The sequence below is a fragment of the Myxocyprinus asiaticus genome, chromosome 33 (genome assembly GCF_019703515.2).
Source record: "Myxocyprinus asiaticus isolate MX2 ecotype Aquarium Trade chromosome 33, UBuf_Myxa_2, whole genome shotgun sequence".
In the NCBI taxonomy this organism is placed as follows: Eukaryota; Metazoa; Chordata; class Actinopteri; order Cypriniformes; family Catostomidae; genus Myxocyprinus; species Myxocyprinus asiaticus.
This window is the reverse complement of record NC_059376.1, coordinates 6340825-6629182: the sequence shown is the minus strand read 5'-3', so window position 1 is coordinate 6629182 and position 288358 is coordinate 6340825. Positions and strand designations below refer to the sequence as shown.

At 40.0% G+C, this 288358-nt stretch overlaps 4 protein-coding genes across 6 annotated transcripts in view; 3 read left to right on the top strand and 1 right to left on the bottom strand.

Annotated features, from left to right (window-relative positions):
* espn (espin) overlaps positions 1 to 71556 on the bottom strand; it is a 130133-nt gene extending 58577 nt beyond the window's left edge. Inside the window, exons 1-7 of the mRNA XM_051670149.1 lie at positions 70896 to 71556; positions 65127 to 65320; positions 33846 to 34032; positions 32935 to 33117; positions 22196 to 22327; positions 17200 to 17431; positions 13444 to 13703 (exon numbers count right to left, since the gene is read on the bottom strand). Coding sequence (XP_051526109.1) covers positions 13444 to 13703; positions 17200 to 17431; positions 22196 to 22327; positions 32935 to 33117; positions 33846 to 34032; positions 65127 to 65320; positions 70896 to 71189 — 1482 coding nt within the window. The 5' untranslated portion in view covers positions 71190 to 71556. The remainder of the gene's footprint in view (positions 1 to 13443; positions 13704 to 17199; positions 17432 to 22195; positions 22328 to 32934; positions 33118 to 33845; positions 34033 to 65126; positions 65321 to 70895) is intronic.
* Positions 71557 to 91417: 19861 nt separating this feature from the next.
* On the top strand, positions 91418 to 92348 carry hes2.1 (hes family bHLH transcription factor 2, tandem duplicate 1). The gene is made up of 4 exons (XM_051670191.1): positions 91418 to 91510; positions 91629 to 91724; positions 91839 to 91926; positions 92032 to 92348. Exons 1-4 carry the CDS (start codon positions 91418 to 91420, stop codon positions 92346 to 92348), a joined length of 594 nt encoding a protein of 197 aa, XP_051526151.1.
* Positions 92349 to 108675: 16327 nt separating this feature from the next.
* On the top strand, positions 108676 to 109935 carry hes2.2 (hes family bHLH transcription factor 2, tandem duplicate 2). The gene is made up of 3 exons (XM_051670189.1): positions 108676 to 108863; positions 108980 to 109067; positions 109178 to 109935. The coding sequence occupies exons 1-3, from the start codon at positions 108687 to 108689 to the stop codon at positions 109501 to 109503; spliced, it is 591 nt and encodes a 196-aa protein (XP_051526149.1). The 5' UTR covers positions 108676 to 108686; the 3' UTR covers positions 109504 to 109935.
* Positions 109936 to 110819: 884 nt separating this feature from the next.
* Positions 110820 to 276954, top strand: LOC127424749 (cytosolic acyl coenzyme A thioester hydrolase-like). Of its 3 annotated transcripts, none has more exons than XM_051670182.1 (9): positions 110820 to 110947; positions 129040 to 129157; positions 133470 to 133626; positions 165161 to 165252; positions 165359 to 165473; positions 166250 to 166336; positions 221159 to 221275; positions 250917 to 251101; positions 276406 to 276954. In XM_051670182.1, exons 1-9 carry the CDS (start codon positions 110898 to 110900, stop codon positions 276502 to 276504), a joined length of 1020 nt encoding a protein of 339 aa, XP_051526142.1. In that variant the 5' UTR covers positions 110820 to 110897; the 3' UTR covers positions 276505 to 276954. The 3 variants fall into 3 exon arrangements, with proteins under 3 accessions (XP_051526142.1, XP_051526144.1, XP_051526143.1); XM_051670183.1 differs by lacking the exon at positions 110820 to 110947 and adding an exon at positions 124033 to 124216; XM_051670184.1 differs by lacking the exon at positions 221159 to 221275.
* Positions 276955 to 288358: the final 11404 nt, after the last annotated feature.

The following is a 288358-nucleotide window of genomic DNA, read 5'->3' as shown; positions in this document are numbered from 1 at the left end:
GACATCATTTTCTGGAATTTTCCAAGCTGCTTAAAGGCACAGTTAACTTAGTGAATACAAATTTCTGACCCACTGGAACTGTGATATAGTCAGTTAAAAGTGAAACAATCTGTCTGTAAACAATTGTTGGAAAAATAACTCATGTCATGCACAAAGTGACTTGCCAAAACTATAGTTTGCTAATATTAAATCTGTGGAGTGTATGTAAACTTCTGACTTCAACTGTAGGTTCTGTGTCAAAAATTGTACTCCATTAAAAGTTCAAATATCTAGCCAAAATCATACAAAAGAGAAAATAAAAAGTTTCCCATGTTCTTATTAAAGTAACTTCGATGCATTAACTTAATGCATCAAACTTGTAAAACAAAATGAGTACTAACAATTTTCTCAATGTCTGACTTTGTAAGGCTCTAGGACACACCAGATGTTAAACTGAAATCAATGGCATAAAATCTGTTACTTGAAATGGTTCAAGTTTAAGTAAAATTTAATTCAACTTGAAATTAAATTTGAGTATTGTCTCATTGTTGACTGTGTTCATGTTCAAGTTCTTCCATCCTAAGTGATTGTTTTAATTGACTCTACAGGAATGCAAGGACATATAACTGAAATAGATTTCATTGGCTGTTTTAAATAAAGTAACATTTGACTGAGCGCGGTTTGATTAACTTGGTAAGACAAACAAAGATATACTTAATTTATGAAGTGTGTTGTACTTCAAAGTTCTAAATGAAATTGTAAGGAGTAAAGTCTTTGAAAATTTGAATAAGAGTACAAGTGTACAAGTAAGATAAGTTCAGAATACAATTACTTCAGTACATTACACCCCTGAGCATTTCCCATAGCAATAAGTAGAGTACAAACATTACATTACAAAGATCTTGGCCACAGTTTCAAGAGACAAAATTTCCAACACAAAAAAGCTCTCCTTTGTTTTGTTGTTCCTAAGATTTTCCTAATGCAAAATCCTGGAATTTGCATAGTAATCAACCTTACGCAATTCTAAAACAAATACTGCCACAAAAGAGGCCAAATAATCTATCAAATTTGTGCTGTTCATCTCTAGTCCATTATGATATTGTGATTTAAATATAAAATTAATTAAGGTTAACATTACAGTGCCACAGAGACAGATCAAACGACAAGTCCACACTAAGAAACCAAGACTACATTTGTAAACTAATAACGCATCATGTCACTCCAGCAATCAGCTTTAAAATATAATTTAATTAAAGGTAATTATCAGCAACAAATCTCTGCATGTAAAAAAAAATAAATAAGTACTTTTATCTTCATAGGTAACAAAGGTAACTCTTCATCTTCACTGTAAGTTGACCTTTAATTACCTAAAAGTAGAGTTAGACCAATAATTGGTTTAAAAGATAGTTAGTATTGTTATTATTTTTATAATTTGAATAAAGTATTATTATTAGTAGTAGTATTTTTATTACAATATTCGCAATGCATGCTATGTTTTTGTTGCTGTAGTCTAATGATTAGTTATTTTTGTGTCAAAAAGCAGAAATAAAGCAATATTTTAAAAAATGTAATTAATCAATCATTTAAAATTCTGTTTATGGGTTATCAGACACTTAAACATAAAAATAATTGGTTATAAAGTCATAAAAACTATGATATTGGTCAATCTCTACCTGAAAGCAACCTGATCAGACACAAAAAAAGTATAAAATAGCACACAGTATATGACAAGTATTTAATGGAATAAAATGTCTAGTTTTCTGTTTTCTGTGGCAGAACATCTTTTCCCACACTGCATTTGTGGCTGATTTGTATTATTATTATTATGATTACTAATAAAGGTATCATTACTTATTATTATTAAAATATTGCATTTTCTACTATAATATGCATACTACATTTTAACTGCTGTAAAATGATGTCTAACAATTTTTTTTAAACTTTTTGTGTCAAAAAGCAGAAATAAAGCAATAATTAATATGAATAAAAAATTTTATTAAATAATCACTAACCTCAATAATAATCATATAACCAATAGTAATCACTAATTAATGGGTTATATCAGACACTTAAAAATAACAAAAATAACCGTAAAAAGCATCAGTCATTATGGCAGGGAGGAGGGCAGGGCCAGGTCGTGATGCTGCACACCGGGCCCCTAATGGAGGCGGCAGTTCCAGAGAGAGAGAGAGTCATGGGCAGCTGCCCGACACCTGTGTGTGTGTGTTTGTCTTTTTGCTTAAGTTTATTATTAAAATATTATTTATATTGTTAAGCCGGTTCTCGCCTCCTCCTTTCCATTGAATTGTGTTACACTGGTGCCCAAACCCGGGAAGGAGGAGGGATGCGCCATAGTAGAGTCCTCGCCACTACCATCCACCCCAACGGAGCAGCCGCGGCCATCCGCCGGGGGACGGAGGAGCCAGGCCACCTGAGAGCGGAGGAACAGCCGCCGACCATGAGGGGAAGAGGGGCTCCTAGCTGACTGCCTGGAGTAGTTCGCTAGAACATGGCGGGGTCGAGAGGACCGCCGACGGCGAGCGGGTTGGGGCTCCTGGCCGACCGCCTGGAGCGGGAGAAACGCTGCCATGGGCTGGGGAGACCCCTTCCGTCCACCGAAAAAACAGTAGGGCATTCCGTCCGCCATCCCTAATCAGGCTAATCAAGCCCTCGAGAGGGATAAAGGCAACCGGAGGCGACAGTTCCAGAGAGAGAGAGTTACAGGCAGCTGCCCGACACCTGTGTGTGTGTTTGTCTTTTTGCTTAAGTTTATTATTAAAATATTATTTATATTGTTAAGCCGGTTCTCGCCTCCTCCTTTCCATTGAACTGTGTTACACTGGTGCCCAAACCCGGGAAGGAGGAGGGATGCGCCATAGTAGAGTCCTCGCCACTACCATCCACCCCAACGGAGCACCCCATCCGCCGGGGGACGGAGGAGCCAGGCCACCTGAGAGCGGAGGAACGGCCGCCGACCATGAGGGGAAGAGGGGCTCCTAGCTGACCGCCTGGAGTGGGCCGCTAGAACATGGTGGGGTCGAGAGGACCGCCGACGGCGAGCGGGGTGGGGCTCCTGGCCGACCGCCTGGAGCGGGAGAACCGCTGCCACGGGCGGGGGAGACCCCTTCCATCCACCGAAAACGCAGCAGGGCATTCCGTCCGCCATCCACAATCAGGCTAATCAAGCCCTCGAGAGGGATAAAGGCAACCGGAGGCGACAGTTCCAGAGAGAGAGAGAGTTACGGGCAGCTGCCCGACACCTGTGTGTGTGTTTGTCTTTTTGCTTAAGTTTATTATTAAAATATTATTTATATTGTTAAGCCGGTTCTCGCCTCCTCCTTTCCATTGAACTGTGTTACACTGGTGCCCAAACCCGGGAAGGAGGAGGGATGCGCCATAGTAGAGTCCTCGCCACTACCATCCACCCCAATGGAGCACCCCATCCGCCGGGGGACGGAGGAGCCAGGCCACCTGAGAGCGGAGGAACGGCCGCCGACCATGAGGGGAAGAGGGGCTCCTAGCTGACCGCCTGGAGTGGGCCGCTAGAACATGGCGGGGTCGAGAGGACCGCCGACGGCGAGCGGGGATGGGCTCCTGGCCGACCACCTGGAGCGGGAGAACCGCTGCCACGGGCGAGGGAGACATCCACCGAAAACGCAGCAGGGCGTTCCGTCCACCGTCCATAATCAGGCTAATCAAGCCCTCGAGAGGGATAAAGGCAACCGGAGGCGACAGTTCCAGAGAGAGAGAGTTACGGGTAGCTGCCCAACACCTGTGTGTGTGTTTGTCTTTTTGCTTAAGTTTATTATTAAAATATTATTTATATTGTTAAGCCGGTTCTCGCCTCCTCCTTTCCATTGAACTGTGTTACAGTCATTAAACAAACTATATACTGGTACTGGTCAATCTCTACCTGAAAGCAACAAGCTCAGACACAAAATATAAAAATGCATCTGTGACAAATTATTTAGTGGATTAAAACATCTAGTATTCTGTTATCTGTGGCTTTCTCTTCTCACACTGCATTTGTGACTGCTATTATCCATCCATGTACTTCCATCAATCAATTTGCATTATTGTCAGAAGCACTGTGATCCCTGCATAGTTCCTCCCAGTGTAACTCGAGCCGACCCAGTGCAGATGGTTTTATTATCGTTCCTCAGGGAAATGAACTCCAGACAATGTGGATGGACCTGAGCCTCTCAAAAACCTGCTGAATTTTTCATCAACGGTCACCAATAATTATGATTCAGTTGTTTTTTTACACGACCGATCTAATTAACATGCAGTAGCATTAGATGAAGCTCAGTTGAGTGAAGAAATTCATGCATTGCTACATTAAACGTGCATCTTATTTTGCATGCAGTGCATTTAAAAGGGTATACGGGTTATCACGGGTTATCTCAAACCAACCAAACCGAGTCTAACCCATCTTTCAATAACCAAACAGTAGAAATTGTAAAATAATCACACTAACAACAAACACCCTTAGCCGTTGCAAAGACAATAACATAATAACACATCAAAGCACAAGTTTCCACAAGCCAACCAAGCAAACTCTCTTAACATTGCCACGCACTTGTACTGTCAAGATTTCATCACAAAATATCACCAAATGCCAGTCTTACCCTGTCAGTTGGCCCGTATTTCTTTCCACAGTGCTGTCACTTTAGGGAAAGCTTCAAACTGAGAGCCTGTAGATGCACATGTGTCATCAGATCTCCATTCTACTGTGCATCACTCTACCTGACGCTTGCTTGGCCTTTCCCCGCCCCTCTTTCTCTCCACCCAACAATCACATCCCAGAGCGGTGACTTCACTGTTTACCTGTTATCCAACCACAGGCCAAAGTGCTCGTGGTCTCTTATGCAAAGCATTGTGACACAGTTGATGGGCATGGCCGACCGGGCTCGGCTTTCTCACTGGTGGGAGGATTGCATTATGCACACCAGCCACTGATGGGAATCTGATTACAAATAAATGTGGAGATCTCCTCAAAGCTAGCTGATTACGGAAATGCAGATGATAAGGAGAGAGAGTGGCTGATAAGATTGTAGTGCTAAGAAATAAAAATATTTTTTTTACCCCAGAAAAAATCAAGAGTACTTTGACCCTATTAACTTCTGTGCGTCCATGCTACTAGGTGTCAATATTAGTCCTGTCTTGGCCATATGCTATATCGGCCAGTGCACTGTGAATAAAAAATTACTGAGTAAGGAATAGTTCACACTAGCTCACTTTTATCATTTAGGAGTCCTCACCCTGATGTTTTGCAAACAAGTGTGCATTTCTTTCTTCTGTGGAACACAATAATTGAAACTATCTATAAGTTAATCACAAATGAGTTTTTATAGCAGAATGTCCAAGCTGCTCTTTTCCATACAATGAAAGTGAATGGTGACCACGGCTGTCAAGCAAGATTTTCAGTGAATAACAGCTATGGACTATGGACATATCGCAGAAAGTCCTACAGATTTACAGAATTTCTATTTTTGGGTGTACTATTCATTAAAGTGTAACAGAATTGTGTCAACTATCTAAAGTGCTAATTTTGTAATAAAAATAAGCCTGAAACTGAACTTGACATTATATTTTAAGTCGAGCGATTTATAGCCTAATATGGGCCTGAATGCAGGGCTAAATGGTGTGGTATTCAAATGTATTAGAGCTGTATAAACAAACTAACCAAGAGTGAGCTGAACTTGACTAAACAACCTGAGTAGTGCGGTTGCTATGTATGCTTGTGTTGCTGTGGTAGACAAGCAAGATCTTGCTTTTTTTCTTCAGTATACATTGTTTATTCCAATACTTTCTCAATCTGACACAATGTTCCCATTGAGTTCAATCACTCATTTAGTGACCAAATACGTCAATACATTATTATAAAAACAAATCACATTAACTTGAATTTGACAAAATATGATGAATATGATGAAATGTCCCAAAATAAAATTGTATTCCTCAGAGGTTGCTCCTTCATAGCTCAGAAGACTTAATGGAGTTCTTCATTTAAATATCAACTTTGTCCCAGACGTTTCTCTTAACATGCTTTTGGAGTAATAAAAACAGAAACAAATAATACCATTGTTGACGTATAGAAAGTATAAAATTAATGTGAACAGCACAGCTCAGATCATTTGGTCTTGAAATAAATTGATGAGAAATTTTTGATTTTTTATTCAAATCTTAACTTTTGATTGCAGACTTTGGTTTCTTTGCAAATCCGAGCACAGTTTAAGACAATGAGATCTCTTAAAAGACACTAAAGTGTTAATTTGCTTGCCATTTAATCTCATTGCAGTCTAGAAAAACAACTGAAGTTTTTAATAGATGTCTTTTTTCATTCCCAGAGTGTGAAATGAGAGTAAAACTACAATTTCTTTTCTCAAAAATTCTAGTTTTCTAAAACAAAATACTTGTAATCTGGTAAGTGAATGTTTGATTGACAGCTTTAAATCCCTCCTCACATTCACCCCCACCCAACAGTATCTCAGCTGCACCTGCCATTAGCGGCTCAGCGATAAGTCTTTGACCATAAAAGGAAAAGCAGTTGGCATGTACTCCAAGATGACCGTTTTCAGAAGTCTTCCTTCATGCGTTCTAACAGTATAATGTTTATTTAAATGCAGAGAAACTCCACCCAATTTCAGCCACTCTGTCAACCATTACAGCTCTGTTTCAAGTTCACCATAGACAGATTTGGTTGATATTTGTTGAGAATTGCAACAGATAAGGTCATGCTTGAGGCTGTATGGGTTTAGGGTTAGTAGGGTCAGAAAGTTACAGCGTTTATTGCCTTGACATAGTCATGACAAGAGATGAAAGACTGAATATGACTTTGCACAGGCAATTTTAGTAAATTATTATTATTATTTTTTTGCCTTAACCAGATTTTTTTTTTTTTTTTAAAGGAGGGATGAAGGAAGTCAATTTTTTTGTTGTTGTAATCGACATTATGCTGCAAGTGCTGTTGATTGAGCTTAACTTTGATTGAATCTGGAATTTAAGTGTTGAGAATGCACATTAGAGGAAATTAATTTAGGAAAATTGTCTCTTGTGTTTGACTTCCAGCTGTTTTACATCACTCCAATGCCATATGGATACCCTAGGGGTGCAGGAGCAATTTTGGGGGCTTACATTAATCATTACGTAATTATTATCTCCAAATTGTCTAAGTTATAGGCCAAATGGGATAATTATTTACACACAATTTTCCACTAGTGACTCACAGGTTATTTACTTTGGCATAGTGGAAGAGACAGCGTGAGAGTGGAGAGACAGGGGCCAGGCTGAGGGTCATTCTTGGGCTCAGAGGTCATGGACAGAGTCGACATTAAAACCACAACATTAAAACCACCTGCCTAATATTGTGTAGGTCCCCCTCGTGCCGCCAAAACAGCGCCAACCTGCATCTCAGAATAGCATTCTGAGATGATATTCTTCTCACCACAATTGTACAGAGCGGTTACTTGAGTTACCGTAGACTTTGTCAGTTCGAACTGACAGTCTGGCCATTCTCTGTTGACCTCTCTCATCAACAAGGCATTTCCATCCACAGAGCTGCCACTCACTGGATGTTTTTTTGTTTTTGGCACCATTCTAGAACATTCTAGAGACAGTTGTGTGTGAAAATCCCAGGAGATCAGCAGTTACAGAAATACTCAAACCAGCCCATCTGGCACCAACAAACATGCCACGGTCCAAATCACTGAGATCACATTTATTTGCCATTCTGATTGTTGATGTGAACATTAACTGAATCTCCTGACCCGTATCTGAATGATTTTATGCATTGCACTGCTGCCACACGATTGGCTGATTAGATAATTGCATGGATGATTGTTGGTGCCAGATGGGCTGGTTTGAGTATTTCTGAAACTGCTGATCTCCTGGGATTTTCACACACAACAGTCTCAAGGGTTTACTCCAAATGGTGCCAAAAACAAAAAACATACAGTGAGCGGCAGTTCTGTGGACAGAAATGCCTTGTTGATGAGAGAGGTCAACAGAGAATGGCCAGACTGGTTTGAACTGACAAAGTCTACGGTAACTCAGATAACCACTCTGTACAATTGTGGTAAGAAGAAAAGCATCTCGTCTGGAGAAGGAAAAAAAAAAAACTATATCTGTTCTGTTCCTCTTTTGAATATTTTTAGTCAGGACAACTCTTGAAAGGATTTAGCATGTTAATGTGGGTATGACATATTGATACAGTAGGATTTGGTCTTGGCAGACAAGATTTGCTACACTGTGCTGCTGCTGCAGATCAAATACGATGACTTTCTGTACTGCCAAAAACATACACAGACATACTATTTTAGCATGTGGAAATGCTGCTGCACAGTCAGACAAACAGAAGACATGCTGCATCGAGCATGTAGGACATGCTGCTCCACAATTAAACATTCATTCAATCTCATGTAGCAGATCTAGACATGTGGTGCTGGGGAGGAGGGTTTTAGAAAAAGAAATATTGCAGTGTGTTGCAGTGAAAATGACTTATCTGCAAAACTGAGCAATTTAAATATTAGAAAAAGAGAGAAATATACAAGTCAATTGGATAACTGATTAGGACCTATCAGCTTACACCATGCAAGCCGATTGGCTTAACACATTGCTTGAGAGCTAGACGATTGGCTAACATATAACAAGTTCACAGAACCTGTCAGCTTGCGCCATATAGAGTTTCATAACTGAACTTCAAGTAATTAAAACCTGCTATGTCCTCACGTACTTGCGCACATGATGGAATGTATGTTGAGTTCATGCTTGCATTTTACAAAATAGATACACCGAATACCGAATAGCTTGTAAAAACAAACCTACTCAGTTTTGGGGAAAAAAATTCCATTGCCAGCCCTTTTTAAAAAATTAAGAGAAATCTTAAGATGACTTCATCTTAAAATTATTTGAAAATATTATTTAATTTAATATAATTTAATTACTTTAATTTAATTTAGATTTTTATATAGTTATATTTGCTATCTGCTATCTCTGGTATTCAGTTTGTTCTGCAAGTAAATATTATCATTTAAATCAAAATGTGACCGTTTTTAGGCCACGCCAGTGGCGAGCTGTGCATTTTAAGTCTAGGCCTTCAGTGTGATTCATGCCATTAAGAAAACACAGTTTCACAATGAATAAGACACCCTATGCCTTTGGGCATCATACATTATGTCGCAGCTAACTAGTAAATCCAATTGACATTTTAAAAACACATCCACGCACGAAAGCCAGAACTTGATGCAACACTTAATGCTCAAGCAAGCCTAATTTTAACTGCAGCATGACTGTTTTGTGAAATGAACGTCTCCCAAACCGACATTCAAAAATCATAATTTTTCATATGAATCTACCAATGAGGTTTATAATACCTGGAAAAATCTATCTAATAATATTTGCGATTTAAATGTTGCTTGCAATAAATTTCGTTTCGTCAGGGTACACGGTTATGCTGCGTTACATTCAAGCTGGATGAGGGATATTCCTACTTGATATCTCCAACCATAAATGCATTCCATTCCCTGATATTCAGAACTGCAATGCTCCCGTTAGCTTAGTGGGGGTTTGACTCTCATTAGAGATGTCTCCTAGCAACCCAACTGATAAACAATGCTGCAGCGCTAGCATTTGTGCTTCAGGTGTACGATTATCAAAAGAGATTATAATGTTTTATACACCTGTTTATGCAGGCGTTTGTTAAACAAGCTTTAATATCTTGTAATGTGGAAACGAACTCATTTATCGATATTACTTAATAAAGCGAATGTAAGTGTAATAAATACACTTACTTTGTATATCTCCCTGAGTGTCGACATGTTTGTGTGACATCATGCCCCTGCATCTCGGCGAAATCCAAGTTAAGAATTTCTGCACGAGCCTACAAGTTGTAATTCTGACTTCAAGATGCATTCCATTGCACTTTTCCTAGTAGGAAGTTGTAAAATCTGACTTTCCGATTTGAATAGAACGTAGTACTACTTTTCAAAACTTGATCCGACACTGAATGCTCAAGCAGCCTAATTTACACTTAGAAAACTCCCGATGCTGCTATAACAATGCAAAAAGCACTTACAAATTTGCTTGGTGAAAATCAGTCCTCCTTTCATGATTATAAATTAAGCAATCACACAGTCATGCAGAACATCTCAGGTTTGTAAATCCATAAGGATCTCTTTCTCAATGGCGATAGCGGCAGTAATGACAGTTGACTGGTCAGCAAGATCTCGCGCACTTCGCTTTCAAATTAAGTCACTTAAAGCGTGATTGCGTCACTCAAGGCCAGCTAGAAGGCCTCGACTGGGACATATCCTAAAGATCAAACCAACCAAGAACAAATAAATCAATCTGATTGGCTGATGAATCTGACAATCTGACAATCTGACTTTAGTTGCTCATTCATTTGCACTTTTGAGGGATTCTGTGGAAATTCTGAAGGCCTGATGGGGTGGAGTTCAAACTCGCGCTGCTTCGGGCATGTGATTTGTTGTCACACTTTGCTTGTAAGCATCAAGGAATAAATTCTGACTGGATAAACTTTTCGTTTTTCTCTATTTGTTTGTAGATTAATTAAGAGTGGAAAGCAGTTAAAAATACATAGGCAAAAAGGTTAGAGGATGAAAGGATGAAAAATATGTATTTATTTGGCATGTTAGGCCAGCAGAGTAGGCTTTGCTGGCCCTGAGAAATCGCCACTGGGCCACACCCACACTAAAACATTATGCATTTATTTTGCTTTGCTTTCAAAAACTGAAAAGGGAGTTTTCAAATAAAAACAGATTAGTGTGGATGTGGTCTCAGTACTCAGAAACTCCTACATTAATTGCATTCATTCTGACATGATGTGATCACAGGATAAATGTACAAATTGCATACTTGGAAAAGGATTATGTCCTAAACTGTTTCTTAGTTACTGAAATACCAATCGACTACATAATAGAAACCATAATGTAGCCCTACTATATTCAACATCCAAAAAAGGTTTGATGGCAAGATCTGAGCTACTACATCAAAAACTTAGCAAACATGACTGACAATAAGCACATTATCTTTGCAATGATGCCATCAGTACAACACAGTTTAATTCCCATTAATGACCTGAGAATTTGTTTGTTGGTATGAGCTGGCAAAGCTGACAGTTTAATAAGTTAAATTATTGACAAGTCCATCATACAGCACTTCAATAGAGCTTTGGGTAGGTCGGCTCTGCTAATGGACGCCCTCATTAAAGGAACACAAAAGTAGCATTGTGTTTTTGTCTACGAGTGTGTTAGTCCATATCGTGTGTGTGTGTGTGTGCACCTGCCTTGGGCTTTGCCACATAGTGCTTATTGGCATGCACAGGGCTGGTTTTGATGCATGGTTTGAAACTTGTTGGCCAGGCAACAGAACATGCATTGCTGGTATGATTATGCAACTTTCTAATGGCCACTATGTGAGCGGTTTATGAAAAAACGCTGAGATTTATTTAATGGTCGATTAATTAGACCATACTGTGTTGCTTTTACTGTCAAAGCTAACTGAGATGTTATCGTACTCCTACATATGTATTCCATGCCAATTAAAAAGGATGAGCGGATGGTAAGTGTGTATTAATTAAGATGTTTCAGTGTAAAATCCACAGGGAAAGTTTTGCTATTATGAGCTTACACAGAATGACTAAAGCTCTATGGAATATTTAGTTGCTCAGGACTCAGTTGGGATGCAGCTAACTTGGCATGTTGGTCTTTGTAATTGAGTGAACTTTGTTATCATCAGATTATATCACTTGAGCACATTTTTTTTTCAAGTTTTCAAGACATGAGTTGGGCCTTGATGCTATTTAGTACTCAAAGTTGAAATTAAATAAAAATGTAACATTTAATTTCCTAATGCATGCTTCAGGTCTTATTGTGAACAATTCATTGGTGTGTATTATTCCAAATACAGTATATACACACACATGGGTACAGTGTATACACACAGTATGTATATATATATATATATATATATATATATATATATATATATATATATATATATATATATATACTGTATATTTGCCCTTGTAATCTTTAATCAACATGTAATAGCTCGCTCTTCCTCTTAAATGATTTTAGACACAGTTTTAGGCATTGTTTTAGCAAACTCACTTTCAGGTCTGGCTCCATTCTTAAAAGGAATGCCCAACTTTCACGATCCAATCGATTCCCAATGGATAAAATTACACACATGCTCTACATTTTTGGTTTGCAAAATGAGTTGCGAACAGGGTCTCATGTTGACTCTGATGACATTCAATGTTTTTCTCAATAACATCATAAAGGTGGTTGAAATATTATAAAATATTCTTGAATGTTTGGCAGGAGCTGTCTTCCTAGACATATCTGAGTGAAACTGGATATTCCGCGAGAAAATGTAGGGCGGAAATTGATTTGATCTGGAATTGATTGGATTTGACAGGGGGTTGGAGGGGCTGAAAAATAAGATGGATCAGTGTCATTATTGGAAAAGGAAAGTTGTTTCACAGGCTGAGAAAAGAATTACATTTTGGTGAAAAATTATCTCTCTTGTGTGCTTCACGTGAGTTGTGAATATTTCACGACAATTTGTGCAATATTTCTGTACAGATGGTTTCCAAATCTGTCACTTATGCTTCATGTCTGTCAGGATGCTTTCTTTTATGTAGTGGAGGATGTTCATGTGAATACAAACACACATGCACTCTTGCAAGCTAATAAAACACTCTATTATAGTGCATCTAAAGACTTTCATTTTATACTGTTAATTTATAAAAGCAAGATCCCCCTACATTCCATGAATAAACGCTGTGATTATCAAGTATTATCCTCATGGCTCGATATCTCTGTTTATTCAACTTAATAGCAACATACAGTAGATAGACTCACTAAAGGCCACATGTGCTGCATTCACAGTATTCTGAACAGAGTTAATTTCAGTGCAGCTCTGAATGAATGAATGAATGAATGAATGCATACAAAGACAATAAATTACATTTTTGTAGACTTCTTTACATTGTAATGTACCTTTTGTGACGAAAAGCGTCTGCTATATCAATGAAAGTAACGTAAAACAACAACAATCTGGAACTATGATGCTGGTGACAACTAAAAAACTATCCTCCCACCCTTTTTATCCAATAGTGTTTGGCCCAAAGTTCATTGTAAGGTCAATAGGTTGTTTATTATAAGGTTAATAAACTCTGTTTGGGAATAAAATCACAGTGATTTATTTTAAATGGCTGAAATTCTGACCATTCTGTCATCATTTACTCACCCTCTTATTGTTGGGATGTTAGCCTCAGTCACCGTTTACTTTTTTGTTTGCTCATACAGGTTTGGAACAACATGAGAGGGTCAGTAAATGACGACAGATCTAGCTATAATGCACATCATTTCTATTCATAAAATATCTCAAATAAAAAAAATACACGAACGCATAAAAACACAAAGATTCATAATGTACCTCTTTTTTTACTATGTCATTGTCCACTCTGCGAAGGTTCCTCTTCACCTTCAGGTACTCGGCGGAGGCCTCCTCGCCAGGTGGTTTGGGTGGGGGGTATGTGGGTGGGGGAGGTGAGATGTGGGTGGAGTTTGATGGAGGTGGGGGTGGGGGAAACGTCGGAGGTGGTGGCAGGTGTGCAGGTTCGGTCGCATTCTGAGTGTCAGGATTCAACATGTCCATATACGTCTGCATGTCTGTGATGGCCGAATCAGCAGCTCCTACAATAAAACACAATGCTTTAATCATTCATTGAATCAGTCGTACATCATCACCCACAGAACAAGTACAACAAAGAAGCAAAGAACAACTGAGCTACAGACCTTGCTTCCTGATATGTCCTTTGTGTGTTCTGGACTGGTTTAGACAAAGAAAATCTATATTTAAATATATTCATAGTGCCTCCTCCGTCTATGACGTTAAAAATATACACTTCTAGTCAAATGTTTGGACACACCTAATCATTCTTTATTATTACTACTATCCACATTTTAATATTCCATATATATATATATATACATACACACACACACACACACACAGTATATACAGTATATTGAAAGTTGAAAATCCTGAATATATAGTTATAAATCTGAATATACGGTATAGTTGTTAATCCAAATATATAGTTAGAAATCCATAATATATAAATGTAACTCTGAATTTATAGGAAAAATCTAAATACATAATTGTAAATCCAAACAGTAATAAATCTGATGTTTTAATTTAATGAAGTTTAACCCTGTGGAAGCGGGGGCTTGTCCGAGCGCTGGTTTGTGAATGGAGAGCGAGGCTGGGAGAAATGAATGGTCAGGACTCGCACCTGTGTATAATTTCCCTAACAGCTCTTCTGTGTTTCAGTGAGTGGCATTGGGGAGAAAAGGGAACACGAGAAGCCCGGAGGGGAGTGAGAGCCAAGTTTGATCTTGTGTGTGTGATCGTTAGAAGCCACTGCAAAGCAAAGTCTTTGTGAATAAAACTTTGAGATTATTCGGACTAAGAACGCCGTCTCCTGCTTCCTCATTCCCTGAGGAACTTGTTACAATCCCCCAAACATTACCACGATGATTTTAATATAAATCCTGAATATATAAATACAACTCTGAATATATAAACGCAAATCCTGAATATGTAAAAGTAACTTTGAATATATAAATTAATTTTTGGGCTAAGTTAAAAGAATAATAAATAAAGTGTTAGTTTTGTAAAGAAATTCATACATAGACACAAAATATATTCAGAATAGGAATTCTGAATATATTTTTTCAAAATTTGCAATATATAGTTGTAATATATATTAAATGTAAAGTTGTAATATATGATATAATTGTAAAAATGAATACATAGTTATAAATCTGAATATAAATACATCAGAATATATAGTTATAAATCCTAAATATATTGACATAATCCTGAGTATATAGTTGTAAGTACAAATATCTAGTTATAAATACAAAATATATAAATGTAACTGAATTTATAGTTATAAACCAGAGTATGTAATTGTAAATCCGAATATTTATAAATCTGAATATAATTGTAAATCTGAATATATAGTTATAAATCCTGAATATTTAAATGTAGCTCTGAATTTATAGTTATAAATCTGAATATATATACACTTGTAAATCTGAATAGTAATAAATCTGGTGTTTTGATTTTATAAAGTTTAACCCCTAGGCCAAACCCCACACCTAGCCATGATGATTTTAATATTTTAATATAAATCCTGAATATATAAATATAACTCTGAATTCAGTTTTAAATCCGAATTGTAAATCCGAATAGTAATAAATCTAAATATAATTGACTGTAAATCTAAAGTGTATAGTTATAAATCCTTAATATATAGTAAAAATTTTGAATATATAGTTGCAAATCAAAATATAAATCTGAATATATAAATGTAAATTCTAAATATATAAATGCAACTGAATATTTAGTTATACATCTGAATATGTAAATGCCAATCATGAATATATAAATGTAACTTAGAATATATAAATATAAATTAATGCTGCAGCTATGTTAAAAAAATACAAATAAAATGTTAGTTTTGTAAATAAATTCATACGTCAGTCATGCTTCCTAAGCAACCAATTGGCCCGGTTGCTAGGGAGGGTAGAGTTACGTTGGGGTAACCTCCTCGTGGTCGCTACAATGTGTGGCGCATGGCGAGTTGTGTGTGGATGCCACGGAGAATAGCATGAGCCTCCACGCGCTACGTCTCCGCGGTAACGCGCTCAACAATCCACGTGATAAGATGCGCGGATTGACGGTCTCAGACGGAGGCAACTGAGATTCGTACTCCGCCACCCGGATTGAGGCGAGTCACTATGCCACCACGAGGACTTAGAGCGCATTGGGAATTAGGCATTCCAAATTGAAAAAAAAAAAAAAGAAAGAAATTCATACGTAGGCACAATTTATATTTGCCTACCGAACTAATGTCATGCATTTAAGCATAAATCTTTCGATCAAAAGATTTTTACATAAATGAGACTGTCCAAACATTTGACTGGTAGTGCAAATATTAAAACTTATCAGAAAAGTGTTAGAGACTCCTTAAATATGAACCTTAAATAATGGGCATGAATGTTCTGTTTGTGTCCACTAGAGGACATTACTGGGATGTTTCACTGCAGGTGTCCCGGACAACACCATGGCAACAGCAGTGCTCAATGTGTTCTGCTTCAGCCAGCTCAACTTTTCCCACCATTGTTAAGATAATGCTTCAAATATGCTGCATTAAGCAAGCAGGGAAATTATGCATGTGTCACTTTAGAGGTGGAGATGTATTCAAAACACATAGCAATGGAGGAAATAAAGAGAAAAACATGTAAATAAAAAGTAATTTATGAAATTTTATATTGAGGACTTTACTAAATGGGTCCTCCTTATGAAGTAGTGCCATTTGTGTGCTATGTGAACACACTAATTACTACTAATATAACTAATAATAAACTCAATTTATTCATGTTATTTGACAGATTTAATTTTGTTTAGTGAATATACAAGAGAACTTTAACAGAAGAAAGAGAAGAAAATTACAAGAGAAGAAAATTGCACATGAATTATATTTTTGAATGTGGTTTCATAGGAATATCAGCAAATTTGCATTCATCACCATTACATTTGAATGGGTTTCTTACAATTGACAAAATTCTACCTAAACCATGCTTTCATTCTAAGTAAAAAGTCATGCTTTCACAATGTAGCTTTTTTTCCAAGAAAATTCAGAATATGTCTTTGTTGCTACACATTCTGTTCCACCCTGTTATCTTGTGACATTTTCCCCTTAACAATACTAATTCAATCTTTCTGACATCACATTTAAGGGATTAAAATCATTCTTCTTGGACCACATGGTTGAAACTCTAGTGTATTTCAGGCAACGAACACACTGCAGCTATATACAGTACAATTCAGTCTCTCCCTATTAGTGCTTAATCCCATTCTCACACACAGAGTTCCATAAGTGGTATCCAGTAGTATCCTGAAGAACGATACTTTAAAACATTTACTCCTGTATTGAAATGCAGTTGTCACTCCTATAACTTTGCAGTGTGCACATGGTCAAAAGGTTCTTTGCTGACTTTCATAATGGGTATTTTGGTAACAGGATGCAGTATGTGGAGTTCACCAATTTTTGAAAGGCTAAAGTCGGAGAGCTTTATCTGCACGGGTTAACTGATTTTTAACTGGTGTTTCTCTAACCTGTAGGTGTTCGTGAGGGAGGTGTGCTACTCCTCTTCTCTCCAGTGCTGGACTGGCTGGAGTTTGCAGAGTCATAATTGGACAGCGAGCTGGAGGGCGAGCAGATGTCAAAGTGGGCCACCAGAGGGGCCGCGGTGGGCAGGGTGGCATTGGGAGAGGACAAGCCCGAGTCAGGCTGCTTATACTCCAGATCTGTAGAAGGGTCCCGTGACAAGACTCTGTGTTCCACACTCTAAAAAGAAGCCAGATTTTGAATGCATCAGACTTCTCAACATATGTTCTCTCAAAACAGTATGGATCAGACTCTTGAATTGTTTTTCACATATGGATCTCGGGTTCGATACGCATAACTCTGGAACCTAGTGTAAAAACAGCAGCATTCCTTGTGATCAACAGGTTTTCTATTTATTGGGTTAATGTTAGTTTTAAGGCCCTTTCACATCAAACACAAATATTTGCCAGGATTTCTTCCTATGCTGAAGATTTTGAATAGAAACAATGGATTTCTATAGAGCCTTTCACACCGGAGCGAGCATTTGTGCGCAAACAAAGTGTTTTTTTTTTTGTTTGTTTTTTTTTACATTGTAGATGATAAAATGCCCTGACAAATAAAATCTGAGCTTTGGCTCACGTGTCAGGGGCTGCTGTCATTACCCAAACCATCGAAATTGCTGGCGCTGAAGTATGGAGCTAGAACAGTGACTGAAGGGTTTGAATCTGAATTTTGAATTCTAGAAATTTAGTAAACTTTTTTGCTATTATGGTCTATATAACTATATAAATACAATTAATTTCTTTTAAATAAGATGTTACACATCATAGTATATTACCAAAACAATACATTGTAACATTAAACATTTTTAGTTTTTTGTGTCTTTCAATTAGCTTACATTCTGCAAGCTAACCGTTTAGCATACTACTTTAGCATATCCTGAAACTATTTAGCAGAGATGGGCCACTTCTGTTAAAATGAATGGGAGAAATTGGAAAGCCCAACCAAGAAGCTCTAGCACCCAACGGTCAACAGATGTGAAAGGAAGTCCCACCTTACAAGTAAAAGAGCCAATCACCTTTTAGATACAGACATCGCCTGTCAATCATCTCAAGAACGTGCATTAGCTATACAAGCCGGAAACATTGTTGGGTTTTTATGTTTTTGTTTTTTTTTCGTAATCTGAGGTAAAGAAGCACAATTTATGATACCATTGTGTCAGATTTTACAGCTGATTTGAAATATGCTCTTTGATCGTAACCCTGACCAACCATTTTTTTTTAGATTTCTATGTTCCCCCATTCAAGTAGATAGGAGCTGCACTGTCATGACTGGAAATAGCCTCCCGGGACGGGAGCATTCCAAAGATGGTCAACAGTGGACTGACTTGCTAGAAAGACTTTGGCATATGGCTAGCCGATTAGCCTGCTAGCTTACCATATACCACAATAACATGATAGGCTTTTTTAAAAATGGCTACCTCCTGCAAACTCGATTGTAAAGTCATTTTTATTTGTATAGCGCTTTTCACAACACACATCGTTTCAAAGCATCTTTACAGAAAATCATGCATTAACAGAAAATGAAACTGTAATATCTATAGTGTCTTAGAGTCATCATTGTGTAGTTTGATTAAATGTGATTGTAAATTGTTGTGGCAGGGCGGAGGGCTGGGCCGGGTCGTGATTCCGCACACCTAGCCCCTAATTGGGCTGATTAGCTCGAGAGGGATAAAGGCCGACTGGAGACGGCAGTGCGACAGAGAAAGTGTTACAGACAGCTGTCCGACACCTGTGTGTGTTTGTCTTTTGATTCAGTTTATTATTAAAATATTATTTATATCGTTAAACCGGTTCTCACCACCTCCTTTCCTTCTACCCTGTTACACTGGTGCCAAAATCTGGGAAGGAGGAGGGATGCACCATAGTAGAGTTCTCGCCGCTACTATCCACCCCAAAGGAGCAGCCGCGGCCATCCGCCAGAGGACAGAGGAGCCCGGCCGCCTGGAAGCGGAGGAACGGCCGCCAACCGCGAGGGGAGGAGGGGCTCCCAACCAACCGCCTGGAGCGGTTACCGCTGCCAGGGAGACCCCTACCGTCCACCAAAAACGTGGCGGGGAGTTCTATCCGCCAGGGGCTGGAGGACTGCCTCCGGTTCACCCGGGGAGGTGCGGCTGTCGTCCACTAGAGGGTGGAGGAGTGGCCGAGGAACGGACTACAGCGTATCGGAGAACCGGCAAGTAAATTTTTTATTTTTTTTCTCTCTCTCCTCTCTCTCTCCCGCTGCCACTCCGTGTTGGCCTTTTCCCTCTCTTTTTAAATGTTTTGTTAATTTGGCACGATCGCCGTTACGGCGTGTAGGTGCCACCTTTTTTTTTTGTTTCCCTCCTCTTGTCCCCTCCCCTGATCCAGATAGACGGGGATGACCTGCCGGCAGACGGGGCACAAGGCACGCCCCCCCATGTAGATGTACTTCATGCCGGGGGCTCCCCGGCCTGATAGAACGGGGGAGGGATGTGGCAGGGCGGAGGGCGGGGCCAGGTCATGATTCCGCACACCCGGCCCCTAATTGGGCTGATTATCCCGAGAGGGATAAAGGCCGTCTGGAGACAGCAGTGTGACAGAGAGAGAGTTACGGACAGCTGTCCGACACCTGTGTGTGTTCGTCTTTTGATTCAGTTTATTATTAAAATATTATTTATATCGTTAAGCCGGTTCTCACCTCCTCCATTCCTTCTAACCTGTTACAATTGTCTATAAAATTTAAATAATTAAATAGTTAAATAACTATTGTATTTAGAACCCCTGTGAGTAAGCTGAAGGCGACTGTGGCAAGGAACACAAAACGCCATAAGAGTTAATGGAGAAAAATAACCTTGGGAAAAACCAGGCTCACTGTGGGGGCCAGTTCCCTCTGGCTAACATCATGAATGTAATGCCAATATTACTAATGTATAGTGCAAATCATGGTTTAAAATTATTAAACTAAGTAAGTGTTAAAGGTCAGTGTTTAAACAAAGATTTTGTATGAACTGTAAGATTAATGACTAATGTCTTTGAAGTTCATCCTGGATTAACTGCAGAGGTTCACATAGATGCATTGTCCTTTGTTAGTTGGCTGATGAAGGCTTTTGTTGGCAATTAATTGATAGTCTATGTATTCCATTTCAAGAGTGCAGTCCATCATTGTCAGGGTGGGCTCAAATTTTCATGACACCAGCAGTGAGGTGCCATTTGTCTGCAATTTGTCTTGCTTTTTTGCACCACGTTTGGTGTGAAAGGGCCTTTAAGTGAAGACTCGTGCCACTTATTTGGCATTTTTACAAAAGTTAAATATACTGTAACCCAGTGGTTCTCAACTAGATGGTTGGGGCCCACTAGGGGGCCTCAGCAAATTTCCAAGGGAGCCTCAAGGTGACTTAAAATGACTTAAAATTAGATATTTTGAAATACGATAAATTCATTTAAATCCTAAGAAGAGCTAAAATCAAAATGAAGGCCTACAACAATTAAACTGACAGTTCCTGAAACATCTGAAATCTTGAAAATTAATCGTGATAAGTATATTAATCCATTGACCGTCCAAGTTTTTGTTTTTGCTTCGAAAAACATGTCGGACAATGGGGGAAGGGGTTTGGAGTCAAAAAGGTCGAGAACTATTGTTGCAAATGATTGTTTGGAATAGCATGTATAAAATGTCCCTAATACCTTACAGATATCACTGAAATAGATGTCTTGAGAAATAACACCTGTTTCTGTGACAGCCATAGACTCTGTAAACAGCAAAAAGTCAACGGGCCATCTAATTCAGTGGCTAAGTAAGCAAACCAGCTGTAATCGCTTTCAACACCTTTAAGGGTGATTTTAAGATCAGATAAGCAACTGTCACAGAGGTTTTCAAATCAATTGATTGAGAGGCAAATGATGTGTTCAGAAGGAAAGAGATTCATTAAAACATCATCCAAAATATTTACTCACCACATTACTGCATACAGGTCTCTGCAAATAATTCACTCATTAAGCAACTGTTATTTACAATATTTTAGTTTTACATCACTACAGTTACTTTATCACTATCAGCGCTGAAAAAGGAGTGTTTATGTGAGTGTGCAATCCTCATGATCATATCATGAGGAACAATAAACTGGTTCTGGAGTTCACAGTAATACACATGTAAACTTAAATTACTAATTACTAATCCAAGAAAAAGCCTAAAGTGAAACTTCAAAACACACAACTTCAAACTTCAAACATTTCAAAAGCGTTGTGTAGCAAACTCTTCGAGTGTAATTAAGGCAGGGAATTCCATGTTCCACAGAAGTTAATTACAGACACTAACGAAGGAGTTCACAGCTGATGAACATCCCACATCATTACTCTGGGGACACACTAAACCTCAAACTGTTATTCTCTATAGACGTACAATGTATACATGTACAATTAACACTTGCCATTGCAAGAAACTCTGTGACAAACATTAAAGGCTCAACAAATCAAATGACCAGAAAAAATGAAAGCATTTCATGAACATGTTTTGGAGTACTCCTGATCAGAAAAACTACAGCGATATACAATCTGCTTTTTGTTATGAAACCCTTGATTCCGTCATCATTTACTCACCCTTACATCATTCCAAACCTAAACTGCTTTTGTTCTTCTGTGGAACATGAAAGGTGTTATTTATAGCAGAATGTCCAAGCTGCTCTTTTCCATACAAAAAAAAAAATCAAGATTTTCAGTGAATAATAACTTAAATTCCAAACTATTGCTCACACAAAGTTTTCAGAACAGTTGGAATGTAGCGCACAAGTCACATGGACTACTTTTATGATGCTTTCATGGTGCCTTTTGGAACTTGACAGTCCTTGGTCCCCATCCACTTCCATTGTATGGAAGAGAGCAGCTCAGACAATTAACTAAACTTCTCCAATGGGTTTGGAACAACATGAGGGTGAGTCCTTTCTCTTTAAAAACTTGTGTGTGTGTGTGTGTGTGTATGTCTAACCATGTTTTCAACTGTGCGGAGATACTTGGCACACTGTTGATGCCCGTTGTATTCTGCCAGGTCTGCTGCTGTGAATCCATCCTGGTCTTGCATGCCCAGATCCACTCCGTTCACCACCAGAATCTGACAGCACTGCAGAGAGATACACAACTTTACATTTACCACCAAACTAGCACAATCTGGGACCCGAACATTAAATACATTTAGCTGTGGAACGATTTTACTGCTCCTTATACGTACTTAAGGAATTGGATTAAGGTTTAGCAAGAATATGGACCTTGGTTACACAATGGCGTGCATTTACATTAAACAGTGAATTAATGGATTTATTATTCATTATTAAATGTAATCAGCAATGATGAATTGTTGAATAGGCTACATATACTGTAGGTATATGGGCAGAAACTGGGAAATTGAAAGTCACCCTTGGCTGGAACATTTAAATCCATTCCACTATACAGTTGATTTTCTTCACTACACAACATCAGTTCCCAGGCTGTGTGCTGTTCCTGTAGGTTGTGAATATATGTCTGTTGACATACAACAGTTTGAGAAAGAGAGATGAGTCTATTAGCAGTTTTACTGAGTGCAGTAAAAGGGTACTTTGGTAATGACAGCTGTCATGTGTTCAGCCCTCAGGAGGGTAGAACGAGAGACAATACTCTCTGACTCTTTCTCTCCCTCGATCTTTCTGTCAGCTGAGATGGATAATGTTACAAACGAATAAAGGTGGCTTAATTCCGTGTAAAGTTTTGCAACCAGCTACACAGCACTCTTACAATAACATAAGTATTGACTTCTCATTTTCATTTCTGTTAGTTAGGAATGTTTTCATTCTCTAAAAAGATGGACGAATGAGAGTATCAGGGTGTTATTTGAAGGTGAGGTAAATATGAACGAAAATGCTCCACTTTGTAAACAGAAAAACAGTAGTTTTAATTTCTCACCTAAATGAGAGCATACCGTACAATAAACTTCTTTTGTTTTATATAAAGCTAATAGTAAGTTCTTTAGACTATCACTAATCCTACCCCCAAATATATATATATATATATATATATATATATATATATATATATATATATATATATATATATATATATATACACACAGGTGCATCTCAATAAATTAGAATGTCGTGGAAAAGTTCATTTATTTCAGTAATTCAACTCAAATTGTGAAACTCGTGTATTAAATAAATTCAGTGCACACAGACTGAAGTAGTTTAAGTCTTTGGTTCTTTTAATTGTGATGATTTTGGTTCACATTTAACAAAAACCCACCAATTCACTATCTCAAAAAATTAGAATATGGTGACATGCCAATCAGCTAATCAACTCAAAACACCTGCAAAGGTTTCCTGAGCCTTCAAAATGGTCTCTCAGTTTGGTTCACTAGGCTACACAATCATGGGGAAGACTGCTGATCTGACAGTTGTCCAGAAGACAATCATTGACACCCTTCACAAGGAGGGTAAGCCACAAACATTCATTGCCAAAGAAGCTGGCTGTTCACAGAGTGCTGTATCCAAGCATGTTAATAGAAAGTTGAGTGGAAGGAAAAAGTGTGGAAGAAAAAGATGCACAACCAACCGAGAGAACCGCAGCCTTATGAGGATTGTCAAGCAAAATCGATTCAAGAATTTGGGTGAACTTCACAAGGAATGGACTCAAGGCATCAAGAGCCACCACACACAGACGTGTCAAGGAATTTGGCTACAGTTGTCGTATTCCTCTTGTTAAGCCACTCCTGAACCACAGACAACGTCAGAGGCGTCTTACCTGGGCTAAGGAGAAGGAGGACTGGACTGTTGCCCAGTGGTCCAAAGTCCTCTTCTCAGATGAGAGCAAGTTTTATATTTCATTTGGAAACCAAGGTCCTAGAGTCTGGAGGAAGGGTGGAGAAGCTCATAGCCCAAGTTGCTTGAAGTCCAGTGTTAAGTTTCCACAGTCTGTGATGATTTGGGGTGCAATGTCATCTGCTGGTGTTGGTCCATTGTGTTTTTTGAAAACCAAAGTCACTGCACCCGTTTACCAAGAAATTTTGGAGCACTTCATGCTTCCTTCTGCTGACCAGCTTTTTAAAGATGCTGATTTCATTTCCCAGCAGGATTTGGCACCTGCCCACACTGCCAAAAGCACCAAAAGTTGGTTAAATGACCATGGTGTTGGTGTGCTTGACTGGCCAGCAAACTCACCAGACCTGAACCCCATAGAGAATCTATGGGATATTGTCAAGAGGAAAATGAGAAACAAGAGACCAAAAAATGCAGATGAGCTGAAGGCCACTGTCAAAGAAACCTGGGCTTCCATACCACCTCAGCAGTGCCACAAACTGATCACCTCCATGCCACGCTGAATTGAGGCAGTAATTAAAGCAAAAAGTAGCCCCTACCAAGTATTGAGTACATATACAGTAAATGAACATACTTTCCAGAAGGCCAACAATTCACTAAAAATATTTTTGAAAATGTTTTTATTGGTCTTATGATGTATTCTAATGTTTTGAGATAGTGAATTGGTGGGTTTTTGTTAAATGTGAGCCAAAATCATCACAATTAAAAGAACCAAAGACTTAAACTACTTCAGTCTGTGTGCACTGAATTTATTTAATACACGAGTTTCACAATTTGAGTTGAATTACTGAAATAAATGAACTTTTCCACGACATTCTAATTTATTGAGATGCACCTGTATATAAAAGGCAGCATAAAAGTAGTCCATAAGATTCCAGTGGTTTAATCCATGTCTTCAGAAGTACTATGATGTGTGTGATGGGAAACAGATCAATATTTATGTTCTTTTTTTACCATAAATCTCTTCTGTTTTTTGGTGATTCACATTCTTTGTCTACCTACTGGTCGGGGCTGGTCATAGGTAGATATATACTGACCTGTTTCTCACCCACACCTATCACATTGCTTTAGAAGACATGAATTTAACCACTGGAGTCATATGGATTACTTTTATGCTGTCTTTATGTGATTTTTGAACATTCTAAGTTCTGACCAACATTCACTTGCATTGTGAGTACCTACAGATTTAGGTCACCATTCACCTGCATTGTATGAACAAATCTAAAGAGCTAAGATATTCTTCTAAAAATCATACACATCTGGGAAAGTCATACACATCTGGGATGGCCTGAGGGTGATTGAGTAAATGATGAGAGAATTTTCATTTTTGGGTGAACTTAAAGGAACTCATGTATACCTATTTTATTACGATTTCAATTTAAATATGAATAAATTACAATTAATAAATATTAAGCACACATACACCTTAAGGATGACAATTTGACAATAATCATCATAACTGTGACAAGCCCAAATACAGACTTAATCACAATTAGTTGAAAACTAACAAATGGCACTTAAACTTCAGCAAATGGCCAGTACAAAATAAATTAATAAATAAATCACAAAGCAGGATAATCACACATGACCAAAACACACAGACACATATGCACACACTCATGCATATAAGGAAGCCAAGTACAAATATGCTAAAATGCATAATTGTTTTTCATATATGATTTTATTACAGCCTTTTATGATTTTATTATGCCATCCGAGACATACTTATTGACATGCGTCTTAAAGACGTATTGCAGATGAGTAAACATTGTAAAAAAATAAATCCAGATGTAGATGCACACGTCAAATAGACTCTTGGGTGATGTGCGTGTGCTATCAGGAAGTATTACATAAAAAAATAAAAAATAAATTATATTAGGGCCTCTGATTAGGGTCCCAGGAAGAGATAACATGGCTGGCACACATTCAAGCACTGTTTGTCTAGTTATATTTAGTGTATCTAGTGTATATTTTGCATTTGCAGTGCCTTGTTTCTGAGTGTTATGCAACCATGGGCCTCTCAGCCTGAGGCCCCCCCGAGGCCCCAGGTAGTCAGAGGCCCTGGGGCACTGGCCCCATTGGCCCAATTCATGATCCATCCTTGCTCACAAGAGTTGCCTATAGCAGCCAGCCAATCAGAACGGATTTTCTGCCAACTCTTACGGGTGAGCAAAATTATTAATCAATCACATTTTAATTAGCTTGTTTATTTTTTCATTAATTACAAACCCGAACCCCACCCAAACTCGAAGTCCTACTTGAAAAACTGACCCGAACCCGGCCCGAAACCCGTCGGGTTCTCGGCTCCCTTCGGGCTCGGGTCGGGTTGAAGACCTCTAACCACTACTAAAACTCATCCTCTAGAAGTAAAGCATCTAGACATTCACAGACTTTCAGGGCAAAAAGAATAATACCTCACATTTTAAGTGATCACCTGCTGCTCTTTTTTACATGCAGTACATAAAATTGTGATTCGCTGATCTAAAGCGCAGCTGTGTGACCAGTGCACAGTGCAGAGGTAACATTACCTCAAAGCACGTCCATGGCCTAAAGTTGAAGCACCCGAGATTTCCCTGCCTGTTACCTCGACAAACTTGTGTAGTTGTGTAAAACCTTGGAATATTCCATTGAAGCCTGATCTAAGGGGGTTGCTTGCATTGACTGTGCTGAAAATAACAGCAATAATAATCATATTGGTGTTATAACAGCGATATTTCAAGTTTCAGCATATGTTATTTTGCTTTAATAATATAAAAACTATCATTTGTATTTTTAGGGGGCCCTCAGCTTTTAGGGGCCTTAGGCGGTTGCCTACATTTGCCTAGTGCTAAGTCCGCCCCTAAGAGCGGCACTTTCAATAGAAATATACATTTCAGAGATTTAAGGATGCGTCTGATGCAATTTAAGATTTTGAATCGATTATATTGGACCCCCTCTAGATTGTATAGACTTGGTCTTAAAGACACACCCACCTGCTGGCGATGCCAATCAGAAGACGGGGACACAACCCATGTTTTTTGGGAATGTGTTAAAATACAGGAATTTTGGTTAAAGATTCAGGGAGTTATGTGTGATGTGTTGGACACAAGGTTTTCATTTTGCCCCAGACTCTGTATTTTGGGTGATGGGGAAGTCATAAATTTTGGGGATAGCCACTTGAGAGGTTGGGTCCTGGCCGGAGTTATGGTGGCCAGGCGAATAATACTCAGGGGGTGGAAGACAGCTGGGGCACCCTCGTTTCGGGAGTGGTGCGGGGAGATGAGCGAAGTTGCGGCATTTGAGGAGGCAATCTTCAGAAGGTTAGGAAAGTGGGATTTGTTTAATAGGAAGTGGGGTGGATATTTTGATTTTTTGGAGGGTTCTAGGGGAGGGGCAGTGGAGAGGGATTTTTGATTTTTGATTTTTAATTTTTAGTTTGATGTGTATGTGCACTCTTGCTTTTTGAAAGTATTTTTTTTTAGTTTGTTTCAAATTTTTTGCTATAATTGTAAGAGACCACTGTAATGCGTGTTTGTGTCGGGTGGGGGGGATGTTCGGGGGGAAGGGTTTAATTTATATACCTGATTCCGTATTTTATGTTGTGTCTATTGGTTTTTTATGAATAAAAATGTTAATAACAAAAAAATAAATAAATAAATAAATAAAAACTGACCATATTTACTTTCTTAATAAAGGTCCTTGGTTGCATTCATCAGTGTAGGTTTTTCTAATTTTATAATCTTTCATCCATATGTAATGGCTACCTTCACCTTTTTTTCCATTAAAGCATGGGCGGCATGGACAGGGAAAACAATATTAACCAATAAATACTGTAACCTATCAAATCACAATGGATAAAATTAATCCCCACCAAACATTATTCAACATGAACACACTGGAAATCAACATGCTGCTTCCGAATATTCATGTTCCCTGAAATCGACCCCTTTCTGCCGAATTACTGACAAGCACCATTTACCTCATCAGACATTTTTGCACAAATTCAATTGTATTTAACTTTCCCTGTGGTGCTACTGATAGCGCATTGCGCTAGCAACCTCTAAGACATGAGTTCGGCTTCTGTGGAAACCAGTAAAGTCAAGTCATTTTTATTTGTAAAATAAATCGCAACAGATCAGGCATTAACAGAAAATGAAACTGTAATATCTATAATGTCTTAGAGTCATCATTGTGTAGTTTGATAAAATACGATTGTGAATTGTGTTTAAAAATAAGTAATTAAATAATAATTGTATTTATAACCCCAGTGAGCAAGCCGAAGGCGACTGTGGTAAGGAACACAAAACTCCATAAGATGTTGGTTAATGGAGAAAAATAACCTTGGGAAAAACCAGGCTCACTGTGGGTCCAGTTCCCTCTGGCTAACATCATGAATGTAATGCCAATATTACTAATGTATAGTGCAAGTCATGGTTTAAAATTATTAAACTAAGTAAGTGTTAAAGGTCAGTGTTTAAACAAAGATTTTGTATGAACTGTAAGATTAATGACTAATATCTTTGAAGTTCATCCTGGATTAACTGCAGAAGTTCACATAGGTGCATTGTCCTTTGTTAGTTGGCCGATGAAGGCTTTTGTTGGCAATTAATTGATAGTCTGTGTATTCCATTTCAAGAGTGTAGTCCATCATTAGACCGAGGTGATGCAGGCAGATCAGTGAGGTGCATCGCAGTTCAACCTGGCTGGTAATTTAGGTGAGGTCTATCCTAAATCCAAGGTTCAGGCAATGGCATACGAGGTATCCAATGTCTTATGGTTGGAGTTGGCATCAGTTCATCCTCTGAAGTCCATCGTAATAGACTGAAGTGATGTTTGGCTGGCACCGGCTGCTATTAGTCATCATCACATTGTGACACGTAGCAGTGGAGTCCAACACGAAGCAGGAATGGAGCTGGATCCAGCCGGTTCTGGTGACCTCAGGATAGGAGTCCCGAGGTTGAGACAGGGAAACAAATAAAATAATATTAGCATAGATGCCATTCAATTTATTGCAGAGTTATAGATCACGATCAATGTTTATGGTTCCGGCAGACCTAATTAAAGCAGCCTAATTGTGAGTTGTTGGATAAATTAGGTGTATGCCTGGCTAACCAGATGAGTCTTTAGTCTAGAATTAAACTGAGTGAGTGTGTCTGCATCTCGAACAGTGTTAGGGAGACTATTCCATAGTTTAGGAGCCAAATATGAAAAGGATCTACCTCCTTTTGTGGATTTTGATATTCTAGGAACTATTATCAAGCCAGAATTTTGCGATCGTAATGAACGTGATGGAATATATCGTGGTAGGAGGTCACTTAAGTACTGCGGAGCTAGACCATTCAAAGCTTTGTACGTAGTAAACAGAATTTTAAAATTAATACGAAATTTAACAGATAGCCAATGTAACGGTGATAAAATGGGGCTAATATGATCATATTTCTTTGTTCTAGTCAGCACTCTGGCTGCTGCATTTTGAACCAATTAAAGTTTATTTATTGATCTTGCTGGACATCCTCCCAGTAATGAATTACAATAATCTAGTTTTGAGGTCATGAACACATGAATTAATTTTTCGACATCAGCAACAGAGAGCATGTGACTGGAATGTGGAAGAATGCTGTTCTACAAACATTGGTAATTTGATTTTCAAAGGACAGATTGGTATCAAATATAACACCTAAGTTCTTCGCTGTTGAAGACGATGTAACAGTACATCCATCGAGAGTCAAATTATATTTTAGCGGCTTATTTTTAGAGGTTTTTGGTCCAATAATTAGTACCTCCGTTTTGTCGGAATTGAGTAGAAGGAATTTCTGGCCATCCAATCTTTTATTTCATTGATACACTCTGCTAATTTGGAGAAATGTGAAATTTCGTCAGATTTTGAGAAAATATAAAGTTGGGTATCGTCGGCATAACAGAGGAAACTTATTCCATGATTCCAGATAATATCTCCCAGGGGAAGCATATACAAGGAGAAAAGCAGAGGCCCTAAAACTGATCCCTGTGGCACTCCATACTTTACTTTTGTTTGGTTTGACAATTCCTCATTTACATAGACAAAGTGGTAGCGGTCTGCTAAATAGGACCTAAACCATGCTAATGCAACTCCACAAATGCCAACATAATTCTCTAGCCTATTCAAGAGAATGTCGTGATCTATCGTATCGAATGCAGCACTAAGATCTAAAAGCACTAAAAGTGAAATGCTGCCACGATCAGATGATAAGAGCAAGTCATTTGTAACTCTGATAAGTGCAGTCTCTGTACTGTGATGAGGCCTAAATCCTGACTGAAATTGTTCATATATACTGTTTCTCTGTAGAAATGAAAATATTTGGGAGGATACTACCTTTTCTAGTATTTTCGACATAAACGGGAGATTTGAAATCGGTCTATAATTAGCCAGTTCTCCAGGATCAAGTTGTTTTTCAAGTTTCTTGGGACATGTCCTATGGATAGCGAGGAGTTAATAATATTAAGAGGAGGTTCTGAAATTACAGGAAATACCTCTTTTAAGAGCTTGGTTGGTATTGAATCTAACATACATGTTGTGGCTTTTGATGTTTCGCTAAGTTTTTTTTAGCTCTTCATGACCTATGACAGCGAAGGATTGAAGTTGCATGTGAGGAAGAATCCTAATGTTTAGTAGCCCTATCTTTATATGATGTTTATCTTAAATGTTTTTGTTTTGTTCAAGTTTGACCTTAATCAAATTTTTTCTAAATGATTTAGTGAGAGTTTTGTGTTTGGTAGTTCAGGGAACAGACACAGTCTCTATATGATATCTAGGTGATACAGTCTCTATGTGTTGTAGTTTATGTGACCTGTGTGACATCTCAAGGCAGCTAGCAGACGTTCGGATTAACCAGTTTGTCTGCTTTCTGACCTGGGACCCAGTTAGTCAAATACTATCATTATTAAGACTATGAGCCAAATTACTAGAGAGGAGAGCGGCACCTTCCCTGGAGTGATTGAGTCCGTCTCTCTTTAGCAGGTCAGGTCTACCCCAAAAACTCTTCCAACTATCTATAAATCCTATTCTATTCTCCAGACACCACTCAGACATCCAGCCATTCAGTGACACTAATCTACTATAAACCTCGTCACCACGATGAGCAGGGAGGGGGCTAGAGCATATTACAGTGTCTGACATAATTTTTGCAAATTCACACACCTCTTTCACATTATTTCTAGTGATTTCCAACTGGCGAAGCCCGACATCATTAGTGCCAACATGAATAACAATTTTAAAAAAATCTACGTTTAGCATTAGCCAGCACTTGTAAATTTGATCTGATGTCAGACGCTCTGGTACCCGAAATGCATTTAACAATAGTGGCTGAAGTCTCTATTTCCACATTCCTTACAATAGAATCACCAATAACAAGGGATCTTTCAACATGATTCTCAGTGGGTGCATCACTGAGTGGGGAGAATCTACTGGAAACCCTAACAGGAACGGGAGAGTGGTGTCGCTTTGCTGAGCAAGTATGCCGCCGAGACGTCACCCAATCGCCCTGCTGTGGGGGCTCTACAGCTGGAACCAAAGTGTGTGTGTTGCTCTCTGTACTGCCCGCATCCGAAACAGTATCTACCGGCTTCTCTTTCTCACTGACCTCCACTAGCGTTCGGATGCGTGTCTCTAACTCATTATCCTTCTCCGTCAGCCTGAATAATTCTTTACATTTATCACATGTGAATCCCTCACTGCTGATGGAAGAGTCTATTGTAAACATGTGACATGCAATGCAGAAAGAAATAACATGAGCGGATGCCATGACTTACCACAGTTGTTTGTTGTTGTTGTTGGTTGTTCCTGAGCGGTGAGGGTTTGAGATCGATGTGAATCCCTCACACAATTGTTTGTTGTTATGGTTGTTCTTGATAAGCGGTGCTTTGAGATCGATGCAATAATCCGTGTAACACAGAGGAGAAAAACAGGTGCGCGCTGTAAAATGCACGCAGTTTAATCGCAATAAAAATAGAAAGCGGATGCACGTGGAAAACCTGATGCGTGATGAAAAATGGCAGATGTTAAGGATTAAAAGCTGAAAACAGATAGATAAGCAAAGCTAAAAAAGCTAGCAGGCTACAAACACAGACTCGAGCTAGGCGCCAGCAGCAACAGGTAAAATACACACAGATGAAACCAGTAGAAAAGCGGAAAAACCCGAAACGCGGTAAAATGACAAAGGAAAATACAACGAATGTATGAGAACAATAATAAGCAATGCTAAGCAGGGTAGCAGGCTACAAACCCTCGTGCAGCGTGCCGTCAGCAATAGGAACAGGAAGTAACTGCATTCATATAAACAATCGTGAGCGCGTTTCAATTTTGCAATTTTGCTCTGAAATTAAATTTTTACTCCACTGACGGTTAGGTTTAGGGTTGGGGTTTGGGGTCAAGTTGATAAAATGTACAATTTTGTTGACTGTATTACATAATTAACAACTATATCTCACTTTTGGTGCCACCCTTTGGACATTTCACCTGAACACTTCAACTGGGGGGATTTGGTTGTTTAATTTCAGTAAGCACAGACCGATTTCAGCAGCAGAACTTTCGACCACCTTTCGCTGAAATTCAGTGTGATCGGTTTGCATTATTTCTCACTGAATCTTCTGTTTCACATAAAATATGTCACATTTTGGAAGCTATTTTCACACTCCATGTTCTCTGAATCTGAGCGTAGTTGAAACAAATCCGTCTGTCACGGGACAGATCAAAGTCAAAAAGACACGATTTCATTTATAACTAAATTTGGACAATGTGTAGTTAAGTCCCAGTGATGTGTTTTAGATGTCAAGTAGCTATAAATCCTATTGCAATAACAAATGCAAGCCATGACAGATAAAAATTACTATACAATTCTTGTCATAGTGAATCATGGTAGCTGCTTACTTCCAGCTCTCCGTTCTCAGCGGCGTCATGCAGCGGCGTCCCTCCCCAGCTGTCAGTCACTATCTCCCCACCGTGCAGTAGGAGCCAGCTGAGGACCTGGGCATGGCCGCGGCTGGCGGCAAAGTGCATGGCAGTGGCTCCATCGTTATCTCTATCAGACAGACTGATCTCTGTAAAACTCATCTGTACGGAGACAAAAAGTTCACCATGATGAAAAGTAGTTTGTGTAGACATCTGTTAACATCGCTTACTGCAGGATGCAGATCATGTGATCTTACAACAAGCTTGATTATGCACCTAAAGTGAGGGTGTCCAAACTATGTCCCGCTGCCTGCTCTGATGCGGCCCACGAGAGATTTTAGAAATACCACAGAATTTGGTCCGCTATTGAGAAATACATGACATTCACACTTTGAACACTAGGTGTTGCTATCATATACAGCCAAACCTCACAGTCCTGAACTAGTACATTCTTTTCGCAGTCGCCCTGCCCAAGATATAAGGACTTTGGAAAACTCCAGATTTCCAATATTCTAACTTAACGCAAAAGGAATGATCTGTTTATTTTAATAATGTAATATGTATTGATACTGTGCTCATGTACACGTTCTCTGTATAATGCAGCGATACCACGTGGCTGATTGTAAAACTGAGTAGAGCTGCCAATAAAAACATCTCCTAATGTAAAATATAAATCCTCCAGACAAGGATAAATCATATTCAAGTATAAAACACACTTATTTTCTATATTTCCTGTTGTAGATGACATTATGCCACACATGCTGTCAATGCTGATTAATTTGTGTTGAACGCCAAGCATTGAAAAAAAATATCAGATGTGTTAAATCATCCAATAAATATTTGACATGCTGTAATCATTTAATAAGGCAAACCTGTAAATAAAACCTCACCAGCCAGACAATGGCAGTGTTGTGTCCCATCTGGGCAGCAGCGTGCAGTGGTGTCATCCCGTCATTGGCTCTGATCCTTGGCTCCGCCCCGCAGTCCTTAACAAGGTACTGGACAGCTTCCAGGTGACCCTCCTGACATGCAAGGTATAGCGGTGTGGCACCATTCTTTGTTTGGAAATTAACAACGCTAAAAGAGAAGCAAAAAGCAAGAAATTATGAAGCAGGGATGTAGGCTAAAAATCATTTAATGTTGTTTAATTATATGGATGTTTCTTCAACTTAGGGCATTTTTATCACTGTGGATTCAAAGAAAATAAAGTCTTGTTAAATAATTTTCACACTCTCATTCATTTTTTAACAATGTCCAACAGTGCATGCTTCACAGGAGATTTATGTAATTTTTGCCATTTTTTTCTGAAGTTATGAAAATTCCACCACAGTGGGAACTCACTCAATATCACACATCCCAAATTCTGTAATGCGTTTAATAGAATTCTAAGGTAGAAATGACGGCGCTGATGGAAATTTAATTTTTAACACTTTTGAAATAAAATGGTAGCCTCCTTTGTCTTGCTAAGGCTAATTTCATTGCTAACTACTTATGTATCCTAAATGCAAAATTAAATAAGTAATATTTTCACGCAATATGGCAAAATAACTGCTTGATTGGAATTAACGGCCAATAGAAATATTCTGCTCATAAGTGATGTTTACCTGGATTTGTTTTTTTCAAACATCACTTTCAGGTAATACGTTGCATATTTCATTTCAAGCATGCTCCTTACTCACACTTTTGTTTACTTAGCTAACAAGTACATTAACTTTTGGAAAAAAAAAAAAAAAAAAAACTTTATTAGGTACAAAATTGTTTAGTGTGATGGAAATGACACCACAACTGTGGGACAACCTAATTTTTGAAAAATGTATAGAAATAATTTCCCCACAATAAATATTGAAATTAGAGGTAGACAGATATACCGTTTTTTCGGAACTTATCGATAAATACATACGTTAAATATATGCTGATAATTGCAGATCATTCTTTTTTTTTGGGGGGGGGGGGGGGTTTCTCCGGTTTTCTCCCCAATTTGGAATGCCCAATTCCCAATGCACTCTAAGTCCTCGTAGCGACTCGCCTCAATCCGGGTGGCGGAGGACGAATCTCTGTTGCCTCCATGTCTGAGACCATCAATCTGCAAATCTTATCACGTGGCTTGTTGAGCGAGTCTCCGTGGCATCCACGCACAACTCACCACGCGCCCCACCGAGAGCGAGAACCACATTATAGTGACCACGTGGAGGTTAACCCAATGTGACTCTACCCACCCTAGCAACCGGGCCAATTAGTTGCTTAGGAAGCCTGACTGAAGTCACTCATCAAACTTGCGACTCCAAGTGTGGTAGTCAGCATCTTTACTTGCTGAGCTACCCAGGCCCCCTGTTTTTTATTTTTAATTCCTTTGCATTCCTCTGTGGCCAGCGCCATCTCATCTGGTGGAATTAAATATAAAATATTATGTATATACTGTATATATTAAAATATGAAGGATATAAAAAGCTTTGCTTGGTTAAGGCTTAACAAAGAGCATTGTAACAGGGCTAAATCTCAGTCATTTCAAAATAAGAGTCCCAGGTGTGTTTAGGGCTTGTTTATAGTTAAAAGCCCCATGTTGTGCACCAAATCTTCATTGTTCCTGGTTGTCATTGGGATTGTGTTTGAACAATAAACTGCATCTGGGATTGTATTCATTTGTGACTCTTCTAGCCTCTATGTCTGTGCCTGTCATGGTAAGGAGAGAATAATATATATTTTTGATATTCTATGAATCGATTTGAAAAAACTATCACCTAATTTACTGGTTATCTGCCTTTTCCACCACCTTAATTATCGGCAAAATTAGTATTTTGGCAAAAATAGTAGTTCTGTTTAATCTTATGTTGTGTGCTGTATTGTCTTCACAAGTTAGAAATAAAGAGTTGTCTCCATTTCAAGGTCTTTAATGCCACATGACGAGGTTGTGAACCAGTAATTTTCCATTGTCTTTACTTGATATAATAACACAGTTTGTGCTGTTCTGACGAAGTCACACTAAGCATTTAGAATTATTCAAAAAACTCATAAGCTCATTTTTACCATCACTCTCCTGCCTTCTGCCATTACTCTAAAGCCTTCTTCTGTATTGCCCTACTCTCTATACCTACCTCTTGGGCTTGTAGAAGAGTTAACATCACATGCTGTTGATGTTGACTAGTATTGGATATCAAACTGAACTCTGATATTTGGATATCTTTTGATGGGGAGAGAGGTCTAGTGGGAGACTGGATTTAACCATTTTTCTAGTTTAATATTGAAAGTCTGTGTCATAACAAGGCTAAAACAATAAATATATATATTTACCAAAAGTAAAAGATGAAGGCCTGGTAAAAAGTTTCCAAGTCAGTTTCAATGTGACCCTCATTTAAGAAAATAGAACAATTTTAAACCTGTTCCTTTTAATAAAGATCAACCACTGGAACATGAATGCCCAAAGTTGAAGAAACTTGCATAAATGGTACTTTGAGATCGTAAACTCCCCTTTAGGGTGCAAAAAAATGGAACAGCCACAAAATCCTCACAATTTAATTAATTAAACAATGTCAATTATGTTATTTTATACAAGACTCTGACATACTTGATTTGATTTAGTTTGGTAAATTGCAGAATTCTGCAATTGAAAATTTTTGTACAACGACCCCTTGATTGTTAATTGTCCATCATCCCAGACAACCTATTTCCTACATATGATAGTTTCATGTCTCTCAAATCTCTCTACGGTTTTCATGGTAAAATGTGTTACTTCCCAGTGCAATTGGATGAGGCTTGACTATCAGTGGAAGACATGAGACATTTGAGTAGTATAATACACAGGATATACAACAAAGACATCATATTGACACGGGCCTACTTACTACCATAAATGAATGTACAATTATACAACATATAGGCCTCAGCATCATTATATGTAAAGTGCTTTGAGTGCCTAGAAAAGTGCTATATAAATGTAAGCAGTTATTATTATTATTATTATTATTGACGATACAAGAAAGTCTATATTTTTGCTTGACACTTTTGCTTAAAACATTCTTGTAACTAACCCCAATGAGACCAACAAAAATGACTACTATTCATTATTAGTAGGATGTCCCAGAGACATTGTCGCCCCTCTGGGAGACAGACTAGCCCTATGTTTGCCTGTTCCCTGGGGAAGCATCCAGCATTCATATGTCTTTCCCACAACCTCCCCCAAAGTCACAGCAGGAGTCTCCCTATAAATACCATAAAGCTCAGCTTTATTTGGACATGGGCTGACAAGGTAGCATTGAGTCTCTTAAGAGGATTAGTGCTGCTTCTCCTGATGCATTGGCACTGTGCAGGAGATGGGCTTTGGGGGTTACTAGAAGAAAAGCGATTGTTTTTCTCTTTGGCTCAAGTCCATCTTTACAGAGTTTACGTAGTCCCCTGAACCAATTTTCTCTGTCTCTCTGAGGGTATTTAAACGTAGTCACTGATCAGATAGCAATCTGATCGTGAAAAGGCAAAGTGTAAATGCACTCCAAGACACATTCGAGATGACGGCAATCTGATCACTCAAACCAACCACCTCAGAAACTGAATGTATGATGTGACTCAACCGAATGTAAATGCATCTGGTTTGTCAGGCCACAGAGATAAACTTTACTCTTCCCAAACAAAACTACTTATGGCCCAACGATCTGTGTCCCTGTATTGTCAGAAGTAAATGTAATGTGCATACTCATTCAGATAGCAATCTGATCGATCAAGGCGCCTGAAGTATTGTTGTGTTCGGCCATAATCTATGACACCATGTCTATAATGAAAGTAAATGGCGCAATGCAACAAAAATAGACTGCTCATGTTATAACGAACAAAGCAGTCTAAAACGCAACTTCACATTTTAGGGCCACGTCCACAATACTATGTTGAAAATGCGTTGATTTTGCTACATTTACGCCTCTCATCCACACTTGAACGAAGTTTTGCTCTACAGAAAACGGTGACTTTCAAAAATGCTCTCTAGCATGGCATACTTTGGAAAACTATGACATTAGGAAATGGAAAACTGTGTTTAAAACCGAAAAAGTATAAGTGTGGAAGTGGTTTAGTTTTGTCACATTCTAGTCTTTTAAAAGTCATTTGCTTGCAATAGACCACTTCATTGATTATAATGGGAGTGTGCTAGTTTTGTCAATATATCAACATGACTTTAGATTTTAACTGGGGCTGTCAATCGATTAAAATGCTAAATAATTAATTAATTATAATTTTATTTATTTATCACACATTATACATTTGCACATATACAGTGAAATTCTTTTTTTTTCACATATCCCAGCTAAGCTGGAGTCAGAGTGCAGGGTCAGCCATGATACAGCACCCCTGGAGCAGATAGGGTCAAGGACCTTGCTCAAGGGCCCAACAGTGGCATCTTGGTGGTGCTGGGGCTTGAACCCCCGACCTTCTGATCAGTAACCCAGAGCCTTAACCGCTGAGCGACCACTGCCCCAACATGATATGCCGATCAATTAATCCAGTGAATTGCAATTCATCGCTTAAATAATTATTACACAAAGGCCCCCAAATAAAGATAATTTAGTATGTAACAAGACAATTTTTTTACATTTAATACAATATATAATAAATGTTATAATTCAAATAAATCAATGATGCTACATCACATCCACATATTGTGGCAGCAGACAAGTAATTAGACAAGTCCATTTCATTAAACAACCCTATTATTGGCCTACTTCCGCCTGTGCTATTGTTCAATGTTGGTCCATCTGCTCATGCGTCAGACGGGTATTTTGGAGTTTCACTAGTTTTCAGCAACTCTAATCATAAGCGTGGTGTTATTAGGATGTTGTGTCAAGACAAACCTACTTTTAATCTTTAAAATTAAATGTGTTGAAATCTCTGAATTCTGTTGCGCTCGGTCCAGCTGTCTTTGAGTGCAAAAGCTCATCATCTGTGGAAGGCTGTGCTGCTCTTGCTGGTTTGACGAGGCTCGTTCTCTGTACAGCTGGAGTTACGTTGACTGCCCCCTAATGGCACCAGTGGCAGTCCGTGAGGGAATTTTCCAGAGAGGCAAATATGTAAATCAGTACTGAAAGATCCATCCAATAAAAGATTGCAGTGGGTTTATTATAACATCTTTTATTGGGCCTGGGTAGCTCAGCAAGTAAAGACGTTGACTACTACAACTGGAGTTGCAAGTTCGAATCCAGAGCGTGCTGAGTGACTCCAGTCAGGCTTCCTAAGCAACCAATTGGTCCGGTTGCTAGGGTGGGTAGAGTCATGTTGGGTTAACCTCCTCATGGTCGCTATAATGTGGTTCTCGCTCTCAGTGGGGCGTGTGGTGAGTTGTGCGTGGATGCCGCAGCGAATAGCGTGAGCCTCCACACATGCTAGGTCTCCACAGTAACGTGCTCAACAAGCCATGTGATAAAATGTGCGGATTGACTGTCTCAGACGCGGAGGCAACTGAGATTCATCCTCCGCCGCCCAGATTGAGGCGAGTCACTACACCACCGTGAGGACTTAGAGCGCATTGGGAATTGGGCATGCCAAATTGGGGAGAAAAGGGGAACAAATCCAAAAAAAATAAAATAATATTTATATTTATATATATATATATATATATATATATATATATATATATATATATATATATATATATATATATATATATAATCTTTTATTACATTTATCATATTTTTTTGCTGGCAATTATGCTCCTGTCCGCAGATTATCTCTTCTCCCTGATGTCTTAAAATAGTCTTGATAACTACAAATGTGTTATAATCTTTCTGATCATCAACCCAACACTTGTCAAAACAATAAACGAATGACAAATGATGCATTGCCATTTACATACAATGATTAATGCAAACATTTATAATAATAATAATAATAATAATAATAATAATAAATGTTAATATGTCGCTTTACAATTCAGAGAGACACAATGACAGAGATAACAAAGTTATACACATTTCACACAACAATATCACATGGAGTAACAACTAAAGAAGAGATATGTTTTGAGTTAGGTTTTGAATTCTTGTAGGGTCGTGAGGTCGTAAAGTGAAAGAGGAATGGAGTTCCATAATGAGGGTGCAGAGATACAGAAAGCCCTGCCACCGAAGGATGAAATCTTGAACCGTGGTACCTGTAGTAGGCTACAGTCCGTGGACCTAAGTGAGCGAGCTGGAGTGTATAGATGAATGAGATTAGAAATGTATGGAGGAGCAAGACCACGTAACGCTTTAAATGTGATGAGGAGTATCTTGTATTGAATGCAGTAGTGAACTGGCAGACAGTGTAGGCTTTGAAGAATAGGCATGATATGAGACATTTTTTTTTTGAGTCAGTGAGGACCCGAGCCGCAGAGTTTTGGATGTATTGGAGCTTATTTATTTTCTTTTTAGGCAGGCCATAGAAAAGTGAATTGCAGTAATCGATTTGGGAAGTAATGAAGGCGTGAACTAGGGTCTCTGCATTCATTTAGAAATTAATGGAGGGCCTCACTCCATGTACAGTAATGTCTACTCACCTACAGTATCTGTAGAGGAACTCCATGCTCCACTGCTTCATTGAGTCATATTTAAATGTGATCCTGTCGTTCAGTATTTAACGTTTTTAGATCTTCTAATAATATATTTAATTGATATTTTGGCAAATTTTTGAAAGTTTCTCTTCACCTGTCGTGTTAACAAGCAAGCTTGACGACGCATAAATGTGATACTGAAAGCTGATTGGCTTGAATGGTTACCTCTGATAAATTTGGAAGGAGACAAATTTTATTTTGCCTCTGTTTTCCTTTTTCAGATGCATTTTGGATGGAGGCAGATGACACTGTGTTATTTAAATATCCATTTTGATTGGTCTGTTTACTAATGAGTGGAGGCTTTATGCTGTCAGCCTCATCTGACATTCATACAATTCATACAGTGATTAAAACACAACTGGGCAACCATAAGCCAGGTAAAAAAAAATAAATAAAAAAAATACATATTTTTCCATTTAAGTCAATTTTATAAAAAAAAAAAAAAAAAAAGCGTTAATTTGATCACTTTTGTTATGTTTATTTTAAATAAATTAATGAGCAGGCTCAGCCTCCCTTGCCTCCTCTAACTGGCCGCCACTGATTGCCACAGATTCACAAAAACATCAAGGTAGTACATCAGGCTTGAATTGCTCAGATGGTAGGAACATTCCTTTGTAAGTAAAATGAATCTAAGTACAGGTCGGGATATGATTAATTGCGTAAAATAATCAAACTAAATTAACATGTTAAATCAACAGCCCTAATTTTTAGATGTGCAAACATGCAACTTTGCATTCTAATTTTGTTTTACTGTAGTTTTGTTCTTGCAGTGCAGGCAGCGTTGTTGACTGTAATGTAAGCGTTCTAGAGTTCGAAAAATACTAATACTTTACATTTTAACACATGCAAACATGCATATGAGACTTTGCTTTATAGTTTTGCTTAAGTCGCAGGTTGCAGTGTAGACAGCTTAGCTGATTATAACAGGAGCGTTCTGTTTTTGTTATATCGTGCCAAACCGCTCATTCACCTGGTCAGTAGTCACCAGCAGGCTTTAAATTTGCTCTTTAATCCTGTCTGTCTGTGTGTGTACAACCCTGGTAAACACAGACAGACAGGATTAAAGAGCAAATTTAAAGCCTGCTGGTGACTACTGACCAGGTAATCACCCTTACCATGGCAGATATCTAATTCAACAGTCAGACATTACTGAATCAACTCAACTTAATAGCATTACAAGTGAATTTGTATTTTAAATGCAATTTGAACCTTTTGGAACAGACTTTGCGTCAGGGGCATACCTATGATGCCTTAAAATACTGCCTCAGTACGCAGCTCACTGGAATTTAGAGCAGGGCTATTGTGTTGTTCCGCTGACATGGTAAACCAAACAAACAAATGTAACTCTGCTTGAGAGGCTTCCAAAAAAAATAAAGAGATGCTGAATATTTAAAACAGGAAGAGGAATTAATCAGGGGCTCAGTCATTAGGAAGTGATCACACACTTGAATCTTTCATGAATGTAACCCTAACAGGCACAGTCACCCGTGCAATGGGGTGGGAGGTCCAGATCAATACACACACACACACACACTATAATGATCACAAACAAAACACACATCCACAACATAAAAAGCATCTTTGGTTATTTATTCGGAACACAATATGGAAAGCCAAAAATACATAATATGTGATACTTGTCAAGGACTATGCTATAACTAGGGTGTTCTTGGTGGTTGCTAGGTGGTTACTTACATGCTCAAAAAAGCATGCATAACAACCACCCACAATAAACAAGAGAGAGAGCAATTGCTAGGGAGAAATGGTTTCAACCATTTAGAATACCTTTGCAACCACATAGCAACACCTTAGTAACCACCCAGAACATCCTAACAACCAAAAAGCAATGTGCTAAAAACACTCCGAACACCTTAGCAACTGCATAGCAACTCACTGGCAGCAACCCAGAATACCCTAGCAACTGCATAGTAACACACTAACAACCACTCAGATCACCATTCCAACTACACTGCAACCACCCAGAACACCCTAGAGACCACCATAGCAATGTGCTACCAACAACTCTGCACACCTTTACAACTGCATAGCAACACCTTAGCAACCATTCAGAACACCATAAGAACTGCATAGCAATACGTTAACAACTACTTAGAACACAGCAAGCATAGGGACATCCTAGCAACCACCCAGAACACCCAAGCAAATTCATTGCAAGTGCAACATGTTAACACCCATTCAGAACACCTTAGTAACCACATAACCATACCCTAGCAACCGCATAGCAATGCTCTAGCAATTACTCAGAAGGCCTTAGTAATTACTCAGAAGACACCGCATAGCAATGCCCTATCATCTATCTAAAACAGCCTAGCAACCACATAGCAACTTGCTAACGATTACTCAGAACATCCTGGCAACCGCATAACAACCTCCTATCAAGAACAGCCAAGCAACCACAAAGAAACATGATAACAACCACTCTGAAAAGTCTAGTAACCACATGGCAATGTCTTAGCAACCATCCAGAGCACCTTAGAAACTGCACAGAAACATGGCAACATGAAAACAACCACTCAGAACACCTTAGCAACCACTTGGTAATGCGCCAGCAACTGCTCAGAACACCTTAGCCACTACTTTGCAACACCCTATAAACTGCCAGAACACCCAAGCAACCACTTAGCAACATGCTAATAACCACTTAGAACACTTTAGTAACCTCATAGCAATGCCCTAGCAACCATTCAGAACACCCTAACAACTGCATAGCAACTATCAAGTCTTTAAACGTAATTTTCAAGAATAGCATTTATTTCATCAGTGAAACCGATAAAGCAAATAGATGGTGAATCACTTTCATTATTTTGGGTCTCTATGAATATCACAGCACCCGGGGCTTCCTTTTCTCTAAATAAACCATGTTTATCATGACAATGTAACACTTTTGTGAGATCTCAAAGGCTGCCGACATGATGCAGGCCTAACTGTGGCACAGCTGTCCTTGCTGTGTGAATAATTTAGTTTGGAGTGAAAAAGAAACAGAAGCAGCTGTCAAAAGACGCAGGGCAGAGCAAAGCACTTCAACCAACAAAGTCGCACTTGACCTCTTATTCACAAGGCCCAGTGACTGTTTTTTTCATTGTTATATTCATGTTCTTACGCGAAGAAGACTATGAAAGTAAATCAGTAGCAAAACTTGAGAGCTAGCATATTTGAATTTGAGAAATTGTACAATAAATATTTGTACTCGTCAGTTGAAATTTACACTTACAGGACCGATGTGAAAACTTGTAAAATAAAAATTACGTTGAATGTTGCAATCTGCACTCACAGACAATAATTCAAAGCTTTGTGTTCGGAATTCACAATTGCAGACAAGTAGTCACAAATGTGTAAAATGGCATTCACATAAATACAACTACAGACACAAACTTGTATTACACGTTAACCTTTGTACTTTAATTTTCGCAGTACAACCACAAATCGGCACTTACAAACTTTTTAACCCACTTTGTTTAATTGATGTCTATTCTATTACATTTGACACAGTTTAAGAGCTATTTTAATGGTTTCACAGGGTAACATGGTTACCCATGTTAACGTGGGACATTGGTTTGAATGGAACTGGCGATTACACTTGTCAGAGCAGTAAATCGCAAGTGGAATTATTTTATTTGCAAAATTAAAGCATCAATAATTGGCCTATACATTTAAATTACATTTAATTATTTATAGAAAATAATACCTTGATAAAATGTTTGACCTCTTTTCATTGGTTCTGTTGGACTAGTGGTAGCTTGTACACTAACCATGCATATCAACCTGGATTCAAATCCCCCGTGAACATGTGTTTTTATTTACACTGTCATAACAGCATCCTTTACCTTTCAAAGGTTATGTGCATGACAATGTCATTTGTTTATAATTAACCATGACACTGCCAAAATATGATCTTTAAGAACAGGGCTTTTTTATTTTATTTATTTATTTATTCATTATTATTATTATTATTTTTGTGGAGAGCAAGTACAAATACCCACCTGACCAGTGGGAGAATAAATGAGAATAAACTCTGAGAAAGCATGATAAATGTATTCAGAAATTTAATAATTCTGTTTGTCTGGCAAAATCTTAAGATTTTCAATCTTAAATTGGTTTGACAATTTTAAAAAGACTCTTAAGTATATGGAAAACATAGTTAATTTTTTTCTCAGTACTTAAAGCATTCTCATAAAATTCAATAGATTATACTGTAATTGTTGGCTGTCAGATTCAGTAACAATTTTGATTTATTTAAAACAATTTTTAAAAAAAATGTATATGTGTTTTACAAAATTGTTTTCATTATATCTGTTAAAAATCACAATCTGCAGCAAAGCTATAAATACATCCTGTCTGACCTGGATTTGAACCTGGGTCACTGAATGTACTGCAAATAAGCCTAACCACTGGACTGGCATCCCAGCTCTAGTAAATCCGTCACTTTGTTGATTTTCAGTTTAATCAAGTCATTATTCATTATAAAGAAATAAAGGCAATTAAAAGTATATTATTGACACATATCAGCCTATGATGCTTTAATGTTGCAAATAAAATAATTCCACTTACAATTTACTGCTCTGACAAGTGTAATCTCCAGTTCCCATTCAAACCAATGTCCCACGTTAACATGGGTAACCAGATGTTACCCTGTGAAACTGTTAAAATCGCTCTTAAACTGTGTCAAATTCATTAGAATTAGAATTTCAAATTCAGAGACAGGAATACACTGGATCATTGCTACACAACAATAAAAGATGCATATCACTCTGTCCCTAGAGCAGCTTTGGGACTCTCTGATCACTGGCTGGTTCATCTTCTTCCAACCTACAGGCAGAAACTAAAATCAGCTAAACCTGTAGTAAAGACTGTAAAGACTGTAAAAAGACATTGGACCAATGAAGCAGAGCTGAAACTACAAGCCTGCTTTAACTGCACTGATTGGAGTGTATTTGAGGCTGCAGACACCAATCTGGATGAGCTCACAGGTACTGTAACATCATACATCAGTTTCTGTGAGGATATGTACAATCCTACTAAGACTTATTTAAAATACAGCAATGACAAACCATGGTTTACAGCAGAACTCAGGCAGATTCGTCAGGCCAAAGAGGATGCTTACAGAAGTGGGGATAAAATCTTGTACAATCAGGTCAGGAACACACTGAATAAGGCAATCAGAGCGGCAATTCTGATAAGCTGAAAAACAATTTTTCAGCTAACGACCCTGCATCAGTGTGGAGCAGCCTGATAAACATTACTAACTTGTAGGGAACCAACAACTGGCTGATGACTTTAATGTGTTCTACTGTAGATTTGAAAGGCCCAGTCTCACACCCCACACCCGCTCTGACCTTCACTTCACACAAATATCAATGCCTCCTGCAACCCCCCTCCTCCCCCCTCCTGCTACTCAACCTGCACTTAAGATCTGTGAAGAGGAGGTGTGCCGTGTCTTCAGAAAAAAAAAGACAAGGAAAGCACAGGGCCCAGACTGTGTTTCACCCACTTGTCTAAAATCCTGGGCTGACCAGCTGGCCCCCATCTTCACACAGATCTTCAACACATCACTGGAGCACTGTGAAGTTCCCTGGTGTTTCAAACACTTCACCATCATTCCTGTCCCAAAGAAACCCAAAATCACAGGACTCAGTGACTACAGACTCGTCGCTCTGACATCTGTGGTCATGAAGTCATTTGAGAGACTGGTGTTGGTCCACCTGAAGGACATCACTGGACCCTTTCTAGATCCCCTTCAATTTGCCTATTGAGCAAACAGGTCTGTGGATGATGCAGTCAACATGGGACTACATCATATCCTGCAACATCTGGACAGACCAGGGATATATACAAGGATCCTTTTTGTGGACTTCAGTTCGGCTTTCAACACCATCATCCCAGCTATTCTCCAGACTAAATTACACCAACTCTCTGTTCCCACGTCTATCTGTCAGTGGATCACCGGCTTTCTGACGGACAGGCAGCAGCTAGTGAGACTGGGGGAATTCACTTCCAGCACCTGTACGATCAGCAGTGGTGCCCCCCAGGGATGTGTGCTCTCCCCACTACTCTTCTCCCTGTACAAAAATGACTGCACCACCAAGGACCCCTCTGTCAAGCTCCTGAAGTTTGCAGATGACACTACTGTCATCGGCCTCATCCAAGATGACGATGAGTCTGTATACAGAAGGGAGGTTGAATAGCTGGCTCACTGGTGCAGTCAAAACAACCTGGAGCTAAACAAGCACAAAAGAGTGGAGATGATAGTGGACTTTAGGAGGAACACACCAACATTGACCCCGCTCACCATTCTAAACAGCACTGTGGTAGCAGTTGAGTCATTCAGGTTCCTGGGCACTACCATCTCACAGGACCTGAAGTGGGACACCCACATTGATTCCACTGTGAAAAAGGCCCAGCAGAGGTTGTACTTACTTCACCAGCTGCCACAGGCGCTGCTGATACAGTTCTACTCAGCAGTCATTGAGTCAGTCCTCTGCACTTCAATAACTGTCTGGTTTGGTTCAGCAACGAAATCAGACATCAGAAGACTACAAAGGACAGTTCGGACTGCTGAGAGGATTATTGGTTGCCCCCTGCCCTCCCTTCAAGAACTGTACACTTCCAGAGTGAGGAAAAGGGCTGGAAAAATCACTCTGGACCCCACTCACCCAGCCCACTTCCTTTTTGAACTGTTGCCTTCTGGACGACGCTACAGAGCACTGAGCACCAGAACCATCAGGTACAAGAACAGTTTTTCCCTTAGGCTATCCATCTCATGAACAGATAAAACTGCCCCATTAAGCAATAATTATGTGCAATACACAATTTAGTCTATTTATATTCATCCAACATATCTTACCTCTTTTGCCATACATTCCCTTGCATCTGTATATAACCTGATTTGTATTTGTACATACATGTGTGTATTATATATATATACACTATATTGCCAAAAGTATTCGCTCACCTGCCTTTAGACTCATATGAACTTAAGTGACATCCCATTCTTAATCCATAGGGTTTAATATGATGTCGGCCCACCCTTTGCAGCTATAACAGCTTCAACTCTTCTGGGAAGGCTTTCCACAAGGTTTAGGAGTGTGTTTATGGCAATTTTTGACCATTCTTCCAGAAGCGCATTTGTGAGGTCAGACACTGATGTTGGACGAGAAGGCCTGGCTCGCAGTCTTCGCTCTAATTCATCCCAAAGGTGCTCTATTGGGTTGAGGTCAGGACTCTGTGCAGGCCAGTCAGGTTCTTCCACACCAAACTTGCTCATCCATGTCTTTATGGACCTTGCTTTGTGCACTGGTGTGCAGTCATGTTGGAACAGGAAGGGGCCATCCCCAAACTGTTCTCGCAAAGTTGGGAGCATGGAATTGTCCAAAATCTCTTGGTATACTTAAGCATTGAGTTCCTTTCACTGGAACTAAGGGGCCAAGCCCAGCTCCTGAAAAACAACCCCACACCATAATACCCCCTCCACCAAACTTCACAGTTGGCACAATGCAGTCAGACAAGTACCGTTCTCCTGGCAACCGCCAAACCCAGACTCATCCATCAGATTGCCAGATGGAGAAGCGTGATTCGTCACTCCAGAGAACGCGTCTCCACTGCTCTAGAGTCCAGTGGCGGCGTGCTATACACCACTGCATCCGACGCTTTGCATTGCACTTGGTGATGTATGGCTTGGATGCAGCTGCTTGGCCATGGAAACCCATTCCATGAAGCTCTCTACGCACTGTTATTGAGCTAATCTGAAGGCCACATGAACTTTGGAGGTCTGTAGCGATTGACTCTGCAGAAAGTTGGTGACCTCTGCGCACTATGCGCCTCAGCATCCGCTGACCCCGCTCTGTCATTTTACGTGGCCTACCACTTCATGGCTGAGTTGCTGTCATTCCCAATCGCTTCCACTTTGTTATAATACCACTGACAGTCGACTGTGGAATATTTAGTAGCGAGGAAATTTCACGACTGGACTTGTTGCACAGGTGGCATCCTATCACAGTACCACGCTGGAATTCACTGAGCTCCTGAGAGCGGCCCATTCTTTCACAAATGTTTGTAGAAGCAGTCTGCATGCCTAGGTGCTTCATTTTATACACCTGTGGCCATGGAAGTGAATGGAACACCTCAATTCAATTATTTGGATGGGTGAGCGAATACTTTTGGCAATATAGTGTATATATATATATATATATATATATATATATATATATATATATATATATATATATATATATATGTGTGTGTGTGTATTTCCATACATACTTATATTTTCTGATTAGAACAGACATCAATGAATCAGCTATCAATAATTATATCAGCATTGTTTTTATAATGTGCAAAACGTCTTTTCTTTGCTCCTTGGCAATTCACATTGAAGGAATCTGCTGAAAGGCAAGTGAAATTATTCACATGCATGTGCACATCTGCAGTTAAAAACAATCCACACCAGTGGCATTCATTGGCTAGACATCAACCAATAAAACTCCTTCTTTGCCCCCTCCCCCATTGAACACTGGTCTTGCTCTCTTTCATCAAGATTTTACAAGTGCACAAGTGAGTTTTGCTACAGGTTTTTTACAAAAGTACTTGCAAAAGTCAAGGCGTGAAGATTTAAAGTTGCAGTTCTAGATTTGAGTGGTAAGTGCCGATTTGTGGTTGTACTGCGAAAATGTATTAAAGTACAAAAGTTAATGTGTAATACAAGTTTGTGTCTGTAGTTGTATTTATGTGAATGTCATTTTACACATTTGTGACTACTTGTCTGTAATTGTGAATTCAGAACACAAGCAAAGAATTATTGTCTATGAGTGCAGATTGCAATATTCAACTTCAAATTTTTATTTTACAAGTTTTCACATCGGTGCTGTAAGTGTAAGTTTCAAGTTACAGCTACAAATATTTATTGTACAATTTCTCAAATCCAAATATGCAAGCTCTTGAGTTTTGCTACTGATTTACCTTCATAGTAGTCCTGATACTGCAAAGTAATGGAAACATTTTTAAAGTCCAGTGGTATGTGAAACAGTTGGCACAACAAGTGTCAGTCAGTAGTATATTGTTGTCACATGACCTCATCACATTGCATATTCATTTCTATGATTTAAAGTCTAGTCGATCATAAAAATGTTGAAATTACATTTTTTATTTAGATTTTGTTTTAAAATGTCTTGACATTTGGCAATCCAATAAAAAATTTATTTTCGGCTGATGTCATCAATCTCACTTAGTTTAGAACGCTTTCCCTCCAAACACTTGGCTCCACTCTAGTATGTAACGCCCAAGGATCCAAACATACATCAATGCTACAGTAATTGTTGAAATGTGTTTGATATGTTTCAGTCAGAATCACGTCAGGTTGTAACAAAGGCACGTAGCTTGTCCAGCACAAGTACACTACCGACATGAACGATACCTCAAATCGTGCAGCTTGTTCAACTCGTGCAGTTTATTGCTATTATTGTTATTTTTCTAAGCGATCAGTGGTATACTTTCATCTGGCAGATGGGCGTAAAATGGGCGTAAGGGACCAGAATATCCAGAATGATCGCACTGCGAATTCAGCAACAGGAGGTCTAAAGTTCTGCGGCGGAAAGCTGTCTGTGCTTACCGAAATTCGAAACATTGCCCCCAGTGTCCGAAGCTGGAAGTGTTGTAGAGGTGAAATGTCCATAGGGTGGCACCAAAAGCTAGTTGATTTTTTAGTTGTAAGTGATTTAATAAAATCAACAGGAATGCATATTTTACAACCATAAACCCTAACCCAAACCTAAATCTAACTGTCACTGTAATAAAAATGTAATTTTAGAGGGAAAATGCAACCTCTGAATCATGCTCACCATTGTTTATGAGAACAGGATTACTTCCTGGTTTCCATGGGACCAGAACCCGTGTCTCACAGTGAACACGATTACTTCCACAATTACTTTAATCCTTATTTTATTTTTTATTTTTTACAATTTGATCCTATTTAATACAAAAATAAATGTATATAATTTGCATAATCTAAACATGTGAAATAGACAGAGAAGAAATTAGACAGAGAAACTGAAGATAAACCATGTCCAACAGTAATCAACCTAACAGATAATCAAATCTAATGGAACACCAAGGAAGAGAACCAAGCTAATATGTCACGACAACTAATATCAACAACCTTTGACTCTTACAGTTTATGCAAACGAGAGCCCAGCATCCCATCTCTGACACATGGGGTAATTAAAGTGAGTTAGTGCCTCTAATCTGCATAAACCGGTTGTGTAACTGCTGCCCCTGTCTTCCACTTACAGTACACTGAGTTATATGACAACTGCATTCATGTGAACTATGCCATTAGCTTTATCAACAGAGGACCACGGCATGTCCTCCAAAACTTGCGAGAGCAGGATGCGTGCAAACAACTCCCCAATTTATCTTCTCTGATAAATCGATGGCTTTATCAACATCTGTCTTTGCACGTAATCTCCCTTCACAAAAGACACCGATACTCTAATGAGGGTAACATCACGCTCCATTGAACAGTCAGCCTGGCTGGAGTTGATAATGCTTGGCATGTCTGGACACCCTTAAAAGACAACAAGTTTTCACAAGGAGGCAAATTACTCATGTGCACTAGCCTTCAACTTCTCATAATTCTTCAAATTATAGGCCTAAATTATTCTGACAGTGTGACTGAATTATGACTTGGTGGCAAACAAATTCAGTTATGTTTTTTCTACAATCAGAGAGAATTAGAAGGTATTTTACAGAAGAAAAACTAGCTTTGTCCATAATTCACAAAGTTCCAGGTTTTAAAACCCTTTATTCTGTTTTATTTTTTTATTTTTTTTATCATTTTAAAACAAGACCATTGTGACCTCAGGTAAAACCAAGCATGGATCATTACTACCATGGTTAGATGTAACATGATTTCTATAAAACAAACTACAGCATTTTTGTAATGAAGAACAGTACCTAAACACTTATAAAAAAAATTATAATTACATAATATAAACATTTAAATACTGCCATAGCTGTAGCAAAAATGAATGATATTCCCTCACTCCCCTAATGTAGCCTATTATATTAAACAGAGCTATAGTTGTGATATAATATTTATTATGAATATATTTCTGCCTAAAAGTACTATAGTCAAAACAGTGTAATTATAGTAAATTCATGGTATTTTTTTTATGTGAAAAGTCTGCTAATTTTTATCTGTAGCTTCATGTCACAGTGTTTTCTCAGAGTCAATGCTGTTTAGAATGTCATTTGGTTTAAAACTAGTTTACTCACCGAGGAGTTTTATCATGACCGTAAACAGCTATGAGGTCACTGAGTTCTGGACCTCTGTACATTTTTCATTTTCAAACATAACATTTTTAACTATAACATCACGCCACTGCTATTTTTTTTAGATGCCTTAGGACAGTTCAAATTTGACAAGTTCACACTACAGTGCAGTGCATTGAATCTTTAATTTATTCAAAAAGTTTTAATATCTTTATTCGGCCGTCAATTTCGGTCCAGAAGTCCAACCCGCTGCTGAAGCTGCAAATACATGGCAATGTCACATGGCACATGTTACATTTCTCGGTGCTGGTTAGGATGGACCAATCACAGTCATTTATTATCACTGGATGAGACATTATTGTATAGATCAGTGTTTCCCAACCTTTTTTCTGCCACGGCACACCACTATCCCACATAGGCTAATCATCGTCACTATTTTTTCCTTTTCAAGAACTTATCCATGTTTTCTGTCCGTCTTAGTAGCGTGTTTACTTGTAATGTTTGAAATTCGGCTATGCAAAAAAAAAAATAATTCAAATCAGCATCTTATGTGCTATGAGTGAGTCAGTGAATCATTTTGAGTCGTTCATGGCTGAAATCTACCAAGAGACTTTATAGTGTTTAAGCATTAAAAGAACAAAACAGATCTATAGTCTTCCTTCAGCCTGAACATTATTTTTCATCCAAAAAGACAACAATAATAGTCTAATAATAGTGAGTTTCAATAACGTCCTTACCTTCTCCTTTATTAAAACTTGCATGGCTACAAATCTACTGACTTCAGTATAAGAATAATAAACACAAAGCAGATCTATGGGATCATTTTCCTACAGTAGCCTATTTAAACTGCTGAGCATGGCTTTTATCAGAAAAGTTTCAATAATGTTCTTTCTTCATTTCACATGAGTTGAGTCGAGGCGTCAACGCTCCGTTCAACACCAGCGTCAAGCGCCGCATTGCCCTCCACATGACAAGAGTTGCAGAAAACGTCACAGAGGGGCGATTTTACGAGTTTGCCACGTAAAAAAGCGGGAGGTGTGCACAATAAACATTGAAACGTATTTGGAAGAGAGAAAAAAAAGCTTGTAGTTGCTTTGATAGCAGAAGGTAATAAAAGGACTCATTTATGTTTAGGTCTAAGCGTTTTCTTGGTGAATTTAAATGAGTTCAACAACTGGGGTGTCTGATATTTGTAAACGATAAGGTAATATTTAATTAAAAGACATTATGAGACATTCAATGTCTCTTCACAAATTTGGACAGTTTTTAAATATTTCTTGTTGCTTAGTACTCTCAAAGACATTATTGGTGAAGCAAAAACGTGTTTGTGAAAAACACTTTGGTGTAAAGTGGCGTCACTTCATAGACTTCAATGTATTCTGCAGCGCTGACGAGTCATGTGAAAGACCCTTAACGCATATAAATATCAGTCACTTTTGCACATTAATCATTGCTCTTCACAATCACAAAAGTGACCGATTATGGTTTCAAAACGGCGAATTTCTCCGATAGGTGAGGAGTTTGGATCCCTGAAATTTGCATTTATTTTTTTCATGCATTTATTTATTTTGTGGAATATGATAATTGTCCACGGCACACCTGACAAGCTTTCACGGCACACTAGTGTGCCGCGGCACAGTGGTTGGGAAACACTGGTAGATTACTGCTGTGGCAGGTTTCCATCCACAGGATCATTTCAATTGTACTTTTTTTTTTTTATTATTCAGTAATTATTCAAAACTTTTTTTTAATGTTAATCGGCTGTAAATTACTGTCAGAGGTCCAGACTGCTCCTGAAGCAGCACATTGATGGCACTGTCACCTGTTACTTTTCTCAGAGCTGGTCAGGATGGACCAATCACAGTCATTTATTATTACAGGATGGATGAGGAGTTTAAGAAAATATTGTACAGATACTGCTGCGACAGGTTTCCATCAACAGGTATGAATCGTTGTATTGATCAGTTTTTATTAAAACTTAATTCCTAGTGCAAAAACGTCTCCAATTAGATATTAAAACGTCCAGAGATTTGAATGTGGATCAATGGAGGATTCGGTTTTCTGAGCCGTCAAGCACCCCCTAGTGGAAGAAAGTTTCTTGTTATGTAGAGGTGTGCAATTACTTTTCAACGTAATAGGCTACTCGAAGCTGTGGCCTAGTGGTTAGCCCACTTGCTCTGACATGTTGATCTGTGGCGATGTGGACAGAATGCTTTTGAATCCAGCCTACAACATTACAGCTCCATTGCTGCTTTGTCACTGCTTCCATTAATGCAGCATTGTATCTCTCATATGCTACATTGTTCTCCCAGTGCATGTACAAGGTCCTGAGCTTTCAGAATGCTGCAACATAGCTGAGTAAGATCAGTTGAGCACCGTATGACCAAAATCAACATTTCAACCGCCACATGGTATATACCATCATACCGCCGAGACATCAATTACTGATTGGTCCCACACCCCATGGACTTTCACAGCCCTGACCTACACACCTACTTTGACTTCTTTTGTTATGTTTCCACAAATAACAGCCTCTCTGAGGTGTGTCACAATTAAACCTTGCACTACAGTGTTGTCAATCTCTTCACAACCCATTAGACCACCCATAGATTACATTGTACTGGGAGACTATTGGGCTATGGTGTTATCTCAACTGCAGGGTGTACATCAGTACCACTTAAACTGGGGTGCAATCAATCATGACACAGCACCACTGCAGAGAACAATTTTCACCCCTGACCTCGAGACGCTCCCCATAACTAGAAAAGGAAACCGTTCAATTCGATGTGGCATAACCCAGGGCCCTCGGACATGAGAATGTTATCTCTACCCTCCAATAGCACTGTATCAACACAATGCATAAAACTCCTGCAAAGCAGACAGTATTTGTTTACCTCATTAGTTTATCACTTGTGTAATGCATCACTGACAGTCACCATTGAGACAAGAGTACACAGAGCTGAATGAGATCAGCTATTGAGCATGAAAAATCCCTAATTAAACTTTCAGCAGTCTTGCGTTTGTCTGAATTTAAAATTTATCAGGTTACCACCCCAAAAGACGACATCACCTAAAGGTTTGATGCAACTGTGCCGTAATCACAGCTGTATTTGCTATATTTGATTTAACTGCTGCATACTTAGCAAATTAGTGATTTGATGGATAGAATATTGAATTAAATTGTGGTCTGATCATCACAAAAAATTACTGTTTGGCTTCAGAAGACTTGAAACATAGTTTATGTCTTGTATCAACACACTCATCACGATATGTCTCTATAGTGACTTTTTGTCAGTGCCACCAAAACATCCTCCTTGGTCCGTTGCCTGCATCCCCAAAAAATTGCCCTTTGTCAGTGTTTTAGTATGTCACTCTTGTGCCATATTTAATGTCAGAGGATTTCAATACTGTACCCAAGGCTACATTTGAAAACGAAATTAACTGAAAATTAATTCTTTCAACCAAAGTCAACCAATAGTGACATAAAAAAGCAAATATGAGGTGAACAAAACAGACACCCCTAACCTAAACCCAGCAACTAAACCTAACAGGATAAATACGCAATAGGTAAAGCAGCCATGTCATGTTGTGGCACATCTATGATACGTTGGGCTTACGTGTCAACTCACGGTCTTTGTTGGTTTTAAACCCAGTTCTTGGGGTTCAACGTCCAACACTCTATCAGTTGTGCCACCGCAAGTAATTCATGCTTGAGTAAGCTTGTTTATATAGGTGGTTATGTAATGCTAGTGTTAAATGTATTGTCTTTCAAATCATGCATAACAGTAAAAGTGTTTATGTTATAAGATATTATTGTGTGTGGAACAGAGTGAAAAGTAAGTGTTTATGAACTGTTAATCTGCTGTTTTACCCATGATTTGTGTGCAAGTGAACTGTTTTAGCACCTCTCGTGTATATTTCACCAGAAAACTGCAGTGATATGTAGAAAGAGGCAAGTAAAAGTGATTTTGCAAAAATGTAATTATATTGAATACAAAACTGAGACTATGGGAAATACCCATAATTCCTTGTGCTTGAATTATTGAACTACGTTTCCTTGCTCAAAGGGAAATTAGGGGGGCATTTAAATAAGAAAAAAAAAGCTGTTATTAAGAATTCATAGTGGTTTTAGCCCTTTTGTAATATTGTTTATGTTGTTTTGTTGCAAATAGCTGTTTCGTGTGATGACACCTTAAGGGTGATCTGTGTCCCCACTGATCAAGTTGGACCCTGGTACCACTCTTTCAGTTCACCTTATGCATGTGCAACTGAAGTACATGTATATATGCAATTCAGTGGAGAATTAAGTTTATTTAATGATTGACCTAAAATCCATTATAATCATCTTTATTTGAGCTGTGTTATTGTAAGCGCAAAATTTGATTCAATTCAACTTATATTATAAAGTAGAGACGACAATATCTAAAAAGCAAATCTGAGTTAAGAGTACTTGCATCTAGTTACCTTTATTTAAATTGTTAAGTCCATTCTATATGAAGACCAAGTTTAGTTCACTGAATTATACAAGTTTTAGAGATGCCATTACTCAATGAGCGGAACGTTTTCACTCGATGATCATGCGCTACACGGACAGCCGTGTAGCGCATTCAGCCGTTGCGCATCCTCTCTATGTTTGCATCAATGTCTCCCACAGAATGCGTTTTCATACGCCCTCCTGAGAACGTTGACGGGAAAATACCGCGACTGGTTTACAGCAGTTTTACTCTGCCTCAAAAGCAGAGTAAAGATACTGAGCCATAGGGAGCAGCAAAGAACTGTCGAAAGACCTGCGTAACAAGGTAATGGAACTTTATAAAGATGGAAAAGGATATAAAAAGATATCCAAAGCCTTGAAAATGCCAGTCAGTACTGTTCAATCACTTATTAAGAAGTGGAAAATTTGGAGATATCTTGATACCAAGCCAAGGTCAGGTAGACCAAGAAAGATTTCAGCCACAACTGCCAGAAGAATTGTTCGGGATACAAAAAAAAAAACCCACAGGTAACCTCAGGAGAAATACAGGCTGCTCTGGAAAAAGATGGTGTGGTTGTTTCAAGGAGCACAATACGATGATACTTGAACAAAAATGAGCTGCATGGTCGAGTTGCCAGAAAGAAGCCTTTACTGAGCCAATGCCACAAAAAATCCCAGTTACGATATGCCCGACAACACCTTGACACGCCTCACAGCTTCTGGCACACTGTAATTTGGAGTGACAAGACCAAAATAGAGCTTTATGGTCACAACCATAAACGCTGTGTTTGGAGAGGTGTCAACAAGGCCTATAGTGAAAAGAATACTATCCCCACTGTGAAGCATGGTGGTGGCTCACTGATGTTTTGGGGGTGTGTGAGCTCTAAAGGCACGGGGAATCTTGTGAAAATTGATGGCAAGATGAATGCAGCATGTTATCAGAAAATACTGGCAAACAATTTGCATTCTTCTGCACGAAAGCTGCGCATGGGACACTCTTGGACTTTCCAGCATGACAATGACCCTAAGCACAAGGCCAAGTTGACCCTCCAGTGGTTACAGCAGAAAAAGGTGAAGGTTCTGGAGTGGCCATCACAGTCTCCTGACCTTAATATCATCGAGCCACTCTGGGGAGATCTCAAATGTGCAGTTCATGCAAAACGACCAAAGACTTTGCATGATCTGGAGGAATTTTGCCAAGACGAATGGGCAGCTTTACCACCTGCAAGAATTTGGGGCCTCATAGACAACTATTACATAAGACTGCACGAGAACTAAGGGTATGCAGACTTTTGAACAGGGGTCATTTAATATTTTTTTCTTTGTTGCCATGTTTTGTTTTATGATTGTGCCATTCTATTATAACCTACAGTTGAATATGAATCCCATAAGAAATAAAAGAAATATTTTTTGCCTGCTCACTCATTTTTTCTTTAAAGATGGTACATATATTACCAACTCTCCAAGGGTATGCAAACTTTTGAGCACAACTGTACTATAAGCATTTTTAAGGTAAAAAATACAAGTATTTGTCTGGTGCATTTTAATGGATATTGAATAAAAAGTTTGATGCTTTAATTACAATTTTGTCAAGGTTTTTACACAGGTAAATAAATACTAAACGCTTAAAAGCACAAAAAATTGAAACACAGATCAATGAAAATAATGATCCACCATCCAAATCAAGCAAATGCATGTGGGACGCGATTGTTATTGTTTTTTCTGGCAAACCACTTCTTCTCACTGTTCTTTCTGCTGATTCAGAATACATTTTCTCTCAACCGCCCCCCTGTCATTCCAGAGAATAGCACAACGGTGAGCGCGTCAAGTATAAACACCTCTAGAATTTGGGGAGGTATGCGCGCAGTCGGCGGAGTGTCGCACTGCTGTGACAGTTGAAAGTATAAACAAGGCTTTACCTGTACGTTTCGACTGCCGCAGAAAACTCAGCTCAAAGCCACTCTCAACGCCAGAGATCTGCCACTTTTGGGCATGGTACAGTGATTGTGGGCTGTGTTCGCAATGGCTTATCAATACTACTTTTACAGCTTCTGCCACATCAGTCTATGGCAGAAATAGAAAAGAGTAGTACGTAGTATGCCATTGCGACCTCATCCTGTGATTGTTTTCAGTTCACAGTGGGTCAATAGTGTATAATCATCATAAATATGCATGATTACAGTCAGAAAGATGCAAACTTTATTTCCAAATGCCCAACCTATAAAAACTGTTGATGTATTGTGCTTTTTCATCCAGTCAGAGTATTTTCGCAATGAATGCATGCAGTCTTCATTTGTTACGTCCATTTGGAGTCACACTTTTGCTCACCCAGCCACAGTATTGTCACAATGTATGCATGCAATCATCATTTGAAGTCCGTTTGTGATAAAAGCACTGAATCCAGCAGAAACTACAGCATTATCTTCACATGTTGAAGCGCTTATGACAGACATCACTCCTTTAATCTCACGGTGATTGGCTCGTACCTGGCGTTTTACACTTCTCAGTTGCATAAAGGAGAATTCTCAACTTTGTTTTATCCATTTAGCCGCTCCCCATGCTTGATCTGCACCGCTGTCAATCCCAAAATCCACCTCGAGAGTGTGGCACTCCAATTCCATAGGAATGAACTGAAAACGCTCGCACACCTTTGCTCAAAGCACGCCAGTGGAAACGTACAGTAAAGCCAGTCAAGCTTGGAAGCTTGGAAACCAGCTAAACCAGCAGAAGGTCAGCTTGGCCTGGCTGGAAGACCAGCTAGACTAGCTTCAACCAGTTAAGAGCAAGCATTTTAGGCTAGTTTATGCAGTTTTATTTTTCAGGAGGGCTTTACTTTGATTTCACAATATTTAAAGGTGCTGTAAATTATTTTTTTCATGGAAAAGTAAGCAAAACATTTTCCTACTCCCTTAAAGATATTAATGAAATAAGTATCCTGATATATCTCACCGGTCTCCGTGACAGTTGTAGACTGAAATGTGTCCGCGGACATTTGACGCTTTTCATCCTTCAGTCATTTTGCTCGTTCTCATAGTATTGTATTTGAAGCAGATCATTGAGGCTATGACTCATATTGTTTGTCACTTGAGGACGCTATTGTGCCACTGTTGAATTTGACAGCCACAGGAACAAACTATGCTGCTCTTTTGTTCAGTTTTGGTCTCAAAATTATTTCTGGAGGGCGGGGTTTTGGAATGGGGGGGCGTGGCTAATTCAACTGTGTGAAAGCTTCAGAATGCTAAAATCATTTACAGCACCTTTAATTCACCGATTTATCAAATAAACATTACCACATGGTTATCCAAATACTGTATAAACCATTTTTTTCATTGAATTTCAGTCAAAAGAAATTCTATAAAATTACTCTAAGACTTATTGCCAACCCTACTTGTCACTTTAGTTAATGCACTTAAGCCATTATCAAGTTGATTTATTAGTTAAAAACCTCACCAGGGAGTCATGTGACGCCATGCGAGGTTCAGACGTGTGACCGGTGAGCTCTGCGCACTTTGCTCATTTTAACACTATTATTGTCATAAACCGGTGAGATTCGATACACCCTGTTCCATAACTGTTCTAGGAAGACAATATGTCAAAGAATTCAAAATCCTTGGGTTCTGGAGACATTAAAAGACACTTACGTGCTCAAACTGACGCCCCTGACAAGGCCGTGGGCCAGGGAGCCGATTTGGCTGCAGAAGTGAGGCAAATTCGGTGAGAATTGTTGAACATGTCGGCAATGCTGACGAAGGTCGTTGCTGACTTGGAGGATCTCGCTGTAATATGTCGGTCGATCACTGCCAAGGAGACTAAATTCACTGAGGTGACTACAAGAGTGGGGGATGTTGAGAAACGGATCGAGTCATCGGAGAGGGAATTAGCTGTTAATCTGCTAGTGACCAAGGTGGATTTGGAGCGCATCTGGGAGAAGCTGGAGGATATGGAGAGTCGGCGGAATAACATCCTTATTGTTGGAATTCCTGAGGGAGCAGATGGTCAGAATATGATGCAATTCCTGGACGGGCTGTTTCCAAGTATGCTTGACATAACAGGCCATAAACTGGAAATCGAGCAAGCTCACAGTGTTCCGGCTTGGCAATCCGCTGAGGGAGACAGACCCCAATCAATTCTGGCCAAATTTCTGAGATCATCCGATAAAGATCTCGTGTTACGCGAGGCGAGGAGTAAAGGGAGGCTTTCTTGGATGAACCACAGCATTTTCTTGTTCCCAGACTTTGCGAATTCAACAAGAGAGACACGTGATCGATTCTAGGAATGCAAGAAACTCTTACATCAATGGAAGGTTGCTTTTGTACTGATGTTCCCAGCCAAATTGAGAATAGATGCTAAGGATAACCGTAAAACATTCACATGCCCACAGCAAGCACTGTCCTTCATAAAGTCAATGGAATAAGTTATTTTGTGGTACTCACGTTGCAGCCGATTGGGCCTGACTCACTGAACATTCACTTGACTGTTCGAGGAACTAAGTGCCTTTTTTTCTTTTTGTGCTGTTTCCTCCTAGCAGCTGGAGTTTGTTTTGTGGAATAACACTCCTTCAGGACAGTGTTGTGGATGAATCAGCACATTCTTTGTGCTAATGCCTCCTATTGGCTGGAGTTTGTTTTGTGGAGTATTTCTTGTAAGACATTGGAGTGATTAGGTCATTTATTGCACTCACGTAGCAGTCGAATGGGCCGGCTCACTGAACATTCATTTGACTGTATAAGGAAATTGAGCAATGTCAAAATGTCACATGTTAATATGAGTGGATTGTCTCTCTCCACCTGGAACATGAATGGGTTGGGGCACCCCATAAAAAGAAGGAAGGTTATTTCTCTTCTTAAGCGTAAGAAATATGATATAGTGTTTCTTCAAGAAACGCATCTTTCTCCGCAGGAAGCTGAAAAATTTGGTAAGATATGGGGTGGAAACACCTCATTTGGTAGGGACTATAACTTTTTTCCATCAGTCCATAAGATATACTCTAGAATAGATTTATTTTATTTTTTATATCAAAGTCCCTCATTTCATCTGTCATTGATTGCTCAATTGGAAACATTTTAGTCTCAGATCACGCCCTGGTGTGTTTACAGGTGTTGCCACATACAGAGAAAAATAAATCATATAGTTGGCACTTAATTGTATCCCTTTTGCAAAATCCTGAATTCCAAAAAATGCTAAAGGCTGAAATCAATGTTTATATGGAGACCAACTGGTTCTCAGTATCCTCTGTGGACATGGCTTGGGAGGCACTTAAGGCGGTTCTTAGGGGCCCGATCATACAGTATGCATCATTCACCAAAAAAATTCAAAGCACAAGAACTCGTGGAGTTGGAAGGGAATATTTAAAGTGTCGAAGCAGAGCTGAAGCGCCAAATGTCATCTAATGGCCTCAGAGAATTGACCCGATTGAAATACAGATATAATACTATTTTGTCACGGAAGGTGGAGTTTTGACTATTCAGTCATACATATTCAGGGTAAGACAGTCATACTTTGAGTCGGGGGACAAAGCAGCGAACTTTTGGCTAGATATATAAAACAGAGAGTCTTTTTCTACCATTCCCTCAGTGAATTCTGTTGGTGGTGAAATATTTACCTTGGCCATTGATAGTAATAATGCTTTTAAAGAATTCTATCTTGATCTCTATAGTGCCACATCTTCATCTACTGATGAAGATATTAGAAACTTTGTGGAAACATTACAACTTCCTAAACTGACAACTGAGCAAAAAATTATCTTGATTCTGAGATAACCTTGGGAGGAGCTTGGTGGGGTAATTAAGGCCTTGCCTACAGGCAAGTCTCCGGGGCCAGATGGCTTGTTACTGATTTTTTTAGATCTTATGCTACAGAACTGGCTCCACTTTTGCTAGAAGTTTATACAGAATCATTAAAGAATGGAAAGCTTCCGCCAACCATGACACAAGCCCGGATCAGTCCAAGTGAGTGTAAGAGTTACCGTCTAATTTCCCTGATCCAGCTAGACGTTATGACATCTCTTATACATATTGATCAGGTGGGGTTTATTCGGGGCCATAGCTCTTCTGATAATATTAGGCGTTTCATCAATATCATGTGGTCAGTGGCGAATGATCAGACCCCGGTCGATGACATCTCACTTGACGCCGAAAAGGCGTTTCTTATGGTAGAATGGGATTATCTTTTTAAGATTTTGGAAATATACAGGTTCGGGAATACTTTTATACCCGGTAACAGCAGTACAAACAAATGGATTAATTTCAGATTATTTTACTGCGGATAGGGGCACCCGGCAGGGTCCCTGGAATCATTAGCAGCCACGAAAAGAGAGGAGGATGATTTTCCAGGGGTGGCGGCAGGAGGTGTGGTGCATAAACTTTTGCTTTACGCAGATGATATTTTATTATTCGTCTCCGACCCTACTAGATCTATTCCTTGCCTCCACAGAATTATTAATTCCTTTTCTAAATTCACAGGATAAAGAGGCAATTGGTCTAAATCCGAAGCTTTGGCTCTGACAGCGTACTGCCTGGTAACGGCTTTTCAGCTGGGCGCCTTCCAGTGGCCCAAACAGGGCATTAAGTATTTGGGCATTTTATTCCCAGCAAATTTGTGTGATTTAGTTAGAGTTAATTTTGACCCTTTAATAAAAAGTTTTTCGAGCGATGTGGACAGGTGGGCTTCATTACATTTACCTATGATTGGGAAGGTTAATGTTATTAAAATAAATTTTATTCCAAAATTCAACTACCTGCTACAATCTCTCCCTGTAGATGTCCACCTCTCTTATTTCAGTCCTTCATTTGGAATGGTAAACATCCCAGATTACATTTCAGTACATTGCATAGGCTGATTGACAAAGGTGGGCTAGGCCTACCCAAGATTTTGTTCTCAGATATTTGGCTCATTGGTCACTTCCTCCTGAGAGAGCCCCTCCCTGGTTTTGTATTGAACAGGAAGTTCTTGCCCCTATTTCGCCATTGCAAAGCCTTTCTAACAAAGTAATCGGAAAAGTTACACCCCGTTATCTCTCATTTGCACTCGGTATGGACAAAAGTGTCCAGAGTGTTTAATTTGGACATTTATTTAAATGTTGCCTCGAGCATATGGTTGAACCCCAAATTATGTATTAATAAGTCCCCTTTCTGCTGGTCAGAGTGTATTGTGAGGGAGGTTAATACACTCGGTGACCTATATGTGAGTGGAGTGTTGAGATCCTTTGAAAATTTGGTTCAACATTTTGGGATTCCCAGATCTCAGTTCTTTAGGTATTTACAGCTGCGCCATCTGCTCTTTACTATTTTTGGGAGTAGCATATACCACCCTAAAGCAGCAGCAGATACTCTGGGAGTGGTGATTACTGCTTTTGGAAAAGGTCATGAGGCATCAGTGCTAATTCAGAGTCTGGGGATGGAGCTTTAACTTCTGTCAAGAGATTATGGGAGAAAAATTTAAACTTGGTATTGGAGGAAGGAGTGTGGGCTAGGATTCTAAAAAATGTCAAGTCTGCATCTAGAGATGCAAGGGTGTGCCTTATGCAATTCAAGATTTTACATTGATTCTGTTGGACCCCCTCTAGATTGTACAGGCTTGGTCTTAAAGACACACCCACCTGCTGGCGATGCCAATCAGAAGATGGAGACACAACACATGTTTTTTGGTGGTGTGTTAAGATCCAAGAATTTTGGTTGAAGGTTCAGAGTGTGATGTATGGGGCACTCAAATTTCATTTTGCCCCAGACTCTGTATTTTAGGAGATGGGGCGGTCATCAATATAGGAGATAAACACATAAACAATTGTGTTCTAACCAGTGTCATGATCAGCAGACAATTTGTTTTAAGGGGATGGAAGTTGGCTGGAGCGCCCTCATTTCAAGAATGGTGCACGGAGATGGGGAGGGTGACGGCTTTCGAGAAAGCATCATGTAGAATGCTGGGGAGATGGGATTAATTTGATGGGAAATGGGGCAGCTATTTGGCATTTTTGGAGCGCTCTCGGGGAGGGGCAGTGAGAGAGAGTTTAGTCTTAAATCTGTGTGATTATTTTTTTTGTGGGTTTTTTTTTTTTTTTTTTGTTTTTTTTGTGTGTGTGTCTATAATCATTTGTGACCACAGGGATGTTGTTGAGGGTCAGGGTGGGGTTGGGGATTGGGAGGGGTAATAGTGGGGTTAAATGTTGAAATGTTCTGTGAATATATGTTTTGCTTTTCTTTGTTATCTATATGAATCATTAAAAAAAATTAATCAGAAAAAACCTCACCAACACCCTCCTGTAAGGCATGTGTATGTGAGTAATAGACATGAACAGCTTTACCACCACTTAATAAAATTATCAATGACATCCAGCAATGGTTAACTTGTCTCAGCAGTGTAATGACAGCAGACATTGATCGTGGCAGAAGGCTCTAGTGCAAAGTCTCCAGCAATAAACATGACAGTCCTCATATACAGCAGTAAATGAGGGGTAATCATATCTGTTTTTCAAATTATTACAATCTTTATGGCTTTTTGAGCTTAGCTCTAGTCTTTTCTAAAGGACTTGACAATTATTCATCTAAAAAGAGTGAGATGGACTGGATATTGGATATGATATAATTACTGGTGTTTGTTAAGCTGAGAATCACTATTACTATTGCTCATACATAGGGTTTGTGATTTTTACAAATCTCTAGCCATAAGCATTACAGTTGCCCCGAAAAAAAAAAAAAAAAAAATCATTTTATGAGATTGCACTCAAACCAAGTAATGTTGATATGTGCAAACATTGTTAAACAATGTTATAAAACCACTTGGATGAAAGAAATTGCAAATATACATCAATTTTAAAAATCCACTGGCGTGTGCCATTTATTATACACTGTGTACTCTTACTTTGGGCTGTGTTCCAATAGCAGCCTGAGCGAGGGCAAGTCCCCTTTAGCTGCAGCATAGTGAACAGGCAGCGCCCCTGTATCCGTGGCAACAGTAGGATCCCCCTCCCCACTCTTCAGCAACCAATCAATGATCTCATGATGGCTGAAGCGAGAAGCTAGATGCAAGACAGTGGCTCCTGAGCTGTCTTTATCCTGTAAACAATACAATACATTATAAATGACATATAAAATACAATAGCTATCAGTTGGAACACGAAAATAGAATTCATTATAATATCAACAGTTAGTTCTGGTGCACTAATGCAAAAGTGGCGCTCCAAGAGAACTGATATAACACCACTGTCTGGGACGCTTCACTGTTTGTATCACTCCACTTGTCTGTGTTTGTCAGTGTCATGCAAGGGTTGATCCTGCTTTGGATTTGTTTGGAACAATTTTTATTAGCGGAGCAAAAATAGATAAAATAACTGGCCATATTGGCTTTTTTAACGTGACAGGGTCTGATCAACGTGTGCTTTTGTTGCATCGAACAGAAAAGAGCAGAATGAACATTCTTCACAATTTCTAATTTTGTGTTTCATTGAAGAAAAAAAAGTCATACAGGTTTAGAAAGCCATGAGGGTGTGTAAATGATCATTTTGCTGAGAACTTTTACACACTGAACTGGCCAAAATTGTTTGTAGTCATTCAACTTGCAGTACAGGTGTGAAACACAAAAATGTAATGTGAAGCAGTGCTGTAGACGTCCCACTCCCTACTGATGGGAGAGAAATCTTCCATTAAAGGAATAGTTCACCCAAAAATGAAAATTCTCTCATCATTTACTCGCCCTAATGCCATCCCAGATGTGTATGACTTTCTTTCTTCTGCAAAACACAAATGAAGATATTAGAAGAATATTTCAGCTCTGTAGGTCCATACAATGCAAGTGAACAGTGACCAGAACTTAGAAGCTCTACAAAGCACATAAAGGCAGCAAAAAAGTAATCCATATGACTCCAGTGGTGAAATCCATATATTCAGAAAAGATATGATAGGTTTAGGTGACAAACAGATCAATATTAAAGTAATTTTTTACTGTAAATTTACACTCAATTTCACATTCTGGCTCTCACTTTCACATTCAGACACCCACTGGTTGGTGCTGGTCAAAGGTGGAGATTTTTAAAAAAATCAAAGTAAATTTTTACTGTAAATCTCCACTTTCAAACAGCCCTCCTAAACGTTCTTCTTCTTTTGTTTTTGCCGATTTACATATTTTGTGCATATCACCACTTTCTGGGCAGGGAGGAGAATTTATAGAAAAAAAAAAAAAACTTAAATATTGATCCGTTTCTCACCCATATCTATCATATCACTTCTGAAAACATGGATTTAAATACTGGAGTCATAAGGACTATTTTTATGCTGCTGTTATGTGCTTTGTGCTGTGACAAAGGCAGCATAAAAATAATCCATATGTCTCCAGTGTTTAAATCCATGTTTTCAGAAGCAATATGATAGATATGTGTGGATGACAAACTGATCAATATTAGGTCCTTTTGTCCTATAAATTCTCCTCCCTGCCCAGAAAGTGGTGATATGCACAAATATGTAACTTGCCAAAAACAAAAGAAGAATGTTTAGGAGGGCTGTTTGAAAGTGGAGATTTACAGTAAAAAGTGATTTAAATCTTGATCTGTTTTTTCACCCACACTTATCATATCGCTTCAATAGATATGGATTTAACCATTGGAGTCATATGGATTACTTTTATGCTGCCTTTATGTGCTTTTTAAGCTTCAAAGTTTTGGTCACCATTCACTTGCATTGTGTGGACCAACAAGACTGAGATTTTCTTCTAGAAATCTTCGTTTTTGTTCAGCAAAAGAAAATCATACACTTTCTTGGGATGGCATGAGGATGAATACATGATGAGAAAATTGTCCTTTTTGGTTGAACAATTCCTTTAAATTAATAAAATAATACATCCAATAAAACACGGTACTGTACAACTTCACAATCTTTCAATATTTCACCAAGATGTTGTTTCTCTAAAAATGATATAGAAAGGGAGCAAGAAATCAAATTTGAGGATATATAACAGTCAGCAAGTATGTAACAGATCAAATTAATTCAACATCAGTGTAAAAAGTAAACATAAAATGATATTCCCAGCAGAGTAACCACAGGTGTAGTTTATCACATTAACCTATGGACATATTCCACTAAGGTTTGACGGCCTGAAAATGTTGATTTGTTAATTTTTTTAATATATCTTTTGTTTAATCATTTTAAAACCTGATAAAAAATTATTTTGTGAATTGTTTGTTTTGATAGTGCTTGTGCTATCTTTAAAATAAATGCCACTTGGTTTGATATTTTCTTACCTTAATCAATGACATTCGCACATTTTAATGTGTGTCTTAAGTGTCTAAATAGCCTATGTTTTATTACCTATTAAGGGGAAAAAAATGGTTTAAAAAATTATTAAATATATATATATATACAGGTGCATCTCAATAAATTAGAATGTCGTGGAAAAGTTCATTTATTTCAGTAATTCAACTCAAATTGTGAAACTCGTGTATTAAATAAATTCAATGCACACAGACTGAAGTAGTTTAAGTCTTTGGTTCTTTTAATTGTGATGATTTTGGCTCACATTTAACAAAAACCCACCAATTCACTATCTCAAAAAATTAGAATACATCATAAGACCAATAAAAAAAAACATTTTTAGTGAATTGTTGGCCTTCTGGAAAGTATGTTCATTTACTGTATATGTACTCAATACTTGGTAGGGGCTCCTTTTTGCTTTAATTACTGCCTCAATTCGGCGTGGCATGGAGGTGATCAGTTTGTGGCACTGCTGAGGTGGTATGGAAGCCCAGGTTTCTTTGACAGTGGCCTTCAGCTCATCTGCATTTTTTGGTCTCTTGTTTCTCATTTTCCTCTTGACAATACCCCATAGATTCTCTATGGGGTTCAGGTCTGGTGAGTTTGCTGGCCAGTCAAGCACACCAACACCATGGTCATTTAACCAACTTTTGGTGCTTTTGGCAGTGTGGGCAGGTGCCAAATCTTGCTGGAAAATGAAATCAGCATCTTTAAAAAGCTGGTCAGCAGAAGGAAGCATGAAGTGCTCCAAAATGTCTTGGTAAATGGGTGCAGTGACTTTGGTTTTCAAAAAACACAATGGACCAACACCAGCAGATGACATTGTACCTCAAATCATCACAGACTGTGGAAACTTAACACTGGACTTCAAGCAACTTGGGCTATGAGCTTCTCCACCCTTCCTCCAGACTCTAGGACCTTGGTTTCCAAATGAAATACAAAACTTGCTCTCATCTGAAAAGAGGACTTTGGACCACTGGGCAACAGTCCAGTTCTTCTTCTCCTTAGCCCAGGTAAGACGCCTCTGACGTTGTCTGTGGTTCAGGAGTGGCTTAACAAGAGGAATACGACAACTGTAGTGTCTGTGTGTGGTGGCTCTTGATGCCTTGACCCCAGCCTCAGTCCATTCCTTGTGAAGTTCATCCAAATTCTTGAATCGATTTTGCTGGACAATCATAAGGCTGCGGTTCTCTCGGTTGGTTGTGCGTCTTTTTCTTCCACACTTTTTCCTTCCACTCAACTTTCTGTTAACATGCTTGGATACAGCACTCTGTGAACAGCCAGCTTCTTTGGCAATGAATGTTTGTGGCTTACCCTCCTTGTGAAGGGTGTCAATGATTGTCTTCTGGACAACTGTCAGATCAGCAGTCTTCCCCATGATTGTGTAGCCTAGTGAACCAAACTGACAGACCATTTTGAAGGCTCAGGAAACCTTTGCAGGTGTTTTGAGTTGATTAGCTTATTGGCATGTCATCATATTCTAATTTTTTGAGATAGTGAATTGGTGGGTTTTTGTTAAATTTGAGCCAAAATCATCACAATTAAAAGAACCAAAGACTTAAACTACTTCAGTCTGTGTGCATTGAATTTATTTAATACACGAGTTTCACAATTTGAGTTGAATTACTGAAATAAATGAACTTTTCCACGACATTCTAATTTATTGAGATGCACCTGTATATATATATATATATATATATATATATATATATATATATATATATATATATATATATATATATATATATATATATATATATTTTAGGGGCCTGGGTAGCTCAGCGAGTATTGACGCTGACTACCAGCCCTGGAGTTGGGAGTTCGAATCCAGGGTGTGCTGAGTGACTCCAGCCAGGTCTCCTATGCAACCAAATTGTCCCGGTTGCTAGGGAGGGTAGAGTCACATGGGGTAACCTCCTCTTGGTCGCGATTAGGGGTTCTCGCTCTCAGTGGGGCACGTGGTAAGTTGTGCGTGGATCGCGGAGAGTAGCATGAGCCTCCCGTGCTGTGAGTTTCCGCGGTGTCATGCACAGTGAGGCACGTGATAAGATGCGTGGATTGACTGTCTCAGAAGTGGAGGCAACTGAGACTTGTCCTCTGCCACCCGAATTGAGGTAACCGCGCCACCACAAGGACCTACTAAGTAGTGGGAATTGGGCACTCGAAATTGGGAGAAAAGGGGATACATTTTTTTTTTTAAATAAATAAATAAATAACAAATACAAATATATATATATATATATATATATATATATATAATTGATGGAGCAACATCATTTGTGTTAAAATAAATCAATAATAACAAAAGGTTAAATTTATTTTTAACAAAAAGGTGGTGAGGGGGCATTTTTCCCTGCATTTGGGATAAAAAAAGCCCCCACATTTGGGATAAAAGGCCCCCAAGGAGGATTATAGTGATATAGTGTAGATATAGAGGCAGAAATATGGAGCAAAATTTGTCAACTTATAAAAATAATTTTGAGACGGCATTAAAATTAATATAATGCTTATCTAAAATAACCACTTCGGAAACCATTTCCTGTCAATTCCAATCACACTGGGAATTTCAAATCATCTTAAGTATCCAATAAACAAATGAATCTCATCAATCTGAGCCATAGCCAGGTCTAAGTGGGGCCTGGGGGCACAAGAAAAATCTAGGGAGGCCCCATTGAAACTTCTGACACCCCAGGACCAATGCTGAGACACAATAAAGGAGGAGCATCCCCAGTCTGTCAAAGAGAAAAACAGTTGGCCACCCGACAGACCAAAATTGCCCCAAAGAACACATGTTGATAGTACTGCCCCTGATGTGAGCTCACTTTGAACACTCTTCATAACAACCCTATTTCCCCAATCAAGAAAAACAATGTTTTATCAGAAACCTTTAGCCCCTGCAACAAGGGGGGGTGGGGGGTTGGGGTGTTGCAGCATGAAGCATCAACATGTTTCCATTGATCATGGTATAAAAATTGGGGGGGGGGGTTGTACTTGCTTGTTTTGATTATTGGAGGGGTTACCTCCCCCCATCCCCCTGGAATCTAGCCCCTGATCCCTTTACTTATTGGACAGTTAAAGAAAAACTTTTGATTTAATCACCTTGAACAAAACAGAAATTTACCACACAAAAACTAAATCCTCAAAATAAATGTGATCATTTTAGGGATTCTAAATAGCTACATACACTTGCAACATTTAAAAGTTAACAAGGTGTTTTGGAAAGTGCTGTGGTAGTTGTTGCCATTTAGTGTTAATGGGCTTTAGCCCCGTTGTACCCTATTTCTGTCACATTGTTATGGTTGTTTCTATAGTGTAATTCAATGTATTTACATGAACACTGTCATGCAAAGTGTAACCTACTCTTGAAAGAGCTGATAAAGATACTCACGGCCGCTCGACATCCTCCGTGCGTCACTAGCCACTGTAAGCAGGGCAGGTTGCCTGTGGCTGCGGCGTCGTGCGCAGGACTTGCGCCATTTCTCGCGAGGCTGTTCGCCGCCAAGCCCGCTTCTTCCACCAAGTACCGCAGACAGGTGAGCTTTCCTGCCCGAGCGGCGTGGTGTACGGGAGTCGCTCCCAGCACGTCTTTCACATCGCTGTTGAGTACTTTCTCCGCCAATTGCACTTTTAGAGTTTGCACATCCCCTTGCCTCGCTGCCAGAAGTGTCCTCTCAACCACCATGATGATAAAGCACCTCCAAACAAATGACTATTACCGCACCATTAACAGTCTGTGGTTAACAGATTAACTTCGTTCTGTCCATCCCCTTTTTGTTTGAACTACTGATCACCAGATCATAAAGGTTTCGGTCAATATCCAAGACAAATTTTCAGATGATAGCTATAGCGTTTCTCATGATAAAGGCTTTCTGACAAAAATACTACCATTCGACTACTGTCTAAAGAAAACAAGCCAAGCATTTCCTTACGGTCCTCCTCCGCTGCTGATCTTGTCTCTGCGCTCGCAACACATTTCACCTCTTCTGTTCCTTAATTTTGCACTAAACATACATTCTCCAAAGAGCGTAAAAGCTGTGCATCCCCCGGCCCTTTAGATGAATTATTTGCCCTCTTGTCACACGGTTCATTCAGAAGTCCTGAGGGACTGAACTTGTGAATAATCCATAAGGGGAGGAGAAGTGTAACATGTTTGCCCACTCCAAACGGCTCAGATATTAAAGGGACAACGCGTCGTGGTGACATGTTTTTGATTTAAAGGAATACAAGTTAGGTTCAATCGACATTTGTGGCAACATATTGATTACCACAAAAAATTATTTTGACTCGTCCCTACTTTTCTTTTAAACAAGCAAAAAGCTGGGTTACAGTGAGGCACTTACAATGGAAGTGAATGTGGTCAATTCTTAAAAGTTAAAATACTTTTTCAAAAGTATAGCCACAAGATGTAAACAATATGCACGTAAACATAATTTTAGTGTGATACAATCACTTAATAACCTTTATGTGGGAAGTTATAGCCAATTTCACTTCATTGCCATGACAATGTAATGTCAACTAACCCTAAAACAACCTTAAAAAATGACGATTTAAACAACTTTAAAGCTAAAAATAGAAATAAAAAATACACAACTTTTAAAAGAAGAATTGATGTAAGTGCTGTTATAAAATTATAAGCTTCACATTTCTGCCTTTAAACCCTCCAAAACTTGGCACCATTGACTTCCATTGTAAGTGCCTCACCATAATCCATATTTTTGCTGCTTTTTTTTTATTTATTTTTTTTTTAAGAAAAGGATGGATGAGTCGAAATTAACTTGTGGTAATCAACATTATGCCACAAATGCTGTCGATTGAGCTTAACTTGTATTGAACACGGAATATCCCTTTAAGAGCGGGCATCTCTATCGTTAAAGGGCTAGTTCACCCAAAAATGAAAATTCTCATCATTTACTCACCCTCATGCTATCCCAGATGTGTATGACTTTATTTCTTCTGCAGAACACAAACAAAGATTTTTAGAAGAATATTTCAGCTCTGTAGGTCAATAAAATGCAAGTGAATGGTGACCAGACCTTTGTAGCTACAAAAATCACATAAAGGAAACATAAAAGTATCCATATGACTCCAGTGTTTAAATCCATATCTTCTGTAGCAACATAATAGGTGTGGGTGAGAAACAGAACGATATTTAAGTCATTTTTCACTCTAAATCTGCACTTTATGTTACTTCAGATGTGAATGTAAAACTAAACAGGCACCACGTGTGACTTTCAGATGCAAAAGTGAAACTGAAAGTGGAGATTTAGAGTAAAAAAAAGGACTTACATTTTGAAATATTCTTCTAAAAATCTTCATTTGTGTTCAGCTGAAGAAAGAAAGTCATACACAACTGGGATGGCATGAGGGTGAGTAAATGATGAGAGAATTTTCATTTTTGGGTGAACTATCCCTTTGAGTTCTATTCTGATTAATTGTTTTAAAAACGAATGTTCATAATTTTTAAGATATTAGGTTACATTTAATATCTGTTTTGTGTTGTCATACGTGCATTGGTCCTTTAACTGACTGGACAGATATTTTTGGTGTACCACAGAAGGTCTGCCGGGAACCTTTTAGTCTGGGCCACTGATGAATTTTGAAATAATCATGGATTCATTTTGATTTTCTGAATGAATCATTTTCTAAAAACCCAATAATTAATTGGTTCTCTATTAATGTGTACTTGTTACCTATATGCGGAACAGCAGGTGAAACGTGTTGATTTTATTACACTAAAAGCGTTACCGTATGTCACCAATAGATGGCAGACAGGCACAATATTTGTGTATCATTGTGTATCGGCAACCACGAAGTTTGAAATTTAGGGTGATGACAGCTAAAGTGGGCCACTTTTTTGTAAATCATCTAAAACAGCATTAAAATGTCTATGCACATTTTCCAGACTGCTCTTTGTTTGTAAATCCAGGTCTGTCATTTTATGTTGAAAATATGTATTAAAAAAAACTGTTTAAGACAAAGAGCAAATTCCCTCTTCATGTCATCATTGATGGTTCAGGTCAATTGGGCCAGTGAATCTGTATTGCAAAACCAACAAAGAAATGTGCTCTTTCATTTATGTACAATTATTTCAAATTTAATGAACAATATTGTATTACAAAATATTTATTATGGAATTATAAATGATTGTGTTACAATGTGTGTAGTGGTGCAGGTTAAGAGAAATTGAGGTTGATTTTTGGGCGTTACAATAAGAATACGAACAATAACATTAAGCAGTAATTAACTTTAAAAGGCAACTTCCCTTACTAAAACTTGCCCAACTTATTATTACTATTCAGTGTAAAACTAGTGTGTGTGTGTGTGTGTGTGTGTGTGTGTGTGTGTGTGTGTGTCGTGAGACAGAAAACCTATTGTTTGGTAAAGACTTTATATAGCATCAGCATGGCTGATAAGCAGTCTTGACAATTGCAATAAAGTAATTGTGATTTCTTTTCAATTGTAATTTTATATGTGTATTTTGTACTCATAGCTGTTGTAATAAAATGGGCTTGAGTGTTTGTGTTCGTGTGTGTGCTCGATGGTTGTTGTGTGTATTTGTGCATAAGTCAGTTTATAAAGTGGCCCATTTTATCGGAGACATAGTGGCCCATTTTAGCTGAAGGGGGATTGCAAAATGGGCCATCAACCAAATAGTTTATTTCCTTAAATAATTAGGTTTTTGCAAATCACAGATGTAGCTATTCTTTCTTATAGAGACCACCATGACATAACTCATGATACTTACATGTGGATGTTTAATAATTGCTTGTGAATATAGCCTATAAACATAAATGTTTAAAGGTGCAGTTAGCATGCCAGGACACTGATCTTGTGTTTTTCCTATTCATTATCTGTAAAGTGATTTGCCCTGCCTACCTCAACAAACTCAGACCAATGAAAACATGTAAAGTACTGTTGCTGTTTAAGATAGTTTGCAGTGAGTAGATATTGAATCTTAAATCTTTGACATTCCAAACTTATTTGGCCCATTTGACCTGATGGTCCACTTTAGCTGACATCACTTTAGTTGTGCTCATTTGGTTGGACATTTAATCTGAATTTAAGGTCGTATGGGTGTGCTCATTTAGCACATGGTCATTCAAATAGTCCTATCATGTGTTAAGATCTATGATGTCAAATTCTTTAGAACTGGAGGGTCTCCAAGTTCTTGTGAATATTATTAAAAATAGACTATATCGTCACCACTAATAGTATAATTATTAGTTTTGCATATATATATATACACTGGTGAACAGAAGTTTTGAATAATGTACAGATTTTGCTGTTTTGGAAGGAAATTGGTACTTTAATTTACCACAGTGGTATTCAACTGATCACAAAGTATAGTCAGGACATTACTGATGTAAAAAACAGCACCATCACTATTTGAAAAATATCATATTTGGTCAAACCTAGACAGGCCCCATTTCCAGCATCCATCACTCCAACACCTTATCCTTGAGTAATCGTGCTAAATTGATCATTTGGTACTAGAAAATCAATTGCCATTATATCAAACACTGCTGAAAGCTATTTGGTTCATTAAATGATGCTTAACGATGTCTTTGTGTTTGTTTTTGAGTTGCCACAGTACGCAATAGACTGGCATGTCTTAAGGTCAATATTAGGTCAAAAATGGCAAAACAGCTTTCTCTAGAAACTCATCAGTCAATCATTGTTTTGAGGAATGAAGGCTATTCAATGCTTGAAACTGCTAAAAAACTGAAGATTTCATACAAAGGTGTACACTACGGTCTTCAAAGACAAAGGACAACTGGCTCTAACAAGGACAGAAAGAGATGTGGAAGGTCAGATGTACAACTAAACAAGAGGATAAGTACATCAGAGTCTCTAATTTGAGAAATAGACACATCACATGTCCTCAGCTGACAGCTTCATTGAATTCTACCCGCTCAATACCAGTTTCATGTATAACAGTAAAGAGAAGACTCAGGGGTGCAGGACTTATGGAAAAATTGCAAAGAAAAAGCCACTTTTGAAACAGAAAAACAAAAAGAAAATGTTAGAGTGGGCAAAAAACACAGACATTGGACAACAGATAATTGGAAAACAGTTATGGATCTTAACCCCATTGAGCTTTTGTGGGATCACCTAGACTGTAAGGTGCGTGAGAAGTGCCCGACAAGACAGTCACATCTATGGCAAGTGCTACAGGAAGTGTGGGGTGAAATATCACAAATTTTGTATTTGTATCTGGACAAACTGACAGCTAGAATGCCAAGGACCTGCAAAGCTGTCATTGCTACACGTGGAGGATTTTTTTATGAGAACTCTTTGTAGTCTAAGAAGTTCAGAATTTTTATTATAGTATATAAAAAAATGTCCTGACTATACATTGTGATCCGTTGAATGCCACTTTGGTGAATAAAAGTACCAATTTCTTTCCATAAGAGCAAAATCTGTACATTATTCCAAACTATTGGTCGCCAGTGTGTGTGTGTGTGTGTATATATATATTTATATATACACACACAACATTTAGTTCCGGTCCTCGATTCTGATTGGATGAGAGACGTTCCATGAGCACTGATGGTCTCACACCATCAGCACTCGGGCGCTTCACTGTGTGTATCACTCCGCTAGTGTCCATGCTGTTCTAATCTACAGTGTAAGAGCAGTGCAGATGTGTTAAGAGCTACTGTTTGTGTGTCTTTTTACATTTTTTTTTTTTTTTTTTTTTTACATTACATATGTGGCTAAAGGTCATTTTTGTGTGTAATATGAGCCAGTGAGGTGAAGTGAATCCACCACAGCCAGTGTTTACATACAACAGCTTTACATGATCGCTCATATTACTACACTACTAAAGCTAGGAAATAGCTTTAAACGGCTTTAAACGAACAACTTCAGCATTAAGGCTCATCACAGCTGAGAGACACAACAGACTGATTAATTACACAAACTCAAGGCGCTTGCCTCTTACCGGAGTTTCCACATTGGAGAGGAGGTGCTGTTTAAAATGGCGGAGGATATTGCGGTTTCTATAGTGAAACACTTTTGTGCACCGGCTATCACGAAATAGGGAGAAATACAGCAACGGACAGCTGTTTTTCCACTGAGAAAGTTGATCTTCAGAAAGCTGACAGCATCTCTGCTTGGGTGTGGCAACAGGTGATCGCACAAGCTCCGTCTCTCTCTCTCTCTCTCTCTCTCTCTCTCTCTCTCTACACACACACACACACACACATACATCCTTGTTTATCCAACAACTTGTTTGAAACAGCACAAGCCGTGATACTATTTCTATAGTGACATTTTTGAAATACTAATGAAGGCTTAGATGCATCATTTGGTTTGAACCAGCAACGGCAGATTCTGATATGTCACATAAGAAAGTAGCTCCATGCACAAATGCGTTTTTTATGACCGTACTCAGTTTTTCCTAATTTTTTTTAATGTAATTGTTAATCGCAATCATCGCAATCATGCTATATGGCCCTAAATCAGCACTGCTGTGATTACCTACGGACTCTGGCTGCGGCCTAGTGCTTGCAGCCGAATCACAGCAGTGCTGATGTAGGGCCATATCGCACTCTTGCTCATGTGATATTGCTTAAATATACTGTATAGTACATCCATACAATGGGGTAAAGGCACACCTTTAGGAAAATTTGCTTTTTTTCTGGTCACAAAATATTTCAAAATCGGAAAAAATAAAAGATTTCTTTGAATATTGAATATTGATACACTGTAAAATAAATAAATAAATAAATAATAATAATAATTTTTTACAAATTAGTGTGAGTTTACAGTAAATTCCTGGCTACTAGTTGCATGACTTTCACAGTATATTTTACAGTAGTATTTCTACAATTTACCGTAGACTGTGACTTCACAGTGAACAGGACCAAAAAATGACTGTAATTTATTAGTGCTGTGTTGTAGAATCACAATGATCATCTGTATTTTTTTTTTTAATGTACATTGTTTGTTAATTGTCACCATAGTGGAGATTTGCATGCTAAGTGTTGATATCTGTGCGTGCCTGGTTGGCAATTTTTTTTCTAAAAGTTCATGAGAGAGAAAATCAATCATATCATAGACTAGCATTGCAAACATTCCTCCTTAATTGTTCATTTATCATGATAGTATCTCTTTACTTTCAAATTCTTCATATAGTGTAGACTATACATTGTGTCAACCACTAAGCTGACATATTTTCTCCATCACAGTTCAATAATTTATGTTCTTAAACACAATTGCACTAACTGCCAGAAAATTACATGAAAATAAATAAGACAAGGTCCCATCCAAAGGGAACACTTAACACCATAATGGTGACTTCAAATGAAACACCATTTTCCCACAATGCAGTGTGATATTCAAATTTTTCACAGTAATTTGTTGTGTTGTGACAGAAAATGACATAGCCTGCATTCATTTTACAGTAAAATACTGAAAACAGTACTGTAGGAATTTACTGTTAAACCTTGTAAAATACAGGCGATTTTTTTTACAGTGCAGAGCAACATAGTTTGTGTGAAAAGAAATAATAACAGAAGGTTGTTTTGATTCAAATTCAAAAAAGATTTTTAAAGGAGGTGATGGGGCCTTTTACCCTTATTCTTGGGGTAAACATCCTGCACTAAAAAGTATGATATGCATAACTATTACATATATAGGGTACAATGGAGATAAAGGCCCCCCGGTGTAAAAGGCACATTTGATTTTATTTTCTCCAAAAACACTAAATAGCAACAAAAACTACAACATAACTTTCCTAAACTGTTCGTCACTATACACTGCAATATTTTCCTGATCCATGAGATCATTGTGTGTAATATGTAAAAGTTGATTTTGATGTAATTTTATCTAATATTTAGTCATTTTTAAATGTTGCACATTTATGTATCTTATGAAAATCCCTAAAAATATCACATTTATTTTGAGACAAAATACTTTTCAAGGTTTTGTTCAAGGTGATTAAATCAAAAGTTTTTCAATAACTGTTCAATATTATTTGGGGTAAAAAGTCTCCCTTTTCCAGGGGCTAAAGGCCTGCATTAAAATATTGTTTTTCTTAAGTGAGGTGAAAAGATATGTTATGAAGAATGTTCAAACTGGGCTCACATTGACTGATACAATAACAGATTAATTTGTTAATAGAATAGGGTACAACGGGGCTAAAGGCTCTGGGGAGTAAAAGGCTCCTTGGATTTGATTTTCTCCCAAAACACTAAATAGCATCAAAAACTACCACAGGACTTAAACACCTGTTTGTCACTATACACTGCAAAATATTCCTGATCCATGAGATCATTGTGTGTAATGTCTAACGTTTGATTTTGAGGTCATTTGATCTCATATTTAATCATTTTCTTAAAAAATATTGCAAATGTATGTAGCTAATGAATATCCTGGAAATTAGCACATTTATTTTTTCCTTGCCATCTTTGCCAATTTTATTCATAACAACATTCTGTTGTTATTTCTTTTCACACAAATTATGTTGTTCCATCAGTATTCAACAAAAAGTAATGTTTTTCTTGAATCTTGATACATTTTGTGACCAGAAGTTTTCCTTAAGGTGTGCCATTAGCCCCATTGTAACCTACTTGTGTACAATGTTAAGAATTGCCAAATGTGTTTGAAATGGTGCACACTTTTCGTTAATTTGTTACTGTAATTTGTTATGGGCTGCCTTGGGATAAAAAGCCCATACACTTTTTTTTTTTCTTTTTTACTGAATTTTAATAAAAACAACAGTTATTATTTATTTTCACACATTATGTTGCTCAATATTCATTTTTATTTTTGATATTAATACATTTTTTACCAGAAAAAAGGCACATTTTCTTTTTAAACTTTTTCATCTTTATGCGATTTTTTAAATGTTTTGGGAAACTTACCGCAAATATAACGTAGCTAGTAGACTACTTACGTGCTAATACTACTTAGGGCTTCGGGAAATCCAGCATAGTCTGCATCTTTTGTGAGCGAAACGCAACACCAGTTCAAACGCCCTTTCTCCAGATGCGCTGCAACGATCTTTGCTGGAGCGCGATTGATGCAGACAGCTCCCATATGGTGTAAGTCTCGTGCCTGGCGCGTGCCATCCTCATCTGTTTAATGATACGCAGATGCACGCGCCAGGCTTATTAATGGATAATCTATCAAGGGCGGTGCGCGACATGTCTAAAAGGACGTCTTAGATCTCTGGTTGAACGAATGTTTATTGTTGAGCAGATTTTACAAAGACTCCGACCATAATCGTGTTACTTTTGTAGTAATTTTCTGTTGTTTTACTTGTAAGTGAAACAAATAATTATACACAATGGTAAAAAAAATATAAAAAAATAAAAAAATCCTCTTTTATGACGCTTTATAATAAAGGAAACGCGTTGTCTTTTCTTAGTCTACGCCATGTTGCCTAATCGTATTTAATTGCATGTATTTAACCCTTGTGCGTCAATACAAAATAGTCCGCGTCAAAAAACATCCATAATAATATTATATATTAATATTATTTTCCACTTTCAATGCGTTAATTCTTGTAACCAACATCAGTCCTGATCATAACTACCAAATATTCATTTATTTTCAGGATTTAACCCTTTAAATGCCAGTTTGTTACATAATGCCACTGTTGTTTTTACACACACACACACACACACACACACACATTTCTCAATACAGACATACAAAACACACTCTGACATCCATACCAACACACCCACACAATTTTAGCTGAATCGTTTATTCAATTGGCCTGCAGTGCTCTATAATACAGCAAACAGAAAATAGGAAAAAAGCATGTATTTGCTCCATAGGCTAAACATGAAAAAAATGGTGCCATCTGGTGGAAAATATAAAAAATTAAAGTTTTGAAGCCAGGGCTCAGGAATGAAAGCATAATATTATAGAATTCATGATTTTATGCTTTAATGGCACTGGGATCAAATATTGCAGTTTTAATGGGTTTCAATGGGGACATTTTTGTCCTGAAGGTCCTGAGTGTAACTATTTTGTGTACACAGTGTATTATAGATGTATTATAGGTACTGAGGTTGAAATATCAAAATTCCCCCCAAAATACACACCTTTGGCAAAATTTATGCCGTTGGCATTAACACAGACAAAATGATAAAATAATAATAATAATAATAATAATAATAATAATAATAATAATAATAATTATAACAATAATAATAAATAAATAAATAAATAAAGACTAAAATGTCCCGAAGGTCGCACAAGGGTTAAAATACATTCAATATAGGCCTATACTTTGTAATTGATCTTCATAAATTAACTAAGATTTATCTATATAAACTCCCATAATTCTCATAACTATAAAAGTCAACTGTAACCACTGGGATATTTTAGACAAAATGCCTGTATGTTTTATAGTATTTACAGTCATTTGTAAAATGTGGCGTTTCAGTGGCCCAAATTCACTTGTTCACTTTCATTTAGCATCATGTGGTGAACATCTTTGTGTGGACTATCAAATATTTAGGTCACACCAACAGTTGAATGAGATTTGTCTCATCTTCTTCTAACGGTTGAATTCAAATTCCTCACAAATTATTCGTGTCAAAGTTCCAAGTGCAGTTCAAATCTAACGGTCACTCTTTGAGAGCTAGAGAGCATGGGAACAAGCGGGATATAGCCTGCACGCGTCTAACGTGTGACAGTTATTCAAATGTCCCTCCAATTAGGCCAACCGAAATTCTATTGTAGTGGCCATCTGCTGCAGTCCCGCCTGAGACCAAACAAACTGTGAGAACGGGACGAGTTTTTAACCTTTTTCATTGAGAACACAGCCACTGCAATTTTCCCATGTACAATCAGCATTTAAAACATTACAGAATTTGAAAATGACATGTATTCATCACTCCGATTGCAAACTAATTCCATTTTTATTTTATTTTTTTATGTAGAAAATAGGCAACAGTTTCAACAAATCTTGGTGACTGAAACGTCTCCAATATTCACACAGAATTAGGATCTTTATTTTATTTTATTGATCATCTCTCTTTGGTCTTTAAAATAGACTCCATTTGGAGTCCTACAAACCCAACAGCAACCTCTTTTAATTAACATTAATTTAACAAATAATAATAAAAAAATAAAAAATAAAAACGAGATCGTTTATTTTATGTAGGCTATTATGCAACCTAAAGTGGTAAGCCTATATTTTTATATTTATTCCATCTTCTCAGAATTCCTACGCAAGTTGATTATTTGTCGTTCCTTCACACCGTGTCGTTTTACACAGCCATCTGCCACTCCTGCGCGTGCCATTCATTAGCTCCGCTTCAGCACGCGCTGCAGTTCGTGAATATACAGTATATTGAAGAATAGGCTGTGAGTTAGTGCTTATGAAAGTATGCATGCGCTTCTTTATTAATCTGCTCTTAAGTGTTTGGATAGTAATTGAAAGTTATTCTGCACATGTGAACATTTGCAATTGTTACCGTATGGAGCTATTTCTCCCCGATTACTTTTGTGATTACTTTGGCCAATAGTGTAACCTAATGTAGTAGGATTGATTCCGCATGCTAAGTAAATTTTCTGCTTTAATAAAGACAACATTTTTAAGTTATCTGGTAAAACATACACTACAGTGCAGTGAGAACAACAGATCACCACTTCCTCTGGTGTAACAAAGACACAAGATTGTTAAAGATGAGTGAAATATAAAATATAAAATATAGAATAAAGATGAATATATGTGTGAGTAGGCTAATAATATACAAAAATATCACTGTTTCAGGAATATTTTAGCCAGAGCTGTAGATGTTTAAAAGAAAGCAGACAACACAAAGGAGTAGAAAAGTACTTTATTTCGTGTGATGTGTGTATGTGCGTGTTTATTTGAAATATGGTGTGTGTGTGTGTGTGTGTGTGTGTGTGTGTGTGTGTGTGTGTGTGTGTGTGTATGAAGACTCAGACGGCAGGTGGGAAAGTAATTTTATTTCACATTCACACATACACACACACACACACACACACACACGCACACACATTATGTTAACTTTAATCAGACAGGATCTATGGGCAGTAAACAGCTAAACTGACTTCTGCTCACTACAGTTGTACTACACTCCCTGCATGTGAAGCACATGCATATTGTACATGGTGTATTACATTGTATTTATTTACATTCTGTGCATTCTATATTCTATATTGTATGTGTATATATTTTACTGTATAATGTGTGTAATGTTATTTCATGATTACTTGAAATTTCATGTTTTCCACCAAGTGCCCAATAAACATTCTGATTCTGATTTACCACCACTATCATCAAGAACAGAAATGACGAATGAACAAAGTGACAGATTCTGTGATAGATAAAAGATTTCAGAAAGATTCTGAAAGGTTCTTACATTGTTTCAAGGAGATACCATATAAAATTACGATTTTACAATAGTAGTAACAATAATAGTGAGAAACTATATTGGTGGTTAACATGGTAGGTTTTTGTAAGAGTTGCTCCAATAAATTCTGTAATATTCTGCTATTTCTTAAATGCACACAGTGTGCAGGTCTATGCATCTACCTTATTGATTACCGCCAACAAAAAAACAGTGGGTATGACTGGTTTCAGCCTTTACTTTTAGCAAAAATCTCAGGTCTAATAATGTTTTTGGGGCAGAAGCTAAAACAGCACTGTTAGAATACCTTGATCTCATCGGATGTGCTGTCGAAGGTCATTCAACTGAGAAACAAAGCTTCTTTTGAAACTTGTCTTCTTTAAATCAGTTCATCATGCAGAGGCGCTCTCTTCAAAAACATTCCAGAGATGCAGGCGTGCACTAAAAATAAACCAGCATTAATTATTCAATTGATTAATTGAGTCCACTCTTAAAAATAAAGGTTTCGAAAAGTGAAACTGATGCCACAAAAGAACCATGCAGGTTATTTTTGTGAAAACAATCAAAGAATCAAAGAGCTTCTGGCTTCACACTTTCTTAATGGATAATACCTAGAGCCAAAATCCTAATCTGTACCCCATAATGTAAAAAATATATATATATATATATATATATATTATATCCAAAGATCCATATATAGCCAAGCCAAAAACTCTATACAGCAAAAATGGTTCTTGATAAAAAGATCTTGAGTGAACCTAAGTGCTGCAAAGAACTATTGAAAAGCCTTTTTAAATACAATTTTTATTTTGGATTTTCTTGTATATATATATATATATATATATATATATATATATATATATATATATATATATATATACACACACATACACACACACACAAATATATTTAAATAATTAAATTAAATGATGACAACAATTTCTTGCAAGTTCTTTGAGACAAAGTATAAAGAAAACATATTCATGATGATTTTTTAAATGTTTGTTGTAATGTTTTATGTATCATAATTTAATTGCAATTTATCACATTATGTACACACACACACATAATGTATGTACATAATGTGATAAATTGCATTATATATATATATATATATATATATATATATATATATATATATATATATATATATATATATATATATATATATATATATATAGTATAACCTTCACTTAGTTTGACATTACTTTGTACTGCGAGTTGTGGAGCAAGCACACGAGTTTCACCCACTATTACACCGATATGTTGCAATGTAATGCATGTGATGTGACTACAAATATGATTTGATTTGATACTGCATTGTAAAAAGATAATAAATGGTATTTTCTTAATATAATGTACCATTTAAAATGTGTAAATTTAATAATGTAGGATTTGATTTAGACACATATTTTCTTCATAATATTTAACAATGTAATCATAACTTAATCTTTCCTGTTTTGCTTCAATGTAACATTTGTAATTTATGAATTTTTATAAATTGCATCCTAGCATATTAAATGTATATAGTAATCTCTTACAGGATCTGTCACTGAATCCTGATCACGCTTGAATTGATCAGTGTATCAAGGGTTGGCAAATTAAGTTTTACAATGAATAAAGGTATTTAAATACTTTCCAGATACTCTAAGAAGAATTCTGTTAAGAATTCCTTCTAAATCTAAACCAGAGTTTCTGCTCTCTTTGTTTTCATGAATTAAAAAACAAAAACAAAACAAAACAAAAAAAATAATAATAATAATAATAATAATAATAAACAGACAACATCATACAAATATGCATTCTCTATTGTTTCACACATTCTTTAGCTCAATATTTTACTTTTTAAATTTAGCCATTTGCCCACAACTGTCCTTATCACATTTTTCAATGCTGATCTGATATTATAACTGTCCACCAACCTTTAACCCACCATAGTGGCTATGTCCACATATCTGCACTATAAAAAAATGTTTTGTAACATACATAACATAATAAAATTACTTCATTTAACATCTTTAATCGTTATTGATAAACTCAAATCTATTAAGTAATATCAACCTGACAATATTGAGTGACACCAATGAAAGTACATTTTTAAGGTCAGTTCAGGTAAGTCCTCAAAGGCCCCTTTTTACAGTGTGTATTAAATAATGCATGCAGTAACCTATTGAACCTGCATTTTACTCGTGGACATTACAACGGTTTTGTTTTGTTTTTACGAATAACTGTAGTGCATGTGGATTTCATAAATAAAAAGTTCTGCAGTGTTCATTTTCAAGATTCCCATCTTATCAAAACCAAATAATCACTGCAAAGAGCACTTACCCATGCTGTAACGTACCTGCTCTCAAATGCAACCACATGATACAGGTTGCGCAGAAGCCTCGGAAAGAAAGCGTGCTGTCAGAGAGCAGCCGTGTACTTGTATGGAGCGACCCTTCACTCAGAGACCCCGCGCGCAAATGAGGAGGAAGCACGCGCTTTGTGGGCGTGGAGGGTGTCCGCCCTTTCTGACCATGCTGTCAAACACATGTAAGTGTCTAGCGCGAAAATTGAACAATGCGATGTTTAAAGCCCACAAAAACGAACAGTTTTGCAGCTATTCGTAACCTTTTACAGCTATATATAACAGATAAATACAAATTAGGCCTTAAATAATACAATTATTTCAACTCTTCTAGATGACCAATAATGTAAATAAGAAAAAAGAAGAGCAACAGTTTTTCCATCTCTGTCATTGCGCAGCATCTGGCCTTTTGTCCCCATGGCTCGTGCCGTTCTCGTGCCCAGCGCGAGCGGGGACCCTGAGGGCCCCATGCATGTAGCTACACAGGAAAATGTTCTTTCAAAAACGCGCATTGCCGTTTTTCTTTTCTCTTTCTTCTTTTCTTTCGGCCAGGCGAAGAAATAATTAAACGTAGGCCAAATTATTATACTTCTCGGTAGTTAAGTAAAACTGTTTGAAATAACGCTTGAAATACACTTCTAACATTCATTTCATGGACTGTAGATGTGAGGGTGATGTTCTCAACTCAAAAGATCAAAATGTGGCTACGTCTACGTCACAAAAGCACTGTAATCGTCCTAGGGGAAAAACAAGTCTTTGTGCGAAAAGTTAGGCTACATCACCAGATGTGCATTCATTTGGCTTGGCTTTTGGCGTGGGTATTTGAGTTAAGACTATATGTTGTTAATACTAGCCTATATGTTATTGATGCATTTTGCGGTATTGGGTTGAGATTCACCAAGGCATGCAATCGTTTGGCTGATGGACGCGCGCGTTGATCTTGTAGCTGTGGTCTGGGTTTTGATTACAAAACAAAATTTCAAACCAGGCTTTTTAGATTTCTTACAAGTATTTTAACAGTTAAAGCCTAAGAGTTTGGGTCATCACTGGAGAGTAAGATATCTCCACTATTTCATTTATTATTATTTTTTACACCATTTTACACGCAAGATCGTAAAAAAGCTTTTAGTTGAACCAGAGTATTTTAGATTTGATAAAATAATACTCATAAACATAAAGAAGGTTGATTTATCATTGTGAATAAGCTGTTAACGAGTCCATTAAGTGAACGCTACAGCCTAAATCTTAAATGTCCGTTTAACTCAAAACAACGCTAATTTTGGTAACAAATATTTTAAAAATCTACTATATGGACTATTAAACTCATCAATGTTACTAACACAACTATTACGCAAGCATGGGCATACAGACAAACAGACTCGGGAAGTCTGTAGTCTTAGCGTGATGCTGAGAGAGACGCGCATCAGCCTTGTAAAATCCCGCATGGCATGTCTGCTCATTCAATCCATATTCATTTGGTTTTTAAGTTAAGTCTTGGCTAGTAAGTTCATGCAATATTGCATGTTTAACATCTGTTTGTCAACAGCGTTGGTTTCGGCTTGGGAAGCTTCATTTGGGCTTTCTTTAATGTTTGTCAGCATCGTTTGCATTTTTTCCAAGTTACATAAACAGTCCATTGATGTATGATTTTCACAACACAGGCTCTCTAATTTCCTAATATTATTAGATTACATTTTATTAATATAATCGATATTCTAGAGCCAACAAGTGGTTGCTTGGATAGTGCATTTTACTGTCAAATAACATCTTTTACTGACAATAAAAAGCTTATTTATCACTTATACTGTTATGCTTTTGGTGGTCAGAAAATAGTCAAAAGCTCCATCTTCACCTGATTATAAAACTTACAAATCGATTCTTTTGTTCTCAACTGCCATCTATGTATAATTAAGAATAAATAAAGATTCAGTACGCATAGTAAAGTTATGAAGCCCATACATAAATTATATGAACAAGTATGGAATATATATATATATATATATATATATATATATATATATATATATATATATATATATATATATATATATTAGATAGACAGAAAAAATCCCAAATTAAATGACTTTATTTTGCTGCATTTGAGATTGAGTGAGAGTGTGATAGCCTTTTCATCTAAACAAATGTATTACTAGGATATATTTTATAATTATCAGATGAGATGATGATTAGTTATTATTTATTTATTTAACCAGGAAAGGCTCTTGAGATTACAAATCTCTTTTTCAAGAGCGTCCTGGCTAAGATAGGCAGCAGCAAGTCAGTTCACAGTTACAAACAGACAACATAAAACAAATAAAAGTGAAAAAATACAATCAAAAACCTAAAAACACTAGTTAAAAACATTGACAGGACAAAGAATCAGTCTCAAAAGCTTTCATCAATGACTTAAAAACACTTAGTGGGACAAGTTTTTCCATTTTTAGGCTACCTTGTAAGGCATTCCAAGCCGATGGAGCAGAGTACATAGAAGTTGCACCTAAAAATTGTAAGTTTGGAATACATACAATAAAACTGTAAGGCTTTATTTTGTAAGTTGCATTTGCAATATAGTCCAAATTTGAGTCATTCAAAAAGGAGTAGTTTCCCCCAGAAACAAGAGCTTTAGCATGCATTCATTGTGCATAAAATAAAAATAAAAAAACTGATTTGATTTTGCATAGATGCATACATAATGAGATTTCAGATGCCTCTGAGCAGATGCTGACAAAGGCTTGAGCGGTTTAACCCATACAGAAAACTAATCTCTTGCCATATATTTGTGTTTGGGAAAACATATTACATATATGAAAACTGACATTTAGCAGTGTTTTGTATGTTGCATATGGTATATGTGGCTTTTTACATCAGTGAAAACCATATATGAACATATATTTATATTTGTGTTTTTTATATATTGGCAAAAATGTTATTCATGGTAACAATCACCTTTTCACATAATGACTTTCACTGAAATACTATTATCTTGACCAACATTAACTGTTATATATTATGTACCATTATTAAAATTGCATCTATTCAGTAATCTGAAGTAGCAGTTGCAAACAAATGCAAAATATTTATTTATACAGAATTTAGATTTTATTACTAGAGTGGAGAGCCTCACTGCTCATTGACAACACCTTACAGACAATTTTAATACATTTTAGAAATTAAAACTTCATTTCACTCAAATGAACTTTTAAAAATGTTTCACTGAAAGGTTCTTTAGGGAACCAAAAAATGGATATTCTCTCATTCGGCATTGTTGCAAAACCCCCTTTCTGAAACCTTTATTTTTAACAGTGTTGAGTGAAGGTAGGATTCATGTTTGGCCTTCAATATACCGATTTTGTCATAATAGCACAATAGTGTGCACTATTTGTACCAAAGAGTTTGATGAACCATAATTTCACTGCACTTTAATTTTTTTCCTCTTTAAGGCAATATGGATCTGTTTATTCAATTTATTCAGCCTGTACAGATGGGGCACCCAGGCCATTTGCTACATGGATAAAGACGACCCCAACTGAAATCATTGAGGTTTTCTTCTTTGGACGAGGCCAGCACAAGCCAACTATTGGAGGTTAATTGATGTGCGCTTGGAGACTGTGACGCGTGCCTGCTGCAGATCGAACTCCCATAAAGCACTCTTCAACGCATAATCAATTATTTGTGCTCTAATAACTTATAGAACACTTAAAAATAAGTAAAGTCAAAATACAAAATGTTGTCTTGGAAGACAATTAACCCTTGTCTGACCTTCGGGACATTTTTGTCTTTTTTATTTTTGTTTTTTGGATCATTTTGTCTGTGTTAATGCCAACGGCATAAATTTTGCCAAAGGTATGTATATTTTGGGGAATTTTGATATTTCAACCTAAGTTCCTATAATGCATCTATAATACACTGTGTACACCTTAAGGACTGTGCACACCTTCAGGACAAGAATGTCCCCACTGAAACCCATTAAAACTGCAATATTTGATCCCAGTGCCATTAAAGCGTAAAATCATGAATTCTATGATATTATGCTTTCATTCCAGGGCCCTGGCTTCAAAATTTTAATTTTTAATATTTTCCACCAGATGACACTATTTTTCACATGTTTACCCTATGGAGCAAATACATGCTTTTTTCCTATTTTCTGTTTGCTGTATTATAGAGCACTGCAGGCCAATTGAATAAATGATGCAGCTAAAATTGTGTGGGTGTGCTGGTATGGATGTCAGAGTGTGTTTTGTATGTGTGTATTGAGAAATTTGTGTGTGTGTGTGTGTGTGTGTGCGCGTGTAAAAAACAACGTGGCATTATGTAAACAAACTGGCATTTAAAGGGTTAAAATCATGAAAATGAATGACTATTTGGTAGTTATGATCAGGACTGTTTTGTTTTTTTATCTGACACTGCACAAAATATAATAATGCATCAAAATCAATGTTGTTGCTAATCAGACTGTGATAATCCAAAAAAAAAAAAAAAAAATTCCCCTTAGCATTTAGTATATAGAACATTATTCATTTTTTTTGTGTTTATTTTTCCATAAAAAAAAAATATTCATTTTTTGCGTTTATTTTTCCATAAAAAATAAACAGTGGCATTATATAAACAAACTGCCATTTGAAGGGTTAAAATAATGAAAATGAATGACTGTTTGGTAGTTATGATCAGGACTGACGTTGTTTAAAAAAATGTACTCAATGAAAGCGGAAAATAATATTAATATATAATATTAATATGGCAGTTTTTTGACGCGGACATTTTTGTCCTCTAAGCACCTCTGAGTAACTTTTTTTGAATTGACGCACAAGGGTTAATTTGTATGTGACACCAGCAGACAGCAAACGTAATGGACGCCACCAGATAATAGCTTTCAACACATGCATTTTTGAAAGTGGCCTATGATTGTCCGTTTTAAAAGTGTTTTTCTATGCGTGTGTCACCCATTTCCAGTCAAAAAAAAAAGAAACAGAGAAAAACAATTCTCTGCGTCTCTCCGTGTTGCTATGTTCCCATATTCGGTCATATGGCTCAGACACCGACGCCAAATTGTTTGGAAAGACACGCCATCAACGCAGTAACGTGATAGGGAGGTACATCCAGCTAACAGGTGACTAAAGAGTTTGGCGGTCTTGACTTGAGGGGGTTGGGATTTAAATTGGTGGCGCGATTTGGTGTGATTGGACCAACAGACATCCATCTGTTCCGTAATCGCGGCGCGTGTCAGGCGCGTGAAATCACCATTAATTTGAAATGAGTAAGGCCCTTAACACAATTTTTCCTTAGGCTACAGAAAAATAAAAATAAATAAATAAATAAATCAAAAGTGCTTTTAGTCCTGGGGGCCTTTAGCCCCGTTGTACCTTAAAACATATGTTTTTCTAAGAAATTATTTTTTGTCTGTAACTCTCTCTCTCTCTCTCTCTCTCTCTCTCTCTCTCTCTCTCTCTCTCTATTGTTTTAGAAATTATTTGGCATTGCAAGCCATTCCATGCCCTTCGCCTGATTATATATAATTATAATATAGTAAATACTTGTCAAAGGCATGGCTTGCTGTATGTAATTTCAGCAATAAGAACATATATCCAACAGTGATGCTTCAAATGAAAGCAGATGTTAACAGTAGCCTATAGCGTGGCTTGGGTAAATGATTGCGTAGTCATCATGGTGTTTTGTTTATCAGTAGGCCAATACATGTTGTGGTGCACAAACTGTAATTAAAAAATGGAAAGAATAATTACACGTGTTCTGCCAACAAAAATGCAATCTCAAAAACGCTTGAAGAAGTTTGTTTAGAAATGAGTGGGCTACGACTAAACTAGATTGTGAAGACGAATTTCTATTTCGTGAATGGTGTTATGGTGTTATAATGGTGTTACGTTGTAGTTAGTTATATTATGCAGCAAACCACGATTTCTGCGAAAACAATCAACTTGAACAGACGTGTAGCCTTTACGTCTATGGAAGATCGAAAATTCATGTTAATCAATCATTCGCGCATACCAGTGCTTGAGATTAAACTAACATCACTCAACAGATGGTAATTTTGGGACCCTTTGGCATCTCCCGCTGCGTCAAAGTGCTGGCACAATAGATTATTAGAACCCCTCCCTCAACGCTAAAGAGCCCTATAAAAGACCCCTCTCACAGCCTGACCACAAACCACCCCAGTCCTCTTCCAAGAGCACTTCTAGAGGCGAAACACCAAGCGATCAAACCATGACTCCCAACATTGTTACCGAAGCTCATTCCCACTCATTCGGTTCTCGAATGACGGTAGCTCAGAGAAAAGAGGCACATGAATTGAGAAAGGTGAGGGCGATTTGGGTTCTTTTAATCAACAACAATGAATAATTTTAGAATAAAAGAGTATATAGCCTATATATATATATATAACACATTTCTTTTTTCTTTCTTTTTTTTTTTTCAGACTCTCAAGCCACTGATGGAAAAGAGAAGGCGTGCTCGCATTAATGAGAGCCTCAATAACTTGAAAACACTCATTCTCCCCCTGGTCGGCAAAGACGTAAGTATTTTAACTTTAATAGGCCTACTTGCTAGACCATTGCTAATTAGTCATCCAAATGAATGTCAGTGCCTGAAAAATACCCTAATATGTCACATCTTTTTCAATTTGCAGGCTTCACGCTATTCAAAACTCGAGAAAGCTGACATTCTTGAAATGACAGTCCGGTTCCTCAGAGATCTGCCTTCCTCATCAGCTAATGGTGAGTTTACAGTAGCATATTTAACATTAGATTCATCTTTTTTTTCTTTTTTTTTCTTTATACAGTATTTCAAAATGTCTTTAACGACTTTCTCTTTCTCTAAAGGTCAAACAGACAGCTATAAAGAGGGATATAAAGCCTGTCTGCAGCGCATCTCTACGCTCCTGCCCCAATCCAACCTTGACACAGACACCCATCACCGCGTCAACGAGTTCATCCAGCACTCGATGGTGTCTGCTACATCGGCCTGCCAGAACTGCTGTGCGCAGAGCTCCAGAATGATTTCAGAAATGCATCAGAGACTTGTGAGCATTAGGAACAACATCTCTGCGACGGGAAACCACACGGTCAGTACCGCGTCAGCTTCAAGCCAACCCCAGCCTGAACCACAAGCAGCTGCGGATATGTGGAGGCCTTGGTGACCAAGCACACACATTCCGAGAGACTTCAGGGAAATTGTTTACATTCAACTTTGTATATTATTTATTTGTCGTAGTAAGTTTTGGATTAAAAGAAATGTGAAGTGATCGAGATTACATGTAAGGATGTTAAAGGATTTAATGCCTAAAATGTGGCTAATTTGTAATTTAAAGACGGCCAAAGAGCACAGATCATGGAAGCAGTTGCATTCTATGAGCATAACTTATGCAATCCTCGTTGGGGTTTAAAGATGATGGGTTGTAAACAACACAATTGTAAACCCCAAGGGTTAAAATGTATTTTTTGAGGTTTGCACAATTTACTTTATTACATTTGGTCTGTGCAAAGAAGTAGTAAACACTGTGTGTTAACGATCAATGGCAAAATGAGTGTCCCTGAGGAAAATTTGTCACAAATATGTTACTGTAAAGCAACAAAAAATAAAGTCATTTTGCTTTAAAATTCTTGAATGATTGTTTCGTCTTCTTCTTCTTATTATTTAAATGTTTGCATATCAATTTTGCTTATTTGGATCTGTCAGGTGCTTCAGTGGTGACAAAAATGTTTTAATGACCAAGAAAACAAAACTCGAAATAACACAAACAGCTAAAAAAGTAAAACATCGAAACAAGTGTATATAAAAAAAGCACACATTATGTATACTTATAGACAGGCTAATTTGCAAAAAAAATGCTTGGTAAGAAATCTAGAAATCCGATTAAAATAATAATAATAATAATAAAAACTTTAGCATCAGAGGGCTTCATATAATATGAGACAATAAACACAATATTCACTTTACCATCTGTTCTAAAATGTCTCCATAATGATACAATGGCGCGCGCAAAGCTTCCCAGGAGAAAGGCAAAAATTTGCGCGGGAAGCAATCGTCGCCAAGGTTACGGCCTGTCACAGCCTCGAATCTTTTTCATTAATATACTGTAAGTAGTGTTTTTTTTATTTTTTTTTGTTTTTTTTTTTAAACGCATCGTTATCTATGTTTGACGTAAAAAAATAACTTAGGCTGCGTTTCGCGATACCGCTGGAACGTAATTTTTACGATAATCTTAATTTACGTCGCTTGTTATGGGGGCCTGTTTCCCAAACCAGCACGTAGATCGCTCGTTAAAAAGTAGAACTTAAGTGCTTCGTTATGGGAGCTTTACGGTCCAAAGGTGATGATTAAGTTAAAAACTTTTTTGTCCCTTTAGGGGAAAATTTTCTTAGACTCGGCTGCTGCAACATACATTTACCATACACAACAACAGCATCCATGCAACATACACAAAAACAGAGAGAGAGAGAGAGAGAGAGAGAGAGAGAGAGAGAGAGAGAGAGAGAGAGAGAGAGAGGAGGGAGGGAGAGAGAGAGAGAGAGAGAGAGAGAGTGTGTGTGTGTGTGTGTGTGTGAGAGAGAGAGAGAGAAAGAGAGAGAGAGAGAGAAACCTTCACTTTTTGCAATTACATACACACATATATACATATATATATAAAAAGAAAACATTCCACCTCTGTACCTTTTAGTGCTCTATAGTCTACTGTTTAAGATATTAATTAATACTGGCACAAACGATTTTTAAAAGCGATTGCTCTGACACATTGGGACCCTATAATGTCTCCCTATTGGTAAAACCTGATATTCATAATGGAAAGCGTGGCTCGGATCAGCCACTATTTTCTGTGCTCTCTCAAAAACCACCTGCTCATAGACAGATTGAAGGGGTGTGTATACTTTGTATATAGGCTTTTCTTGTGTGGACTTTGGCCAATATGACCAGGAGTTTGTTTTCTCAACATGAAAATAATGTGGAATTACTGACAAACATGGAAGTTGTTTGAAACCTTGTCGAGGTGGCGAAAGTTATTACCATAATTGAATTAAAGAAATAATGATAGCTTCGGTAATACTGTGCTTCAGATGTATTGATGCTCAATTTAGAGATTAATAATGAAAGTGACGCAAGAAATGCATGTAATATGAATGTACGGGATGTACGTGATGTGCATCATACTCCAATAGGGCACTGTATGCCTTCCGAGTTGTATGGGAGCGCCATAGCATCCACACTCCCTGTGAACACATACACTGTAAACCTTTGTTTGGAGATGGCCAAATCTTTAAAGCAACCCATGACGCAGACAAAGAGCTGATCCGACAGTCTCATTTGCCTCGTGTGATTGACATACAGTATACACACAGTGCCCTTACAGAACACAGTGTGTGCAAACTCTCTGCTTCATCCGAAGCAAATGGAGGAGGGGAGAAATCCCTAATCACCTGGTAGGGTGGTCGGGCGGTGTGGGCATCCAAGAACTATGGGAACCATGGGTGGTTGGGCCATTCTGGTGTAACTAGTAGTACCGTTTCCTCATCTTCCCAAATTGTGCACAATATTTGATGAAGTAAGTGGACGGGAGGGAATGCATACTTGTTACGCAGCATTTTGAATGGGAACCCAGGATCTACCTCCAAGTTGGAATAGACTTCTCATTGGCCCACAGGTTTCTTAGTACCAAAATCATTTGGCACATTGTGATGCCCATCCAGACATCTCTGCCACCAGACTAATTCAGTATTCCATTATCTGGTTATTAGTTATTATTCGTTAGTACTGCATATTCATTCATTGGTAGCATTCGGTAGTTGTGATATTTACACTTGCATATCTTGTGTTAATAAAATTAATTTTAATATAATTTTGTCTTCATTGTGTTTATGATCAGAGTCTCTACTAGTTACCAAGAATTTCACAAATCCTTCAGATAAGCTTAGGAGCAGTGTGAAGTCCCATGCTGCTTCAAACGCTCAGTCATTATTCCTGTCCCAAAGAAACCAAAAATCACAGGACTTAATGACTACAGACCTGTTGCCCTGACATCTGTGGTCATGAAATCATTTGAGAGACTGGTGTTGGCCCACCTGAAGAACATCACTGGACCCTTTCTAGATCCCTTTCAATTTGCTTATCAAGCAAACAGGTCTGTGGATGATGCAGTCAACATAGGATTGCATCATATCCTGCAACATCTGGACAGACCAGGGACATATGCAAGGATCCTTTTTGTGGACTTCAGTTCAGCTTTCAACACCATCATCCCAGCTAAACTCCAGAATAAATTACACCAACTCTCTGTTCTCATGTCTATCTGTCAGTGGATTACCAGCTTTCTGACGGACAGGCAGCAGCTTGTGAAACAGGGGAAACTCACTTCTAGCACCTGTACAATCAGCACTGGTGCCCCCCAGGGATGTGTGCTCTCCCCACTACTCTTCTCCCTCTACACCAACGACTGCATCGCCAAGGACCCCTCTGTCAAGCTCCTGAAGTTTGCAGACGATACCACTATCATCGGCCTCATCCGAGATGACGATGAGTCTGCATACAGAAGGGAGGTTGAACAACTGGCTGTCTGGTGCAGTCAAAACAACCTTGAGCTGAACACGCTCAAAACGGTGGAGATCATTGTGGACTTTAGGAGAAACACCCCAACACCCCAACACCATTCTAAACAGCACTGTGGCAGCAGAGGAGTCATTCAGGTTCCTGGGCACCACCATCTCACAGGACCTGAAGTGGAAGACACACATTGACTCCATTGTGAAAAAGGCCCAGCAGAGGTTGTACTTCCTTCGCCAGCTGAGGAAAGTGATACAGTTTTACTCAGCAGTCATTGAGTCTGTTCTCTGCACTTCAGTAACTGTCTGGTTTGGTTCAGCTACAAAATCAGACATCAGAAGACTACAAAGGACAGTTCGGACTGCTGAGAGGATTATTAGTTGCCCCCTGCCCACCCTTCAAGAACTATACACTTCCAGAGTGAGGACAAAGGCTGGAAAAATCACTCTGGACCCCACTCACCCTGCCCACTACCTTTTCGAACTGTTGCCTTTTGGCTGACGTTTCAGAGCTCTGAGCACCAGAACCGTCAGGCACAGAAACAGTTTTTTCCCTCAGGCTATCCATCTCATGAGCTGTTAAATTGCCCCATTGAGCATAACTATGTGCAATACACAGTTTAGTCTTTTTTATATTTATCCAACACATCCAACCCCTTCTGCCATTTCATTCCTCTGAAAAAAAACAAAAAACATTTGCACTGTACATAACAGATTTGTATTTGCACTGTACATAACAGATTTGTATTTGCACTGTACATAACAGATTGTATTAGATTTGCACTACCCATGTGTATGTGTGTATGTATGTATGTGTGTGTCTGTTTGTATGTGTATAATTAGTTTTATTTTTTATTTTTTATTATTATCTATGTCTTGCTGCTGTTTTTGTATTGTTTTGTATTGTTGTACACTGGAAGCTCCTGTCACCAAGACAAATTCCTTGTATGTGTAAGCATACTTAGCAATAAAGCTGATTCTGATTCTGAGATAAGTGAGATTACAAACTCCCTCTAAATAACATATTTTCTAATTAATTGAACCATTCTCTTGGATCATTCTTATAATGTTAAGGTTATACTCCTTAGCTGGTGCACCGAGGTAAACAGAGGGAGGGGCCATCTGACACACACACACACACACACACACACACACACACACACACACACACACAAACCTAAGTGAGGTGTGATAAAAAAAAAATCACCACATAACTGGGTATCAGTGTGAAGATCACAACAGCCACAAGCCGATAATGCATGACAAATTCTACCAGCCAGACGGATAGTAGGACATAAGCCAGTGGACATAATAAGATCAAATCCCCCTCACAGCCAAAACCTGGGAAGACATAGAGGAAACATCCAGGTTATAGAAACTGGTAAAGGTGTTAGGGGACACCCAGCTTTCTGCTAGACAAATGTCCTGCAAGGACACATCATCCACCAAAGCCCAGGAGGAAGCCATGCCCCTGTAAGAATGGGCCTGTACCCCTATGGGACACTGCATGCTTTGCGAATCATAAGCGAGTGCAATGGCGTCAACAACCCAATGAGAAAGACTTTGCTTGGAGATGGCCAAATCTTATGAGCGGCCTCCAAGGCAAACAAAGAGTTGCTCTGTCAGCAAATACTGACTTGTACGATAAACATACAAGTGCAGCGTCCTGACAGATCAGAGAATATACAATTTCTGTACCTAATCCGACTCAAAGGGAGGAGGAGAAGACCATTCAAGTTTACCACCTGAGCCCCTAAGGGAGTGGTAAAACATTAGGCAGGCTTAAGCACAGCCTGCAAGGCCCAAATTCTAGACAAGAATCATGGACAGACAGGACCTGAAATTCCCCTGAATAACAGGCTTAAACCTGAAACCAAAGCGAGTAACAGCGTGTTCTTCATGGGTGGCATATTAGCATGTTCAACACAACGCTAAGTCCCAGTCCGACTCCATAGCATTTCAAGGCATAAAGCCGCCTCATCGAGGGGGCTCTGGCCTGTAATATGGTTTCGAGCACTGGCTGCGACAACCCGACTGCATCAGATGAGTCACACCAACTGGTTAGACATGAAGTCTCCACGACACCGGCAGGGGATGCTAGATTGTGACTCGGTCACAACGGCAGGGAAAACGAGAAGCAAATGAGAAGTGGCCATGCCAGAGACCTGAACTCTCACTGAATAGGGAGAAGGTCAAGTGATCATAAGCTTCTCATGCAGCCTTGAGAAAAATGGCACCGGCAGTGAAACACAGAGGCGCGCCAACACGGTAAATACCGTTCATCCTCTTTTTTTCTGAGGCTTAAGTGAGAAACTTCAAGCAACGCAGTCTCAGAGGCTGCTTTGTCCCATTTTTCTGCCTGCGGAGGGAAATTACGGTGAGCGCCTCACCTGAGCACATATATGTCTCACTAATGAAGGCCGAAAGATATCCCTGACACGATCACCACCGCCAAAGTGAACGATCGGAGTATGCCAGAACCGGCCGCATATCGCCACGGGTGCATTTCTGAAAAGGCGAGGCTGCTGGAGACAGAGAAAAGGAGAGACGCAAACTCATGCTGACGACAAGTCATCCTCAGATTCTCTGCGCTCTGTATCCCATCCTCGCTAGATATAGGGAGGAGAGGGGTGGTCCCCTTAGCTTCCCCAAATGCAAGCTGAGAGCGAAACACTCTGAGTTTAATGTGCTCACAAAGAATACAAACTCAACGAGTGCTGCATGCCTGGCAGGGATAACATCAGCAATATAGCACCCCCCTCTTCATAATGTCCGCCGAATGCAAACATACGCGCCAGCATGCAGATCATCATGGCCGTACTGCCTAAGCGAAGCATTTGCAGTTTAAAAATCAAAATAGGACATGTTATTTTCATTTGATAATAAATTAAAGTTGTGCTGAATGTTTATGAAATTACATGTGTAAATCAGACGGTATCATTTTTTGTTATCGGAGCATTTTTATGAGTACAAGTACATTAGCGCAGTATCGAACCCAATTCCGATATATTATCGATTCTGATATGATATCGATTCCGATACGAACTGACTTGCTTCTCATGAACTTCGGTTTATTCAAAGGGTCATATTACGAGTTAATGGCGTTAAACAAATTTGTGGTGTTAAACGAATTTTGCGTTAATGCGTTAACTTTGACAGCACAACTCAAAATATTTTCATTTCAAGTAGACTAATCAATAATTACAGCAAGCCTTAATAACAGTCTAATTTGTCTATTTTAATATCCAAAAGGATGATCTTAGAAATATTTGAAAATTATTATAATTTTAAAAACATATTATAAAAGTAATAGGAAACAACAATTTTTTATTGGTCTACCTAAGATTACAGGGTTTGTTCAATAGTAATGCTTGCATTATAAAACAGCTAAGGTGTATATGCACATCTAATATTGCCAAGATCTGAGATACATTTATTGTTTTGAGCAAAATACTCATCTTTGATCCCATCAGAAATGGGAGCACTCTTCAGAAATTCACTTGAATGTCTAAAATAAGCTCAGTACAGGGGCTATGTACACATAAGCTAAAGGTAGGCTTAAGGTACTTTTTATGGTAAAAGTCACATACATAATGATAAAACACATTATGCTTCAGATTTATTTTGGTGACATTAAGCTCCTTTATGAAACATTACAGGCCAGCTCTTTATTTCTGCTTTTATGGGTAAAGCTTTCCTTTTCAAAAAACTATTATTATTATTGACCATTCAAAAGAGAACAACTTTGAAATTTGAAGAATAGTTTTTAAATATATTTTTTTAGCTATGCTGGGATGATGAAACATTTGTATTGAGAAGCATTTGTCAGTCTTGTTTGTCAAAATGCTTACGTTTACTAGATTGATTTTGTGAGTATGCCAAAAAATAAGGAGAGACCCAGCGGTTGGATGGAGTTTTTTTTTTATGGTGGCATATTGACTGAGTAGGGTAGCTGCTAATCCTCTTGAGGGAGGGGGTTGGCTTATTGAATTGCTTAGGTTAAAAGATGCTAAGAGGAAAGAGAACAATGAGTTTAGAGTTCAGACAATTTTGGTGAGGAGGTCTGGTCCTAGTACATACTGTGTAGCATGTTGTGTGACAGGCAAGTAGGGTTGAATTTAATGCAAACTACAACCTACAAACTCACAATACTCAAAAGACAAGGACAAAGATTGAACCTAAAGCAAGCAAGTTGAAAGTAAAGTAAGTTTTAAAGTTCATATGAAAACATATACAACTTTTAGGCAAACCATTCAACAAACAGAATTTTAATAAATTAACATACTTTTCAGAAGGTCGACATTTCTGTATTATAAATTCTTTACTCTAACATTTTGAGATACTGGATTTTTGATTTCCATGAGCTGTAAACCGTAATCATCAAGATTAAAACAAAAAAAGGCTTGAAACATTTCACTTTATGTGTAATGAATCTATAATATATGAAAGTTCCACTTTTTGAATTAAATTATGGAAAAAAATTATAATTATATTCTAATTTTTTTAGATGCACCTGTAGTATGACTTGTCATGAGACCAGGTTGGAAATCTCAGCATTTGCTAGCTAGGTCTTAATCAACAAAATTCATACATAGATTTGTCCCTACAGAAGATACTGTGGTATAAGTAGTGCAGGTATCATTTTATTAATTTCTTAGACAGTGTGATATCTAGAATAGGTCAGTTTCAAAGAGATGAGTCTTTAGGGTTCAATGTGGCAGGGATGTTAACTGTTCTCACACGAGCAAGAATTGAAATGCTGAAAAATCTGCATAGGAGCTCTTTGTTTGAAGAGAAGGGGGATGGGTGACCAGAAGTGGCTGATTGTTGCAGTTGGGGTGGGGTGTACTAAAAGAAGGTTTGAATGTAATACAGGGAAAGGCCATTGGAACCCCACTCCTGAGGACACCAGATGAGGATAGTGAACCTTTCCAACTAAAATGGTAGGAGAAACATACAGTAGGATGTGCACTGGGAAAGCACATGTCCACCTATGCCAGTCTGGCAAACAAAAGCACATGATTCATACTGTAGTAAGGCTTCAGGTCCAGAAGAATTACAAGTTCTTTCCAGGGCTGCATTCCCCAAAGCATCATAAGCCTAAGTAGATTGTAAAATCCATTGACACCAATGGTCTCTACGATCAACTTAAGCTTGCAATGCTTTTGAGAAATTCAGCTCAGGGCAGTCTTGTGATGTCACCCATGTAGCAACTATTTGCCTGCATCATGAAAACGTCTTTGTCATTCTATTATCACCTCAGTTCGGACGATTCCGTCATAGGCTCTGCAGTGTTTGGATTTATCGCATGTGTTTCACCGCAATATGTTTTAGATCCCCTAACCCAACCTAAATCTAAACACTTATAAACAATACCAAACATGTAACAGGCAGGTAAATTTAGTCACAATAATTTTAATTACATTACATCAAATCAAATCAAATCACTTTTGTCACACAACCATAAACACAAGTGCAATAATGTGTGAAATTCTTGGGTGCAGTTCCGAGCAACATAGCAGTCGTGATAGTGATGGGACATATACCAATCTACAATAAACATCAGATTTACAACACAATTTAAAATCTAATATACACATAATTACACATAACACAATATACAAATTATAACATACAATGTACAGTATACAATACACACAATATAGAATACACATTATACAATAAAAAAGTATATATAGTATAAATAAAATGTACAGTAGGTTGTATTGTACTGTATTGACATTCAGGCTGTTGGTTGATAGTAAGTTGCCAGTGTGTTGTTCAGAGAGAATATAATATAATACAAATATAATTTATGACAGTCCGGTGTGAGATATAAGAGTAAGAGTAATAAAGTGCAGTGCTCATGTATTTTGATCCTAGGAGATCAAGAATTCAAAAGTCTGATTGCTTGGGGGAAGAAGCTATCATGAAGTCGGCTGGTGCGGGTCCTGATGCTGCGATAACGCCTGCTTGATGGTAGCAGTGAGAACAGCCCATGGCCCGGGTGGCTGGAGTCTCTGATGATCCTCCGAGCTTTTTTCACACACCGCCTGGTATATACAGTATGTCCTGGAGGGAGGGAAGCTCACCTCCGATGATGTGTCTGGCAGTTCGCACCACCCTTTGCAGTACTTTGTGGTTGTGGGCGGTGCTATTGCCATACCAGGCGGAGATGCAGCCAGTCAGGATGCTCTCTACAGTGCAGGTGTAGAACCGTGTGAGGATGTGGCGGTTCATTCCAAATTTCCACAGCCGTCTCAGGAAGAAGAGGCGCTGATGAGCCTTCTTCACAACGGCTTCAGTGTGGATGGACCATGTGAGTTCCTCAGTGATGTTGACACCCAGGAACTTGAAGCTGCTGACTCTCTCCACTGATGCTCCATTGATGGTGATGGGACTGTGTTCTCTATCTCTTCTCCTGAAGCTCCTTTGTCTTACTGACGTTGAGGGAGAGGTTGTGCTCCTGACACCAGTGTGTCAGAGTGTGCACCTCCTCTCTGTAGGCTGTTTCATCATTGTCAGTGATCAGACCTACCACCGTTGTATCATCAGCAAACTTAATGATGGCATTGGAGCTGTGTGTTGCCACACAGTCATGTGTGTACAAGGAATACAGGAGTGGGCTGAGAACACAGCCCTGCGGGGCTCCAGTGTTGAGGGTCAGTGATGAGGAGGTTGAGGGTCAGTGATGATTATTATGTAATCTATATTACATAATAATATAGATATTTTTGAACTCCTAACCCCACCTTTATGCCTAAACCTAACCAATTCTCAACAACGAAAATGACTGAAGAAGAAGCAGATACAAGTAGTATACAGTCACAATAATTTATTTAAAAACAAAAAAGCACTATAAAAATTCCAAAGTCTTGAACCCATATGATAGCTTTGTGTAAGCAACAGAGTTAAACTGAAGGTTTTAATCACTGAAAATCTTCCTCTTCGTGAAGGCAGTCATATCTCACTCAAAAATATAAGAGACAAGAGAGCCAATGGGATTTAAATATCAATAAAGTCGGTGCTGTCATAAAACATCTTGAGGTGGCAACTTTTTAAATTTAGAGTTTAGAAAATGTTTAGAGTGCTGGACTTACAAAGTGTTACGGCTGTTGGGGATAATGGTTGTTGCATAAAGACTTGAAGGGATAGTTCACCCAAAAGTTATAATTCTTTCATCATTTACTCACCCTTATGCCTTATATCATTTGCCAGCAATGAAGAAGGTCATGTGCATGTGCCTGTGCAGCCTGATGTGAACATCTCTGTACTGCAGGTTTAGACATTTTCCAACCAAAGCATATCAAAATATTGACATTACAAGAAAGCGCTTAAAGGTACAAAAATTACAAAGGCACAAACATGTTTATTGGACATACTACACATTGGAGTGAAACACCATGGCATATTATCACTGGACCATGGTACTTCCAAAGCGGGCTAGATTTGTGAAAGGTAATTTTGGTAAATTTAATCTTGTGCTGTGTAATGTAAAAAAAGTGAAGAGATCCATGGTTACATTAATGCTACACAATTACAGTTGTAATTTTACAGTTAAATGTAAAAAATGATGCTCCCTAAGTCACCATGTTTGGTGCCACTGGACCCCCCTAGAACATCATGGTAAACTAGCTAGCTTACTTGATGGTGGGGCCTGTGCCCTAGTAATGATGAAAGGCTCTAAATTCCCCTTAATAACATACAGTTAATATTTACAGTCCTTCAGAAGTTTACGCGCTCTTTAAATTGGGTTTATTTCTGTTTATGGTTATGCCCATTTATGATGCCTACTTATGAAATCATAACAAGCATTTGCGCATATCTTCCCAGTAATTAATAACATTAGGACACTTACTGTGTTTACACCTGTTGGTGTGTATTTATTTATGAAATTATTATTATTCATTAATAATGGTACCCAGATTGAGGATCTGGAAACTGTGTGCAACGTCAAAGAATCATTGTCTTGAAGTCTGTATTCTCATGAGCCAGATGTCAAGCTTTTAGTGAATAAGGACATAGATGTTTCTCTCACCCACCCAAAATGGCTGTATTGCTTCAGAGGACATGGAGTAAACCAATTTATGCTGCCTTTATGTCCTTTTAGGAGCTTGAAGGTAAAATTGCTTTATCCCTCTGTTTTACCACAAGTCAGAATTTCATAAATGTGACCACAGTCCATTTGACACCAACAAAAACACACTGTAGAAAAATTTAACAAAAGAAATCAAAATCAGCAACTTGCAAGAGTGTATCTCTATATGGAACACACTGGTCAGAGAATCTGAGCATGTGGAAATTCATTGTTTATTCATGCTTTTACATATGGGGTCTCTGATGTAGAACAGTAACACTTTTCAAGGAGAACTTTTGAAGCATGACTTTTTTTATAATGATTTTTTAATAAGATTAGAAAAAGCTGTAAAGTATCACCATGCCACTTTAATGTTAAGTATATTTTTTCAGCTATTAAAATGGCTGGAAAATGTAATGAAAAAATATGACCAAGTATCGAGAGAAGAACTGAGACTGCTATGAATTTCTACATTCATTATACCGAATAATGACGCACTAGACTAGGACATTCAAATAGCTCTAAACATTTTGCAATTATCACGTCATAATGTACATAATTTTATCATGGTTTGACATGTCTAAAAACAACAGTTTTATACCGCTAATAGTAACAATTGGAGGTAGATCATTTTCCTGTTTGGCTCCTAAACTATGGAAATGTCTCCCTAACACTGTTCGGGACGCAGACACACTCACTCAGTTTAAGTCTAAGTTTAAGTCTAGACTAAAGACTTATCTATTTAGCCAGGCATAAACCTAATTTATCCATCAACTCACAATTAGGCTGCTTTAGTTAGGTCTGCCAGAACCAGAAACATTTATCATGCTCTATAACTCTGCAAAAAATTCAGTGGCATCTACGTTAATATTATTCTATTTGTTTCCCTGTCTCTTATCCCGAGGTTACCAGAGCCAGCCAGATCCACCTCCTTTCCTGCTTGTGTCGGACTCCACTGCTCTGTGTCTCTGAGTGATGATGACTAACTGCAGCCGGTGCCAGCCAGACATCACTCAGTCTATTACAATGGACTTCAGAGGATGAACTGATGCCAACTCCAACCATAAGACATGGGATACTTCATATGCCATTGCCTGAACCTTGGACTTAGGATAGACCTCACCGAAATGACCTGCCAGTTGAACTGCGATGCACCTCACTGATCTCTGCCTGCATCACCTTGGTCTAATGATGGACTACACTCTTAAAATGGAATACATAGACTTTCAATTGCTTGCCAACAAAAACCTTCATCAGCCAACTAACAAAAGACAATGCATCAATGTGAACTTCTGCAGTTAATCCAGGCTGAACTTCAAAGACATTAGTCATTAATTTTATAGTTCATACAAAATCTTTGTATAATCACTCGCCCTCACAGTGAGCCTGGTTTCTCCCAAGGTTATTTTTCTCCATTAACCAACGTCTTATGGAGTTTTAATTTAATTAATTATAATTTAATTAATTATAATTTTAATTTAATGATTATACACAATTTACAATCATATTTTTTTTATCCCCTTTTTCTCCCAATTTGGAATACTTAGCAGGTCCTCGTGGTGGCGCGGTTACTTAACTCAATCTGGGTGGTGGAGGACAAGTCTCAGTTGCCTCCGCTTCTGAGACCGTCAATCTGCGCACTTTATCACGTGGCTCATTGTGCATGACACCGCGGAGACTCTGGATGTGGAGGCTCGTGCTACTCTCTGCGATCCACACACAACTTACCACCAGGGGTGGACTGGGAAGAGAAATCGGCCCGGGATTTTACATAGAAACTGGCCCAAAAGTTGTTGAGCGGGGGGGTCGCCGTCCTTTTCTGCATATCGCTGCCCCCTTCGGCATAACACGGCAGCTCATTTCAGCTTAGTCCCGGTTCTCCCGATGGCCAGTCCGCCCCAAGGTGCGTCGGCCCACCGGGAAAATGCCCGGTATGCCAGATTACCAATCCAGCCCTGCTTACCACACGCCCCACTGAGAGTGAAAACCACTAATTGCAACCACAAGGAGGTTACCCCATGTGACTCTACCTCTACTCTACCTAGCAACTGGGCCAATTTGTTTGTTTAGGAGACCTGGCTGGAGTCACTCAGCACACCCTGGATTTGAACTTGCGACTCCAGGGGTGGTAGTCAGCATCAATACTTGCTGAGCTACCCAGGCCCCCCACAATTTAAAATCATATTTAATCAAACTACACAGTGATGACTCTAAGACTTTATAGATATTACAGTTGCATTTTCTGTTAATGCATGATTTTCTGTAAAGCTGCTTTGAAACAATGTGTGTTGTGAAAGGCACGAAAAAATGTTATTTAGATTTTTTTTTTTTTTTTTTTACATTTAAAAAATCTGACTTGGTTTTATATCTGTTCATCTATTATAAACAGTACACATGTACTGTGTATCCTAATGGCACTTTGTGTCCTAAACTTGAATTGAGTATTGCAATTGCATTGGTTATATATTCCTATATTCATCTTTTAGGTTTATATATGTTATAGTGACCCATTCTGTCATTAAATTCTTGCTCTTTGCCAGGACTATAAATGATATGTAACCCAAGATTACACTTTTGTACACGGAGCTGGGAACACTTCTGAAAACAATTTAAAACAGTTGGATGATTTTGGCTATTTAGACCAAATTGTAATCACTATGAAAATCCACACTTTACAACATAAAATCAACATTATATGTTAACAACTCCAGAGGTTTCTTTGAATAAGGCAACATACAGAGAGCATTCTCTTTAGAGCAAAGGCCTTCTTGCAGGAATATAAATACATACCAGCTAACAAATAACAAAGAACTTAGTTTTAAAATACTAAATATCGTTAACTGTCATCAGCAGCTTCCCCCACACGTTACCTAAAAGCAGAACCTTCTACAATGCTGCATTTAACGTATCCTTAAACTACCTTGTTCCCACGTACTGGAATGAGCCTAGACAAAAGGTCACTGTGTAAGTGTACGCTATGATTATGGCACAGATGGGGTACCCACGCTAAAATACTAAAAGGAACAAAAAGAGTTGTAACTGAATGCATGTGAAAAAAGACTCCCATGACACGCTGTATGAATGAAGGACCCATGGGGGAATGGGGCGCGTGCAGGGCACGTACCGAAAAGCAAACGCGACATCGCAACTCTGACGCTCCCTTGTGTTCATTCTGCTTTTGCAAATAAAATCCATAAAATACAAAAACACACACCAAAAAGTACTTCTATGACATATATCACTTTAAAAAATAGTTTAAAATGTTGACGTGACAACGTTGATTAGCAAGGAATAGAACTGGCATGTTCACATCTTTGAGCTTAGTTGTATTTTGAACACGTTCTGTCTCAATTTACATATCAGCCTTTGCTAATGTAATGTAATATAATAGTGCTACGTCTGGTATAATCTAGAGTATGCAACAATACACGTTGCAGGAATAAAGCGCTATTCAGAAACAGAATGAAGCGACAGCGGCTAGCCAATATCTGCGCGCAAAATAACGAATAAAGCGTCTCCCTTTGTTTGATCATTTGTAATCCAAAACCATTGACGAGACGTATACAGATGGGTCACCCACGCCAAAATGCTTTTAAAAAACAACCAAGACTAAACTTAAGGAAAGGAGAGGAGAGGGGCGCAAGTTTCGGCATCACTAAAAGGGGGTTGGTTGATGAGAGGAGGCCATCTGGAGACCTCTCCATGACGCGTGCAGGACGCGTGGATCCCATGGGACTACAGGGACCACCAGAAGAACATTTTTGACAACCAAACATGGGACAAAGGTTGTGTGTGTTTTCAGTACACTGAAAAAGTCTAACAGAAAGTTTAATGTAGGCAAGTTGAGTACGCAAACGTCAAGTGTATGTTTTGCACCATGTATCAAATGTAAAACAAACATACATTTTTTTATTGTTTGTGTGAAAACAAGACGTCCACTGGATTCAACCAATGTCTGCTAAGTACTGGATGAAGTGAACCTACGGTTGGCTGTATGGTGATTTGTCAGTCTGCTGGGGGAAGCGTGCGCTCCAACCCTCCCCATGAAAGCTTCAGAGGTACAGGTGTAACCCACGTCATCATAAGAGAAAAACTATTGTTGATCACAATTTACAGACAGATGTTAGTTTAAAACGGCGTGGCTTGGGAATCTGTCTGTATAATTTAAATTATGAATGCTCATCCCACCCTAAACTGGATCCCAATCCCGTGTCCTCCTCATACGTCATCAGCATCCCTCTCCCTCTCATTAACATGTTTTCTTATAAAAGAACAATGGTTAAGCTATTCTCTTTAAGACATAATCTTTATAATGCAATTTCTTTCACAATATAAATAGGCTATTATATATATATATATATATATATATATATATATATATATATATATATATATATATATATATATATATATTCTGTGTTCAGCAATGACCCTTGGAAAGAACATTTGGAGACATGCCATACAAATTGCAGAAATATTCAGAATATGTTAAATGTTTGGTAAAATTGTTAAAATTAATAAAACTAAACTATAGTAGAGTTCAGATATTAGCAGTTAAAGCTAATATCCAAAGTTCCCCATAATCTAATCACCATGGGCACAAGAGCAAAAAATATGCCCTAAAGGCTATATGCTAGAGGAATATATTTTGATTTATAAACATTCATTTTTAAAAGCAGATAACATATAAATTGATGAGTGTAATTTATACAAGCATCAGACGCGTCCTTTTGTTCCACAGTTTGAAGTTATTTGACCAGAGGAGTTATCCGAAGCGTGGGGGCGTTCCCATGACGAGCCAGCTACGAATATAAACCGGGCGCTGATCCACAGTCCAGCACAGACGAGAGCTACTCACAACCTCAAAATGACTCCCAACGCCACTGCTGTATCTGCCCTGTCTTGTGCGCCCCGCACGGTGGCCATGAGAAAAGAGGCAAACGAACTGAGAAAAACCTTGAAGCCTTTACTGGAAAAGAGACGACGAGCGCGCATCAACGAGAGCCTCAACCGATTGAAAGCGCTTATTCTTCCTCTGACAGATGTAAGTTGTTTTTATATAAACGCAACAAATGCTATTTAAATAGCCGAACTCCAACATTAAAAATGGGTTATTTTATTTTTACGTGTATTCTTACCGTTGCTTATTCTCCATTGCAGAGCTGCCGTTATTCTAAACTGGAAAAAGCAGATATTTTGGAGATGACCGTTAGGTTCCTGACTGATATTCAATCCAGCCCATCTAAAGGTGAGCTTTCTTTAAATATTCAAATATAATACGTCCTTTCAACTCATATTATGGCAAATATATAAATAAATGCAAAGCATACTAAACTCTATATTTATTTCTATTCACAGACAGTACGTTTAGTTTTGAAGAGGGGTACAAAACCTGCCTGCAGCGCGTTTCAGCGCTCCTGCCTCAAACCAACCTGGGCGCAGAAACACGTCAGCGCGTCAACGAGTTCATCCAGCGCTCGACGGTGCCCGCTGCACCAGCCTGCCAGAACTGCTGTGCGCAGAGCCCCAGAATGATGTCGATGTCCCAAATACAACAAAAACTTCTGAACTTGAAATCAAGCAGCTCAAGAATCGTAAATTCCGAACAAAGGAACGCTGCGATTGTCAGTCGACCTCAGTCCGCGCCACTCATCACCGATGCCAATGTCTGGAGACCTTGGTAGATCTACCATACAAATGACTAATGATCCAATAATGCAAGCATCTAAGAATTGTACATAGCCTATTTGCGACTGAAGATGTAGTCTTCAGCATCTTGTGTAAAGTTTCCTTGGTGAAACGTTACGATTCATCAAGTCATGTTTGTGTTAAGTATTGTATACTTGGTTTATCAAATCATGCGTCCATGAGTGGAGGAACGGACCCGTTTAAATCGTTTTGTTTTCGTAAAGAATCATGCGCGTAACCTGTACATAACGTGCTTAGATTTACTCCTCGCTGTGGGGTTAAATCGTCGGTGGCTCTTGAAAACGCCTAAGTAAAACCCCAAGGGTTGTTTATTGTAAGACATTTGCACTTCAGACTTCAGTATACTGGGTTGGTGCAGATCATTTCAATGTAAGCACACTGTGTTGTCAAGTAAAGTATCTTTTTTGGAGGGATGTGCTATTTAATTAATTGTTTATGCATTGTGTTATGCTACACTTTTTAATAAAAGTCATGGGTTACACAGCTGCTTTTGCCTTGACTATTATTTCTGGGATTTAAAAAAATAAATAAAAATTTTTTAAAATATAGTGAAATAAAATATACAAAAACAAGAGTTGTATAGGCTATAATAGAGCTAACAAAAGGGAAGAGTTCGATCGAACGTTGAAAAATTTGAATTTGGGCGCGAAAAGGAATACAGTTAGGCGTGACAGCGGTCACGCTGTCGCTGCGTTGCCCACTATGTAAATATCAGGGAGTCTCATAGTTCCTAGGGAACAAACATACTGATAAAACAAGCGTATGACAATGACTAAGAAACAAACAAACAAACAAACAAACAAACAACAAACAAATAGGCTATAATCAGTGACGGCTGCTTACAGAGTGTGAGATGCTGTTGTGTGAAAACATGGTCTCTGCTGCCACCTTTCGGTGGTTTAGTAAAATGAGCATTGAATGAGCCTTTCGTGCTGTAGGTTTATGGCAATTTAACTAATTTCAACGACTGATAGCCTAAACACATGGGTAAACTTGTAGGTTAAAGTCTTAAGTGTAAAATGTGGGTAGGGGTTAACATGCAAATGTTATTTTATAAAGAACAACCATATATGGGAGCAGTGCAAGCTCTATAGACACGTGTAGTCAAAACTGTGATAATAAACGAAAGAACAATTTCTAAAGCATCTTAGGCGAATTGGTGAACGATTCGCGCTCCTTCCTTATTTTAAATAATCAACATACGAATTCGCTGACTGTTTTACACCACGTCTTTTACCACAGTCGTGGAAGTAGAGTCTGACCAATCGATTTACCCTTCAAACCTGCAGCTCTTGCTCCGCCTGACTCGGTCTATTTCATTACGACACACGGAGTCAGCGTTAAAGACGAGCCAAGACACAAGCTGCACATGATGTCCGTTTCAAATGCACAAGCGACTCCATCTATCCAGATATGCAGGTAAGAGGCTCTTCTGTGACTCTAACCTTTATAACGAATCAATGAGGATCTCAGCTTACGTCCTGTATGACTGAGGTGGCCCTATAATCCGTAGCGTGCTCCACAAATAGATTTCAGAGATCATGAATGCATTTCACAAAGAAAAACTACACGAAGACTGGCTTTTGTTCATTTCAGTTGTTTGTAAATGGCTTGGATGCTGGTGTGGCACGTCGTATGTGATGACCTCAACAGTGATGCTGATGAGCACTGGCAGGAAAACATGGTTATCTTTGGTCGTCACAGCAGTATTGTTATAGTCAAGAGGTAAACGAGGGGGTTGTGACTTAAATAGAGTGGTACTGGTACATTAGATTATTGTATTGTGCTATAGATAAGCGGCAGACTTTCCTGTTTAACTTCCTGGCTAACTGAGAAATAACCTTGTGAATAGAAAATGAAGTCGAAATGGCCGTCGTTAATGATATTCCATTAAATGTATTTTGCATTTTATGTATTAATCCCTTTTTTCAGGATAAACGTTGAAAAAGCCTGTTCACTGCTATCCGATCGGCGCGGCTTTACAGGGTCGTGTCTAGAAGTAACCGTCTCGCGTCAAGATTCTCGCGCATGCGCATACTGTCGATGGCGCTTTATCGGGGATGCGAAGTGGCGAAACTCATGAAGATTAATTATGTAATTCACTGTTAAAAGATTATTTTAAATGGTCTGTTTTGATAAATGGTCTTTCTTGATTACAAATTGAAGTTCTTAAATATTTCACATAACCAAGATAGAAGACCAACATTGAATCAACATTGAATCAATGTTAATGCATCAACCAAACTATAATTGAATCAGTGTTGAAATTTAGCATTTATTTTTCATCAGGTTTGCACCCTGAATTAATGTTATTTCAACGATGAAAAATAGATCAATATGGACATAAAATCAATATTTTTTCAACTTAAATTAAATCACTTATTTAACATCTAATCAACATTGAAACAATATCAAATCAATCTTGCTTTATGTACAGCAGGATTTTATGCCTGTAAATCATGTCAATTTTGACTCCTTTCAATCAGAGACCATGTAGGGATGCAATTAACATGGTTTTGAACCAAAAAGTCACTAACTTAAAGTAAATACATGTCCTTCAATTTACATGCAAATGTATTTATGTATGCCTCCACACCATTTGAACAGGAAATAAAATCACATTTGGGAAAAAAGAGAGGTTCTAAAAATGGCATTGCATGGTGACTTTAAAATGTATAGAGCTTAAAATAACTTATGTACAGATTATGATAAACTACATGACAGTGACTTAAAACAATTAGATGGAATTGTTAATTCAGAATTCATAAAGCAGAATGTAACTGCCAGCAGAAGAGCCCGGAAAACCATGACAACATAACAAATGCAACCTGCATCTGCAAAATGGAAGTAAATGCAAATGGAAACTCACCAACAAAGACAGAAACACCACAGTACTACAGACTGAAACATTACCACTGTTCAGTACTTTTCAGGAGCTTTTCAAGGACTGAAGCTTCTGATGTGAAAAGGATGGCCTTATACTCCTCATTAAATATATACTCTGATAAACTCAGGGGTTTCCAACACGAGTAATGCCCCCAAGCCGTTCAGGGGCATAACGGAGCCATTTTTGCACTGTCACAGCAAAGACAAACTCCGAGGCCTCCTTTTATCAGCTTTCACCTGTTGTTGTAAGGCATCTAAAGAATAAAAAATAAACAGGAAGTTAGAACTGCACAATGTTCTAAAACTTTTGACTGGTAGTAGTGTATAATTGACAGAAGGTGGGTCTTAAATATTTGGAAATGTGACTAATTATGTTACAAATGTACCACAAAATTAAGTGCAACTTGAAATTTGATAAAATGTTTATGTTGAAGTTATGCTGAATTAAAATGTAAGACTATTTAATGATTTTTAATCTAGACATTTTCCTTTTAAGCACCTGCAGATACACTGGAGGACTGAGGCAAGGTGAAAAGATTAAAATAGTTTGTGAGTAAAAAAAAAAAAAAAAAAAAAAGTAAAGTAAGGTGGATAATTACCTAGAATTAAAATGGTAAAATAAGAAATTGCCTAGTAAATAGGCTAACGTATTCTCTCAAATATTTCCACTGTACTGTTATTACGACTAAATCTGTTATTACCAGATTACAAATATTTCAGGTGGTTTTACCACTATTGCTGTAATTTCCACCATTACTGCTGGGCACTGTATTCTAACTCTAGCTGGAGCGCTGATAAAGAAGGTCTCAAGCCTCCCAATCCCTCCAGGGACTTCCTTAGGTCCTATCGAATTTGGAGCGCTTTAAATTGACTGAGCGTCCCTGGCAACTCAACCCCCTAATAGGACTTGGATTCACGTCCCTAGCTACTACAGTTCTTTAGATATGGCACTTGGTATGGGGCCCAAATAGTGTGTCGGTGGCACTAGAAGGAAGGTCATAGGGTCACCAAAACGGACAGGATTAACCCTGTTGCAACATTAAAGTTGACACAATTTTGCAATCCACCTAATAGATTTTGAGATATACCACTCTGGACCTAACTGCTGACAGACTGACATGGTGACATATAGGGTCCAGCAGACCAAAAATTGTTGCAAATAAGATTTATGGGATGTGAAATATTTTAAGAAACAGCTAAAACTGAAATCACACTGTAATTACACTTTTAACATTTTTCTCCATTTCTCTACTGACAGTAACTTACCAAACATGCACATCTTCAGCCTTGTGTCTCTGAATGCCATTTTTCATTTATGCTCATCTTTCAGTTTCTTCCCTGCCCAGTTCATCTGAGAGACCAGCACACTGGTTAGAGTACAGGCCAGCATCCTTCTAATATGCGCCTCAACTGATGCTCCTCCCACAATAGCAAAACTGCCAACCTAGAAGGGTTTCGGGGGACATATTTGCACAGTACATGGATAGGTTACAAAAAATGCCATGTGGCTACATGGGAACGTATTTTTCCTGCTAGACAGCATTGAAAAACAATATTTGCCTAGTAGATATGTGTGTGTTGAATGTAAAACTTGCTTTTCTAAAAACCTAAAGATTTAAATTACCATCACACGTCTGGCATCTTCACTCTGAAGAATCCACTCAGCTTCTTCTAACTTGGTCAAGTCTTTTAGAGGGAGCGAGAGATGTAATTGGGGAGAGATTGGTAGCTGCCGTCTTATGAAACCCTGGACCTCTAGATGGAGTTCTTTCACTTCGGACGCTAGTTCAGCCAGTGTTTCAGTCAGTTTAGAATAAGTAATGTCTTGAAAGGGAAAGCAGTTTGAAAAAAAGGAACACTATGTCAACAACTGCTATGATACACAGCCTTAAGTTTTCATAACACTTAGTGCAGTGTTTCTTAACTGCAGTCCTCAGGGCCCCCCTCCCAGAATGTTTTAGAAATCTCCCATTTAACACACCAACAAGCTGATGAGTTGAATCAGGTGTTTTAATTAGTGAGACATTCTTACAACATTCTGGGAGGGGAAGCCTAAGAACTGGTGTTGAGAAACACTGCCTTGGTGCATTCTACTTTTTACTTAATAAAAACAAAAAACAAAAAACAAAAACAAAAACAAACATCTTACTTCCCTTTACAAAAAACATACAAAAAAAAAAACAAAAAACAGATTGTATTAACTTTCAGATGTTATGATATATATTTTGTACATTTCTTAATTACTTGTCTTTTATTATCTGCCTTGATTCAGGAGATTCCATTCTCTGACCTTTAATTAAAAACAAAGAAAAAATTAACTAATATTCAACACCTGTCGCAGGTACCAATTGGCAGAAATTAATTCTTACCATATGTGAGCGAACCTAGGAAATGTCCCTCTGATGGGCCTACAAAAAGGGAAAAACGAAGGGGGGAAAAACATTGCCGTTAGGTTTTTTTTATCATGTTTTTAAAATTGGTGGCTATTTGTTGCCATGCTGCACGTGACATTCCTTTTTAGAGTTACAGATCATAATGTAACTCTAAAATGACTACTCTACTTTCCAGATTAGCAAGTAACTACTTTTAATATTCTGAAATACAGTTGGCCAGTGTGGAAATGGCAATGGCAACATTTACCAGTGCTTCCTACAGGTAGACAATGACAATTTGTTTACATGTCAACCTGAATCCATGTAACACTTAACATATAAATCTTATTACACTGATATATATACCATTTCTTCCATCTTGTGGCATCTCATTGAAGGGCCTGCAATCAACTTGCTCGTCTGCTAAAAGGAAAATATTAAGTGACATGAGGTGAAATATTTATCTGCATTATTGCTTATTATATTTGTTTAAACAAGTCAAATTGGAGCTGCGGGACACTGTAGGAGAAAAAAAGATAATTAAAATAAATACATATTCACCACCTGAACACAATATGATTCTCTTTGGGAACACCCACACCAAAAAGGAAAACAATAATAATAATAAAGTAAATAATAAATAAGGACCTACGCCGTAGCCTGACGTACACCTCTCCAAAAATGTAACCAAATGTAAATACGCGTCGTGTATATGCGGACCGCAACAGTTGTGATTGGTCCGTTGTGCAACTAGAGACCCTCCCCAGGATGATAAAAAATATATCTGCAGTAGTTTCACATTCATTAGGAATGAATGTAATAGCATTATGAAAGCGCTGAGGCTTATTACATACAAACGGGTTGAACAGATCTAAAAATGTTCATAATAAAAAACTGTATCCATATAACAACAATGTCAGTCAAAACGTGACAGATATATTTAATAGAGATTCCAATAAATGTTAATTAACTCCAGTTTGAACAAAAGTAGCGATCTGTTCGTGCATTCCATTTGTCTCAGAAGTCGGAGCTCCGAGTTATTTTCCGAGTTCTGAGACCGGAACTGACAAATGGAACACCCCCCGATGTCGGAATTCCTACTCGGAAATTCGGACGAGCTCAAGATGCAAGATGGCCGCGAAGAGCATCGACTGTAGTATGCTGTGGGTTTAAAGTTTTTTGTGTGTCCAGTTTAGTAAGTCGTATACACAATACTGTATTACCGTTGCCTATAGGCATGTTGCTACGATCCTGTTACGCGTGAATTACCGTGTAATGTGTTGTTTATAAACTGGTACAGCTAAAATTGGCTAGGTCGCTGCTGCTAACAACAACAATGGTCGCTGCTGCTACAAGAACAATGGTCAATGTTGCTACAACAACACTGCCTAATGTTACAAACCGTAAAACCGTTTACACATAAACTCCGTTAGGCAAATTTACATTGCAAATATACGTTTGTACTTCCATAGGGCATTGCCCTTTGTTTACACCGCTGGTTCGATTAAAACGTGCTTAACATGTTTTGATACAATCAAATACACGTAAACATTAACATACCTTCTCCGCTTTCTGTCATCTTCCTTGAGGTCTCTTAGGTGAAGGGCATACTTATTTTGTAGCTCTCTGTACTCCAAAAGAGCTAGTGCAACAATTACTTTCCTGGAGGCATCCATCTTTTTTTCCAACTTGACGTGTTGTGGAACGCATCCAACTCAGATTTCTTGTTTTTTTTAACGGATATGACGTCGATCCGAGTCCCGAGCTCCGACTTCCGAGACAAATGGAACACAGCATATGCACCGCTTCCCCAAGCACCAAGGTAAACAAAACGTCTTCTTCTGCTGCGACACAGACACCAACACTGAACGCAGAACTATAAATCCAAACAGACGCGGAGGCTACGGCGTAGGCCCGACACATTAGTATCAGCCTTTATGCCTCCTCTCCGTCTCTGTCCTCCTTTGTCTGTTTCGTGCTTAGAGTCTGTTATGCCGTGTTCAAGAGCACTGGAAAATTGGAAACTTTTTTCCCAGCACAGAGCCTTAAAGTGGTTCCGATGAATTCCCGCTCAATTTAATTGAGTGACAAAATATCCGTTTATTGTGAAACAGCAACGAGTAACACAGTACTAAATCACATAAATAATAAAACAACCAACATGGCTGTTAATTAATTGCGATTAATTAATCCATCCACATTTTTCACGAATTTTAACGAATAATTTACCTCAGAAAGCAACATTTCCATTGCCACCCTAACTAGCTGAGGCCAACCAGCCGTTAAATCTGTTTATCATTTGAACAGAAACAAGTAATACACTCCTGTTTAAATTAATCACCAAAATGGGTGTAAATTTAGGCCAATTAAGTTGTCTGCCATAATTTTGGCAAATTTTAACGGACAAATTACCTCAGAAAATACTTCAGACAACATTTTAATTAATGCTTACCTGGAGGGTGAGCCAGTTGAATCCGTGGCTGAGGCTCAGTGTCTTTTCAACACTGAAATGCAATGAATTATCAACATTGATTCAATATTATTTTAGCATTGAATATTCAACCTCAACCAAAATGATGATTCTGATGGAATTTCAACACTGAACCAATGTCACCTTGCTAATTTGATAACTTCAACTCTTAACTCTTATGTGGTGTTTGGGTCAAATTGACCCATTTCAAATTTTTACTAAAAGAAAAATGAAACAAGGGTACAATTTTTCAACCTGAATCTCCAGGCCTTGGCTTATTTTCTGTGAAGAACATGTAAAAGAAAAAAAATTCATTGAGTACACATGCTACAATGCCCCCACACATTCATGTCCTTCATAAGATGTTCGGGTCAATTTGACCCGCATACACACAGAAACACACAGACAGACACACAGAAACATGCACACACACACATGTTGGTGCAGCAATCATTATGAGGACTCTCCATAGACATAATGATTTTTATACTGTACGAACTATAGATTCTATCTCCTCACCCTACCCCTAAACCTAACCCTCACAGAAACCTTTTTGCATTTTTACATTTTCAAAAAATCATAATTTAATATGCCATTTCCCTTGTGAGGACTGCTGGCTGGTCCTCACAACGTAGGTGATCTCAGGTTTTACTATCCTTGATAGTAAAACCTGTATACACACACACACACACACACACTCACTCACTCACTAGATAGGTACATTTCCTGAAGAAAATGTGAGTGGTGCTTTTTTTTCCCACCAACTGCCCCAAGTTGAAAAAGGCCACCCACATGACAGTATGATGTTCTGGTCCAGAGATATTGGTGTCGTTGCATGGTTGCTAGGGTAACCACATCTGGTTGCTAGGCAGTTACCAGGTTGATACTTATCAAGGCTCCTTGCTATCCTGAGTGAAATAAGTCAACCCCAAAGTGTCTACGATTTTCTGGTGCAGAGATATGTGTTTTGCTGTTTGGTTGCTAGGGTAAGCCAATGTGGTTGCTAGGCAGTTGCCTGGGTGATACTAAGAAGGCTACATTCTGATCCTGAGATACATATCTAAGCGATTTGGAATGGAAGTCAATGGGGTTTGGTTGCTAGGGTGCTCTAAATGGTTGCTAGGGCATGGCTAAGTAGTTTCCATGATGATACTTGAAGACTGATTGCTCACCCAAGTTAAACAAGCCAACTCTCAAGCCTCTAGGACATTCTGATCCAAAGATATCCCTCTCAGCCTTTTTGAATGGATGTCAATGGGGCTGATTGCTAGGGTGCGCTAAATGGTTGCTAGGGAGTGGTCAACCATTAAACAGAGTGATTCTTATTGGCTGCTTACTAACCTGACTCAAAGGCGCTAATCCTCAAGTTTTTTTTTTCTGTATTGCTTTTAAAACCCCAATAATGTCCCGGGTCAATTTAACCCGAAAAGTACCAAAGGGTCCAAAAATTGAACACCACACATCTGATCCTGTTTATCGTGGGATATTGCTCATGGTAAAATACATAAACTGGCTTCGCTGTTGTGAGTTTGACTGGTTGGTCTAGTGGTAAAAGTGTTGTCTATAGCGTATAAGATTGAGAGTTTAAATCCTCCCATTTGTTGCTTTTTATTTTAACAAACCAAGATTGCATCCACACATCTGTGGATGCATATCTTGAGTGATGGCACATTTGTTTGCATATTTTTTTGCGATTCGACTGGAAAGGGGCGAGTAGAGCGCGCGTCTGTGTGCATGCGAACATTACAGCTGTCACTCAATGCCACTAATAACAGCCAACGAGCACTCATCGTATCATTCAAAATAACACATTATAGCGATGGATCGGCACTTATTTTAACACACAAACGAAATGGTAAGTCCTGCTCAAGAACGGGTAATGTTCCTAAATCCCCCTGCTCACAATGGAGAATGTACCATCCACCCAACCACTTATATGTTAACCCTAAACCAAATAATACATGCCTTATGAACTTATGTCAAAACATTACTGTGCCCTATATACATGGGATGCAATATGAGATTTTAAGAAGACAAAAAACATTTTTTCAAGTTATGCATGGCGTGTGATAATTACTGCAAGACTCTTAATAATAATAATAATAATAATTATTATTATTATTATTATTATTACTGTTACTGACAGTAACAACATAAAAACGACAGAACTTGATACAGTGCTACACACACAAATGCGTTCATCAGCTCTGCGTGACTTGATACTTTAAGAGACAAACTTAATGCTTTCCATCATTTATAAAGCTGAAAGTCGAGCGGCGAAAGCATCAACAGAATGAGCATGCGCGAGAATCTTGACGTGAGACGGTTACCTTCTAGACACGACCGTGTTTGTCACGGAATACTTTCATTGACATTGTTCAAGTGCCTGGCCTGCCCTCTTGTGGTTGTATGTGGTACTATATTTTTGCGCTTACGCACAAATGACGCAATCGAGTCAGAGGAATCGACAGTCATTGGCCAATTGAGGTCGTTGAATATGTCTATCTACCAGTAGGGTACAACGGGGCTAAATTAATTAATTAATAATTTTCTTTATTTATCACACATTATTATTTGCACATATACAGTGAAATTCTTCTTTTTCACATATCCCAGCTAGGCTGGGGTCAGAGTGCAGGGTCAGCCATGATACGGCACCCCTGGAGCAGATAGGGTCAAGGGCCTTGCTCAAGGGCCCAACAGTGGCATCTTGGTGGTGCTGGGGCTTGAACCCCCAACCTTCTGATCAGTAACCCAGAGCCTTAACCGCTGAGCCACCACTGCCCTTGAAGGAAGACCTTAAGGAAAATTAGTTTTTTTTTTTTTTTTTCTGGTCACAAAGAGTATCAAGAATCATTAGATTTGTTTTTATTGAATATTGACGGAGCCACATAATTTGTGTTAAAAGAAATAATAGAAGGTTATTTTGAATAAAAGTAAAAAAAAAAAAAAAAAAAGGTGATGAGGGGGTCCCCAGGGGGGTTATATTGATATATATTGATATATTTATAGTTTAGATACCGGGGCAATAGTTATAGGGGCACAATTTGTCAACTTGTGCAAATACTTTTGAGACAAGATGCTTTTTTTGAGTAACAAATTAAGATAATGCTTATTCAAAATAACCACTTCATAAAAGGGTGCATAATTTCTTGTTCATTTCAATCACATTTGACATTTCATTAAATCTCAAGTATTCTTTAAACAAGTGAATTTCCTTTGTGATTGGATCAGTCAAATGACCTCAAAATCAAACTTTAGACATTATACGCAATGATATCTTGAATCAGGGACATTTTGCAGTGCACAGTGACAAACAGGTGTTTAAGAAAGCGTTGTAGTTTTTAATGTTGTTTAATGTTTTGGGAGAAAATCAAATCAAAGGAGTCTTTTACCCCATGGGCCTTTAGCCCTGTTGTACCCTAATACATAAATGTCAAATTTAGGCTATATTTGGCCCCAGATGTTACTTGCTGTGACTGTTTTTTTTTTCTCCCCTTTTCTCCCCAATTTGGAATGCCCAATTCCCAATGCGCTTCGAATCTCAGTTGCCTCCACGTCTGAGACCGTCAATCCGCACTTGCTATGACTGTTGTCTATGACACAACAATGATCTTGCTCTGTTTGAAAAAAAAAAACAAAAAAACTGAGGGCCCAGAAAGCTGAATTCTACTTTGTGGTGTATTAAAATCTCAGGCCATTTTTTGTCTTACTGGAGAAAATTGTTTTACAACAAGTACAGTATAATCGTTTAATCTATTCAAAGACTGAAACAGAAAAGAAACGGAAACCTGCCTAATCATTCTTTATGAAATTAATTTTAGAAATGCCTTGTCCTGTGATTACAAATGATTGAATTGGTCCATCCGTCTCGTTTGGAAGGATGCGTCCTCCGGAGGTCGCATTTGTCGGCCGCATATGGCATCGAGGCTGTTTTGTTTCAGAAAAAGGAGTAGGACACTTCGAATGCAGCCTTCAAATGCGACCTTCTTTCACGGGAATTCGGAGGATGCATGAGGTGTATCCTTCGTGGGCACTCATAACCTACAATTCTTTGCTTCAACGGAAATGTCTAAAAAAAATGATGCCAATTTGCCCGTAAATATGATGTTCAAACGCAAGGAATGTTAATTCCAAAGTTGAAGTACCTCAGTAGATGGGTGCAGAGTATATAATATGTATAGTTATATTAATATATCATTAAAATAAAGTATTAGACTAAAAGTACGCCTGTAAAATCTATTTTCTTTTCTATTTACATCATTATAACTCTCCTAAAATGTACCTCATACATTCCCTTCTAAAGGGACTTTGTTAACTTCTCACTCAAAGCGCTCGTGCTTGTTAAAGAGTGGCGTGCTGTCATAGCAACCATGTTACGTTCCGTTTCCGTTTGTCCTACGAAGGCCGTCTCGTTTAAACGAGATTTGTTTAAAGGAGGACGCTCGGTATACTGCAGCCTTCAAAGGATGCGTCCTACCTAGCATGCAGCCTTCCAAACGAGACACAGCCAATGTCGTTCATGTGCTCCTTCAGTAGCGGTCTGAGCAAGACTGTACGCCTGAATAACTACAGAGAAAAGCTTATATATCAAAATACATTTGTGACATATATTTAAATACACGGTTAAGAGTTAAAAGGATAATATTTACATCCATCGTACACAACTAGTTAGAGACAAAGTCCGGTCCCACCCGTTTATTTTTTTCTGGGACAATGCTACTTTCCACTCTTTCTGTTAAATATTTTTCATTTTAAAAATCCTCGTATGTATAATTATAACACTCTTACAGATCAGAAAATTAGAAAATTCTAACCAGCAATTGTTAGCTATACTGTAGCAAAATTGTAACTGCAGACTACAGTTAACCCCCCCCCCCACCCCCACCCACACCCACACCCCCATTCTTTTGTATATCACACACAGCCTCGTTGTAATTCCTGTTAAAAATTAAAGATGGCGCTGCTGTACACAGAACTACAGGAGTATTATTTTATTGTGCATTAATTTATTGTGGCAGGCTTATCAGTTTGTTCATTATGTAGATGAAAAGCTTGTGTAGATGATATATTAAACAAGAGATCCTTGTGATTCAAATGATACCGGTCCAGATCGCATATAAAATTATAAACCATCCTTTTGTATGTATTAATCAGAGTCTTAAAACTTATACTGTCACCTAAAGAGGGAGACGGTCATGTATAAATGTAATTTCATCCCTGTAGCTACTGTAATTTCTAATTAGCTAAACTGATGTTACAACTGAACTCACCCAGTGTTATAACACTCCCCGGTCTCCCCAATTATTAGACCTTTAGAATAAAAAGTCATCACTGTGTACAGTATTTATTTTAGTGATTTATGTGGTTCAGTATTCCATCTTCCGTCATTATACTCGTCCTCAGATCTCACAGAATACACAGTCAGAGTGTAAGCACACACAATATGTTCACATGCTATTGTTGCACAGATACCAAATTTACTCAGAGGTAATTTGCTTAGCAGTGAGGATTGGTCACTATGTGGTTGGGTGCATTTTGGTGGGGCTCAACAAATTGTGTCACTTTATTGCCAAGTTTAGTAAAAAACAAATAAAAAAACAAAAGGGAATATGCTAAATTTGATTGAGATTGGCATTTTGATCAGACGCCTTCATCATTACCGGTATGTTCTCAGGTAAGATCTTTGTTGTTGTGATCCTTGTTTTGTCAAATGCAGTCAAAAGTATCAGTGATATTAAAAAGTCTTTTTAGCCATTCATAATGAAAAGAAACAACAGCATGTCATGAAGAATTAATGATACTTGATTGATACTTTTTTTTGTGACATTCATATTAATATTTTGAAAAACCATATAAACTCTCAATATCCAAAAGAGCAAAGTCCTTTGTGTTTACTGCACCTTGATTAGAAACATTTTTTTTATTTTTTATTTTATAGGTAAGGGAGAGAAAGAGAGCTTGTTTTCCTGTTAATGATGCAACTAGAGGACAGACTCTTTGACAACAGTTTGTCTCACCCTTGTGGGAAATCCTGATGTACATGTCTCTATCGCTATGTGCAATCAGAAATATTCAAACATCATTTTGGTTTCTGTATACCTGTACCTATACCTGTTGTTATTATGTTGATTGGATTGGCCAATTTAAATCATGATATAAGCAGCAGAAGAAATTGAGCTCAGTTTTTCATATAGGAAATGGGACATTTTGTACAGTATTTCACCCCACAGTGCTAATAAATAAGCATTTTTCATATATATATATATATATATATATATATATATATATATATATATATATATATATATATATATATATATAAAAATTCAATCAGCTCTTTCACTACATTTCACATGCCTGTCCTGCTATCGGCCAAATACCATGAAACCTGTCAAGAACATGCCTGGGTCATATTTTCCCCAGTTGTCATTGGATTTAGCTTCTTCATTAGTACTTTGCTGTTTCCATGAACCTTGTTTGTTGGTAAAGTTGCACCAGACTCAATACCTAAATTCATATTTTACCCAAAAATCAAAAGAAAGAAATAAGAAACATTTTGCAGAAAACATATTTAAAGCGTATTTTAAGACCGTTTGTTTAGTTTTATTCATTTATAAGCACAGTTAAGGCCAATTTTATTACTGTTAAGTAAAAAAAAACTTTGATGTTTATAATGACCATGCTATTACAACATCTGTGAGTTGTCTTATTTCATTGGTGAAAGACCACAGAGTTTGAACACAGGTGGGCGGAGTCTGAGCCACTGAAACACATTATATTATTGGTGAGGAAGTTGAAGATGTCATAACTGAAAATATGTAGTGATGAAGGATATGAATAAATGGGTCTGTCATGATGTAGTCACAGTTCTGTGAGGAAACATCCTGCTCAAGAACGTTTCAAGACTCTTCCATCAAATTTTTCAGAAGTCATGACTTCTCTTTATCGGCTTAGCAGGTAGAGTCACACCAGCCAGCCCACATCAGACATACATCAGACACTACAATGGGACAGCACTGTCAGAATTTTTCTGCTTTGTTTTTGTAGATCATAGTGTTTGACATGGATTTTAAGTGTATGTTCAACTTAATAAAATGAGTCAATGAATTTGTGTCATAACTTTACACTTTTTCATGTACGTTTAATATGACAGTTATGTACTGATTTAATGCCAGTGGTAAATCAGACATTTGAAGATGACTGGGCAGAATTTCTCCCCAAACTGGTTATGGAGGTTCTGAGTTGTGGTGCGAACCTGAATGTTTTTGCTTTCATTTATAATATTAAAAACTGTTGAGACAAAGGAATCCAGGGTTGCTTTAGAGACTGGTAGAGCTAGGTGCTAGCAACACCAAGGTCAATTCCCAGCGAGTACACATACTGATAAAATCCATACAGGTGCTTCTTCAACTTTGGGTACTTTCATGTCCACAGATTCAATTTTTTCATTAAAACCGAATTGGAAACTTTTACCAGGCCTTCATCATTTATTTTTAGCACTTTTCAAATGCCTTTTATGTATAGATTGTACTGTTTTAGCTTTGTCCCAAACCCAGACTTTCAATTTTAAACTATTCAAATCCATTAAAAAAAAAGCTAATTATTACATATGAAAATCTAAACAGAGTGAAATAAACACCATTTCAAAATTCGTTGTGTGCAAATAATTTGTTACTTTTTTCTTTTGAAAATGATGGCTGTCACATGATTGTGGCGTCATTTCCATCACACCAAACAGTATATATATATATACACTATATATATAAATGTATATACAATATACTATATATACATATCCTACCATGGTTGCCATTACCTCCTTGGGGCCGGATGTAGTGTTGTGGTCAACGTCAGCTAGGACAATAGTAATGATCGAGCTTACTGTTCCATGGGAAGAGGGTTTGGAGACAGCCTATGAGAGGAAGAAGCTAAAAAATGCTGATCTGGCCACAGAGTGCAGGGAAAATGGATGGAGGACTACCACCTATCCTGTGGAGGTTGGGTGTAGAGGATTTATGAGAACATCAATGCAGCACCTTTTTAGAGACATTGGCATCGTAGGAGCAGCTTCAAAAATGTCTTTGAAGGAATTGGCAGGGGAAGCTGAGAAAGGGAGATTCTGGCTATGGCCAAGAAGGAAGGACAAAAATGGGGGGTTCAAAAGTAGGAAACTGAGGAATAGGGAACCTGGGTGATATGTGGTGAGGGCTTGTGCTGAGGTAGTATGCCATACAGAACCAGTGGCACTGAGTTACCGAGAGATACGGTGCCAGTGCCAGTAGTGCACTGAGTACGCATCTCGGTGCCAGTTGGCCATCAGGCTGGTGCGTATGGTCGTGTCGAGGTATTATGACATATAGAACCCTGGTAGCAAGTAATTCGTGAAGGAAGGATGTCTGGATGGGAAGGCAAGGATGAGAAATGTTGGAGGGGATCCGGTGTTCAGCTGCGGGGGGTGGCAGGGAGATGTCCCTGACCACTGCTCCACCACCAGAAGATGTTCCAGGATTAATGGGGCGAAACATTGAAGATAAGTGGCTGATGACCCCGCAGCTGGGCTGAAGGCACTGGTGGAGGTGCGGCAGGCAATAATGCCCGGCTGGTTATTACAGCTACCTGTGCATCTGTTTATATATATATATATATATATATATATATATATATATGTAACGATGCTGGCAACAGGCAGACAAAGAGACGATGAAGTAGTGCGATGAACCCAAGTGCAGTTTATTTTCCAAATGCAATAACCAGAAACCCTAACAATAAATGTGAACAAAACAAAACAAACATGGCCTTAACTAAACTTAACTTGACATGGCATGACTTGACTATAGACTTGACTTAAACATAACATGACATGACATGACATGACATGACTTGACTTGACTATGGACTACGTTACATTAACACAATACCTGACACCAGACAATTGCAAACATATTTGGCTTAAATACAAGGACATGGTTAACAAGTAAACAAGACAACCAATCACAAGACTAAACTATAAACAAGATAACAAGGCTAAATGGACTTTAACCATTGAAAAGACAAGACTAATAACAAAGTAATCAAACAATGAAGCAATGAAAACAAGACACATGAACATGGGAAACACCTGACAAGATCACATGAGGGAACAGAAAATCACATGACATGACACCACATGACCTGAACAGGAACTAAACTTGAAAATAAGACATGAAAACAAGAACAAAACACATAAACGTGACATATCCCCCTTCTAAGGAGCTGGGGGGGGGGGGGGTCCTTGAAACGTGGCCTGGTAAGACATGGCGTGGGGTGTGGCCTGGTGAGACAGGCGTGGAGCATGGGAACAGGGCAAAGCCAATTGAAAGTGGGGCCCTGAGAGGCTCGAGGGGCGGAGCCGATGGGGCTGAGGACCAAGACGGAGCCATAGGGATGGAGGTCCTCGGTGGTGCAGAGGCGGGCCTGGACCACGGAGCAGAGGCAGGACTGGACCGCGGAGCAGAGGCTTGCTTGTGACATGGCATGGAGCAGTTTGGGACTTGGCTGTGACATGGCATGAAGCAGACTGAGGCGATATTGTGACAGGCTCAGGCGTTGTTGTGACATGACATGGAGTAGGCTGAGGCGCGGCTGTGACATGGCATGGAGCAGGCTGAGGCGTGGCTGTAACATGGCATGGAGCAGGCCGAGGCGTGGCGGTGACATGGCATGGAGCAGGCCGAGGCGTGGCGGTGACATGGCATGGAGCAGGCCGAGGCGTGGCGGTGACATGGCATGGAGCTGGCCGAGGCGTGGCGGTGACATGGCATGGAGCAGGCCGAGGCGTGGCGGTGACATGGCATGGAGCAGGCCGAGGCGTGGCGGTGACATGACCTGGAGCTGACTCTGGCGTGGCGGTGACATGGCCTGGAGCTGACTCTGGCATGGCTGTGACATGGCCTGGAGCTGACTCTGGCATGGCTGTGACATGGCCTGGAGCTGACTCTGGCATGGCTGTGACATGGCCTGGAGCTGACTCTGGCGTGGCTGTGACATGACCTGGAGCTGACTCTGGCGTGGCTGTGACATGGCCTGGAACACACTGAGGATCTGGGGCAGAAGGTGGCGCAAGCTCAGTGACCATGACGTGGAACTTGGGCTTGGCAGTTATGACGTGGAACTAGGGCTTGGCAGCCATGACGTGGAACTCGGGCTTGGCGGCCATGACGTGGAGCAAAGTCGTGGAAGGCGGAGCCATGGGAGGCTCAAGGGACGAAGCCGTAGAAGGCAGAACCGTGGTAGGCTCGAGAACAACCTCTGGGGTCGTGGGAATGGACTGAGACTCGGGAACGACCTCTGTGGTCATGGGAATGGACTGAGACTCGGGAACGACCTCTGTGGTTGTGGGCGTAGTCAGAGACTCGGGTACGACCTCTGTGGTCGTGGGCATAGACAGAGACTCGGAGAAAACCTCTGTGGTCATGAACATGGGCTGAGACTCGGAGATGACCTCTGTGGTCGTGAACATGGGCTGAGACTTGGAGATGACCTCTGTGCTCGTGAACATGGGCTGAGACTCGGAGACGACCTCTGTGGTCGTGAACATGGGCTGAGACTCGGAGACAACCTCTGTGGTTGTGAACATGGGCTGAGATTTGGAGATGACCTCTGTGGTCGTGAACATGGGCTGAGACTTGGAAATGGAAACTTTTCTCCTCCTTCTCCTCCGGGAGGCCGAAGTTGGCAACGCAGGCTCTGGGATGGATGAGGCTGGTAATATGAGCTCTGGGGCGGTCGAGGCTAGCAACGCAGGCTCATTAACAGTGGCAGGTATGGGCGTTGACTCATTAATCATGGCAGGCATGGGCGCTGGCTCGTCGACCATGACGTGGGATGCTGGCTCGTCGACCATGACGTGGGATGTGGGCTCAGCATCCGCCTCCCCCACAGTGAACGTAGAACCAGTAATCTGCAGGGCAAGGTCGATATACTGGACCAGATTGAGGGAACTGCGACTGCCAGGCATTAAAGATGAGATTGGCTCACTTAATCCAAAACGGAAACAGTCTTTGAGGGTGATTTCATTAAAGTCAACCTCGCTGGCCAGAGTGCAGAAGTCCCCCACATATTCCTCCAGGGGACGACTCCCTTGACGTAGGCGAAGAAGCCGAACTGCTGGGTTCATTATGGGTGGTCAGGTATTCTGTAACGATGCTGGCAACAGGTAGACAGAGAGATGATGAAGTAGTGCGATGAACCCAAGTGCAGTTTATTTCCAAATGCGATAACCAGAAACCCTAACAATAAATGTGAACAAAACAAAACATAAACATGGACTTAACTAGTCTTTTGACTTGGACTTGGACTTGGACTACATTACATTAACACAATACCTGACACCAGACAATGGCAAACATGAGGGCTTAAATACAAGGACATGGTTAACAAGTAAACAAGACAACCAATCACAAGACTAAACTATAAACAAGATAACAAGACTAAATGAACTTTAACCAATGAAAAGACAAGACTAATAACAAAGTAATCAAACAATGAAGCAATGAAAACAAGACACATGAACAGGGGAAACACATGACAAGATCACATAAGGGAACAGGAAATCACATGACATGACACCACATGACCTGAACAGGAAAATAAAATAAAAAGACATGAAAACAAGAACAAAACAATGTATGTGATAATATATATATATATATATATATATATATATATATATATATATATATATATATATATATATATATATATGTATCCACTTACTCTATATATATTTTGTGCTCTTTTAGGATCATGCGTCCTGATGATGCCAACATTATTGGTAATGTTCATGGTGGCACTATACTGAAGATGATTGAGGAAGCAGGATGCATCATTGGTACACGCCACTGCAACACTCAACACGGGGTGAGTTCCTCTTCCTGCTGCCTGGAAGTCTTAAAGTCAATTGAGTAACCACTGCTTTAGGAAACAACGTTGAAGGTTTTGATTGTTGATTCTGATGCAGAGAATAAATTATGAGGAACCAACATCCAATGATCATTTTTATATATATCTGAGTCAGATTATTCTGATTTTAATAAAAAAATAAAATAATAATAATAATAATTGAATTGCAGCATATTTTTTATTTTAATACAGTAAAACATGTTTCTATTGCAATGAGAATCAAAGCTGAATGTCCAAATGCATTATGGTTACGAGATCTCATATATTTATTTGTTTATTTATTTATTTATTTATTTAGCATTACAGCAATAAGAGTTTGGAGTGAAAATATTGTCACAAAAAATATGTATTTATTGTGGTTGGGTGAGCAAGAGTCAGACCTTGGAGAGGCAATTATCGGAAATAATAATAAACAGAAAGTGTTCAAAATGGCAAATAAAGTGGGGGGCCTGGGTAGCTCAGCGAGTATTGAAGCTGACTACTACCCCTGGAGTCACGAGTTCGAATCCAGGGTGTGCTGAGTGACTCCAGCCAGGTCTCCTAAGCATCCAAATCTGCCCAGTTGCTAGGGAGGGTATGAGTCACATGGGGTAACCTCCTCATGGTCACGATAAGTGGTTCTCGCTCACAATGGGGCTCGTGGTAAGTTGTGCATGGATCGTGGAGAGTAGCATGAGCCTCCACATGCTGGGAGCCTCAGCGGTGTCATGCACAACGAGCCATGTGATAAGATGCACGGATTGACTGTCTCAGAAGCAGAGGCAACTGAGACTTGTCCTCCGCCACTCGGATTGAGTTGAGTAACCGCACCACCATGAGGACCTACTAAGTAGTGGGAATTGGGCATTCCAAATTGGGAGAAAAGGGGATAATAAAAATAAAATAAAAATAATAATAATTGGGCAATAAAGTGTACAGAATAAGTGTCCATGGGATGGTCCAGGACGTGGTCAGGGTCCGATGGGCACAGTGTGTGAGGGGAAGGCGGCCTGGCATCCATGCCCATCAGTCGCGATGCATGCAATAGTCCCCGATGACTCTTTTAACCTGCGCCGGGTTTCAGAGGGAGTGGGTCCACCGGTACCCTCCGCACTGTGTTCCTGGACCTGCGAGTACGCCAGTGTGTGCACACAAGGAAATAGAAGCTGGCTCCCTGAGGAGAGGCGCACTCTACGTTCTTATGGCAATAGTGATTATGCTCTATAAACATCAAGTGCGCCTTATCATCGGCTCCCCAAATGAGGCTTATCAAATTGCTCCTCTCCTCTCTCCTGCCCACTCCCGTTGTGTGCCTGGATGAAAGATGGCCCTAAGAGGCGGGGCAACGATGATGAGAGGGAAGGGCAGGTCGTTCCACCACAATATTTATATACTGTATATATACAGTATACGAACAGAAGAGAAAATTTTAAAAATGGGGAATAAAGTGGAGGGCCTGGGTAGCTCAGCAAGTAAAGACACTGACTACCACCCCTGGAGTCATGAGTTCAAATCCAGGGCTTGCTGAGTGACTCCAGCCAGGTCTCCTAAGCAACCAAATTGGCCCGGTTGCTAGGGAGGGTAAAGTCACATGAGGTAACCTCCTTGTGGTCGCTATAATGTGGTTCTCACTCTCGGTGGGGTGCGTGGTGAGTTGTGCGTGGATGCCGTGGAGAATAGCGTGAAGCCTCCACATGCACTATGTCTCCGCGATAACGCGCTCAACAAGCCACGTGATAAGATGTGCGGATTGACGCTCTCAGACGTGGAGGCAACTGAGATTCGTCCTCCGCCACCTGGAGTGATGCAAGTCACTACACCACCATGAGGACTTAGAGCACACTGGGAATTGGGCATTCCAAATTGGAGAGCAAAGGGGAGAAAAAAAAGACACAAATTGTTCTTTTTTATGATTAACATTTTTATTTATTAAAACACAGAAAAACAAAACATAATTATAAATACACAAAATCAACTTTTAACACCCACTACCACCCCTCCTCCTCTCCAACCCCACCCCAAACCTCAACAAACATCCCTGTGGTCTTAGATGAACACATATAAAAGAATAAAAAAACAAAAACCAAACAACTAAAAGAGGAAAAAAGAGAAAAATAATAATAATAATAAAAAATACATATATATATATATACAAATATAAAAATCACACACACTGACAATTACCCCTCTCTCTCCACTATTCCACCCGAGAACCCTCCAAGAATGCTAAATATCTACCTCATTTTCTTACAAACAAATCCAGTTCCCTGGTCTTCTATAAGACCCCTCTTCTAAGGCTGCCACTCTCCCCATCTCCAAGCACCACTCCTGAAACGGGGGTGCTCCAACCAACTTCCAACCCTTCAAAATCACCTGTCTGGCGACCATAACACATGTTAGGACCCAATCCTCCACATGTTTATTCTCCACATTAATTTCTGCCCCATCTCCCAAAATACAGAGTCTGGGGCAAAACGAAACTTGAGTGCCCAAGACATCACATACAAAATTCTGAATTCTCAACCAAAACCCTTGGATCTTAACACACCCCCAAAAAACATGGGTTATTGGTTTGTTTATCTGTTTGTTTCTTATTTTACCCTGTCATCTTGTTTTTTCTCCCTCGTGAGAGTTTTTGTTTGTATTTTGTTTGTAAAAGCCCTTAAACTGCCTTCGGCATTTTGGGTCCTTCCTCAAGATCCCATGACAACAATCTAGCCAAACTGGGACCCAGCAGAGGCAATATAAGCATTTTTCTTCACCCAGCTCCTGTCCACAAAGAATCGACCTCCTTGAGCACCACCCACCATGACCAGTTTCGCACCTGCTTACAGAACGGTCAACACATCAGGGAGTATGCCCAAGAGCTCGCCGATGAGGCCCATAGGTGGTGTTTTGGTGAGGTCTTCTCTAAACATTTCTTCCTGAGGAGTTTAGATAAACGTTTTGATCTTTTTGTGGCCATTCTGGGACTTAGTGGCCCATATTTGTTGACTCGGCAAGATGGAGGCTCTACTCCGGGGAAGGGCCTCCTCACCTGAGCACTCCTCTCCGCTCGTGCCTTATCCTTCATCTGGCTCTTCTCGGGCTTCTTGCTGACATAGGTGGAAGCTCGGCGTGGAGGTGGAGGGGCCTGCTGCAAACCGCCAGGAGGCAGAAGAGCCCACTGCGGACCGCCTGGAGGCGGAGGATCCCCCGTGGCCGTCGACGAGCCTGTTCAGTCCCTTGTAACCGTCCATAAGTCTGTCCAGTCCCCTGTGACCGTCTGCGAGTCTGTCCAGTCCCCTGTGGCCGTCGACGAGTCTGTCCAGTCCCCTGTAACCGTCGACGAGCCTGTCAAGTCTCTAATGGCCGCCATCCAGACTGACCCCTCACCAGCGACCACCGCCCAGTTCCTTGTGGCTGCCACTCAGTCTGACCTATCGCCAGCGGCTGCCGGTCAGTCTGACCCTTCGCCTGTGGCCGCCTCTCAGACTGACCATTCGCCAGCTGCCGCTACCCAGTCCAACCCCTTGCCAACAGTCACCAGCGTCCAGTCAGACCCTGTCCAATTCACAGAGACCACTAACACCCTGTTGGACTCTTCTGCATTTGGGTCATTCCACAAGATCCCGTGACATGAATATACTGTATATATAAATGTTCCTTAAATAGGCTTAATTCTTTTTTCACCTCCCTTTATTGAGGGGTGAAATGTGACCGGGGCATGTTTTCATAAGTATCACCTGATTGCATTTTTTTGCATTGTTTATCTGTCAGGAGTTCACTCTTGATGTATCACACTTCAGTCATAATTGTTATGTTTAGTCAGCTCTGCGAGTTGAAATAAAGAAAAAAAGATGTGTAAATAGTTTGTATTAAAACAAGGGAAATCTTTACATAATGGATCTATTTCCCAAATGTGTGTCACAAACACTTGCGTTACACAACAATTTGAAATTTGCACACAAAAGATCTCCTACAAGCTTATGGTTACACACAAATGTTCCCCAAAATGGGCAGTTGTCATTACAAAAAGAATGACAGCCTGTCCCTGATTTATACCTGCTGAAAAATGGTGCTTGTCTGATGAAGTCTATAGAGGGCACTACAAAGTCATAAATTTAGATTACACACACTATAAATTTATCGGCATTTGGGGCAGGACCTTTGTTTAGACATTGTTATAACTGAGTTGTAGCGTCCTAGTCTGCAAGCAATGTGTAAAAGCATTTTTATTTATTTATTTATTTTTATTTAATTTCATACTACAAAAAACTACAAAAAACTAACATTTTCTTTTGGCAAATAGGATCGCTGTGTAGCTGCTTTGGCCCGGGTAGAGCGCACAGACTTCCTGTATCCAATGTTTATTGGTGAAGTGGCCCACGCCAGTGCTGAGATTACCTACACATCCAAACACTCGGTGGAGGTGCAGGTGAATGTCCTCTCTGAGAACATAGTTACAGGTTAGTAAGCATGCAGCTATTATTGACACAATTATGGTGGAATACATTTTTTTTTTTAAATGAGACATTTAGGCTCAAAACATTCTCCTTGTAAGCTGCTTCAAGCTATGGAAGTTTGAAGCAAAATTCATAACGCAAATCATTCCAGTGTTGCCACAAGTGACGGTAGAGTCGAGAGTACTGTAAACATGTTGGTAAAGTAGTTACATGTCAACATTGTTTATAGCTAGCTACCTATATAATAACCAGAGACTATTTAGCCAGAGAGAGAGAGAGCACCTGTATTTTTATTTATTTATTTATTTTTTGGATTTTCTCCCCTTTTCTCCCCAATTTGGAATGCCCAATTACCAATGTGCTCTAAGTCCTTGTGGTGGCGTGGTGGCGGAGGACGAATCTCAGTTGCCTCCGTGTCTGAGACTGTCAAACCCAGGCCCCACAGAGAGCACTTGTATTAAAATGAGGGACAAATTGGAACACAAAGTATGGCGGATGTAGAAAAGGAAGATCTAATTAAAGGTAAAATAGCCAATTACCATTCAAATACAGACACCGCCTTTCAGTCAACTTGAAAATGTGCACGTGTATCAGCTGGACCAGCCTGAAAAATAGCATGTTTTAGTCTTTCCCTATTCAAGCAGATAGGAGCTGCACTTTATACCAGTTTTATCCATTGAAAATAGGGTAGCACTTTATTTTACAGTACGTGTACTTTTCTGGTACATAAATGATAAATATGTTGTACCTACAGACAAATCTGTAGTAACAAGAGGTACTTACCTGAAGTGTTTCTTAATGGTAAGTAATATGAAACAATATATACCAATGGTACATACATGGTAATTATGTTGTACCTCCAGACAAGTGTGGGGTAATAACAGGCACTTATGGTATACATACATGCTTTTCACAACACACATCATTCCAAGTAGCTTTACAGAAAATCATGCTTTAGCAGAAAATTAAACTGTAATATCTATAAAGTCTTAGTGTCATCATTGTGTAGTTTGGTTAAATATGATTGTACATTTTGTATAAAAATAAATAATTAAATAATAATTGTATTTAGAACCCCAGTGAGCAAGCTGAAGCGACAAAGCTCAATGTGGTTTGAGACACTGCCAAACACATGAATACAGACACCTACAGCCAGCACTGGCCATGACAGCCTATCATAGGAAGTTTTGTGATTAAGTTTGAAATGAACTTAATTGAGTATCAACTAAATACAGGAGACTGGGGGCAAGTTTACACACAAAACTTAATCACATGGACTCAAATGAACTAGACTGATGGCACTTATTCAGAATATGAGCAGTAGAGCTCTCTGTCTCTTTCTCAACCCGAGCAATCGAAGTGCGACTGTTTCACTTTCAGAGAGAAAAATAATTGTTCTGCTGTCTAAAGTTTTGATGCCTTCAAATTTATATTATGCCTATTTTATCTCTAGGCTGTTGGTTAAACGTTAATGTGAATGACAGATACTATCACTGTTGCTGTTAGCTACCATATGGGATTTTATCATGGCTGTGAAGTTAAGGGATAGGTCAGGGGAAACTGCAACAATTCTGAAATAAAAATTATGGCTTTTGAATCTTTTAAATATAAATATGTAATTAACATTATTTCATTAAAGTATCTGGCTAATGTTCTTGAATATATTTTACATTTATTTTAGAGAGAAGGCTAATTTAAAATAATTATTATCTAGGCCCCATTTAGACTTTTGCTTAAACCTACGTTATTAAATATTACTCATTTTTACTCTGTGATCTCTGTTATTATTGAAAGCAAACAAATTAGTTATTATATATATATATATATATATATATATATATATATATATATATATATATATATATATATATATATATACTGCTCATAACTGCTCATCAGAATATGTTGTTTTGCGTGATGGTTCTTTGCATGGAATACTGGTGTGCTGGTGTCCAATCTGTGACCAGCACTAATCCAACACTAAATAGCAGAAACCATTCTGATCTAACATGGAAATTAATACTGGTCATTTAAACAGGGTTCTAAAACCTTTGGACACATTAAAATATAAATTATTTTAATTGCCAATCATTAACAATTACTAACTAGTTTGATCAAGGCACAAGCTGACAAAAGATGCTCTTTCTCTAAACTGATCAGAAGAGGGAGCTATTGCTCAGTGCACTCTTTTTCACTCACCTAATATGAATATAATGTGTAACTAACCATAGACACCACTGGACATACAGACCACTGGACATGCTGCTTTATCCCAAAAAATGTAATGATCACCTTCAGGTTTGTTTGTGTGTTTGAGGGACAGTCTATCAATACAGGAGAGAGAAAACCGAGCGATTAAGAAACTAAGGCTAAAACAAAAGCGCTGTCCCCAAGGGGCATGTTGTTACCACAGCAACAGGGTTGTCATGTGGCAAAAAGCTATGGAGCTCGGCGTGGGCGAAGTTCCCAGTCAATAGTAGTACAGGAAGCCACTGCAGAAGCCGCGACTGTATAAATAAAGACTACTCTGGACTCTTTCCACTGAGGAGTGCCACAGTGTCTAAGATTATGTTTTATCACTCATACTTACAGACTCTCAAAACCCAAACCCTGGGGCAATTAAGGGCTGGTAAATAAGCATGGCTTAAAGATGTTATTTGTTTACATGTTTCCTTTAAAAGCCACCAGACCAATGGTTTCACACTCTATCCAGCAATAGCCTGTAGCTTTGAAGGTCTATTCTTGTTGTTCTAGATAGGGTGTGTTTAGATGTTGCACACATGCTATAATAAAACTCTTTAAAACTAGAGCAAGGATTACCTTTATACTTCCCATGTTTATTGGTTTATACAATACAAACTGTTGATTATGTGTTATAATTTGGACTGTTAATAGATTCCATTTTATTAATCAAATTAATTACATGATTTGCTGATTATTTAAATTATTGCAATGAATTGCATATATAAATATTTGCTGAGAAAGTCCCTCAAATAACAATAATTCAATATAAACTCGGCAAAAAAAGAAACATCCCTTTTTCATGACAGTGTATTTTAAAGATAATTTTGTAAAAATCCAAATAACTTTACAGATCTTTATTGTAAAGGGTTTAAACAATGTTTTCCATGCTTGTTCAATTAACCATAAACAATTAATGAACATGCACCTGTGGAACGGTCGTTAAGACACTAACAGCTTACAGATGGTAGGCAATTAAGGTCACAGTTATAAAAACTTAGTACACTAAAGAGATCTTTCTACTGACTCTGACAAACACCAAAATAAAGATGCCCAGGGTCCCTGCTCATCTGCGTGAATATGCCTTAGGCATGCTGCATGGAGGCATGAGGACTGCAGATGTGGCCAGGGCAATAAATTACAATGTCCTTACAGTGAGACGCCTAAGACAGCGCTACAGGGAGACAGGAAGGACAGCTGATCATCCTTGCAGTGGCAGACCACGTGTAACAACACCTGCACAGGATCGATGCATCCGAACATCACGTCTGCGGGACAGGTACAGGATGGCAACAACAGCTGCCCGAATTACACCAGGAACGCACAATCCCTCCATAAGTGCTCCGACTGTCCGCAATAGGCTGAGAGAGGCTGGACTAAGGGCTTGTAGGCCTGTTGTAAGGCAGGTCCTTACCAGACATCACCGGCAACAATGTCACCCATGGGCACAAACCCACCTTCGCTGGACCAGTTAGGACTGGCAAAAAGTACTCTTCACTGACGAGTCGTGGTTTTGTCTCACTAGGGGTGATGGTCGGACTCATGTTTATTGTCGAAGGATTGAGCATTACACCGAGGCCTGTACTCTGGAGCGGGATCGATTTGGTGGTGGAGGGTCCGTCATGGTCTGGGGCGGTGTGTCACAGCATCATCGGACTGAGCTTGTTGTCATTGCAGGCAATCTCAATGCTGTGCCTTACAGCGAAGACATCATCCTTCCTCATGTGGTACCCTTACTGCAGGCTCATCCTGACATGACCCTCCAGCATGACAATGCCACCAGCCATACTGCTCGTTCTGTGCATGATTTCCTGCAAGACAGGAATGTCAGTGTTCTGCCATGGCCAGCAAAGAGCCCGGACCTCAATCCCATTGAGCACGTCTGGGACCTGTTGGATCGGAGAGTGAGGGCTAGGGCCATTCCCCCCAGAACTGTCCGGGAACTTGCAAGTGCCTTGGTGGAAGAGTGGGGTAACATCTCACAGCAAGAACTGGCAAATCTGGTGCAGTCCATGAGGAGGAGATGCACTGCAGTACTTAATGCAGCTGGTGGCCACACCAGATACTGACTATTACTTTTGATTTTGACCCCCCCTTTGTTCAGGGACACATTATTCCATTTTTGTTAGTCACATGCCTGTAAAACTTGTTCAGTTTATGTCTTAGTTGTTGAAACTTTTTATGTTCATACAAATATTTACACATGTTAAGTTTGCTGAAAATAAAAGCAGTTGAAAATGAGAGGACGTTTCTTTTTTTGCTGAGTTTATAATGATTAAATCATTATAGTTTAAATAGTTATAATATATACTGTAAATATAATACTTCAGATAATTAAAACCCATTACATTATTTTGGCAGACGAGTAATGGATTGATGAGTCAATACAAAAAATGGCTTTAGAAGGCAACACAGTATATTTTTAATTTCCATATTATTAAATATAAGCCTGTCATTGGCCTACAGTCCACAGCAATCCATTTTGCAACTGAATTCTTCAATCTTTCAAAGACATTGCTTTTCTAAAGACACATCAATGTACACATGCACCAGATGGATGCTTTTGGAGTGTCTTCCTTTGGTTGTGTTGCATCATATACAGGAACGGTCCTGGACTTTCTCAGTGCTGCCCCTTTAAAGGCTCTCGCTGAGCCGCAGGGAACCACACAGAATGGGGGCACACTTTATGTGCTTCTGTCATGTTAACTTAACGTCACGCGTCACCAACACAGGCAGCAGTTGCACAGGGATACCTGCATAGGAAAGCAGTCTACTCTGCCAGCGTAGTGTCTTCCTCTTGAGTTTGAGCAAAACGTTTGCCATCCAAAATATGTGAAAAACAATATGTGCACATATATAGACGGATTAATACATATGCATGCATGTTGTATTGCTTGTCAAGTAATGCATGTATGCTAGAATGTAAACATAATGTGGGCTTAAAATTTTGTCATTCACACACCGTGTGAAATACGCTCTGCCTTATAATTGGCTGGTTCCATTAACCTAGTTAATAAAAATTGACACCACCTAAGCACAGTACGTAATGAACTAGACTGTCTTAAGGAGGACTGTTTAGGTATTAAGTACATAGCTAAAACTTAACCCAGGGTACATTATACCAACAGTTTTGACAGTATTTGTTAGCCTGAGGTCAAATATACCAGGAGAAAACTGTTAGCATTCCCATTCATCTGAATGACAGTTGATCAGCTGGTGCAAAAATGACAACATAATAATGCTGATTGGAACACACACAGTTTCAAGCTCTACACTAGCGACTATCCTCAGTTGTGTCAGGCAACAGAAAGGTAAAATACCCCCCCCCACCCCCAGATTTATATGTTCTATTTAGACATTTTATGATATATAGTCTACAATTGTCTATTAAAGTCCATAAAAACACTAACAGAGGGCAACTGGTGTATATTATGGCCACATGTTAGCGTTAGCATTAGCACCACGGATGCAGAATGTAAACATTAACATTGTTTTTAGCCCTGAGCGAAGAACTAAGAAAAACTTTGCAGTGGAGTTGCATGACGCCATGCGAGGGTCGGATGTGTGAACGCTGAGCTCTGTGCACTTTGCTAGTTTTTAATTCTTTTTATGTCATAAATCGGTGAGATTCGATACATTCTGTTTCATAACTGTTCAATGAAGACAATATGTCAAAGAATTCAAAATCCTCAAGCTGATACCCCTGACAGGGCCGCAGACCAGGGACTTAATTTGGACAGTGCAGTGGGAGAAATTCAGCGTCAACTGGCGAGTATGTCTGTGATGCTGACGAAGGTCGTTGCGGACTTTGAGGATCTTGCTGTAATACGTCGATCAATTACGGCCATGGAGGTGAAATTCTCTGAGTTGGTTACAAGAATCGGGGATGTCGAGAAATGGATTGATTATCTGGAGTCATTGGAATTAGCTGCTAATCCGCTAGCGACCAAGGCAGATTTGCAGTGCGTCTGGGAAAAGTTGAAAGACCTTGAGAATCGTAATACCGTTTTGTTCCTGAGAACGAGGAAGGCCGAGATATTATGAAATTCCTAGATGAGCTCTTCCCGAGTCTACTCGAAATAACAGGCCATAAGCTGGAAATCGAGTGAGCTCACAGGGTCCAAGCTCGGAGATCGGCTGAGGGAGACAGGCCCCGATCAATTCTGGCCAAATTTCTGAGTTCATCCGATAAAGATCTTGTGTTACGTGAGGCGAGGAGTAAAGGAATGCTTTCTTGGAAGAACCGCAGCATTTTGCCCACAACAAGTGATGTCTTTCATAAAATCAATGGAATGAGTAAGCCATTTGGTGATTTTCATGTTGCTCCCAAGTGACCTTGACTCACTGAACATTCACTTGACTGTCCAAGGAAGCTGGGTGCCTTTTTTGTTTCTTTTTGTGCTGGCTCAGCCCAGCATCTGGAGGTTATTTTGGGACAGTTGTGGATGAATCTACTCATTCTTTGTGCTTATGCCTCCTATTGTATGGAGTTTGTTTTGTGGAATATTTTTTTGCAGGACATTGGAAAGATTAGGTCATCTGCTGCACTTATGAAACAGCCGGCTCACTGAACATTCGTTTGACTGCCCGAGGAAACTGAAAGTTTATATATATATATATATATATATATATATATATATATATATATATATATATATATATATATATAATTTATTTATTTATTTTTGTGTATGTGTTGGTTCCGCTAGAGGCTGGAGCTTGTTTTGGCAAGGAACACACCTTCGAGACAGTATGTGGATGAATCTGCATGTTCTTTGTGTTTATTCTGCCTATTGGCTGGAGTTTGTTTTATAGATTTTCTTCTGTTAAGTCATTCTGTCTCACAAAATTTTTATTTTTGCCAATGGCAAAGTTGTTGCGGGGGCTCTCGTAGGTGTACATGGACTGTTTGAGTTTAGAGGGATGGATGCCGGTTGGCGCTGTTGTGCACGGGGTTAATGCGCGCATTTTTCTTTTTTATATTTGTTTGGTTCGGGGTGAAATTCGGGGTTTGATCGTTGCACTAATGTTGGAATGTGGTCTTTATAATCTTGTTTTTGACACACAATTTTCTAATATGTCAAAATGTAAAATGTTAATATGAGTGGATTGTCTCTCTCCATGTGGAATGTGAATGGGTTGGGGCACCCCATAAAAAGAAGGAAAGTTATTTCTCTTCGTAAACGTAAGAAATATGATATGATGTTTCTTCAAGAAACACTTCTTTCCCCGCAGGAAGCTGAAAAATTTGGGAAGATATGGGGTGGACATATTTTCTTTAGTGCTGGCTCAAGTAAGAGCAGGGGAGTCATTACATTGATAAGTAAGCATCTACAATTCAAATGTCTAAAACAGATTAAAGATAAATTAGGAAGAGTCATTATTGTTTTAGCAGAAATTCAGGGGCAAAGTTTGATTTTGGCTAATATTTACACACCTAACATTGATGATAAGGGTTTTTTTATAGATCTTGATGGGTTGTTGCAATCCGCTGACACCCCTCATGATATGATATTGGGAGGAGACTTTAATCTTTTGATGGACTCCTTGATCATAGTGAAGCAAAAGTGTGCAAGCCCCCTAGAGCAACACTGGCGCTTCACAGGATGTGTAAAAATCTTAGTCTTACAGATATTTGGAAACTTTTGAACCCATCTGGTATGGACTACATTTTTTTTTAATCAATCCATAAGATCTATTCTAGAATAGTTTTTTTTTTAAATATCTAAGTCCCTCATTTCATCTGTTGTGGATTGCTCAATTAGAAACATTTTAGTGTCAGATCAAGCCCTGGTGAGTTTAGAGGTGTTGCCACATACGGAGAAAAATAAATTATATAGTTGGCGCTTTAAAGTATCCCTTTTACAAAATCTTGAATTCCAACAAATGTTAAAGGCTGAAATTAATGTGTATATGGAGACCAACTGGTCCTCAGTATCCTCAGTGGGCTTTCCTTAGGAGGCACTTAAGGTGGTTCTTAGGGGTCAGATTATACAGTATGCTTCATTCATCAAAAAGTCGGAAGGGAAGGAAGGGAATATTAAAAGGACAGAGGCAGAGCTGAAGCGGCGAATGTCGCCTGATGGCCTCAGAGAATTGACCCGATTGAAATACAGATACAATACTATTTTGTCGCGAAAAGCTTTTTCTATTCAGCGCAAGACAGTCATACTTTGAGTCGGGTGACAATGCAGGGAAACTTTTGGCTAGATATATATAGCAGAGAGAGTCTTTTTCTACCATTCCCTCAGTGAAATCTGCTGGTCGTGAAATTTTTACCTCAGTCATTGATATTAATTGTGCTTTTAAAGAATTCTATCTCGATCTTTATAGTTCCTCATCTTCGTCTACTGATGAAGATATTAGAAATTTTGTGGAACCATTAGAACTCCCTAAACTGACGACTGAGCAAAATAATTCTCTTGATTCTGAAATAACCTTGGAGGAGCTTGGCAAGGTAATTAAGGCCTTGCCTACAGGCAAGGCTCCGGGGGCCAGATGGCTTTGCCGCTGAATCTTTTAGATCTTATGCTACAGAATTGGCTCCACTTTTGCTAGAAGTTTATACGGAATCATAAAAGAATGGAAAGTTTCTGCCAACCCATTGCGAAGGCCCATCCTGTGCCAAAGCATTGCGAAGTCCTTCATTTGGAATGGTAAGCATCCCAGATTACATTTCAATAAGTTTCATAGGCCGATTGACAAACGTGGGCTAGGCCTACCCAAGATTTTGTTTTATTATTATGCATTCGGTCTCAGATATTTGGCTCATTGGTCTCTTCCACCTCAGAGAGCCCCTCCCTAGTTTTGTATTGAATTGTGAAGGTTAAATATTGATTCTGTTTGTATATGTTTTGCTTTTCTTTGTTTAATAGATAAATCAATAAAAATAAAAGAAAAAGAAAATAAAAAAGAAAAACTTTGCAGTGAGTGTATCAGAGCCTTAATCAGGAACAATATGCTTTTGCCAGCATGGTGTAGTTACATCATCTACCAGCAGGGTCTAACTGCTTACGCTTGCTAACCAGCTAAACCTTGAACCCTTGGTTAGCCTTTATGTCTGTTTTTTCACAAAATAAACAGTGTTTTTGAAACCTAAATGATACACAGTCCTCAAGCTCTGCACAATACCAATCCATATGATTACATCAACTGACAGAAGGTTCAGGGACAAAACATTTTCCATAAACTTTCCAGCTTGACACATTTAAGGGTTGTGTATGTGTTTGTGTGTGTTTATATACATGTGTGAACTCAGGCTAGGCCATCACATGACTCTTCTCTTGGGTTACACACACACACAGTCAGGGCCAATCTTGTCAGCCTCATCTTGCTCACACTCCTCAGGGGTCTCCTGCCTCTGAACGCAGGGGCCGTGATGATTGCATCGGTAGGGCAGCCTCAACTTTCCCTATTGCTCCATCCATCCACACACACACACACACACACACACACACACACACACACACACACACACACACACACACACACACACACACACACACACACACGCATTATACAAATGCAAAGTAGCATTAAAATGAACACATTTGCTCTCAGTCTTGAACTCTCTCTTTATTAAATACACACACGGTTTTGAATGGTACTAATACAGTATGTTTCCTACAGGGTTTTGTTTTTGAATTGGGGACCACTGAACCCCATGATGATGTGTCTTATTTTTTTCCATGTTAAAACACTTGTCCCAGCTTCATATGCAGATTCAACTATAATGCCCAGACGGAATCTGCTGACTTTTTTTTGCATTTTCTGTGAAAAAGTATTAAAATGTATTAAATGTACCTGAGAGTACTACACTCTTATTGCTAGCTACATGCACAATTTAATTAGCCAAAATATTACATAAACAAACTTGAAAGGGATGGAAAATGTGTAGAACTTTTATGAATGAGAGCTGTAGCAATTTGTGGAAATCTGTGGAATTTTCCGCGCACAGATTCCACCTGGGCCCATAAGTAATTGGTTGGTCGATTCCCCCTGAAAATGTAAAACTGATGTGGCGCTATTAAACTACAACTTTGCTAAGTTTGTTAAAGCATCCCAATTAGCCTGATACAGAAACATTGGCCCAACCAATAGCGTGAGTTTGGGTGATACCAGTGGTGCTGAAATTATTCACTTCACCTATGAATTGACCTGTTTCATGTGACGCCGTTGTATGACCGTGGCCCCATGTTTGTGACCAATCTGTCATATACCTTCATTGTACTGTGCTGTGAGATGCAACATAAACCTTCTTCAGGAGTTAAAAGAAGCTCCTACATTCATACAGATGGGATCATCTGACGTGTTTTAATACTGTGACTAAATCAGACCAGAAAATAACACAAAAAACATTAGTCACTTCTGAATTAGAGATGTTTACAGTGATGTACTGGTGGGCGTGTGTACTCTCTGGTCACACATCAGACTCGCCAGCGAATGGAGATGAATCGTAAATATCTTTAAATGTCTGCGAAAGTTCAATTTAGCAATATTTGTGCTGTTCTCAGACCTGTGTGAACTTTTCCTGGGACTTGGCATGGATCAAAAGCAATTTTTGAGGTTTTTCTTGATATCGTTTTTACGGGTGTTTTTCCATTCACTGCCATTGTTTCCTCCCACTGATGGTCACAAATATGGCGGCTGCAGGGAAAAGTGACATCTCTGAAACAGGTCAGTACACATTGTCATATGAACAACCAGTCAGTAATTAGACTGATTTTTAAGATTGCTTACAAAAAAGAATACAGTAACGCCTCTCGACTAATTTTGCATCAGACAGAATAACCTGTGGTTCAATGAGTGAGTTATTGAAGTGGTTTTCGTGAATAAATCTGTCTTTTTGTATAGATCTTTTAATTGAAAGAATTGTCCTCGTTCACCTCCATACACTGACTCATATTTCTCATTCACTGACGTCTCTCCCTTTCGAAGCCAATGAGCTCAAGTTTGAAGAGCAGGACTGCTTTGGTAGCATTTCTTGCCTTGAAAACTGACTATAGCATGAGCCAATAGCATTCGAGTGTGGGTTGTGAAGGAGCATATCATTGGTTTCACCCACCCATTTACTGACACAAAGGCGTAATTTGCAGAAATAGTTAATGAACAAGTCTGGAGAATGGACTCAAAAGACTTGTCACTGGGATGAGTCAAAATAATTTTACTATGAGAAATTCAGCCAGACTGATCACACTCTGAAATCGGCAACTGTAGGTTGAAAGTTCTGTTGCTGAAATCAGTTTGTGCTTACCGTATTTTGTATCACTGCCCCAGTGGCTGAAGCTGGAAGTGTTGTTGAGTGAATGGGCAGAGAGGCACCAAAAGTTAGTTGTATTTTTAGTTGTAAATGATACAATACAGTCAACAGGAATGCATATTTTATTAAAGGAATAGTTCACCCAAAAATGAAAATTCTCTCCTCATTTACTTACTTCCTATCAGAGCGCTAGATTTATGGGAAGGTGATTACTTCCTGGTATTCGTGGGACCAGAACAAATGTCTCTGAGGTTTGTCAGTAGCACCAAAGGGAACTGTGATCATGATCGAATTGATGCAAAAATGTCTAATGAGGGATGCCACTTGTCAGTAATTCGGCTGAATGGGGTTGATTTCAGGGTACACAGACTTTCGGAATGAACATGTCGATTTCCCGTGTCATTGATTTAGCACATGTGCTGTTGGGCCACATGCTGATAATAACTTTGTCTTTGTTTTAAGAACCTTAAAAAGCTAGTCAATCTGTAAACAAACTGAACAGCACCATCTGCAAACACTCAGAGAGTTCAGTGCACAGTTGTACTACAGAACGTCCTTTCCCTTCTGTCTGAACAATGCTTTCATACTGAAACCAGTGATTAAACTGTTGGCTGGCAGTAATGGAAAATCTGAGATAGCAATCAAGAACAATCTTCTCTGGTAGACTTAAATCATTTTTAAAACAACATTTAGGCTAGCTTACTTCTCTGCAGACTCGCATATCATGAGCATCTAAAACAACCTGCTCTCATGTTGAACTCATAATAATAAAAAAGATGCAATAAAAGTTGGCAGTGTTGCCAGATCTCACAAGAGAAGCAAGCAAACTCTTCAGAAAAAACATGCCCAAAATAATCAACTTTCCTCACCAATATAAACGAAAATAAGTATCAGCAAACTAGAAAAAATGCAACCGTGACTGCCCATATTTATAAGTGACTTTATGAAAAAGAAAACCCCAAGTACATATGGCAACACTGCCATTTGAGAAAATCATTAAAAAAAACAATTAGTGGACTCGTACAATCACATGCAGGTTTTACTTCAATTGATCAGCCTAACATGATTACACAGGAAGTTGTGCTACCGAATGTTCCAGTATCCTTACATAGATCCCATTTCGCCTAAGCGCCATCTCTCATCAGACATTTTCGCATCAATTAAAATGTATCTTTTTCTGTGGAGCAACTGATAGTGTTTTGCGCCAGCAGAAGACATGGCTTCTGGTCCCATGGAAATTTTGCATATTCAAATCTGCCATGTTCAAGATACACGCAAGAGCTTCTTTGGTTACACCGGAAGGTGGAAGAGAAACTGTACACAGACTTCATTGAAACTCTTATGTATCGGCAATGTGGTAAAAAAGTAATAAAAGAGTAAATGTTGTTTTTGTACAAGCCAAATTGTACTGTATTGCATGATTTTTAGGTTGACTTGTACAAATGATCATGATTTTAAAATGAGACTATGCTGATCTAAAACAACATGATTACAAGGGAAATCGACATACTGCTTCCAAATGTTCATGTACCCTGAAATCAACCCTATTCTGATTAATTATTGACAAGATTCTTTCCCCATCTCCTGCAACATGATCACACAGGAAGCCGGTATGTTGTTTCCGAGAGTTCCAGTACCCTAGAATCGGTCACATGTTTACCTTAGCATGTTTACCTTCTCTTGTGGCACAACCAGAAGCACGTTGCATCTGCAGTGTGGGGAACCAGGTTCCCTATCTGTCACTCACTCGACGTTGTGTCGATGTAGTGACACTAGGGGGTCACTCTTGGGAGCCCGAGACACCTCTGGTCTTTGATAAAAGGCCAATGAAACCCCCTCTGCTCTGGTGCACTGCAGAGTATGCCCCTGGGCACTTCGGCAGAAATAAAAGAGTATATTTCTCTAAAAGAGTATATTTGAGGCCAGCGCGGCTAGCACTGGGGGCGATTTGGGGACCCCAATGGGACCGCCTCCGCTGGGTATCCCCCCGCGAACCTCCCATTCCTCAGCATGCTTGTCTGCTTCCGTATCGGGCTTCCGTATGAGTCCGCCGGCTCGTCTCATGGCGAGTTCGACCTCTTATTCGGAGCCCGCGAAAGTGATGAACTCTCGAGCGCAGCATCGGAGAGCGGGCTCGTCCAGTCGGAAGCCTCAGCTGGGCTCCTCCCTTCGGGGTTGATTGCCCAGTCACAGGCTGACACGGAGATGATGACATGCTTTCCCGGGCAGCCGCGAGCGTTGGCTAGAGTGGAACTCACTGCTCTTCCCTGAACCCTAGAGGCTCGGTGATTGGTTCCTGGGCTCGCAGCGCCGCTCAAAGCCATGCCTCGCCCCCGTTCCTTTCTTCCCGGAAGTGCATGAAGAGCTGACAAGGTCGCGGGAGGCACTTTTTACTGCCCGGTCCCGATCTTTTCAGCTTCCCCGCCCTCACTACCCTCGATGGTGGGGCGGCCAAGGGCTATTCGGCAATCCCCAAGTGGATAAAGGCGCTCGCGGTGCACCTATGCCCGCAGAGCGCCGCCACCTGGCGCGGGTGCCCAAAGCCCCCGTCCAAGGCCTGTAGGTTTACGTCGTCTCTGACGGCCAAATCCGCCCCCGATGTGACAGTCTCCATGGGTCACGAGGACAGGCCTCTTCCTCCCCCGTCCCAGGCTGTTCCGGGGGTGGTCACAAGGAGCCAGGTAAGTGCTTCGATCTCCTTAGACTCAGCACAGCCATGACGTGGTGTGGCACCTTGAGCTCCGCCCTGCCGCGAGGCCCCACCTGCTGGTACGTCCGATGACGTTGTCCCTTTGGTCCCCCTTGCGCGGAACTTGGACGCATGGCTTGCGCTTTCCAATCCGTCGCGAGGGCTGGTCTGGACTGTCTGACTCGGCTGCACGATTCACTTCGCCAGGCGTCCGCCCAGGTTCAGCGGTGACCACTTCACCTTGGTGAAAGACGAAAATGCTGCTACCTTGCGCGGAGATCGCTACCCTCCTACAGAAGGGCGCGATAGAACCTGTCCCTCCAGCCGAGATGAAGAAGGGGTTTTTCAGCCCCTACTTCATCGTACAGAAAAAAGGCGGTGGGTTGCAGCCAATCTTGGACCTGTGAGTTCTGAACTAGGCTTTACACAGACTCCCGTTCAAGATGCTGATGCAAAAACGCATTCTGGCGGGCGTCCGGCATCAAGATTGGTTCGCGGCGGTAGACCTGAAGGATGCATACTTCCACGTCTCGATCCTTCCTCGACACAGACCCTTCCTGCAGTTTGCGTCCGAGAGTCAGGCGTATCAGTGCAAAGTCCTCCCTTTCGGCCTGTCCCTGTCTCCTCGCATCTTTACGAAGGTCGCAGAGGCTGCCCTTGCCCTGTTAAGGGAGGTGGGCATTCACGTTCTCAACTATCTCGACGACTGGCTAATCCTAGCTCATTCTCGAGACATGTTGTGTGCACACAGGGACCTGGTGCTCTCACACCTCAGCCAACTAGGGCTTTGGGTCAACTAGGAAAAGGGCAAGCTCCTCTCGGTTCAGAGCATCTCTTTTCTCGGTTTGGAGTTGGACTCCTTACGAACGAGTGCGCCCAGTCCAGGAGTTCAGAGGCTCCTGGGGCATATGGCATCCTCGGCAGTGGCCACCCCGCTCGGGTTGATGCATATGAGGCCGCTTCAGCACTGGCTCCAGACTCGAGTCCCGAGATGGGCATGGCGCCACGGGACATGTCGCATGGTCATCACGCCAGTCTGTCATCATCTTTTCAGCCCTTGGACCGACCTCTCGTTTCTACGGGCAGGTGTTCCTCTAGAACTGGTCTCCAGGTGCGTCGTGGTCACGACTGACACCTCCAAAAAAGGCTGGGGCGCTGTTTGCAATGGGTACGCTGCCGCTGGCCTCTGGACGGGTCCGCGACTGCATTGGCACATCAACTGCCTCAAGTTGTTGGCAATTCTGCTCGCCCTGCGGAGGTTTCGGCCATTGATCCAGGGCAAGCACGTGTTAGTTCAGACAGACAACACGACAACAGTAGAATATGTCAACTGCCAAGGCGGTTTGTGCTTCGTTGTATGTTACAACTCGCCCGCCGTCTCCTCCTCTGGAGTCAGCAGCACTTCAAGTCGCTGCAAGCCACTCACATCCCGGGCAACCTCAACACTACAGCGGACGTGCTGTCACGACAGGTTACCCTCAGGGGAGAGTGGAGTCTCCACCCTCAGGTGGTCCAGCTGATTTGGAGTCGATTCGACAGGCACAGGTGCACCTGTTCACCTCCCGAGAATCCTCCCCACTGCCCGCTCTGGTATGCCCTGACCAAGGCCCCCCTCGGCATAGATGCGCTGGCACACAGCTGGCCCCCTGGCATGCACAAATATGCATTTCCCCCAGTGAGCCTGCTTGCACAGACCCTGTGCGAGGTCAGGGAGGACGAGGAGCAGGTCGTCCTGGTAGCACCCTACTGGCCCGCCCAGACGTGGTGCTCGGACCTCACGCTCCTCGCGACCGCTCCCCCCTGCCGAATTCCCCTGAGGAAGGACCTTCTTTCTCAGGGACGGGGCACCATCTGGCACCCGCGCCCAGACCTCTGGAATCTCCATGTCTGGCCTCTAGATGGGTTGCGGAAGACCTAAGCGGTCTACCATCTGTGGTGGTGGACACGATCACTCAGGCTAGGGCCCCCTCTATGAGGTGCCTGTATGCCTTTAAGTGGTGTCTGTTCGCTAAGTGGTGTTCTTCCCGTCGGGAAGACCCCCAGAGATGCGCAGTCAGATCAGTGCTTTCCTTCCTGCAGGAGAAGTTGGAAGGGAGGCTGTCCCCTTCCACCTTGAAGGTGTACATTGCTGCCATAGCAGCACGACGCAGTCGACGGTAAGTCCTTAGGGAAGCACGACCTGATCATCAGGTTCCTAAGAGGCGCCAGGAGGCTGAATCCCTCCAGACCACGCCTCGTTCCCTCATCAGACCTCTGTAGTTCTTCAGGGTCTACAGAGAGCCCCCTTTGAGCCTTTGCAGTCAGCCGAGCGTAAGGCACTCTCCTTGAAGACTGCCCTCCTGACTGCGCTCACTTCCATCAAGAGGGTAGGTGACCTGCAAGCATTCTCTGTCAGCGAAACGTGCCTGGAGTTCGGTCCAGGTTACTCTCACATGATCCTGAGACCCTGACCGGGCTATGTGCCCAAGGTTCCCACCACCCCTTTAGGGACCAGGTTGTGAACCTGCAAGCGCTGCCCCAGGAGGAGGCAGACCCAGCCCTGTTGTCACTGTGTCCGGTGTGCGCTTTACGCATCTATTTGGATCGCACACAGAGCTTTAGAATCTCTGAGCAGCTCTTTGTCTGCTTTGGTGCACAGCGGAAAGGAAGCGCTGTCTCCAAGCAGAGGATCGCCCACTGGCTCATTGATGCCATAACCATGGCATATGTCGCCTAGGACATGCCGCTCCCGGTAGGGCTACCAGCCCATTTTAACAGGGGTGTAGCGGCTCCCTGGGACCTCGCCAGGGGTGCCTCTCTAACAGACATTTGCAGAGCAGCAGGCTGGGCAACATCCAACACCTGTGCAAGGTTCTACAACCTCCGGGTGGAACCGGTTTCGTCCCAGGTAGTGGCACGCAACTTAAGCGGATAAGCCCGGGATAGCTGGCCGGGTGTATCGCTTGCACATAGCGCCTTCCACCTCCCTTGGAGCTGAAGACGTGTGCCATTAATTCCCAGTAGTGTTCACAAACTTTGTTCCCTGGTTGACTTCCTCCGAGCCCTATGGCAGTCGAGTTTTCGGAGAGACTCGCTGCAGGCCCAGTACACGCGCTAACTAAGAGCCCTGTTCTGGGGTAGGTGCTCCGCATGTGGTGGTTCCCTGTAAGATTAACCCCATGCGATATATATCTTCCGCTAGTTCGTTTCCCTGCTGGCAAACTGCATCTTCCTTGGGCAGAGCCCCTCTGCCCGAGTCTCCATGTTTGTAGTAACTCCTCCCCCATTGGGCAGGATCTACCTTGAAGGCTCTCCACATGGTTGGAAAGACCGTGTGATGTATTCTTCCACTTAAATATCCCCCCTTCTCTTTGGGCGAGGTGTGGTCTCTGCGGTGTCTTCCCCTTGGGAGGGACACCCCCCGACTAGACCTGGCGGCCCAGTCGGATAATCCCCCTTCTTTTTTAGGGAGTGGAAAAAGGGAAGGGGAAAAGAGGCCACGACTGGGTTAAGCTTGTCTCTATCTTTGGGTAGTCGACTTGTCCCCAAAAAGGGCCGTTCGACACTCATAACTATGTTGGGGGAGGTTACGTGTCGACCTGGTGCGCTGGCTATGAGGCACACAGTAGTCTGCCCACCACACACCGCCAGTTCACGTAACACAGTTCAGCCAGTTGTGGCGTTTCGTATAAGGACCCCTAGTGTCACTACATCGACACAACGTTGAGTGAGTGACAGATAGGGAACGTCATGGTTACTGGTGTAACCTCCGTTCCCTGATGGAGGGAATGAGACGTTGTGTCCCTCCTGCCACAATGCTGAACTACCCGCTGAAATGGCCAGACCTTATATTGGCTCCTCAGCATAAAACCTGAATGAGTGGTTGTATACCAGCTCCTTTTATACCCGTATGTCTGGGGGAGTGGGATGCAAATACCACTCGCCAATTTTCATTGGCCTTTTATCAAAGACCAGAGGTGTCTCGGGCTCCCAAGAGTGACCCCCTAGTGTCACTACATCGACACAACATCTCGTTCCCTCCATCAGGGAATGGAGGTTACACCAGTAACCATGACGTTTGGATCCCGCATTGAAACCATGAACTAATTGCTTAGCATAATCAGTGACGAGCGTAATTCGGAGGTTGCATTTTTCCCTCTTACATTACATTTTTATTCCATTGATGGTTAGGTTTAGGTTTAGGGTTTGTGTTGGGGGTACAGTTTAGAAACTATGCATTCCTCTTCACTTTATTACAGTCTGTCCAGCTCAAAATGACTTTCTTCACAACTCACTTTTGGCACCCCTTGTGGACATTACACCTGGAACATGGAGCTCACACGTGCACATACGCCCAACAACACTTACTGTTTTGGCCACTGGGGGCAGTTTTACGAATTTTGGAAAGCACAGACCAATTTTAGCTGGAAGTATACACATAAACATCACATTCACATAAACAATAGTGAACATGATTCTTAAATTTTTGCTCTAAAATAATTTTACTCCACTGACTGATAGGTTTAGTGTTAGTGCTTTGGTAAGGGGGTAGATTTAACAAAATATGCATTCCTGTTAACTATATTACATAATTTACAACTAGCAGTGGGTGCAGTGGTTAAAATTTCTGTTCAGCAGCAGAACGTTCGACCTAATATCGCCATATTCAGAGTGTGATCTGTCTGTCTAAAGTCAGCACACACTAAAAGTAACTGTTAAATTATTTGTGCTACAAAGCATTATTTGTGTGAAAATATACTGGAGAAAATAGGATCAAAAGAAAGCTAAATAAATACAGCAACATACCAAACTATTATATAAAAATCACCATGCTTCAAATGATTGCTTGCTGAGATGTTTGAATGTTGTTAAGAGACAAGTTTCTCTGATAAATATGGGACCAGATTGGTACTGGTTCCATCTAAATAAAAAACATTAAAAATAATAATAATAATAAAAAATAAAAAAGTTATTTCTGCCTGATCTGACCCTTAATATTTTTTAATCTAACCAAATGTACTCCGGTATTATGATATATTTACACAATTGTCAGGATAAATAGAGGACCCAGATGCAGGTAACAGTTCAAATTATATTTAATGAATAATTGAGTGGTAAATACAGCAGGTGAAAAACAGCAAGAGAAGTCCAATGGTGAAGATGATGATGATGACGACGAATCTTGGCAGGCAATGACTGCAGTGTGGTGGGATGATGAAGGCAGAGAAGACCAAATGCAGAGAGTACTGAGAGAGATATTAGACTGGAGCACAGGAAAACAGGTAAAGGTAAATTCAACTAAAAATCAAGAAATAAACGTGAGCATGAGAGAGAACAAAAAGCACAGCACACGAGAATGATCCGACAAACACAACTCATACAAAGGGCTGCTTATAAAGGGGAAAGGAGATAGCGCGCAAGTGTCGCATTAATCAGGCAGCGGGTGGTAATAAGCGTTGCTGAGCAACGCCGGTGCGTAATTAATGCCACACCTGCCACAACACGAGCAAAGACACACAAAACAAACTGGGGCTGAATCCTCCCATGACAGTACCCCCACCCTATGTGCGCCCCCAGGTGCACTCAGGGCTGGTGACCTGCCGTTGGTGGAACCTGTCAATGAGGGAATGGTCAAGTATGTCCCGTGCAGGGACCCAACATCTCTCCTCCGGACCGTAACCTTCCCAGTCCACCAAATACTGGAACCCGCATCCCCTCCCCTGGAATCCAGAATACACTTGACCGAATAAGCGGGTTCCCCATCTATGAGACGCGGCGCTGGAGGAACAAGAATGGTGGATTTATCGGAGAGTAAAAACAGGCTTAATTTTAGAGACATGGAAAGTGGGGTGGACCCTCCTGTACGCTGGATGCAATTTTAGATGGACTGTTACCGGGCTAAGGATCTTGGTAACGGAATGGGCCAATAAATTTGGGAGAGAGTTTATTGGAGATGGAACGCAAAGAAATATCCTCAGAAGAAAGCCACACTTTTTGACCTACTACGTAGATGGGAGGCTTAGACCAGTGGTGATAGGCTTGGGCCTTAGTGCAGCATCCCACCTGGATGAGAGTCTGTCTGGCTCTCTTCCAGGAGCAACGGCACCTCTGGATGAATGCATGGGCAGAGGGGACCGCGACTTTGGGTTCCAGTGCTGGAAATAGAGGTGGCTGGTAACCTAAACTAGTCTGAAATGGAGATAGGCCCGTGGATGAAACTGGCAAAAAGTTGTGTGCGTACTCCACCCATGCAAGTTGCTGACTCCAAGAAGAGGGACTGTGGGAAGCCAAACACCTTAAAGTTCTCTCCAGGTTCTGATTCGCTCGCTCAGCCTGCCCATTGCTCTGAGGATGGAACCCAGAGGTAAGACTGACAGTAGCCCCCAGTAATCTACAAAACTCCTTCCAAAATTTGGAAACAAATTGGGGCCCCCTGTCGGAGACCATGTCTGTCGGGAGGCCATGTCTGTTGGGAGGCCATGAATTTGAAAGAAGTGGTCAACAACAGCTGTCGCTGTCTCTCTAGCAGAAGGTAATTTGGGTAGAGGAATGAAATGTGCTGCCTTCAAGAACCGGTCCACTACGGTCAAGATGACTGTAAAGCCCTGGGAGTGAGGGAGGGCAGTAACAAATTGAGGGCAATATGGGACCAGGGTCTCAAAGGCACCAACAGCGGCTGAAGAAGTCCCACTGGGGGCAAACCGGAAGTCTTAGAACAAGCACAGACCGAACAGGCGACCACGAACTGATGAACATCACAGGTCATGCATGAGCACCAAAATCTCTGTCTGACCAGAGCCAGGGTGCGCCCAACTCCAGGGTGACAGGCTACTTTGGAGGAATGACACCAATGGATAATGTCTGGATGGACAGACTCCGGCACAAACAGATGGCCTGGTGGGGTTTTAAGCGGGGGCGTTACCCCTTGTAAGGCTGTGCAGACCTTCAACTTGTTGGGCCTCATGTATTCAGAAAGAAGACAAAGCCAGGCCTAACACGTCGTAAAACCTAACTCAGGCCCCCACATACCAAGTCGTAAATCTTACTAATAAAAACCGTGCCAAAATCAAACAAAGGGAGTCCAAAACAGACTACAAATCCCATGAAGCCTTGCTCACTAAAGGATCGAACTCTCAACTCCTATTGGATGAGGCACACAACAGAACGTCCCTCAACCATGACATCATCAGGAGTAGAATTACCTCTGAAATGCTTCCGGGATTTGCTTCCAGCAACTTTGTTCGCCATGTTTAGACGCAGCTCATCGCTGCTCTCAGGTGCAGCCTCGTGGCACAAGGAAGTAACGTCCGACTTGAAACTGTGGCCATACAATCTCCATTTCGCTGGACGAGTTGAGATTACTCTTGTGTTCCACCGAACACTCTAACGGATCCGAAGGAGACTGCCGAGCAATCCGCATCTTCATCCGTTTGCCTGCAGAAGTGAAGAGATTAAAGATTTCTCTTCCATCTTCAATCAAGTCGATATTTCTGATTTCTCCGCCAGCCCGCCGAGAATCAGCAGCCGTACTGACTGCCGACAGAGCGAGGAAACAGCCTCCCGTCATCACCCGTGCCTCGAGGAACCGAGTCTGAGTTAAAGGACGGATGAACACACATTCTGCATCCTCATGCGATTCAAGTAAGAGGTTTACGTCTGGGCAGAGATAGAATATTATAGTGTGTTATTCTTGTGTTTCAAGGTTTTTGCTTGTACAGTTTACGAACCGCCATGTCCGCTCATTATTAATACTCAGGGTATTAATTATCACAAATTTGATTTGCTGTATTGTGGTCCAACCACAGTGGGCTGTTGTGCATTTCTGCCATCGCAGGTGAGACCGGCAAACTGAGTTTATCCATTAAAGAATCAAAGAACGCGGGACTGTTTACGAGCCATCCACCGCGTCTCTGAGTGATAAACTAACAGCTGCTTTCTCTCCCACGATCGCGAAATCGGCTTTGGGGCTGTCACTTAATTCTCTCTCTCTCTCTCTCTCTCTCTCGTACTAACCACACACACACACACACACACACACACGCGCGACCCCTCACAAACATTCTGGCACACATTTTTGGCTCGTAGATAGCTTTGTGATAAAGCTCAGCTTTGTCCCTAAGCTATCATACAAGCGGATACACGCGGTAACTGGTAGACGCCATTGACTGGTTTCTCTCCGCCCACATTCGCGGCCATATTCCCTGGCTGGAAGTCTCGCGTGACATATTCTCCACGAGAGTCACGTCCACCATTTTGTGCGCATCCCTCCTTACACACACAGACACACACACACACACACCCTCATGTGTTATAGGATTATTTTGATTTCCATATCTAATCATATCACTGTTTAGTTTGTAGTTGTAAGTCGGAAGTTTATTGACTGCATTGTATTCATTATTAGTTGATATTACTGCATAAATAAACTTTGTTTATATTACAAAGAGAAGTGTTTTTGTTTGTTTTGCATACGCCTGTGTCATGCTGATGGGATGTCAGTGCTCGGATTCAAGCCTTCATTCATTGTTTTTTTCCCGAAAATCGATATTCTTCGGATGTCGATTTTCCTAAGAAAACAATCTAATATTGAGACTGTTATACTATCTGGTTATTAGTCCCTGATTCCAGGGTGGTGCCCGTCAATGTTAATCCTTATTAATATTCTGTTGATTTTGGATAATTGATAATCATCTTTGATGATTGTTGAATTTGAATGATCAATAAGCTAGTGTTAATTTTAATTAATGTTTCATCAATGTTAACAATTAACGATTATCTCTGATAATTGTTGATTTAAAGGATTAAAAAAAGCTAACATTGATTCTCATCAATGTTCTATTGATTTTAATAATTAATAATTATCTTTGATAATTATTAATTATTCCTAATAACCAAACCCGCTCCTAAATGTAGCACACTACATTTACTGGAGCCCCGTGTGAGGATTTAATGAGTTAGAATCAATTGATTAATTTAAATATTAATGAATAAATAAAGAAATAATTATTAATTATTTCTGATAGTAACACTGATCTAAACAACCAGTAAAGCCCTACAGACTCAATCTCCCAGGACACTGCCGCCACCACCAACTTGGTAGGGATGATAGGTTCCGGAGAGATCGGTCGCTCAGAATGATCAACAATACGAGACAAGGTGTCCGGTTTTATGTTTTTGGAACCAGGACAATAAGAGATGGAAAAATTAAAGTGCTCACCGGGCTTGCCTGGAGTTCAGACATTTGGCAGAGCAAATGTACTCAAGATTTTTATGAATGGTTCAGACAATGAAAGGTACCCCCAGACCCCTCTAACCAATGGCAGCATTCCTCCAAGGCTAACTTGATAGACAGCAACTCACGATTACCAGTGTCATAATTTCGTTCTGCAGGGGACAAATGATGGGAGAAAAAGGCGCATGTATGCATCTTGTCATCGGAGGGACTCCGTTGGGAGAGTACTGCACCTACCCCCATGTCTGACTCATCTACCTCCACAACAAACTGATGAGATGGTTCAGGGGTAACGAGAATGGAGGCCGAAACAAAGCGGTCCTTGAGTTTGGAGAAGGCCAGGTCGGCCTCCTTGGACCAGTGAAACTCAGTCTTAGTGGAGGTAAGGTCCGTTAGAGGCGTGGCTAGTTGGATGTAATTGCGAATAAAATGGCAGTAAAAATTGGCGAAACCCAAGAATCTCTGCAGGGCCTTGCGAGAATCTGGGGTTGGCTAATCTACTGCAGCCTTAATCTTATATGGGTCTACCAGAATCCCCTCCGGTGACACTATGAATCCCAGAAAGGTTTCTGATGGAGCGTGGAACTTGCACTTCTCGGCCTTGACAAAAAGCCCATTCACTAACGGTCATTGGAGCACTCGTCTGATGAGCTGAACATGTTCCTGGAGAGAATGAGAATAAATCTGAATGTCATCCAGGTAGACAAAAATGAACTGATCAATCAAATCTCTCAGCACGTCATTGACTAATGCCTGGAAGACTGCGGGGGCGTTGGCTAAGCCGAAAGGCATCACTGGATACTCAAAGTGCCCCCTAGGGGTGTTAAAAGTAGTCTTCCACTCATCGCCCTCTCTGATGTGGACCAGATGATAAGCATTGCGAAGGTCCAATTTCATGAAAAAGTTTGCACCCAGCAGATGCTCAAAGGCTGATGACATCAACGGTAAAGGGTAGGTGTTCTTAATGGTGATGTCATTCAGTCTCCGATAGTCAATACAGGGCCAAAGGGAACCATCTTTCTTTTCCACGAAAAAGAACCCTGCATCTGCTGGAGAAGAAGAGGGTTGAGTGATCTTGGCTGCCAGAGAATCAGAAATGTATTTTTCCATGGCCTCCCTTTCAGGAGCTGAGAGCGAGTATAAACCACCCTTGGGGGGAAACGTACCTGATTTAAGCTCAATAGCACAATCATAGGGATGATGAGGAGGAAGAGATGCAGCCCGAGACTTACTGAACACCCATCTCAGATCGTGGTACTCCATGGGAACTCTGGAAACATCCACCGGTTCATCCTGCAACACAGAACAAGAAACAGGGGAAGGCGCAGACAAAAGACAAGAAGCATGACAGAAAATACTCCAAGCTAAAATCGTGTTGCCAGACCAGCAAATGTGAGGATTGTGTGTGGATAACCATGAATGTCCTAGGATGACTGGCGTGAGTGGAGAGTCAATGACGTATAATGAGGTGGGTTCAGAATGATTACCGGAGACAATGAGGTTTAAGGCGGTGGTGCAGTGAGTTATTTCCACAAGTTGAGTGTTGCATAGAGTATTGACCGGAATCTTGACATTGAGAGTAGATGTGGGGATCTTGAGAGCCTTGACGTCAATGAGGTTGGCTTCAGCACCAGAGTCGACTAGGCTTGACAGGAGTGATGCAGAGGACCCCACTGCTGACGTACCGGGAGGAGAGTGGAAGATGAGGATTTCTGTTGGAATGAACTACCCACCAGTAACCTCTGAACTACTGGTAGGCTCTCTCTTTTACAGGACAGGAACGTGCTTGATGACCTGGAGATCCACAGTAAAGACACAGACCTTGTGTGCGTCGGTGGTTCTTCTCCTCCCGGGACAACCGAGCTCTGCCCACCTGCATGGGTTCTCCCTCTGATGACTGGCTGACCGCAACCTGACTCAAAACTCCCCTGGCATACGGCAGATGCTCATGAGTTCCAACCCGTGCAGGAATAAGTCCCACTGCGCCTCCTCGTTCCAGTTGCAACTAGCAGCAAGCGTCTGAAACTCGATGGAATACTCTGATACTGATAGCATTCCTTGGTGAAGCTCGGCTAAATCACGTGCTGCCTCTCTGCCATGCGCTGCATGGCCAAAGACCTTCCGGAGTTCATCAACGAAGGACTGGAATGAGGCGCAACATGGATGTTTCTGTTCCCACACTGCCGTCCCCCACTGATATGCCCGAACAGTCAGCAGCGAAATAACATAAGCCACCTTGGATTGCTCGGTGGGAAATGCAGATGGCTGCAAGGAAAAAGCCGGAGAGCACTGAGATAAAAAAAGCTCTGCAAAAGTTAGGCTCACTCGAATAGGATGCTGAAGGGTTGATCCGAGGTTCAGACTGTGAAGCAGTGGGTGGTGCTGACTCCGGTGGGGGTGGCAGTGTGGGCGCAGGGGACTCATCTTGAGATGACAGTCGCTGGATGAGGGAGGAGAGCTCGGTGAATTGCACTGCCAAAGCTTCGATTGCTCGCCCGGTGGATCTTGCGACCTCCTCTTGCTGAGCGAGACGGGAATCCTGATGAGTGAGGAACTGCTGGATTTCAGCTAGTCCTGCTGGGTTCATGATGATGGTCGGATCGTTATGTCAGGATAAATAGAGGACCCAGTTGCAGGTAAAAGTTCAAATTATATTTAATTAATAATTGAGTGTAAAGGGGAAAGGAGATCAGACAGCGGATGGTAATAAGCATTGCTGAGCAACGCCGCCACGTAATTAACGCCACACCAGCAACAACATGAGCGAAGGCACACAAAACAAACCGGGGCTGAATCCTCCCATGACAACAATAAGGTACAAGAGGCCATTCAGTATTGCTTATATAGCTAGAGAAGTGCATTGTGCATGACACGCAGCAGAATATACATTCACAGTATAGCATGGCTTTGAGTGCTTTATTGCTTTTACAACATGGTTACTAAATAATATTGTGGACACAAATTTTCATTCAAAAATGAAAGAAATCCAACAATACTTTCATACTTTTGCATATAGAAATTTGCCTTCCCTGCTCTTTACTTAACTTTGATTTAGGTTTTACTTCTCTACTCTAGAGCAGACTATGGTCAAAAGCTATTAGTATCCACTTTAACAGTAAGTCTAAATTTTTCACTTTAAAAACAATATTATTCCAATGTAGATAATGAATGATAGCGAAATATACATACAATATTTTATCTAACCTTCATGTGTCCAGTGATGGAGCTATTTGTTGCCCACGATTCTTTGCTAGTGGAAAACATGTAAATATCCTGCTGTGTAGCACCATTAGACAAGCTGCTGTGGAAACCAATTAGAGGAGCCATTCTCTCGCCATGGTATCGGCAGAATCCCTGCATGGTTGTCATAGCAACCGGTTTGTCTGAATGACTTCAACAGAGTGTAAAATGCAAATGCTATTCTCAAAAGCAGTCTGTTAGAATTCATATACCTCTTTCTGTTGATTTGGTACAGTTTAGTCTTACATTATTTGTTTTATGTTCACAAAATGCTGGTGAAACAGCTCTTATTTATCTGCTACTGTATATTAGTCTCTGAATTGCTACCTTGCAGCATCCATCAAAATTAGATATCAGGATGCACAGTGTGCATGTGTTTCAAGCAGTTGAAGCAAAAGATTTTAAAGTACTTGGTGCATCAAAGCGAACCATAAAGATCGTAGCAAGTATCATTAGGACAATTTTACAAACCTCTGTGCTTTTTATAAACCAACATAGCTGCCTTAACCTAATTGGACAAAATAACTTTAATGAGAGTAGCAGGAAGGCCCTATTCCACAGGGTTTCCACGATCTTGGAAAACTTGAAAAGATATCAGAAAATTTTACAATTATAATTTCAATGCCTGCATGGAAAAGTCATGGAAATTTCTATTGACAAAGGTAAATAAAGGTTTGTAGTTGTGCTCAGCTATTAAATCAGCTAGAAAGTGCTCTTTGTGAGTGCTATCTCTACAAAATAATTTTGATATATCCATATCCAGCAATCACAAATGTCTGAAAAAGTCATGAAAAAGTCATAACAAAACATTGTCCAAAGATATTGGAACCCTGATTCTAGCTGTCCTTCTGCAGACATAAGATCCTGATTGATGTAACGTATATTAATAAAAGAAACATCAGTCTACTGGGGCTTTTCTTCAGAAAATGGTAATGGTAGTCTATCATAATCAGGGCCATAACATGAATTTATGGGGCCTTAGACAAAATTATATGGGTGGGCCATTTGCAATGGAAATTAAAAATCAATTAAAAACAATTGAAATTGTTTTGTTATGTATCTGAGGTTTCAGATAACTCTTCATTTGCCAAATGTATGGTACATTCCTCAATTGTATGGTCCATTCCTCAAAACACATTTGTTGGAGTGAATTTGTTGGAAAATGCAACACTTACAGTTCTGTGAGTAAAACGAAAGCTTTAAATCGAATTTGTATCTAATTTGTAATTAGTGATAAAATCCACTAAATAAAATGTAAAATCAAGATTACATTTTAGGGGGGCCTGGGTAGCTCAGCGAGTAAAGATGCTGATTACCACCCCTGGAGTCGCGAGTTCGAATCCAGGGCGTGCTGAGTGACTCCAGCCAGGTCTCCTAAGCAACCAAATTGGCCCGATTACTAGGGAGGGTAGAGTCACATGGGGTAACCTCCTCGTGGTTGCTATAATGTGGTTCTTGATCTTGATGGGGCGTGTGGTGAGATGTGAGTGGATGCCGTGGAGGAAAGCGTGAAGCCTACATACATGCTATGTCTCCAAGATAACGTGCTCAACAAGCTGCATGATAAGATGCACGGATTGGTGGCCTCAGACGAGGAGGCAACTGAGATTCATCCTCCGCCACCCGGATTGAGGCGAGTCACCACGCCACCATGAGGACTTAGAGTGCATTGGGAATTCAGCATTCCAAATTGGGGAGAAAAGAGGAGAGAGAAAAAAAAGATTACATTTTAGAACACAAATTAAAGCTGAAGTGTCTCGTTTCTGTGGTACTAGTGTAACTAAGTGGAATTGCAAAAATAAACACTGTTTATTATATTACTGTTGGAGGGATGCTAGAAAACTCCTACTGTCATCTAATGGTTAACAAACAGAGAGTCCTGCCGCAAACTGAATAGGCACTTTTCCACCATCAGGCCCAAGGGTTCTCACTGTGGAACCATGCCTTTCCGTACTGATCAGGGCTCGTTGGCACGGTTACGTTTTTTTTTTTTTTTTTTTGTGGTGCTGCAAAATCAGGATTAGAATGAATTGACTGGGAAATTGACTAATACAGGATGTCGTCACGTCAGTAAAGCCGTTTCCACCTGCAAGGTTCCTTTCCTGAGTATGGTTAGCTAACTGAGAAAACCAGGAAGGGAAAGGTTTGTAATCATAACATACCAAACCGGGCTCAAGTGTAAATGCAACTGAAACTGTTACTCAACGTGCTCAAAACTGCTTGGCCCGATGGTGGAAAAGTGCTAGATGTTGCTGTGTTTTGATAGCACTGTTTTGATAGTGCCATTGAGCCACAGTGTTTACACTTACAGATGAAATTAACTTACAAATGGCTCATAACTGACTCTGCACATTAAGCTGGAATACGAAAAAGAATTTAAACAAGGAACAAATGACACACATCAGCTTTAAACCAAGAATTCCTTCTGTATGGTATTTTATCATCCCACTCATTGATAGTTTTTTTCGCCATTCTGTGTGATGGTCTTAATTGTGTACTTATCCGCTCAAGCGCATTCTTTTCCTCTCTGAAATCTCTCTTGTGTCTAATAAACACAGCCTACCCAAAATAGCCTCACTTACTCTTTAGAGATGAAAACGGCTTCACTATGAGATGCAGAAGTCTCCATGACAACACCAGAAACTTAGTGGCAACGTGTCACTTCAGTTCATCTAAAGACATGGCCTTTTAAGATGATTGAACACTTTGCAACCAATTTTGTTTAACAAATGAATGACTTAATCATTTTTTTTTATGTGTAGTAGCCCCTGAACTCAAAAAATAATCAGTTGTGTGACAAATTGCCATCAAACTGAACTAAGTAATCTTTAAATAATGTAAATTATTATGAATTAAGCATAAATGTAAAGTATTAGTTTTATTAGCTTAATTAATAATATAAACTTTAATTAAAGATTTCTCCATTCTATTTGATGGACATTTGTAAAAAATACACTGAAAACACACACATACGTTTTGAGTGTATGAAAATGGATGAGAATGAACATTTTTACAGTTTTCGCATTGGAGTTGGAGAGTTGATCTTGTCATGGCCTTGGTATGGGTATCAAAGCTTAAGGTCTTGGTCTGGATCTGGGTCTTGGCTCATGGTGTCAGACAGAACCACAGTCTATTTCCAGTATATTTTGGGATGGGAATCTTTTCATGACCCTACAAAGGGGATATGAGAGATGTGTTCACATGTTTTCAATATACAGTGCATCCGGAAAGTATTCACAGCACTTCACTTTTTCCACATTTTGTTATGTTACAGCCTTATTCCAAAATGGATTAAATTCATTATTTTCCTCAAACTTCTACAAACAATACCCCATAATGACAACGTGAAAGAAGTTTGTTTGAAATCTTTGCAAATTTATAAAAAAAAAAAAAAACATGAAAAAAAAAAATCACATGTACATAAGTATTCACAGCCTTTGCTCAATACTTTGTTGAAGCACCTTTGGCACCAATTACAGCCTCAAGTCTTTTTGAGTATGATGCTACAAGCTTGGCACACCTATTTTTGGGCAGTTTCTCCCATTCTTCTTTGCAGGACCTCTCAAGCTTCATCAGGTTGGATGGGGAGCGTCGGTGCACAGCCATTTTCAGATTTCTCCAGAGATGTTCAATCGGGTTCAAGTCTGGGCTCTGGCTGGGCCACTCAAGGACATTCACAGAGTTGTCCCGGAGCCACTCCTTTGTTATCTTGGCTGTGTGCTTAGGGTCGTTGTCCTGTTGGAAGATGAACCTTGGCCCCAGTCTGAGGTCCAGAGCGCTGTGGAGCAGGTTTTCATCAAGGATGTCTCTGTACATTGCTGCATTCATCTTTCCCTCGATCCTGACTAGTCTCCCAGTTCCTGCCGCTGAAAAACATCCCCACAGCATGATGCTGCCACACCATGCTTCACTGTAGGGATGGTATTGGCCAGGTGATGAGCGGTGCCTGGTTTCCTCCAGACATGGCACTTGCCATTCAGGCCAAAGAGTTCAATCTTTGTTTCTCATGGTCTGAGAGTCCTTCAGGTGCCTTTTGGCAAACTCCAGGCGGGCTGTCATGTGCCTTTTAATGAGGAGTGGCTTCCGTCTGGCCACTCTACCATAGGGGCCTGATTGGTGGAGTGCTGCAGAGATGGTTGTTCTCCTGGAAGGTTCTCCTCTCTCCACAGAGGAATGCTGGAGCTCTGTCAGAGTGACCATCGGGTTCTTGGTCACCTCCCTGACTAAGGCCCTTCTCCCCCGATCGCTCAGTTTGGCCAGGCGGCCAGCTCTAGGAAGAGTCCTGGTGGTTCCAAACTTCTTCCATTTACGGATGATGGAGGCCACTGTGCTCATTGGGACCTTAAATGCTGCAGAAATTTTTCTGTCTCTGAGTTCTACAGACAATTCCTTGGACTTCATGGCTTGGTTTGTGCTCTGACATGCACTGTTAACTGTGGGACCTTATATAGACAGGTGTGTGCCTTTCCAAATCCATGTCCAATCAACTGAATTTACCACAGGTGGACTCCAATCAAGTTGTAGAAACATCTCAAGGATGATCAGTGGAAACAGGATGCTCCTGAGCTCAATTTTGAGTGTCATGGCAAAGGCTGTGAATACTAATGTACATGTGATTTTTTTCGTTTTTTATTTTTAATAAATTTGCAAAGATTTCAAACAAACTTCTTTCACATTGTCATTATGGGGTATTGTTTGTAGAATTTTGAGGAAAATAATGAATTTAATCCATTTTGGAATAAGGCTGTAACATAAAAAAAATGTGGAAAAAGTGAAACACTGTGAATACTTTCCGGATGCACTGTATAGGAAATGCATTTTCAGTCAAAGTTTTCCATTTTAGGGGGTCTGGCTTGGTTGACTCCATCTATAATGAGGCAATCACTTTGTTTTCTAGGAGCCAAAAAAGTGACCAACAAGGCAGCGCTATGGTATGTCCCCCTCTCTCTTCAAAATGTGGACAAAATCATTGAAGTTCCTCCTATTGAGGTAAGAATCATTGAGGAACATACTGCATTTTACATACTATAAATTTGTCTAGTTTAAAAAATGATATATGTGTATGTATCGATAAGTGGGTTTGTATCTATTGCAGTACTGTGGCCCAGAGCAGGAGGAAGCAGGTAAAAAGAGATACGAGGCTCAGAAACTAGACCGGTTGGAGACAAAAGAGAGGAACGGTGAGGTCATCACACATGTCTCTCTCCCAGGTAACATGCCATTACACTCAATGCTACACAAGAAACATCCAGATCCTCAGATCTCCTACAGAAATCATATGTGTGAAATTCATTTGAATTTAAATAAGTTCACAGGACCAGACACACTGATCACCTGACTGTATGTGATTATCATGGAATCAGTGACCCTTAAAATTAAAAACCCTTTTTGTTGGTGTAGCCTAATGTTGTCAGGTTGATTCAGTGATGTTACATAATATTTTTGACTTGAATAAAACCAGTTAATTAAGATGTTTAGGTGGGCTCAGTCACATTAAATTATATTTAGTGGTTACCCCATCAAGTACGTTTAGGTCATTTGACACAATTTACAGTGAACCATGGTATTACCATGGCACTTTTTGCTACCAGTTTTGTGAGTGATTGCACTGTTTGTTTGAAGTTTCTATTAGGGAAGTTTTAATGAAGTGTCAACCTGATTAAATTTGATGTTACTTTACTCTAATGCTTCACAGATAGGCACACAAAAGGTATGTCTAAATTTTCCAATTAAAGTTTTATGAAGTAAATTTTCAAATAGAATGCATTCTATTTCTTTTAAAAATGGGGGTGTTGTAATATCATGCAGTTACACATTGCACAGTTCTTTATTTATTTAATGCTGTAGTCGTAGTTGTATAATAGGTATTTCAAGGGAAAAAACATATTGATTTAATTTTACATAAGTTTACTGAGCTGAGACAGACAGATGTATATACAGTATATTAAATGTGTGTTTTCTATCTTTCCTGGTGTGTGATTCATAGAGCCCTACACTGTTGGATTTAGTCAGTCGAGTCTGATCCATCTTGTCGGCCCATCAGATTGCACGCTGCATGGCTTTGTACATGGAGGTAAGAAATTCAAGAATAGTTATGATTATTACTTTTTATTATTATTATTATCTTCTGTAGATGGTTCTAAACAGTTTTCTAAACAGTTCTTCCATTTTGTTCTCAACACATTCACTTTTAATAGAACAGCTGCCTTTTCCCACAATTTTTGTGTACTTGTTTGTACAAATGTTATCACTATGGCGATATCAGACAACCCTAACTAAGTTTGTACCAGCCCAATGTATTATAGTCAGTGTGCTGGAATGCTCATGTGCATGAAATGTAAGTAAAGATCGATTAATTGGCCAATATTTGCCCATTTTAACATTATCAACATCTGTCGATAATATCAAAATGGCCAGATAGTCCCCTAGCATATTGACAGAACTGTTGGCTCTCCTTTGTTTCAATGCCAAAACCTACTGACAGTGTTGTCAATATATAATGTGCATTTTCTGTTTTCCAATATTTTTTGTGAATCTTGAGTAAATATTGTGATCATTTAATACAGTGTAAGCTATTTTGTGCATGTCCTTAAATTGTATTAGCCTTGAATATATTGACCATCTGCTACCTGTCAAATAACCAAAATAAGTGAGACCGACTTCACTGCTGTGGGAACGTTAACATGTTTATTGACACAGCATAAGCTATCAACCCAGATGGCTCTATTTTTCTCCTCCCTTCCTGACTCCCCTATAACCATACATCTCATTTGCATAACCCATGAGCTTTCAGTAGATCACCCCACATCTCCCCTTTTAGATAATTAAATCTTACTTAACATTCAAGAAGGCAATGAACTTTGTTTTTCAACAATACTGTTTGTATTAACTCAAACATAAGGACAGTTATCCTCTTATTAATCCATCAATTTCATTTTTTTTTAAACATACAGCAATACTTCAACAGAAATATTACTTACAGAAGCAATGTCTTTTGAACTCTTTTCAAAACAATTTCCACATCTTTTTCATCAACCCACAAATTTGCTTATAAAGACATGTTTGACTTTACTGCATATTTTGCTTTAAATTCAGTCTGTTTGGCTTTACAAGCTCTCCCAGATCTAGTTCTGGGAGTTGAAGGCAGTTTCGGTGTAGCATTAAGTGCTTGTTCGGGTGATGCAGAAGGAGACTGTTCTACAGTTTATGAAGGCTGCTCCTTCTGCATACTGTTGAAATCATCACCAGTGGGAGATCGCATGAGAATCAAATGGTAGCAATTTCGTCGCACAGTCCCATGAGGCACATCCACTATGTAAGATTGTGGAGTTGAATGTTCCTGAACCACAGTTCCCAGCACTTTTGAATCAGTCACCGAGACTTCACTTCCAGGTGGCAGCTTGTACAGATTCCTGACTTGTTGGTGGGTATTGAAATTTCCCATGTCAGATAGTCTCTTTCTCCATTCCCTAGAGCGAACATCAGCATCATCAGGGGTTAAAGGATGCAACAACTGAGGATGAACTGGCACTTTATAACTCTTTCCTCTTCTCTCCACCAATAGCTGGTGTGTGGTGAGCAGACTGGTGCACTATGGCTGCTGGCACATCATCCAGGTGGATGCTGCATACTGATGGTTGTTGAGAAGAGTCCCCTGTTCACTGTGTAAAGTGCTTTGAGTGTAGTGTCAGAAAAGCACTATATAAATGTAATGTTCATTTAGTGCAAAGCCGTCTACCCATTAAGAGCTGGGCAGGGCTGTATCCATTCTGCAAAGGAGTAGATTGTTAAGCAAGTAATGCCAGGTAAGGGTCGGATGCCTTTTTCAGCAATGCTTTGATTGTCTGAACAGCACGTTCAGATTCTCCATTACTCTGGGGAAATTTTGGGCTACTTGTAACTTGGCAAAATCCATAGGTTGCTGCAAAATCAGAGAAGATAGCCCCAGAAAATTGTGACCCATTATCAGTGATCAATGTCTCTGGTATGCCATGACGAGAGAAGATTGTTTTTAGATGTACTGTACAATGACATCAGGCGATTTGGTGGTGGTCAAGTGTGCAATTTCCATGTACCTTGAGTAATAATGTACAACAAATCTGTCTCTGCCAAGGCCTGTCTGGGTAAACTGTAGGCATGAGTGGCTCAGTATGATTTGTTCTTTATTTCTTTATTTATTATTTTTTTATTTTTTTTTATCCCCTTTTCTCCCAATTTGGAATGCCCAAAATATTTCGTAGGTCCTCATGGTGGTGTGGTTACTCACCTCAATCCGGGTGGCGGAGGACAAGTCTCAGTTGCCTCTGCTTCTGAGACAGTCAATCCACGCATCTTATCAAGTGGCTCGCTGTACATGACACCGCGGAGACTCACAGCACGGGAGGCTCATGCTACTCTCCGCAATCCACGCACAACTTACCACGCACCCCACTGAGAGCGAGAACCCCTAATCGCGACCATGAGGAGGTTACCCCATGTGGCTCGACCCTCCCTAGCAACCAGGCCAATTTGGTTGCTTAGGAGACCTGGCTGGAGTCACTCAGCACGCCCTGGATTTGAACTCATGACTCCAGGGGTGGTAGTCAGCGTCAATACTCGCTAAGCTACCCAGGCCCCCCCCAGTATGATTTGTTCTTTCTTTTATGCATGCTCTGTATTTTTGCACAAGTTCATTTATTTGATGATTAAGTCCTGGCCACCACACTGATTGACGTTCATGCTCCCTGCACTTTGCCACTCCCTGGTGTCCTTCTTGAAGTTTGGCAAGAACATCATTTCTCAATGCTGATGGTCTGACGAGCCTAGTGTCCTTCAAAATCAGGCCATCATGCACTGTGAGAAAGGCCCGCTCTGCCCAGTAAAACTTCAGAGGACCTTCACACCTGGCCTGGGCTGGCCAGCCTTTTGCATACATGGACATAACCTGTGAGCATATACTGTCATTTCTCAAGTGTTCTTTCAAAATTTCCATGTATGGAGTGCTGAGGGGGAAGCTATTCATTATCGATTCCACATAGATATTCATGCTCTCGATCAATTCTGTGTCATTTGGATTGAGAGGAGTATGCCATAAGGTTTCAGTGGTCCACAGGCTTTTCCCTGGCACATGGGCTATTGAGTATGAGTACCTCATGAGTCTCATTCTGAAGCACAGAATTATGGGCGTAAGTTCGTCCAGAGCTTGAACTCCATGAAGACTCAGGAGAGGTTTGTGGTCTGTTTCCATTGGAAGTGCTTTCCAATTAAGAAATCGTCATGGTTACTGGTGTAACCTCCATTCCCTGATGGAGGGAACGAGACGTTGGTGTCGATGTAGTGACACTAGGGGTCACTCTTGGGAGCCCGAGACACCTCTGGTCTTTGATAAAAGGTCAATGAAAACTGGCGAGTGGTATTTGCATGCCACTCCCCCGAACATACGGGTATAAAAGGAGCTGGTATGCAACCACTCATTCAGGTTTTACGCTGAGGAGCCGATATAAGGTCCGGCCATTTCAGCGGGTAGTTCAGCGTTGTGGCAGGAGGGACCAACGTCTCGTTCCCTCCATCAGGGAACGGAGGTTACACCAGTAACCATGACGTTCCCTATCTGTCACTCACTCGACGCTGGTGTCGATGTAGTGACACTAGGGGTCCCTATACAAAATGCCACATGGCTGAACGGTGTTACGTGAACTGGCGGTGTGTGGTGGGCAGACTTGCTGTGTGCCTCATAGCCAGCGCACCACGTCGACACGTAACCTCCCCCAACGCAGTCATGAGTGTCGAACGGCCCCTTTTGGGGACAAGTCGACTACCCAAAGATAGAGACGGGCTTAAACCCAGTCGTAGCCTCTTTTCCCCTTCTCTTTTTCCACTCCCTAAAAAAGAAGGGGGATCATCCGACTGGGCCACCAGGTCTAGTCGAGGGGTGTCCCTCCCAAGGGGAGGACACCGCGGAGACCACACCTCGCCCCAGAGAGGGGGGGGGATATTTAAGTGGAAAAATACGTCACATGGTCTTCAAGGTAGATCCTGCCCAATGGGGGAGGAGGTACTACAACATGGAGACTGGGGCAGAGGGGCTCTGCCCAAGGAAGACGCAGTTTGCCAGCAGGGAAACGAATTAGCGGAAGATATAGATCGCATGGGGTTAGCCTTACAGGGAACCGCCACATGCGGAGCACCTACCCCAGAACCGGGCTCTTAGTCAGCGTGTGTACTGGGCCGGCAGTGAGTCTCTCCGAAAACTCGACTGCCACAGGACTCGGAGGAAGTCAACCAGGAACAAGTTTTGTGAACACTACTGGGAATTAACAGTGCATGTCTTCAGCTCAGAAGGAGATGGAAGGCACTATGTGCAAGCGATACACCCGGCCGGCTATCCCGGGCTTATCCGCTTAAGTTGCGTGCCACTACCTGGGATGAAACCGGTTCCACCCGGAGGTTGTAGAACCTTGCAAAGGTGTTGGGTGTTGCCCAGCCCGCTGCTCTACAAATGTCTGTTAGAGAGGCACCTCTGGCCAGGGCCCAAGAAGCCGCTACACCACGGGTAGAATGGGCTCGTAGCCCTACCGGGGGTGGCATGTCATGGGCGAGATATGCCATAGATATTGCATCAACAAGCCAGTGGGCGATCCTCTGCTTGGAGACAGCGCTTCCTTTCCGCTGTGCACCAAAGCAGACAAAGAGCTGCTCAGAGAGTCTAAAGCTCTGCGTGCGATCCAAATAGATGCGCAAAGCGCGCACCGGATACAGCAACGCCAGGGCTGGGTCTGCCTCCTCCTGGGGCAGCGCTTGCAGGTTCACCACCTGGTCCCTAAAAGGAGTGGTGGGAACCTTGGGCACATAGCCCGGTCGGGGTCTCAGGATCAAGTGAGAATAGCCCGGACCGAACTCCAGGCACGTTTCGCTGACAGAGAACGCTTGCAGTTCACCTACCCTCTTGATGGAAGTGAGCGCAGTCAGGAGGGCAGTCTTCAGGGAGAGTGCCTTAAGCTCGACTGACTGCAAAGGCTCAAAAGGGGCTCTCTGTAGGCCCTGAAGAACTACGGAGAGATCCCATGAGGGAACGAGGGGCGGTCTGGAGGGATTCAGCCTCCTAGCGCCTCTTAGGAACCTGATGATCAGGTCATGCTTCCCTAAGGACTTACCGTCAACTGCGTCATGGTGTGCTGCTATGGCAGCAACGTACACCTTCAAGGTGGAAGGGGACAGCCTCCCTTCCAACCTTTCCTGCAGGAAGGAAAGCACTGATCCGACTGCACATCTCTGGGGGTCTTCGTGTCGAGAAGAACACCACTTAGCGAACAGACACCACTTCAAGGCATACAGGCGCCTCGTAGAGGGGGCCCTAGCCTGAGTGATCGTGTCTACCACCGCGGGTGGCAGGCCACCTAGGTCTTCCACGTCCCGTCCAGGGACCAGACATGGAGATTCCAGAGGTCTGGGCGCGGGTGCCAGAGGGTGCCCCTTCCCTGAGAAAGAAGGTCCTTCCTCAGGGGAATTTGCCAGGGGGGAGCTGTTGCGAGGAGCGTGAGGTCCGAGAACCATGTCTGGGTGGGCCAGTAGGGTGCTACCAGGATGACCTGCTCCTCATCCTCCCTGACCTTGCACAGAGTCTGTGCAAGTAGGCTCACTGTGGGAAACGCGTATTTGCGAATGCCAGGGGGCCAGCTGTGTGCCAGCGCGTCTGTGCCAAGGGGAGCCTCGGTGAGGGCGTACCAGAGCGGGCAGTGGTAGGATTCTTGGGAGGCGAACAGGTCCACCTGTGCCTGACCGAATTGACTCCAAATCAGCTGGACCACCTGAGGGTGGAGTCTCCACTCTCCCCTGCGGGAAACCTGCCGTGACAGCGCATCTGCTGTAGCATTGAGGTTGCCCGGGATATGAGTGGCTCACAGGGACTTGAGGTGCTGCTGACTCCGGAGGAGGAGACGGCGGGCGAGTTGTGACATACAGCGGGAGCGCAGACCGCCTTGGCGGTTGACATATGCTACCGCTGCCATGCTGTCTGTCCGAACTAGCACGTGCTTGCCCTGGATCAACTGCCGGAACCTCCGCAGGGCGAGCAGAATTGCCAGTAACTCGAGGCAGTTGATGTGCCAATGCAGCCGCGGACCCATCCAGAGGCCGGTGGTTGCGTGCCCATTGCAAACAGCGCCCCAGCCCATTTTGGAGGTGTCTGTCATGACCACGACGCGCCTGGAGACCAGTTCTAGGGGAACACCTGCTCGTAGAAATGAGAGGTCGGTCCAAGGGCTGAAAAGACGGTGACAGACCGACGTAATGGCCACGCGGTGTGTCCCGTGGCGCCATGCCCGTTTCGGGACTCGAGTCTGGAGCCAGTGCTGAAGCGGCCTCATATGCATCAACCCGAGCGGGGTGGCCACCACCGAGGATGCCATATGCCCCAGGAGCCTCTGAAAAAGTTTCAGTGGAACCGCTGTTTTCTGTTTGAACGCCTTCAAACAGGTCAGCACCGACTGGGCGTGCTCGTTCGTAAGGCGCACCGTCAGGGAGACTGAGTCCAACTTCAAACCGAGAAAAGAGATGCACTGAACCGGGAGGAGCTTGCTCTTTTCCCAGTTGACCCCAAGCCCTAATCGGCTGAGGTGCGAGAGCACCAGGTCCCTGTGTGCGCATAACACGTCTCAAGAGTGAGCTAAGATTAGCCAGTCGTCGAGATAGTTGAGAATGCGAATGCCCACCTCCCTTAACGGGGCAAGGGCAGCCTCTGCAATCTTCGTAAAGACGCGAGGAGACAGGGACAGGCCGAAAGGGAGGACTTTGTACTGATACGCCTGACCCTCGAATGCGAACCGCAGGAAGGGTCTGTGTCGAAGAAGGATCGAGACGTGAACGTACGTGTCCTTCAGGTCTACCGCCGTGAACCAATCTTGATGTCGGACGCTCGCTAAAATGCGTCTTTGCATCAGCATCTTGAACGGGAGTCTGTGTAAAGCCCGGTTCAGTACTCGCAGTTCCAAGATTGGCCGCAACCCACCGCCTTTCTTTGGTACGATGAAGTAGGGGCTGTAAAACCCTTTCTTCATCTCAGCTGGAGGGACAGGTTCTATCGCACCCTTCCGTAGGAGGGTAGCGATTTCCGTGTGCAGGGTAACAGCGTTTTCGCCCTTGACGAAGGTGAAGCGCTGTTAAGAAAGTGAATACCGCTGAACCTGGGCGGGCGCCTGGCGAACTGGATCGCGTAGCTGAGTCGGACGGTCCGGATCAACCACTGCGATGGATTGGGAAGCGCAAGCCATGCGTCCATATTCCGTGCGAGGGGGACCAGGGGGACAACGTTGTCGGACGTACCGGCAGGTGGGGCCTCGCTGCGGGGCGGAGCGCGAGGTGCCACAGCACGTCGTGGCCGTGCTGAGTCTAGGGACATCGAAGCACTTACCTGGCTCCTTGTGACCACAAGGAAGAGGCCTGTCCTCGCGACCAGTGGAGGGGGATAAAGATGTGCCAGTTCGAGAGAGAGCCACATGCGGCCGCTGTGTGTGTGTGTGTGTGTGTGTCTGTGTGTTTGTGTTTAAGTTGATTCGAGTTCATTTATGTTATTAAAACTTATGTTGACTCTTCGGCCGGTTCCCGCCTCCTCCTTGCCCACCTTACCCTTATACATTGGTGTCGAAACCCGGGAAGGAGGAGGGATGCACTGTTGCAGTGTTCTCGCCGCTGCCATGCACTGGGGAGCACCCGTGGCCATCTGCCTGGGGACGGATGGGTCACTGCCAGCCGCCGAGAGTTGGAGGAACTGCTATCATCTGCCGAGAAAGGGGATGAGCTGTTCCATCCGCCAAGGGTTGGAGGACTCGCTGCTGTCCACCAGGGGAGGAGCGAGCTGTCCGGGGATGGCAAGCCAGTTTTCTCTCTCTCTCTCCTCTCTCTCTCTCTCTCTCTCTCTGTTACTCCACCTCGCTATTTCCCTCTCCCCTTTCCCTCCCTTCATCTCTCCTAGGGCTGCAGAAAGGTGGCAACAAGGGAGGGAGTACATCATGCTGGGGGCTTCTCTGGCCTGAGTCTGGCAATGGAGGAGTGTGACGAGGAGGAGGGCGGGGCTGGGCCGTGAGGACACTCCGGCCCTGAATCAGGCTAATCAGCTGGGAGGGGGATAAAGACGAGCCAGAGGCACCAGTTCCAGAGAGATAGAGAGAGACACATGCAGGCAATTAAAAAAAAATTCTAAAAGGGTGTGATGAAGTTGATGTATTTTGCTGATTCCTTTGTTAGGGGAATTTGCCAAAACCCCATGTTGGCATCATCTCTAGCCCCTGCCAGCATTCCAAGCGTTTGTTCGACTGAGGGCAGTATGTTCCCAGTATTGGGAACTACAATAATGCCGGCGCACCAGTCAGCTGGTTCTTCAACCCTACTGATCATGTCCATTTCCTCCATTCGTTGCAGTTCATCTTTGACTTTATTCATCAGTGGAAGGGGAATCCTTCTTGGGGTCTTTAGGGAGAAGGGAACTGCATCGGGCTTCAATTTGATTGTATATGGCTGCTGAACAACTCCTAAGCCACTGCATAGCTTTGGGTAATTCTCTTTTAGACTTTTTATGTCTACATTGTCAAGCCGTGCGACCAGTTTAAGCTATACGATTGCTGGTCTGCCAAGCAAGGTTGTGTGAAGATTCCTCACAACATAGACATCCTGTCTAATTTTCTTCCCCCCCCACCCCCCTTTTTAGCTCTAGGCTAGTGACACCCAACACATGTAGCGGTGTCTGGCCTGGCCCCAAAAGAGGCTTTGTCGCAGGTTCCAATGGAGAACAAATGTACAGATTCAGGCACAACTGTTACATCTGCCCCTGTGTCAATTTTTTTCAAGAATCTGGAGATCAACCATCCAGGGGTTCTCATCTGCTCTTACAGTCCCAAGAAAAATACAATCCTCCTCTTTGACTTCATGTATACCCTTTGCTGATGCACAGACTTGTTGGAAATGTCCCTTTTTGCCACACAACTGACACTTTGCTTCATTGGCTGGACACTGTTGCTTCGGATGAAGAGTGGATTTTCCACATTTGTAACAATGAGTATTGTCAGACTTGAATTTTCTGAACTTTTGTTTCATTCCCCTTTTTGTGTGGAGAGCTTCTTTTTGACACACTGTCTACTGAACCGGACTCTATTCCAGGCACAGTTACGTCACAGCGCAGGCTGGTTTGCTAGCACTTCACCTCAACAAATTGCCTCAACATACTAATTGCCTTTTCTAAGGTTAAATCCTTGTCCAACTGCATTCGCTCTGATAAATGCACATCTGCAAGCCCCACCACAAGTCTGTCTCATATCAGTTCATCATGAAGTGTTCCGTAACTACAGTGCTTGGCTAAACTGTACAGAGCAGTCACAAATGAATCTACCATTTCATTTCCGTATGTTAAACCTAGCACGCTCATAAATCATGTTCCTTTTGATGATGAAAAATGCACCAAAGCCATCTCTCACCCGCTCGTACTGCAATCTCTCCGCTGCTTGCAACGGTAATCCTCTAAGGACATCGTCGGCTTCATCACCCATGCAGTAGATGAGGGCGTTCACTTGGTTCTTATCCGAAGATGTATGCAGGTTGCTAGCTTGGCGAAACCTCGTGAATCGCCGTATCCATCTAGTCCACTCCTGTGGTTTAGAGAAATCAAATGACTCTGGTAGCTATATGCTGAAAGTAGCGCTTGGCCCCTGTGCACGTGCATCCAGAACAGGTCCACCATCCATGCTGTCGTCTGTGCTTGCCATTATTTTTGCCCCTAAACTAAACTGTGAACTAGGCTACACTCTTTACGAGTGAATGAGTCTCCACACGCAGTGTGCTTCTGACATCATGTCGAGTAAGCGAAATAAGTGTGTCCGACTTCACTGCTGTAACTCCCCTGTAACTTTACGTCTCATTTGCATAACCAATGAGCTTTCAGTAGATGACCCCACACTACCCTGTGGCTACTAATATTTTAGGCATGATAGGCTCTCCCAATGTGAAGACTATTCCAAACAGCAGTAAAGTTGATGGTTGCACTCTTACTAGAGTGAAGGGGCTATTGGATCAAGGCTGTGATGTTTTCTGTAACATTCACAGCCCTATTCATACGTGCACAGTGAGAAGTTGACTCATTGACCTGAATGAGTTATATAAACACAAGAACATTGGCAGCCCAGTCCATGTAGCAGCTTTAAAGGGATAGTTCACCCAAAAAATTTAAATTCTGTCTTAATTTACTCACCCTCATGTGTTTCGAAGACTTTTTTCTATCAAACACAAATGGCATAATATACATTATAGCAGAATGTCCAAGCTGCTCTTTTCCATAAAATATGAGTGAATGGTAACTTGGGCTGTTAAGCTCCAAAAATGACAAAAGCACCATAAAAGTAGTCCATATGACTCACTATTCCAAGTCTACTGAAGCCATATGAAGAATAGACCGAAATTGAAGTTGTTATTCTGTGAAACTCTTTCCCTAAGTCATAGATCTCAAATCTCATTTGCGTGATTTCAACATAACATGTCACAATCTGTAATAAGACACAAAAGAACCACTAACGTTTGGCATTATTGATGTAAAACGTGACATGTTTACATTCCTTATTTGAATATATGCGAACATGAATGACATTCGAGAGCCTTGGCAGAGGGGAAGATTTTTAGAGAATAACAACTTAAATTTGTGTCACTTCACACTAAGCAATTATAGGGCTTCAGAAGACTTTGAATGTGGCGCACAAGTCATATGGACTACTTTTCTGGTAGTTTTCTGGTGTTTTGTCCATTTTTGAGCTTGACAGCCCCCGGTCCCCATCCACTTTCATTGTATAGAGTATATATTCTTCAAAACCTTTCCTTTTGTGTTCCACGGAAGAAAGACATACTGGTTTTGAACAACATGAGGGTGAGTAAATGATGACAGAATTTTCATTTTGCTTCTTGATCTTGAAAATGTCTCTTAAATGCACATATTTTATCAAAATAATATCTAAATAAGTTGAGGTTATAAAACTGGTATGCTATGTGCATGTACACACATGCACACTGTATAACATGCATGGATTTATCACATGTATGTATGTATGAAGGAGGAGATGGTGAAAGTGGAATGAGTTGTGGTGCATCAATAATGTGAGAAATGAGAGGTTGAAGAAAGAGAAATGGGAGGAGCCAGAGAGGATTGATGTCAGGAGAGAGAATCATTTTATATCTTGTCAGAATAGTCCATGTAATATAATAACTCTTGCATGAGTGCTGCTCTGTACAGCTTATATATGCAGGACTGTGTTCAAGCTAACACAGTCTTGTCTTGTGATCAGTCAAGTACATGATTTGAAGGGATAGTTCACCCAAAATTAAAATTCTGTCATTGCTTACTCACCCTCATGCTGTTCCAAACCCATATGACTTTCTTTCTTCTGTGGAACACAGAGGGAGATGTTAAGCAGAATGTCTAAGCTTCTGAAGTGGAAAATGATTTATATTACCAAGCTCTAAAAAAGGATAAAACGTATATCATAAAAGTAGTCTATTTGACCCGTGTGCTATATTCCAAGTCTTCTAAAGTTATACAGTAACTTTGTGTGAAGAACAGACTGAAATTTAGGTGGTTATTCACTGATAATATTCCCATCCCATCTTTGAAATTATGTTCAGTGATGAGTCAATTTCAAATTTATGATGACTTTAAAGGCAAAAATGAATCATAAAAAAAAAACAAAAAACAACAACATAAAAATGGTATTTTAAACAGTTTGCTGAAGATTCTCAGAATATAGTGATGGCAGTTTAATCATCACACATCTGGAGAGAAGGTTAAACTGCTTTTGTTTTCATAGAAGGTCTACTAAAAATATGAATGCAATAGTCATTTTCTTTATATCATTTCTTAGGGGCTAAATATCTTGTGTTGTTCAGTGGTGAAATGGAGAAAAGCTGGGATATTGAGCTATGAAATAGATCTGTTATTTTGCTATAGTGGTGGTCTTCTAGTTTAGACTCATTGTACAGTCCAAGAAAAATCCATCTTTCTTCTACTAAATTTCTGCACAGTACAGAAGGAGATTTAATGAGTTGGCTTAGAAATTCCAGTTCATCCATGGACCACAGCTGTCTGCAACCAGAATCAACATGAGACAGTTTCCCTGTGTCATCATGTATCCAGTAGGATTTAAATGAATATTCCGGGTTCTATACAAGTTAAGCTCAATCGACAGCATTTGTGGCATAATATTGATTACCACAAAAATAAATTTCGATTACAGTGGAAGTTCCACTTACAATGGAAGTGAATGTGGCCAATTTTTGGAGAGTTTAAACACAGAAATGTAAAGCTCATAATTTTATAAAAGCACTTACATTAATTCTTCTGTTAAAACTCAAGTATTATTTGAGCTGTAAAGTTGTTAAAATTGTCATCTTTTCCTTCATTTTATGGTTTTAGGGTTTGTTGACATTACATTGTCATGGTAACGAAGTTGTAAAATTGGCTATAACTTTACACAGAAAAGGTTAGTAAGTGATTTTATTACACTAAAATCATGTTTACACACATGCTGTTTATGTCTTGTTGCTATACTTTTGAAACAGTGAGTATTTAAATGTTCAAAAATCGGCCCTCATTCACTTCCATTATAAGTGCCTCACCTCGATTTTTGCTTTTTTAAAGAAAAGGAGGGGCAAGACTTTTTTCACAACAGTGTAACTTTTCCAGTAACGAGCTACATTTTCCAACAAGTAGTGCTGTAGCATCACAAAATGTTACATTTCTCTCATTGTATTGTGACTGCAGCAATGGAGCCAAGGGAGTAATTTAACACACTCACCCATACTGTCCTCTCTGTGCCATGTAGCGCTGGAAAAACCAAATCATTTAAAGCAGTCAAATCTGACAACGCTGGTATCATAAATTGTGCTTCTTTACCTCAAATTATGCAAAAAAACGCAAATTTCCTGGCTTGCAGCTAAAGAGCATGCACGTTCTTGAGATGATTGACAGGCAATGTCTGTATCTAAAAGGTGATTGGCTCTTTTACCTGTAAGGTGGGACTTCCTTTCTACATCTGTTGACCGTTGGGTGCTAGAGCTTCTTGGTTGGGCATTCCAATTTCTCCCATTCATTTTAATAGAAGTGGCCTGTCTCTGCTAAATTGTCTTTGGCCTAAAACAATGCTTAAATAACTATTTGAGGATTGGTTCAGAGGAGTTTCAGTGGCAGAGCTAGTACAGTTACAAGCAGTTACATTTTGATTGTTTTTTCTTTACTGTATAAGTTGTAAGTAGTATTCCTCTCCGAACATAGCCCTTGTATCTGTTTGTGTGTACGAGTTTGTGCATCAGTATGAACATCAGGGATAATGAATAGCTCAATCCATCAGAGGCAAATGTTCTTATTGTCTCCTGCACGCATCTTTTCCCACTGTTTCTCGCTAATTATGTTCTTGAGGATAGAATGATGGCAGCTAAAATTGATTTAACTAATTCATTTGCCCTTGCTGAATAACGCAGATTGGTTTTGAGACAAATTGAGCCATACTGCGGTAATTCTATTAATGGTGGGTTAAAAGGGACAGAAGAGTTGACACCAGGGGTGGCATTTTTATTTAGGATGATAAAGTGAGATAATAAAGTGGTTAAAAGTGATTTGAGTCATAAAGTGAAAGAATGAAGGTCAGGGGATGAGCAAGTGAAACCTATCACAGGCTGTAAAGGATTAAATATGCATCCCTTGTTAACAGTGGCATTTAAAACAATTGTGTTTCGGATGGGAGTTTGTATCACTTATTACAGTTGGCTTTAAAGTTAAAGTAATTGTTTTCATTTTCATTGTTAAAATACTTTCTGATATCTCAGTTTGTATGCAACGCCAACTAAATGTCAGCCATTTGTAGGTTGATTTAACCTAAAAGTGTAACACTGTTACTCTGTGGCTATCAAAAACATTCCTCTGTTTGTTTGAGCATCCTGACCAGCCAAACAGAGCAACATTGGCTCAAACAATGATGTGAGTTTGGGGCAAAACTATGTACAACCAAAGGAAAAGAGGGGAAATGTCTAGGGAACCTGTCTGAAAGTTTGGTGATGCTATTGGCTCAGAATTTTTTTTTTTTCATACCTTTTAAAATTCAAGGCTGTGATGTTTTCTGTAACATTCACAGCCTTATTCATACATGCACAGCAAGAAGTTGACTCACTGACCTGAATGAGTTATATAAACACAAGAACATCGGCAGCCCAGTCCAACTTAATGTTCACAAAATTTCCTGTTATTTGACCAATTCCTTTATAGCTCTCCTGTAATCTCCTACCTTTAGACATGTTTAAATGCAGACTGTCAGTACTGTGAAAGTGTAAATCAATAAGCCATGAGAGGTTGCATTTTATAGTGATTTTACCATGGGTAGGAGTTGTTGTTGAGTGAATCTCATGAAGCCGTTAGGAATAAAATCAGATCCCACCCCAAAATAAAAACAAAATTAAAATTGGGGTGTCGCGTTGCGCCATGCGAGCTTGGGACATGTGAACGGTGAGCTCTGCGCACTTTGCTAGTTTTGAATACTTGTTGTGTCATAAACCGGTGAGATTCGATACACCCTGTTCCATAACTGTCCTATGAAGACAATTTGTCAAAGAATTCAAAATCCTCGGGCTCTGGAGACATTAAAAGACACTTATGTGCTCAAGCTGATACCCCTGACAAGGCCGCAATCTGGGGAATCAGTTTGGACGGTGTGGTGGGAGAGATCCAGCGTCATCTGTCGAGCATGTTGGCAATGCTGGCGAAGGTCATTGCTGACTTGGAGGATCTTGCTGTAATACGTTGATCGATCACTGCCATGGAGACGAAGTTCTCTGAGTTGGTTACAAGAATGGGGATGTAGAGAAATGGATCGATTATCTGGAGTCATCGGAGAGGGAATTAGCTGCTAATCCGCTAGTGACCAAGACAGACTTCGAGTGCTTTTGGGAAAAGTTGGAAGACCTTGAGAATCGTAACCGGCGAAACAACATCCGAATTGTTGGAATTCCTGAGAATGAAGAAGGCCGAGATATGGTGAATTTCCTAGACGAGCTCTTCCCGAGTCTGCTCAACATAACAGGCCATAAGCTGGAAATTGAGCGAGCTCACAGAGCCCGGCTCGGAGATCCGCGGGGGGGAGACAAGCCCCGATCAATTCTGGCCAAATTTCTGAGATCATCCGATAAAGATCTTGTGTTACGCGAAGCGAGGAATAAAGGAAGGCTTTCTTGGAAGAACCACAGCATTTTCTTGTTCCCAGACTTTGCGAATTCGACAAGAAAGAAACGTGATTGATTCAAGGAATGCAAGAAACTCTTACATCAACGGAAGGTCACTTTTGCACTGATGTTCCCGGACAAATTGAGAATAGATACTAAGGATGGCCGCAAAATATATACATGCCCACAGAAAGCTATGTCCTTCATAAAGTCAATGGACTAAGTTGTTGTGTGATTCTCACGTTGCTGCTGAGTGGACCTAATTCACTGAACATTCACTTGACTGTCCGAGGAAACTGGGTGCCTTTTTTGTTTCTTTTTGTGCTGGTTCTGCCTAGTGGCTGGAGTTTGTTTTGTGTAGTAACACTCCTTCGGGATAGTTTGTGGATGAATCTGCATGTTCTTTTTGCTTATGCCTCCTATTGGCTGAAGTTTGTTTTGTGGAGTATTTTTTGCAGGATATTGGAATGATTAGGTCATCTGCTGCACTCATGAAACAGCTGGCTCACTGAACATTCGTTTGACTGTCCGAGGAAAATGAATGGCTTTTTTGTGCTGTTCCGCTAGAGGCTGGAGTTTGTTTTGTGGAGGAACACACCTTTGGGACAGTTATGCGGATTAATCTACATATTCTTTGTGTTTATTCTGCCTATTGGCTGGAGTTTGTTTTATAGATTTTCTTCTGTTATGTAATTCTGTCTCACAAAATTTGTATAGAAACACCAGACCTGAGCAATCCGGCGGCAAAGTTGTCATGGGGACTCTCGTAGGCATACATGGACTGTTTGAGTTTAGAGGGATGGACGCCGGTTGTCACTGTCATGCGTGGGGTTAATGTGCACATTTTTCTTTTTTCTGTTTGTTTGGTTCGGGGGGAAGTTCGGGGTTTGACTGTTGCAAAAATGTTGGGATGTGGTCTTTATAATTTTATTTTTGACACACAATCTATTTTTTCTTATATGTCAAAATGTCAAATGTGTCAAATATGAGTGGATTGTCTCTCTCCACATGGAATGTGAATATGTTGAGGCACCCCATAAAAAAGGAAGGTTATTTATTTTCTTAAACGAACGAAATTGGATAAAGTGTTTCTTCAAGAAACGCATCTTTCCCTGCAGGAAGCTGAAAAATTTGGGAGGATATGGGATAGCATGTTTTATTTAGTGCTGGCTCAAGTAAGAGCAGGGGAGTCATTACATTGATAAGTAAACATCTACAATTCAAATGTCTCAAACAGAGTAAAGATAAATTAGGAAGAATAATAATTGTTTTAGCAGAAATTCAGGGGCAAAGTCTTATTTTGGCTAATATTTACACACCTAACGCTGATTATCAGGGCTTTTTTATAGATCTTGAAGGGATGTTTTAAGCCAATGGCACCCCTCATGATATAATATTGGGAGGAGACTTTAATCTTTTGATGGACTCAATCCTTGATCATAGTGAAGCAAAAGTATGCAAGCCCCCTAGAGCAACACCGACGCTTCACAGGATATGTAAAAATCTTTTTCTTATAGATATTTGGAGACTTTTGAACCCATCTGGTAGGGACTATACATTCTTTTCATCAGTCCATAAGATTTATTCTAGAATAGATTTTTTTATATATATATCTACATCCCACATTTCATCTGTTGTTGACTGCTCAGTTGGAAACATCTTAGTCTCAGATCATGCCCTGGTGTGTTTAGAGGTGTTGCCACATATGGAGACAAATAAATCATATAGTTGGCACTTTAATGTATCCCTTTTGCAAAATCCTGATTTCCAACAAATGTTAAAGGCCGAAATCAATGTTTATATGGAGACCAACTGGTCCTCATTATCCTCTGTGGGCGTGGCTTGGGAGACACTTAAGGTGGTTCTTAGGGGTCAGATCATACAGTATGCCTCATTCATCAAAAAATGGAGTTGGAAGGGACATTCGGCTGAAGCGCCGAATGTCGTCTGATGGCCTCAGAGAATTGACCCAATTGAAATACAGATATATTACTATTTTGTTGCGGAAGGTGGAGTTTTGGCTATTCAGGGCAAAACAGTCAGAGTCACAGTAGAGTCTTTTTCTACCATTCCCTCAGTGAATTCTGCTGGTATTGAAATTTTTACCTAGGCCATTGATATTAATAATGCTGTTAAAGAATTCTATCTTGATCTCTATAGTTCCATGTCTTCGTCTACTGACGAAGATATTAGAAATTTTGTGGAACCATTAGAACTCCCTAAACTGATGACTGAGCAAAAAAATTCTCTTGATTCTGAGATAACTTTGGAGGAGCTTGGTGAGATAATTAAGGCCTTGCCTACAGGCAAGGCTCCAGGGCCAGATGGCTTTGCCGCTGAGTTTTTTTAATTCTTATGCTACAGAATTGGCCCCAATTTTGTTAGAAGTGTATACGGAATCATTAAAGAATGGAAAGCTTCCGCCAACCATAACACAAGCCCGGATCAGTCTGATTCTTAAAAAAGACAAAGATCCAAGTGAGTGTAAATTTCCCTGATCCAGCTAGACGTTAAAATATTGTCAACAATTTTGGCTAACCAATTAAGTTATGACATCTCTTATACATATAGATCAGGTGGGGTTTATTCGAGGCCACAGCTCTTCTGATAACATTAGGCGTCTCATCAATATTATGTGGTCAGTGGCGAATGATCAGTCTCCGGTCGTGGCCATCTCACTTGACGCTGAAAAGGTGTTTGATATGGTAGAATGGGATGATCTTTTTAAGGTTTTGGAAATATATGGGTTCGGGAATACTTTTATTGGATGGATTAAGTTACTTTATAGACACCTGGTAGTGGTGGTACAAACAAATGGATTAATTTCAGATTATTTTACTCTGGATAGGGGCACCCGGCAGGGTTGCCCTCTTTACCCATTATTGTTCTGTCTTGCCCTGGAACCATTAGCAGCTGCAATAAGAAGGGAAGATGATTTTCCAGGGGTGGTGGCAGGAGGTATGGCACATAAGCTTTTGCTTTACGCAGATGATATTTTATTATTCATCTCCGACCCCATTAGATCTATGACTTGCCTCCACAGAATTATTAATTCCTTTTCTAAATTCTCAGGATACAGAGTCAGTTGGTCTAAATCCGAAGCTTTGGCTCTGACAGCATACTGCCCAGTAATGGCTTTCCAGCCAGGCACTTTCCAGTGGCCCAAACAGGGCATTAAGTATTTGGGTATTTTATTCCCAATTAATTTGTCTGATTTAGTTAGAGTTAATTTTGACCCCTTAATAAAAAGGTTTTCGAGCGATGTGGGCAGGTGGGCTTTATTACATTTATCTATGATTGGGAAGGTTTATGTTATTAAAATGAATTGTATTCCAAAATTTAAATACCTGTTACAATCTCTCCCTGTAGATTTCCCCCTCTCTTATTTCAAGTCCTTAATTTGGAATGGTAAACATCCAAGATTACATTTCAATAAGTTACATAGGCCGATTGACAATGATGGGCTAGGCCTACCCAAGACTTTCTTTTATTATTATGCATTCGGTCTCAGACATTTGGCTCATTGGTCGCTTCCACCGGAGAAAGCCCCTCTCTGGTTTTGTATTAAACAGGATATTCTTGCCCCGTTTCGTCATTGCAAAGTCTTTCTATCAAACTAATCGGAGAAGATATGTTACACCCCGTTATCTTGCATTTGCACTAGGTATGGACAAAAGTGCCCATAGTGTTTAATTCGGACATTTATTTAAATGTTGCCTCAAGCATATGACAACCCTAAATTATGTATTAATAGGTCCCCTTTCTGCTGGTCAGAGTGGATTGAGAGAGGGGTTACTACACTCAGTGACCTATATGAGAGTGGAGTGTTGAGATCTTTTGAAAATTTGGTTCAACTTTCTGGGATTCCCTGATCTCAGTTCTATAGGTATTTACAGCTGTGCCACCTGCTCTGTATTGTTTTTGGGAGTAGCACACACACCCCTAAAGTGGCAGATACTCTGGGAGAGGTGATTACTGCTTTTGGAAAAGGTCATGAGGCATCAGTGTATTACTCCCTGCTAATTCAGTCTGGGGATCAGAGCTTTAACTTCTATTAAGAGATTATGAGAGAAAGATTTAAACTTCGTATTGGAGGAGGGAGTGTGGTCTAGGATTCTAAAAAACATCAAGTCTGCATCTAGAGATGCAAGGGTGCGCCTTATGCAATTTAAGATTTTACATAGATTCTATTGGACCCCCTCTAGATTGTATAGGCTTGGTCTTAAAGACACACCCACCTGCTGGCGATGTCAGTAGGAGGATGGAGTCACGACCCATGTTTTTTGGGGGTGTGGTAAGATCCAAGAATTTTGGTTGAAGGTACAGAGTTTTGTGTGTGACGTGTTGGGCACTCAAGTTTCGTTTTGCCCCAGACTCTGTATTTTGGGAGATGGGGCAGTCATAAATTTGGGGGATTAACAAATTGGGTTTTGACCAGTGTTATGATTGGTAGGCAGGTAATTTATGGGGATGGAAGTCAGATGGAGCACCCTCATTCCTGGAGTGGTGTGCGGAGATGGGGAGGGTGGCTGATTTCGAGGAGGGTTCAAGCAGAAGGATGGGGGTTAAGAATTTGTTTGATAGGAAATGAAGCAACTAAACTCAGCAAAAAAGATACGTCCCTTTTTCAGGACACTGTATTTTAAAGATCATTTTGTAAAAATCCAAATAACTTTACAGATCTTTATTGTAAAGGTTTAAACAATGTTTTCCATACTTGTTCAATGAACCATAAACAATTAATGAACATGCACCTGTGGAACAGTCGTTAAGACACCCAGGGTCCCTGCTCATCTGTGTGAACGTGCCTTAGGCATGCTGCATGGAGGCATGAGGACTGCAGATATGGCCAGGGCAATAAATTGCAATGTCCATACTGTGAGACGCCTAAGACAGCGCTAAAGGGAGACAAGAAGGACAGCTGATCATCCTCGCAGTGGCAGACCATGTGTAACAACACCTGCACAGGATCAGTACATCCGAATATCACACCTGCGGGACAGGTACAGGATGGCAACAACAACTGCCCGAGTTACACCAGGAACGCACAATCCCTCCATCAGTGCTCAGACTGTACGCAATAGGCTGAGAGAGGCTGGACTGAGGGCTTGTAGGCCTGTTGTAAGGCAGGTCCTTACCAGACATCACCGGCAACAACGTCGCCTATAGGCACTAACCCACCTTCGCTGAACCAGACAGGACTGGCAAAAAGTGCTCTTCACTGACGAGTCACAGTTTTGTCTCACCAGGGGTGATGGTCGGACTTGCGTTTATCGTCGAAGGAATGAGCGTTACACCGAGGTCTGTACTCTGGAGCGGTATTGATTTGGAGGTGGAGGGTCTGTCATGGTCTGGGGTGGTGTGTCACAGCATCATAGAACTGAGCTTGTTGTCATTGCAGGTAATCTCAACGCTGTGCGTTACAGGGAAGACATCCTCCTCCCTCATGTGGTACCCTTCCTGCAGGCTCATCCTGACATGACCCTCCAGCATGACAATGCCACCAGCCATACTGCTCGTTCTGTGCATGATTTCCTGCAAGACAGGAATGTCAGTGTTCTGCCATGGCCAGCGAAGAGCCCGGATCTCAATCCCATTGAGCACGTCTGGGAACTGTTGGATCAGAGGGTGAGGGCTAGGGCCATTCCCCCAAGAAATGTCTGGAAACTTGCAAGTGCCTTGGTGGAAGAGTGGGGTAACATCTCACAGCAAGAATTGGCAAATCTGGTGCAGTCCATGAGGAGGAGATGCACTGGAGTACTTAATGCAGATGGTGGCCACACCAGATACTGGATACATTATTCCATTTCTGTTAGTCACATGATAGTGATAGTGGAGGTTTAATGTTAAATGTGATTCATTATATATATGTTGTGGTTTTTTCTTTGTGATAAGTCTATGAATCAATAAATATGTTAATTGAAAAAAAAAAATTGAAATTATATTTTGGTTGAAGATAATGAAGCCTGTTTTAGGACCATTTTTTTACATTTTGGTATTAATTTCATGACAATTAAGCACATTTCCTACTCAAATTATTATTATTATTATTATTATTTTTATTATTATAAAGCAAAAAATGTTCATTCTCATTAATGTAATGTGAAAAAAAGATATATTATTTATTTAGTAAAGATTATGCACCATAGTAATATTTTTTGTACTTCCTTTAAATTATGCTGATTTTAATTATGTAAATTTAATTGCCATTAAATGTGTCTGGAAAGGATGATTTTATTACTGTGTTAAAGCAATTAAAATTTTATGAGAGTTTTCATTGAAATAATTGAAAATTGAAACAAAAAAAATAAAAAAAGATATAATAATAATAATAATGATAATAATAATATATATATATATATATATATATATATATATATATATATATATATATATATATATATATATATATAAATTAAAAAAAATATTTATTAAAATGTGTTAAATTAACAAAATAATTCTAAATTTCTAAATTTCATTAAAACATTAACTTATAAATGTTTATTGAAATATTTTATTGAAAATATTGAGAATTGTAAACAAACTCAAATGTAAAACATCCAGAACTGTCACAAGAATGAAAGTGAGATTATTGTTGTTATTATTATTATTATTTCAGTAATGAGAATTAAGGGGCAAAGTGTGCTTAATTGTTCCTAAAATTATGTCTCAATGCAAAAAATCTAAATAAAGAAATAAAAAATTCAAAATATAATTTCTCTCTTTTTTTACTTTTGATTTTGGCATTGTTTTCACATTGCAAAGCAAGGCTTAATGCTTTTGTAAAATGACAACAGAAATATGCAAGAGATAAAGTTTTAATACATAACAAAATTAATTAAAAATTATAACAATTTGAAATGATTTTTTTTCCTGCTAAACAGTTCTTTACTGTAGGTAGTGTAGTAATAAATAATTTAATTATAGTGTGGCCACAGGTGTGTATATGTCAGCATTTTACAATGACTTAAACATGGCTCATATAATTAGAATTTATATCCATTTTATAATGGTTTTGTATATTGGTGTATATATCGTAGTTGGGTTCCCACAATCATAGAAAACCTGGAAATATCATTGAATTAAATTTTTTTGCTGCAATGAAAAATAGCTGCAATTGATATTCAGTGCAGGGGCGTAGCAGTAATTTTAATAGTGGGGGGGACACAGCTGTCAGTAGGTGGCTCACACAGACCCAACACTTACAGTGCAGTTATATATTACACTATATATTAATATATAAGTATGATATAAATATTATATTAAAATAAACATATTATTTACTTTTAATATTTGTTGTATTTGAAAGATTCAGGTATTGCAAAATTTTGCAAAATTAGCTGCAAAAATAAAGGGCATCTTGTGGAGCACTTGCTTCTGTTTCACATATGACAATAAAAGACTGAGCACGAGCTGGTCCTGAATAAATTATTTAATCAATTACAATAATGACAATTCTGCATGTGCACAATTCAATTTTTTACTCTGTGCATGTGCAATGTGGAATTTAAATGTATCCAAATGGCTTGAGTGTTTTGACTATGTTCATTAAAATTTGTTCAGATCAATTTAATGATTCAGTGACCATTTCTGGTGATGCCAGAAGGTGGTGGCAAATGAGTGTTTTGTGTGAAATTAGTTAGTCACTGAATCAACGATCAAAAGAAAATTTGAATCCTTTAAAATGTGTATGTCTACAGACTTACAAATACGCCGATAAATAACTCTTGTTTGTGTGTTCCTCATCTCTAGATTATTAATTTAGATCAACATCAGTGCCCATAAAAAACATGGATAAATGAGCATTGTTGAAAGCAACTTTGTAGAAATGAACGGAGCCTTGTTGATTACACTGTCTGACTTGTTTCGGCTCTTGAAACTCATCTGTGATTGGCTAGATGGTCGCTCAATCAGCCCAAAGTAACAAAACGCAAAGAATACTGTATACAAATCCACCATTTGTACTCTGTATGGGTTTAGCTTGGAAAAGTGCGGGGGACAAAAATCTCCTTTTTAAAGAGTGCGGGGGACATGTCTCCCACGTCCCCCGCGGCTGCTACACCCTTGATACAGTATATATACGATAAAGTCTTGGAAAACGTTTTGGTCAAAAGGTTTTGCATGTTAAGATTTATGGATTGAAAGACAGCTCAATCAGTCGTATGAGCAAAACGGTGCAAGAGAAAATAAAAATAAAATATTTTCCCCCCAGCTCTCTCCCACAGCTGTCTCTATGCATGGACGTCTGGCCAACACACACTCACTGGTATGCACACACACTCTCTGCCTTCTCTGCATCTGTTTCTGCATCTGCCTTTCCTCATTGCACATGATGAAAGCAGACCGAAGGTACTGAATATCCTGAATGGGTTTGTAAAGGATCAGAGGCAGCCTGTTTTTTTCGAGGGGCAGAGAGAGGTCCTCGGGTTTGTGTCTGACCCTTGGCAACCTCTTTTTAACGACACAAAGCAATGTAACGGCTTTGATATCCTTTTTTAAATGAAACTGTTTCCTGTAAAGGAATAGTTCACCTAAAAACAAAACTTCATTATTTACTCACCCTCATGTCATCCCAAAGCCAAATTACTTTCTTTCTTTTGTGGGACACAAATGGGAGATATTTACACTGCTATTGTCACGTATTCCCTGTGTTTTTGCTTAGACTTTTATTTTGAAATTCTTATTTAGTTCCCCGTTCCTGTTTCCTGTTAGTTTGTAGTCCTTTTGTAGTTTCATTTTATGATTGGTTTTCCCCTGATTGATTTCCCCAGGTGTTCCTCATTTCCTTGTTTGCCCATGTGTATTTAAGCCCTTGTTTCCCCTGGTTTCTTTGTCAGTCTTTACATGTGTTGTCATGTTCTGTGCTTGGTTTCCCGTGTTTTGTTTTTAATATTCTGAGTTTCTTTCTTTGTTCTTGCCATGCATTAAGCAAACGTGTGAGCGACGAGCTCTGCGCACTTTGCTAAATTTTAAATTATTTTCATGTTATAATCTGATGAAATTTGATACACCCAGTTACTCATTTGCTCTTTGAGGCAAAACATGGCAAAGAAGTCAAAATCCTCGGGCTCTGGAGACATTAAAAGACACTTACGTGTTCAGGATGAAAGCCTCTACAGGCCTACAGACCGGGGACTCGATTTGGATGGTGCGGCGGGAGAAGAGATCCAGCGTCAGTTGTCCAACATGTCGGTGATGTTGACGAAGGTTCTTGCTGACTTGGAGGATCTCGCTGTTATACGTCGATCGATTACGGCGATGGAAATAAAATTCTCTCAGATAGTTACAAGAGTGACTGATGTTGAGAGACGAATCGATTTTCTGGAATCTTCAGAGAGGGAATTAACCGCTAATCCACCTGCAACCAAAGTTGATTTGGAACATCTCTTGAAAAGCTTGAAGATCTTGAGAATAGAAGCTGCAGGAATAATGTTTGAATTGTTGGAATTCCTGAGCATGAGGAGGGCAGAGATATGGTGAAATTCCTAGACGAGCTTTTCCCGAGTCTGCTCGACATAACAGGCTACAAGCTGGAAATCGAGAGAGCTCACAGAGTCCCAGCTCATAGATTTGCTGAGGGAGATAGGCCCGATCGATTCTGGGCAGATTTCTGAGATCATCCGATAAAGATCTTGTGTTGTGCCAGGTGAGGAGCAAAGGGAAGCTTTCTTGGAAGAACCATAATATTTTCTTTTTCCCGGACTTTGCAATTTCGACAAGAGAGAAACCCGATCGGTTCAAGGAATGTAAGAAACTCTTACATAAGAAAAAGGTCACTTTTGCTCTGATGTTTCCAGCCAAACTGAGAATAGAAACGAAGGTTGGTTGCAAAGTATTTATATGTCCCAATCAGGAAATGTCTTTTATTAAATCAATGGGTGAGTAAACTGTGTTGGCTCAGCCGAGCGGCTGGAGCCTGTTTTGTGAATAACTTTTCCTTAAAGAAACTTTTGCATTGATGAAAGATTACTTTTGCATTGAAGTTCCCGGCCAGTTTGAGAGTGGACACTATGGATGACTGCAAAATATCTACATGTTCACACAAAGGATGTCTTTTATAAAGTTGACGAATTGTGTAAGTCATGGAATATACATTTATGCGGCATCTGAGTGAATTGACTCGACCATCCGGGGAACCAGGATGCCGGTTTTGTTTCTTTTTGTATTGGTTCCGCCTAGCGGCTGGAGCTCGTTCTATTGAGTAACACTCCTTTGGAACAGCTGTGGATTAATCTGTTCGTTCTTCGTGCTTATTCCTCCTGCTGGCTGTAGTTTGTTTTGTTGAGTATTTTTATGGGACATGATTACATCATCCGCTGAACTCATAACAGCTGGCTCACGGAACATTTGTTTGTCTGTCTGAGGAATCTGAACGGTTTTATATCAGCTGGAATTTGTTTTGTGGAGGATCACACCTTTGAGACAGTTCTTTGAATATATCTACATGTCCTTTGTGTTCATTCTTCCTATTTGCTGGGGTTTATTTTACAAAGTATTTTCTGTTATGTAATTTTGCCTCACAAATTTGTGAGGCAAAATTGAGCAATCTGATGGCAAAGTTGTCGTGGGGGCTCGTGGGCATTCATGGACCTTTTGAGTTTAGAGGGATTGTCGCCTGTTAGCGCTTTCGTGCGCGGGGTTAATACGTACGTTTTTCTTTTTTCTGTTTGTTTTGTTCAGGGGGAAGTTCGGGGTTTGATTGTTTCACTAATGGGGAATGTGGTCTGTATAATTATGTTTTTGACACACAATTTATTTCTTCTATATCAAAATGTCAAATGTTAATATAAGTGTACTATCTCTCTCCACATGGAATGTAAATGCGTTGGGGCACCCCATAAAAAGAAGGAAGGTTATTACTTTTCTTAAACGTAAGAAATATGATATAGTGTTTCTTCAAGAAACATCTCTCCCCGCAGGAAGCTGAAAAAATTGGGAAGATATGGGGTGGACATGTTTTTTTTTTTTAGTGCTGGCTCAAGTAAGAGCATGGGAGTCATTACATTGATTAATATACATCTACAATTCAAATGTCTCAAACAGACTAAAGATAAATTAGGGAGAGTCATTATTGTTTTAGCTGAAATTCAAGGGCAAAGGTTGATGTTGGCTAATATTTACGCACCTAACGCTGATTATCAGGGCTTTTTTATAGATCTTGAAGGGATGCTGCAAGCCACTGGCATCCCTCATGATATAATATTGGGAAGAGACTTTAATCTTTTGATGGACTCAGTCCTTGATCATAGTGAAGCAAAAGTGTGTAAACCCCCTAGAGCAACATTGATGCTTCACAGGATGTGTAAAAATCTTGGTCTTTCGTATATTTGGAGACTTGAACCCATCCGGTAGGGACTATACATTTTTTTCATCAGTCCATAAGATTTATTCTAGAATAGATGTTTTTGTTTTTTTATCCAAATCCCTCATTTCATCTATTGTTGATTGCTCAATTGGAAATATGTTAGTCTCAGATCATGCCCTGGTGAGTTTAGAGGTATTGCGGTATACAGAGAAAAAGAAATCATATAGTTGGCGCCTTAATGTGTCCCTTTTGCAAAATCCTGATTTCCAACAAATGTTAAAGACTGAAATCAATGTTTATATGGAGACCAACTGGTCCTCAGTATCCTCTGTGGGTGTGGCTTGGGAGGCACTTAAGGCGGTTCTTAGGGGTTGGATCATACAATATGCCTCATTCACCAAAAAATACAAAGCTCAAGAACTTGTGGAGTTGGAAGGAAATATTAAAAGTGCCGAGGCAGAGCTGAAGCGCCATATGTCATCTGATGGCCTCAGAGAATTGACCCGATTGAAATATAGATATAATACTATTTTGTCACGGAAAATGGAGTTTTGGTTATTCAGGGCAAGACAGTCATACTTTGAGTCGGGGGACAAAGCAGGAAAAATGTTGGCGAGATATATAAAGCAGAGAGAGTCTTTTTCTACCATCTGCTGGTGGTGAAATATTTACCTCGGCCATTGACATTAATAATGCTTTTAAAGAATTCTATTTTGATCTCTATAGTTCCACGTCTTCATCCACTGATGAAGATATTAGAAAATTTGTGGAACCATTAGATCTCCCTAAACTGACGACTGAGCAAAAAAATTCTCTTGATTCTGAGATAACCTTGGAGGAGCTTGATGAAGTAATTAAGGCCTTGCCTACAGGCAAGGCTCCGAGGCCTGATGGCTTTTCCTCTGAGTTTTTCAAATCTTATGCTACAGAACTGGCTCCACTTTTGTTAGAAGTTTATATGGAATCATTAAAGAAAGGAAAGCTTCCTCCAACCATGACGCAAGCCCGGATCAGTCTGATTCTTAAAAAGGACAAAGATCCAAGCGAGTGTAAAAGTTACCACCCAATTTCCCTGATCCAGTTAGATGTAAAAATTTTGTCTAAAATTCTGGCTAATCGATTAAGTAAAGTTATGACATCACTTATACATATAGGTCAGGTGGGGTTTATTCGAGGCCATAGCTCTTCTGATAATATTAGGTGTCTCATCAATATCATGTGGTCAGTAGTGAATGATCAATCTCCGGTCGCTGCCATCTCTCTTGACACCGAAAAGGCATTTGATATGGTAGAATGGGATTATCTTTTTAAGATTTTGGAAAGGTATGGGTTCGGGAGTACATTTATTGATTAGATTAAGTTACTTTATAGAGACCCTGTAGCAGCGGTGCAAACAAACGGGTTAATTTCAGATTATTTTATTCTGGATAGGGGCACCTGGCAGGGTTGCCCTCTTTCCCCATTATTGTTCTGTCTTGCCCTGGAACCATTAGCAGCCGCGATAAGAAAGGAGGATAATTTTCCAGGGGTGATGGTGGGAGGTATAGATCTAGTAGGGTCGGAGATGATATTTTATTATTAATCTCCGACCCTACTAGATCTATACCTTGCCTCCACAGAATTATTAACTCCTTTTCCAAATTCTCAGGATACAAAGTCAATTGGTCTAAATCCGAAGCTTTGGCTTTGACAGCGTACTGTCCAGTAACGGCCTTCCAGCCGGGTGCCTTCCAGTGGCCCAAACAGGGAATTAAGTATTTGGGAATTTTATTCCCAGAAAATTTGTCTGATTTAGTCAGAGTTAATTTTGATCCATTAATAAAAAGGTTTTCGAATGATGTGGACAGGTGGGCTTCATTACACTTATCGATGATTGGGAAGGTTAATGTTATTAAAATGAATTGTATTCCAAAATTCACCTACCTGCTACAGTCTCTCCATGTAGATGTCCCCCTCTCTTATTTCAAGCAATTTGATAGCATAGCGAAGTCCTTCATTTGGAACGGTAAGTGTCCCAGGTTAAATTTCAATAAGTTACATAGGCCGATTGACAAAGGTGGGTTAGGCCTACCCAAGATTTTGTTTTATTATTATGCATTCGGTCTTAGACATTTGGCTCATTGGTCACTTCCACCTGAGAGAGCTCCTCCCTGGTTTTGTATTGAAAAGAAAGTTCTTGCCCCTATCTCGCCACTGCAAAGCCTTTCGATTAAACTAGCCGGAGAGGTTAAGTCGCACCCCGTTATTTTGCATTTGCACTCGATATGGACAAAAGTGTCCAGAGTGTTTAATTCTGATATTTTTTTAAACGTAGCCTCGAGCATATGGCTGAACCCTAAACTATGTATTAATAAGTCCCCTTTCTGTTGGTCAGATTGGATTGTGAGGGGGGTTAATACACTTGGTGACCTATATGAGAGTGGAGTATTGAGATCTTTTGAAAATTTTATTCAACATTTTGGGATTCCCAAGTCTCAATTTTATAAGTATTTACAGCTGCGCCACCTGCTCTGCTCTGTTTTTGGGAGTAGCATACACCCCCCTAGAGCGGCAGATACTCTGGAAGTGGTGATTACTGCTTTTGGGAAGGGTCATGAGGCATCAGTGTATTACTCCCTGTTAATTCAGAGTCTGGGGGACGGAGCTTTAAATTCTCTCAAAAGATTATGGGAGGAAGATTTAAATTTGTTATTGGAGGAGGGAGTGTGGGCTAGGATTCTAAAAAACATAAAGTCTGCATCTAGAGATGTAAGGGTTCGCCTTATGCAAATTAAGATTTTACATAGATTCTATTGGACCCCCTCTAGATTGTATAGGCTTGGTCTTAAGGACACACCCATCTGCTGGCGATACCATTCTGAAGATGGAGACACTATCCATGTTTTTTGGGGGTGCTGTAAGATCAAAGAATTTTGGCTGAAGGTGCAAAGTTTTGTGTGTGATGTGTTGGGCACTCAGGTCACGTTCTGCCCCAGACTCTGTATTTTGGGAGATAGGGAGGTCATGGATTTGGAGGATAAGTACATGAAGGACTGGGTTTTGACCAGTGTGATGATTGGTAGGCAGGTTATTTTGAGGAGTTGGAAGTCGGATGGAGCACCCTCGTTCCCGGAGTGGTGCGCGGAGATGGGGAGGGTGGCTGCCTTCGAGGAGGGGTCGAGCATAAGGATGGGGGTTAGGGATTCTTACAATAAGAAATGGGGCAATTACTTAGCATTTTTGGGGGAATCTTGAGGAGGGGCGGTGGAGGGAGTAATTTAGAGTTTATTTTTTTTATTTTTTATTTTTTTTATTATACTTGATTATTGTATTTTATGTTGTTGTTTTAGTTTTGTGGGGGGGGGGGGGGGGGTTCTATGTGTGTGTCTATATTCTATTGACCACAGGGGTGTTCGTGGGGGGGTCAGGGTGGGGTGAGAGTTTGGTAGGGGATATAGTGGGGGTTTAATGTTTAAAGTGTTTAAACTGTTTGATTCAATATATATATTTTGTTGTATTTTTTGTGTTAATTTATGAATCAATAAAAATGTTAATAACAAAAAAAAAAAAAGAACAAAAAAAAAAGAAAGAAACTGCTGAAATATCTAAAAATAAATTGACCCAAAACGTAACTTTTTTTCTTCTTTTTTCTGATTTGACATTATATATCTCTGGGTGTAAATAAAGTGGCTCCGAAAAACTTCTGACTTTTGTTCCCAATCATGTCAACTGTATCTGAGAAAAATTTTGTGTTGATACGACAAAGAAATAAAAAGTTATACCATTACAAATATAATTTATCATAGTGTCCAAAAGCCTCTCCAAACATATAAAGCATAATAATTGTAAAATAAATAAATAAATAAATAAATCTGCATTTAGATCCTCATTCCTCGCCTGCCTCGTCACAGCTATTGTCCATAAAATAAAAGTAAAAGGGACTTGAGCTTCACAAATAAAAAAGCACCATAAAAGTAACATAAAAATAAGTAGTAGTCCCACAAGTGAGTTAAGTAAATGATGACCAATTCTTTATTTTTGGGTGAACTATTCTTTAAAAGCACTTTCCTGTCATTTCTGTCAAAGCAGTCATTTATTGCTCAAGAACTCAGACAGATGGTGATGTTGCTTTAAACAAAATAATTGAATGAAATGTGTACTTGGTGATATGTACTTGGATTCTTGTACTTGGAAATGTGTGGGAACTGAGAGAAGATTAAAAAAATTCAGAACTCAGATGATCCAGTTAAGTGACATGTTGCTATGAATAGCTGTCTTGTGTAGGCATTACACGTGGGATCATGTTTTCTCATCTCATAAAGGTTCAGTAGAATTTGAATCTGACGTCCTACACAGCAATTGAACACAGTTCTCACAGAGAAAAAAACATCACAGTCTTCAACTCATTACATTGACAATCTACCCGCATTTCTGCTGCTTTCCAATGTTGTCTGACATAATGACAAATTGGTGTGCAGTATATTTGATTGTGGTGTTATTGTATGACTAAAATAACTCATTCTCTAAATAATGGAAAGAATGAGGACTTAAGTAATGTAATAATTTGATTTATGTGCACAACAAGTGAAATATTTAAGCAAAAACACATGCGTCCATTTAAATCAAGATTTTATTTTGTTGTTTCTGTGTGTTTTTGATGGTCATTTCTCACCTCCAGATAAGCAGTTTGCTACATAATAATCAGAGTGTGATTATTAATCCCAGTAAAGATGTGATTTAATTTAGTAAATACATAGTCTGTATGTGCTGCGCACTTCAGAGTGCTCTGCTTTATGTCATCTCACAAACAAAAGAGCGCCTGTGATGGTCATGATGAGCTGTTTTCAGTGTATGAAGGGCTGGCTTCACACATTCATTTTAAAGCGTGCAACACTTGCTGAATAGATATTTAATTAAATCACAGACTTTTGCAGTTTAATTATCACACTAGGACATATCACAATTTTAATTGTTAATTGTTGTGCATTCAAACATTAATTTTCATCCAAATATGTCATATTCCATGACATTCTGCATTTGAAAGCAAATGTCATTTTAATGACTAGATTCCATGATTCCTTCTGTGTTTTCCTCATACTACATGTGGTAAATGCAGTATAAGCTGACTCTGTTGAATTATTGAAAATTAATTCACATCCTGATGTATTAAGGCTGAATCACCATGCTACCAACCCAGGGTGTGAATTAATTTTCCAAAAAATCAGTGGCCCGACCATTATCGTTGTCTCAGGTTTATAAACAACGTTGACATTGCTTCACAATGTGCAGTCGCCGGCAGTGACAAAACAATATGAATTTGTGTATTTGACTCCTATTCTGAGTCCCGATCATTATCATGTTTTTGTATATGTAATAAAACCTTGTTAGCAACACAGTCAAACAGTGTTATTATACTTAAATATTTTCCAGGACAAATAATTATTTTCCAGGACATATAGGCATTTTTCTAATTTTCCATGACTTTTCCATGACTGGAAAACTGCATTGAAAAATTCCAGGTTTTACAGGTTTTCTAGAACGCGTGAGAACCCTGCATGTTGGTGTTAAGGGTCTTGTGGGTGTTTTGGATCTCAAGGGTATTTAGGATTTTGCGTGGGTATTTATAATCCCATTGGTATTTAGGTTTGTGTGGGTGTTTAGGCTTGTGTTGGTGTGTGGGTGTTTAGAAATGTTTCAGTGTTTAGGATCTTGTGAGGGTTTAGAGTCTGAGTTCACAAGGGAGAGCAGAACAGATCACAGTATAAGTGACTAAAATTTCTTGGGGCCCATGCAATGTGTCTTTTGGGAGAGTCAGAACTTTGTAGCTCCAGAACTCACATAGAGAAACATAAAAGTAATCATAAGACTCCAGTGGTTAAATCCATATCTTCAGAAGTTATATAATAGGTGTGGGTGAGAAACAGATCAAAATTTAAGTATTTTTTTTAAATCTCTAAATCTGCACTTTGACTTTTACATCTGAAAGTCACATGTGGTGCCTGTTTAGTTTCACTTTCACATCTGAAAGTGAAAGTTAAAGTGGAGATTTACAGTAAAAAATTACTTACAGTAAATATTCTTCTGTTTCTCACCGACACCTATTATATTGCTTCTGAAGATATGGATTTAAACACTGGAGTCATATGGATTACTTTTATGTTTTCGTTATGTGATTTTTGAAGCTACAAAGGTCTGATCACCATTCACTTGCATTGTATGGACCTACAGAGCTGACATATTCTTCTAAAAATATTCATTTGTGTTCTGCTCATGAAAGAAAGTCATACACATCAGTGATAATGAAGGTGAGTAAATTATGAGAGAATTTTCTTTTTTGGGTGTACTATCCCTTTAATGGAAAGGGATGGAGTGTATGTGTTTGTGGAGAGGGGGCATCAGTAAAACTAACAGATGAGTGCATCTGGATCACCTCCAGCAGGGAAGATTATAGAGTGCAGACAGGTTACATCCATCACAGCTCAAGTGTGAGTGTGTGTGTGTGTGTCTGTCTGAGTGTGTTAATCACAAAAATCGGCTGTGTGCCAATACCACTGTAGCTGTACTAAGATGGTGGGAGTTCTGTATGAGTAAGCCCAGCTGAGTCTTTACCATATACTAAATTACTCAGTATGTTAAAGGACCATTCTAGGTTAAAAACAACTCTGGACAGTATCTGTGGCAGGCTGTTGATTTACATAAACAATAATGTTCACTTACAAATATCACAAAAGAACTTGTCCTAGTCATATATCATCTCAAACCACATGAAATATTAAAAAATCAAAATATTTTACTCAGAGAAAACGAAGTCTGCTTGTTATATTTGCATTTTCTATTGTGACATTGTCATGATAATTAAACACATTTTGCCCCTAAATTTTGCGTTTACAGCAATTCACGTTTCATGCGTTTACAGCCATTTACAAAAGAATCTTTAGAAGGCAAGCATTCAGCACTTAAACACTAACACTTAAATATCATATGTAAAATACACTGTTTTTAACAGTTTTGTAATTTTGTTATGCTGAAGTTTGCAAAACAGATTAGCTTGTTTTTTTCATTAAGCATTGTGGTCTGCCATCTAAAAAAGTAATTTTTTATTTGTCTTTCTTGGATGATCAAGTTCTTGTTAGCAATTACACAAAGTATTCAACATAAGTGGATTGTGACTCACAATGGGGGGTGGTCGCTGGGGGTTGTGGGTGGTTGGAGATGAGATGGCTGGTGGAGTTCAGGGCTCCCACTTGTTTGTGCGGGCACCTCGTTCCGCTCCCGGCAAGATGCCGCCTTTGGGCGGCTGCCAATGTCGCCCATGCCTAAATCCGCCCCTGTTCAGGGGTCTTGACCTTCTTGACTGCATCCATGAATTAAAATCAAACAATCTGCTGAATTGCTATCCAGTTCATTGTAGTAAAAAATATTTTTATATTTAAAGTATTTTAATATTTAACTATTATTTTAATTACCAAATATTTATGTGTCCCACGTTTTGCATGCAACCCTATTACCACATGATTTCCCCACCATAACAAAAAATATAACATTCCTTAAAATTGTGACATCCAAGCAGTAACATCATTTCGCTGCTCTCTACAGCATAGTGGGAAGGGAAGTAGATAATCTTCTTAAGTTTTCTCAATTTTTACACAGATTGTAATTCTTACATCATTCGTGAAGCTCAACCATTCAATTCAGTTATTGTAAGAAAAAATAATGATTACAAACAAATATTTAGTGATAGCTTAATTTATGCTAAATTTGCAACCTTGTTTCCATTCTGGCAGTTTTTAGTTTGAAAATTTTTGTCTTTTTAATTTTGGGTCCCTATTTTAAGAGTGCTATGCCACAATAAGTCAGTTGGCATGGTCATGAAGTTTTGCCGCAACTGGGTTAGCGCAATCATGGTACTGCAGGGGGTCCGCAAATTATTGTTTGATCCACCATTGGCACTTGTAATAATCACTCACACGTGAGCGATAGCTAGAGATAAGTGTATGTATTTTAATCCATCAACATGTTAAAGTTCCTCGCACATGCATGCCAAACTTCCTCTTTCTTTTTAATTCTTGCTCATATTCACACATCCGGTTGTATTTTGTTATGAACTGATTGGAACGCTAAACGCTATTAAAGTGTGACTAAACAGCCCTAGTCAGCAGAAGCACATAGCGTGGACAAACCATTGACATGCCCATACTCATCACGAGCTGCTCAAAGTGCAACACACATCAGATTCAACAGCGTTGCAGTAGAGGGTCGCGTGAGTAAACGCGTCTGCTTTGTGTTGTTTGCTGTGCGGTTGAGCTGATGACAGCCTACAGTTTATTTTATTATTAGTCTTTTTTTGCTTTCAGAACAATAGCCTACTTGCCTGGTGTAAATAAATAGTTACCGCTGAGATTATCAAGCTGGCATACACGGTCCTTAACGTTCCACACACACAAGATGGTGACTCTCAAATCAACATAATTCAAGGTGCACTCAGTCATTGTTTTCCTCATTGCAAAGTTTTACTCCTGATGTAATTTAGCTCTAAAATATTTATAATATAATATCATTATTATAGGTTTATCAAAGTGTATTTGGGTAAAGACATGGTTGGAAGATGGATTTTTGTTGCACTCTCTCATTAATAACATTTCGTTATTTTTTAACAAAAAAAAGTTACATAGTGTAGCTTTTAAAATGTATTAGTAAATGCTGAAATTTTTGTGAGTGGACTCAAAATTGTCTGAAGTGGAGTGGAGAGTTGAGAAACAAAGAAAAAAAATATACCAATACTAATACTAATGCAAAGAATTAAGTTGAAAAGGAATCTTATGCAATCTTCAAAAGTGACTCTTGGCTCAGCATGTTGAGGGGTGAAATTTGGGGTAATCGTCACAAGAAATCTAATCATAAAGCTGCATGCTAGCTGCAAATGTGGATCCTGTGGGATTTGCTTTCTAATTGCTCTTTTTCCATCATGCACCCAGTTCTCCTTCTCATAGCTGAAGCCCAGAAAGCTTACATCATTCTTTGATTGCGCTGTTAAAGTGCCCTTAAAGCAATAGTTCACCCAAAAATACAAATTCTCTCTTATTTACCCACCCTCACACCAACCCACCACCCCAAATGTGTATGACTTTCTTTCTTCTGCAGAGCAGAAGAGTGCGCATCTTTGTGTCTAAGCAACGACATCTCTTGTCAAATGTCACTCTTGCCCTGTTCAGAACTGATATTAACATCCATCAGCAAGTATTGACGCTGACTACCTGACGCTGAGTGATTCCAGCCAGGTCTCCTAAGCAACCAAATTGGCCCTGTTACTAGTGAGGGTCTCTACCCTAACACAGGCGCTAACCTCCTCGTGGTCGCAATTAGTGGTTCTCACTCTCAATGGGGCGCGTGGTAAGTTGTGCGTGGATCGCGGAGAGTAGCATGAGCCTCCACATGCTGTGAGTCTCCGCGGTGTCATGCACAGTGGGCCATGTGATAAGATGCGTGGATTGACAGTCTCAGAAGCGGAGGCAACTGAGACTTGTCCTCCACCACCCGGATAGAGGTGAGTAACCGCGCCACCACAAGGACCTACTAAGTAGTGGGAATTGGGCATTCCAAATTGAAAGAAAAGTAAAAAAAATAAAATAAAAAATAAGAATCCATCTTGGGAGATCCTATGGCAAGTGGACAGCACTAAATACAGGTGTGAACGGGGTCTGAAACTTACAGGTCGGTGGGAAGATCAACTAATTTGCCTGCCACTGTTAAAAAAATACCTGCCTTTTATTTGATTTCATACCCTGGTTGAGAGTAAAGAAAGCACATACTGTATTGCCGGCTTTATCTTGACACATACTGGTAGAGGAAGGTTTGTCATGTTACGCAATGGGCCTACTTTAGTTTTGCAACATTTGATGCAAAATACTGAAAAAACATCGAGACATGGCGCAGCGGTCGAAGACATCTGTCTGGCGCATGTTTAAATAGAAAAACAGAGCAGACGGATGGAAAAACACGTGCTGTGAATGGCCCCTAAAACTTGTTTGCAAGATTTCGTTCTTTGGGGTCATTGATGGGTCAAAACGGCTCATAATACAGTCTAAATGATTTGTTAGCAAATTTGACTGAATCAAAATGATTTTTAAAAACCTGTTTTCAGTAATCACTAACATTATGTAAAACTCATGCTTCATTGGTCAAAAAGGTTTGGAACCCTATTTTTTAACTTTTTTTAATATACAATCAAACTGACAAAAGCTAAGATATTTTAACACAAAATTGTATTAAAATGCAAAATAACTATATTATTTCAAAAATGATAACTGAACGCTGCTTGCATGCAACATGATGATGTCATGTGACAACAATGTAGCATACTTCTGTTTTAAACTTTTACAGTGAACCAATGCCTAGTGTTTCACTTACTGTTATATAGTGTATACTGTACAGTATTCTGTAAATAATAAGATATAATTCCATTGCAAAGATTTGCAAAATTTGCCACAAGGTTTAAATGACTTGGCCGATTTGCTTTGGATGGTGTATATGCAAATTAGCAGATAGAAATTCTGATTGACAATAATGGTAGCATTTAAATTACTTCAGAAAAAGCAGGTTTCAGATGTCTCCTCTATTATTCATCCACAGTGGTGAAAACTCTGCTCCCATCACTCACATAAGAGTGAGTCAGCTCGACTTTCATTTCACCTTACCAAAGGCTGATGGAGACAGATAGAGAGAGCTTTCATGAATTTAAATAACTGTAATGTTCAGGCCCATTGTCCATAATATGGTCTATTATCCTTACAGCATAAAAATGCTGCTCATATTTATGTTTATTTCTGGTTTATTTGGTTTGAGACAAGCTATTTTGCCTGATGTGCTAGACCATACAAAACAACAGCATGGAGCAAGAGCATAAATGTTTGCAAAATAGTCTTTTTGGAATTTTTTCTTCTGAACTCAAATCAAGGGATGATGTAATCTCATGTAACCAGACTTTTTACTTTGCTAGACTTTGCAGCTTATTCTGGCCAAGAACCACCAGTTAGACTGGAAGAAAAACTCTGATTGATATGTGAAGCGACCAACCACAGTTTGATTTGGTCAACAAGACGTTTAGACGTATCTGAAATAGATCATACTACGTCAAGTCCGCCTTGGAAAAATACCAATTAAATATTCAAAATAATAATTAAATTCAAATAGCAGGATTGGCCTGTCAATAACACTTATTATATAACAGATAAAACAAAGCAAAACATACAGTTCTACAGTTCAACTAGCTGTATACTGTATCTCGTGAAATGCCTCAATCAAAACTCTGCCACTAAGCTGGCAAACTTTGTCCAATCCAGTGTTTAGGTCTTTCTTAAAAGTGCCTATTACAGTCTGATGCCGAGTACTGCATTGTTTCCAGACAGACTGATGTGAACATGTGCACCCTGACTCCTAGAATTTGCATAAAGCCAGCCAAATTGAAACTGATGATGTCAGCCAGCTCTTGCCAGTCTTGTGTGCAATATGCATCAGGCGGTCAGTCAGCAGACTGAGTCAGCTGTACCAGACCCTAATCTAGGTGGATAAAACAGATTATACCAATTTAAAGGAATGTTTGCGGTTCAAAATTTTAAGCTCAGTCGACAGCATTTGTGGCATAATGTTGATTATCCCCCCCCCACAATTAAGCATTTACAATGGAAGTGAAGGGGGGCAATTCCTGGAGCGTTTAAAGGCAGAAATGTGAAGCTTAGAATTTTATAAAAACACTTACATTAATTCTTAATGATAAAAGCACTTAATTTACTTGTGTATGATTTGAGCTGCAAAGTTGTTTAAATCATCGTTTACCAGGATAACAGGGTTTACTGTGTTGAATGGTCTGCAACTCAGAAAAGACAATGCTGATAGTTGTGAACCTGACAGGATTATGTGTGAATGCTTGCTGGGGAAGACTGCTGCCAGACTAAACATATAACATTAAATTCAGAATGTTTACTGTCACACTCACACAAAAACAGAGCAGCCATTCCCTGATTCTCCCATTTTTACACCACAGCACATCTAGAAATTACGCTTTCTCACTAGCTGAGAGTTGTGAAGAAGCTTTGCCACATATTGTCAAGAGTGAGTTTTGGTGGTGTAGTGTGCTTTCAGTGCCAAGTGTAAATTGAGGGAATCTCACTTGGAAATGAGTGTCTCTGAGGTCCAGCGCAAAAACCAGCTCATACAGGGAGCCCGAGTAGTCAAGTCTCTGCTTGTATGGCGTCAAGGGAGCTGACAAAACAAACACACATGGCTTTATGAAGAACATGTCACTTCAGGATAGAAATATTCTTAATAGTGTCATTCTGTTCTATATCTGTGCTATCTACTGTTCTTCTCTCAAACTAATCATCCATTTCAAGGATTTTCAGACAATATTTGTTAATCACAGCTCAGATCAGCCCAGTGCTACCAGACTGCTCACACTGTGAATTTGACGATGGTTGGCCTGTGAAACGAAATTCGAACCACTGCTATAATTGTTGTTGAACATATGGGCATGTGTGAGCACCAGTTTCTTAGTGAAATGTCTTAGTGTCGTATTTTTAGGTGTAAATTATTTAATACAGTCTACAGGAATGCATGTTTTATTAACTCTACCCCCAAACCCCAACCCTAACCAAACCGTCAGTGGAGTAAACATAATTTTTTTTAGTGAAAATGCTACCTTATATCTCATAAACCACCACTGTTCATGTAAATGCGGTTACTTCCTGGTTTTCATGCAACCAGAACTGCCTCAGAGGTTGCTTGTGCAATGCACTATCAGAAGCACCAAAGAGAAAGATGAACACATTTGAATTTATGCCAAAATGTGTGATGGGAGATGGCGCTTGTCAGTAATTCAGCAGAATGAGTTTATTTTAGGGTATATGAACATTCGGAAACAACAAGTTCAATTCCCGTGTGATCATGTTGGTGCTACAGTACTATTTTACAGGAGTCATTCTCAGGAAACTGTGCTATTTGTGTGCTGTGTGTGAAATCGTAAGAAATCATTTGACTTGGGGGCCTGGGTAGCTCAGTGGTAAAAGACACTGGCTACCACCCCTGGAGTTCGCTAGTTCGAATCCCAGAGCGTGCTGAGTGACTCCAGGCAGGTCTCCTAATAAGCAATCAAATTGGCCCGGTTACTAGGGAGGGTAGAATCACATGGGGTAACCTCCTCGTGGTCACAATAATGTGGTTCGTTCTCGGTGGGGCATGTGGTGAGTTGAGCGTGGATGGCTTGAAGCCTCCACACGCGCTATGTCTCCGTGGCAATGCGCTCAACAAGCCACGTGATAAGATGCGCGGGTTGACGGTCTCAGACACGGAGGCAGCTGGGATTCGTCCTCCGCCACCCAGATTGAGGCGAATCACTACGTGACCACGAGGACTTAAAAGCACGTTGGGAATTGGGCATTCCAAATTGGGTGAAAAAGGGAATAAAAATAAATAAATAAATAAAAATAATTTGACTTGACATGAAAATGAGCGAAAGATATGAAAAGGAACAGATTTTAGACCAACCAATCAACAAACAGAAATTTAAATTGATACAAAACATGCATCAAATTTTAGCTAACTTCCTATCCAACTCCTTTTTTAAAAAAAAGGAAACATCTGTGATAGGGTTGCACATTTTAAGAAATGTTCTTAATGATAATCGTTAATGTTAATGAATGAAAACTAATTAATCATTTATAATAACAATAATAAACTGTAAGTGGTTTACAGCTTGAAACACTTTAAAAAATATATTTTATTAATTTTTCTTCAATTAAAGCTTTATTTATACAAAGTTAGATTTCTGACTGACCAAACACTCTAATGCAAACTTGAAAACATCAACATTGGATTCCTTACTTAAAAGGAAACGTGAAAACATAAAACAGCCTCCGAAGTACAGTATGTGCATGTTGCCGTCCTGGTTACTTTCGTAACTTCCGTTCCCTGATGGAGGGAATGAGACATTGTGTCGATGTAGTGACACTAGAGGTCACTCTTGGAAGCCCCAAACACCTCTGCTTTTTTGAAAAAAGTCCAATGAGAATTGGCGAGTGGAATTTGCATGCCACTCCCCCGGACATACGGGTATAAAAGGAGCTGGTATGCAACCACTCATTCAGGTTTTGTGCTGAGGAGCCGAGACCAGGTCCCAGGTAGTTCAGCGTTGTGGCAAGAGGGACACAAAGTCTTGTTTCCTCCATCAGGGAACGGAGGTTACGAAAGTAACCAGGACGTTCCCTATCTGTCACTCACTCAACGTTGTGTCGATGTAGTGACACTAGGGGTCCCTATTTGAAACGCCACAACTAGCTGAACTGTGTTACATGAACTGGCGGTGTGTGACGGGCAGACTGCTGTGTACCTCGTAGCCAGCGCACCAGGCCATCACGTAACCTCCCCCCAGATACTTACCATCTACTGCATCGTGATGAGCCGAAATAGCAGCTACATACACCTTCAGGGTGGAGGGGGACAGCCGCCCCTCCAGCCTCTCCTGCAGGAAGGAAAGCACTGATCCGACTGTGTATCTCTGGGGGTCTTCGCATCGGGAAGAACATCACTTAGCGAACAAACGCCACTTCAAGCCATACAGACGCCTCATAGATGGAACCCTAGCCTGAGTGATCGTGTCTACCACTGCGGGTGGTAGGCCACTTAGGTCTTCCGCATCCCATCCAGGGGCCAGACGTGGAGATTCCAGAGGTCTGGTCACGGGTGCCAGATGGTGCCCCGTCCCTGAGAAAGAAGGTCCTTCCTCAGGGGAATTCGCCGGGTGGGGGGCTGTTGCGAGGAGCTTGAGATCTGAGAACCACGTCTGGGTGGGCCAGTAGGGTGCTACTTGGATGATCTGCTCCTCGTCCTCCCTGACCTTGCACAGGGTCTGTGCAAGTAGGCTTACTGGGGGAAACGCGTATTTGTGTAGTCCAGGGGGCCAGCTGTGTGCCAGCCCATCTATACTGAGGGGTGCCTCGGTCAGGGCGTACCGAAGCAGGCAGTGGGAGGATTCCCGGGAAGCAAACAGGTCCACCTGTGCTCGACCGAATCAACTCCAAATCAGCTGGACCACCTGAGGGTGGAGTCTCCACTCTCCCCTGAGGGTAACCTGATGTGACAGTGCATCCGCTGCGGTGTTGAGGTCGCCCGGGATGTGAGTGGCAAGTAGCGACTTGAGGCGCTGCTGACTCCAGAGGAGGAGATGGCAGGCGAGTTGTGACATGCAATGGGAGGGTAGACCGCCTTGATGGTTGATGTACGCTACCGATGCTGTGTTGTCCGTCCGGATCAACACGTGCTTGTCCTGGATCAATGGCCTCCACAGGGCGAGCAGTACTGCTAACAACTCTAGGCAGTTGATGTGCCAACACAGCCGCGGGCCAGTCCAGGAGCCTGTGGCTGTGTGCCCATTGCATTCGGTGCACCAGCCCGTCTTGGAGGCATCTGTTGTAACCACGACACGCCTGGAGACCTGCTCTAGGGGAACCTCTGCCCGTAGAAATGCAAGGTCGGTCCAAGGGCTGGAGAGGCAGCAACAGATCAGCGTGATGGCCATGCGATGTGTCCCGCGGTGTCATGCCCATCTCGGGACTCGAGTCTGAAGCCAGTGCTGAAGCGGTCTCATATGCATCAACCCGAATGGTGTGGCCGTCGAGATAGTTGAGGATGCGGACGCCCACATCCCTTAGTAGGGCAAGAGCAGCCTCTGCGACCTTCGTGAAGACGCGAGGGGACAGGGACAGGCCGAAGGGGAGGACCTTGTACTGGTATGCCTGGCCTTCGAAGGCAAACCGCAGGAAGGCTCTGTGTCGAGGTAAGACCGAGACGTGAAAGTACGCGTCCTTCAGGTCTACCGCCGCGAACCAATCTTGATGCCGGACGCTCACTAGAATGAGTTTTTACATCAGCATCTTGAACGGGAGTCTGTGCAAAGCCCGGTTCAGTACTCGCAGGACCAGGATTGGTCACAACCCACCACCTTTCTTCGGTACGATGAAGTAAGGGCTGAAGAACCCCAAATCCCATGAAGCCTTACTCACTAAAGGATCGAACTCTCAACTCCTATTGGATGAGGCACACAACAGAATGCACCTCAACCATGACATCATCAGGAGTAGAAATACCTCTGAAATGCTTCTGGGATTTGCTTCCAGCAACTTTGCCGCCGTGTGTAGATGCAGCTCATCACTGCTCTCAGGTGCAGCCTCGTGGCACAAGGAAGTAACGTCCGACTTGAAACTGTGGCCATACAATCTCCATCTCGCTGGACGAGTTGAGATTACTCTGTGTTCCACCGAACACTCTAACGGATCCGAAGGAGACCACCGAGCAATCCGCATCTTCATCTGTTTGCCTGCAGAAGTGAAGAGAGAAAAGATTTCTCTTCCATCTTCAATCAAGTCGACGTTGCTGATTTCTCCGCCAGCCTGCCGAGAATCAGCAGCCGTACCGCTCGCCAACAGAGCGAGGAAACGGCCTCCCGTCATCACCCAAGCCTCGAGGAACCGAGTCTGAGTCAAAGGACGGATGAACACACATTCTGCAATCTCCACATTCTACAATCTCCGGGTTGAGCCGGTTCATCCTGTGTGTTGTCAGGTACGAACAGGTAAGTTGGACAACTGGCCGGGTGTACCGCTTGCGTATAGCGCCTTTCCCCTCCTGGAGGGGAAGACGTGCGCTTTTCACCCCCCAGCAGTGTTCACGAGACCGTGGGCCCTGGATGTCCTTCCTCCTTAGCCCTGTGGCAGGCGAATTCTGGAGAAATTCGATGCTGGCCCAGTACATGTGCTATTAGGCCCTGTACTGGGGTAGGTGCTCCACATGCACTGGTTGCCTGTTTGTAACCCTGTGTGATGTATCTTCCACGATACGGTTTCCCCGTTGGTAAACCCGCGTCTTCCTTGGGCAGAATCCCCCTCTGCCACCTGTCGCCGTGTATGTAGAGCTCCATCCCCTTTGGGTAGGGCCTACCACGGGGACTTCTCCACATGCGACACTGCTGACAAGACCATGTGACATATTTCCACACAATTTCCTCCCCTTTGGGCAGGGTGTGGTCTCCACGGTGTCTTCCCTTGGGAATGGACACCCCTGCGACGCGGACACTTATGGCCCCCAGCTGAACTATTTCCATTCTTTTTTGGGGAGAAAAAAGAAGAGAAGAGGCCACATTTTTTGCAATTGACTTGTCCCCGAGGTGCGGGGACCGTACGGCACTCGTAGGAGTGTTGGAGGTTACGTGATGGCCAGGTGCGCTGGCTACGAGGCATGCAATGGTTTGCCCGACTCGCACTGCCAGTTCACGTAACACAGTTCAGCTAGTTGTGGCGTTTCGTATAGGGACCCCTAGTGTCACTACATCGACACAACGTCAAGTGATTGACAGATAGGGAATGTCCTGGTTACATTCATAACCTCCGTTCCCTGATGGAGGGAACGAGATGTTGTGACCCTCCTGCCACAACACTGAACTACCCGCTGAAATGGCCGGGACCCTGTCCCGGCTCCTCAGCACAAAATCTGAATGAGTGGTTGCGAGCCAGCTCCTTTTATACCCATATGTCCGGGGGAGTGGCATGCAAATTCCACTCGCCAATTCCCATTGGCCTTTTCTCAAAGATCAGAGGTGTTTGTGTCACTACATCGACACAACGTCTCGTTCCCTCCATCAGGGAACGGAGGTTACGAAAGTCCAGGACGTTTTATGTTTTCCCACATTTGGTTTTCCACTTGCACTCGTTTCTCCTATCACCAAAAAAACTAATTCCTTGTGTACGTGAGAACACTTGGCAATAAAGCTCATTCTGATTCTGAATATTATTATTATTGTTATTATTATTAAGCATTATTATTATTTAGTATTATTATTATTACAACAGTGATATTACATTTTACTGTACAGTTACATAGTAAGTAATATATTTCTGTCACAATTTTTTTTTTCAATTTCAGCCGTCTAGCTTTTACTTTGAATTGAGCTATTATTTTGATGTGAGCTTTTATTTTGCCATGTGTTTTTGAGGGAATCTTCACAAGTCTTGATAAACAGTTTTTGTAAATATATAGTTTGCATGTGATGCATGCTTCACAGTGGATGAGTGCTCTGTTCTGTCATCTCATACAACACACACTGTTAAGTTTGGAGTTATGAGTGGTCTGCTTCACACAATCACTTTAAAGCACGCAGCTCATGCAGGCTTAGACTGCAGTCTTTTGCGGTTTAATAATCACACTTGTACATATCAAGATTTTAATTTGATTAATTGTGCATACATTTAAACCCTGCCAAAATTTGTCAAATTTGTGTGTGAGCATATGGAAGCAGTCGTGTGTTAGTCAGACAGCATGCGGGTATCAAATTGAGTTGGTACTTTGTACTATCAGTACTGCAGAAACACAGGTAATGTGACATCTTTATTTTAGTACTGACTTGGTACCCCAGTACAGGTACTTTTGACATCACTACCGCATACATTCACTAGGTTTTACAGACTAGGTGTCACGTCACCAACTTTAGCACACGCAGTTCTGAGTGTGAGCTCATGTGTCCATCAGGACTCTTCCAGACTTAAGTAGTTTCATTTCTTGGTTGGCAGGGGAATTTCAAAACGCATTCTGGCAATTCGTGAGTTATAATAACCCATAGTGAGACACTGAAAGATTACTTGCGTAACCCGGTTCTCTGATAGCATTAGTGAGGTGTCCCACTAGATCACCCTCCTTGCTAGGGATGCCGCGATTACACGGTTTTACTATTAACCACGATTATACATGTCACGGTTAATTTAACCGTAAGAATTTAGAATACATGGTTAAAAAATGTGAAATTTACACGTGGCAAAAATATTATATATAATGTATAAATATATAATATAAAAGAGTTATACATATGATTTAAGCCTAAATGTGAAAAACTCTTGGGCATGTGTGGGTACTGGAGCAATTGCTATGGTTTCGGAAGGTGGCCGCATGGTGCTTGGCCAGGAGTCGCAAGCTGAACATGAACTTTCAATTCACATGAAACTGGGGCTACTACACACAAACTCCAAAATATAACAGAGGAATTCGATCTACCAGACTCATATACACCAAAAAAAGTGGCTTTTTGGGAGCATTTAAATGACTGACTGAACTGTAAAACATGCAGACAGAAGTCACAGAAAGATACACATCCTACAAATGGGACAGGATGCTCCATTAGTTGTCCAACAACAAATGTAAGTTTAATATTTATAGCTGTGGTGATTTTAAAGTTATGAATTAAAATATGCAAAGTTTTTTAATGTTTAACCATGCTGACAGCGCACGGTGCATTGCATGTTGTTTGTTACTATCAGCTAGTAAAATTTGAAAAGTTGCATCTTAAATCGCCCTCATTATTTAAGCATTGCTTGTATATATTCACTGCATTAAAAAATAAATGTCAATTTTAGTCATTATCACATTTTAAATTGCCTGCTGTAAGCAATGTTCCCATTGTTATACATAGTCCGCATGTTTATTTGTGAGATGATGTGGACTGTATTTTTATAGAATCAGCTGCAGATTCTTTATGTTGGTGTGTATGGCAGACAGCGTATTGCTTTAATAAACTGTTGCAGAAGAAAAAATCTTTTGGATGCCATGAACTAGGCTACATGTACATAATAATCGTACATTTACAAACTTTTGAAGCACTCCGGTTACATTGAAGCACATCACTGAGCTTGGGATGTGCATAATCGGTGTTGTGCCATAGATCAGAGCATCTCTTATTATATACCTCCTATTTATTTTTGTGTATTTATCAGTTTTCTTATTGTAGGGCTGCCCTTAGCATCCACATATCCCCCAGAAATATGTCCACTAAGACGTTCAGTTTTGGTATGATATGCATTTTTTGCATCAGTGCTGTTGCATAATAAGAAAATTTGCAAATAATCGTAAAACCACAATTTTTTCAAAAACTCACACCACGGCAAGGGTGTAGATTTGGCTTGATCATAGTGTGAAGAATTTACAAGTTTCCATTGATCATTGTATAAATATTTGGGGGTTGTACTTGCTTGTTTTGATTATTGGGGGTTTACCTCTCCCCCACCCCCCCTGGAATCTACGCCCCTGCACCACGGCATCCCTACTCCTTGCTGTGTGAAGCGAGGAAGAGGTGTGCTTGTTTTGAATATCTTTGTGATGCTGTGTCGCCCCTTTTATATGGGAAGAGCGGGATCTTTCCCAGACACATGCGTCATCTCTGCCAGCCATTAAGGGCTGGCGTAATAGAATGGTTTTGAGGAATATACGGAAGGGTCTTATCCCATAGTGAGATACCTCACTAATGCTTTTAGATAAATGTTTTTGTATTTATGGAGTACAGGGTGCTTTGGTTCATAATAAAAAAGAAAAATTGTAATGTTGTTACGTAAATTATTAAGCCATTATAAATAAAGGATAATGCCATGTCTAACATGATGCAACCAGATGGTAAGTAGACCACTGATTATGCGTAATAGATTTGCATATCATCAGTGAAACATTTACTGAACCAATAAAACGCAGAAAAAACGCAGTACAGTAAAGCCTACCTTTTCAAGCATATTCTCCAAATATTCCACAGTATGCATAATATATCGTAATTGGAGAAGAAATGAACAACAATTAACTTTTTTTTGGACTCAAGATGGCGCCGAGTATGGCTGCTGCGTTGCGAGCTCCGACACAACATAGTAATGTTTTGTTCACAATTCTTATGTTTTTTGTCTTGGATGTTGTCTGCCTTATTGTCTACAACAGACAAACACTTTTGGACATTGGTTCAGCAATCTCACACCGTAAACCGGACTTCACATTCCTCAATGCCGACCCGCTGTTTACAAACACGCAAGCGGAGCCCTTTGTCTGGGCAGCACAGCTGCGGAAACGCAGGAGCCGGCGTTCTCATCAGAGTAAGACGCCGCGCAAATCGACCCCCGCTACCCACTATTCTACTGGCAAATGTTCAGTCTCTGGTTAACAAGCTCTGTGAGCTGAAAGCGCGGATCTCTTTCCAACGAGATACAAGGGACTGCTGCATTATCTGCCTAACAGAAACTTGGATGTCTGCGGAGATTCCAGACTCAGCCATTGAACCCGTGGGGTTCTCCGTGCACCGAGCGGACAGAGCGAAAGACCTCTCAGATAAAAGCAGAGGTGGTGGTGTATGTTTTATGATCAACAAATCCTGGTGTGATCAGAAGAACATACATTCTATCAAGTCTTTCTGCTCTCCTGATCTGGAATTTCTTATGCTTCTGTGTCGACCATTCTGGCTACCGAGGGAATTCACAGCGGTCATTATCACTGCTGTGTACATCCCCCCACAAGCCGACACAGACCGGGCACTCAAGGAACTGTATGGGATTATAAGTGAGCAGGAAACCGCGCACCCTGAGGCCGCGTTCATTGTGACCGGGGACTTTAATAAAGCCAGTTTAAAATCAGTCGCACCAAAATATCACCAGCACATTAGTTTCAACACACGAGGGGACCGGGTTTTGGACCATTGCTACTCTCCGTTCCGGGATGGCTACAAATACATAGCTCCAATGCCATCATTAAGTTTGCTGATGGCACGACGGTGGTAGGTCTGATCACTGACAATGATGAAACAGCCTACAGAGAGGAGGTGCACACTCTGACACACTGGTGTCAGGAGCACAACCTCTCCCTCAACGTCAGTAAGACAAAGGAGCTTGTGGTGGACTTCAGAAGAAAAGACAGAGAACACAGTCCCATCACCATCAATGGAGCACCAGTGGAGAGAGTCAGCAGCTTCAAGTTCCTGGGTGTCCACATCACTGAGGAACTCACATGGTCCATCCACACTGAAGTCGTTGTGAAGAAGGCTCATCAGCGCCTCTTCTTCCTGAGACGGCTGAGGAAGTTTGGAATGAACCACCACATCCTCACACGATTCTACACCTGCACTGTGGAGAGCATCCTGACTGGCTGTATCTCCGCCTGGTACGGCAATAGCACAGCCCACAACCGCAAAGCACTGCAAAGGGTGGTGCGAACTGCCAGACACATCATCGGAGGTGAGCTTCCCTCCCTCCAGGAAATATATACAAGGCGGTGTGTGAAAAAAGCTCGGAGGATCATCAGAGACTCCAGCCACCCGAGCCATGGGCTGTTCTCACTGCTACCATCAGGTAGGTGGTATCGCAGCATCAGGACCCGCACCAGCCGACTCCATGATAGCTTCTTCCCCCAAGCAATCAGACTTTTGAACTCTTGATCTCCCACGATCAAAATACATCAGCACTGCACTTTATTACCCTTACTCTTATATCTCACACTGGACTGTCATAAATTATATTATTATTATTATATTATGTTCTCTCTTAACAACTGACTATCAACCGACAGCCTGAATGTCAATACAGTACAATACTGTACATTCTATATATATATACTTCTTTATATATTTTTATTTTTCATTTTTTATTGAATAATGTGTATCTATATAGTGCGTATTGTATACTGTACAGTGTATGTTATTATTTGTATATTGTTGAGTGTAATTATGTGTATAACAGATGTTTAAATTGTGCTGTGTTAATTTGATGTTATTGTAAATTGGTATATGTCTCATCACTGTCACGACTGCTATGTTGATCGGAACTGCACCCAAGAATTTCACACACCATTGCACTTGTGTATATGGCTGTGTGACAATAAAGTGATTTGATTTGATTTGATTTGATTTGACTTATTTTGCTTGTATGGACACATGCAATTATGAAAAATAAGGCATGAATCCGACTCAGTAGCATAAACTTTCTTAATTTAAAGTGTGCGCTTTTTCCTCAATCACACGAGTATGCATGTAATCTGAGACGGCCTCTGTAACACATTGGGTATTATTATAGTCATTATAATTGATTATTACATTTTGTAATCAATGCATTGAAGTTTCAGCATAATAATGATGCATTTTACACCCCTATACTATAATTAAGCATCAAAAAACCTGTCATTTCATTTAGGTTTGCAAGCTTACGTTTTGGGTGGCAGTTGCACAGCCTAGCACACCTGTGGCGCCGCCACTGTGCTGAAATTGAGTATTCAAGGATCTATAAGTTTAATTGATGAAATTATTAATGACAAATAATGTCTGTGAAAAGTCTGTGAACAAATTTGGTCATTTATTTACTTTTGGTAACTATTTTTTTATACAATACAAATGACTGATGTATGTCATTACTCCTCCCTTGTCTTATTCCAAACCCAGATATTTACACAAAAGTTATTTTCCTTTTAAAATCATGGGTAGGTTTAGGGTTTGGGTAAGGGGTTGTTAGACTTCATGGTTAGGATTAGGTTTGGGGTTAAACTGGAAAAATCATAATAATATTGTTTGTTGGTTCGATTATTTTTCTCTATGGGAGTAAATTTTGTATGGTTTTGTACAAGCCAACTTGTACTATTTTTATGACTTGTCATTAAACTGAGTTGAAAATAACTTGGAAAGTTAAAATATATACACTACCGGTCAAAAGTTTAGAAACACATTCTTTATTATAATTTTTTTCTTCTTCACATTTTAGAATAATAGTAAAGTCATCAAAACTATGGAATAAAATAAATGGAACTATGGGATTTATGTTGTGACTACACAAAATCCAAAATAAATCAAAACTGTGTTATATTTTATCATCTTCAAAGTAGTCACCCTTTGCCTAGAATTTGCAGACGTGCACCAACTTCTTGAGGTATCACCCTGGGATGCTTTTTAAACAGTATTGAAGGAGTTCCCATCTATGATGGGCACTTATTGGCTGCTTTTCTTTATTATTTGGTCCAAGTCATCAATTTCAAAAACTGTTTTTTTTTTATTATTTTTTTTATTACATTTTAGTTTTGTAATGAAATAAATTAATATGTTGACACAATTATATTTTTGTCTACAAAACTAATTTCAAACATTTAAGCATACACCTTCAGATCAAAAGATTTTTAAGATCATGAGAAACATTTCAGTCAAATGTTTCAAAACTTTTAGTGTATCTATATATTTTTTCCATTTCAGTTTGTTTTTCCTCACAGTATTAGCTAATCTGTATGTCCCATTCATCAAATTACATTTTAATGGGTTATAAAAAAATTAAATAAAAAATCTTGCATTGTCCTGTTGTTTTAGAGGGAAAATAATTGGCATAATTTCTCTTTGTCCTTGCATTTTTTTTGTTCGACCCCATTATACTGTGACATTTTCCATTTGAAAATAATGGTTTGATCTCTCTGGCATCATATTTAAGGAATGATTATTATTTTATTTTTTTTTTAACAAAGGTAAGACTCGGCTTATTCATACTTATAAGCCGCACATACACACAGAGTGCTGAGAACCTATAAAGGATGTATTTTTCATCATACTAGCTATTGATATGTTTTGTTTTTTAAGCTAAGAAATTCATTGTTATGACAAAAGCAAATATAAAGGGGCTATAAAGCAAGAATAAGTAATTAGCCAATAAAGGCTTAACAAATACAAGTCCATTAGTAGTCACTTATAAGTGTAATTATTAGTCATGAATTACTGTATAATTTCTGATCTCTAAACTTAGGTGTTACCCATTTTTATTTTATTTTATAAAAAATATATTTTAGAAATGTACCAGAGCAACCAAGAAGAGCAACTAAGAAGAGCAATGGTTTCAAAGCCAAAAGTAAAAAATTAGGTTCCTGCAAAGTTTTTTCTGTTTAGGCACATTTCCAGTATTTGTTTAGCTATAGCGCTGTTTGGCTATTTTGAATAAAATACTTCCTTAAAAAAAAACGTTATTGGGAGTCTCCCTTTGTTGGTGAAACTCCAAGGGAATGTATAATATATGGTAACAGAGGTGCTGCTCGGGGTACGTTATGTTGTGAACTTCTATGCAAAATTATTTTATCAGAAGAATTCTTATGTAAACAGTGGACATTCCATCATTATTTCTCTGACTTATGACTTTTTGGACTAAAAGTACAGTTAGGTGTTATACACTGGACGCTTGCCATGGAAAGTTAACTCGTGTGTAGATGGATTTATCTAGCATGTTTTCATTTGCACTCCTGTCACAAAGTATTATAATACTGTCACTGTAACATTCAAATCGTAAATCAGTGATCAAATATTGAAGCTGAACTCTTAGGCCTTTGAAATTATATGTAATTTGTCAACAATTACAATTTTGAATTTTACACTATACAGTAAATGTGTCTGCGGAACATTGCGCAACAGGTTAATGGCAACAATATTAGTCAAAAAGTGTTCAAAGCATTTAAAAGCATTTTAAGTAGGCAATATTTTTCCATAAAATAATACATAATTATTCTTAGGTTAACCTCAAAATGCAAACAGTCCTTAGTAATTCCTTAGGAACCCATAAAATGCAATCAACAAAAGTCAAAACTTCAAATGTGAAATGCAACACAATCTACAAACATAGACATTTGCTGAGTAGTACAAAAGTGAAATTCCCCTTTGAGGATATTGTGATGCAGAATAAGTGGCCTGTTTCTTCTGAGACTTATGATAACCTGTTCTGCCCAGAGAGTTGTATAATTCATACAGCGCTGAACTTTGTCCCAGCCGTGTGCTGTGAAATGTATATTCTTATTGAATAGCACCTACTAATCAAGAATCATGATGCACTATAACACATCTTGCCATGAGCATTTATATGATCTCTGCCTTGTGAAATACAGCAGTATTCTCTGTCATAGAGTATAACACCAGATTCCCAATTTCATCACCAAATGAGTATGTTCAGAATGGAGGTATCAGCATAAAGAGCATTTTTATGAATATCAAGGATGATAAATAAATGGTCTCATGATTTATAAGCCTGCATTAGTTTTCATGTCATCGCTGATGTTATTGCCAGATATCATACTATTAACTCTCTTTTGGCTTTTAATGATAGCATTTCACACATTTAAATGTCTCTTGAAACCTGTCATTGAGCTGTGAATATTGGCCAGAGATCAGCAGTCCAGCCTGGCACTGAGCCCTGATGAGCACACAGTAGTGTTTAGAGGTCAAAGCAAGAATTTAAATGAGAAATATTCACTTGCATGACATTCCTGAGTCATTCTATTAAACGGTTACCTGTTCCATTTCGGAAAGGTTGTTATAGTAAGTTTCTGAATGGTGACAAACATTCTATATAACATCGAATCTCTTTTAATGCTTTAATTGTGTTGTGTTATCTCAAACTGAATTAACGCAAATTCATATGTTGGGATTTTCTGAACAGGGTGGATGTGACACCTTAATGGCTGCTTCTCTCTGTGTTATCAAGGTTTTGGTGTCCTATCATTACCTTCAAGAATCAACAATATTACTTTCCTAATAAATATTAGGAATTAAATAAACAATGTTTTTTTTTTTTTTTTCAATCTGTATTATGCGACTGGGTGGATGTTATGTTTTACAAATCTTGTCAAGCACGAAAAAAACTGAAATTATGACTGTTAAACAGGGTCAGAAATTAAGGGGGTTTGGGGCAAAAATGCCACCAAAAATGCCTCTGAAATTCAAAATGTGCTGGCATAAATTCCTCTGTAAATATTTATTTATGTATTTATTTATTTATTTTCATTTGTTTGTTGATAGCTTGATATACTGTAGTTCTAAATATTCTATTCAAAGCCTCTCTCTTACATTATAACATCAAACATGATTTGATGTTTATTTAATTTATGGGTAGCAGGTAATTTATTATCAGTCTAATTATTCAGATTGCATATTTGTATATACTGTATATTTATACCATGGGTCTGTTGAATGCTTGATTCTGATCAGTTGCCAGTCGTTCTAAGGAGTGCAGTAATTATTTTTAGTTAATGCAGAGCTATGAAGTAGTTCCAGGTTTTGACTGCATAACAGTACCATATCACTTCGTCAGTGGGGTTGTAAACAGTTGTTGAGCAACGGAAAAGCTATATACAAGAATGGCGACGTGACAGAATGCTGCTTGGCAATTAGCAATTTTACACTTGGCAATTTGAAGCGATGTTACTGCTGACAAGAGCCGCAGCAAACACAGGTAATCCCACATGCAATCTCTCTCAGTTTCTCTCTTTCTCACTTACATAAAGACACGATGTGCATCGTGGCCACATTACCACCTCGGGTGTGCATTATCTTTTAATAATTCAACAGTCCGTCATCAGTTCCTTACATATATTTAATTTATATACCTGGCTATAGTTACACCAACATCAGATTAAAATAATATGGTTTTACTAGCATGAACTAACAACAGACAATGTATTTTCATAAATAAACATTAACCAAGATTAAAAAATCCTGTAAAAAATATTGTTCATTGTTAGTTCATGATGCCTAATGTATTTACTAATGTAAGAAATACAACCTTTTTGTAAAGTGTTACCAATATTTTTACCAGTATATGTTTATAATGAATTTTGAATGAATATATTTAATCTTGCAAAACATAGCAGATGTTTGTTTTGTTCACCTCATAAAATGTTTTGGACACACTATCCTTTCAAGGAATCACTTCACTGCTGACTAAATGGCAAGATTCTTTTTTATCGTGAGGTCAGAGAATGTACTAGTTTCCGGTATACAGTGGACGCTGATTATATATGCAGTATGCACCATCATGCCTGAGATCCAGCAGGCAGATCACATGACTGTCATTTTTCACAAGTGTCCCTGCAAAAGTGTCTGTGCATTTTTTCTCAGCAGTGAATTGTGAATTCAAGAATCAAACACATCTTTTACCTTTGAATTTGTGTTACCTTGGTGCTAAATGTCAACATGAAATAAAAAATGATACTGTTTCCTTTTTTATTATGTTCCTGGTCTTATTGTGGATGTTTCATTGGTGCATGTTATTAAAAACAAACAAACAAACAAAAATGTTTGAATTCATAATTTTTAATAAAAAATATATTCCTACTCATGTTGACTTTAAATAAATCGATTTATTGGGTAGCTCAGCGAGTACTGATGCTGACTACCACCCATGGAGTCGTGAATCCAGGGCGTGCTGAGTGACTCCAGCCAGGTCTCCTAAGCAACCAAATTGGCCCGGTTGTTAGGGAGGGTAGAGTTACATGAGGTAACCTCCTCATGGTTGCTATAATGTGTGGTTCTCGCTTTCGGTGGGGCGTGTGGTTAGATGTGTGTAGATGCCACCACGAGGATTTAGAGTGCATTGGGAATTGGGCATTCCAAATTGGGGAGAAAATAAAAAATAAAAAAAATAGATTTACAAAAAAATCTTTGCTGTTAAAAAACAAATAAATAAACTGATACCTGCCCTTTGGTAGTATTTTTATTTTGTGACATTAATAGTACACATTTCTCTGGTTGCATAGAACAGTCTTTGTGTCTGTCTTCCCAAGGTGTGACAATGAAGTTGATGGATGAGGTGGCAGGAATCGTTGCTGCTCGTCATTGCAAGACCAACATTGTGACGGCATCAGTTGATGCCATCAACTTCCATCGTAAGATCAAGAAAGGTAATTGAGGAAATACATTTATGGAAGCCCTTCATTATAATGTGTAACAGTTTCTCTTTGCTGGGAGTCAATGGAAGCCCTATAAACCATTTGGAGGAAACTTATGAAATTTGCCACACTGATTGGGAATGCTCTGAAAAGTCATCAGGCCAATTTTGGGGTCTCCCAGTCAAACTCAATAGTGCCACTGTCAGCTTAAAGTTTCTCTTTTATTTTGCTTAAAACTTTGGCCTAACATTCTTCTCTCAGACCCAGACTTTCAATCTTAAACTATGTATATCCATTATAAAAATATTAACTGCATGTTTTAAACTATGATTATCTAAACAAAGAATGAAAAAATCTATTACAAAAAGTAATAAACAAAATATTTTCAAAGGTTAGACAACCGTGTCAATGATGAGCATGCTTGAATGAAATATAAAAATGATGTGTGAAGGCAAATCAAGTTAAATATCTGTTTATTTAGAGAAATACAATGAAGTCCATGAAGGTTGAAGAAAACACCCATATACACACAAAAACTCTCACAAATATCTCACAGACATAGCTGATCATGTATACCACAGAAAGGAAATATATTCCAAACAATTAAAGAAATAGTTCAACCAAAAATGAAAAATCTCTCATCATTTACTCACCCTCATACCATATCAGACGTGTATGACTTTCTTTCTTCTGCTGAACACAAACAGAAGAAAAAAATATCTCTGCTCTGTTGGTCCATTTAAAGCAAGTGAATGGTGGCCAGAAATTTGAAGCTAAAAAAAAAAGCACAACTATTCCTTTAATTGCACTTTAAATACAGTAAATGAGTTGGTGGAAAATTGGAAATGTAAGATCCATCGCTTAATCCTAATGTTGTCTGTCAACAATAGGGTCTGGACTGCAATCTGATCTCTGGACCACCAGGCAATATTAGTAGAGGATCAAGTCATTTATTCTCAGTGCACATTTTGTAGAATTCTAAGATGGACAGTTGAAAGACATTTCTAATTGATTTAAAAAAAATGTTTTAGGGCCCAAGCACTGAAGGTACGGAGGCCCTATTGTTCTTCTAAGGATTATTATTATTTAGGGCCCAAGCACTGAAAGTGTGGAGGCCATTTTGTTTTTCTAAGGATTATTAGGGCCCAAGCACTGAAAGTTCAGAGGCCCTATTGTTCTTCTAAGGATTATTATTATTATTATTATTATTATTATTATTATTATTTTCAAGGTTTTCTGTACTTTTGGGGTACTTAACATGCATGAAAACAATTGAAATTTTGCACAAACATCAGAGTCGTCGCCTTGAAAATGGGCATGCAAGGGGGGAATTTATATAACTGGCTATAAAATAATATTGTTTTACTAACATGAACTAACAACGGACAATGTATTTTCATAAATAAACATTAACAAAGATTAAAAAAATGCTGTAAAAATATTGTTCATTGTTAGTTCATGATACCTAATGTATTTACTAATGTAAGAAATAGTGATCGACCGATATGGGTTTTTTAATTGCCGATGCCGATATCCAGAGAGCAGGGTGGCCGATAGGCCGATACAATGCCAATATATCACACAATTTAATAAAGTAAATAACATAAACATACAATTGCTAAAAAATGAATAAACTCTTATTTAGCACCATATTTATTCAATTTCACACTAAACTTTAACTTATAATTATATAAAATGTAAAAATTTTAAATAATATTGTATTTAAAATGGTAGACAGCAGTTTCTTCTGATTTCTGTTTGGTCATCAAATTTCAGTAATTTATTTGCACATGAAGAAATTGTTAATATATTAGGAAGAAGGAAATAACAGTACATACAGTAGTCCAGCAACCATGGATGGCATGTCCACGTTAACAATCGCATTTTCTCAAAAAATACTGAATCAAACCAATTGCACATACAGTATATTGTGATTAAGACTTACTCATAGTGCACGTGAAGCGCTTTTACTTTGAAGTTGCTCTCACACACTCGTGCGGATCCAGCGAGAGAAGCAGGAATCTACTGACAGTTTAAACAGCCTGGATCGCCTACTTGGATTGTCACGGAGTGACTGTCATGATTTGTGAATCAGAGGAACTTTTGATCCTGATCCTGAAGTTTTGATTCTGGCTGTTGGAATACGCGCTTCAGAGGAAGATATTAGAAGAGTGCTCGGCCGGAAGAAAATGCTGGATTTTCGTGAGGTTCGTGAATTACATCTGTTTAAATGAGATATGTGCATATTAGAAAAGAAAGTTTAAAGTGACAGGGAACTGCTGAGTAGCGGCTGATAGAATACGTGCTTTAGAGGTAAATAAATGAACGCTCCACAGGATGCTGGATCTGCTGAAGTTGTGTGAGGTTGGTTTATTACATCTGTTTAAACGAGATATGCGCATATTTGCAGACAGTATATAATAGACGTTTTATGGATATTTGCCTTTTATCATTAGAAAAGTGACAGGGAACTGTTGAGGAGAGGCTGATAGAATACAGTGCGTGCTTCAGAGGAAGAAATATGAGCGCTCCACAGAATGCTGGATCTGATGGTTTTGTAGGCTACATCTGTTTAAACAAGATATGCGCATATTTGCAGATGGTATGTGGTATTAATTTTATTGATATTTGCCTTTTATTTTTATAATTTTATTGATATTTGTTTAAATAAGACTGTTGCACACCGGTCTATTATTGTTGTAACACTATGGCATGTAACAACAAAACGAACTGTGACTTGTCATTTACATGTCTCAGTCGTTTCACATGCAAGCAGGTGATTCTCAGCGCACTCAAGAAACAAATCGGCCAAACGAGAACATTTATCGGCCGATGCGATAATTAAAAAATTCAGAATATCGGCCGATTTATCGGCCTCTGCAATATATCGGTTGACCACTTTTAAGAAATACAACTGTAACAAGGAAGGACACCGGGAACTGAATTCTTCAAACACAGGTAGAGAACTTTTAATTGACCTCTGGTTTACAGCTTCACAAACACATCAGCTTCACACTAACACATCAGCTTCACAATAACACATCAGCTTCACAGTAAGGCTCTCGACCCAGTCTCTCTCTTGATCTGGCGCTGACATGGTCCTTTTATGCCGCTCTTCCCAATCTCACTACAATTAGAGACAGGTGTTAGACATAATTTGGCTCAGGTGTATGCACCCTTACCGCTCTCTCTCTCCCGACGGACGCTCAACGACGCCCCCTCTGCCACCTATCCCCACCGCCCGACTCAGGCTGGGGAGACATCCAGACTGCCTACCACTCCCCCTCATTTCTGGACAGGAAGTCAGTGACAGCCATTTGCGCTCCCGGTCTGTGGACCACCTTGAATTTAAAGGGCTGGAGTGCCAGATACCACCGGGTGATCCGCGCATTGGTATCCTTCATGCAGTGGAGCCATTGGAGTGGGGCGTAATCTGAGCAGAAAGTGAAGGCCCACCCCAGCAGGTAGTAACAGAGAGTGAGGACCACCCACTTGATGGCCAGACAGTTCTTTTCCACGGTGCTGTACTTTGTTTCCCTCAAGGAGAGCTTGCGGCTGATATACAGCACCGGGCGCTCCTCCCCCTCCACCACCTGCGAGAGTATGGCCCCCAGCCCCGCCCGTCGCAGCGACCTCAGAACCGCCCTCAGATGCTGCATATGCCGCTGCCAATCATTGCTATAAATGATGATGTCATTTATAGCGGCGTATGCCAAATGCGGTCTGAGGATTCGGTCCATGAGGCGCTGAAACGTGACCGGAGCCCCAAACAAACTGAAAGGAAGCGTCACGATTTGGTGTAATCCAAACGGTGTGGAGATCCGTTTTTTCATGAGAAATTGGTGTTGGTGTATGAAAGTGCGACATTCGGCTGGAGTTGTTAACAATCGATCACTCTCACTTGGTCAAAGGAGTGCTTGAGGGTTTCGTCTCACGACTGCTCCAAAGAGAAATCTTCTTCGGGAAATCCCCTGAGGATGGGAGGGCCTGCAGCCTCTCCCCCCTCACATCATCCTGATGTGGAGCTGATGAAGACGGCCCCGGCTCTTCCTCCCCTGCCAGAGCGTCACACATTTCACATCTCGTCACTTTTGTGCAGGACCCATCCGCGCATATTCCCTTTAATACATTTCTGAATTCAGGCCAATTAGTCCCCAAAATCAGCGGATGGGTGAGGCGGGAACTAACCGCGGACTCCACTCAATGCTTTGCTCCCCTTAATTTAATAACAAGGGTCACCACAGGGTAGTTGTGAATATCCCCATGTACACATTTCACCCTCACCCTTTTAGTTGTGCCCAAAGCCTCGTGCTAAACCAAGCATTGGTGGATAGTGGTCTGGTTACAACCTGTGTCCACCAAGGCTTGGTGTGTACTCCCCTTGATTCTTACCGGTATCCTGTACCCTACAGCCTGATCAGGGGCAGCCTGTGGTGCGTCGGGGATCCGGACTACAATTCCCAGCTCCATCACAGGACATTGATCCCGAAAGTGTTCTGGATCCCTGCAACGCCAGCAGGCTGGCCCAGGCACTGCACTCGCACTTGTGGGGGCGGGTACATCCATCTGAGGGGGAGAGCGGGTAGACCCTGAAGTCACCGGGAAAGGGATACACCGCAACAAGCGAGGAGCCAGCTTCAGCAGCGGGTTTCCACACCTCCAGATGCAGGAACAGGGCCTGGAGAGAAGACAGAGTGAGAGGGGAGTGGAAAGAGGTGGGAGAAAACACAGGGGGAGGGGAGAGAGAGGGAGAGAGAGCGCTCCTCCACGCTTGGGCACACCGCCATATGGTCCTCCGCCACCTGGACCGCTTCCTCCAGCGACACCGGGCGATGGCACTGAACACACTCCGCCGTCCCTTCTGGAAGCCGGCAGATCAGCTGCTCCAGCACCACTTGGTCGACCACTCCCTCGACATTGCAGTCCCCCGCCCGCAGCCATTTCCAGCAGGCATCACGGAGCCGCTGAGAAAAGGCAAACAGGTGACCGGACCCTTCCATCTCCATCGAGCGGAACAGTTGACGGTATTGCTCTGGGCTCTGGCTGACTCGCTGCAGGATGGGCTTCTTCAGGTTGCCATAGACCAGGAGATTAGCCACTGGCAGTTGTTGTGCTGCAAGCTGGGCTTCCCTGGAGAGCAGAGGGATGAACCGGGTCGCCCACTGATCATGAGGCCAGCCCCAGATTTCAGCGGTATGCTCAAACATGTTCACGAAGGCTTCAGGGTCATCTTCCACCCCCATCTTCAACAGCATGTGTGGGGGCAGGGGGCTGCTGTTCTCCGAGGTCGCTGCCAAGGCTTTCTCCTGGTTGAGGAGGCTCCGAATGACCTGCCGGTCCTCTGCCTGAACACTAAGGACCTCATGGAAGTGGCGTTCTTGATCCTGGCGGAGTTCAAGCACAGCCTGTTGGTGGGTGTGATGTAGGTTGGCGAGGGACTTGATGATGTCGGACAGCGGGAAGGACTCCATGGGGCGTGCAGTCTTCAAATCAGATCCCGGGTTTCAGCACCAGTGTAACAAGGAAGGACACCGGGAACTGGATTCTTAAAACACAGGTAGGGAATTTTTAATTGACCACTTCTCTGGTTTACAGCTTCACAATAACACATCAGCTTCACAATAACACATCAGCTTCACAGTAAGGCTCTCAACCCAGTCTCTCTCTCTCTCGATCTGGCGCTGGCATGGTCCTTTTATGCCTCTCTCCCCAATCTCACTACAGTTAGAGACAGGTGTTAGTCATAATTTGGCTCAGGTGTATGCACCCTTACCGCTCTCTCTCTCCCGACAGACGCTCGACCATGCCCCTGCTGCCACAACAACCTTTTTGTAAAGTGTTACCAATATTTTACCAGTATTTGTTTATAATGAATTTTGAATATTTAATCTTGCAAAACATAGCAGATGTTTGTGTTTTGTTCAACTCATAAAATGTTGTGGACACACTATCCTTTCAAGGAATCACTTCACTGCTGATTAAATGGCAAGTTTCTTTTTTATCGTGAGGTAAACCCGAAGGACGCGTACTTCCATGTCTCAATTCTACCTCGACACAGACCCTGCCTGCGGTTTGTATTCGAGGGTCGGGCGTATCAGTATAAGTTCCTCCCTTTCGGTCTGTCCTTGTCCCCTCACATCTTCACGAAGGTCGCAGAGGCAGCTCTTGCCCCGTTAAGGGAAGTGGGCATTCGCATTCTCAACTATCTCAACAATTGGCTAATCCTAGCTCACTCTCGGGATATGTTATGTGCACACAGGGACCTGGTGCTCTCACACCTCAGCCGACTAGAGTTTCGGGTCAACTGGGAAAAGAGCAAGCTCCTCCCGGTTCAGAGCATCTCTTTCCTCGGTTTGGAGTTGGACTCAGTCTAGTTGACGACGCGCCTCACGAACGAGCGTGCACAGTCGGTGCTGACCTGTTTGAAGGCGTTCAAACAGAAAACAGCGGATCCACTGAAACTCTTTCAGAGGCTCCTGGGGCATATGGCATCCTCAGTGGTGGCCACTCTGCTTGGGTTGATGCATATGAGACTGCTTCAGCACTGGCTTCAGACTCGAGTCCCGAGATGGGCATGGCGCCGCGGGACACATCGCGTGGTCATCACGCTGATCTGTCACTGCCTCCTCAACCCTTGGACCGACCTCGTGTTTCTACGGGCAGGCGTTCCCCTAGTGCAGGTCTCCAGGTGCGTCGTGGTTAAGACAGACGCCTCCAAAATGGGCTGGGGCACTGTTTGCAATGGGCACGCAGCCGCCGGCTTATGGACGGGCCTGTGGCTGCATTGGCACATCAACTACCTCGAGTTGCTGGCAATTCCATTCACCCTGCGGAGGTTCCGGCCGTTGATCCAGGGCAAGCACGTGTAAGTTCAGACAGACAACACGGCAATGGTAGCATATGTCAACCGTCAAGGCGGTCTGCGCTCCCGTTGTATGTCACAACTCGCCCGCCATCTCCTCCTTTGGAGTCAGCAGCACCTCAAGTCGCTGCAAGCCACTCACATCCCGGGCGACCTCAACAATGCAGCGCTGTCATGGCAGGTTACCCTCAGGGGAGAGTGGAGACTCCACCCTCAGGTGGTCCAGCTGATCTGGAGTCGATTCGGACAGGCACAGGTAGACCTGTTCGCCTTCTAAGAATCCTCCCACTGCCCGCTCCGTAGACCTATCTGTAGTTCTTCAGGGTCTACAGAGAGCCCCTTTTGAGCCTTTGCAGTCAGCTGAGCTTAAGGCACTCTCCTTGAAGACCGCCCTCCTGACTGCGCTCACTTCCATCAAGAGGGTAGGAGACCTGCAAATGTTCTCTGCCAGCAAAATGTGCCTGGAGTTCAGTCCGGGCTACTCTCACGTGATCCTGAGACCCCGACCGGACTATGTGCCCAAGGTTCCCACAACCCCTTTTAGGGACCAGGTGGTGAACCTGCAAGCACTGACCCAGGAGGAGGCAGACCCAGCCCTGACGTTGCTGTGTCCGGTGCATGCTTTACGCATCTATTTGTATCGCACGCAGAGCTTTGGAGTCTCTGAGCAGCTCTTTGTCTGCTTTGGTGGACAGCGGAAAGGAAGCGCTGTCTCCAAGCAGAGGATCGCCCACTGGCTCATTGACGCCATAACTATGGCATATCATGCCCAGGACGTGCTGCTCCCGGTAGGGCTTCGGGCTCATTCTACCAGGGGTGTAGCGGCTCCTGGGCCTTGACCAGGGGTGCCTCTCTAACAGACATTTGCAGAGCAGCAGACTGGGCAACACCCAACAACTTGCGAGGTTCTACAACCTCCGGGTGGAACCGGTTTCATCCTGTGTATTGGCACGAACAAGCAGGTAAGTCTGGGACAGCCAGCCGGGTGTATCACTTGCGCATAGCACCTTTCACCTCCCCTGAGCTGAAGACATGCGCCGTTAACTCCCAGTAGTGTTCCCTGGTTGATTTCCTCCGAGTCCTGTGGTAGATGAGTTTGCAGAGAGACTCCCAGTACACGTGCTAACTAAAGCCCTGTACTGGGGTAGGTGCTCCGCATGTGGCGGTTCCCCGTAGGTAACCCCATGCAACTTTCTAATTGCTAATAACCCATGCTAATTCGTATCCCTGTTGGCAAACTGCATCTTCCTGCTTGTAGTAACTCCTCCCCCGTAGGGTAGGACCTACCATGGGACTTCTCCACATAGCATACTTCCGACATAGTTCAACAAGACCATGTGACGTATTTCCACTTAAATACCCCCCCCCCTGGGCGGGGTGTGGTCTCCGCGGTATCCTCCCCTTGGGAGGGACACCCCCCGACTAGACCTTGTCGGCCCAGTCGGTTAATCCCCCTTTTTTTTGGGGAGTGGAAAAAAAAGGGGATAAGAGGCCATGACTGGGCTAGCCCGTCTCTATCTTTTGGGTAGTCTACTTGTCCCCAGAGAGCCGTTCGACACTCATAACAGTGTTGGGGGAGGTTACGTGTCGGCCTGGTGCGCTGGCTACAAGGCACACAGTGGTCTGCCCATCACACACCACCAGTTCACATAACACAGTTCAGCCAGTTGCGGCATTTCTTATAGGGACCCCTAGTGTCATTACATCGACACAACGTCGAGTGAGTGACAGATAGGGAACGTCCTGATTACTTGCGTAACCTCTATTCCCTGATGGAGGGAACGAGACGTTGTGTCCCTCCTGCCACAATGCTGAACTACCCGCTGAAATGGCCGGGACCTTGTCACGGCTCCTCAGCATAAAACCTGAATGAGTGGTTGCATACCAGCTCCTTTTATACCCGTATGTCTGGGGGAGTGGTATGCAAATACCACTCGCCAATTTTCATTGACCTTTTATCAAAGACCAGAGGTGTCTCGGGCTCCCAAGAGTGACCCCTAGTGTCACTACATCGACACAACGTCTCGTTCCCTCCATCAGGGAACGGAGATTACGCAAGTAACCAGGACGTTGTATAACATAGGCAGGCACTTTGATGGTTCTGATGACAACAGCCTCAGTGACATTCAGTGTTTAAACAATGGATGACACAGAAAAAAATCTTTGCTGTGTTAAAGGATATGTATTTCACAATAGCAGAGACTTTCTCATCTTTAGACTTGAGCATGTGAGCAAGCCTCCTCCACAACATTTGAAGTCTCTGAAGTTGAATATTCTTTCAAACTGAAGGAGTGATTAAATATGAATAATTAATTCTGTTAATTAATGTGTTTATTACTTTCCCCATTCATCAAACTATTCATCGGACTCATTTATTCTTTGCACAGCAACAATTGCTCTAAAAACTGTTCATGTGCTAATTGTATGAGCCATGACCAACAATCCAATTTACTGTTATAAAGGAGGTAAATGTACAAAAGACTAGACTCATTAAAATACTGTTGAAGCCATGTCTTTTTTATATGAACTTGGAAAAGCTTTTAGCACTGTGAATTATTCAGTTTCCTCTTTTAATTCAGCGTCTACATCAGGGATGGGCAACTCTGAAGGGGGCGAGGGCCAACATTTGTTCTCCTTTCTACCAAAGGGCCGGATAACAAATCCGCACTCTAACAATATTCACCCCCTTACTCAATTTCCTCATTAGTGGGGGTAATCTATGCACAACTAATGCAATGTTCTTTTAAAGATTTTGTTACCTATATTAACATTTTTATTTAACAATTTTTATAACAACTAATATAATTATTTTGTAACTTGTGTTTTTACTAAAACATGCCGTTCACATGTACAAATTCATGTTCAATTGACAAGCAATATACTTCAGACTTACATTTTCAAGAAAATGTATCACATTTGCATCGTCTACATTTGCAACAGAAAAACACACAAATGAACCCCACCTCATAAAACAGCTTATAGGTATTAGTTAAAATCTAAATATTATCATCAATAACAATACTGGATACAAGAACATAACATTCATGCACCACAACATACACGCATGGACCGAACAGTCCTGTGCGTCAGAGAACATTATCTCTATTTGCAAGACTTTTCAACAATCAGTCAGGCATCTCAGTCATGCATTTCTTCAAAGTGTCTCCCTCTTATAACAACTTTTTCGTTTTTCGTAAGCACGAGCGAAACAGCATTAGATGTCTTTAGTGATTCCCGCACTGTCATGGATTTCGTAAAAACCTTTGATGCCTTTTACCCTTTACATCTGTGAGGAGAGCTCTGGTGTATGTATCTCTCATACTGTACGTCTCTTTGATCACTTGATCAATGGTGTATTTGAGAATCAAATTGAAATCTTTAATGACAGATTTCGTATCCAGGCAAACAAAAGACATGTGTAGGGCTTTACTGGTTGTTTAGATCAGTGTTACTATCAGAAATAATTAATAATTATTTCTGTAGTTATTAATCAATATTTAAATTAATTAATTGGATCTAACTCATTAAAACCTCATATGGGACTCCAGTAAATGTAGTGTGCTACGTTTAGGAGCAAGTTTGGTTATTAGCAATAATTAATAATTATCAAAGATAATTATTAATTATTAAAATCAATAGAACATTGATGAGAATCAATGTTAGCTTTTTTTAATCCTTTAAAATCAACACTTATCAAAGATAATCGTTAATTGTTAACATCGATGAAACATTAATTACAATTAACACTAGCTTATTGATCATTCAAATTCAATCAAAGATAATTATCAATTATCAAAAATCAATAGAATATTAATAAGGATTAACATTGACGGGGCACCACCCTGAAATCAGGGACTAATAACCGAATATTAAAACAGTCTCAATATTAGATTGTTTTCTTAGGAAAATCGACATCCGAAGAATATCGATTTTCGGGAAAAAACAATGAATGAAGGCTTGAATCCGAGCACTGACATCCCGTCAGCATGACACAGGCGTATGCAAAACAAACCAAAACACTTCTCTTTGTAATATAAACAAAAGTTTATTTATGCAGTAATATCAAATAATAATTAATACAATGCAGTCAATAAACTTCCGACTTACAACTACAAACTAAACAGTGATATGATTAGATATGGAAATAAAAATAATCCTATAACACATAAGGTGTGTGTGTGACAGTGTGTGTGTGTGTGTCAGTGTGGTTAGTGAGAGAGAGAGAGAGAGAGAGAGAGAGAGAGATTAAGTGACAGCCCGAAAGCTGATTTCGCGATAGCTGGAGATAAAGCAGCCGTGTTCATCACTCAGAGACGCGGTTTTCGTCTCTGAGTGAGCGGGTCCCTTGTTATTTGACTCTTTAATGGATGAACTCAGTTGCTGTCTCACCCGCGATGGCGAAAATGCACAACAGTCCAATTTGGTTGGACCACAATACAGCAAAACAAATTCGTGATAATTAATACCCTGAGTATTAATAATGAGCGGACATGGCGGTCTGTAAACTGTACAAGCAAAAACCTTGAAACACAAGAATAACACGCTATAATATTCTATCTCTGCCCAGACGTAAACCTCTTACTTGAATCGCATGAGGACACAGGTAGAATGTGTTTTCCTCCGTCCTTTAACTTTGACCCGGTTCCTTGAGGCTCGTGTGATGACGAGAGGTCGTTTCCTCGCGCTGTCGGCGGGCGGTACGGCTGTTGATTGTCGGCGGCCGGTACGGCTGTTGATTCTCAGAGGGCGGTACGGCTGTTGATTCTCGGCTGGCTGGCGGAGAACTCAGAAATGTCGACTTGATTGAAGATGGAAGAGAAATCTTTAATCTCTTCACTTCTGTAGGCCAACGGATGAAGATGCGAATTGCTCGGCGGTCTCCTTCGGATCCGTTAAGAGTGTTCGGTTGAACACAGAGTAATCTCAATTCGTCCAGCGAGATGGAGATTGTATGGCTACAGTTTCAAGTCGGACATTACTTCCTTATGCCACGAGGCTGCACCGGAGAGCAGCAAAAAGCTACGTCCGTATTCGGTGAACAAAGTCGCTGGAAGCCACTTTGGAAGCATTTCAGAATTATTTGAAGTCCTGATGATGTCATGTTTGAGGGACGTTCTGTTGTGTGCCTCATCCAATAGGAGTTGAGAGCTCGATCCTTTAGAGGGCAAGGCTTCAAGGATCTGTAGTCTGTTTTGGACTCCCTTTGTTTGATTTTGGCACGATTTTTATCAGTACAACATCTGACTTAGAAGGAGGGGGCTTGAGGAATGTTTTTTATGACTGTTAGGCCTGCCTTTGTCTTCTATCTGAATACATGAGGCCCAACACATGGGTTCCACCTGCGTACATTAACAATAGCGCGCACTAGCTCGCTAAGAACGAGCGACTTCTTCTGGTCAATAGTTGTAATAACATCATAAACTGAATGCAATCTTTACATAATCACTTTTTCAAAGAAATAAAATCAATCCTCAGTCTTGTCCAACAGGCCATATTCAACGATACAGAGGGCCGTATACGGCCCGCGGGCCACCAGTTGCCCATCCCTGATCTACATCAACTGCGTCTCAACTCAGCTTTGACCACTTTGGATAGATAGAGTAGGCAATGTGTCATACACTGGGGGTTTGGTTCAGCATGGGGGAAATCGAAGCTCTGTTACCATAGTTACTCATTCATTCATATAAGAAAACGAAGAGAATTATCCACTAGATTTGGCTATTTTAACAGCGGAAAACATGACTAAAACCTGTTGTGTAGTTTCTGCACTTCAAACAAAGCCAAAAACGAAACAGAACCGATTGCCTTCCAACAGACAAATAAAGAAGCCAAAAAAAAAAAAAAAACGCTGTGGCCGTAATCGGCTATATGCTGGATACTGCATGTGGTTTAGTATGTTTGGGAAACATCAAACCGGATTCAAGACTAAATCGCTCATCATGTCATCACAACAGCAGTTCCAGAAGAGACATAATGATGAGTTAACACCAGGGAACAAGACAAGATACCTGAAATAACTTGATATGGTCAGAGTGGAGTGCTGCTTATATTGGTTTTCATGCTTTAATGAATCAAACTTCTCGGGGGATATTGTGCTTACTGTTCGGTTTGGCAAAGTGTATAATTAATAAGGTAAAGTTGCTATAAAATGTTTAGGTACACAGTACTGGGTATGTAAATTCTGTATGTAAATGGCTCAAGGGCAGATTTCTTTTGCAATAAACCAAAACTTATGTGACAGTGTGTTTTTTTTGTTTGTTTGTTTTTTGGATGATGTCATCACACACACCATTTTAACAGTAAAAGGCCAATTGGATGTAAATGAGCAGGAGAGCAAATTGACCCTTTTCTAAGCTCCACCTCCCATTAGTTATGGTTGATGGCACTGACAAGCTCTGCAGAACTCCTCATTGGAATGAATGGGAGAATGCTGTGAACTACGCGTTTTTTGGCTAAATATTCTCATAAACGGAATGGATAGTATTTTTATGTGGTCTGGTAGGAAGACTGACATTGTAATTCATATTTATCTGACATTTGTTTTGTAAAAGAGATTGTTGAATTACACAGTAATTTGATTGAAAACTGTTGAGACAGAATCAGAATCAAGGCAAATGATTAATACAGTCACTTGAAAAGAGAAAAACTTCATTTAATAGTATTACACATTTAATAACATTAGCATTAGTAAACAGAGCTGTTTGTAACGTCTCATAACACATTCATTTTGATGCTGTGAACTGTTTATTTACTATCGCTTTTACTATGACTTGAATCAATAAATAAATTAATTAACATTCGATTAATAGCTTTAATTTACCTTAGAGCAAATGTAGGTGTCATTGCAGATATTATATGTTCATTTGGGAATGAGGGCTGACAGTTTAATCCAGAACATGCTCTTCTCCAGATTTAGTTAAAGATCATTTAAAAATAAATAAAGAAAAACACTGCAGGTAGCCTATGCTCTGTGGGTAACTCTTGTCACTTTTACAAATGTTTTGGATCATTTTGATAAAATCCCTCTTAAAACGACTCAAACACACATTACTTCCATAGGCTGTCATTGGAAAATAGCAAACGCGTGTCAGAGTAATGGCGGCAGGGCAACAGTTGCTAAGACAGGATTGGTCAGAAGCGCTTTTAAGGCGGGGCTTAGTGAAGGGTCAATTTCGCAAAAAAAAAAAAAAATTTATAAATATTTTCACTTTCTCAATAACAGAACATCACAAAACGTGGAAGGAAACTTGGCTATTGTTTACACTTTTCAGGGGTATCGACCTGCAAATGGCTTAATATAGATGACTCTGAATAGGCCTATTGAGCTGATGAGATAAGAGAAAGTATTTAAACATAACAAAATAAAACACCTCACATTTAAATGTATTTTCCAGTTTGTGGACTAAGGTTGAGAAGGTTTGCTTTCTGGTTGAAGGGGGAGGTGGTTCTTGTAGCATAAAACTGTGTTGTTTATGCTTTGTAAGGGAACAATCATGTTGACTGTCTGGTGATGTACAAGGCTGATGCTTTCCAGATGTCCTGCTTGCTGTATTTCAAACATTACGGACTCTTCCTGGAATCAGTGAAAACAAATTAGGTCAAACTTTAATGCCTTTAATGGTTAGGTCATCTTTCTGGCATGCTTTAAACTTGTCATGCACTCTTCCTGGTACCTCATATAAACATCATAAGTGGGATAATGGCAGTGTGCATTATGTGACTGAGGGGTGAATTCACTAAGAATAAATTGTGCCAGGTAAAAGCGCCGGTTATTTGCACAAACTTTCTGCGCTGGTTTAGCGCCTGATTCACAGTAGGAATTATACAGTACAGATCAGGCAATGGCGCAAATGCACCCATAAAATCGCTGCTGAAATGTCAGGTTATTATGCTCTTCTCTATTATTTGATCACTATTTGATGTATTACTGCTGATATGATAGATAGAAAATGTACAAAAACATCTCTTTTGTATAAAATTCATCCAAACATCTTGTATTTGGTTAAGACAAATATTGTGACTGATCTCTACAGTTTCACTCATTGGTGATATGTTGTAGGCTACTGTGAAAAACTAACAATTAAAGACATTACATACAATGGAATGTTAGCAATTGTTTTATAAACAACATTGCCAAAATTAACTTTTAATTTATACAATGTTTACTCTAAATTAACTCTGTATTTATCACATTAATTGGCAGTAATATTAATCATTTGGACTGCCGGCAGAAGAGAGACGATGTCAAATACTCCATACCCAGAAAAAAGGTTTATTTTACAGATCATACTTGTCTGGAATTATGTACATATGTCCTCAGAGACCAGATGAATTATAGAACAAAATCATAAATTTTTCCTCAGGCTCTGTTTCCATGGAAATAAAGATTAGACATACATCAAAGAGAGCAGGAAATTGATCTAGCCGTTTCAGCTATCCTCTCTTACTCAGCGTTGTTCCAGATGACAAATTGCCGTGAAGGCTTTTTAAATGGGCAAGAGTCATTTTTCTGCACCGTAACTAGCAATTTAGAGTCCCGAGGTCTTATTAAAGTCATTGCTGAATCTACCTCAGAGCTCCATTATATACATAAAAGTAAAGTTATGTATTCTCTTTTCCTAGAATCCATTAACCAATTTATGGTTGTATAAGGAATAATGATGTCCATTACTGAGCTGTGTTTAACAGGCAGGTGTCGAAGCCACATCAGTGGCAGCGTCTGTGTAATTAACAAATTAAAAGGAGAAAGTAATGCTCTAAAAAAAAAAAAATCCTTGAAGGATAATATCAAAGTCGAGAGACAGGAAGCTGAGAGCTATAATTGTTTGTTTGGAGGGGGCAGCAAGTGACACACGGTCACCAACACATACAGATGTGCTCAATGTAGCCGGTAGGCTGCAAATAACCACACTGGACACAAAACTATTTTTCGGGGGGTCTTATCTGATGGCTGTTTATTAAAAAGGGTAAAAACAGCAGTTGATGGGACCATATATATATATATATATATATATATATATATATATATATATATATATATATATATATATATACTCTACCTGTCAAAACATTTGAAACACTTGACTGAAATGTTTCTCATGATCTTAAAAAATTTTTGATCTGAAGGTGTATGCTTAAATATTTGAAATTAGTTTTGTAGACAAAAATATAATTGTGCCACCATATTAATTTATTTCATTCTAAAACTAAAATATAATTTAAAAAACAGTTTTTGAAATTGGTGACTTGGACCAAATAATAAAGAAAAGCAGCCAATAAGTGCCCAACATAGATGGGAACTCCTTCAGTACTGTTTAAAAAGCATCCCAGGGTGATACCTCAAGAAGTTGGTTGAGAAAATGTCAAGAGTACATGTCTGCAAATTCTAGGCAAAGGGTGACTACTTTGAAGATGCTAAAATATAACACAGTTTTGATTTATTTTGGATTTTGTTTAGTCACAACATAATTCCCATAGTTCCATAGTTTTGATGACTTTACTATTATTCTAAAATGTAAAAAAAATAAAAAATAATTATAATAATAAGTGTAAGTGTTTCAAAACGTTTGACCAGTAGTGTATATATATATATATATATATATATATATATATATATATAAACATTAAAAATTAAACAAGGTGCAATGAAATACAGTAGAGGCCAGTTCTCACATTTGTGCACAGAACGTGGTCAAACTTCACACATGCAATCCATATGCATCCCAAAGAATTATCAACCGATGAACAAAACCGGGAGCTCTCCTGCACGACGTGTGCTTTGATGCTTCTAACACGAGAGAGTGCTGGAAACTCCGGACCATCTCATTAATACACTCATTCACAAGACGACAATAAACTTTATCTATGTTAGCTATGAGCTCTGAGAAAGTAAACTACTGTAGATGATCATATGGTACTTTGGTTTGCATGCTTTTTCTAAGTAACCATATTTATTTGGCTCAAGTAACGTGAACTAATTAAGTAGTTAACCAGTTGCAAGTAGACTTTACTTATACCTGTGATTAAAGTATGATTGATTTTATTATATTATTTAAATTGAGTTATAGCATATGTTATACAGTTAAAGGGCAATTATGACTGGACTTTAGATTAACACATTGAATTCTCCATATTACTTCTTAGCTCACATAAATTGCCACTTTTGTAAAATACTTATATTTGAGCAGAGAGGAATAGGTTGAATTTAACAGGTTTCAGGTTCACCAGATTGAACACTAATCACCCTAATGGGATCTTCATACAAATCACGACTACCAACCAGCAACAACAAAATAACCACAGTCAAAAGACCTAAAACTATTTTAATTCAAAATAACAATTAATATATTTCCCCATAAGATCCTTAATCTTGACCAAGCATACAGAACATAATTCTTCAAGCTCAATTTTGTACATGATTATTTAGAGATAGTAATATTTAAAACTAAAGTTTAACATATATTGGAATCATGGAATCATGATTCCAAAATGTGACATTTTGTGTTATGTTTGATTAGGACCACTTAATTGTTTTTATTCATAACAACTTTAGAGTTACAGTGTAATGGTAACTTGATTAAAACTAGTAAGAGGGTGAGTAACGTGACGCCATGCGAGGATTGGACGTGTGAACGGCGAGCTCTATGCACAAGTTTTAACACTTTTAATGATATAAACTGGTGAGATTCGATACACTCTGTTCCATAACTGTTTTGGGAGGACAATATGTCAAAGAATTCAAAATCCTCGGTCTCTGGAGACATTAAAAGACACTTACATGCTCAAGCTGATATCCCCGAGTGGGCCGCAAGCCAGGTAGTCGATTTGGTTGCAGAGATGCAGGAAATGCGGCGAGAGATGCTTGGCATGTTGGCAATGCTGACGAAGGTCATTGCTGACTTGGAGGATCTTGCTGTGATACGTCAATCGATCACTGCCATGGAGCCAAAGTTCTCTGAGATGGTTACAAGAGTGGGGGATGTCAAGAAACAGATTGATTATCTGGAGTCATCGGAGAGGGAATTGTCTGCTAATCCGCTATCTACCAAGGTGGATTTGGAGCATGTTTGGGAGAAGCTTGAGGACATGGAGAACCGTAGCCAGCGGAATAATGTCTGTATTGTCGGAATTCCTGAGGCCAAAGAGGGTCGGGATATGGTGAAATTCCTGGATGGGCTCCTTCCAAATCTGCTTGACATAAAAGGCCATAAGCTGGAAATCGAGCAAGCTCACAGGGTTCCGGCGCGGAGATCTGCGGAGGGAGACAGGCCCCAATCAGTTCTGGACAAATTGCTGAGATCATTCGATAAAGATCTTGTGTTACGCAAGGCGAGGTCTAAAGGAAGGCTTTCTTGGAAAAACCACAGCATTTTCTTGTTCCCAGACTTTGCGAATTCGACAAGAGAGAAATGTGATCTATTCAAGAAACTTTTACATCAATGGAAGGTCGCTTTTGCACTGATATTCCCGGCCAAATTGAGAAAAGATGCTAAGGAGGGCCGTAAAACATTCACATGCCCACAGCATGCGATGTCCTTCATAAAGTCAATGGAGTAAGTCATTTTGTGGTACTTTGCAGCTGAGTGGACCGGCTCACTGAACATTCACTTGACTGTTTGAGGAAACTGAGCATTTTTTTGTGCTGGTTGTGCTGGTTCTGCCTAGTGGCTGGAGTTTATTTTGCAGAGTGGCACACCTACGGGACAGTTTTGTGGATGAATCTACATGCTCTTTGAGTTTGTTCCGCCTATTGCCTGGAGTTTGTTTTATAGATAATTTTTTGCTGTGTAATTCTGTCTCACAAAATTTGTATAGAAACACCGGACTTGAGAAATCTGATGGCAAAGTTGTCGCGGGGGTCCTCATAGGTGTACATGGACTGTTTGAGTTTAGAGGCAGGATCAATGCGCACTTTTTTCTTTTTTCTGTTTGTTTTGTTCTGGGGGAAGTTCAGGTTTTAATGGTTGCACCAATGTTGGAATGTGGTCTTTATAATCTTGTTTTTGACAAATGATCTATTTTTTCTTATATGTCAAAATGTCAAAAGTTAATATGAGTGGATTGTCTCTCTCCATGTGGAATGTGAATGGGTTGGGGCACCCCATAAAAAGAAGGAAGGTTATTTCTGTTCTTAAGCGTAAGAAATATGTTATAGTGTTTCTTCAAGAAACGCACCTTTCTCCGCAGGAAGCGGAAAATTTTTGAAAGATATGGGGTGGGCATTTTTTTATAGTGCTGGCTCAAGTAAGAGCAGGGGAGTCATTACACTGATAAGTAAACATCTACAATTCAAATGTCTCAAACAGAGTAAAGATACTTTAGGAAGAGTCATTATTGTTTTAGCTGAAATTCAGGGGCAAAGTCTTATTTTGGCTAATATTTATGCACCTAACGTGGATGATCAGGGCTTTTTTATAGATATTGAAGGGATGTTGCAAGCCGCTGGCACCCCTCATAATATAATATTGGGAGGAGACTTTAATCTTTTGATGGACTCCTTGATCATAGTGAAGCAAATGTGTGCAAGCCCCCTAGTGCAACTTACAGATCTTACAGATATTTGGAGACTTTTGAACCCATCTGGTAGGGACTATAATTTTTTTTCATCAGTCCATAAGATTTACTGTAGAATAGATTTTTTATATATATATATATATATATATATATATATATATATCTAAGTCCTTCATTTCATCTGTTGTTGATTGCTCAATTGGAAACATTTTATCTCAGATCATGCCCTGGTGTGTTTAGAGGTGTTGACACATACGGAGAAAAATAAATCATATAGTTGGCATTTTAATGTATCCCTTTTGCAAAATCCTGCATTCCAACAAATGCTAAATACTGAAATCAATGTTTATATGGAGACCAACTGGTCCTCAGTATCCTCTGTGGGCATAGCTTTGGAGGCACTTAAGGTGGATCTTAGGGGTCGGATGATACAATATGCCTCATTCACCAAAAAATCCAAAGCACAAGAACTTGTGGAATTGGAAGGGAATATTAAAAGTGCAGAGGCAGAGCTGAAGCGCCGAATGTCATCTAATGGCCTCAGGGAATTGACCCGATTGAAATACAGATATAATTCTATTTTGTCATGGAAGGTGGAGTTTTGGCTATTCAGGGCAAGACAGTCATACTTTGAGTCAGGGGACAAAGTGGGGAAGCTTCTGGCTAGATATATATAGCAGAGAGAGTCTTTTTCTACCATTCCCTCAGTGAAATCTGCTGGTTGTGAAATATTTACCTCAGCCATTGATATTAATAATGCCTTTAAAGTGTTCTATCTTGATCTTTATAGTTCCACGTCTTTATCTACTGAAAAAGATATTAGAAACTTTGTGGAACCATTAGAACTCCCCAAATTGATGACTTAGCAAAACAATTCTCTTGATTCTGAGATAACCTTGGAGGAACTTGACGAGGTAATTAAGGCCTTACTTACAGGCAAGGCTCCGGGACCAGATGGTTTTGCCTCTGAATTTAGATCTTATGCTACAGAACTGGCTCCACTTTTGTTATAAATTTATACAGAATCATTAAAGAATGGAAAGCTTCCGCCAACCATGACACAAGCCCGGATCAGTCTGATTCTTAAAAAGGACAAAGATCCAAGCGAGTGTAAAAGTTACCGTCCAATTTCCCTGATCCAGCTAGATGTAAAAATGTTGTCAAAAATTCTAGCTAATCGATTAAGTAAAGTTATGACATCTCTTATACATATAGATCAAGTGGGGTTTATTCGGGGTCGTAGCTCTTCTGATAACATGCGTTTCATCGATATCATGTGGTCAGTGGCGAATGAGCAGACTCCAGTCACTGCCATCTCACTTGACTCACTTGAAAAAGGTGTTTGATATGGTAGAATGGGATTATCTTTTTAAGATTTTGGAAATGTATGGGTTTGGGAGTATGTTTATTGGTTGGATCAAGTTACTTTATAGACACCCTGTAGCAGCGGTTCAAACAAATGGATTAATTTCAGATTATTTTACTCTGGATAGGGGCACCCGGCAGGGTTGCCCTCTTCCCCATTATTGTTCTGTCTTGTCTGGAACCATTAGCAGCTGCGATAAGAAAGGAGGATAATTTTCCAGGGGTGGTGGCAGGAGGTATGGCGCATAAGTTTCTGCTTTACGCAGATTATATTTTATTATTATGCCTTGCCTCCACAAATTATTAATTCGTTTTCCAAGTTCTCAGGATACAAAGTCAATTGGTCTAAATCTGAAGCTTTGGCTAGGACAGCATACTGTCCAGTAATGGCCTTCCAGCCAGGCGCCTTCCAATGGCCCAAACAGGGCATTAAGTATTTAGGTATTTTACACTCGGCGACCTATATGAGAGTAGTGTGTTGAGATCCTTTGATAATTTGGTTCAACATTTTGGGATCCCCAGATCTCAGTTTTTTAGATATCTACAGCTGCGCCACTTGCTCTGTACTGTTTTTGGGAATAGCATACACCCCCCTAAAGCAGCAGATACTCTAGAAGAGGTGATTACTGCTTTTGGAAAAGGTTATGAGGCATCAGTGTATTACTCCTTGTTAATTCAGAGTCTGGGGGACGGAGCCTCAGCCACTCTCAAGAGATTATGGGAGAAAGATTTAAACTTGGAATTGGAGGAGGGAGAATGGGTTAGGATTCTAAAAAACATAAAAACTGCATCTAGAGATGCAAGGGTGCACCTTATACAATACAATTACAATATACAATTTACATCGATTCTTTTGGACCCCCTCTAAATTGTATAGACTTGGTCTTAAAGACACACCCACCTGCTGGTGATGCCAGTTAGAGGATGGAAACATAACCCATGTCTTTTTCAGAGTCTGGTGTGCGATGTGTTAGGCACTCGGCTGTCTCGTAGAGGGAGCCCTAGCCTGAGTGATCATGTCTACCACCATGGGTGGTAGGTCACTTAGGTCTTCCACGTCCCGTCCAAGGGCCAGATGTGGAGATTCCAGAGGTCTAGTCGCGGGTGCCAGATGGTGCCCTGTCCCTGAGAAAGAAGGTCCTTCCTCAGGGGAATTCGCTGGGGGGGGTCTGCAGCGAGGAGCATGAGGTCCGAGAACCACATCTGGGTGGGCCAGTAGGTTGCTACTAGGATGACCTGCTTCTCATCCTCCCTGACCTTGCACAGGGTCTGTGCAAGTAGGCTCACTGGGGGAAACGCATATTTGTGTAATCCTGGGGGCCAGCTGTGTGCCAGCTTGTCTATACCGAGGGGTGCCTCGGTCAGGGTGTACAAAGCGGGCAGTGAGAGGATTCCCGGGAAGCAAACAGGTCTACCTGTGCTCGACCGAATCGACTCCAAATCAGCTGGACCACCTGGGGGTGGAGTCTCCACTCTCCCCTGAGCGTAGCCTGACGTGACAGCGTGTCCACCGCGGTGTTGAGGTCACCCGGGATGTGAGTGGCTCGCAGCGACTTGACGGTGGGTGAGTTGTGACATGCAACGGGAGCATAGACCGCCTTGACGGTGTGGCCACCGCTGAGGATGTCATATGCCCCAGGAGCCTCTGAAAAAGTTTCAGTGGAACCGCTGTCTTCTGTCTGAACGCCTTCAGACAGTTCAGCACCAACTGTGCACGCTCGTTCGTGAGGCGCGCCATCATCGAGACTGAGTCCAACTCCAAGCCAAGAAAAGAGATGCTCTGAACCGGGGAGAGATTGCTTTTTTCCCAGTTGATCCGAAGCCCCATTCGGCTGAGGTGCATGAGCACCAGGTCCCTGTGCGCACACAACACATCCCAAGAGTGAGCTAAGATTAGCCAGTCGTTGAGATAATTGAGGATGTGGATGCCCACTTCCCTTAGCGGGGCAAGGGCTGCCTCTGTGACCTTCTTGAAGACGCGAGGGGACAAGGACAGGCCAAAGGGGAGGACCTTGTACTGGTACACCCAGCCCTTGAAAGCAAACTGCAGGAAGGGTCTGTGTCGAGGTAAGACCGAGACATGGAAGTATGCGTCCTTCAGGTCTACCGCCATGAACCAATCTTGATGCCGGACGCTCGCTAAAATGCGTTTTTGCATCAGCATCTTGAACGGGAGTCTGTGCAAGGCCCGGTTCAGTACTCGCAGGTCCAAGATTGGCCGCAACCCACCGCCTTTCTTCGGTACGATGAAGTAGGGGCTGTAAAACCCCTTCTTCATCTCAGCTGGAGGGACAGGCTCTATTGCACCCTTCCGTAGAAGGGTAGCGATCTCTGCATGCAAGGTAGCAGCGTTCTTGCCCTTCACCAAGGTAAAGCGGACGCCGCTGAAACTGGGCGGGTGCCTGGCAAACTGAATCGCATAGCCGAGTCGGACGGTCCGGGCCAGCCATCATGACTGGTTGGAAAGCACGAGCCATGCGTCCAAACTCCGGGCGAGGGGGACAAAGGGGACAATAGCGTCGGATGTACCGGCGGGTGGGGCCTCGCGGCAGGGTGGAGCCTGAGGTGCCACGTCGAGGGGGCTCGAACCCCAGAGACATCGAAGCACTTACCTGGTTCCTGACGCCCACCATAAGATTGGTCGAGGAGGAATATTGTCCCCGCAGTCCGTCGGAACCGACCCGGTGTGGGCATGTTTGTGCCACAGCTGGGCGCACAGGGGCAGGGGGTCCACCGCTGGAGCGCCAAACCTGCCAAAATGGGACGGTGGACGGCGGTCGTGACGACGGCTGTGCGCACCTGACATGTGACCCAGGGAACAAGAAAACCACTCTTTTGTTGAAGTTTTGGGTACCGCAGCCTCTCTCATCTCGACCAGGTTAAACCAAAGGTGGAGCTCCTGGACCACCAGTGTGGACACCGCCTGCCCGAGAGACCACGCTGTGACCTTCATCGCCTGGAGAGTGAGGTCAGTCACCGAACGCAGTTCCTGCATCAATCCTGGGTCAGAACTACCCTCGTGTAGCTCTTTTAGCGCCTTGGCTTGGTGTACCTGCAGGAGAGCCATGGCGTGCAGGGCGGAGGTGGCTTGTCCAGTGGCACCGTAGGCCTTAGCCACCAGGGATGATGTAAACCTACAGGCCCTGGACGGGAGCTTCGTGCACCCGTGCCAGGTGGTGGTGTTCTGCGGGCAAAATTGCACCACGAGTGCCTTATCCACCTGGGGGATCACCGAATACCCCTTGGCCGCCCCACCCTTGGCCGCCTCACCAGGATAGTGAGAGCAGGGGAGCTGAAAGATTGGGATCGGGTAGTAAAATGTGCCCCCCACAATCTTGTCTGCTCCTCATGCACTTCCGGGAAGAAAGGGACCGGGGCGGGGCATGGCTGTGAGCGGCGCTCTGGGCCCAGGAACCAGTCATCGAACCGCAAGTGTTCAGGGGAGAGTAGAGGGTTCCACTCTAGCCCGACGCTCGTGGCTGCCCGGGAAAGCATGTCCGTCATCTCTACGTCGGCCTGAGACTGGGCGACCATACCCAAAGGAGGAAGCCCAGCCGAAGCCTCCGCGTCAGACTGGACGAGCCCACTCTCCGATGCTGCACTCGATAACTCATCGTCTTCCCGGGCTCCAAATAATTCAATTCTTTTAGAATTGAAAATATATTCTTTTAGAATATACTCTTATGTTTTGTTCTGCCGAAGCGCCCAGGGGCATTCTCTGCACTCCAGGGGGAGAAGCCGCTGACATGCACCGTAAATCCAGCAGTTTGAGGTGAACGGTAGGGAGAAATTGAATTCAGTGCACTGAATGCAACCGCTCGGCTCCGAAGAGAAAATCTGAATGAGTGGTTGCATACCAGCTCCTTTTATACCCGTATGTCAGGGGCAGTGGCATGCAAATTCCACTCGCCAATTCCCATTGGCCTTTTTTCAAAAAGCAGAGGTGTTTGGGGCTCCCAAGAGTGACCCCTAGTGTCACTACATCGACACAACGTCGAGTGAGTGACAGATAGGGAAAAGGTGTTTTATTTAATTAACTGTATTATTATTATCAACAGATTACAGTATAAGATTAGTAAATACATAAACTTTATAGCACATATATGCTGTACACAGGGTTGGGCGGATTACTTTAAGAAAATATTCTGGGCTGAATACTAAATACTCTTTCTGTATTTAGTAAAGTATTCCTAATACATCAAATAAAAAGTAAATTATTCAGAATACTTTTAGAATACATATTTATAAAGGCAAGGCACAATTGGAAGAATTACGTGTAATATGTCATTATTATCTTATCTGAAGTGCTACACCTCCAATTTTAACTAATCTAAGTGAATCTGAATAGCTTGTTTCTTAAAATTAGATGTAGTAGACACTAATATTTTTCTTAATGGAAGGCCGAAGACAAACAGAAGGCAGTTTGTGATCAGCTACAATATTTTAAAATTTGAACAACATTTTAATATTTAACCCATTATTTGATTGGACTGACAAAGAATAATATATTTTGACACAAACTTAGATAAGAATGCAAATGCAAATAAACCATATTTATTTTCGAGATAACTGGATGCCACATGCAAAAATTAAACAAAAATGAGGTCATGTGACAACAATGTAGTATATTAGGCTAATGATTTTAACTAGGCTTGCTTGCATATTTACATATTAAGCTTATATATTAATTTTATTTTCTATCTCTTTTATTAATGACATTTTTATTTTTGGGTGCTTTTAATTTTTTTTTACTCATCTAATATTTTTTGTGAATCACTATGTTTTTAAAAAGTGAGATATAAATATTAATATGTCTGTATGTTACAATATGTGTCACTCTGAACTAGCCTCCAAAATTTTACTTACAGTAGTTATTTACACTATGTTTTTCTTTCTTTGTTTGGACTCTGATCTATTTCAAGTCCTTTTTCCTCTTTCATTCTTTGCAGTACTTTCTCCCATATTTTACCTATTTATATATTTAGTCGTTAATAACTGCTAGGCTATTTCTCAACAGTTCTTCATTCTGCAAGTTTCTGATGTGGACATAACTCACCAAATGCGATCGAGAGCCATCAGTCTTTAACCCGACTTTAAATGTATGTACACAGCAACAATCACGGGAAACAATGTATAATGCGCGCAAATGTTATATTTGTGGAAAAAAACGTTGCCGACTGGATTGATGTTGGTGCACATCTGAAAGCACACTGATTGTGATTGGAAGCGCCTAACGGTGTGTCGTGCGGTTGCCAGAAATTCAATCCAGCCATCATTATACACAGGGTTGGGAGGGTTACTTTTGAAATGTATTCCACTACAGATTACACTATACATGCTGTAAAATGTAATTTGTAATGTATTTCGTTAGTTTAAATACTTTGGATTACTTCTTCAGCACTGGTAGATTTTTTCACTTGTTTTGACTATAAAAAGGGGTTTTACAGCCCCTACTTCATCGTACCGAAGAAAGGCGGTGGGTTGTGGCCAATCTTGGACTGCCAGTACAGTAAGACAAAATACACATGTTAAAAATACATTCTCTGAAAAACCTAAATATCTTATGCAATGTTGTTTCTAAAACAAGATAAATCAAATTGATCTTGTTTTAAGATATTTTTACAGGAAAACAATATAAAAATTATTATCAAGAATGTGATTTTTGCCCTAATATCAAAGGTCTTACTAGAAAAAAGAAATTATGATCTAACGTGAATTTTCTTGATAAAAAAATATGATCGTGCCTGGTAATATGTGCATGTAAAATGGCTAGAAATAGCATTTTAGCTTAGCGTAAAGCTGACAATTTACACAAGGTTTTTTTCTATTTCTTGTGCTCCAAACTAACTTCAAACGTACTCCTCTGTCTGCTCGTATGAATGTAACACATCATAAGAAAGTGTTTCACCGCTGCTCAAATGCTCTTTGGATCGCATCATTTATATGTCTAAATGTTTTCCATCTGAAAGAACTAAATATTAAATGAAACAAATGACAATAAAATGCAAAGTAATCTCTTCAGTAATCAAAATACTTTTTGAATGTAACTGTATTCTAAATACCAATGATTTAAATGTTAACTGTAGTGGAATACAGTTACTTATATTTTGTATTTTAAATACGTATTCCCGTTACTTTTATTTCGTTACTCCCCAACCCTGATTATACATGGATTATACATAGATGTTGTATTTTCTTCTTTTAGTGCTTGAAACCAAACCTTTTGGTGACCGTGGTCCATTTTTAAAGTATCCCAAAAATGTAACCCGTGATTATGTTTTCAAATGACCCCAATTTGGCATGAAACCCTGGAAATGCTGCAGTCAGGCGCTGCTGCTGATCTGGGGAAGAGAGAGTGAGAGAATGCAGCTTGCATCTGTGCTGTTCTGAAAAAAAAAAAAAAAAAAAAAAAAAGTAAATAAAGTTTCTCACTTGATTGACAAGATTTTTTTTTCTGCCTTGTTTTGTGGTAAATATGAGAGAAGTATTCTAAAAGTATTCTAACAAAATTTTATAAAGTAACTGTATTCTGAATACAGGTGCTTGAAAACGTAACGGAGGCTGAATACAGTTACTTTATTTTTGTATTCTTTATTCTTATATAACTATATCAGTTGAGTGACACATTCAAAGTCATTGTGTGAATATATAACCTAATATTTCTGAATAGCAGGATTTTTTTTTTTTAATACAGCCATGTCATAATTATTCAACCCTTATTGCATGTAGCTGTTTCTTAAATATGTAAGGCTACACAAGTAATTGTTTTAAAACAAAATGAAGTCATCAGTCTGCAATGGCACTTATTTCAGTTTTAAAATTTAAGTTTAGCGTTGTAAGCAAAAATTTATTTCTGTTCAAAAAATGCAATTAAAAATAAGCTGTCTCAAAAGCTAATAGAGGAGATTATTTCATTACACAAGAAAGGTCATGGCTAGAAGTACATTTCCAAGGCACTTCAATTTCCAATAGACAAAGTTGGCAGCACCATTCATAAATGTTTTAAATATGGTACAACAGCAACCTTCTTGGGGTGTGGAATAAAGCAAAACTTCACCAAGGGAAATGTTGACTTGAATATTCAAGAAGAAAGACCTGTGGAGTCCTGGAAGAAGGTTTTATAGACGTATGACACTAAACTGAAAATGAGTTTTAGACCCATGGGTCAGCCGTACATCTGGAGAAAAATGACAAGGTGATGACAAGAACAACACCATCCCCACATTCAAGCATGGTGGTGGGTCAGTCCTGTTATGGGGGTGTTTTGCGGCTGCAGGAAACGGCTATCCTGACTATGTGACTGACACCATGGATTATTTCAGGTATCAGGGCATTTTGGCATGAAAAATGTGATGCCTTCAGTGTGTAAATTGAAGCTCAGTGAACACTGGACTTTCCAGCAAGACAATAACACCAATAATACATCCAAGTTGTCCAAATTCTGGTTTAGGGGTAGGTCGTGGAATGTCCTTAAATGGCATTTCAGTCCATCATTAAAATCCCATTGCAAACATTTGTTGGGATTTCAAGGAAGCAGTGGCAGCACAGAAACCAAAGAATGTCAATGAGCTGGAAGCTTTTGCTCATGAGAAATGTGTAAAAATTCTAATAGAGAGGTGTCCGAAGCCTGAGAACACATACCTGAAACATTTATTTTCTGTTATTAAGTATAAAGGATGCTCCACAAATGATAGACTTTGGGGGTTTAATATTTTTTACATGATATTGACATGTCATGATATTAACATGTGGAGAGAATTAGTTATTTTTTATTTTAGAATTTGGGTAAACTGAACACTTTGTTCTCAAAATCACTCAAATGTGTATTAAAAACTTACTTTGACTGTTTACTGAGGTTTTAGTTGATGTGTTTTAATTCACATCACCAGAATGTATTGCTGGTCAGGGGGGCTGAATAATTTTGATTGTAACTGTACGTAATGCCGTTACATGTATTCCATTACAAGTGTTGGGGAGTAACGGAATACATGTAACGGGATTACGTATTTAAAATACAAAATATAAGTAACTGTATTCCACTACATTTACAATTTAAATCATTGGTAATTAGAATACAGTTACATTCAAAAAGTATTTTGATTACTGAAGAGATTACTTTGCATTTTATTGTCATTTGTTTCATTTCATATTTAGTCCTTTCAGATGGAAAACATTTATACATATAAATTATGTGATCCAAAGTGCATTTGAACAGCAGTGAAACACTTTCTTGTGATGTGTTACATTCATACGAGCAGACAGAGAAGTAAGTTTGAAGTACACATGTAAATACCATTCCCTGTCCATTACTGCCCAACCCTGACTGTACAGTATACAAGACACTAACAATTAGTGGTGAATTCACTAAACATTTTCATTTGTCTTACTAATTTAGTTTAATCAGAGCAATCAGTGCTGAAATAGTGCTGCACCTTGAGTATATAAGTTAAGTCTTTCTCATTCCTTTCTGCGCAAACATGGCTTCTTTCTATGTAAATAAGGGTTATTAAGTTATTATAGGGTAGATTGCGCTTCTTCTCTCTAAACTATCATTGCGCTATTGCCATCAGAGGACAGAAGGCAGTAAACTGAATTTTATTTAAAAGAGATGTTCATGTACATTTTCTAAATTAATTATGGCAACAGTAGCCTAATCCATCAAATAATGATCAAATTATGTTGGAGAGCATTATAACTTGGAAAATATCCAAATGCGCAGTATAGTCAAGCACTTTCATCGGGCGCAATCCATTCTTAGTGAATTCCCCCCGTAGTCTGCTGATATTGAACTGAAGGAAATACTGTTTTAATTAACCACATTATTTTGTAAGACACTGTCATCTGCCTTAGAATGAAGATGACACTATATAATGATCAGTAAATGTAATGCATGACTCTCTGTGACCCCTGCAGGCTGTGTGATTACTGTCTCTGGGCGAATGACCTTCACCAGTAATAAGTCGATGGAGATTGAGGTTTTTGTTGATGCTGATCCACTGGTGGAGGTTGAGAAAGGGAAATATCGGGCTGTCACAGCCTTCTTCACCTACATCTCCCTGGATAAGGACAGCAAACCCCTGCCTGTACCACCACTGAAGGTGAGCGATGTCCAGCTTATGTACTGTTGATCGGGGTTTACATAAACAGGCCAAGAGGCGCTGTCTAGAACAGGGTTTCCCAGCATAGGGGTCACCCGAGCTCTCAGGGGTCGCCTTGCCTACGTGAAGCTAAAAAAGGGGTCCTCTGAGAATAAGGTTGGGAACCACTGATCTTGGATATATTCCAGGGCTGTGTGAGACAGGAGTTGGTGACCTAAGTTTCAAGCACTGAACTATTTCTGAGTCAAAGCATTTTTTTTTTCATCTTGGTGGTGGACTTCACATATTTTGCCATTAAACAAGTCTTTTGCTACCTAAATCTTACAGCGTACTGCACAATATAACTGTGTACAACCTACAGTACTATTTTTAAAACTATAGTACATGAAGAAGTATGCATTATGCAATAATAAATATTTGAGTCAGTAGTAGGCTACATTGTTGCATTTTTAATATTGTTAAACCTCATAATAGTGCATATCATTGCAATTCAGTGAGTAGCATCCTGTCATCTCAGAAAGTATAGGTTATTATGCTTTTTTAATTCAAGTTTCTAAAAATGTGTGTACAATCAAATATTGAGTCAATATTGAGAAAAAGATGTTTAAAATCACAGTTGAAATTACTATCATACTGGAAATGGAAAGTTAAATCAAGCACATTGCATTTTGGCAAATGTAGTAGGCCATCTGTGTATTGCCTGAATACAGAAAATTTGCATAGTTATTGTATGCTTCGTTCAGGTCCTCCTGGGACCTTTGAACAAGGTCGGAAGTCGTAAATACGATGTGATGTGCGTTCAAATGATTTCAGTTGGAAAGAATGTACCCATTTTGCTATATAATTTTTCTTTCTCTCATTTTCATTTACTGGCAAAGACAAAAAAACATCATGGTTACTTGTGTAACCTCCTTTCCTGATGGAGGGAACGAGACGTTGTGTCGATGTAGTGACACTAGGGGTCACTCTTGGGAGCCCGAGACACCTCTGGTCTTTGATAAAAGGCCAATGAAAATTGGCGAGTGGTATTTGCATGCCACTTCCCCGGACATACGGGTATAAAAGGAGCTGGTATGCAACCACTCATTCAGGTTTTATGCTGAGGAGCCAATATAAGGTCCGGCCATTTCAGCGGGTAGTTCAGCGTTGTGACAGGAGGGACACAATGTCTCGTTCCCTCCATCAGGGAACGGAGGTTACAAAAGTAACCATGACGTTCCCTATCTGTCACTCACTCGACGTTGTGTCAATGTAGTGACACTAGGGGTCCCTATACGAAACGCCACAATTGGCAGAACTGTGTTACGTGAACTGGCGGTGTGTGGTGGGCAGACTACTGTGTGCCTCATAGCCAGCACACCAGGTCGACACATAACCTCCCCCAACATAGTTATGAGAGTCGAACGGCCCTTTGGGGACAAGTCGACTACCCAAAAGATAGAGACAGGCTAACCCAGTCGTGGCCTCTTTTCCCCTTCTTTTTTTCCACTCCCTAAAAAAGAAGGGGAATTATCCGACTGGGCCGCCAGGTCTAGTCAGGGGGTGTCCCTCCCAAGGGGAAGACACCGCGGAGACCACACCTCGCCCAAAGAGAGGGGGGGATATTTAAGTGGAAAAATACGTCACATGGTCTTTCCAACCATGTGGAGAGTCTTCAAGGTAGATCCTACCCAACGGGGGAGAAGTTACTACAAACATGGAGACTGGGGCAGAGCACGCAGTTTGCCAACAGGGAAACGAACTAGCGGAAGATATATATCGCATGGAGTTAGCTTTACAGGGAACCGCCACATGTGGAGCACCTACCCCAGAACAGGACTCTTAGTTAGCACGTGTACTGGGCTGGCAGCAAGTCTCTCCAAAAACTCGACTGCCACAGGGCTCGGAGGAAGTCAACCAGAGAACAAAGTTTGTGAACACTACTGGGAATTAATGGCGCACGTCTTCAGCTCAAAAGGAGGTGGAAGGTGCTATGTGCAAGCGATACACCCGGCCAGCTATCCTGGGCTTATCCGCTTGTATTGCGTGCCACTATCTGGGATGAAACCGGTTCCACCCGGAGGTTGTAGAACCTTGCAAAGGTGTTGGGTGTTGCCCAGCCTGCTGCTCTGCAAATATCTGTTGGAGAGGCATCCCTGGCCAGGGCAGCAATGTACACCTTCAAGGTGAAAGGGGACAGCCTCCCTTCCAACCTCTCCTGCAGGAAGGAAAGCACTGATCCGACTGCGCATCTCTGGGGGTCTTCCCGTCGGGAAGAACACCACTTAGCAAACAGACGCCACTTAAAGGCATACAGGCGCCTCATAGAGGGGGCCCTAGCCTGAGTGATCGTGTCTACCACCACAGGTGGTAGACCACTTAGGTCTTCCGCGACCCGTCCAGGGGCCAGACATGGAGATTCCAGAGGTCTGGTCGCGGGTGCCAGATGGTGACCCGTCCCTGAGAAAGCAGGTCCTTCCTCAGGGGAATTCGCCAGTGGGGGCTGTCGCGAGGAGCATGAGGTCCGAGACCCACGTCTGGGCCAGTAGGCTGCTACCAGGATGATCTGCTCCTCATCCTCCCTGACCTTGCACAGGGTCTGTGCAAGTAGGCTCACTGGGGCTGAGGGGGGCCTCGGTCAGGGCGTACCAGAGCGGGCAGTGGGGAGGATACTTGGGAGGCGAACAGGTGCACCTGTGCCTGTCCGAATCGACTCCAAATCAGCTGGACCACCTGAGGGTGGAGTCTTCACTCTCCCCTGAGGGTAACCTGTCATGACAGCGCCTCCGCTGTAGTGTTGAGGTTGCCCGGGATGTGAGTGGTACAATGAGAGAACAGACCGCCTTGGCGGTTGACATATGCTATCATTGCCGTGTTGTCTGTCTGAACTAACACGTGCTTGCCCTGGATCAAAGGCCGAAACCTCCGCAGGGCGAGCAGAATTGTCAACAACTCGAGGCAGTTGATGTGCCAATGCAGTCGCGGGCCCGTCCACAAGCCGGCGGCTGCAGACCAGCCATCGTGATGGATTGGAAAGCGCAAGCCACGCGTCCAAGTTCCGTGCAATGGAGACCAAAGGAACAATTTCGTCGGACGTACCGGCAGGTGGGGCCTCGTGGCGGGGCGGAGCTTGAGGTGCCACACCATGTCGTGGCCATGCTGAGTCTAAGGACATCGAAGCACTTACCTGGCTCCTTGTGACCACTCCCAGAACAGCCTGGGACGGGGTAGGAAGAGGCCTGTATACTATAACTACAAACTAGCAAAAATAGGTTGTGAAACATAGTATGTTATTCAAAAATAGTAGCATACAGATAATTGCAAGCTGTGCACAGTATGCATACTATAACACAAATAGCATAGCTAGAGTAGCAATTCCAAACATAGCCATAGTCTTGTGAAAGGAGGATTCATATCCATCATTACCTGCCAAGGAAGAGGCAAAAAAGTAGTAGTGATCAATTACTTTGGCCAGGCATTTGTCACATGGGTCTGTGGTGTCCATGTAGTGCCTTAAGTGTCTATTATATTGGCAAAATCCTGAAAGCTGAAAAACACTGGCTTCGCAGCCTGTAATTGGAGTTAGAAAGGCATTGAGGCACAATCATATTGAGATGCCTTTAAAAGGTACATTTTTGAAGGCAACATACTGAACTGCATATGTGCGGTTCAGAGGTTGACATTTGAAGAAGTGTTTGAAAGCCATTAAATAAAGCTCACTTTTTTTAAGACCAGTCATGGCGTTATGGCGCCAAGGAAGGCTGTCTTAAACCAGTGTCCTTGTAAGGTGCCTTCATATACAAATCACAGCCTGTAAAGTTATTAAATGACTGGGCAGTGAGCTTTTGCTTTTGGTCGCAGCCATAGAATCTGGCAAACGGTGCAGTTTTAGAGTGCACTGTGGTCCACTTCAGTATCTTCATGGAAAGACTATAACACAGAGAGAGAAATTGTCATCCTGTGAGAGTCACAGTTCACTTTTGATTTGATTGGCATCATATTTGATTTACAACATGAACCCTTACAGTATAACATCCACATGTTCAGTTTTCAGCAACTTGGCCCGCACTGGTTAACAACAGTGTGAACTACGCTGACATGGAGAGGTTATCATAACAGAAGTCATTTACATGTACATATAAAAGTCTTAATGGTACAGTAGCAAAATCAGCCTCTTTAATTCAAAGGGTCAGAGAGATGGTGGAAAATGGTCACCATAAACTTAATTGTGTCTAAACTAAATATAAAATAAATAAATCTTTAAAATATTATTTTAAATTAAAGCAGGGTCCAACCCAGGAAGCCACCAGGAGCAGCTGAATATTTGTGTTTGCCTAATGAGTGGAAATCCATCCTCAATATGCAACATTCCTGGAAATCCCTTGATACTTTATTCCAGTATATTCTCGCCATTTTTCAGTTTTCTCATGGGAGTTTTCAGGTCAGCTGTTATTCAGCGTCTCACTGTGAATCTCACAGATGTTTTTGTATCACACTGGTTAAGCATCAGACCCATTCAAACTAAGGGGACTTGTGAATTTTGAATGCAGCCTCCATAAAAAAAGTATCTTTGTAAAAGTATTATTGTTGGTAAAAAAAAAAAAATAAAAATAAAAAGTATTTGTCTAAAAACTGTGGTAGACATTCTTATATTTGTGTAGAATCACAAATTAGGTCAAAAGTTTAACTCAGAGACTCTATTAAAACACCTCTTTCTGATCAGATACTTGCTAATTGTGAGATAAAGAATGGCCGCAAAACAACATGATCACACGAAAGCTCAACATTTTGTTCCAGTAGACTGATTTCGAACCCATTCTGCCGAGTAACTGACAAGTGCCATGTCCCATCAGAAATGTTTGCATCAGTTCAAGTGTCTTTACCGTCTCCTGTTGCGTAACAAATAGCTTTCCTCCTGTTCTATCGTACTCCTGTTATTGCTGCTCATGTTTGCATTTAGTTGTTTTAAGAGATGTCTTAAATCATTAAGCCTTTGTACTGCTGAACTTCGTACTTGTTCAAATAAAAAGTCCAAAAAAATGCATGCAGTTACAGTCTACAGTTACTTTTTGGGGGCAGGGGATTTTGGCTAGTGAAAATGCTGAGTGGCTAGTGACTTTGGGATACCACTAGCCACAGTGGCTGGTGAGCCAAAAATGTCATGTCAAGCCTTGATTTCATTCATAAAATTGTGCTCACACATGCTCTTATGTTCAAAACCTATACCCGCTTTGACCACTGGGGGCAGTGATTTGAATTTCGATAAACAGATTTAAAGAAATGTCAGCCTACTTTTTCTGAATCCAAAGTGAGATCAGTCTGCACGAAACTACTGTAGTCTAAAGACACTTTAGGAGTATTAGGAAATGTAATGGCCATATAAAATGGCATACAAATCACCACAATATTCAGTTTAAGTTTCGTAGTTTAATATTGCATATATTGTTACTGTGAATATTCAATACATTACTCATATGTGCACACAAAACATATAAAATCAGTCATTGGCTAATAAATATTATGGCTCATAATGAATGTTAAAGATAACTGACATCAGGAAATGATAGAATACCATTTATACCACATTGTGCTCCCCAAGACCCTCATTAAAACATACCATATGCAACAAATAAGGCACTGGCATAAGATTGGCCGCAGGCAGACCTGCATTTTTGAACAGAAGGCCAATCAATCATAATTTTGGCTGTAAGCAGACATGCAGAGACAGCTCAGATATGTTGCCGACAGAAGGTGAGCTCTGGAGGTGCTGGCATTCTCTGCTCCCTACTGAAAACTCATAAGAGCCACACTGTGCACTCATCAATACACAACTCACAGAGCTGCTCTCACATTCTTGAGTAGTGATGTTTCAATCGTGAACAAATCTGTCTTTTTGGACAAATCTTTTAAGTGAAAGAATCTCAAAAAAATTAAAATAATAATGTGTTAAAAAAGACAGATTCGTTCTCATTCACTTTCACACACTGACTCATATTTCTCGTTATCTCCCTTTCAAAGCCAATGAGCTCTTGTTTAAAGCACAAGACTGCTTTAGTGATTTTTCTTTCCTTTAAAGACCGACTATAACGTGATTTAATAGATATGCTTTGTTGTCATTTGTGGGCAAATGCTTATGATGCTTAAACACTCTGCATAAAATTGTAGACATGCACATTTTAATAAAGGAGAACTGGACTTGTTTAATAAAGGATAATATGACAAAGTTTATTCAAAATGTAAAAAAAAAAATGCTCATTTGTCACCATCTACTGGCATAAAGGGGAAATTTGCAGAAATGGTCAGTGAAAGAATCAATTAACAAATCTGAACAAAATATTTTTGTTGAACAGATTCAAAAGAGTTGAGTCACTGGGATGAATCAAAATCCCACCACTATTTTGGAGACATGGAACGAAACATGTCCCACAATTTTACCTCCTGTTAGTTTCAAAAATAACAACTTTGAAATTAATCAGACAAATTAATTATGTTAATAATTTGCCTTATTTTAAGTAAGTCCTATTAGTAACAATCAACCAGTGTTGGGGAATGTTTTTTTTTTTGTGGATTTTCCCCCTTTTTTTTCACCCAATTTGGAATGCCCAATTCCCAGTGCGCTTTTTAAGTCCTCGTGGTCGCGTAGTGATTCGCCTCAATCCGGGTGGCGGAGGATGAATACCAGTGGCCTCCGTGTCTGAGACCATCAACCCGCGCATCTTATCACGTGGCTTGTTGAGCGTGTTGCCACAGAGACATAGCGCGTGTGTATAGCGACCACGAGGAGGTTACCTCATGTGACTCTACCCTCCCTAGCAAAAGGGCCAATTTGGTTGCTTAGGAGACCTGGCTGGAGTCACTCAGCACGCCCTGGCAAACTAGCGAACTCCAGGGGTGGTAGCCAGCGTCTTTTACCACTGAGCTACAAAGGCCCCCAGTGTTGGGGAATATTAACTAAAAGTAGTGACACTGTTAACTTTATCTATATTTTTCCATTTTTGTAGCTCAGCTATTTTCATAATAGTTTAGCTTTTCCAGGAAAGAGCTACATTTTCCAATGAATAGCGTCGTAGCGTCACAAAACACTACATTTGTCATATTGTATTGTGAACGCAGCAATGGAGCCGAGGGAGTAATTAAACACACTCACCTAAAACTAAAATTAAATGATATCATGCAATTGTTATAATCTAAAAATATTTTCTTTGTTAAATAGCTTCAATGTAGTAAACTACTTTTTGTTAGTAGCTTGTAGTGTGGATAACAACTCTTTTTAAAGAGTAGATCTACTGCAGTTTAACTACTTTAGGTTATGAGTAGCTTGTTGCTTGCGAAGCTACAGTTTCAAAGTAACTACCCCAACACTGCAAGCAACAGCAGAAAAATAATGGTTTCTGCATATAATACATGTGTGATAAGATGGAGATGAAAGTCAGTTTGTATTCTCAGTTCATTCATGCATAAATATTTGTCAATATTTATAATTAACATTTGATATAACAGTTTTGTATCTGACGGTATTGGCACATTGAATGAAAGTTAACAAAAAACTGTTTTTGTGAGAAAGTAGATGATGCAGGCGGATGCAACCAAATGTAGGTGAAGAGACTAATCCAAAATAATTATTTGATACATTCACTTTTATTTAGTTCTCTTCTATTTTGTCCCAGTAGTTAAGAATCAGTAGTGCATGTTGAGCTCAGGACATGGATGCTTGGTTTAGAAATAAATGTATTCTATTTCAAACCCCACTTGCTTGAGGTCTCCATTTCGTATATAAAAATGCTAATGAAAACTGTATGAGAATCAGTCATATTGTGGCTCCTTGTACTTGTGTTCCAGAATATAAATAGTATTTTGACAGACTTCTCCTGCTATTTCTGACTTCAGGTGTTTTTTTTTTTTTTTCATCCCCAGTGAAAGATCTTTAGTGTCTATTTTTAGGATTTCCACTTTTAGCTCCTGGCTGAGAGGAGTAATAGGCAAGGGGGAATGTGGGGGGGATGGGGGAGGATGGTGAACACCACTCAGAGTGAAAGCACAGACAAACGGGTGTCGTGGGATTGGTGGGAATCTTCATTGCCACGCTACACATAGTGGAATCTCCAAGGATTGCCTAGACGTTTAGGGGTTTGCCTTTGTGGAGCCAGCATTGTGAAAGCATCTCCTAAAGAAAAATTGGTCCATGCCACACAGAAAAAGTCGTGTTACCGTAGCAACTACTGGGCTCGTGTTTATTTTTAGAAGCAGCTCGTGGTGTATGTGCAATAAGACTTTAAAGTGTGATATCGCACATCAAACACAGCTACAAACAAGACCACTCATTTGTAATTAAATAAATGTCTAGAACTGTCTTTCATCTTTTCTTATTAAGCACAACAAAAACGAACTGATAAGATATGCTGAAACATAAATTAAATATAAGAACTATGGCTACGTTCACACAGCAGCAGAATATGGTTGTCAGACCTGTTTTGAGTGTTTAATACGGTTACGTTCACACACAGTTAAGTTATTTACGAGAGTGACAACCACATTCTATAACCGAACTGACACCCGTAAATTTTCAAGTCTCACAACTGCATTCTCGGCAAACCTGTGCTGTGTGAATGGAACCGTACTGGACAACTAGTTGTTAGTTATGCCATGTACAGTGAGAGACACACTACACTGTACACACGTGTGTCTCGTGTGTTTCATGTGGGGCTTCGTTAACTCACAGAGACGCAAGCTGCGTGTCATCTGAAGATTCATCTGCTGTTTTCCACCGGCTGCTCACGGGTGCGACACAAAAGCTGCACTCTACACACGGTTAAAAAGCATCCAAAGCTGCTGTTGGTTAATTATGATCTGATGGATGAACTCGCACCTCAATTGGACTCATTTATTTAATAACGCAGAGGCGATTGTGATTGTGAAAAGACATGCCAGTGATATGGACGTCGCCATTTTGTAGTCACTGACACTATGGTTACAGCTGTTAGAATACGGATGTGACTTCAGTTGTTCGTTCATACAGAACTGCTGACTGTGTGAACATAGCCTATGTGTTGCATGTGTGGCAGTGTAATATAAGAAAAGGAGCTAATGAAAATACATTTTCTATCAAGTACACACACACACTCAGGGTTGGGAGGATTACTTTTGAAATGTATTCCACTACAGATAACAGAATACATGCTGTAAATTGTAATTTGTAATGTATTCCGTTTGATTACTTCACTTGTTTTGACCATAAAAACTGTACACTACACTAAGACAGTATACACATGTTAAAAATACATTCTCTGAAAAACCTCCGTTCCCTGATGGAGGGAACAAGAAGTTGTGTCGATGTAGTGACACTAGGAGTCACTCTTGTGAGCCCGAAACACCTCTGGTCTTTCAAAAAAGGCCAATGAAAATTGGCGAGTGGTATTTGCATACCACTCCCCCGAACATACGGGTATAAAAGGAGCTGGTATGCAACCACTCATTCAGGTTTTGTGCTGAGGAGCCGAGACAAGGTCCCGGCCATTTCAGCAGGTAATCCAGCATTGTGGCAGGAGGGACACAACGTCTTGTTCCCTCCATCAGGGAATGGAGGTTACGCAAGTAACCAGGACGTCCCCTATCTGTCACTCACTCAACATTGTGTCGATGTAGTGACACTAAGGGTCCCTATACGAAATGCCACAACTGGCTGAACTGTGTATATGAACTGGTGGTGTGTGACGGGCAGACCACTGTGTGCCTCGTAGCCAGCGCACCAGAGGGGCTTCTGCCCAAGGAAGATGCAGTTTACCAACAGGGAAACTAATTAGCGGAAGATATATGTCGCATGGGGTTACATATGGGGAACCAACACATGCGGAGCACCTACCCCAGTACAGGGCTTAGTTAGCACATGTACTGAGCTGGCAGCGATTTTCTCCGCAAACTCGTCTGCCACAGGGCTCGGAGGAAATCATCCAGGGAACACAGTTTGTGAACACTACTGGGAGTCAACAGTGCACGTCTTCAGCTCAGGGGAGGTGAAAGGCACTATGTGCAAGCAATACACCCGGCCAGCTGTCCCGGACTTACCTGATTGTGACTGCCACTACACGGGACGAAACTGGTTCCACTTGGAGATTGTAGAACCTCGCAAAGGTGTTGGGTGTTGCCCAGCCCGCTGCTCTGCAAATGACTGTTAGAGAGGCACCACTGGTCAAGGCCCAGGAGACCGCCATACTCCTGGTAGAATGGGCTTGTAGCCATGCCGGGGGTGGTACGTCCTGGGCGTGATATGCCATTGTTATGGCATCAGTGACCCAGTGGGTGATCCTTTGCTTGGAGACAGCGCTGTCCACCAAAGCAGACAAAGAGCTTCTCAGAGACTCTAAAGCTCTGCGTGCGATCCAAATAGATTCCAGAGGTCTGGTCACGGGTGCTAGATGGTGCTCCGTCCCTGTGAAAGAAGGTCGTTCCTCAGGGGAATTCGCCGGGGGGGGGGGGGGGCTGTCACGAGGAGTGTGAGGTCCAATGTAGCCACGGGCCCGTCCAGGAGCTGGCGGCTGCGTGCCTGTTGCATACAGCGCCCCAGCCCGTTTTGGAGGCGTCTGTCGTAACCACGACGTGCCTGGAGACATGCACTAGGGGAATGCCTGCCCGTAGAAATGTGAGGTTGGTCCAAGGGATGAAGAGGCAGTGACAGACCAGCGTGATGGCCACGCGATGTTTCCCGCAGCGCCATGCCCATCTCGGGATTTGAGTCTGGAGCCAGTGCTGAAGCGGTCTCATATGCATCAACCCGAGCGGAGTGGCCACCACTGAGGATGCCATATGCCCCAGGAGACTCTGAAACAGTTTCAGTGGAACCGCTGAACGCCTTCAAACAGGTCAGCACCGACTGTGCGCACTCGTTCGTGAGGCGCGCCATCATCGAGACTGAGTCCAACTCCAAGCCGAGAAAAGAGATGCTCTGAACCAGGAGGAGCTTGCTCTTTCCCCAGTTGACCCGAAGCCCTAGTCGGCTGAGGTGCGAGAGCACCAGGTCCCTGTGTGCACACGACACATCCCGAGAGTGGGCTAGGATTAGCCAATCATCGAGATAGTTGAGGATGTGAGTGCCCACTTCCCTTAATGGGGCAAGGGCTGCCTCTGTGACCTTTGTGAAGACGCGAGGGGACAAGGACAGGCTGAAAGGGAGGACCTTGTACTGATACGCCTGACCCTCGAATGCAAACCGCAGGAAGGGTCTGTGTCGAGGTAGAATCGAGACGTGGAAGTACGCCCCGGGATTGATGCAGAAGCTGCGCTCGGCGACCGACCTCACTCTCCGGGCGACAAAGGTCACGGCGCAGTCTCTCGGGCGGCCGCTGGAGCACCAACACTGCCAAAAAGGAACGGTGGACGGCGGTTGTGACGACGGCCGTGCACACTGGACATGTGACCCAGGAAACAAGGAAATTGCTCTTTTGCTGAACTTTAGAATTTATAATAATAATAATAATAATAATAATAGTTGTTGTTGCTGTTGTTAATATTGTACAAAAATATATATTTCAGCAATAGTTTCCATTAGTTACGTAAGGGATAATATACGTTATTAAATTATTTTATTAGCTTACTTGTAGAGATCGCACAGTGATCCGAGAAGTAGATGGCTGGATGTGCAGTTGTTACAGAGAAATATCAGACCGCTAAATGGCGCCATTGACCAATCAGTATCGAGTATTTTAGAGAGCCGTTAGTCCGTTAGGTATCATGAACAAACAATGAACAATATATTTTTATTTATTCATCTTTGTTAACATTAGTTTATAAAAATACATATAGTTCATAGTGCATTAACTGATGTCAACAAATGCAACTTTTGATTTTAAAAATGTATTAGTATATGTTGAAATTAACAACCAAGAATAATAAATGTTGTAAAAGTATTGTTCATTGTTAGTTCCAGTTTAATAATGCAGTTAACTAACGTTAACAAAGGTAACCTTATTGTAAAGTGTTACCATAATAACTTATACTATGAAAAGTGGGCTGAGACTCTATCACAAAGTTGACAAAAACAGGTGCACATTAAACAGATACAATGTGAAGATAATGTGAATCAGTATGCTGTATTTTCCCCTCTGTTTCTATGTATTTTTTCTTTATTTATTTTGGTTCTTTTTAAGAGGATTCAAGTGTGAACACTCTTTCTTAAACAGTATTTCTTTTGGCAGTAGAGCATGTTTTTCCATGACTTCATTTTAGTAAAAAGGAAACACTTACTATTTTTTTTAAATGTTGATAATCATATCACAGTTCAAATCGCAATCACAATGTTTTTCAAAATAACTGCAATTACATTTTTTGTCCAAATTGTTCCGCCCTAATAAAACCCACATCCTATGTAAATCAAAAACAACAATAATAACAGTAATAGATGTCTATGTCGTGTTAACAGTAGGCACAGATTCTGCAGGGGGACATGTGGCAGGGAATTAACATCATCACGGACTTTAAAGGGAATAAAAACTCCGCCATGAACACCGCTGCCTCTCTACCGGATGAACTAAATACTTTTTATGCTCGTTTCGAGGGAAATAACACCGCCCTCGCGGAGAGAGCTCTCGCGGCTGAAGCTACAGAGGTTAGTTCACTCTCCGTCTCTGTAGCGGATGTAACACGATCCTTCTGACGGGTGAATATCCGCAAAGCCGCTGGCCCAGACGGCATTCCGGGCCACGTCATCAGAGCGTGCGCGAACCAGCTGGCTGGTGTTTTTACGGATATTTTCAACCTTTCCCTCTCTTTGTCTGTAGTCCCCACATGCTTTAAAACATCCACCATTGTGCCTGTTCCAAAACAATCACAAATAACTTGTTTAAATGACTGGCGTCCTGTTGCTCTGACCCCCATCATCAGCAAATGTTTTGAGAGACTAATCAGAGATTACATCTGCTCTGTATTGCCACTCTCTCTTGACCCGCTGCTGTTTGCTTACCGCAACAACCGCTCCACTGATGATGCCATTCCATCTACAATACACACTGCTCTCTCCCACCTGGAAAAAAAGAACACTTATGTGAGAATGCTGTTTGTAGGCTACAGCTCAGCATTCAACACCATAGTGCCCTCCAAGCTAGATGAGAAACTCTGGGCTTAAACAGCTTGCTGTGCAGCTGGATCCTGGACTTCCTGTCAAGCAGATGCCAGGTGGTTAGAATAGGCAGCAACATCTCCTCATCACTGACCCTCAACACTGGAGCCCCGCAGGGCTGTGTTCTCAGCCCACTCTTGTATTCCTTGTACACACATGACTGTGTGGCAACACATAGCTCCAATGCCATCATTACGTTTGCTGATGACACGACGGTACACACTCTGACACACTGGTGTCAGGAGCACAACCTCTCCCTCAACGTCAGTAAGACAAAGGAGCTTGTGGTGGACTTCAGAAGAAAAGACAGAGAACACAGTCCCATCACCATCAATGGAGCACCAGTGGAGAGAGTCAGCAGCTTCAAGTTCCTGGGTGTCCACATCACTGAGGAACTCACATGGTCCATCCACACTAAAGTCATTGTGAAGAAGGCTCATCAGCGCCTCTTCTTCCTGAGACGGCTGAGGAAGTTTGGAATGAACCGCCACATCCTCACACGGTTCTACACCTGCACTGTGGAGAGCATCCTGACTGGCTGTATCTCCGCCTGGTACGGCAATAGCACCGCCCACAACCGCAAAGCACTGCAAAGGATGGTGCGAACTGCCAGACACATCATCGGAGGTGAGCTTCCCTCCCTCCAGGAAATATATACAAGGCGGTGTGTGAAAAAAGCTCAGAGGATCATCAGAGACTCCAGCCACCCGAGCCATGGGCTGTTCTCACTGCTACCATCAGGTAGGTGGTATCGCAGCATCAGGACCCGCACCAGCCGACTCCATGATAGCTTCTTCCCCCAAGCAATCAGACTTTTGAACTCTTGATCTCCCACGATCAAAATACATCAGCACTGCACTTTATTACCCTTACTCTTATATCTCACACCGGACTGTCATAAATGATATTATTATTATATTATATTCTCTCTTAACAACTGACTATCAACCGACAGCCTGAATGTCAGTACAGTACAATACTGTACATTCTATATATATATACTTTTTATATATTTTTATTTTTTATTTTTATTGAATAATGTGTATCTATATAGTGCGTATTGTATACTGTACAGTGTATGTTATTATTTGTATACTGTTGAGTGTAATTATGTGTATAACAGATGTTTAAATTGTGTTGTGTTAATTTGATGTTATTGTAAATTGGTGTATGTCTCATCACTGTCACGACTGCTATGTTGATCGGAACTGCACCCAAGAATTTCACACACCATTGCACTTGTGTATATGGCTACGTGACAATAAAGTGATTTGATTTGATTTGATTTGATTTGATTCTTCTCACTACAATTGTACAGGGAGGTTATCTGAGTTACAGTAGCCTTTCTGTCAGCTCGAACCAGTCTGGCCATTCTCTGTTGACCTCTCTTGTCAACAAGGCATTTCCATCCGCAGAACTGGCAATCACTGGGTGTTTTTTGTTTATGGCACCATTCTGAGTAAATTCTAGACCTAGAGAATGTTGTGTGTGAAAATCCCAGGAGATCAGCAGTTACAGAAATACTCAAAACAGCTCGTCTGGCACCAACAATATCATGCCATGGTCAATTATTCCCCATTCTGATGGTTTATGTGAACATTAACTGAAGCTCCTGACCTGTATCTGCATTAGTTTATGCACTGCTGCCACACGGTTGGCTGATTAGATTATCGCATGAATATGTACTGTAGGTGTACAGGTGTACCTAATATAGTGCTTGGTGAGGTATATATACAGTTGTCACTGAAATTGGCAGAAATTGTGACATTTTGGCATTGATTTTGAAAATATGACTGATCATGTAAAAAAACTGTCTTTTATTTAAGGATAGTGATCATATGAAGCCATTTATTATAACATAGTTGTTTGGCTCCTTTTTAAATCATAATGATAACAGAAATCACCCAAATGGCCCTGATCAAAAGTTTACATACCCTTGAATGTTTGGCCTTGTTACAGACACACAAGGTGACACACACAGGTTTAAATGGCAATTAAAGGTTAATTTCCCATACCTGTGGCTTTTTAAATTGCATTTAGTGTCTGTGTATAAATAGTCAATGAGTTTGTTAGCTCTCACATGGATGCACTGAGCAGGCTAGATACTGAACCATGAAAAAGAACTGTCAAATAACCTGCGTAACAAGGTAATGGAACTTTATAAATATGGAAAAGGATATAAAAATATATCCAAAGCCTTGAAAATGTCAGTCAGTACTGTTCACTCACTTATTAAGAAGTGGAAAATTTGGGGATCTCTTGATACCAAGCCAAGGTCAGGTAGACCAAGAATTTCAGCCATAACTGCCAGAAGTTTTGGGATACAACTGCCAGAATTTTGGGATACAAAGAAAAACCCACAGGTATCCTCAGGAGAAATACAGGCTGCTCTGGAAAAAGATGGTGTGGTTGTTTCAAGGAGCACAATACGACGATACTTGAACAAAAATGAGCTGCATGGTCGAGTTGCCAGAAAGAAGCCATTACTGCACCAATGCCACAAAAATGCCCGGTTACAATATGCCCGACAGCACCTTGACACGCCTCACAGCTTCTGGCACACTGTAATTTGGAGTGATGAGACCATAATAGAGCTTTATGGTCACAACCATAAGCGCTATGCTTGGAGAGGGGTCAACAAGGCCTATAGTGAAAAGAATACCATCCCCACTGTGAAGCATGGTGGTGGCTCACTGATGTTTTGGGGGTGTGTGAGCTCTAAAGGCACGGGGAATCTTGTGAAAATTGATGGCAAGATGAATGCAGCATGTTATCAGAAAATACTGGCAGACAATTTGCATTCTTCTGCACGAAAGCTGCGCATGGGACGCTCTTGGACTTTCCAGCATGACAATGACCCTAAGCACAAGGCCAAGTTGACCCTCCAGTGGTTACAGCAGAAAAAGATGAATGTTCTGGAGTGGCCATCACAGTCTCCTGACCTTAATATCATCGAGCCACTCTGGGGAGATCTCAAACGTGCGGTCCATGCAAGACGACCAAAGACTTTGCATGACCTGGAGGCATTTTGCCAAGACGAATGGGCAGCTATACCGCCTGCAAGAATTTGGAGCCTCATAGACAACTATTACAAAAGACTGCACGCTGTCATTGATGCTAAAGGGGGCAATACACAGTACTAAAAACTAAGGGTATGCAGACTTTTGAACAGGGGTCATTTCATTTTTTTTCTTTGTTGCCATGTTTTGTTTTATAATTGTGCCATTCTGTTATAACATACATTTGAATATGAATCTCATAAGAAATAAAAGAAATGTGTTTTGCCTGTTCACTTATTTTTTCTTTAAAAATGGTACATATATTACCAATTCTCCAAGGGTATGCAAACTTTTGAGCACAACTGTATATATATATATATATATATATATATATACAGTATATATCTGGCAAATCAAGACATATCATGCCATGTGTCTTTAAGTCAATGGCGCATGGGTTGTAGTATATCTCGCAACTGAATATGACATCATTTTGTGGTGAAATGTTCCTCTAAGTATTTGAGAAACTGGCATGGCCAAGATACCCTAGGCACGCTGGCATATATTCTGAACCCTGTAAACCACCATCTTGAAGTCAATGAATGTATCAAACAGAACATCTTTACTGTGTATGATAGACTAAAACCATCTCACCCCTGAGATAGCATAGATTTCCATAGAAAGTAGATTTCCAAAGAAGCTAACTTGCACTAACATTCTGGGAGTATCTACAAAGGTCACAGCACTAAAGGTTAATTGAGACGTCATGGACCAGTGCTAGTTATTTGAGGCACTTTTCTACTTACATCTGGATTATCACTTGCACAGGGAGTGCGCTATTGAAACATTACTGATAAGAAAAGAATGACTGTATGAGACTAGATTTACATTTTCTGAAGGAATCAGCTATGCTTGCAAAGCAGCAGAAGAATAGTGTTAAAGCCTTAGGTTGCCAAGAATGCTTGCCAAATGATAAACTCTGATTAGATTAGGTGCATTTTGCACAATTTCTGAATGTCCTTGAGAGTCCTTTGGGAGACAAAGTCATTTTTACAAGTTCTCTGGATACTACAATGAGAGCTTCCCAGGAAGAACTAGTTGCTGAAATTTGCGAGGCTCCTGGCAATAAATATTTGAAAGATATTGTATTGCATTTTTGAGACACTTAGCAGCTAGTAAACCAAAATTATTGAGCACACCTGAATATTCTTTGTTCTTAGAGTGCATATTTATACTTAGTCATGTCTTTGTGGCAGTTTCCTAGAGAAATAAACACTTGAGGCATGACAACGACTAAGACTTGTTTTAGGAGAAAATCTGTTGGGGAGAACATTTAACTCGCTTTTAGTGCCACACAGTGGATATTTCACCTCAAAATTGCAGCAATAAGTGTCATGAACCACATACAGGGGTGGACTGGCCATAGGGAGAATTTAGACTTTTCCCAGTGGGGCCAGTTGCAAAATAGGGCCATACGGTGCTGAACAGCAAACAGCTGCAATTTTGTAAGTGTTTTCATGTTTACTAGAGTACCTTGTTGTTAGCTTAGCATGCTAACACCAACGTTAATGAATAAAGTCAAGTCTCCTGTGCACCTCGCATAAGGAGCATAATGTGACACATTAAGTTGCTTTCTATGCAAAGTGTTCCAAATCAGTCACTTATGCGGCTCCATTTCAGTTAGGATGCTGCCTTAGAAGGCAGCTGCTTATGTAGGCAGGAGCTTAGGTTTTGGAGACAATATATCATTTTCTAAATCAGTCATGTTTAGGAATATTTAATACATTTTGGTCATTCGCTTCTCTGGTCTGGTCATATCTTTTCAAATTGTTAATATGGTATCATATAATCTACATAGAATCCCAGTATATTAGCAGGCGATTTATTGCCTTCTTTATTGCATGAAGATGTCAGTTCATTGCAGTTGTTTTAGCCAAATCACTTTAAGTGTAATTTGTGTAATTAAGAAGCCAGAGGCCTCAGGGATGCTTATGTGTAGAGATGCTTGTGTCCTTCACAAGACCTTTTCCCAGAATAAATCCATTTCCCTAATTAATAGCCAGGCTTCAGGTTTCTACAGCATGTGCGTTTCGATAAATATTGATAATGGAATAGTTCGCCCAAAATGAAAATTCTTTCAATGTTTACTCACCCTCATGTCATTCCAAACCTGAATGACTTTATTTTTTATGTAACACTCAAAAATTATAAAGCAGCTCTTTATATACAACAGCAGTACATAGCTATCCAGCTCCAAAACATCCCATAAAAGTAGTTCATATGGCTCATATGCTGTATTACAAATCTTCTAAAGCCATACAATACAATAAATACAATGAACTATTCCTTTAATCTCAAGATCAGGCATTTCTTGTTGGTCTAAAACATGATTTATTAAGGAACAAGCCCTTACATTTCTTTCCCTTTCTGATTTAAAAAAATTTCAGATTTTTTTTTTTCTTTTTTGCTCGTGGGCCACTGAAAATGAAATGTTTACCTTATTATGTAAAGAAGCAAACTTGTGGTTTCAGAGCCGTGAGCGAGAACTGAAGTTCTCAGTTCATATCCAGGTCGATCAGCTGAATTGCTCTGTTATATGTTCGAAATATATGTTTTAGAGTATGTTTCGGGCCTAATTGATATTAATTTAAGTCTCAGCATCTAAACTAAATCATTCATCATTCACTCAAGTTGTTCCAATCTTGTATGACTTTCTTTTTACTGTGGAACACAAAAGGCAAAATGTTAGGGACTGACAGCCGCAGTCACGTTTCACCATTATCTTTTTTTTTTACTTATGGAAATGAATGGTGACTGAGGCTAAACTTCTGCCTAAAATACCTTTTTTTTTTTTCTACAGAAGAAATAAAGTCATACAGGTTTGGAACAAGTGAGTATACAATGACAGAATTTTAATAATTGGGTCAACTATCCTTTTAACAACAGCAGCAGCTTTATTCTTAACACTAAACAGTATAATGCCTCAAACTCCTGCGGTTTCTGTTGGAGCCAATCAGCCTGGCTTTCTGCCAGTCCTCTCTCTGACTGAAACACTGAGCTTCCCTCCAGCTTAATTTAATTTGTTCAAGAAAAGATGTGCTGCCATAGCCCCGTGTCTTCCCCTGCCCCGTCATGCGCCCTGAGCAGCAGGACAGTCACTGACCCAGCCAGGGCTTCCTTCAAGGTCACATGATGATGTTCTCATACAGAAATAACGGAGAGCTTTTTTAATTTTCTAAGACACAGTGGTTCTCACATAGAAGACAAGTGTATTAAACCAGGTTATTACATGGATCTCTGGAAAATTTTATTCTGATTGGTCAATTGTAGCATTCTGCAGTTAAATATTTGTGTATAATGAGCACTAAACTGTAGAACTGACCATTGTCCCATGGCATACTGTTAAACACAATGACTACTTATGTGGACTATAGGCCTTTTTTTCCTTAGAAATCCTATATTATCTGTGCATTGTCACATTGTGAATCAGTGGGTTCATCCAAAAGCTGAAAAATGTTGCTTTCAGAGGCTTTATATGGAGTTAGGGTGAAAATCAACATGATCACACAGGAAGTCGGCATGCTGTTTCCGAAAGTTCCGGTTCCTTAGGATCGGCGACAGTATGCTGACTCAGTGACACGCAACATTTCCCACCACACATTTTTGCATCAGTTTCAGTGTGTTTAATTTCCCATGTGGCTTGTGTTGCATCAGCAGCATGATAGACTCGTATTGTATCCACGCTGAAACCAGGAAATAATCGTGTTCACTTAATCAGTGACGAGTGTGATTTGGAGGTTGCACTTTTCCCCCTAACATTTTATTTTTACCCCACTAATGGTTAGGTTTAGGTTTGGGTTGGGGGGTAGAGCCCATAAAATTTGCATTCCTCTTTACTGTATTACATCCTGTACAGCTGAAAGGAACTCGCTTCACAACTATATTTTGGCTACCTCTCCTGGACATAAATGGAGCTTACAGGTGCCTATAAGCCCTACAACACTTACTGTATCGCTTGGCTTCTGGGGCGGTATTTTACATTTCAGTAAGCATATATCGATTTTTGCTAAAGAAAAGTCAACATAATTTTTCTGATTTCACTGTGACGTCAGGATGTGAAAATAAGGTGCATTTCAAACTGTTCTGAGACCAGTGCAGACAGACAGCACACTGGAGGTTAAGTAATTTACTAAATAGGGAGCAAGGGAGCATCCTATAGCTTTCCTATGCAGCCAAGTGCATTCACTCCTAACATCCAGTCAAAAGTTCAGTTTCAGGCTGCAGATGATGTTTGCACCACTCAACATGGTTGGCAGACATGGGACAATGGTAATCAGTTCTTAGATTCAGAATTTATAATGTATAATTTTATTTTAACATGGTTGGCAGTGATTGGATGATGCTGGCCATTTCTTGTATTAGAATTAATTATGCTAATTTCTAATTGTTAAAATGCTTCAGCACTGGCTATCACTTGTTTGTTTGACAGTGCAAAGAGAGAACACTGAGATTTTGTAGAAAAACATTTGTAACATAAAAGTCAAATCAAATCAAATAATTTTCATTTGTAAAGTTTTTATTTGTTCTTTTCAGAAAAAAAGCAGATTTACGTCTCAAAAACATGAATAACCAACACTCCTGTAAACATAATAAACAATTTGATTTAAAAAATGATTGACTTTCTATAGATTTGTATTATTTAAAATTTCACAACTTAGTTCCACTGTTCCCAAAAGAGGACATACATTTTTAGGAAAACTATTTGCTCTAAAAAAAAAAAAAAATTAAAAAAAAATTTATATATATTTTAGCTGTCAGTTTGTCCAGATACTCAGGTGACATTTCACCCCACGCTTCCTTTAGCACTTGCCATAGATGTGGCTGTCTTGTCAGGCATTTCTCACACACCTTAAAGTCTAGCTGATCCCACAAAAGCTCAATGGGGTTAAAATCCATAATACTCTTTTCCAATTATCTGTTGTCCAATGTCTGTGTTTCTTTGCCCACTCTAACCTTTTCTTTTTGTTTTTTTGTTTCAAAAGTGGCTTTTTCTTTGCAATTCTTCCCATAAGTCCTGCACCCCTGAGTCTTCTCTTTACTGTTGTATATGAAACTGGTATTGAGCAGGTAGAATTCAATGAATCTGTCAGCTGAGGACATGTGAGGCATCTGTTTCTCAAACTAGAGACTCTGATGTACTTATCCTCTTGTTTAGTTGTACATCTGTACATCTCTTTCTGTCCTTGTTAGAGCCAGTTGTCCTTTGTCTTTGAAAACTGTAGTGTACACCTTTGTAAGAAATCTTCAGTATTTTGGCAATTTCAAGCATTGTATATCCTTCATTCCTCAAAACAATGATTGACTGATGAGTTTCTAGAGATAGTTTTAGAGATAGATACTTTTTTGCCATTTTTGACCTAATATTGACCTTAAGACATTCCAGTCTATTACATACTGTGGCAACTCAAAAACAAACACAAAGACAATGTTAAGCTTCATTTAATGAACCAAATAGCTTTCAACTGTGTTTGATATAATGGCAAGTTATTTTCTAGTACCAAATTAGCAATTTAGCATGATTACTCAAGGATAAGGTGTTGGAGTGATGGCTGCTGGAAATGGGGTCTGTCTAGATTTGGTCAAAAATGACTTTTTTAAAATAGTGATGGTGCTGTTTTTTACATCAGTAATGTCCTGACTACTTTGTGATCAGCTGAATGTCACTTTGGTGAATGAAAGTATCAAAATTTCCTTCTGAAACAGCAAAACTTGTACATTATTCCAAACTTTTGGCCACCAGTGTGTATATATATATATATATATATATATATATATATATATATATATATATATATATATATATATATTGTATATATATTGTATATATAGATTTGCATGTTTATTAGGGGCTGCTAGTTAGAAATCAAAAAGGAAAATTAAAAATACACAGCAGTCACACTCGGGTCTCAGGACGTTAACAAAAAGATTGAAATGTTTTTTGTTTGTTTCGCTCTTTGTTTAAATTATCATAGTTTTAAATATGTAATCATTTGTATTTTTATAATGGATTTTCATACTTAAATATTGAAAGTCTGGGACTGCGACAAGACTAATACAGTAAAATCAATACATAAAAGGCATTTGAAAAGTACCACAAATAAATGAAATGGCCTGGCATAAAGGTTTTGTATAACCTTTGTATAACAATAAATAAATAATAAAAAATATTTAATTCTCTTAATTTGAATAAAAATCAACCACTGGGACATTTCACTATTTACATGAATTTAAATTCCTCCCCATCACACCACTTATTTACCTCATAATGATTGCAAACAGGCATTTTAAATGACACAATTAAGAGACAGCGGGTTAAATGAGTTTTCAGTGGTTTTATCCGGCATAACATATCCACACCATCAAATGAAATGGATATATAAAAAAATGTTTTTGATATTTTTTTTTTTATTATTTATAGAAAAGTCATATTGTTGACACTTCAGCAGCAGATATTTCCATTTAAATGTTCCACACTGTCACATTCTTCTGTCACAAAAATTCCAAATATTTTTCACAAAGCAATTTAAAAAGCATGTGAAGACATTCTTTGGCAGATACAATTGGAAATTTACTTTAAATATCTCCTTTCCTAAATGGAAAAGGTAGCTGTTACAGTGACTCATTATAAATCCCTTTCTTGGTCTTGTGAGTCATTTTGACCCCTTTTTGAAATGGTTTCTAAAGTACTGCAAGACCAAGGAAGGGATATACAATGTAATGCATGACCACACTGCATGACTCTTCAAAAACAAAACAAGCTTGCAATAATTCACGTTGTTCAAAATTGGGCAACTTTAAAAGCATTAAATTCACATTTTTGAGCTTTAGCATTATCCACCCTGTAATGTTGAGTATATTCGGTGTGCTTGCATAACGTAGCCGTGGATATGCTTTCCATATATGTGATTCTAATTTGTGCACATGCCCTCATCAGCCGGGCTGCTTCAGTTGTCACTGCACAGTTTGTTCCCTAAGGTTGGCCGCCATCTGCCACTGTCATGCATGAGTAGCTGGTGACCTATAGCCAATGATAAGAATAGCCATGATTTAGTGTACAGCTGTGGAGTGAAGCCTAATGTCAACTGACAGAGCTGCATAGCTTGCTCCAACAGTATTGTTGTTTGTCCGTGATGAAGGGGCGGTCCCAATGCACAGTCTCGTGTCTCATTGTACATTTCCAAGAAATGTTCTGCAATTGGTAAATACTATCATGAACTTATTACATGGGGCTTAAATGGACAAATAATCCCAAATAATCTTAGTCTTTCAGCTCTCAGCATCTTAATGAATAGTTAAAGGGATAGTTCATCCAAATATGAAACTTCTGTCATCATTCACATGCTCTTTTGTTCCAAATTTCAATGACTTTGTTTCCTTCGTGGAAAACAAAAGGAGAAATTTTGCAGAATGTCCGAACTGCTTTTGTTTTTCTGGTTTATTTGTTTGTACGTTTACTTAGCTATAGTTTGGCGACAAATCTGACAAAAACTCACTTTGGGGATTCATCCTTGGGTGCCCTCAGTTGGAGAAAGACTATTTATTAATAGAACAAATTGGTTAGTTACCTACATTAGTTGCCAACATTAGAAAGCTGTACATAAAGTTCAGTATGGTTTAATGGTCATCACACTTATGCTGTGAATGTACATGAAGACCTGAAAAGTGTTTTTGCAGAGGACTTTGTGTAACAAGGAGTATAGGTAAAATGATTCTTTTGACATCAACATGACAAGGAAAGTGACAACACAAGTGAGTCAAGACATTACAGTAAATAAAATAAACCAAGCAGACTGTAGAAAATTAAGTAATCACTTCTTTTAATCATGCTATAAATAATCTATTTTTGTTGCATTGTGTCATAAATAATAAATTAGGGCATTTTCTGTTTTTGATTACTAAAAGTATAAATATGTTTATTAAGCATTTATAACATGTAAGTAAATGCTCACTATTTGGCAGGTATTGCATGTACTGTAAGTCATCCTGTTATTCATGTTGTTATAACTGCATATCATTGATTTGCTATTCTAAATGAATTATTATAATGAAGCTCTTTATAAACTCTTAACAAAGGGAACATTAATGTAAAGTGGTATGGTTTGTTTTAAAACAATACAAGGCTATGGTTTGTCCTCAAGATAGCTAGGTAAACATGTGTGTGTGTGTGTGTGTGTGTGTGTGTGTGTGTGTGTGTGTGTGTGTGTGGGCGGGTTTGGGCGGTTTACGAGGAAATTTTTTTAGGTTACAAACTGGTAATTACAAGGGTATTATGCTATACATGTGGTTTATGAGGAGATTTCTAAAAAATATACTACAGAATTTGTTTTTGAAAATGTAAAAATGCAGAAATTTTTTTGTGAGGGTTAGGTTTAGAGTTAGGGGATAGAATCTATAGTTAGAACAGTATAAAAATCATTATGTCTGTGGAGAGTCCTCATAAAGATAGCCTGGATCATAATGGAAAATTGTTAAATCCAGTTTATATTTCAATCTCAATGAAGTTCCAGCTCATTAAGAACAAAAATGCATGATAACTGACAGACATTCAAGCAAGGTCATGATATTTAGAACAGATGGAAACATCATTTGAAAATGGTTTTGTAGTGATGTTTTCACAGGTCTTTCACTAAACCCAGTGGCAATTAGACAACACTTCACTCCAGACTGGTGACAATGCTGTGAAGACAGCGTGTTGACACATTTCCTCCAGTAAAAATGTCTTGTGGATTAATTCGCATTGTTTATTGTTTAGAGTTATTGTAAAGTATAGCTGAAAGCACCTGCAAACATTTACTGTGGTTGACAGGTGTTCCTCATGCAGGTGCACCATGAGGAAGTTTTCTAAGACTTTTCTGAATGCTTCACTGGATTTGATATACATATGTGTCCTAAAAAAATAAGCTTTTCCAACATCATGATTTAAAGACCTCCATGAAATGGATTTAAGTGCACAGTTTCCTTCCCAGACACAATATGTCTGTTGACATACTTCATATTTAAACAAGATTGCTTTAAAGCAAATAGTCATGGACTAATAGCCACAAAACAAAAATTTTGATTTCAGGTTATTTATTTATTTATTTATTTATTTATTTATTTATTTTTTACTTCACTCTCTGTATGTCTGTGTGTAAAAATAGTTATTTCTCTCTTTACAGATGGAAGGTGAAGAGGAGCAGAAGCGTTTTGAAGAAGGGAAAGCACGTTACCTGCAGAATAAGGCAAAGAGACTCACAGATAAGGAGAGACAACAATGACTTCATCTAGGCAGATGCCATATTGTATTGTAGAAGAACATTGTGGAATAATAGAGCATCAGCATTACAACATTAAGAACCTCTCCTTTATCCCACATGTAGCTTATCAAATAAAAGGGAGAGAAAAAATAATGGTTTACTCTAATTGAATTCTCTCTTTCTGTTGTCTCACCACAGGATACCAAAGCACTTTGTGTATGTGTATGTTAAGTGAATCAATTTTAAGTCTTATTTTAAATTATTCAAGAAATGTGCTGAACTGTATTGTGCACAAATAAAAGCTTGGGAATGCAGCTTAAACCTGTGTGCTGTGAAATAATGTATCTGTTTAATATAAGAATTGTAATCCTGAATGGACAGACTATTAAAATTTCTGTTAAGACAGAGAGACAGACCAAGGGTGTGGAATACTGTATATGTAAATATTTGAGATGCCAAATGGCTTCACCTGGGCAGTACTAAATAAATAATAATAATTAAAAAAAATATATGTTCCCTATTATTTATTATTATTTTTTCACATCAACTCTCAAATCTCAAATTTATGAGCAGAATTACAGATAGAGAGAGAGAAGACAGATAGTTTAGTCCACAGTAGGGTCTTCGGCTATATTTATTTTGGGTTTGAACTGTATTCTCATGAGACTGTATAGACAGGCGTAGGGGTGAACAAGGATTTATTTTACCTGGAAAAATCATGTGACAAATGGTAGTGAGTGAAATCATTTGAATCGCAAAAGGCAATCTGCTTTTACCAAAAACCAACAGCCATTGTGTTGTCTTTGTCATATTGTGTCGTTTGAACCTAACACTGTAGCATGTGTCTTATTTTAAGAGAATGGCATGTGGTCCATTTGGTCAGTATAGTGACAGTATATAAACATTTAAGGCATTTTTGGATGTATTATTTGATCATTGTTCAATATTTATTAATTACTTGTTTAATTAGAATGTTAACACCGCAATCATTCAAAGCTTCGATAACTCGTTTTACCTTTATAAAATAGTTTCAGCCAAAAATAAAAAACCTATCATTATTTCAGCCGAAAGAGCCTACCCCAAGTCTCCATGACATTTTGCTCCTTATATATGGCTGATCACATTAAACAATAATAACACACCTCTTCTAAACAAGCTGCATGTTTGAGGCATCTTTCATGTCTGTGATCCAAATGGTGCGGGACAAATTACATGACAAAGTTTAATGCTTAGGATTAGGGGTTTGTTCAAATCACAAACCGTTCAATGGAGCCATGGAGATGCATTAGCAATTATGACCACTAATTCTAAAAACAATCCTTGGCATGCACAACTGATGGATTTCTTTTTCTCTGTGTGTATCTTTACGTGTGTGTATGCTGATGTTGCCTTGTAAGAGTAACTGCCAGTGGAAAAAATGAGCGGACATGAGTGTCATATGATTCAGAGAGATGTTATTACCGTAAATCATTAGCTTACGGCAGCATACTCAGTGCTGGAGCAGAGGCCACGATGAAGGACATTCACAATTAGTAAATCGTTACATTTGACCCCACATTTAACAATCTTTGTATTTAAACATTTAACACTCTCAGGAATATTTGATTCTGATCAGTCAATCGCAGCATTCAACTCTGATATACTATTCCATATGTATATCATGGACTAACCTTTTCCATTTATTTCCATTATTTTCATCAAGAAGCTACGTTAGTCTGACTCTCATTTGAGCTTATTAGTGTATTTTACAAAGCTTATGATTTTAGCTGCACAGTTAAAAAAATAATAATAATAAAAATACATAAAGAGGTTGCTTTTTATACCACACATTATTATTCATTTGATTCCAGGGAAATAAGAGGGGGGAGGTTGACATTCCTCTGAATATCAATCACAGAAGACGCACAGATATAGCAGCAATAAAGAAGAAAATTTACATTGCCTCCCCCTCTACTGCACAGAGCCAGGTGACCTGGAAGTAAAATACGACAGAAAACATCTCGACCTACTCATTCACCGGAGCCTCGGGCACAGCCGCTCTGCCCCTGCTCTGCTTCCTGAAGCTCTGGGGACATCTCCAAAATCAACATCTGAGTAGAGAGCAGTGCTCCCAAATACTCACCTACACACAAAGACATTATGCTTGAGTCTTTAACCTGGCTCATCTCTAGCGCAAGACACCATCTTTCAACAGATGCATTACAGTCTAGATGGATGTTTTTTTTTTTTGTTTGTTTGTTTGTTTTTTACTGTTTCCTGTGGTTATACATGTTCTTTGTCTGAAATAATGCAAATTTTTCTGATTCAGGAAAAGGCAAAAAAGCAATGTTATAACCACCACAAAGATACATTAAATGGTCAAAATGAAGCATCTGATGGTAAGTATCAAATAATTAGGTGTTTCCAAGGCAAGCATCACTATTACTATTGCTCATATTTACGGTTATGGATTTGAATGAATGAATGAATGAATGAATAAACGAACGAACGAACAAACAAACAAACGGTATGCTTATATAGTGCTTTTCTGAAACTACACTCAATGCGCTTTAGCCAAATTTAGAAAAGTTGTACGAATCCTTACGATTTCACCTTGAAAGTGTGTTGGAGTGACCAGGGATTTGAACAAACCTTTGAAACCAAATATTAAACTTGTCTTTAAACTTGTCTTGTCTTTTCACTGTTTATGCTATGGGCATGAATGATTGTCCAAATTGTGAGGCTTGTTGAGGCGAGATGTGACATTTCTAAACAATCAGACTTAACATTTTTGCATTTTACACCCTGTGTACATTGGACGGGTCTATTGACGCAACGTGCCATAACGACTTAAAGGAATATTCTGGGTCCAATACAAGTTAAAGGAGCAATATGTAACATTGACATCAATCATTTAAAATGGGTACTACAGTCCAAATTCAAAATATTGGAGAGATTTGTCTACCCCGCCCCTTCATTCCAGACTCAAAGCTCACGTGGGTTGCCAGGTTGAGGATACTCAACGGAAACGAGCGAACTGGTAATGGTAAGCGATGAGCCTTACATTGTAAGTTGATCAGCTAATGTATACGTTAGCAATGTTTTTATTGTTTGCAAATTATAAACCAGCTCATGTGGATTTTTTATAACTCTGTCAATGTTAGCTAGATGTATTGCTGGCTTCCATGGCTGCAGCGCACTGTGTTTGCCTGCTAACTTGTTTCAAATCTGGCAACACAGGGTGTCTAAATACTATTGGGGAATGGGCAGTGGGCGGGATCACACGGGCCAATGGACATTTCAAAGTAGAATATACTGGCTGTAGCATTGTTTTCGGAGAAGCCAGTAATTCAACTTAGCATGTTCCTAAATCTCTGATAACATATCATGATAATTTGATGCTTTAGTACAGTAAATATATTACATATTGCACCTTTAAGCTTAATCAACAGCATTTGTGGCATAATATTGATTAACACAAAAAATTATTTTGACTTGCCCATCATTTTCTTTATAAAAAGCAAAAATCTGGGTTACAAAAGTGAATGGGTGCAATTTTTGAATGTTAAAATACTTATGTTTTTCAAGAGTATAGCCACAAGACATAAACAATATGCATGTAAAAATGATTTTTGTGTGATAATATCGCTTAATAACTTTTTCTGTGTAAAGTTATAGCCAATTTTACAACTTAGTTGCCATGACAGTGTAATGTCAACAAACCTTAAAACCCTAAAATGACTGTAAAAATTACAATTTAAACAACTTTACAGCTCAAATAATACATACGTTTTACAGATAAATTAATGAAAGCACTTTTATAATATTACGAGCTTCACATTTCTGCCTTTAAACCCTTCAAAAATTTGCCACATTCACTCCCATTGTAAGTGCCTCTCTGTAACCTCCGAAAAGGAGGGGCGAGTCAGAATAAATATTTGTGGTAATCAACATTATGCCACATATGTTTTCAATTAAGCTTAACTTGTACTGAACCTGGAATATTCCTTTAAGGCTGTCATCACTGGATGTGTCAAAGTGAATATTCTAAATGACATCTAAATTATATCTCAAGGGAAGATTATTTAAATCTAATTAAATTTAAAATGTGCTGCAAATATTTAAACTTAGGACAGCTGATGTTTGTTTTACAAGTGTAAAAGTACAGGTCTTGCTCAACATTGCTATGCTTTAAGTGTATTTTATCTCCTAAGTAGATAAAGAACCATTTGGTTCCATTGGCTTTATGTCCTAGATTGCTTCTTAAGGGGAAACTGCTCAGATAGTGCAGTAACAAAATAGACAATTTAACATGTCACATGGAGTAAAAATACAATGTACTGTACTTGATAACTGTACACCAAATCAGTCAAACCATTTGTACATAGAAAATAAATTACATAACTTCTGAAAATGTAGTTATAAATCTGAATACATAAATGTCAGTCCTAAATATATTAATGGAACTATAACTTAATGCTCAGTCATATTGAAATAACTCATTAATTTTCCATATTTCACAATGATGACCATAGTAGACGTGCTTCCTGCCTCCTCCTCCACGTGACGCGTGACCTTACCAACGAGCTTACGTCATCCATCTCATGAGCGCACGTCACAGAGATGTACGGAAGCGAACATTTGTCATTAAAAAGTATATTAGTATTGTTTTGTTTATCAAAATAATCAATCGTTTGCCTTCAGAAGAACTTTATTTGTTGACTGGAGTCGTGTGGATTATTTTGAAGCATCCTAAATATGCATTTTGGACCGTCAAAAAATGGAGGACATTCACTTGCATTGTTTAAAGGAGGAGGCCTAAAATGAAATCCTAAAAGTCTTAAATTCTGTTTTGATGAAGAAAGAAACTCAGAATCATCTTGTATGGCCTGGGGGTGAGTACATTATCAGCAAATTTTCATTTTTTGGGGAACTATTCCTTTAACCCTACCCCTAAACCTAACCCTCACAAAAAACTTTCTGCATTTTTACATTTAAAAAAAACAAAAAACATTGTTTAGTATGTTTTTTTAAGCGATTTGAAATATGGCGACACTAGAAATGTCCTAAAAAACCCACATTTATAGCATAATACCCTTGTAATTACCAGTTTGTAACCTAAAAAAAAAGTCTTTGTAAACCACCCAAACCTGCCCACACACACACACACACACACAAATGGATGCGAGGTTGTGATTATAAGCTACTAATACCCCATACTGTGTTTATACAAAAGATTACTTTCACATATTAATTGTTTGTATGATTGCACCAAAATGGACACCATTTCTGTTGACGCTTTAATGTGATCTGTACAGCTCCATGTGATTCTGATCATTATACTCTATGTATGAATGTGCAGTCAGACTTCTAGTGATGTTTTCCATAGTCTAGCACCCCTCTCTTACACATTAACTTAGTCCAACATTCTCAACCTAATCACATTCAGATCATCAATGTTTTATCTTTGTTATTAATCAGACATGATGTGGAGATGCCAAAGCACAAAACAAATTAATTCTCTGTATTGGTAGGCTTTGTTGAGAACGTTTAGTTACCTTTAGCACTAAATTGTCCAATTTAATAATGAAACTTTAGAAGACAATAGAAAGAAAATGTACTGACCCCAAAACAGTGGGGGATTTGCAGTGCACTTGTGGATGGATGCAGTGAATGGAAGTTAAGACCCATTGATGGTTTTGTTTTTCCCCCTTTATTGATGTATTTGCTATTGTTACAGGAAATTGGGGCGAGACTTATCGAAGAGCTTGTCCCATTTTTTATATAGCTTATAATTTTTGCTACTTGTTATTGATAGTAAGGCTCAAGTGGTTTCAGGGGGATAGACGTTCACATTCTAGAGAGGATTTTTTTGGACAAAAATTTTGCTACGCCCTTGAGAGTAAGATGAGTCATCAATATCTTAGGTCCATTTTTCTTGAAGAGAAAGACTGTATAAATGTGTACCTGCTAAAAGTTAATTTTATGGGATATTTTCATATTTCACATTTTCATATTGTCATATTTTACACACTTGATGCAAAGCTAACAGACATGGACTTAAAGGTCTCAAAACTCAGATTTGCATTTAACTGTCCAGGACAATTCTGCTGATCCATATTAATGTGAAGTAGAGTGGCTTATCTTTTCACTTCAAAGCTGTTCACACTCAGTACCTTCAGACCAGAGCTGAAGAGAATTAGGGTTCAATACCATTTTCAATTAAATCACAAGTGAAAGCAACTTGTCAGAAACAGGGGTTGTCACAGATGTGAAAATACAGTATTTAAAAAATACCTTATAAAAGCAACACAATAAAACCCAAGACTATGAAACCATCAAAGATTGCATGTCTTTTTTTTCTTTATGTGATGTTTGTCTGTTATACATGTATATTGAAATACACTTATCCATAAAGACTGTTGACATTTAATATCTGAGTACTCTCTACTTGTACCTTATGTTCTATTCTATGTATTTAACTGATATAACTATTGTTTTTGCAAGTGTGTATCTCTTTCCTGGATGTATGCCACAAAAATAATTACATTTTACTGTACATTCTGTTGACTATGAGATTATGTATTTGGATTCATTTTTATACTGTTTGGGGTTCATAAGGGCAAAAGCATGTGCTTTTCATCCCTGGATGGTTCATTGAAAGGGACTTCTTATTTTTATCACTGGGTGTTATTGCAGCCTCAAGGAAAGGTCTATTCAAGCATTAAGCAACCCATGAAGAAGTCTTCCCCAAGCATCTTATGTAATGGCGTGATAATGTCAATGAAATGAGAGAGTCAGCCACTGTTAGCTAAAAATGCACAGTGGACAGAATTATAGTTTGTTATCGGGTTCTTTACACTTGAAATTGTTAACCATGGGTTAAAGTTAACAGGGTTGCTGCAGAGTTTTAAAATCAAATTTAAGACTTTTTAAGACCTTTTTCAAGACCTGATCAAATAAAATGAATACCCTATCCCCATACCAAAACAAACCCATCTCAAAACAATCTTAAAATATCATGTTTCACAGACTCCTACTTAAACAGGCAGGGACACACATTCAACATGGCCTTAACAATGCTTATCAGTATAACAGGGTAGGCTATATGCAAGTTTAAAATACTTAAGACATCCAACCATCCATCCATCCATTTTCTCCTACTTATCTGGATCTGGGTCTCGGGGGCAGTCTGAGCAGGGATACCCAGACCTCCCTCTCTCCAGCCACTTCAGCCAGCTCTCCTGGGAGGATACCAAGACGTTCCCAGGCCAGCCTAGAGATATAATCTCTCCAGCTTGTCCCGGGTCTCCTCCCAGATGGACATGCCCGGAATACCTCTACAGGGAGGCATCCGAGGGGCATCCTAGAAAGATGTCCGAACCACCTCAACTGGCTCCTTTCGATGCAGAAGAGCAGCGTCAAATACTCAAGACATGTTTTCCACATATACAGTATTTCACATTAAAATTGGTTTATGTACCATTATATAAATAAATACAAATTTGAGGTCAACCAATATTGGATTTTTCTGATATGACAGTGTGTTGAAAGAAAGGCAATTCATCTGCTAATAGTTTTAAATTGGTAGCCTATACTAAATGTTCTTAGTCTTTCCTTCTTGTGATGGGGAGGGCTAGACAGAGGCTACAAGAGTCCAAATTGAATTAAATTCCAGATGCAATTTATGGTGCAACCAAAATACCAATAACCACTGGGAAAAAATATTTGATTCATAGCGTGGAACTTTTAACTTTAAAGGCTGAAATTAATCGGGGACTCTTATTTTGAAATGTTTGCGCTTCACTGCTTCCAGCTGCTCATTCAAACAGATAAGGGAAATAAAATGTGATCTCCTACAATAATCTACAATGTATTACAATATGAACAATTAAAAGTAAACATTGTCATATTTCATCAACACTATATTATCATCATCAACAGTTGATCTTTAGTGATAGTTTGTCATAAATTTCCGATATGGTTTAATGATAACGAACTGCTCTGCAACAGCAGGAAACACTCACAAGCTGCAGCGCATACATTTATTTAATTAAATCCTATTTTGAAGTTTGATTATCACATTAGGTCATATCACGATTCCTATCTTTCTGCCCCCAAATTTGAGACCTGTTTAAATGATAATTAAGACTTTTGTTGTATAATCTAAGATATTTAAGACTTTTTATGACCTTAAATTTTGGAAAACTGAATTCAAGAAATGTTAAGACTTTTTAAGGATCCGCGGGAACCCTGGTTAAACAGGGTTATCTTGGTCCATGTTTCAATTAGTGAAACTTTCCCTGGGTTAATAATTCACATATCTTTAGCACAGCAATTACGAACATTTCTTAGTTTTAAAAAAAAGTTAAATTCAAAGGTCTTTTTTTTTTCTTGTAATTTCCATTATTCTCAATGGCGAATCTCATTAGATTCTTTTTACAGTAATTTTTACTGTAGACTATTATGAAAATAATACAATGATTTAAAAAAAAATACATAAAATCAAATTAGCATTAAATGTAATATATTATAACTGACCTCGACCACATGGTTGGTTGGAACATACACTATATTGCCAAAAGTATTCGCTCATCTGCCTTTAGACGCATATGAACTTAAGTGACATCCCATTCTTAATCCATAGGGTTTAATATGACGTCGGCCCACCCTTTGCAGCTATAACAGCTTCAACTCTTCTGGGAAGGCTTTCCACAAGGTTTAGGAGTGTGTTTATGGGAATTTTTGACCATTCTTCCAGAAGCGCATTTATGAGGTCAGACACTGATGTTGGACGAGAAGGCCTGGCTCGCAGTCTTCGCTCTAATTCATCCCAAAGGTGCTCTATCGGGTTGAGGTCAGGACTCTGTGCAGGCCAGTCAAGGTCTTCCACACCAAACTTGCTCATCCATGTCTTTATGGACCTTGCTTTGTGCACTGGTGCGCAGTCATGTTGGAACAGGAAGGGGCCATCCCCAAACTGTTCCCACAAAGTTGGGAGCATGGAATTGTCCAAAATCTCTTGGTATGCTGAAGCATTCAGAGTTCCTTTCACTGGAACTAAGGGGCCAAGCCCAGCTCCTGAAAAACAACCCCACACCATAATCCCCCCTCCACCAAACTTCACAGTTGGCACAATGCAGTCAGACAAGTACCGTTCTCCTGGCAACCGCCAAACCCAGACTCGTCCATCAGATTGCCAGATGGAGAAGCGTGATTTGTCACTCCAGAGAACGCGTCTCCACTGCTCTAGAGTCCAGTGGCGGCGTGCTTTACACCACTGCATCCAACGCTTTGCATTGCACTTGGTGATGTATGGCTTGGATGCAGCTGCTCGGCCATGGAAACCCATTCCATGAAGCTCTCTACGCACTGTTCTTGAGCTAATCTGAAGGCCACATGAACTTTGGAGGTCTGTAGCGATTGACTCTGCAGAAAGTTGGCGACCTCTGCGCACTATGCGCCTCAGCATCCGCTGACCCCGCTCTGTCATTTTACGTGGCCTACCACTTCGTGGCTGAGTTGCTGTCATTCCCAATCACTTCCACTTTGTTATAATACCACTGACAGTTGACTGTGGAATATTTAGTAGCGAGGAAATTTCATGACTGGACTTGTTGCACAGGTGGCATCCTATCACAGTACCACGCTGGAATTCACTGAGCTCCTGAGAGCGGCCCATTCTTTCACAAATGTTTGTAGAAGCAGTCTGCATGCCTAGGTGCTTCATTTTATACACCTGTGGCCATGGAAGTGATTGGAACACCTGAATTCAATTATTTGGATGGGTGAGCGAATACTTTTGGCAATATAGTGTATTTTGGGGTCAGAACGGTCTAGTTTTTTATTTTTTTTATTTATCCGGCAGTAAAGGACTCTAATATTGCAGAATAATTAATGTATTTATTATTACTATATTTAATCAAATAACCCCCTTTTTTTTTTTTTTTTTTTACTTCAAATAGCATTTTAAGTGCTGTTTGAATTGCAGCATTACACACAGACATCAATGGTTGGTTGTCAGGTGATGTCTGACAGACATGGCCTATCTTGACCCAGACATACCAAGAGAATCATTTTGTGCACAATTTTCATGAAAAACACACCACTATAAACAGTAGGTTGTCTTTTCTTTAGCGAAAATTGGTCTGTAGTGACCAAAATTGGAAACACTGCCTCAAGTGGCCTAAACGGTAAGTGTTGTTGGGCATATGGGCACATGTGAGTTGTGAGTTGACGATTTAACTAAAACGAGTCCACGATTTCACTAAAACGAGGGAACAAATTAATAAAACATGGCCATGATTTCAATATAAACGAGGGAACGAGCTGTTGTGATAAATTAAATATGACATTTAACTCAGTCTTTTTAAAGCTGTAGTAATGCATATATTCAATTGACATCTAAATGTTTCATTCTGTTCGGTGTAATTTTATAAAACATGATCGGAATCTGAGCTGATCAGATTGGAGCAGCAGCACAGCTCCCTCTCTCTCTCTGCCTCAGTCTCTTGCTTGCTCGATCACTCACACACACGCGCGAGCGGGACAGAACATTTAAAATCTCATTTGCCCTATTTGTATTGTGGAATTTAATAGCCTAATCACTGAATCTCAACAAGAACACCATCGAGTGCTACAATGCCATGAAACGCGAACACCAGCGAAGAGGTAGGCCTGCCATCAGCAGCACCTAAAGAGTTTAATGGAATATTCCTGGTTCAATAGCCTACAAGTTATACGTAAATGTTAAAATCATACTATTTCACTATTTCAAAAGTAGAGCCTCAAGACGTAAACAATATATGTATTAACATGATTTTAGTGTGATACAATCACTTACTAACCTTTTCTGTGTAAAGTTATAGCCAATTTTACAACTTTGTTGTCATGACGATGTAATGTCAACAAACCCTAAAACCCTAAAACAATTGCAGCTCAAATAATACGAGTTTTAACAGAAGAATTAATGTAAGTGTTTTTATAAAATTGTAAGCTTCATATTTCTGCCTTTAAACCCTCCAAAAATTGGCCCTCACTATATCCTCAACTTTTGCTTTTTTTTTTTTTTTTTTTAAAGAAAAGGATGGATAAGTAAAAATTAGTTTTTGAGGTAATCAATATTATGCCACAAATGCTGCTGATTGAGCTTAAAGGGATAGTCCACCCAAAAATTAAAATTCTCTCACCATTTACTCACCCTCATGACATCCCATGTGTATGATGTGTATGACTTTCTTTCTTTTGCAGAACACAAATTATGATTTTTAGAAGAATATTTCAGCTCTGTAGGTCCATACAAAGTAAATGAATGGGTGCCAAAATTTTGATGCTCTAAAAGTCACATAAAGGCATCATAAAAGTAATCCATTTGACTGCAGTGTTTTAATCCATATCTTCAGAAGTGTTATGATAGGTGTGAATGAGAAACAGATCAAAATGTATGTCCTTTTTTTTTTTTTTTTTTTTTTTTTAGAAAGTCTTCTTCCCGCCCAGTAGGGGGCGGTATGCATGAAGAATGTGAATCACCAAAAACACAAAAAGAATGTGAAAGTTATCTTTTTCACACCCACACCTCTCATATCACTTCTAAAGACATTGATTTAACCACTGGAGTCTTATGGATTACTTTTATGCTGATTTGTGTGATTTTTTGAGCTTCAAAATTTTAGCACCCATTCACTTGCATTGTAAGGACCTACAGAGCTGAAATATTCTTCTAAAAATCTTCATTTGTGTTCTGCTGAAGAAAGAAAGTCATACACATCTGGGATGGCATGAAGGTGAGTAAATGATGAGAGAATTTTCATTTTTGGGTGAACTATTCCTTTAACTTGTATTGAACCAGTAATATTCCTTTAAAGTTTTTAGAAACTTGCCATTGCAAGTCAAACAC

Excerpts from the sequence above, each read along its gene's own strand:
- hes2.1 (XM_051670191.1), top strand. The coding sequence starts at position 91,418 with ATGACTCCCAACATTGTTACCGAAGCTCATTCCCACTCATTCGGTTCT. Across the intron at positions 91,511-91,628 it reads AGGCACATGAATTGAGAAAG|ACTCTCAAGCCACTGATGGA; the intron begins GTGAGGGCGATT and ends TTTTTTTTTCAG. Across the intron at positions 91,927-92,031 it reads GCCTTCCTCATCAGCTAATG|GTCAAACAGACAGCTATAAA; the intron begins GTGAGTTTACAG and ends CTTTCTCTAAAG.
- hes2.2 (XM_051670189.1), top strand. The coding sequence starts at position 108,687 with ATGACTCCCAACGCCACTGCTGTATCTGCCCTGTCTTGTGCGCCCCGC. Across the intron at positions 108,864-108,979 it reads TTATTCTTCCTCTGACAGAT|AGCTGCCGTTATTCTAAACT; the intron begins GTAAGTTGTTTT and ends TCTCCATTGCAG. Across the intron at positions 109,068-109,177 it reads TCAATCCAGCCCATCTAAAG|ACAGTACGTTTAGTTTTGAA; the intron begins GTGAGCTTTCTT and ends TTCTATTCACAG.
- LOC127424749 (XM_051670182.1), top strand. The coding sequence starts at position 110,898 with ATGATGTCCGTTTCAAATGCACAAGCGACTCCATCTATCCAGATATGC. Across the intron at positions 110,948-129,039 it reads CCATCTATCCAGATATGCAG|GATCATGCGTCCTGATGATG; the intron begins GTAAGAGGCTCT and ends GTGCTCTTTTAG. Across the intron at positions 166,337-221,158 it reads GCATGGCTTTGTACATGGAG|GTGTGACAATGAAGTTGATG; the intron begins GTAAGAAATTCA and ends TGTCTTCCCAAG.